Source organism: Lipophrys pholis, assembly GCF_963383615.2.
Source record: "Lipophrys pholis genome assembly, chromosome: 19".
NCBI classification, from domain to species: Eukaryota; Metazoa; Chordata; class Actinopteri; order Blenniiformes; family Blenniidae; genus Lipophrys; species Lipophrys pholis.
In genome coordinates, this window is record NC_137647.1 from 14,216,619 (window position 1) to 14,485,157 (window position 268,539).

The following is a 268,539-nucleotide window of genomic DNA, read 5'->3' on the forward strand; positions in this document are numbered from 1 at the left end:
CAGACAGGGAGGCAGTGGGCGGATTTGATTTGTTTCTACATAGGAAGTGTTGCTGCCTCTGGGCTTTTTCCACATTAGCCAATGAAAATGCCACAAAGCTCTATTCTGGGCTAAAAACAAATTGGGGCTCTCCTTTTTCTGTGAGAAAAATAAACTAACTAAAGTTCATTCACAGTAGGAATCAGTTTACCGGGGTTTTTTTTCTGAAAAAGGGTAAACAATTAAAGATGAAAAGTTATTCTGCTTTTAGCATCCTCACTTCTGTTATATTATCTAAGTTAAAGAAAATGCCTGCATGCAAATTCATGATTTCCAGCTTTCTCTGATGAATCTAGTCATCGGTATTTGAAAAACATTGAACCGAGTGGGACCGCGGCTGACTCGTACGTGCTGGATGTACTATTTGAAAGGAATTGACAGCCAGAGTTGGCCAGGAGATTCTGTCGATGGTGCTGATGACGTCTCTCTGGCGAATTCCTTGAACTGGCTTATTAACACCAGGCTAATCAGCTTCCCCCTCGATTAAATACATGACTGCAAACATAAACAATTCACCAGCATAAATCTAATTCATCCGCTTCACGTTAACCAACAGTTTCGGTAATTTTCTGGAAACAATATGTAGGACCTCTGCATGAAATGATAAAACATGATGGTATGACTTGAAAATTTCAGCAACTGCTCTCTTGTCAATGCTTATAAAAGCAGAAACACCCCTGGGTTATTTCAAACTCTGTCACTTGGATAAAGTTTATACGCATAACTTTCAAGTGTATTAAAATCAAAGGCACATTTATTGCTCAGGAGGAAGCGTGTGCAGTCTGGACAAAGTCATTTGGAAAGGTATTATGTCAGAAATATTATCATATTACTCCATTCATATGTGGGCTACATCCGCAGCTTGTTGCAGTATAAATAGCTGGAAATATGTGTGTGGATGTGATTGGTCTGAATTTAAGCTCTCGGTGTGCTGCAGAGGTCATTTGGTGGTGGTATTGATATTCTTGGAAAAAAGAAAAAAAAAGATTAATTCCTTCTTCACTTTGGAGAAAAATGTACGACCTGTGACGTGTGTGTACAGGAGCATGATGAATAACAATAACCCTGTCTCATTTCACTGTGATGTACTGTTGTATTAATGTCAGCACATCTGAGCAGATTATGTCATTTTGACCACAGTTCCTGCAATTGCCCACATAAGACTGGACTGGAAGCAGTGTGATTTGTTTCTATGGATTTTGGAAAATCTTTTACGAAGTGATAACAATTACCTCATTTCCGGGTCCCAAAGTTTGACTGCAGCACGTAACATTCAGTCAAAATGACTCATTGCCTTTAAAGCCCCTGGATCTGAAACCCGCAGACAACTATTTTTTCTCTGAGCGTGAAACTTAATACAAGTATGAAGGATGTGCTTGATGGTGGCTTGGACCTTCTTTTTGACAAGGACATAACTCATGAAACACACTTGCTTTGCAGCAATGCAATAAGCACACGACTGCCGAATAATTTGCACTGGGAATGCCACAATATTTCAGTAAGTCATTGGGTTATCCAGACTTTACGCATTGTCATCACTGTCATTTAAAAGTAAAGTGGGGGGTTAAAAATTTAAAAAAAATATTACACAAAACTGTAATGGATCTTCCTAGAGTGCAATAGGATTGAATTAGGCAATTATGTAATTCTGATGAGATGGCAATTGCGTAAGTCCTCTGGTAGGTCTGACAGTGGAGAGACCTGCTGGCCCAAAATCCAGTCGATGATGGCAGCATGATGACTGATGAGAGGGTGAGTTGCAGAGGGCAAAACACTGATACTTAACCCATCTTCAAACTGCGCTGCCAAAGGTGATCGTGTTGCCAGTCTTTCTGCTGAAATGCTAACCCAATTAAGCAAGGAAATGCGATCCTGAAATGACTCTGTGTCGCCATGCTTTGGCAGGTGTTCACTTCTGGCTGAAGATATGCCTGCATTTCATTTCTTTTTTTTCTTTTAGATTTTCAATACACAATTTTCTAATGGAAGTGAAGATAGCTGCGTGAAACATTAAGATGAATGAAAACAACCTGGGCTGCCAGTTACGGTTTGCTTTGGCATCACATGTATAAAAAGGACACCTACAGTTTTGGGCGTACCCCCTTAAGAGGACACACGCAGGAATTTAGTTAACTTCACAAAGCACCAGAGTGTCAAATCACAGATAAATGTGCTACGCCACAGAGACAACAGCTGACACACTTAACTGAAATATGTGTGTGTGTGTGTGAATGAAGGGGGATTCTGCCAGGAGACAGACAGAGAAACCCCCCTGTGTCTTAGTCTCCTGTCATCACAATAAATCATTGTAGCTTTCTTTTAATGCGATATAGGAATTGGGGAATTGAAGAACAACACATTTTTAAGTGCAAATTTTTGATAAAAGTTTCAGCAATAGACATACATGCCAACTGAAGGGGTTTGAAAGGACATTTAATATGCTACCCATTTTTAGACCTTATCTCCGTGGCTTTGCTGCCTTGTTAACCTCCAGCTGAGACTTAACCCTAAAAAAGATCTTCACCTAACAATTCAGTGTTTTTTTATTTGATGGCCTCTTCATTTTTGCCCCCAGAAACAAGAGAAGTAATTTAATTTTAAGTGGGAAAAACAGATTTAGCCCTCACGGAAGATGTAATAATACTCATATGCGCAAAAACCTTCAAACTGGCATAAGGCCTTTTTTAGTCCCTTGCCCTGCCCTTATCACAGCTGAGTGCCTAATTCTGGCCTAAAACTAAATCCTAACCCGTGTGGGGCTCACACATGTGTGCACGCACACACAGACACTTCATCTGATGAGACACAGGGGGGTGGAATAGGAGAAACCAGCATTCACAATATGTTGGACAGGATTCAGGCTTTTTATATTCACCGAGTCTGCTGAATGACAATTTGTATATTCACAGTGTGGTGCGTCTGGTCACACAAGCAGTGTTTGTGCACCGTTAGGCTTAACTTTACTGTTCACATTATGCTTCCCCCTTCCATACAAATACATCTCTGTTTGTGTGAGAGTGTTAACACACATTGGCAGAGGGGCAGAATACTGTGTGACACTGCCACATCTCAGTCAGTAACTACCCATGTGTTCATGCCTCTGACCTTTATCTCACTGGCTCTGGCTCATCTCACCTTGACAAATACACCCTGAGCCAGGAAACTAAAGTGATACCTACTTTATGCTCATTGTTGGCTCTGGACCAGCGGCACCTTGTTCTAAAAAGAATCGGCACTCTGTTGTGTTGCATGTTCTCATCAAGAGTGGCACAACAGCAGACACAAGACCTTGCAGACCTTAATTCATACCACCCACTTCCAGCGTAACAAGCTGATGATTTGGTGAAAACAGGTAAAATTGCTGACGTGAGATTTATTATTGTACAAATCCCTGTTTTCTGTCACTATATATTATATCTGACATTGACTATTTACTGTCTGATACTTCTCCTTTTGCATTTACGCCGCCCTCGTCTTTGTAATGATAATCTCTTGGGCTCAATGATAGGCGTCTGGAAACGATCAATTAAATGAAATGCAATGAGAATACAAAGAAGAAAATTGGGGAATTGAAGAACATGTGATATTTGAGAAGGGGCTTGTTTACAATGACAGCTGATGAGAGATGGCTCCGTCTGAACCGTGGCCAGCCCTCCAAAGATGAAGGTTACCAACAGAGTGGTCGTGCCAGCCAGCCAGCCAGCCAGCCAGGCAGCCTCTGTGTTCATACAGAGACCCACCGGCTGCAGCTGGAAGTGCCAGTCAGGAATTATAATTTAGATCAACCAAAGAAAACAGTGTTGCCTGCAAGCATGTTTTCATATGTAGTCAAAGACCAAAGTACTGTTTAGACTTTAATCTTTTACTTTGGTTCTCATTCATATAGTTTAACTCCTTTCTCACCTTACATTTTGGACACTGTGATATTCAGATATTGTCACTGTTGCCATAGTCATGTCTCTGTAACCAGCTGCAGAACAAAAACTGCTCACTCACAGCCATGTTTTTGTGAATGGAGTTGTCATCTTTCCACTGAATGTGTGGTGCATCAGTACCCTGGAGATAAAGCACTTTCCACACCTAAAAGAGTCAAGAAAGGCCAACAGCATCGGTTACTATAACAATACCTGGGCAACGAGTAACGTCAGCTCCTGTTTGAATTCCTCAGGAGGACGGATTGAGACAAGAGGAAACGGCAACTGTTGTTTGTTCGTCCTGCAAAGGCAGAGTAAGGTTATGACGTGTCTGATCTTTTCTCATCTGGGACACTGAAGCACTTTCTCGGCTGGACGAGTTATAACTCTCTCTGTGTCTATGTATGTTGTTAGAGTTGGCAGGGGAAGATGTTTCATTTTTATTTAGTCGTTCAAGTTGAGAAAACTAGAAAATTATAAAGACCTGTTAAACCCTTAAACTAGTACATATTAATCAAATATGCAGTAATATGGGCAGTCCTGAATATATAGTTCATTATTCACCTTCCTTTCGGCAGATTAGATGCAGATCAATTGCACTGAAAAACACATCAGCTACAAGTGAGTGTCACCAAACTAAACAAACCTAATTCTGTCATTGGACTAAATGTATCTGGATTAGATGCATCCTGAAAAAAACATTAGCTTGAACATCTAATAAGGATGTGTATCCCTGTGACTGGCTGCTCAGAGCAGGTGGAAATTGATTGAGCAGGTAGCTGTTCCAAGCTGAAGTCAACACACACACACACACACACACACACACACACACACACACACACACACACACACACACACACACACACACACACACACACACACACACACACACACACACACACACACACGGATGCAAAGTGAATACAATCCTCTGCCTCACTTTAGATTCAATTCACCGTGGATGAGATTAGAGGATCCAATCAGTGATGACATTGAGCCTGGCACCCACTGCAACAGGACACCAGGAAGGCCTAATCATTCCCACGTCTCCCCTCTGCGGCTGCAAGCCAATCGAATCCTCTGTAGACGAAGCAGCTGGTGGATATCATGTCCTGTCGTTTCTAGGTGAGATTATCTGATTTAAGACTTTGCAATGTTGACTGCAAGAATCTTTGTGACGTCCAGCTGTGGGGTGCCGATGCTGATGTTCCCCTGATGTCCAGCTACGTGAAACCCAACATGTAGGAGCAGGTGGAGCGTGCTGGCTGTGTCCCACAATGGTATATGGAACCACTTATGTAACCTTCAAATTCAATTGAAAATGAAGGATCATAAAAATCCGTTTTTTTGTGTCGTTAAACATTTTTCTATTAAAAGACTTCTTCACCGTTAATAGGCGCACTGCTACTCCAGTCTATAAATAAGTCTGTTAAGAATGCAATTTCTCCCAACGAGCAGATTATTTCTTACGTCACAACACAATTTTCTCTCCTGTCCCGCCTGTCCTGGGATTACAGAGCTGGCTTATGCTCGGTTTAAGCAGGTCTGCCATAAGGAAAACAATGCTGCGGAGGCTCTGCAGGAGATGACATGAGAGTTCTGATTGGTTGAGGAGAGAAGTAAAGAGAAAGAGCAAACCAAAGTTGACTTTCTTTCCTGTTTATATCCTGTCCAAATATTATCGGCTATCATTCTACAAGCAATCCGAGAAGCCTTCAACATACAACCAATGCAGTGCTCAAAACAAGTGTAATAAAGGTACACTGACATGTCTGCACGCTTATGGAGCAGCACACATACAGTATTTCAGTTGGCACGATGCCAGAGAGACGAACTGGCTCCCCTCCGAGGTCTAATTAATGCAACGTACAAGACCAAGATGTGTAATGGAAGCCATCTCTGCTCAGTGGAGCACTGAAAGCAGGGCAAGCTTTCCATGTCAAATAACAGCAACGGGTAACAGGAGAGGAGCTGCACGCCACTTCAGGACATCCTCACACAGCAGGAAGGCTCAGTGTTACACCTGAGGGCTCAGGTAATCAATGTTGTGCTCTGATCTCTTGACATTGCTCGTCACTTACCACACTGTGGAAACATCACAAGGGCCTGGATCTAAAAAGTCCTCCGCTTCGTATTGCCGTATTGTAGTTAAACAAAGCTGTAGATCTGAGCAAATGAGCACGCGACGCATCATTATACCAAATTGATTGATTATTTAAAAAATGAGGCACAACACATAGAACAGCTCTGTCTTCCCCAAAACCTATTTTCCATTTATATATTGGAAGAAATTTGAATTTGTCAAGTCAATTTCAAGAGCAGGACATCGTCCTATTCATGAGGGGAAATTATTTGTCTAGAGTAGTTATGTATAGTTTAAAAAAAAAACACGAGACCCAGAAAGAACTGGTTTGTAAGTTGAAAGTGTTCCTCTGGCAATGTTATGCTCAACCATCCACTCAAGCATCTTTTTAATTCTGTAGTCAAATTTCAAAATCAAAAACTCAATTTTATCAGTTCTTCTTTTTCTGTCCTGACTTAGTGGCATTTTCTGAGCATCTCTTGCTATAATATGATGCAAAGGTATAGTAACACTGGCTGTATAGAGGTATAATGTCCTCGGAGGCACAGATTAGCGTCATGGCCTACATCAGATTAAGTTTCACTGCTTTCACGATATAGCAGTATACCTTTATATATATATATATATATATATATATATATATATATATATATATATATATATCTTCTTAAAGTGATGTCTCAGTGGTGTGGTTCTTTTTTCATCCTGGTTGTTTTGCATTAACAGGCACAGACTTGCACTGTGCCACCGTTGATGAGAAGCATCTCTCTGCACTTGCTGTCACTGGGGACAGGCATGTTTCCATTGGACCAGCTGGGCTGTGAGCACACCGACTCCTCTTCAGGGAAACGGCTCCGGGTCAGGTCAGAGGGGCACTGCTCTTTGCGCTAACCATTTTCTGCTGCCGGCGTGAGAAAGCGAGGCCGCGTTATGGCAACCACGAAAGCACATAGCAGTTTACTGATCGTACTTGTGTCAACAGTAACAGGTGTACAGAGACTGAGATTTAAAATAAAGGAGGCTCCTTTCCTATTTACAATGATGTTTAAAACCTGCAGGTTTTTCACTCAGTCTGCTGGAGTGAAATCCCAGAAGTCCAAGCAGCTGCACGTTGTGGCCTCTAAGATTGTCTTTAAAATTTTACTTGTTTATCAAAACCAATGATGAATAATCCTGAAGCCGCATGGTGGAGCAGTGGCTAGTGCTCTCGCCTCACAGGACTGGGTTCAAATACCGGCCTGGCCTCTCTGTGCAGAATCTGCATGTTCTCCCTTTGCATGAAATCCCGATTTCCTTCCACAATCCAAAAAAACATGCATGCGAGGTGAACTGATGACCCCGAACTACCTCTTGGTGTGAATGTGAGTGCGTGGTTTGCCCTGTGAGGGTAGGGCGTATCCTGCCCTCACCCATAAGTAACTGGGATTGGCTCTGGCACCCCGCAACATTGCACAGGATAAAGCAGTATAGAAGATGGATGGATAGATAATCCAGGATTATGGCATGTAAAAAGAATGGTCACACATGATAACGGGAACACAAAATCTCAAACCGCCTCCAAGATAACCTTCACTCTGCACTGAGAATTATTCACAAATGTTGAAAAATCAAAAGTTCTAAAAAACAGTACAGACAGTTACATCTAACTAATCTATGATGTTTTGCGTAAAATGGTTTGAATTTTAACAAAGTAAAGTAAGATAGCAACTCACTTTTTGTCAAATAAAGAAATCCAGTATCAGTTTTAGGATTCATTTGGAAGAGTTGCTTGCCTTCGTTGGACCGTTCTGCTTCTTCTCTTTGCACGTCAAAAGTTCTCAGCCAGTTTTCTTTAGTTTCTTCTTGTCATAGTCACTTCCCATCTTTCAAGAAGCCTTAAAATACACATTATAGAGCATCTTCCTCAACGTTACTGATGTAGCTGCAACTCGCCCTAATCAATAAATCAGTCTGACTGAGCCCAGCTAATGTGTTACAGCAGCTACATATACAGCCACTGTTACTTTATGGAAATCTTGCTGTCATAGTGAGAACTAAAGTGACAAACCAACCGACAGGCTTTTGTTTCTGTCGAGCTGGAATGTTTTCTATAACTACACAGCTAGAGGTTGTCTGTGGATTTACTGTATGTGTCTACTGGCCACAGTCTGGCTGCAGGCTACACAAACCGCCGCACGTGCATCCATGATGTTTGAGAATATCCCCGCAGTATGAATGCTGTAGTTTAAATGGTGTAAGCAGTGTCTGCTAATTTGCTTGTCTTCCTGTCGCAACAAAACCGGTCGATCAATAGATGCTCGTCAGTAATGCTGGAGGTCATCAGTGGACACATGGAAACACGTTTATGTAATCAGGCAGATGGGAGATGACGAGAGGTCACAAAAAGAAAATGTTTTCTCTTTCTTTTGGTCCAGCCACAAGCTCCCTATGTGAAGACTTTAAATTGTTGGAACTAAAAATATATGTATGTATATCAGTGAGGGAATTCGGGGGGCTGGGGTTTGACGTTGTCTCCAGCAGCAGCTGTTCCACTTGTTGACATCAGCTGCAGGCACTTCTGCTCCAGCAGTGAATGTGAAGATATTAGATTTCACCTTCTTTGGCTGTCGCTGGTTTTAAAATAGTCCGAATCATGCAGTAAACAACACACACACACACACACACACACCTTGTTTGCTTTGCAGCTAATCCCTCATAGCAGGGATCTCAAAGGAAATGACTGATATACGATTACAGCATCTAAAATTGCCTTTGCAGTTTCCAGGAGGAATTGATGCTTGATCATTTCTCTAAATAAATGCATCTTTTTCTCCAACCTAAGGAAGCTATGAGATCACAAATATATGCTGTTTTTTTGTGAATCAGCAGAAAACTGACTACCTCTTGGGCTCTGCCCGCGCTCTGTTACCTGTGATGGATGCTTGCCACTCGCGTTCACTTCAGGGCTTAAATTACAATTGACGATATGCTTTAATCCTACCTCAGGTTTCAAATCACTGATCTGTCCAGGTATCACTCTTGACACAGGACAAAGGATTTGTTCAGCACAGACAAGCTGCTGTGTCAGACTGTAAAAATGTAGTACTAGTATAGCGGCGATGTTCAGACTACTTTAAACTCTCCTCACCAAAAGGTAATTAGTGTCAGTATCAGTGTGAAGTACAGAGTCCTCTCAGGATACGGAAGCTAAGAAATCTCAGTCAGGTGCAATCCAAGACGTCCTCTACAGCTTCTATTCAGTGTTTAATCCAGCTTTGGCCTCATATTCGATACGCAACACCGTGAGCTGCTGTGTGAGATGTATTCAAGGGGTGGATGACCTTCAGCCCATCAGACCCCCCCCCCCCCAAAAAAGTCCTGAGTTTACTCCAGAACATGTGTTTGTTACTGCAAATCAATTCTACGCTAATATCTTCATGTCAGAATCTAATTTCGGAGCTTTATTTGGATTAATTTAGTTGAACCATTTACATTTTTCCTTCTCAAATTGACATCTATCGGCACTGCAATACAATTTTAGAACCATTATCTTTATTATCAATGTCTGAAAACTCAGAGAAATGCAGTAGTAGACGTTCTCAAGTCACTGTCCCTCCCCCCCACCCCCCCTTTTTTTTTTTAAATTATGTAATTGCTTCTTCCTGTACCAGTCCCTGTGAGAGATTTTCCTCTCTGGTGGATTTTTTTTTCATAGTCCAGCATTTGCTTTGTCACCCAATCCTTTGAATCCAGAGAGCACAGAACTCCCCTTGAGGCCTTTAATAAAATGACGGAAGTTTACAGTCTGTATTACAGAAGCGTTCACTAAATTTATAATAAACATGTTTGTATTTAAACAGGCTAAGATTTATTTAATATTTTTTGCTGAACCAAACTTTTTTGTCTCTTCTCTCGTCTTTTATTGGGACACAAAGTAGCATTACTTTTGTTTTTGTTTTTTTAAATAAAACATTAAAGGGTGTTATCTAAATTACTTTGCTACTTCAACTCCACTGCTTTTGTTTTGATTTATTTTTGAGGAGTGACAGTGCTATGCGAGTTTACAGTGTGTTACAATCAGCCTGCGAGAGACTTTTAATGTCAGATAAGTCCCTGTGAGACTCATGTTGCTACCGTCCATTTGCAGTGTGGAATGTTGCATAAGGCCGTGGTGACGTCACGAGGCCAAGGAGGATCCTGTTTCCATAAAAGTTTGTCAGTAAATTCACCCCAGTCTAAGTTTCCATCACAGGCCACCCCGTGTCACACTTTTTAGTGGAGATGCCATGTCTACTGTTTTTTCATGAATCCACCGTCGAGGGTGAATGTTCGGGGCCACAATTTCCTTTGAAATACACAAAGAGGAACAAGTGGGCACAGATTGAGCAAGGCTCAGTGAAGGATCATGTCCCCAGATAGCTCACGTTACCCATTTAAAGATCACAATGCATCGTTCTAAGCATCGGTACCACACGGTCGTCCCTGGGTTGATTGTATGGGACGTTGTGTGTGTGACACTCTAATGAGTTGCTGTGCGGTTTGCAAAACGCTGCCACTGAATTTCCATCTCCCGGACATCAGCAGGTCAGAGGATCGTGAGAGCTGGCACGAGATTAAGGAAACGTTCCCAAAATGGGGTAATGCACATACTTACCATGTCTTGTCTGGCACTCTTCAGTTCATCATGACCCTTTGGGGGCAACAGCAGAGGTTCCCAAACTTCACTTCACTGGGCAAAAAATAGGCCCAAACTTGTTCTGGGTTGTTGGATGAGGCCTGCCTGAGAAGGAGAAAAGGAGGAAATGGTGAGCAGAAAGGAGGAACAAGTATGAAAACTGCCTCACTGCCTGCAGGGTGATTAATGGCTTATGATGAATGGATTTTCATTATGTAGCTGGTTGAATACTTCCAAAGCTGTTATACCATAGAACCATCCATCCATCCATCTTCTATACCTCTTCGATTCTGTTCAGGGTGCGTGATGGACAGGTCACCTCTCTATCACAGGACACACGGAGACAGTCACACCTATATGTTGGACAGAGCAGGTTTGTTGGACTGCAAGAGGAAGCTGGAGTACACATCCGCCGACAGAACGATTCTCTAAGAGAAAGGCTGACAACGTTTGTAGTTTCTAATGCATTGTATTCAAAGAACTCTAAAATGGCATCCTTGAATATGCTGATATTCTTCCAAATTAAATTAGTTTAACGAGTCATTGAGATCTTCATAGAAAAGGGCTTGAAGATGTGTCGAGGAGATATAAATTAAACAAAAAAAACGTTAGAGACGGACTGCCAGGCAAGAGGGGAAGTGGAAGACTAAGTACTTCTTGGAATCCACAGGAGATCAATGCAAAAAAATTTTTTTTTTAACTCTTTCCACACCAAAATGAACAAAGTCTGCAGTGCTCAGTAAAGTGGACCTGCTCCACCTCACATGACTGCTGAGCCACTGTCTGAGATCTCCCAGCTCGTCTGTTCCTTCCTAGCAGGACATTCTGGACATCATCAGCCTCGTGCGCCCTGAACCCTTTTTCATCTACACTGGTCAAGACAAACATCTCTGATCACCACCAACATCACGATCAACCAGTCTGGTTCTGTTCCAACACCACTAAAGACTGACATTTTTAACCCACCTTCCCCAGTGATTCTGACAAATGACAGATCGATTGCAAACATCCCCTTCCCCTCAAAGGCTCTGGGGAAAGTTAACTCGCTGCACAACTTCATGACCGTCTCAAAATTATTCAGCTATTCAAAAAGTTCCTCAAGGATTAGTCCTTGGCCCCCATCCTTGTGTCGAAGCTCCTTTCACTGCTGAGCTGATGACACTCAACTCGATATAAAAATGGACCCTTGTAACATCTTCTGCTTCAGCAACCACCTCATCCTCACTCTCCACACTCACCTTATGTCTGGAGGAGATAACGACATGAACGAACCGGAACTTTCTGCAACTAAATAGCTCAAAGAGTAAAGCCATGTTGGTTGTTACCCCATCAAGTCCAGTGTACTCCCTTCTCTGTTCTGGAACTCTCACTCTCTTCTGCTGTTGCCAACCTTTTTTGCAGAGTTTGATACCCTGCCTGTCCTTTGAGTGTCTAACACCTTGCGCATGCCTGCATCCGTCACCCTCACTACCCGACGTGGAGAAACACATACCTTTATCACCTCCAGGTTGGACTACCACACCTCACTTCTTTTTGGATGGATGGATGTGATGTAAACTGTAAAAGATGATGTTGACATTAATTATGCACATAATAAGGACGGTGTGACAGTCCAATGTTGACGCCACCCTATTGAGTGAATAAAACGTCCTTTTGCATTCATTTCTGCATCACAGTCCACATTCAACTGAACCGGGACCGTGATTCAACTCGACTTTTGCTGTGTCTCTCTTCACACGAGTCTTTTGAGCATCGTTACGTAAGCGCGAGTCAAAGGCCTCCTTTCCTAAAAAGAGTGTCCACGATTTGGCTGCATGTCCCTTCCACTATACAACAGCGGGCCACTGCCTGCAGTCGGCCGTCATTGAGTTTTTTCATCGTGGCATGAAGTCATCGCTCTTTCACGGTGACACTCAGAGCGGAGTAGCCTCGTCCAAGTGAGCTTTTGTGAACCTGCGCTGTTAACATTCACGGGGAGAAAAGCACTCAGAAGGAGCCGTCGAAATGAGATTCTTCTCTCTTTTCATCACGCACCCTGAAGAATCGCGTCTTGCCAGGAACTGTGCATTCATGCCGGTGCGCTTACATAAGGATCTTCGCACAAACGCAAACTATAATGTTGAAGGCAACTGGCACACAAATTACCTGCATTGGTAACTGGAAAGTTCGAGTTCTTATCATAATCTCTAAGGAGAAAGAAGTTTATAATTACAGTAGGACAGTGCGTGAATCTATATTGAGTTGAAGGGGCCCCCACTCAAGGAACCACGATAGGATTCGAACCAGCACTTCTGGTGACAACCTAGCGATAAATAAAGCAATTACAATTAGTGACGTTTTTATGAGTTGGTTATTCCTTACTTTAGTCCTATTTGAGAAGAGGTGTGGAGCTGCTGTCTCTCTCTAGTCTGTCCCAGTGGTTGGTGAGCTGCAAGATGTTTGTGAGCCTCTTTATTAACCGTCAAGCGACAAATAAACATGAGCAGAATTTCACAAGACTTGTCTATTTTTGTTTGCACATTTCCAGTTTACTGTATCTCAACTGTTTGGGAGCTCCTTCTGTTCTCATCTGTTGTTGGTGTTTAATTCAGGTTTTTCCTGACTTCCTCAAAATTGTAGATGCATGAACACGACTGATGCCGTGTGCTTACAATTGAAATGTTGCTGTTAAAGTTTTGAAATACTTTTGATTTGACAAAAACAACAAATACATCAACTTACAGGAACACAGACAATCTCAGAAGAGGAACGTGGAAGTAAAACGTTTTACTGTTTCAATTGATACAAATGAGAGATTTGCTCATAGTTATTTAATAATAGATTATACAAGATTGAAATATAAAATTGAGATATGGTTTCATTATTAGGCAAAAATGAAAAGCAATGCAAAAAGTACAATACGGAGTGACTACGCATATTCTTTTGTAATTAGTGAAGTGACTCCACTACCTTCTTCTTCTTTTCTTTTTAAAAGTTAACCATTATCCAGAAAAAGAAATGCTAACATGGACAACTTGAACTGCTCATTTCAATATGTTGCTTCAATCACATTATTAAAATCCACTATAGTATCTTTCCAGAAAAACACAGGTCCTCCTGACAGACTTACATGCAGAAAAGTGAGACTTGTAGACAAGGAGAAATCCTCCAACTTGGCTCGGGTTGATCCGCTGGATCAGCTGCGGTGTGTCTTATCTGTCAGTGTGGGGTTGCAGGAGCCTTAAGTGGAACCGTTAAGTGACAAGGAAATGCGGTTTAAGTGGGTCAAGGAGCATCTTCATGAGCAAAAGAAGCAGAGAAGATGCTTGTGTAAAAGATGAAATGAAATTTAAGTTTTGCAGAAGATAAATATAAAAGAAATTCAAAAATTCAAAACACGCATTTTCTGTTCCTCAGACATTTCCCCATCACGTTTCTTAATTCATGCCACTTTCTTGGAAAGGCCTGACTTATTTGAATCTGCCTGATCACTGGTACAACCGATTTCACTTTGACAATGCTGTTACTTCCCCCGTCTCTAATGTTACAGGTACACCATTGTGAAGTTCCTCTCGTCTATTCACATGAACATAAAGCACACTGGAAGGTCACCTTTACTACATACTACGAGCCATTGCATTTAAGTTGACGCCTCGATGTAGTTAAAGCACATAATGTTCAGCAAGACATATACTGTACAACTAAACCAAGAGCTAAACTAAGAAACATGATGAAAACCTGCATGTTTGTCAGAATACAAATAAGGGTGCAACAAAGACGCTCCAAGAAGATCTGGCTTTCTTTTTTCAATTGACATCGTCAATTCCATTACACTCTTTCTCTGTCCTTTGTTCATCTCCTGCTGGTGATAAATAAGTTACAGCAGGTTTACAATCATACCATTAGGTTTAGTTTGTCTTGTAAAGCATATGCAAGTATTACTTCTACAGAAGCACATTTGCCCTCTATTTTTTATTTTTAATCGTTTTTACTGTTACTTCCAACAAAACAAAAGACCATTGATAATTGAGATGTGAATAAGTTGCCGTCATGAAAAAAAAAACAAAAAAAAAAGTAATCGCACAAATAACCAAAAATCTGAGATGATGCAGTTGTTTCAACCAGGATACTCGTTAGAATCTCCGCATCGGTCACATAAAGCCGATCGAACACAAATGACCACACGGAAACTATAAACGGATGTATTCAACAATAAAGCCTTTATTTTTTGTCTTTCCATAGTTCAAGTTCGTCAGTCCCGCCTTGTGAAAAGGGGGAAACTAGAGTGAAGGAGTAAGAGGTAGAGCAAGTGTTCCATTCTCATAGTGATCAGCGTAAAAACTCACTTTTACACATCATGGGAATGGCCATGCAAAGAAGGCCGACTGAAAAAAAAAAAAAAGAAAAGAAAAAGAAACAAACAATAACAGCAGCTTCTTTGTGGTGTTGCTAGCTTTCCCTTATTTTTCACAATCATAAATACTCCTGACTCAGACTTTTTTTTTCTTCTTTTTTTTTAATAAAAGGTACACTACAGTGTAAACCAGAGAGGCAATGAGAGTTAGCCATGAACAGAGGCACGGCAGTCATCGTCACCATCATCATCTTTATCACAGTCTCTGAACACTTGGAAAGAGGGGAAACTGCCACATGACAAGGGCCTCTTGCTGCATGTCCAAGGGGCTCTGCATAGTATGGTCTGACAGACGAGATAATGGCTGCCCACCACGGACTGAAAAGACGATCTTGGTCCAGCACTCACGGAGAATACGACCGACCTGGGGGGGGAGGAGGAGGGGAAAGGTGGTGGTGGTGGGGGGGTTTAAAAAAAAAACAACAACAACAAAAAAAAAAAAACGGGGTTGCCTCTGCATACCTTATAGGAGAGCACAGAAACCTGAGCGGTGGAGCCTGACAGCACATCAGTCCAAAGAAAAAAGGTGTACAATAGTCAGCTGGCCCTGCGAGTACGTGTGTCACAATGCATTAAAACTAACTACTACCAACCAATATACCATTCATCTACACTGGGACAGGTTGGGACAGTGCCATGGTACATTTAAAAAAAAGAAAAAAGAAAAAAAAAGATAATATTTACATCTTCAACACATAAATTATTTCCCTAACATACTGTCTCTGTAAGGCATAATAAGGTCTCTGAAAAAGAACAATATGCCTCATATGAAAAGACTATGCTGACTCCAGATTACAGAAGGTAGGCAAGGCAAGAAAACAAGTTTAAATGTTGCCAATAAAATCAAAACTGCAGGCCAGAACAAACCCGAAGGAGCAGGAGAATTAATGCAGAAATTCATGAGAACGATTTGTGTAAAATGGCACATAGAAAGAGACAAAGCCGTGAGCTCAATTGGGCAACCCCTTGAACACCTAAAGGTAGTAACAATGGCAGCACTGGAGCTGACTCTTTAATACCCAAGAAGAAGAAAGAAGAGGAGGAGGAGGAGGAGGAGGAGGAGGAGCGGTCGCTGCAAGACGGCCACACCTCGGATCAGTGACGATTCCGCGGGGACGCCCAACATTCCTGCTTCACGCAACCCAGAGATCTAGAAATGAATCGCGTGTCCTCTCGCCCAGAATGTGACCTTCGACATTTGTTGCAGTGCCGGAGCCTCCCACAGCCCGGCCCGCGACAACTGCAGCTCCCGCAACGACCGATCGCGTTAAACCCGATCCGGTCTGACAGAGAAGGCCCTAGTCCGATAAAATTCACACCCGCAGCAGACATACAGTATCAAAACTCTATAATGAGAAGGAAAAAACAAAACAAAACATACAAACGGATATGCAAATATAGCTTTCAATACACCACATACACATTAACTGTTGGTTTTGCAGATGAAATTCAAAGTATGCATAAAATGTGTGATAAAATATGTGTCACAAACAAATAATGGCTGGCTCTGTCCGTTCCAAAGAGAGGAATAAGAAGTTGGGGTCGAAACAAGAAGATAAAAACAAATTGGGTTCAGTTCATATTCGTCGTGTTGGGTTACTGCTCACACGGGAGACTTGGAGGGTTGAACCTCTCCAGATGACCGAACAAGTTCATGTTAGCGTCGTTCTCCCACTCCGAGCGCTGCAGGGCTGCCATCAGAGCCGGATGGCAGCCCTGCAGCCACAATGAGAGCCGTGTTGTGTGTGGATGCATCAGAGTCTGTCATTCCAGTGAGTTTAAAAACAACCAAAAAAAAAAAAAAAGAAAAAAAAAAAAAAGAAAAAGAAAAAAGGTGGTAGGCCATTGGCTCGCTGGCTGAAAGGTCCCGCCTACCCTGACGAGATGGAGCCTGGAGGGAGCCCATCAGTCATCCAGGATGACCTTGACAAAACTGGCCACATCTGTCTCTTTGGAGTCGTGCAGGGTGAAAAAAGGATGTTTCTGCATGAAAAGAAGGACACTGTTAGATTTCCGTCTTTCAGAGAGAACGAACATTAGTTGTTGGTTTGATATTAGTTGAGGGCGACAGTCTGGATGGGTTAATGGGGAAAGCCTGGCACCTTGTGGACAAAAAGAAGCAGCACCAGAGATGCTCTGGACGTCACAGCGGGGATGTTGATGTTGGAAAGCCGACAAAGCAGCCGACCAGATAATCATTCGGTTTCTTTTCAAAGTGAGAAACTACAAAAACAACTCACCATTAATTCCGTATAAGCTGGTCTTTCGTTAGGCTTCTTTCTTAAGCTGTGAAAACAAAGCAAATTCAAACATAAACGCTAATAAAACAACACACAAGAAGAAATCCCACATTAAAGGGAAGCATGAAAAAGCTTGTGCCGCCTTTTGCAGCAAACACTGCCCCCTGCTGGACAGCAGTGTCTCGACACCGAGTGTGAGGCTCACCACTGAGAGATGAAGTCTACAAACTCTGGGGAGAAGCGGTCCGCCGGCAGCTGTGGAGATGGCTCATCCACCACCTGTTTGAGCTGCTGGAACGGGGTGCCCCACGAGTCGTAGGGGAACTTCAGGATGGCCAGCTCGATCTGCGGAGGAGAGGCACTGTGATTTAACAGTGACTGTGCATGCAGCAGCTGAATTTCATCAAAGCCTGCTATGATTCTGGATGTCGGTACCACGAGCAACCGCGATTCTGATAATTCAATTAAGCGATGTAACAAAAGCCCTCTGTAGGTCTTGTTGCACACTAAATGAAAGATGAACGAACGGCTGATCATCTTGCATCAACGTGGCACGATATTCCAAACTGTCAAGGGTCACCATGACTCAGCAACCCTGAGAGGCTGGATGTGCCGAAGCTGCTCTCGCTTCATCTGATAAAATACCGTTCGCTATAGAGGGAACAGTCACTGACACGGTTTGTAACACTTTTTAGATTTAGTCTGATTTTACAGTTGTTCAAATGTTTAAAAATGTGCGATGAGTGAAAGGCTTCTGCTTATTACCGTCTTTAACGGCGCATGCTGATGAATCTTAACTGGACGCTCAGACAATTGCAGATTTTTCCTCCATTTTCTAGTAGATTCTGAACTTTCTCAGCATCATAAAAGGCCAAAGAGTTATGACAGAGAGACAAAACAAGGGTTGAGAGAAATACTATGTAAATAAGCCCATTCATTATTTCCACATAGCTGTGCTGATCAGATGGATTATTAAGGGAAGAATGTGATTACATAAGGCTGGACATGATTTACAACGGAGCAGCAGTCAGTGGTATCAGTGAAATCTGAAGATTAATTAATGCCTAATGCAGCTTTGAAGTTTTTATGGGTGTTGAAGGTGCTGCAATAACAGATTTATGTGGTGGTTTCATAACTTCCTGGAAACATAAAGGATTGAAAAAAAAAAAAAAAAAAAAAGGATGTGCAGAGGACAAAGAGGCAAAATGTAAAAGGGCAACGCTGCTCACCATTGTGATACCGAGACTCCATATGTCGGACTTGACGCTGTAGCCTTTCTGGTTGAGGTCAGGGTTGATCCGTTCAGGCTGTAAAAAGACAAAACCAGATAAGCGCCACTGCTGGTGAAATGATATTTACTCCGCTACCGAGACGCTCCCGGTGAACTGTGAGAGAAGTTTCAATCCAAGCCCCCTTTCCCCCCCACCGTCCTCACTCACCGCCATGTAGGGTTTACAGCCTGCATCCATGGTTTTGGCCACGGAGTCGACCAGGTGGCCACTGATGCCGAAGTCGCACATTTTCACTTGGCCCTCGGTGTTGATGAGAACATTGGAGGGCTTCACATCTGCAGAGGGAAGGAGAACAAAGCCGGTGAATCAAAGCGAACGCAGAAAGCTGCGCGCACTGTGAGGACCTGCTCGTCCAGTTACCTCTGTGGATCACCGACAGGTTACTGTGCAGATGTTCTAACGCTTTGACGATCTGAGGGAGAAAAGAAGAGGAGAAACGTGAAATACGTCGAAGAGGGTCTGCAGCATCTCAATATAAAATGGATAGTTATTGCATTAATAATTATTTTGACAGTTATTTCTATTCCATTTTTAAAGTTTTACTTATATTTATAGCATCTGGTTTAAAAAAAAAAGAAAAAAAAAAGTAGTAAAAGTCTCCTTGAGGCCGCAAAATTCAAGATATTACATTTGATTTTTAAACTAACAATATGAAGAATAAGCAGAAGGCTTTGAAATAATTCTGCTTATGTGTCAAAAAAACCATTATGGGAGTCTCACTCTTATTGTTTTGTATAATCAATTATTTAAAATTAATCTTCCTTCTTCTCCCTTTCATTCAAGAATTTGAAAACTTGCGTGCTGTAATGTATTGTGTTTTTTTAATTTTTACAATGGATCAAATTAACTGAACTAATTTGAATGAGCCTCACTTTCATCATATTAAAATAAATATTGATTCTGCAGTAAAAGTTAGGGTTATTTTAAACTGCAGTCATATCCAAACATTTCGAGGAGACATCTAAGCCTCAACATGGAGTTCAGGAGCCCGATGGGCCAGAGCCACAGATCACAGAGTTTAAGCTTTTGCCTGCACATTTTTCCAGGATAAAACATTTGGGACGTGCTCATCCAAGCAATAATCAAGGAGTTCCAAGTCCACAGAGCGTCTTATTTCCAACGTGCACCTTTAACACTTCATGACTCATTGTTTGAAATGTCTTCTTGTGTACAACTCAAACAATTTGTGGCTTTAAGGGGAGTTTTGCAATGTTGTCCTAACACTTTCCTCCGGAGCATCTCCAGCTGCACGGTTGGATGCTGGCAGATCTCACACTTTATCCTCTTTATAAACACTTGATGTTTTCCAAAAAGACTGAAACGCAACGTACTGCTACTGTGATCTTGCCCAGGATGTCTTCAGGAATGGTTTTGCCTTTTTCGATCACCTTCTTGTAGAACTTGTCCAAAGACGTGTCCATCAGTTCCATACAGATCCAAACATCGCCCTGGGAATAAAGAAAAGGGAGAAAAAAAACAACACAAACACATTTTCAGTGCCATGTGATTGTGAATAAACCTTAGAACGAAGCAAGTTGTTGACATTATTAGTGTACCGTTTCATGCTAATGGTCAGGAAATCAACAAAAAACATTAATTTAGTTCGATAAATAAAAAGAAAACAACTTTTTCCTTGTCAATGCAATGTGCTTCAGCAGTAACAGAAATGGGATGTGAACAGCGGCTTTACCTCTCTGAAGAGGGCGCCATAGAAAGTCACAGTGTAGAAGCAGTCCACTGTCCTCATGGAAATGTCCAGGTCCATCAGAAGCCTCTTCTGCTCCAGAGTGTTGACAGTGGCCCGAATCCTCTGGAGACAAACATCCCAGACACGCGGTTAGTTTCCTCTCAGGACAGATGTCGCTTCCATCAAACAGTGTCCCCTTCCCCCCTTCCCTCCCTCCCTCCCTCCACACTGTCATTGATCTGGATGATCTGATCCAAATATTTACAAGCTGAGCTCACACACTGAATGCATCTGTGACTTATGGGGCTATTTTGAGCCCGTGGTGCATTTACAGAGACAAATCAGGTAACCCGAGTAGCAGCAGCAGCAGCAGCAGCTTCCTTTGCCTACCTTGACAGCCATGATAACACCACTGGGCACATGTTTCATCTTGTCCACCACGCCATACGCTCCCCTCCCCAGCTCCGCAATCTGCTCCAAGTCATCAGCCTTCACCACAAAGTTCTGGACGGGGATGGAAGGAGGTGAAGTTATGACAAATGTGCTTTCGTTGCTTTGAAAGAAGTTTAAAAAAAAAAAATAAATACCATGCAAACTTTACCTGATCTCCAATGGTAACACAAGCTTTAGAGTCGAGATCTCGAGGGGGGCTGTGAAGAGAGAGAGAGAGAGCAACATTTAAAATAAAAACACATGCCTGGATGGACAGGAACAAGGTCACACAATTAAATCAGACCCAGATCACTCTACCACCATCAACTGTTTTTGCTGACACCATGAGGTTTTAAAATAAAATCAGGGGGCAGATGTGGAGGGGGGGTATTCTGGGAAATTAAAGGATATTCTCCACTGGATGACCAGTCGATATCCTGAACAAGAACAAAATGCCCAGGAGTTAATCATTCTTGCCTTTAAGTCAAACCGACAACTAAACTAAAGCCACATAATAATTTGTATGTGTGCAAAGTCAATGCAACCTATGAAAATAAGCCAGCTGTTTCTCTGTTTCGACACTGTTTGCTGAGCTAAGCTAAAAGGCCTCTGGCTGTAACTCAATGTGTCAGGGCAGCAGATTCAAAGACTTCTTTTGAAATACATTAGACTGCATAGAAAATAGTTAAACTAAGCAGTACCGAATTATATTATATAGGTTTTCTGAATACATAGGCCGAGCTGAAAGAGTGGGATTATAATTCTATGTTTACCCTGTATTACAGCTGGCATTAGTGTCTATGTGTCTCCTGGCCATATCAACTTAACACAGCTACTACATATAAAGTGTGCAAGCTGAACACTTTAATCCCTGGATGTGACAATGTGCATCACTCAGATTCTTATTTTTAATTGCACAAAATCACTGAAAAAAAGTGGGTTCAATAAAAGAAACACGAAGAAGTGATTACACCGACTTGTTCCTTTCTCTGATCTTACTTTGATCAGAGAGGATGGAGTCATTGATTATCTATATTTAGTATATTTTGGCCACAAACTTTATTGGAAAATTCCCCTTTGACTTAACTTAATACCTTTATGGATTTTTTTCTTTTAATAATTCAACTTGTTAAGAAAACAGCTCACATTAACTATTGCTTTACACAGATTAGAGATGTAGGAGCAGAATGTATCACTACACTCCTCAGTGATTAGGTGTTTTAGGTATACTTCTTTTATCCGTTATAACCACTTTGAAAGAAATCCGAGGAGTTGCCTCAGTTGGTATTATTGCCATCACAAAGTGAAGAGGAAAAAAAAGGAGCCTTACGCTGTTACTTCTGATGGAGGTGACGCAAACACACATGTGGCCAGCTTCAGCCCGGGATTCTTCTTCTTCCCTGAGAGTTTAAAGAAAGAGACAATTTTAGCGACATGAACAATATATTACACAGTGGTGCAAAAACAGGGATTTAGTAGAAACCACAGGTAAGTACAACTACTACTCTTAATAAAAGATAAGTGAACATCACATCCATAAAATCAACTTAGTATAAATCTGATTCACAGGAGTTGCGACTGTCCAAAAACTTTTATTCTGCTCATCTTTTTAACACCATGTTGGCTTACAGAATTTATTTTATGCTTGCAGCAGGGAGGTAATTTCAAAGTTGGAATTAATTTGCATCCGCCACTGAAAACAAAGAGTGAAATGTGTTATCTAAGAGGAGATTAGGAGTACTAAAAGCAAAAGGCTTGGCCACAGAGAAAAGGTGGACTAAATGACGAATCAACATTGGTATGATGACTCAAATGAAACAGGGTAGAGGGAGTGGGGGAGTGGAGGAGAATCAATCCGTCATTTGTCTAACCCAAGACTGATCAATAACGTATTCTGTTGTCACTCTCCCATCACAAGGTCAGGTTTTACTCGTGCATGCATTTTTTTTTTTTTTTTACTTTTAAGTTAAGTGGGACTGGCTCCAAACGGTGCAGTTTCTGTGTAAAACCACCGACTTCAGTCCATTCATAAACACAGTTTCCCATCAGCCTGTGGGACTTCCCACACGGGCTCACGAGCGTCTGCCAGGAACGACTCAGCTACCGAGCCCACGAGCAACAACACAGGAAAAATAGCTCAATTTCTCTTGACATGGACACTTGTGCTGAGCGTGTTTGCTCTTGTTGCAAGGTCGAGAGGGAAAACAGAACACTTTACTCTGCCTTTATCTGCTGTGCATGTGTGTGTGTGTGTGTGTGTGTGTGTGTGTGTGTGTGTGTGTGTGTGTGCGTGCTGTGACTGCAAGACCACGATCTCACCCATGACAAGCAGTTTAGACCTAACTAGCCGTTACATACGGGCCACACCAGGGAGTGTAATTACTCTACCACAGTTCGGATTGAATGTGAAAGGAAGCAACCTTAGCTTTTGGACAAACAACAAATCATTGCCAAGTGTCTGATTTTTAATTGTCATTATTACTGTGGGCTTGGATTCGCCATTGAGTGACTCATGCAGCTCCTGTGTCGAGGAAGTATGATTGGGTAAACCCCATCTTGCTCATTCTAGTAAGAAGGGAAGTGAACTTTTACAGAGAATTCAGATTGTATGGTTATTGAGAAAAGCCTCACGCATCCATTTTGTGTGCTGTGACCCTAAAAATAAGCCTCCAGTGTCTGGACAAACTACATTAGTCTCATGTGGTAGGGAGAGATTGAGTGTGATTTACTCACACATTCTCGGTCAAAAATAGATTTTGCATTTCCTCTGCGTGGGATACAGCACGAGCACTCAGAAGTCTACTGACAAAGAAGACCGGCATTTGCTCAGGCAACAAAATTAGGGTAGTTTGCAAACATGGTAAAACATCTGACATACCAGAGCTGCTTTAAGCTGTTAAGAGATATGCAATAATGCTTTTCTGCTGCAGGACTGCTACTAAAACGGTACTAATGTGCATGCAGCTTACAGCAGCGTCTTGCAGTGTGTATTAAGTCTGTGATACAGGTTTCGAAATAGTTGTTTGGGGAGCTAGTGCACGGTGTGTACCGACCCTGTGGCTGGGGGCTGCATAAGGGGGATGTGACTCACAGCCTGTCAGACTGGACACATCCGCTCAAAACACAACAACTGTCAAGACCCTTTGGGAAATATGATGTCACTTCATTTGGCACACTCACTGTCCCTGTTAGGACAGACCAAAGCCTCTGCTGCAGGAGCTGCCTTGTCCTCAAAACAGAGCACCGCAGATACACTCAAAGAGTGAAAAAACAAAACAAAACACCTCTTCATCAGAAAGAATCGAAGCGGTAAGTAGTTCCAGGGAGTGGTTGGGAGCAGCAAGTTGATGCACTTAACAAGAAATGCATAAATTCTTGGGAGGCCAATGATGTGCACTGGAAAATACCCAGAGCACAGCAATACATACGTAATGTGAACAGGAATTTCTGGATTGTGGATGGGATCAAAGTGTCAATAGCTGTGTGGCGAGTCACCATCAGGAAGCTCCAGCTTTAGAGTGGGTCCATATACAGACAATGATGACTCATGCACAGATAATCTTCCAAGCCACCCTATCAGTGCTGTTGGAGAACCCAATCTGCGAGCATGCCTCCGCGATGCAACGAGCAGCACTGCAATGCACTCCACTATTGACCCTGTGCAAAGGCCATGAATAAAAATGTCTGGAAAAAATAAAATAAAATTGAGCACATGATTTGCAGCTCCAGAGAACCTGCGTGCAGCCAGTGAACTGTCAACAAAGAGAGAGACTGGCCTAGGTATTGGTGCTGCAAGTCAAAACATGCCACGGTAGGCCAAAGGCTGTGATTGCCTGTGCAGCACCCAGCCAATCTGCACAGCCCTCTCAAAACAGTGTGTACTCCCCACCATGGTAACGCTAGTATGATTGTGTAACAGCACAAGCGGTGAACTTGAAATGTAAATTGACATCATCATCATCGTCGTTGTCGTGCTCGGTGTGTGTGTGTGTGACGCAGAGGAAGAGTCATGATTTTTTTTTTTTTTTCAAGGTGTGTATTGAAAGGAACAATATGCAGTAACACCGCGGAAGCAGATTGTGTGTGAGAAATTCTTGGTTTGAAAATAAAGGAATTTCCATAAAATTGAAGGGGGAAAAAAATAACATTTATGTGGTTGCAGGGTTTAAAAAAAGAAAAAAACAATTAAAGAAAAAACAAAACAAAAACGTGCGTAAACATTTTGCTCACAGCAAAATATCCCGACACAATCGACGATTCATATCAGGCGGCCGACAAACATCCAAACACCTGTGGTCAGAAGTTCTTCCCAGAGAGAGGGAAACTAATACCCAGCTGTGGGGCAAGTGGGCAGATAATTGCAGCCTGGCAAAAGTCCTTTATTGTCATGGAAATTGTGTGTTAGCTAACAACAACAACGGGCGCTTCAACGAGCCGACTGGAGGCTGCGTTTAAAGATCACATTCCGGCAATAAAAGCTATTATCGGCAACAAGTAACCCCGGGCTGATAGATAAGTTTCCACTATATAACAGGTTGTGCGGGGACTCAATAACAGAAGGAAGCAGAAACATGCTGGCTAGCTCTTTTCTCCTACATGCAGCTCTCCACCCAGCGAGCTTTACGCTTCACGCGCCGAGCTAGCTGAAGAACGCGCAAACTGCAACCTCCGTAATTAGCACGAATGCACAGCTGCGTTGAGAGCAGACGGAGAGAGAAGAAATGCTTACCTCCTTTGGACAGAGACATTTCCCCTTTGCTTTGATGAGGGGGAAGGGAAGCACAAAGACTTTTGCCTTTTTTTTTTTTTTTTTTTTTTTTTTTACTCCCTCCCTCCCTGCATCTACCCACGACGCCCGCTCAGGATCGCTGGCTTCTCGTGCAGGGTTGATCGAAAAAAACCGCGGCGGTTCGTCTGCGTGCAAGCTCAGGGCTTCAATCGGCAACTAACGCGTTCAAAGATCGAGCAGCGGATGAATGCACAACTTTAAAGAAAGCCGTGCACTTCGTTAGTTTGCTAACAAAACCTGCAGTCGGCTGGCCAAAGTCTGACAGCTGAAGGGGCCGACGACGTGATGACGTACTTCCTCTCCGCCGCTCAGCATTGTGGGAAGTGCAGTTGCGTATCAGTTTATAGTTTTCTCCAAATACAAGTCACAAGTTAACTTGCTTTGTCGACATTTATTTTTTCATAAGACACTGCTTTCATGTTCCTGTTTATGTCCCCCTTTAGATTTTTTTTAATATTCCTTTGTTAAAAAAAAAAATAAAAATAAATGACCAGAAGAATCTTTCAGTGGCACGTTACTGCAGCCACCATCCAGGAAGAGGCGCTACCACAGGTCATTCATACGCACTGTTGAACACTAAATACTGTCAATATTGTATATATTACTGCTGCTACTATGTGTATTTTACTCCATCTTGGTCACTCCTATTTCTATATGTATATATACACATATATTTATGTATCCTCTGTGTGCAACTATCCTGTCTTTAACTGTTTTGTGCAATGTGAGACTGCTGCTGTGATGACCGAATTTCCCCATGTGGGATCAATAAAGTCTGATCTAATTTAATCTAATACCCAGAGAAAACTCATGCATGCACAGTGACAACATGCACACACTCCTAATCCCATACTTTATGCCCACAATGAAAGAGTGATAATCAATATACCAGAAATGTAGAACATAAGGAATAATAAAAAATAAAAAAAAAAGACGCATCCACCTTCTATAACACTATGTCCTGTTTAGTGTTGTGGGGTGCCGGAGCCAATCCCAGCTACCTATGGGCAAAGACAGGCTACACCCTGGACAGATCGCCAGGCCATCACAGAGCAGACACAGAGAGACTGACAACCACACACACTCACATCAACACCTGACTGCTGCTCCACTGTGCACAAGAAGGTAATCCGGGGTCTGATGTGGCCCTTGATGACAGGGAAGGTGGGCTGCATGCAGACATGGCATGCGGACTTGGCACAAAGTCGGGTGAAAATAGATGGATGGATGTGTAACGCATCGACTATTCAAGATCTCTGTTGTCACAGATGAAAGTCAGTGAAAACAGAAGTGTCAGTAACTCTTGTACAATTGCAATGCTGAAACTATAAATACAGAGCATTTCTGTCTGATCACAGTTTATTTATGAAATCCATACTGGATCAACAAACAAACGACATTTCTATCTTATTGTAGTGTAATTTTTATTTTCTTTCCGGACAATTACATACGGGTGCAGTTTCTTTAAAAGCTAAATACATACATGTGTACCAACAAATAGCATAAAGCGAAAAGCTAAAGGGATGCAAATTCTTTTTAACTCTATTGTCTTGCAAGTTAACTACATTATGCAATGAATAAATAAATAATGGGATTGCACTATAAGTTAGACCTTTTGGTATGCAAACTTTAAACACATATAATACTGAATATAAGGGTCTTAAACGAAAAGTCTAAACAGCTGAATAAATGCTGAAGGAGAAAAGGCATAAAACTAATGGCAATAATTAACACATTAATATATATTAAAAAAAATGTCTATGTTGCCTACGCAAATGACTTTAACCACCACAATACAATGAATACATTTAAGGGGGAAACTGTGAAACTATAAAATACCTGAAAAAAAAAGCAGTACAGTACAGTAACATATTTTTCTTCATTGTGCATCAAAAACTGAAAACCCACCATCATTACTTTGATAATCACTGCTGAGTCGTTAAAATTGAGTCCTTCATTGTGCCAGATGCCTCCTGGGTGATGGAAGACAATCAAAATGCACAAACTTATCAACCATGGAGATGTCACAGACCTGACACATACGCACGTGCTGTGATATGAGTGTACTTTGGAATATGTGCATGTGATTGTGTGGGTGGATAACGGATGGTGAGGCCACAGCAAATTATTGCATTTACTTCCTGGCTACAAGGAGAGTCTGATAGAGAGGCTTTATTACAATGTGTAGATACAGGGAGCTGTCAATAAGGTATTCTGATGCGCGGCGCTGCAAGTCGGCATCCACCAGGAAATCCCCTGCCTCTTCTGTGCTCTGGTGGAAGTTGTAGACATGGCGGACCACAACTTTTCCTTGTTGTTTAGCCATCACAATCACCGTCTTCTGGAAACTCACTCCGGCAAAGTCCGGACTGGACGTGGCTGGTGTTACAATGATGCGCGGACGACCTCCATCTGTGCGAGTGGGTTGCATGGCACCAAGTTCAGTGTATGTTGACCTGGCGCTGAGTGGGAGCCAGCGAGGGGAGAAGAGGGCATTCCACGTCACTCTCTTGCTGGAGTCGTGGCCGCTTGGTCCCAGCTGGGTCTGGAAGCTGAAACTTCGATCGTCACGGGTGGGGTTATTAATAACCCAAGGGGATCCCCAGGAGGAGGACAGGTAGTTACGGGGAATGAAAATACTGCAGTTAACGTCAAAGTATTTGGCCAGTTGGATAGGTGAGGCAGAATGAAACTGGAACGCAAGATAGAGGAGATCACGGATGGACTCATAATACTTCTGAATGAGAGCAGACTGCTTCTGGAGACGGAAAAGGTGCTGAGGGGGGATCATGCCATATCGAACAGCCCTTAAGGCAGTTTCCACTGTCGTACTGACAGGTTGATTCTGGATAATCCAGCTCTCCAGAGCCTCGTAAAGCTCCAGTTCACTCTGCAGAATGAGGTCAGAGCGCTGGAGCAAGGAGAGGAGCAGGTCTTCACTGATGGAGCCCCATTCCGCGCTCTGCAGCACAGAGGACAGATTCCAGGACAGGTACTGCAGACAGCTCTCCCGCAGGGTCACGTCCCCAATTTGTAGTGCATAGTTATACCAACCAACTACATGTCCAGTGGGTGAATCACTAGACAGATGTTGAGTCATATATTGGGTCAGACCATGCTGCAAGCTCCACACATGGTACTTGCTGGCCAGCTTATGCAGAGCGATAGCCTGATCTAGACGCACTGAGATATCGCCAGAGTATAAATATCTGAAAAAGAAATGAAAAGCAATGTTAAAAAGTACCAGTGTACCTGTGAGGCCTGCTATATTTGAACTCCTTTATTCTGCTCCCATCTGAGTCACTGAAAAAAAACCCACACTGGCTGGAAATAGCCAGCGAGTTTTAAACAGCAAGCGTAATCTATCAGAAGATAGGAACACTTTACATTTCCAAAATGATGGGGAACAAGCTTTTTCCCCTGTTACCTGATGAACTTGTCAAAGACGGCTGCGCTGTCCGGCATCTCCCTCAAAACCAGCGCGCTGCCGTTTCGGGTGAGCAGCAGTTCCTCAAACACGTCACTCTGCAAGGTGAGGACCAGGCTGTGGGCTTGAATCACCTTCACCTCGTCCGTGTTTATGGTCTGCACCCGCAAGGTGACGTCGCTGCCATTTCCCAAAGCCAGCAGGTTCTCCATGCGATTGACCAAAGACATGGAGTGATTCAGCACCGTTGCAACATTGTCCAAGCCCGCCTCTGGTTTCAGAGCAGCTGTGGTGGAAACAGTGGAAAGCAATAATCACTATTAAATGCAGAAGACATTTTTAACCTTGAATTATTTGCTGATCCCTCCAGTTGTATCTCTTGATTATTTTATATTATTTCCTTCTGTTATCTTGATTTGCATCGACCTGACTCCACTGTCATCCTTTTCCCAGCAAGATATATGTGCAGTTTTTTTTCTGCTATTTTACTCACTTGACAGAATAAAAGGTGAAAAGAAAATCATATCCCGAGCCTTCAACTAAACCACAGCTTGTATCAGATGTCAAGGAAAAAGCTGACTTGCATGTCTGTCTTGTCTTTGTCTCTCAATTAGCAGGGAAAGATATCCACCATCCAGGTGGCTGACTCAAAACCTCAAATAGCAAGAGCACAAAAAAGAGAATCCTGAGTTTGCAGTGCCATTGTAGATGACGGCTTCCGTGGGCCTTCTTGAGTGTAAGTGTAAGTGGCACAGACTGGAGAATCAAACATGAAAGATGTGTCGCTATTTCCATTCTTCTTTGCCACAGCCATCAGCAGCCTTGTTGGCCTGGTACTGGAGGTTTAATGAGACACAGGGGGAGCATGCTCAGCTCCCTGGGTTGCCACACAGTCTTCATTTCTCCACCACAATCAAGTGCCCCAACTTCAAAGTAACCTTTTTCCAATTACCCAGCCGGAGCCAGCTGAGGATAGTGAAGCATATGAAGGAGAGTATTGACAAATGACCCTAGTACAGTGTCACTCCTCTCAACAAGAGAGGTAAGAAATAGTATTATGTATTTTACAAAATGTGATTTTTTCTTTTTTTTTTGCTTCAGATTTTGATGTTAAGATCTTCACAAATGCTTCACTTTGTCTTCCACTCAAGTCAAAAGCTGAAAAACAATAAATAAAACATTTTCTACATACATCAAAAACTAGCATTTGCGGTCTCTGTGGCCTTCAATAGCTTTTGGTCAAAATCCATCTGTCAGGTCTTCTTTTAAGGGGCAAGAAAAGCTTTCCCTCAGCACTTGTACTGTGTTGTATTATTGAGCTGGCACAAAGCCAGACGGCAAATGGACTTGCCTGCCTTCCCTGCACCCAGCCGACAAACAGATGAGGGCAGGATGAGTAGAACAGATAAATGCCCGTTCTTTGCCCTGAGGCTTGGCACGAGCCACACATTCATGCTGTGTCCTACAACCCGGTGACAGTATGGGGGAAGCTCGACTGAAATAGAACAATCCAGCCGTACTCACAATGTAGACTAAATGTTAGAAAGAAGAGGAAGAAGAAAAACAACAACATTAAGAGGCAAAAGTAAGAAGACTTCGTTAAGGAACAGGAATTTAAAGTAGTGAAAGCATTTAGTTTCATACCTCCACAAACTGTGGCAGAGTGGAAGTGGATAAAGAGAAGGGTGCCCACATAGACCCAGCCAGGAATCTCTTGTTCACATGAGCGCACCATATCTTCTCAGTTATTCCCTGCTTCTCGTCCTTTGTCCTTTCCCGCTCGTTCTTTCTCTATCCCACTTCTTCTTCTTCTCGCCTCTGCTCCTTTGTCGTAGAAAGGTGTGTTGCCCCGTGTGCTGCCCAGCTCCCCGTCCCGCACTCTTTATGTAGGACGCTGGCCTTTCCCCGGCGCATCTCACAACCTCACGGACTCCATTGATTGGTGGAATCTGGCAGGGGCGTTGCTATAGCGACAGCTTTGATTTTGAATGTCTCCCTTTTGGATGTTACATGGCATTGATCAGTGGCAACGGTCCAGCCAAGAACTCAGCCTAATGTTTTTTTTATTTTAAAAGTCAGAGGGGGGTCAGGGCACCATTAGGAATCAATATCAACACAGCTTCATGTTTTAATGGCCCTCCAAATGCAGCAGATCTCCGGGCTGAAAAATATTGTTACCTACGTTAAGCACAATCACCGCCACAAAATTAGTTAATTACTGGAGGTTGCCACTGAGACTCTGCCAAAAGTAATTAGGGCTCTAATATGTGTGACCGACTGCAGTCAATCAAATTTCATAATCCATTTATAGAGTAGCTTTTCAGCTGAGTGCAATTATTTTTCTAATGGCAGATTAATCTCACTAATGTGGGTTTAATTTCATTGATGCTGGGTCTGCACATCAATTTTGAAGCAGGTTTGTCGATCAAACTCAAGTGCCAATCAGGATTTTGTAAAGTCTATAGTTCCTACTGATGCTAAATTTTGTTTATTTATCAGTTCCAGAAAAAAAGAGCTTTTCTGACATCCCATGTTTGGTTCCATACAAACTAATTCCAGGTCTGTTCTTTGCTTGATAAACACAGCGTGAAGACTTTATTGATATATGTATGATATAAAATTTCCACTGGATATGGAGGTAATGGTGTTCCGCTTGCAGGGGAACATACAAACCTCCAAGCTATAACAGTCAATATGAAATGCAGTAATGAGTCAAAGTGAGCTCTATTGCCACATGACAACAAGAATTGCACATCCCAGAATAACAGGCAGTAACTTGGTTACAACAAAACTAATGTTTCATTTGAAATAGCAGCTCTGGTGACAATGTCCAATGCCTCTAGTCATTAGTTATTTGCAATACTATTGTGATTAGCTTTTATTTACCACTCTGCAGGCATTGATCTTTCAGTCAGAGATGGGTCAGTCAATACTGAGATCCATGTTAAAATCTTCTTGAAAAGATAAATTGGGTATGGATCTTTCGTTCATCCATTCATTCATTAAAAAAAAAAAAAATTGAAAAAATCAATGCATCTGACTTGGCCATTAGTCTACTGATAATATCTATTCAAACATGCAGCGAACGTACTAATGTGTTTAAAATAGATCTAAATGTCCGTGCTTTGAGAGAGACAAGGAGAGACATCTCTTCGGAAGGAACTGGGTTGTGGTGCAGCCCTGAGGGCTGCCGGGCTGCGGGAAAGGTACAGGAGGAGAAAAGTCCTGTGAGACCCAGACCTGAGCCACTGCTATGAATAACCTGAAATGTTCTTGAAGGGGAGCCGTGCTGCTCAGGTGTCCTAATGAAGGCTGCTGCAACAAACTGGACCAGATAACAAAGACAAAGCACCCGGCAGCGTCTTCTTCCCAATATCCAAATCCATAATAATTTGTTTCTAAGTTCGCTTGTCCTCGATTTCAGCTGAAATAAATATTGTGGCTACAAACGCAGCTGAAGCAGCTGTTAAAACACAGTAGACTCAAAGCTCTCTTTATGTGGGCATCTGAAATGCCCTTCAATAAGGTCACATTGCTTTCTCCTTTATTTTAACCTCCTATTAAGAATGTAACGGGACCAAAATGCAAAGTGATAGATTGACAAGCTGCTGGGTTCGTGAGAGCACCCCTCGGGACGAGATCCATTGAAGAATCGATGCACCACAGGGGGCTCCATCACGCAGTATAAACAATATGTTTAGTTCGGGCTGAAAGCCAGAGCTTACTTCAGCAAGGTGTCCTGGATGACCTTTCTCTTGTGCTGCACCCGGAGGGGATGCACCCGTTAACCCGGCATTGGGAGCACAACACGCCTGGCTTTTGACATCGAAACATTCAATGAATGTAAATAAATAAAACTTTCAGTTGCCTGGTGTTGCATTTATATGAACGTCTATAACTGTATATAAAACACTTGAACTACTATTTTGTAAAAGTAACTAAACACTCAAACTCAACACTCAAAAGGTTCAATTTCATGATACTTTAATATCATATAATCCACTTCATATCCCTCTATAAATTCAATCAGTACTTTTTGATCATTTAATAAAAATGTTCTTTTTTTAGACGTGTTTGTTTAACATGATGTCATTTTAGTTATTCTGAAATGTTCTTTGCTGGTAGATATGTCGTATTGGTGATACAATTGAATTGAATACTTGCTGTTGATGATGTACTTAAATGTAATAAAAACTAATAATTCCTTTTGGCATCACATATGAAGATACCTCTGTTATTCTTATCACCACGCTCCTCACCTGTGGAACAAACTTAATGAACACCTGAGAACTGCTGACACACATCTTTTAAATCAGGTCTTGAAACACTATTACTGCTCAGGCTTTCCATTATACAACAGATTTTACTTATTTTATCTTACCTTTCTTAATCAGGTAAGATTTTAGATTCTTAATTCCCTTGTTTTAATGAATTTCGTTTATTTCCTTGGGAAGCACTGTGGAGTCTGAATGACGCTATATGAATAAATTTGCCATGCCTTGAGATAAAAAAAAAGCATTACTTTTTATTGTGAATAAGTCTTGTTTAAGTGTGATGGCAGTACTTGAGTCAAACGTTTTCAGTAGTCGTCCCACCTGCACAAGCTTTCTTTCTTTGAACCCAACAAGTGGTTCACAAATGACGAAATAAGTGAAGGTTTTAGTCGCAAATCAATACTTCAAAAACACTTTGAGCTTCTTCTGTGAGGCTGAACCGTAGTCTTGTTTTTACACATTTAACAATAAGACTGCGCAAAGTACAGTTCAGCGAGTGTAGAACATAAAAAATATATTTTCACAAAAGCAGAAGAAATGCTTTCTGGTGGAGTAAAAATACATGTATCGATTGAAAGTTTGACTTTTAAACTCACCCCAGCAATTTTCACGTGTGCAAACATCCATTACAGACGGCTGGATTTTCTAAAAAGGGACGATTCAAAAGCTTAAAATCTTTTTTTTCTTTTTATGTTGTTATTTATGACATGGATGTTAAGAGGCTGGGCCAACAAAAGATCAATAATAATCTATTTTGTTGTGTAATCTCATTTTAACTGACGCACACGAGTCAAAGCCTTTGTATTACAACCTGAGCCACCAGGTGGCTCTGCAAAACCATCAACTGCACTAAATACCCTTTATTAGTGCAACCAACAACTTATTCTTAGATATCAGCCGTGCAGCCCTCAGACTTATAAGAGTACAATCAATAACGTGCATGCCATTGTAGAAACTATATTTAAATGATAGACTCGTTGACAGCACGGCTCTAAAAAGTGAGAGCAACTGCTGATTATTGGAAGTAAAATAGTAATAATACATGTAGCTTTTGGAATTTATTTATCACAAAATTGATCTAATGGTCAAACCTATAGAAGCTCATCAGTCATTAATGTATCTGCATGTCAGGTCCCAGTTTCAGAGCATGTTGTGCACAAGGAAACGCCTCACTGAGGTGAGAGGTCCCTTTGTTTGGATGTAAGAGGTCTCAAACAAATAAGTAGGCCGGCAGCTAATCTCACAGAATATGCAAAGCTGCAGACACCAGAGGTTGGATAAAGCGGGGCAGAGTGGTTTGAGCCGAGTCGTTAGAGAGAGAATTACACAGAGAGAACAATAAAAACTGTGCGGAGCAAAACTACACGAGGATATGATTGAATAACACAGGAGGAGTGGCTGGCGGAAGACTGTTAATGACTTCTACCGGGACAACAAGTGGCTCCAAACCAAATTATCAACTGTCAGCTTCCATTCAGGATCATATTCAGAGTAAATAAAGTAGGAAAGAGTTTTGTTATTTTTCCTGAAGAGAATCAGAGGATCATCCAAGCCCGGACTCACCTGTTCAGTCCAGGTAAGAGATCCACAATATTACAACGTTTAGTCAAAGTGTTTGGATCACTGTGTGACTTTTTAGTGACGAATTTTACAAATGTACACATTTTTTCATAGTACATTTCATTCTAAAATTTAAGAATCTCTCCAGCTCTTCGAGAATGGAATTACACACACCATCAAAGACCAAGTTTGAAATATTGTGTGCTTTAATGTCTACGTGTGTTACAGTCATGGTGATATTAAATGATAAGAATATAATAGTTAGATACTTAAATGATTATCTCTAAAACGTTTAAAGAAATTAATTCTACCACAGAGTTACATGGTTGCTGAGTTAAACAGTAGCTCCAGTCTGCAGGGGAGCTGGGTGAGAGGAATCACTGACTCCCATGGTAATATCTGCTAATTGCATGATCTTGGGGACCAGAGCAGTGACTAAAAGTCACTACAGAATGACTTAAGGGAGGCAATATAACTGATGGGTTCATTTGAGATCTCTTATATTTGACACTGCAGCACAGTCCTTACTGTAAAGGCGCCACACTTCAGATCAGATCAGTTTTACTGGGAAGTTCCACTCTGTCGGTACCGTGCATGTACAGTATTGTTAACAAATGTTTTACTCGCAGGTAGATGTTCAGAGTCGGTGACTGAATGTCTTTGTTCTAATAATACATTTGCAACCACGCATGCTTATTGATTCTGCGTTTGTTTTTGGTGCAGCGATCAAACACCGGAGCAATGAGCTCACCTAATGCTCCCCGAGGATGTGGCTCCGGCATCAGCTCCATGTATTACAACCTGTGCGACTTGACCTCGGTGTGGGGGGTTGTGGTGGAAGCCATCGCCGCCGCCGGTGTGGTGACCTCCTTTGTCCTTTTCATCACTCTCATGGCCTCCTTGCCATTTGTGACGGACAAGAAGAGGAAGGGAATGGTGGCCCTGCAGGCGGGCATTTTAATCTTCACACTGGGACTGTTTGGACTTAGTTTTGCCTTCATCGTTGGCCGGTACTCCACCACCTGCACCGCGCGGAGGTTTCTGTTTGGTGTACTGTTCTCAGGCTGCCTGGCGTGCCTGGCAATGCATGGCCTGTGGCTCGTCCTACTGGAACGGCGGGGCCGTGGCCCCCGCAGCTGGATGCTATGCCTGGGAGCCCTGGGCCTCTGGCTGGTAGAGGTGATCATCAACACTGAATGGCTGATCATCACCGAGGTCAGAAATCCACCCAGCGACACGATCGTCCCCGACCTATCCTGCAACATCGCCAACCAGGACTTTGTGATGGCGCTCATCTATGTGATGGTCCTGATTCTCACTGTGGTGCTGCTCGCCGTGCCCTCACTCACTCATAAGCACAGGCAGTGGCGGCGGGATGGCGCCTTCATCCTGGTCACAGGACTGCTCACCATGGCTATTTGGATCGTTTGGATTGTCATGTACATCTACAGGAACGGCGTGGCGGGGAATCCCAGCTGGGACGATCCCACTCTGGCTGTGGCCGTGGTGTCCAACGCCTGGGTCTTCCTCTTCCTCTACACCATCCCAGAGATTTGCTTACTGACGCAGGAGGACCCGGACCAGGAGCAGCCCTCTGATGGAGAGGATGTCTATCCTGCCAGAAGCTTGGTTTATGACACCATCCTGAAGGAGCCAGTGCCAAACCACCAAAATGTGTACATAGAGAATAAAGCCTTCCAGATGGACGAGTCTCCAACAGGTAGCACATCAGAGTCACTTGTCTGACAGTAGTGGGTCATTTTATTCAAGATTAGAATTTATAGATGAGCCAAATGAATAAATTGACCTTTATTTTACAATTACAGACAGGAGATTTATAACATACTCACAGTGTAACTCATAAAAGTCACCACTAATATCGCTAATTAGATGCCTTTTGCACCAAAGGAAATTATTACGAATTTACTGGATCGATGCTCTAGAGTCTAGACTTTGGATCTAATGTTGTCAGCAATATCTACATTTCTATATTTGAAAAAAGCTGCTTACATGAGGGAAAACATGTTCACTGCGATTATTAATTTTCATCGTTGTTCCTCGAGACCACGAGATAATGATCCGACTGTTCAAAAGACTCATGTGCAATAACAGCCCACACAGCAATGTGCTATAAGACGCGCTGATGTCTGATCATTCTTTGTTCGACAGTGCCCAAAAAGCCAGTGTCTCCGTACGGATCCTACAATGGACAATTACGGAGTTGTGTTTACCAGCCCACGGAAATAGCTTTGGTAGCCAAAGGTTTGACGAAGGTGAGTGCGTTAACACTGCGGCACAGCACACGGCACTTCTCCTTCCACACGTCTGACACGGACACATTTTCTGCATTTTCCTACAGATGGATCAACAGGCTATATTGCCCCGAGCGAGACCCCCGTCTCTGAACCCAGGGAGCAGCAGCTCTCTGCCCCGACTGGTGGAGTCCTTATCTGAAGGACTGTCATAGGCTTTGTACCCGGAGAGGAGGATGCTTTACATTAGGATTTAGTTCAAGTCTGAGTCTGCAAAAGTGTGAAAAAATGGTTCCATTTTTGCTAAAAGCCATTGTGATCAAGATTTTAGAGAAAACTAAATAAATCGCTTAGAAAAGGTTTGAACAAGTGAACAGAGTGAGCTGTAGTCTGCCCTTCATCCAGCCCCACAACTCTGTTCTGAGAGTAATAGAAGTTAGATGGATTTTTCGGAACCGTTTCCAATTTAATATTTTTACACTCCCTCCAGTAGAGCAGTGCCTCTTACCATGGAAACTTACAACTTCGAGATAACTTGTAAAAATAGTCTGCTTGATAACTTATTACAAACACCAGGTGACTCTGGAAACTCTGACGTCTGGCCTATGTTGACATAAAGAACATATATCCAAATTGGACATTTCCATATCGTGGAGATTGAAATCTGTACTCTCCTTTTGAAAGCTTAAACTAGAAAACCTTTCTCTGTAAGTGAGCCAGCTTTTCTCATTACACGCCCCACAACCATGATCAGAAAGATGGGTTTACCTACAAGCTACTGTACGACGAAAAACTGTTGTTTTCTTTTTTAAATCTCAGATTACTTACAATCTGAAATCAAAAGTGTAACAATATATAAATCTTCCAGGTCACAACTGACGGGTTAACCAGTAGACAAGGATTAGGTTCAGAGAGACGAGGAGTAACAGACGAGGCTAAAACTGTGTAAAGTGTGTGTGGTTATAGTGGTTATATTTTACTGATAGTTTTTGATAAGTTTGTCGTGAACCCCCCCCCCCCCCCCATCATAAATCTACAGTCAAAATGTTGTACATTTTTACTACATAACATTGTGTTTGTGTTCAACAGATTAGTTCTTTGTTAATAGAGGTTATACAGATACTATAGTTTCAATATTGCCACATTTGTAAGGAAAGCTAAGTTTGTTAAATCTACTCTTCAATTGCCAAACAACTTTTCAGGTAAATAAAAGCCGTTTGGCACAGTCAAGGGAAGATTTTGCAAATTTCTCATGAACGCATCCTCCCTAAAAACGCGACGCTGCTTAAATAATCTCCGAAAAACAAAAGATTTTCCGTGTGTAGTTAATATATCAGCGCTTCCTCTGAAAGTCACAATAGTTTTAGTGCGTCTTGGACTTTTTAAATGGAATTTTTGTGTAAAAGGTGTGAATTTTAAGTTATTAAATTTCTGAAGGCTGCGTGAAGCGTGTGTGGCTGTTTGGTTTGTAGGAGTCCTCATGCGGTGGAGTATCCTGGAGGACGAAGTGGCAGCGAGGTAGCGAGCATGATGAGCCACTCCCTGGGACTCAACCCACACATGGAAATATCTGCGTTCACAAGGAAGGGAAAAAGATTTTTTTTTTTTTTAAAAATGTAGGTTGAGCCGAGATTGATATTTGACTATAGAAAAACTCAACAAATCCTCATCATGTGCCTTCTTCTTTGAATGTAGAGATGTATTATTATTAGTACGGATCAAAGGGATTCATTAATTCAAGTTTTCTTTAGAGAAACAAAAACAAGATTTCAATCAATTCGCAGCTTTTTACTCAACTGCTTCTCCCGCTCCTGCTCAGGGACCAGCGCAGCAAAGTTGCGCGTGACTTGTCGCAGAGTGTTGCAGACCGAGCCGCGGCTGCCTAGCAGCACGCCGAGCGCACGCGCTCCCAATTAACTCCCCGTGCTGTCAGCAGCGGCGGGCGCCGGCTCGCCCCGCTCAGAGGTGGAAACTGCTCGCGTATGACAAATCACACAGCACAACATGACACGCGAAAAGGTTGAACGTTTAGCCGTTTAGTTCTTTGTTCAAACCCTTTCAGTTTGTGGTGCTGAAAGATGAAAATGTTCCGAGGTGTTCGGGAGCGGAGTGCTGGGACTTTGGTGAAACCATGTCTGAATTAAACCGCGAAAAACACCTGCCAAAGAACGTCCCATTCAAAGTCGATGGGATTTGAGTGAAAAGGAGACTTTCTAACTTGAACTTTTACGGTCTGCAGCGAGCGGAGGAGAAGGCACACGATTTCATCTGGAATTTGCCCGGTTGTCTACATTTGCAGTCAATTCTGATTTTAAAGCCGCAACAATCTCTGGATGGAGGAAAAACAAACTCTAAATGGAAATGCACGTTGACTCTTTCAGCCTCTGTAAGACTCATTGAACACGTGACCCACTTTCAAAGGTGGCAAGAAATCAACTGTTATGCTAAAATGTGTTAAAAAAAAAAAAACAAACCCAAAAGAAACAAGCTGCAGGATCAGACATATATCATTTGTTACCCGCAGGCCCATTTCTGTACATTACACCACACATTCTGGGAAGGAATTTGAACCTTACATTGATTAAACATTATATGCAAATTTGAATGAATTTACTAAATTTTTTTTGTGTGAAGAGCATGCACGGTAACATTTTGGTCTTCCTCACACAGACCAGTGGAACCATCAGTTGCTCAGCGAGCAGTTTGCACACAGTTGGTTGCATAAGCAGTGATGAGTGTGCTCAGCTCAGGGGAGTCAGCACTCGCCATCACAAGCAGCTGTCCCCACTTAATACATTTCCTTGTCACTGTGACAACCCTCAGTGGACAAACACAGACGAGAAAGAAGAAGAAGAAGAGAGAAAAAAAAAAGAGAGCAGTCGAGCAGATTAAATGGAACCCGGAGGCCACACCACTGCTATTCAGTCTTATGAGCTAAATCCATGTAGTGATATTACTCTGTTGATCACTACCGCTGCACTTAATGGAAAATAAACTGTTTGCCTTGAGATCCCGGACGCTTTCAATGATCAGGCTGTCAAACAACACGTGAATTTGTCCCGTTTGTCTCGGCGGCCAATATTCAAACAAAGGCCTTGTTCACGGAGGTAAACCTTTAAAGGATTACTAATGTAAATAGCTGTGCCAGGCGCTCGTAAGTGTTCCGCATTTGAAAAAGCTAATGTGCTTTATTTATCCCCAAGATCCAGACGCTCAGGGAGGTACAAAGTGAAACGAGAGCTCAACAGATTTATTTGCAGAAATGACGTGTTTATTTGTACAGCTGAGTTTCAAAGATAATTTCCGACCGCGGATATATAATCAGAAAAAAAGAAAAGAAAAAAAAAGTGATGCGAATAAATGGCTATAATGTCATTTGAATGAATCCAGAAGAGATGTTAAAAGTGCAAATAAAAAAACAAGCAATCATGTTAAATGGAAAATATTAAATGTTAAAAGGTTTTATTTCTATTATAATTCTTTAGATTTATTTTCCCCTCCACTACATTAAACCCAGACTAACAGTAAAAGTCGAGAGAAACTAGCAGCTTGTCCTGACAGATCCTTCCAGACGGCTTGAAACCAGCTTTCTACAGGAGCACTGCCCCCTAGTGGCACCACGGAAGACTGACGCTTATATAAATATGCAAGGAATCATTCTTCACACAAGGATGACAAATCACTAAAATCCACATGTATTGATTGAGCCACCTGATTTCAGGAGTGAAGATCTTTTACTCTTCATATGAAGTGACCAGCAAATGTTCTTTGCCCCCCTCCCCGAGTCTCTGCTCATTGCAGTCCTTGAAATAGACTAAGGCTGGGTGATAATAAACGCCTCAAGACGTCAGTGAAGGTTCTTGACTTTTTTCCGCAGCCCGGCTGTCCTGACCTCGTGCTGCAGCTGCTTCTGCTTCTTGAGCTGCCGGTAGGCCTCCACGGCCCGCTCCCTCTCCTCCTCCATGATCCTTTGCTTGGCCATGGAGGGCTTGGCTGTGGAGATGGCGGTGTGGCCGAGCAGAGAGTTGAGCAACAGCTCCTTTGTCGCCTTCTAAAGAAAATGCGTGGAAAGAAAGAAAGAAAAAAACAAACACCAATAAAAAACAACCTGCATTGGCATCGTACTCAGACCTTATGAGTGATGAGATAAACGTGGGAGTACTGCAAAGCAAAGGTACCGGAGGTTTGACCGGAGCTTTCCTCGGCTTCGCACTCAGTGACGGTGGAGCCATCGCGACTTCACCAAAGGCGATACTATCTGAAAACCAACAATTCTTCTTATTAAAGTGGACAAATATTACAGCTGTTTACCAAAATGTTAACTTTGTGTGAGTGAGAACCATAAAGATACAAGAACCTCCGCTTTCTACAAGGAGGAACCAGCTCAGTCTCTAGTTTGAAGCTGAAGACTTTTCTACTGAATAATACTTAGAATGTCCGTTTTCTAGTCAATCTGCTCTAGGTTAAGACCGCTGGGTGAGCTTCTTTGCAGAAACTCCTGAAGCTCAAATATGCACAATATTGTTTCCATGGTTACACTGCATAGTTATTTGTCCTTGGAAATGTTCTTTAAAAAACAAACAAACAAACGTGCAAACCTTACCTACAAACATCTCTTTCTCCATCTTGGCTTCTTTCTTGTCCAGCTTTTTCAGCTGCAGCTTCAGTAATCTGTCTTTATCGTGCCTGTTTCACAAACAGTAAGCGCCGGGTGAGTCGATCACGTAACAGACAGCAACAATAAAGAGAAACTTTCAAGCGTGAGCCAATAAAACACGCCGGTGCCCACTGTGAAGCCGTGGCTTGGCTGAGAGTCAAAGCCCACTCACTCCTTCTTTCTGTCCGATTTGGCCTTCGCCGGTCTCTCCTGCTGGTCTGCATCCAGCTCGGGTTTTCTCTCCACCTGGTTTTTGGTGAGGAAGAGGACGTGTTGGGCCGCGTTGTCCATCCGCCGCACATACGCCTTCACGCTTTCCTGCTTCCCCCTTTTGAAACGCGGCACCGCGATGTCTCCCACCCGGGGACCCGCTCGCTGAGCTGCAGGGGCAGAGGATGGAAGTCCATTCACCGCTATGTGAGAAACGTGGCCGGTTGGGCAAAAGTATTCACATCCTTTATGGAAGTAAACGTCGAGTAAGACTTTGGCGAAGTGATTTAACTTGTTTACTTACTGATCAGGATTCATCTTGTATTGAATTTTCTTCATAAAAACAAGTAATAAGCAGCTAGACTTTACATACGAAAGTAAGAATTCCATTGAAAGCTTTCATTTGGCAACGACAGTCTTCATATCCTGCTTCATATCTTCCCACGGTACGTCAAAACACAAGGAAGTGGACAAGAACGTCTCCGTTGAACACATGGACCCAAACAGACACAAAAGAAGACTAAAGAATGAAGCACAGATTGTTTTTTTTCTACATTAATCTACCGTTTTTACCATTTCCATTAATAAAGCGAAACACATGCGAGAGCTACTTTGTTAATGCTGGGTTTTGTATAAAGAAATCAACGACTGTTTATACTTTGTTTTGCCAGTGAGATTCAAAGAGTAATTAGTTTGTTGTTGTATCTTAATCTTGTAAACAGAAGAAGCATTGTTTTTATTTTCCTGCTGTGAGAAATCATGACATTAAGGGAAACTTGTGCATTTGACGACTGAGCCAAAAGGTCCACAGCACATGTCACATTCTCAGAATTAAAACCTTTAAAAAAAAAAAAAAAAAAAAAAGATTGAACACATGTTAAGGGTACACAACTGTTAAAATGATAAAATGCAAAGTACTATAAACAAGTTTAAAAGATAAAATGCAGATTTATGAAAACAGATTGGACAAAAGGGCAATAGCTAATAATATATATCAAAGTGTATTAGTTCATTGAAAAAAACTAACAACTGAAAAAGTCATTTAAGTGGTGAACTGAGACATAATATTGAAAATTGCTGTTGAAATCGAATCAGATTTCAGGTTTGTAAAAAATGATATTTCACCAAATGTGAACTTCTTAATGATATATTGATTTTTTTTTCTTGCACTGAAATAAAGACGGATTTGTCGTTATTCATATACTATTATGTAGTTATTTACTGATTCCAGTCTACTTGAGATACATTGATGCTGTAGTGGGTTTTCCAAGCGTGTCCGAGCAGCTGGATGGTTCTAGTCACCCTGCTGGAGCTTCCTCTGCTTCCCGGGTCTCTTCTCTCGCTCTCTGCTCTTCAGGATCTCTCGCAGTTTGAAAGGGATGTGGCTCAGGTGGTCCTCCTCTTTGGGTTTCCGTTGTCCGTCTCTTTTCGTCTTCTTGCCGCTGAAACACACCACGATCAAACCAGAGAACAGTTAGAGGTTCTAAACCAGGAGAGGAGAGCTCGTGACACTGAGCCGATGTTGCTAACCGCTAAGCTATCGGCGGTTTTCTTTGACTCTCGGGCTCCGTTACGTTACCTCGGCTGTCGACCAGTCTTGTCCGCTTGTTTTCCAGGCTCGTTGGTTGTATTTTTCTTGTTCTTCCCCATTGCTAAAACACTTTATTCCAGTAAATAACACAACACAAACACACGTGGAGCAACACAGAACACCATCAAACCTGTGAAGCAACTGAAGCCGCGAAGACGCCACACTCTGCGGTTTTTGTCGAGATCCGGAAATGTTTGTTGCTTTCTAGGTGGGTGTAAAGACCACATTTCAAATGAATAAATGTGAAGTGTTTAAATTTTTTCTACGTTGCATTTATATTACTGATAGTATTGATCGACAATCTATCCAGTATTAGAATGAAAACTCGAAGCAAAATCCTTGCAAATGCAATTAAATTCAACTCAAAGTGAAGCATGTTGAGTTGGAGACGATCTTCACTCGAAAGCGCATCCTGATTGGCTAAAAGAAAAAGAAGATAAAATCTGTATTGTACCGCTAGAGGGAGACAATACCAAAATCCTAAAGCAGAAGTCTCCAACGTCCACATTAAGAGGAAGTTTATTTGACCATCTGGATCCTTCATAAATCAGAGCAGATGTTTCTAAATCCCTACAGATGTTTCGAAAAGAATAACAATCAAAACAGGATAGTATGGTTTTCTGATTCAGTGGCTCACGCTGCTAAACAATGTGTGTGAAGAAGTAAAGGGCTTTACATTTCTTCAGTGGATCTCATGTTACCTGCAGATGATTTATTATTTACATTATTTAAGAGTGAGAACTGCTACAGATCTGATGGTTGAGGTGCACGATCTAAGTTTTATGGGGGAAAAAAACCCCAATTGGATGCAAATAGTTTTACAATCTGATGGACAGTTTTGTTGTGTTTGAGATGAAATGTGGCAGAACGTCGCTCAGTGCAGCAAAGATCATTTGCATTGATTCGTTTTCTATGTAAATGTAATGTGTGTTTGTAGTCAGGAGGCCCCTCTCATGTAAAGAATTGTACCAGGTTTTGCTGTATACCACACTATAAAATGAGTTTTGTATTAAATTACAAATGCAGTTAAAATATTCAAGGTTGCTTTATTTATTTATTTACACAGAGGCCGTAATAATCACAGTTCCATTTTTAAGAAAAGTTTTTGGTTTGAACGACGACATTGTTATTTGTTACCTTTGAAGTGAGAACGAATTGCTTTTCTTATATATGAACAAGAATTGCTTCCAACACACAACAACAACGTTCATCATATTGAGGACAACAAAAATGTCTTCTGTGCCAGTTCACCGATGTTTAATATAGAATTGTATGTTAATCTGAAGAACCAACTGGATGACTGTAAATTAAGCTTCTTTCATGAAATGCATTTGATTTCCACCTTTAATCATATTTCGTTTTGCAATATTTAAAGACTAATTGAAATCGCTATCAAGTTTAATTGTGATTGATTGACTTTCCTTGCACTATTATCACTATTTTCTGAACTGATTTTGTGGACCACATGTGACAGGTTGCCCATGTGTGATTACCAGTCATGACAAAAACAACCCACGATGCACTGCTTTCAACAGAAGGTAAGACACAGAGGCTCATTCCAATTTTTGTCCAGGATTGGTATCCGGTTAATCCCAGCAGTGTGTGTCCATACATGTGCAATATGTGTGTGTGAATAATACAGATTACTGAGAGGAACTGCAGTGCAGCGTGAGATGAACGGACCGGGCGAGTGTTTATGTATACTGGAGTGGATTATCAGACGTAATGCAGCTCAGTGTGAGAGACTGCTGATGAAAGGAGAATGTTACTGCAGACATTGTGTAATATCCGCAGGTGGTGGGGAGTTTCTGAGCATTGTGCCACCTCATAAATTGTGTAAATATTCAAATCACTCGTCACTGTTCCTCACATAAACTGCTGCTTTTGTTACTGTCACCATGGACCTGTTTTATAGGACCCAATACAGGATGTTGTCGTCAGTAATGCCAGTCAGCCAATCTCTCATGGATGTACAGATCCATAATGAATGTGCGTATGCGCTGGCGTCATAATCTTCTCATAGGTGAGCATATAATAGAGCATCAGCGAACACAATTCATCATTTAATAGCAGCTCAGACCTCCGAAGAGACTCAACAGCAGCACAGACGTGAGTAGAACCAACAATTAGATCTCTGAATGTAGAGTATATAGCCTGTTTTATACACTGTTTTGCTTGCATGTCAAGGCCTTGTTCTGTCTTTAGATGCTCAGTTGTTAAGATGCAAAATGTATTTCAACGGTTTTTGGAGATGGAAACTTGTATGTTTTCAGCAGACAGACTCGCAGATCACATGCAATAGACGGTCTATGCAGCATTGTGTGAATTAAAGCCGCTCTGGTGGCATTGAATTCACTTTTTCCTGGCATGACTGAGGTTATGTTTGGCTCGAACTCATGTGACGTCGTGTACGTGACAAAAAAGTGCACAATATGCAGGCCTATTCATAACACTGAGAATCAATCATGAAAGTTTTTATGAACTTGCATTGCTTGAATTATTTTAAGATCTCACACCGAAACTTAGTATTTGTGAGCCTCTCGTGAAACATCCTAACATTTCTCTTTACACGTTGTTAGATGGCTTTCAAAATATCCTTTGGGAATTTTCTGATAATTGTCTGGTTGACGGTACAAATTAAAAAAAGACTCCTTTAATTACTGTAATGAAGTCGTGGTATTATAAATATGTAAACTTACTTACACTCCAGTATAATGGACACTGTTTTTAATGCCACAATCCCACATTATTGAGTACACCCACAATTCATTTTATTCCTTTAACAGACATGAGTTAACAATACAAGTTGCCATAATATATACTGTCTGAGATGTGCTGTAAATGTATATATTTAAAACAATGAATGCATTAAATAACTATTGAACACAGTGGCAGTCCTACTTGGATACCCCAGTACACCAGTACACCTCTACATGAGGGCATGTTGATATTGTGACAGGAGCTTTTCTCTGCGTGTGTGATCTGATTGAGTTCTTGAGTTCACGTGAGATCGACGAGCAGATTCAGCATGTCCTCGTATTATCTGATCACAAAGGGGCTTTGAAGCTTAAGGACACCTTGCACCGTTGATCTCACGTGAGATAATACGAGCCTCCACACAGATAATCCGACCGTTTTTCAGGTGGATTCTGAACATTTTTCTTTCTTCTTGAATGACAGACTTTCTTAAAATGGTCTAAATACAGGTTATTTATGATCTATTTCATAATAGATCGAGCCACAGAAGCATGAACTTGGACTTGGCCAAGCCTGAAGCAAAGAGTGGCACCAAAGCCCCGACCAGGGCGGTCGGCCCCGGCTCGCCACGCAAGTGCCCACCCAAGTTCAAACAGAGGAACACCAGGCAGTTCAAGAGCAAGCCCCCCAAGAGGGGAGTCATCGGGTACGCCTCTTCTAAACGACCGTCATTTCTAAAGTGACATTCAGACATACCACAAGCTTCCACTCAACAATGCTTTTTATTCTCTTTTTAGCTTTGGAGAGGACATCCCAGGAATGGAAGGGCTCGGCATAGGTAAAGCAGACGTGCAAAGTCACATCGTCACCCCATCAAAACTTTCCTTTTCAAATTCATTCACTGACGTTCTTTCTCCGTTGTTTTCCAGATATAACCGTAATCTGCCCCTGGGAGGCGTACAGCCATCTAGAGCTACATGAACTGGCTCAGTACGGCATCATCTGAGTCTCCTCAAAGGGAACATTTTTTTTCTATATCTATGAAAGGGACATAACATGACAAGTTCAGCTGCTGGAATTTTCAATTGCAAGAATAAAAATATTTAAAAGTGGCTTTTTTGTACCTCTAGCAAACGCGCAACCAATCATTATATGATGGGTTTGCATGCATTTTAAATGCTGTCGTTTGACGATATTTTGTACAGGAAATCTATTTTAATAATAAAACTCTCAAGCTGCCATTTTCATGTCTGTGAGCTGTCGATGCCGAACCTCAGATTATTGCCTGAAACTCCAGTGGTGGCTGCAACTGTCCGAGTTGTTCCTGGCCAACAGGAGTTTCTGCTCTGACGTCAGTACTGGGGTTATTATATGTTAATCCAACTCAGAATAAAGCTTAACATTTTCAAATATTGTTGTTGTTTGTGATTTTTTGTTTGTTTGTTATTAAACCAGGGTATTGTGTATGAAACATAAGTTCCATTCACTTTTGTTCACCCCATAAATATTTGAATTAAATTAGAATTATTCAAATTGACATTGGTCATGCAGAAGCAGGGCTTTTAGATTCCTTCATGTTTTATCTCATTGCAGTGTTGGCTGTGTATTTCCAGTGTGTTTGATAATGACTTTAAATACCTATGGGAATCCTCTGGGTTTTCATCATGTGGTCGTCTGCGCAATCACTGGCAAGAAATGTTATGATTAGTTTCGTACCTATAACTACAGTATATTTTTGAAGCTCTCAAAAATGAAATGTAAAGCTTTCAGAAATGGAAACCAAAGCATTTTGTTTCAAAAAGGGGAACAGAAGTACGCATCATTGAGAAGTGTGTATAATCACGACTTTCTTTGAATCATGATGGATTTTGACTTTTAATATTAAAATATATACAAATAAAATAAAACGAACCAAGTCGACTTTAGTTTTCATTGGTCTCGCAAGTACAATCTTAAGTCTTTGCAACCATATAAAGGCAGCCAGTATTCATATTAATAGCAGATCGTTGTCTTCATCAAGCCACGTTATAGACTTTATGCCACTGGATGCTTTCCAGCAGGCGCGTGGAGATGAACACGACCACAATTTGGACCCCGATGACGACGATGGCCACCGTCCCTATCAGTGCCTCGTGCTGCTCGATCCAGCGCGAGATCCCCCCGAGGCAACCGCCCAGGAAGACCACGCTCTGGGCGGAGAACTCATCCAGCAGCTGGGCTCCGACTCCACACTGGGAGTTCCACACGGTGCCGTTCTCCAGAGGATCCACGCAACATGTCGCAGGGACTCCGCAGGCCAGCACTCCTGGAGCGGAGCAGTTGAAATATCTGAGCGGAGGCAACAAAAGCATCATGTGATAATAATTAGGAGAACCTTCGGTTTGTCACTTGACTGGTCTTTTTTACTCACATGTTGAGCTCCCAGTCACGGTAGTTATCGGCCCCACAGCACTGCAGGTTCAACTGGAACTCGTCCACAATGAACCTCAGATCCAGGTCGTCTTGGTAGCGCACCATGGCGGCCAGCATCCCGGACCGCAGGTAGCCTCCAATCTGATCCTGCATGCTGTACGCCAAAATGGCGATCAGCACTTGAACTGAAATCAGCGCGAGTACCATAAATGAGAAAACCTTGAGCAAGAAGCTGTTCTCTCGCACGGCGCCGACACAGCCTGTCAGGCAGAGCAGAGTGAGCAGGAAGCCCAGGCTCATCAGTGCCAGCATCGGGTCGGTGCCAATGCCGCCGATCTTCTCCTGGGCAAATGATTCTTTGCTGACGAGGCCCCACATCCCCAGACCAAGAACCACCAGGCCCAACACTGTGAACACCAGATTGCATAGGAAGAGGAAGTATTTCAGGAAGTAGTCCATCCAGGATTGGTGATAGTAGGGTTGGAGTTTTGCAGTGCTGTGGAGGTCTGCTCCAGGGTTGGTCTCTGGCTGGGAGTCATCGTCAGGCTCCTCAGCTTCAGCTCTTGCAGGACCTACCTTTAGAAATGCATACATGCAAGTGATAAGAGTTCATTTTAAAATGTTTCCAAAAAAAAAAAAGAAGTAACAATCCAAGACAATATCCAAAAACTCTTACCTTTGGTATGAGTGGACTCGTCTCATTCTGCTCCTTGTCTTTCCTCGACCAGGGCCAAGAAATATTTTTAAACGGCAAATAGTCCCTCATTTTGAAAAAGAAAAGGGAGACGGACCTCCCTGTGCTGCTGGAGCTACTGTACAAGAGGAGCATGTGAGCCGAGGAGGAGAAACCATGCTGTGTTCGGCTCCAGGCTGCTGGGAGGCGTAAGACTTCTCCATCATGTGAGAGTCACAGTGAGGGGATTAGATGGTTTTCTCTGAGCATACCACACACACACACACACACGCACGCACGCACACACACACACACACACACACACACACACACACACACACACACACACACACACACACACACACACACACACACACACACACACACACACACACACGCAGGACAAAAGTTGCTTCTTAGTTACAACAACATTGATTGTTAAGATGTGAAGAGTTTGATCTCTGGATTCAATAATAATAATAATAAACTCTGCTCTAAGTTTGGCCACACGTGTCAGTTGGCTTGATCAGAAAAACATCTGTTTTTTTCCAGACTTTACACAAATCAAGGCTCCCAGTAAACTTTGTTGCCTTGATGATTATTGCCAAAATCCTCCAGTAAATAGAAAATTTAATATATGAACTACTTTTACTAAATTTACTAAAGTTCACATATCGTACATCTCCTTCAGGTTTCCTGCCACTATATTAGCCGATAACATCCTTTTGCGAACCACTACGCCACTGTGCTGCCTTAACACAACATCAGCAGTTCCTAAAATGAAAAAACAAAGAAAGCCCAGCAACATCTGTGTGACTTTTATTGGCATCACAATTGAGGCTGTCTGGCTCAACTTTGGCTCATTAGAGGGAACATTTTCAAAGACCAAGGCTGCTCTGATGTACATTTACACTTAAAAAGACGATCAAAGCTGCGTGAGTGTCAAATATTTTATGTTGCTTGATTTCAAGTGTATGCTGAGGCTCATAAATCATGTGTTGAAAACTGAAAGCAGAGCGATTCAATTCCTCTTAAAAGTCTTAACAAGCTGCAGCCTCGAGAATAAACAGCACTTTTCTTGACCCGGTCTTCTTGATGTCAGACCAGACAGACTTTCGTCTCACTGATGATATGTTTAATAAAAGTCAAAACTAGTGTGTGCGTTACACATTAAGTACCACAGATGAAACTATAAGTATCCTCTTTATCACTTAGAACAAGAATTGAATCCATCCTTTACATCCGCTTGATACAGAATCCTCCATCAATCAATTCATCTCCTTCCAAACACAGAGAGAGAGACTGTCACACACTCACAGTCACAAGCATTGGTGACTTGGAGTTACCGATTGACATCACACCCATGCATCCCCGTGGGGAACATGCAAACTCCACACACAGACCAAAACTGAGGCCATTCCCACTGTGAGTTCAAAGAGCTAACAACAACACCACCATGTGGCTGAGGAGGATTTAAATGACGTTTGCACTAAAAACTCTTTCAATTGGCTCCAACTTGGCTCTTGGACTTATCAGGGTGGCTTTTAAAAGTCAAAAAGAGGAAACAAACTATTTGTACTCAGTATTCGTGAACAAAAAGCAACGAGGCAACTCGTCCTGGTGCACCTTCACTTTGGCTTTAGTCTTTCTATATGGGAGTTTATCTTCTTAACAATGGTCCGATCATTTCATTCCGAGATGCTCCTGTGAGTCAATAACAGAGGACACATGAAAGCACAGTTGTGGAACCGATTTGAAGAACAGAAAGCTAAAGTGTGGTTACCTCACTCCCTGGCGCTGCAGATCCACCGCTCTCATTCTTTCCTTTCAGTGTACTGGACCGAGCTGAGCGAGGCTGGAGGGACGTCAGGCTGCCGCCGCAGGATAAACGCAGGTCCGAGAGGTGATGGGCTCCATATGGGACTGAAAGGTTTTAGGGCTCGATATCAGACTACCAATAAACCACTTCGTCTGGGATGTGAATCAGTGGAAAGGTTAAATAATCAGATGTGCTCACTAACTGCTCACTGACCTCACTGTGTCAAGCTGCTGCAGCCAGTTTCAACTGTTTTGACAACGGAGGCGAGAGTTTAGTGAGTAAATGACTCTTCAAGACGTTTTCACTTATATCAGGGTCAAGAAGCAGCTGGGAACAAATGCACTTCTTCAGTATAATTTTTATCCAGATACTGTATTGTGAACACACCACATTTCTAAGGCAAATACTCAAAGTCACATTAGTAGATATTGCAGATAAAAACATTTTAAAAAGTAACTTCAGAAGGTAACTAGAGGAAGTATGGAATCAATACTGCAGAACAGAAAGAGACCGCAGCTCTGCAGCTCTGCAGCCCTGCAGCCCTGCAGCTCTGCAGCCCTGCTAAACTTCTAATTACCGTTACTGAGAGAAATATAGTCTCACCAGCATTGCATTACTTCAAAATCTCCAAATGTCCAACACTCGCTGTGTTCACAGTTTACTGATTGGAATCGGAGTGATCAGATTACCCTGTTTACATGACTGATGAATGAAGTGATCAGATTCATGTGCAGGTCTATGTACTGTAATGGGGGACATTTGTATCAGGCGCTAATCCTCAGAACAGTGTATATAAAATATTCCGTGCTGTCATTACATAACAGGTGTGAGTACGAAGCTCTGACGGTAGGAATTAATCCAATCTGCCGATTACAAGGGCTCTGATCACAGAGAGGGTTGCAACACATCCTTCCATTTAAATCAGATAAGGCCTTTCTACTCAGATGGAGATGTTGACATAACTGGAGTTTATTCAGTTTGGCATTTGATTGGATTACTCATGCTCCATGTAGAAGGAGTTGTGCAGACTGATTCAAGACTGGCTGAAGAAAGGTAGTAACAGTTTCTGTGTTGTGACGTTGATAACAACAAACTAAACAAAGGAAGAAGTATAACTGTTGCATGGAAAGTTACCCACAATCACACCACACATACTCTTCTGGATGCATTCTGTCCTCCAATTACTGATGCATTTGCACTCCTGAACTCATTTACTACTATTCCGAGAATAAGGAGAAAATAAAGATACAAGCGCGTTCTTTCCCTCCAGTCCACATGACACTGACTCATGGTGCTGTGCGCCACATTTCCATCGAGATCATAAAAAAAAGCCCAACATGGAAATCACTAATGAAACATGAACGGCTTTTGATAGATGGAGATGGCAGGTATCAAACAACAACGGAGAGCACTTTCCCATCATGACACTTCTCCTAAAGAGAGAGCATCACACATTTACTGAAAGTGGTCGAACTAACGTGGCAGGGAGGTTTTGTCCATCACATCGGTCTGTTTTCTTGTTTTTATAACATTTAGGAGTGAAACATATTGGCACCCTGCATCATTAGCACCAAAATGCAAAGTGCAGATGTTGTGATGCACAGCCTTACTTCATTTCACTCCAGTGTGCTTCTCTTTGGGATTCAAAGTGGCGCAGGTGGGCCGGGACCGCTGCCCAGTCAGATTCCTTTGGAGCCGTCATGGGCTCCTTTTAGCTCACATATCACGTTAACCATCTGCAGACATCAGCACGGGCAGCAGCGCACGCTCTCATATGGAACGAGGAACTGTGATTTGGCCGAGATCCAAGCTGGAAGTATTGGTGACAGACGAGTTTTCCTTTTTAGAGACACGAGAGAGCACTCGCTGTATTTAAAGAAGAAGGGAAGATACGTTCAGCTGAGAGATATGTGACTATTTATTGTGGTTTGGGCATCCGTCATCTGCAAGTGAGCAATTATTGAAATATATCCTCGTGAGAAAAGTAATGCTATTGGTTTGCATCACCCTCCTTCAGCATTGAGATTATAGTTGCACTTTAAGTTCCCAGAATATTGTTTAAGATGAAAATGAGTGTAAATCATCCAACAGTTTATCAGAGTTAGATTTATAATCTGTTAAGTGTTGGGAGAATCTCATTAGGGCTGTACACATTTCTGTTTAATGAAACCCTGAAGTCTAAAATATACAATTGTTTGCAACCTATTGTTGTTATATGATTTGCTTTTAGTTTCTATCGTACGTCTGATCGCCATTAATGACTTAAGTAATTGACGCCGCCTGACTGTCGTCGCACAGATGTGGAGCAGATTGTATTACAGTAGGCAGTAAGAATGTTATTCCACTACATCAAACAACTCCTCTGGATTATTGAGCCCGGAGGGAGCGCTTTGCCCTGCAACACTCGCCACAGCTAAAATACATAGGGGATTATCAAGACCTCCCACTCGCACCCAACAGGTTATTTATTATAGCGGCAGTCGCCCAGGCGACCAGACACGTGAGATAAGAGGCTGAAGTGGATGCATATGTGCCCACATGTGGCTGCAGAGAGTTTGGCTTTACTGCCATGTTTTTGTTCACGGTGCACATCCACATGCTGAAGTAGAGCGTGTCGCCGCCCAGCACCACTGACGTGGACGGGAGCAGGTGGAGAAAATGTGCTCCAGGAGTCTGAGGAGGCAATTATAAGAGAGAGCAGCCCGGGTCATAATTTCTCACTTTGTCACAGTCGGAGGGATCGTACCACAAATTGTGTTCTGCTGCTCGGACCTGAAAGAGTCTGACGGATCTACTTTATCAAGAGGTAGGGTTGAAGGCTTCTTTTTGCACAACGTTACAGCAGATTTAAGAGATAATAACTTTAGGCTTTTATTTCTCTCTCTCTCTGTGGAGGAGATGGGACTTAAGGAGTTTCTCACCTTGGTCTGCATGGTTGCAGTGTGCGCGGCTCAGAAATGGAAACAGGGAACCCCACGCTGGGACCAGAAAGGTTCATCATGACGTGCCGTTATAACCTTCAATCTGTGACTGATCATCAGTAATGTCACAATACTTCAACAGCATTCCCTGAAGGTTGTAGAGACTGAAATCTGACTAACACGTGTTTACCCTAAATGTCCGTGTGCAGCGGAGCAAAGCAAGACTTGCTCCAACCTGACTCAGGTGCTGGACAACTGGAAATTCGCTATTCTGAACCAAGTGAAAGAGCTGCTAATCAACGACCACGCCTCTGTTCTCCCCGAATATAACAGGTGAGTCACACAAACAAGTGAACGCGCACAAACATGCTTGAAAAACACCAAATATTTCACAAGAAATCCATGGTCACACACTGATGTCAGTGGATGATTTATTGGTCCTCGGACACTAAACTGGGAGTTACGTAACTTGTTCTGCCCCAGCACATGACCGGAGGCCAGCCGGAGCCGTCAGCGAGGTTGTTGGTTGATGTTCTGGACACTCTGCTTTGCAGAATGAGCTCACTGCCCAGGCTCTGCCAGAAAATAAAACAGGAAATGTTTGATTCTCATGTTCTGGGGATTTGGGGGGAGGAATTGTTTCATGCTATTAACTCGTCCCTCTGGAGATCAGGATGTGTGTCGTCATATGAACAACTAGATTTACTAACTGATCTCGTGAAAACTTTTGGACCAAAAACTGCTTTTTCTTCTTATTTTCATAAACTCCTCATGTCTGTTTTGCTCTTGTTTCCTGCAGGCTATAGAAGTAATTAGGATTTCAGGGTGACAGAGGAGGCAAATCACAGTTCGTTGTTGAACAGTCATACTTCATTTCAGTAGATTTAGCTGGAGTTACCTGGAATGGAGTATTTGTGTTTCTTACTTTTAGTTCCTCGATGTGAACTCATATGTTTGTACTATTTACTCCCTACAGTCATAAAACTAGCTGAAGCTGCAAAAGTTGATGAATTTAAGAGTAATCAAGTTGTATCTATAAAGGTAAAACAACAAGACATTTTGTTTCAATGTCCATTTAAAATAAATGAATTCATAGTGTTTTACTTGCTGGTTACCTGTATCTTTCTTTAGAAAATTATTCCCTTTCAGACTCACAATAGTGATACAAGTTGACTCATGATGAAGTTGGTATAATACCATATATCAATAAAGTTGATTAATGTTATCAACTCAGTTAAAGTATTTGTTTTAAACTCACATAGCCCACCTGTACCTCTGTTTACGTTTTACAGCAATCGCATGACGTTATCTTGTGCAGATATTTGATGGTTGCTCAAACACCGGAGTTACATTCTCCATTTGTACATCATCAAATGTCTTTGTGTTTTGTTTTTTCTTTTTTTTCAGGATCCAGCCACTATCAAATGCTCTTGGAGACCTCTATGGTCAGTTCAACTCTCTGAAAGATGAGCTGGGGAGGCTCAGCGCAAACTTTGACAGACTGGAGGGTTTTGTAGACGAGCTGAAGGACGGCAGATTCAAACTTCCCCAGCGGCCCGCACAGAGAATTCCCCTCAGTTTGAGGTCTCCGCTCAGAGCACAGATGAGGGCTCCTGAAAGGAGGATTACAACGGGGTCAACACTGATCAGAACAAGAAGGAAAGGCCCCCAGAGCCCTTAGGTATTTACTGGAAGTCTTTTGAGAAGTGTTTAATCTGATATACTGAACGATTTGAGGGTTTTTTCTATATATAAATATATAAATATATAAATATTCAGTTTTTATATAAAGATTATTTTTATTTGAGATATTTTTTTGGTTAGTGTTGGAATACATCACAAAATAATACAAAAACTAAAACGTATTTATTGTCTCCTTTGTGTATAAAGTCTTTTTAAACCACAAGGGGGCAGCATTAATCGATTATCTGGATTGTATGTGTATTATTTGGTGGATCATGTAACATAGAGGCTATAAATGTGTTTTTTGACTATTACATGATATATTAGCATCGACTGACCTGGGATGGGATCTGGTGTGTCAACCCAATCTATTATTAAAACTTGTTCTCATGCAGCCTGGACCTATTAATCAGCATTGACTGTGTACGCTCCATCTGTTAGGACGAAGTGTTTCACAGTGTGCAGTTCTTTCACTATACACCAGTGGCCGGTATAACACTGCATGTCACTTTAAAAAAATTACTTATCCTGCAGAATAAAGAAGCATTTTGTCAGTTTGTTTATCAGAGTCTTTCATTGAAAGCAAATCAGATCGGATATTGATAATACATGCAGACCTCGTCATCATGAGGCCAAATTTCAACCTGTTAGGATTAAAGTGTCTTCTTTGTTTTCTTGTACATATAATTCCTTGCATGAAATATCTTTTACCATTTACTGTAAATTATACAAGGTTAAGAGAATAGTCTAAATACAGTTAGACAGCTGTGCTGTTTTTTTTTTACAGAGCATATGTAATGATATTCTTCAAGAATTGCATCCCAGCGCTCCTCGTATGTTTAGATAAGGTAACTATGGATAGGGTGGGTTAAATGCAGAGTCATTTCCTCTAGAGGATCAATAAATTTACTCTATTGTTTCTTATTTTTCCTAAAGAAATGGCAAATATGAGAAAGATTGAAGCTGTTTTTCAGTAATTTAGCTGAGAAAATATTTTCATGTGTAATGAAAGGTCACAAAAACAGCTTTTAGAATACAAACGCTGCATTTTCCAATTAGCCACAATGAAAACTGATCTAAATATGACGAATCCAGACGCTCACTATTATACTGTCAATTGAAAACTGTTATGATTCCACTAAAGCTCCACCTCCTGCAGTCACGCTCAGTCAGTTTGTGTTAAATGGCTATTTGAGCACCTCTTTTATCCTCTGATCTGTCAGCAGGAAGGTCACTTACAAACTTACAAGGTCGTTCTCGTCACTCACTGACAGCATGCTGGAGACGCTCTTCATGCTCATCACTGCTCTAAAATAGGAGGAGGATATAATGCAGCACCTCCCACTCCTTCTTATTAATCAGTCTGTATGTTGGACTCCAGGTTATCTTGTTCCCAGGTGTGACAGTAGTGATACTGAAGCATCCAGTTGTGACAGTGAAAACAGGACAGAGAACCATGGACTGTATCTGGGGACTTGATGACAGGTTGTGACTCTGGGTTTTCATCCTCAAAGTTCATGATAACAACCAACCAATATCAGAATATCAGCAATGTGGTGGAGCAAGACATGACATTGTATCACTGTCACACATGGCACAGTTCTGTTGAGGATCATGTAACACAGTGTTTTACTCTATTTACTCTTTTATCCTTCTGTTTCTTAACCTGCTGCTCAGCTGGCCCGTTCTGAACTACACCATCAGAAATATATGCGTTTACCTTCATTCTCTAATAATAACTGAACCGGTGGTCTCTACATTTACAATGTGCTTTATATCCTTGTAAATGTATAATAAAAATATCATAAAGTTATGATGTTATTGTCATTATGTGAAGACACTGAGCCACTGAGTTTATAAAGGAGACAGACGATGACTAAAAAATTGACATCCGTGCATCTTGAATTTCAGTTTGTCCAACTTACGGTCCCACGGTGCCGAACAAGTCACTCCGTGGTTCGGACAGACTGTCACATACATTCACATTCATGGGCAATTTAGAATCACCAGTTCAACTCAAAGTCATTGTTTTTAGACGGTGGGTTAACACCCATGTGCACACACAGGGAGATCGTGCAAACTACACAAAAGTTCCACCAAATGGGATATTCTCACTGCGAGGCAGGTGTGTTAATCACTGGACCGCTGTGTGGAAGAAAATATGACGAAATATGATTTTTTATATCTTTTTATGTCGTGAAAATGACGTTATTGTTGTATGCAAGAGGGTTAAGGCAAATTTATCTTTCGTTTTGTTATTATTTTACGTGCTAATGCAATTGTTGGAGTTACCTGTTTTAGCCAGAAGAGAATGCTTTCAGTTGTTTGAGCGATCTTTCTGATACAAGGGGAAGAATTTCCTTTTTTTTGTTACAATGTTGGACAAAAACAATGTTCAGAGTGCATTTTCACACAATTTAGCCAGTAATGACAAACAAACCCCTAAACAACGTGGGCTGAATGTGTTGAATGCAGAATAAGGAATGAAAGCAGTAATAAGACGAGAGGATCTTCAGATGCATCCGGCCGATCTCAGAGAGCAGCCAAACATGTGCACCTGCAAGTTCTCTTATAAATCGTCCCAAAGTTAATCCTAAAAGTAGTTAAGTGCTGCTCTCTAGTGTATGTCTGAAAGAATAATCACTCCACATTCTCAGTTTTTCCTGTAAATATCAATATGTGAGAAAAACAAGCTAATAAACTCAAACCCAGTTACTGTAGTGTGGTATATACTGTATATATATACTGGAACAACTGGGACAATGTCCATCCAATCACTTATCTTCTATACAACTTCATCCAGTTCAGTGTGAAGCTGATCACAGCTAAGAGAAATAACCACACACACTCAAATGTACACCAATAGACAATTCAGGGTCACCAATTAACCTCGCATGCATGTTTTCCGAAACTCGAGCACCAGGAGGAAACCCAAGGCTATAAAAAGAGAACATGCGAACTTCACGGAAAAACGACAGACTCAGAATTGAACCTACAACTTTCCCACTATGAGGCAAGTGTGAAAACCTCTACATCACTGCTTATTATGGGACAGTGCGAAATGTAAGTTAAAAAAAAAGTTTGTAATTATTTGCATCTGTCATAAACTTTATTCATGAAAATAAGCTTGGCAGAACATTGAATTTTTAGCAGTTGTGAAAAATAAGTTATTTCTCACATCCATTCTGTATTTGACAGCCATGATTTTACCATCCAAAGATACATTATTGTGTATATTGCACGGGCAGCTTTCGTATCTGGAAAGGCTCCAATAAAACTGATGAGTATGGAAAGGTTTAAAAACAATATCTGCTCCCCGCTGCAAGGATGACGCTCACTTCTGTACAAAGAGATGCATCTTTGTGCTGAACTGCCTACATGCCTTCCACAAACAGAAAACATGGCCTTGTCCAAACTCCCAGATATGCTATTAAATTAATATGAGCCAATGTTTTTAACGGCATTTAAAAAAAAAAACTAATTTCAAACATCTGAAATGAAAGTTCTCATTTGAATGAAATGTGTATTTTTTTAGAAAGTCATAGCTTTTATGAATAAATAAACACATTGCATCCTATGCATTTACATTTGATCTTCTTGCACCTGGGTTGAGTATGAGTCCCCACCAGAATTCACCCTTAAGAATATCTTTGTTTATTGTTCAAAAGTATTTAGATTTAGAGTTGCTAAACCTTTGGCATGGTTTTGCCACATGCTAATCCTTGTTGTTTTATTGCTGACAGCTGGCTAAAGCATCAGTCTCTCTCCCGCTCTCTCTGCCAGTTGTCCTAATATGTTGTCACGTGATGTGATAACTGACAAGGCTGGAACTAGATTCTTGCTTTGCATTGATGAATTTGCTTATGATGCTGTTGAATAATGCACTAACTACTATGATTAGAGAACAATATCAGCAGATAAAGTTGGATGACAGGACCAAAGTTAACTTATTGTTAAGATGGAAAAAGTGGTCATAAATCCTCTCTTTACACGAGGATTAAATCCATTTGGAATTATTTCTATTTCTGGACTTTGTTTAAGAATGAAAAATGTAATATTAGAAATTATAAAGTTGCACCTGGTTGCCTACCTCTTAGTGGTGTAGCACTCTTACTTCATAGCGAGAATGTCCCCAGTTTGATCGGTTGTCTTTTTTAGTGGAGTTTCCATGTTCTCCCAGTGTGTGCAGGGGGCTGAATATTCTGGTTTCCTCCCACAGACCAAAAACATGCGGCATACATATGACTTTTAGTTACCTATAGGTGTAAATGTGAGCGTAAATCAGTGTGTTTATCCTGTAATGCTGATCCGTTGCAGACCCCTGATGAGACACTACAGAGATTTAAAAAGGTCCACGTAAAATGGGGAAATAAATTGCTAAAACCAAAAAGAAAAAGAAAAAAGAAAAACAAATGCTGACAAAGAGGAGTGAAACTGCTCAAATCTGTCACAAAAACAGGTCATATGTAATGAAAAGTTTATCATTCTGAGTTGTAATTGAAACTTCATAAATGCAACATAAGATATAGTTTGTGTGTTTAAATCATATATAAAACTTTATAAGCTATGTTAGCCAAGGTTAAATGTGTTTTGTGACTCCAGTTAAGCTTGATTTGGTGGGAAGACACAGAAATGGCTCTTCTGGTCATAAAGGTTGCAGGCCTCTGGTCTAAACTGTATCTATAATACAACTTATAATACGGTTTTGATATACAGTACATAACTGGATATATTGTGTACGCTTATTTTAATTAAGTTATAAGGTTAAAGCTCAGTAGTGCAATGGACCCAGATTCGTTTATAGGAGCTTGGGGGGAATGAAAAGCGGAGACACAGAAATAAGGTTTTGTAGGTGAATTATATTGAAAACAAAATAGTTAAACACATTGAACATATAAATATAAATTAACGTTTTAAAGTGTACATGACAAAAACAAACACAACAATGACAACAATAACTACACGAAGATACGGTTAACAAAAACCCGTATGACCTTTTGTCAGCGTTTCTTTTAGTGTTTCTGTCAAAAGAAAAGCAGAATCTTGTCCCCAAAAAAACAGAGTTCAGAGTTCATCAGATTCTTTTTCCAAAAACAAAGTTCATGGATCAAAAAGAGAATGGCAAAGAATCATATTCCAACAAAAATTGTATCCGGTGGATGCAACAGAAAAAAGGAAGAAAGGGGGTCCTACCGGATCGGCTTGCCACCTCTCACAGAGGAATACTGGGGCGGGGGGAGGGGGGATTCATGTAGAAATGGATTGGTTGGATGTGAGTTCTACTGTTCTATTTGTCACAATTCACTGTAGGATAAGTATTTCCTTGTAAAAATGAGAACATCTAAATAAGTCTACGCGCGATGTTACACGATGGAGCAGGTGAGGATCCGCATGCGGCTGCAGAGCGCAAGCCCCTGCCTCATCATATCTGTCAGGTTCCATGTGACGTACGTGCCTTCAGCTCAAATTAAAACACATAAGTGTATTTTACTTCGACAGCTGCCCAAGGCCACACACTGACGCGTGCGGGACAGCCAATCTTCTGGAGAAATGCGCGCGTCAAGCGCGCCGGAGCGCGACAGGAAACCAAACGGAAATTGTCCTTCAAATAAAAGAAAGCCTCGGCCGCGTGGTACGTCATCGCGCCTGTATTTGGGAATCTGGAAAACGGAAGTCCTTTTATAGCCTGCGTCGCTTGACTCTGGTGCAAGATGTCGCTCTGTCTCTCCGTATCCAACCGGAGACCCAATTGCGCATCGCTGAGCGTCGCATCCTCGTAAAACAAGCGGCTCCGCGGCATGTTACATGTAGTGCGCGGCAAGCAGACGTCCAATTCGAGAGCAACGCAGAAGAAATATGGAGCAGTGGAGATTTTACAACATATAAAATCGGTCCGGAGTTTCACTGGGTGACCAAGCTTCCCCGAATCTGTCCAAAATAACAGTGATAGGATAGGAGGCGCGTGTCTGGATATTGTTGTCAAACAGCTGACAGATGTGGTGAAATGGAAACGGCTCTCAACATCTGCCTGCGAAGCTGTTCGAGCTGAAGGTGAAGCAGGATTTTCAGGGGTGGGGGGGTCCTTGTCTGTGAGGTGCGATGGAATAGAATGCTGCGCATTTCCATGACATGTTATTTCAGGCAAAGAAAAAAAAACAAAAAAACCTTTCTGAGTCAGGAATTTATTCTTGACCTTTTTTCCCCCGTTTAGGCTTGTGTTGTCTTCTGCTGCGCAACGAGGAGGATGGTCTTTGCCCTACATGTGATTGTCATGTCGTCGGCATTTTTCAACCCTAGTTTTGCTTTCAGCTCTCACTTTGACACAGGTAAGGGTCAAACCGACAAATTACCAAGACACTTTTGATTTTTTTTCTTCATGGAATAGGGTTGACTGCTCTTTGGATTTGGTGTCTGCAATGTGTGCTGTATCGTACATAATTGTCTTGGCATCATTGCCTTATCATCATCATCATCATCTTTACCACCATCAGCATGATCACCATCCTCGTCATCATGACACAACTGAGCCTGAACCTCAAAACGTGAGCTGAGGTATGATTATGTCACACCTCTTGGTCCCTTTCTAGTTTGGTGACAAGAGGGTTAAAAGTTTTACCTGCACTAAATCTGCATAGTCCTGCACGTACCTCCCTGCAGTTGAGTGTGAGCTTGTGTGCATTGTATTTATGATGTGATCACTGCGTGTGTGCGTGTGTGTGCGCGTGTGCGTGTGTGTGTGGGGTTCTGCTTTTTGAGGTTGCGGTACTCTGTGCTCACATTGGATGCAGCATTTAATCACCACAGCCTGTCAGGAGGAATGATGGGATCCTTGGCAAAAGGCGATCCCAGGTGCTTGCTGCAGTGCTTTGGGACCACAGAGCGTTGAGTCAAGCCCTCGCACAGGCTGCAAGAGGTTGAATTAGAGCAGAATAAATAACTGTGTGCGAATGTAAACAGGACTAAAAGAGTCTCCCGCACTGGCTGTGGTGTGCTAAGCATTTAAATGACAGTAAGCACAGTGGCTCTCAAGTTTCAGGCTCTATCTGTCCTCCCCAAACCGCTCAGTGATCCCTGATCCTTCTCAGTAGGACTGTCCCACCCCCTGTGACTCTTCCCAGCTCTTTTTCTTCCAGTTCTTTCTCTGTTCCTTGGCCATGTAAAAAGGTCAGAAATCAAGTCATTTTAAAAAATCTAGAAGAGTTGCTTACTTGTGCATTTCTAACATGCAAAGAAGAACTGTACTGTTTATTACTCACACTCTGTATTGGCAAGTAAAAAATAAGGGCTCAAGACACTAAAAATCCAGTTAAAATCTAGATACAAAACTCGATATAACTGAAATTCTAGGAGGAATAGCACATGCAGGCAGAGCGCAATAGTATGACGTGATATATTTTAAATGATAATAATTTGATCATCATAACAATTCCCAGCCAATTCGTAAGAACCAGATTTTATTCTGTTTTAGGTGAAGATCAGTAGAACGGCAAAGAAAGTGGTGAAACACTAAAAAACACACAGTGTAGGTGCTGAGCTGGCAATCCCTCGTCCTGGGAGCTGTAAAATGATACAGACCTACCAGAGGAGTGTAATGTTTTAATTTGGAGCAGGATAAATGGATCCCAACTGAATTATGGGTAAAATGTCGGCTAACTGTGGCTCTTGAGAGCCATCTTTAATTTAATTGTGTTGTTTTTTTCAACCATCGGAGGACATCGCAGGTTTTGAAAACTTCCCACCAGGATTATGCAGTAAAACACGATTGCAGGTTTGAAATAGCCTCAGTGACAGGTCAGGGTGGATTCTCTACATGCAATATTGGTTCATTAGAGGTGTAGTGGGAGGGGCATGAGCAGGACAGTGCATGTGGATTGTAAATAGTAGGCGCAAAGGCTGGGGTCTGGATCATCATTCCTGTCATAATGATTTAAATTTCTCATAAGAACGGCCCCTCACTTGCAATCCCTCTCCTTTCTAGTAATTGGACTGAGAATCAATGTTGCCTAGGCGATAGAGAGGGGCGTGTGAGGAGGAACCAATCATTGTCGTGGACACCGCTAAGGACAGAGAAATGCTAAAATGCCTCGAAGGGGAGGGACACTCTCTCTGAGAGGAACAACATTCAATTAACTGTGAGCAGAGTCAAAAAAGACACTCGTCTTAACAACAACAACCTTGAGTCATATGACCTGATGGAGGTATTTTGCAATCCTTTTGTTTTTTGAGAAACACAAGCAGAATGACTGTTGTTTCAAGAAGTCAGACACACATGCGGACATGCGCATCATGCGAACATGCACATCAAAACGGCGCTTGATTTGACATTAAAGCTGGAATTCCGACAGCATTTGAACTGTAAACCCCCGAAGCCAGCCTCTTTAGCAGCACTTTCCTCCAATGCTCCAGGCCATGTAAGAACATAGTGTGCTCTACCTCATACAGTCATACATGAATAGGCAGAAAACACACACACACACACACACACACACACACACACACACACACACACACACACACACACACACACACACACACACACACACACACACACACACACACACACAAAGACAAAAAACAACCACGGGGCCAGGTCAGTCGTCACATTGCGTGGCATTATATAAGCCATCAGTAGGAAACAAGACACACCGTAGCAGCATTGTAGATTTCCTGACTTTTTCAGGCTTCACATGACCGGACTGGGATTTGTCTGTGCCTGCGAGGAACGCACTCTGGTATGTGTGGCATTCTGCACCAACTGCAGCTCGCAACTGCACCTGACTCATTATAGCTTCAGCACCATGGAGAGCTCCCCCGTTAGGAACGTGCGTGTATGTGTTTGACAGGTAGGTTATTGATAATCTGGATGCATCTTATGCACGGAACTATCATGCATTGCCTAATTGTTAGGACAGATGACCGACCGCATTTGATACTCCTGTGGACTGATAACGCAGCACGGTGGGAAGCTGTCTGTCAGCACTCTCCTCTGAAGCCTGGATGCAACGGTGTGCATGTTATGAATAGCACTTTGATGTAGAAAGTAACACACCCACATTTTCCGTCATTGACACGTACACCAATATCTTCACATCCTGCACATCCCACCTTACATGTGTCCTCACATGCACATGGACACATGACTGCAGGCTGTAACCAAGGTGGTAGTCATGGAAGAGAGGGAAGAAGTTAAAAATGGCATCTTGGTAGCTCCCAGTGCTCCTCCCACTGACTCGGTCAGTACAAGCCAGTCGCTGCTGACTGTTTGATTATTCATCTCTCCATGTGTAACACCAAGCACTTTAGTTACATAAGTCTGCCTCTGAGGGAAACTGGAATAAGAATGAAGTGGATTTAGGCAGTGAAGGGAAACCATCTATCTCTCTCTCTGCTCTCTGTGTGATGATGTGGTTGATGCAATGCTTTTTTTTTGTCACAGTCATTGAAGGTGTGTGTGTGTGTGTGTGTGTGTGTGTGTGTGTGTGTGTGTGTGTGTGTGTGTGTGTGTGTGTGTGTGTGTGTGTGTGTGTGTGTGTGTGTGTGTGTGTGTGTGTGTGTGTGTGTGTGTGTGTGTGTGTGTGTGTGTGTGTCTGCATCTGCAGTGACATGGGTGTTGGTTTCGAGAAGCTCATATACAGTAATTAATTTGTCATAAAGCACTCCACACTACTTGTTCAATTTACTTCAAATGCTGTAGTACTCCGACAGCAATTAAGCAACATCTAATTTGGTGATGGATAAAGATAGAGTTTTTTTTTTTTTTTTTTTTTTTCAATTAAGAAAGCAAGACTGATGTGAAACTTGCAAGGGTTCTGCAGCGGACAACAACTAATTTCAGAAGCAGCAATTACTTGGAAAATGTGCTTCTGCGTAGGAGTTGGAGTAGAATTTCAGCAATGGCATCAAAAATAGCTGTAATATGACATAAATAATCAGAATCAATAACAATGCAGGCATGCACACAAACACACCGCCTTTGTCTGTATAATGAGACGCCGGGTGAAATCAAATGTAGTGCATATTTGTATGTCTGCATATGTTGAGCACATGCATCTAATTTGTGTTTTCCAACCAGAAGCCTAAACACATCCAGACTCCTGGAATGTGAATGTAGACTGGTGCTCTGTCAGGCTCTGAGAAAACAGTGCCTTGCTTTTAATGATACTAAACAGGTATAAAATTGTTACGAGGACCTTTGCACCGATTGTTTGTGAAACTCTAATAAACCTTCTTTTATTCTTTATTTTAATGTGAAGGTTAGACGTGTGATGTTATGTGACGTACAATACATTTTCTTTGACTCACTTCAATTGGAAACATGCAGAATATTTGTGAGCTGGGTTGTAGTATTTGCATTTACTTTTCCTTTCAGCCCAGGACACAGTGATATAAAGTCAGCTCATAAGCACCAAGGCACCACATAATCTGCAGCTACATATTTGCCACAGTTAAGCTAATAGTAAAAGAATAGCTGGGTAATGTAAATGTACAGCTCAAATTGTTATTAAGTCAGGAGTTGTTTGAGCTTAAAGGAGATTTGAACCGGGCTGTACTCCAGTATCGTCTGTTCCATCTGTTCATTGAAATGAAAAGGCGTGGAAATCCTCCATTAGAGCAGTCATTTGTAACCACCCATTTTAATTATTGCATCTGTTCTTCTGGCTATCTTTCATGGCGTCCCCGTTATTGATACATTTGTGAAACTCAGCCGCACAAAACTCTAAATTTGGTCTTATTGGTGGGGAAGATCGATCGATATGATTGTGTCATATGAAAGTTTCGTTTCTACAGTCTTCAGTCTATAGAGAAAAGGGTTTTTTTTTACCTTAAAGTAGATGTGTTCTTTAGATGTGTTATGAACACAACAAAATATTGTGCCAAGGTGATTTAATGCAATGCCTTCCTGACTATCTGTTTGGAGTTTGCATGTTCCTCGTGTGCTTGTTTTGGTGTTCTCAGTCCCTTCCACAGCTGCTTCCCATAACCTCTGTTGCTTTTGTAAAGAGAAGACAGCTGTGCTCGGCACAACAGGATGAACTTAATTATTTTCAAGACATTAATTGATAAACATCTTTCAGTTTTCTTATGTGCTGCATAATAATAATAGCCCAAATTCAGCATTTTGTTTTTCTTTTTCTCAAAATCTGAGCCAGCAGTCCACATTAGAAAACAGAGGCCAGCAGGGGCTGCTGGTCATCTCTGCAATGACCTGAGACCGTTTAAACTAATTCCTGATATTAATATTACATGTTGTTGATCGTATCACTACAGTCAAAGCTAACATTTTAGAATAGCTAAAGCTAATGAATTTAGTCAGAATATAAAGTAGAGCTTTTATTTGGACACTTTCTCTCTGGTTTCGTGCCGTTCCCCTGGCTATCAGGGGACTTATGTGACAGGCCTGTAATGCTGATCCATGCTGGTTCCTCCTGGGCTCTCACTCCCAGTTAATGACAGTGATCATGGCTCTCTGCAGGCCAGCACATCCCTCTGCCATCTGCAGTCATTCACAGACGGCACGATTAGAGAACGGCTGAGAGGATGTAAGTTGGTGGAGGATACCATATCCTGTCATTAATCATGCTGTGCCTTTCCTTCTGCTCCCAACCCTGTGCACATGTGTACGTTTTGCAGACTGTGTTCTCCTCTCATCTGCAACCTCTCCATGTTCAGCACACTGTCTTCCCCACTGTCCATCTTTCCTCTGTCTCCTGCACTCCTCACACTATTCTTAGACTTAAAGATCCTGCTGTAGCCCTAGATCTCTCTCTTTTCTTCATGCAACCTGTCACATGTTCTCTCATCGGAAGAAACACAATGTCAAACTCCTTAAAGAAAGTTAAGAAGTAGCGCCACTCATCCTGTGTCCTGCATCCTCAGACATGGGTACATATTGAACAAGTCTCCAACAGGCACACCTTGACATCAGATTACTGCATCTGGACCTTTTACGAAGAAACAGTGTCGGAACACGATCTCCCTTTGGGAAACCAGCTCATGTCTGACACTCAATTTCTGCAGTGTGAGCCAATCATTTAAACTGTTGTGTGTTAAACCTCTACTTTTGTTACTTTTAGTCAAAAACCACTGGAGGTTTCGGGGTTTGCTGCAGCCCATTAATGTATGCATATTCTTTGTGACATCCTAACTGGTCTATCAATTTAAAGCGAAAGGTCTCTCGTCTGTCTCTCTCTCTCTCTCTCTCTCTCTCTCTCTCTCTCTCTCTCTCTCTCTCTCTCTCTCTCTCTCTCTCTCTTTCTCCATCCCTTCTGCTCTATCATCTTTGCTTTTTTTTCTATCCTCCATTGTGTGTGCAAGAGTGTATGCGTTGTGTTTGGAAAGCAGTCGGTAAAGCCCAGGCAGGGCAGATGGAAAAGCTTGTTTGCGCCTGCAGCACTGGCCTAAATGTAAATGCAAGCTGAGAGAGATTTGGGGTGCTTTCTGCTCTCAACTAAGCTTTCTCTCTGTGTGTCCTCCTCTCATAATGTTAAAGGTGTTCATACTTATCCATTGGGAGCGTAAAGGGAAGCTGGAAAGGCAGTTGATGCCACAAACTGGAACTTTGCTCTGTCTGTTTGCAGCACACTGCATGCAACTTAATCTCAAGGGGCTTTAGTACATGTTTTTAAACTGTGAAATAGTAGATCATCAACCAAAATAAACCCAATTTTCCTTTTTAATGTAATCATTTGATGTGCTGTCGTAAGAAAATGCTGGATCAAACATTTAATAGGCCTTTAAAACACAGCCTTTATCCTCTGGTTTTACATCCATTTTTAAACTTTTTACCACACTACTTGTGCAATGCACGGCTCTATTTGTATTCCATCGGCTGGACAGTGGTAGCAGTAGAAACGATGTCTCTTTTGTTCGCCACCTCGCTCTTTCTCAAGACAGTTTGATTGCAGTGGTGTGTAGCTTGGCAGTAGGCCCACCCTGCAGGTTCCTTGGTCAAAAAACAAGAGCCGGTGTGTGTGTGTGTGTGTGTGTGTGTGTGTGTGTGTGTGTACACACACATACGAACAAGACGTCAGAATAAAGAGAAAAGGAGAAAAAAGGTTAGAGAGGCATTCATTGCTGTGCTGTCAGTTTGAATCACAACATAGAATTTTATCTGTATGTTAATGCTTTTCCTCATGGACTTGGTCTCATGGTTGCTGCTGTCAAAAGCAAAAGAACAACCCGCTGACTTATTCACCACAGAAGCTCAAATGTGATCCTCTGTAGCTCAGTTCAACACCGTCACTGGGCTTTCTGTGTGGGCGCATATTCTCATGTTGATGTATGAATATGAGCACATGGCTCATCCCTGCCGTTCAAACACACGTGGGAAAGAGATCATAACATGCCTCCCTCAGTCCTGGATTAAAATACCTGTTTTCTAAATATGGTCTTTCCGGTCGTCTCTCCCTGTCTGTTCCTGTCCGTGTCAAAATGATCTATTGAACGCGCGATGATCGAGTGTACCAGGTCGTTGCCCTGTTCAGTATTCAGAGCTGACGTTTAGTTGCCTCAGATGTTCAGGACAGATGCACGGCAGCAGAAAGCCCGACCGCACGAGCACATTCCTTATTTATGATCTACGATGGAAGGCTCAGCAGATGTACTTAACACAACATCTCGTATTTATGCACACACACACACACGCACACACGCACACACACACACACACAAGCACACACGCACACAGACACACACACACGCACACTCACACACGCATCATTAAATTCCTGAGCTTTCCTGCTTCCTTCTTGGGGCTTCATCCTTCTGTGTGTGTGTATTTCCTGCTCACTCTTTCTGTCAGTGTGTGAGACACAGTGTAATATGTTTCTTTGTTAAATATAGCTTCCATTGCTATTTATATGCCATGTCTTGCTTTGTTGTGATGGAAAGTCACCTCCTCCTGACAGTGCCTTTGTATTCAATGACCATTATTTACGTGTGCGCTCATAAATTTCTCTTCCTCCGCTCTGATTCTGTGAACATGAGAAAATCAGCAAATTCCCTTTTTTGTGTGTCCGTCTTCTCACCTTGACGGTGCAGCCATTATCTGAAAACACAAGCCAGAGGGCGTTAAAGCAAACTGATCGGGCCGATTCAGAGTGGTGGCTCAATGAAGAGAAAACCCCATGGAAAAGTCCTACTTGTAGCAAATCCAAGGCAATGTCAATGGCGCCCATTTGTTCTCTGCCCACTAATACCTTTTTTCCTCTCCTCCCCTCGCTTCATCTTGCTGCATCCTCCTCATTGTCAGCATAAATTGTGGAGGTGGCAGGGTGACACCATCGCTCTCCTCTCCCGTCTGTCAGGACATGGCTCATCTCTCTCTGGTCCTGGAGACAGATTTTTAATAAAGCGGGTATGAGCCCGGATTTAAGTGCTTTATTTTCATTTCACCATGCAGCTGGCGAAGTAATGTGTGCTCCTCAAATATTTATAGAAGACTTAGGGTCCTTACTTAGTTCACTATTTTGCCAAGAAAGAGGGAGGAAGACGGCTTGTTTAAATGCCACACGTGTGGAGATTGTTCTCTCGTCATCTACATATAAGACATTCTGCTGGTTATAAAAAACAGATCTGTTTGTTGCATCTAAATCTACAGCATGAAAAACACATTGTAGTATGAAATTTGTCTCTCTTTTATTATGATTATGGTCTTTTGCCTGGGAATTGGGGAGCATCATCATGACTCTCAATTATACTGAAACACATTGCCAAGAGTTTACCACCATTGCAATCTTCTGAGGCTTTCTGAGTACAAATAACTCCAGAATGCATGTATAATGACTACTAATTTATGTCTGATGCTCCCCAAACTGAACTCAAATCCACAAGATCAAGTTATGTAACTTCATTCCAATCTCTCTTCCTGTGCATAATGAGAGGGATATAGAAACACAAAAAAAAACATACAGCAGAAAAACAAAGCTACGATGCAGGAGCTGTAATAATATGTACAGACGATTTGACATTCATGATAAATGTACTGAATGTATTTAGAATCCTTAATCGAGTGAGTTTACAGCTATTCCAAAGATCTTCCTATCGTATCAAATTCATTCTTTTTCATTTGGTGTTGAAAAGATGCGGTGATATTCATGTCAACACAGATTAATCTAATGTAACTACAATAACTTGTGCATTATAAGTGTGTCTGCTCACGTCTTAAAATCTCTATGTAGCTTTCTAGAGAGAAACCCATGTACTGTAAATGTACTGTATTTAATGTGACGGCATGTGAATAAACTAAACTGAACTAAAAGCTTGAAAACCCCTGTTCCTTTTCAGTTACTTTCCCTTCAGCATGGGCAGGAGGTCATTTTGATTTGATTTGCTAATCAAAAAAATTACCTTACAAAATATGACACAGCAGGAATCTTTACCACATTACAGTGTAACTTAGGCTTGAAATTATTTACGTTAAATGCTGAAACATATCCTGCTATGAGATGGTGCTATGGTTCTGCATGACAGCTTTAGACTTAATTAATTAATGCTTTGCTTTTGCTACTGTTACTGCATATGCGTCCATACACACAATGAAAACGCCGTTGGAAAACCCAGGTTTCAGCAAAAGGATAAAGAAAAGGGCATAAAATGGACTTTAAGAAACCCAGAGCGCTCCAAGCCGCTGCGTCCCCCCACACCGCCATCTTGGTTTAATTACCGCTAGGATGTATGCAACTCTGTGTTCAGCACTGAAAACTCAGCCTTCTGTCAAAATGACGGAAAGCCTTCCAGTGATGAATAATAAAGTGCAGTATAACAAACCATAATAGCTTTCTAGAGGTACAAAAACATGCCTGTGTGACAAAAAAAACAAACCCACTGCACACCTCTTCAGTATTTGGTAACTCGATATGTTGAATATCTCCTGGTCTGATTGGTGCTTGAAAGAAAACTCCCCACCGGGAACCTTTCTGCCTAACATTAAGGCTTTATTGTTTTCAATGCGGCCCTCTCAGAGATACTGATCGACTCTCGTTCAGACTGTCTTTCACAGCATCAACAACAAATTAAAGCCAAACGGCCACATTGTAACTGAGCCCAGTCTCAGGAGCCGAGCTGCTGCTTTACAATAAGGAAACAGTCAAACATTGGAGGGGAGGAAAAGCACACCACAAGCAGATAAATAGAGCCCCCTTAATGTTTTATGGGAAACGGGCATTGACCTTCTCCAAACCTATTAAAGTAAGGTTAGTTAGGATTGCCAATTTCCCTAAGTTATCAGTTATCTGTGGAAAGTTTGGACACCATCTTATTTTTCAAGGTACATGTCTTATCGGGGTCATATAATATTTTATGTGTGAGAATGACAGAAAACGGGATGAATCTCTTGACGTATAAAACACCTAATAAAAAATGAATGTGCTCTTCCTGAATCGTTTACTCTGCTGTTTGTATTGTATTGTTGTGGCCCAGTGAGACAGGCTATTTACTGATATCAAGTAGAAAAGCAGCAATTTATCAGCCTAAAGACTTATTCATCCTGAAAACTAATTTAAAAATTACAACATGTGTATGTGTATTTTATGATGTGTCCTTCAGTGGGCCGTGAGTCACCGTGCCCCCTGATTCAGCATGTATCATGGCTTCTCCAGGCACTGCTTCCAATTCACCCCATCCTTCTTCCTCACATCCGTCCATTCAGCCATCGCGAAGGTTAGGCATCATTTCCTCAAGGAAGCGTTGAGCAACAAATATAAAATCTCGATGAATCTGCAATAAATAGCAGCATACTGAAGTTAAACATAGAATTCATTCAGTTTTACACAAATTTAGGTCCTTGAAAGAGTCCAAAGTTAAATGCATTTTAGAGACATTGAACATTATGCTACAGCAGCAGTCTCGTCGTGCATTACATGATTAGTCACAATCGCACATTATCACACAATCATTCACACAATCACAGTACGACTTACCCATCAATGGGGGGAAAAAATGGGATTCAGAGCCAGCAACAGCTGCCAAGGGAGATAAGCATATTATTCTTAAATTTGGATTTCTGCTTGAACAGATGCAAAGAAAGTTGAAATTTGAAGTCATTTCAAGCACCTCATTTCCCTATCAACAGCACCACAGTGTATCCTTCATCCCTTCACTACCCACTCAGGCTTGGTGTTGTAGTATGAGTGGGATCAGAAAGGGCATTGCTTGGTTTAGTTCAGTTACTTTAGGTTTCTACTTCGCCCACGGTGAAAGTGTCCTCCACAATGCAAAAGTCAACAAAGTGTTATGTGTAGGCCTTCAGGCCATCACCATTGTGATGCATCAATGCCCACACTCACAACAAGTAAGTCCCTGCATCAGGCTTAAAGCAGGAACCGGTTTCTGACTGTTGGTATTGTCCTTCTATTGCTTCTTGCCCAAGACCCTATAAGCTCAGGCTTGGTTTAGAGTAGTGCTGTTTGGGCTGTCAGTTTCGGAAGAGTATGCTTCATGTCGTCAAATAGGTCAGGACCGCTGGGTATTAGTCAGTCAGCCAGTATGATAAGGAAAAAAAACAAAAAAAAACATGAGCATCATAGAACAGAGTGGACCCTGACAGCACTGCAGTCTCATTCGTGTTCTGAACTGAGTTCAAAATCCAGTCCTTCTATTTCAGATTGTCAGATTGATGAATAACAGTACAGATTCTGTCCGTAGACATTAGACCAGCCTCTCACCCCCTCTCAGATCACCATCTGGGAGAAGCTCATATTTCTGACACGACTCCTCCAGTTGGGGTTGTTTCAGCATTTGATTTGGATGCCCTGTGGCCGCATACTGTTGGAAATGTATCTGGCATGCTCAACTGGGAGGAAGCCCTGAGGTTGACCCAGGACCCGCTGGAGAGATTATGTCTCCCAGTTGGCTTGGGAGAAGCTTGGAGTCCCCCCAGAGGGTGCTAGAGGGAGGTGCAGGGGGACAGCAATGTCTGGGCTTCTGTGCTCTCAATATTGACACCGAAACCTTATATGGACTCAATGGATGGAACAATAAAAAGAAGAACGGCTCTTATCTATGGTATGGATAAACTTTACATCAATAACAATTATAAAATAAATGATGCTCTTGCATTTCAACTGAAAGTTAAAGACAGCCCACTTCATAGTGCATGAAAGACATCCTTACAATAAAGCTTTAATTCAGATGTTGTTTTTGGAAGTTATATAGTAAGATGACCTTTCTGTGAAAGATTGGATACACCTGGGAAATGTTCTCAGTCCATCACAGGGTTAATACCAACATTCCCATACACACATATTTTAGAGCCACCAATCGACATAAGCAAGCATATGTTGGAATTGTGAGTACCCGAAGTAAACAAGCAAATCTGCCACAATAAGGTCCCAGTCTGGAGCCAAACTCAGGTCGTCACAGTGTGACGTGAAAAGAATAACCAAAGACTTACATTACAGTATCGAGACAGTCTTTGAAATGTCATATCACAATTAAACCGTATGAAGTGACAAGTACTAAGTATGAACACAGCGCAAATTAATGGAAAAATCAATCTTTAATGCCTCATCTTGAATCATTAAATAAACTGTGCAGTTTATGCAGATTATGTTTTATTTAGTGATATTCAGACTACTGAGGAGCGCTCCTCTATTTCCCACCGGCTGCTGAGGCAGGCACGGCTTAGATGGTCATAAAATAGTCTCCATCTTGTGTCCAGTGTTTAATTGATTGAGGTTTAGTCCCTCGTGTGTTTGTTGGGCACTAAAGTTAGAATGTGAACGTCAATGAAAACTCAAAAAGAATTTACACTTTATGGAGGAAGAAACATGTTTCATGATCGTCTTCACAAATAAGTATTGATGTTTATCATGTGTCTATTTTTGTACATATATCTCTCAAGCTTTTCCCAACCCGCTCTCTCTCATTTCCTCTCACACACACGATCTGCCTCTATTTGTGTCCTTTCTTTGATCTGTGCTGGCAAGAGGTTTCAAACTGTAAATCTGATTATTTGTAGGCGCTCCAGACTCTGACATGTGGCTCTGCGGGCTGTTCCAAAGATGAACTGACATATATGTGTGCTGCATATAATGAGACGGCCAATAGGCAATATGTGCAGTCCTTGTGTAGCTCTTCGTGACAGAAAACACATTTGTTTAATTTCAAGGTTTTTTTTTTTTTTATGTCTTATTGTATGCTTAGCCTAAAAGCTCTGGGTGCATTGGTGTGAGAAAAATTGCTTTAACTTAATCAAAGTTTGGCTGTTATTTGAATTGCAAGCATCGCTTCTGGGATGATTTTGTAGGGTTGCACCGAATTAAAAGCTTATTATAGATTCACAACAAGCATTTTCATTCTTCAGCTGTTTACGCAGTGAAATGAGCCACGACACCTACTCTATTTCTTTTTAATTTATTAGTCATTAATTGTATGTGTAGGTGGGTGGTTTTAAACTTTTTGCTCTCATGACTCCGACTGCATGGCAACTACTGTGATTATGCGACAACACTCTGCTTCATAATCAGCCTGCAGAGATACTAAACTGAAAATAATGCTAATGATTCCTGCTTCTTTTATCAGGGTGTCAACAAAACTGCCACGAATCATCTGTGTGTGCACAATTCCCCTTTATCTTCATTTTGTTTTTAATTTCCTGCATGGCCCATCAGTTTGCCATCTGATCTCTGTTCGGCTCTAAACTTCATCCTTGTGACACTCTCTGGCTTCTGATGTTGCAGATGGGGCCCCGCTGAGCGAACTGTCTTGGCCTTCGTCTCTGGCGGTTGTAGCTGTCTCCTTCTCTGGCCTTTTCACCTTCGTCTTCCTCATGCTGGCCTGCCTCTGCTGCAAGAAGGGAGACATTGGCTTCAAGGTGAGCTCTGTGCTGCCCCCAGCTGGACGCGCTGAGGGGGCCACTCACTAGTGCAGGGTGCATGTTACAGGAAGGAAACAGGATAGGGCTTTCAGGCAGGCATGTATAAAAAGACACGGGAAACTTATACTATCCATTCTTTATGTGTAATTTTGTGTTTTAAAGACAAGACAAAAGAAAGAAAAAAAAGGTTGTAGTATCGTCTATGTTCAGTAATGTAGTCATAGAAAGATTATTCCCTAATATTTGTCTCCCAATTGTTTTCCCTATGCTAAATAATTGCCGTCATCTTTAGAAAGTCGATTAACTGATATCCCGATCGATTTTCTTTGTGCTAAGAACGGAATATGTACCTATTCATTCATACAAAATAAATGGGTTGTGTGTATGTACAATGGGGGAAGGTAATGTTCATTGAACAAAGGTGAAAAACACACACAGAAAAAATGCAAACATTAACCGAACCAGACTTGAGAGGTTTAATGGTGTTGTGTCTATCCATCCATCTTCTGCATGCCCTTTCGGGGTGCACGGTGCGGATCCGAGCTGACAACGGAAAACAGGTTACATCTCGGAAAGGTCACTCGTCTATGATATTCACATTTACAGGCAATTTAGGGTCACCACTTAATCTGAAATGCCTGCCTATGGACAGTAGGAGGAAATCAGTACACCAGGGGAAAACCCACAGGTAGAAAAATTATTATTTTACAACCGCTGGACATTTTACTTTGAACTTCATTTTTAATATACTAATGGGCAAACTTCAGGATTAAGAACAGGTAAAGTGCATACATCCTTTGCTCATTGTATCCAAGTATCGTTACCTATCACAGTTTGGCTCATGTTGCCTCTGTGCCGCCCCGAGCTGCCAGCGTGACTCAGCCACGCTGTGTCAAACACCAGCGGTTGAGCTGGGCGGCCGATGAAGGATAACAGTCTCTGACAGAGGCGGGGGGGCATATAGAGAGAGAGAGCAGAAACTCCACAGCTGCTGTCCAGACTGCTCCCTGTCGGGATACATCTTCTATTATCATGCAGCCCTCTTCATGGAATTAACATTGAAATATATTTTTTTTATTTGTAATGTTGTTAAATTTATCTGCCCATTTATCTTTCCCACTTTATTCTATGGGTTGTTAGAGCCAATCTGACTATGGTCCACATGAGACGGTGTCGCCGGTCCGTCTCACACACTCCTATTCACACCTATGGGCAATTTAGGGTCCAAGAAAACACACACAAAGGGAGAAAATGCAAACTCTCCACAGAAAAGCCCCGCTCTCTGACTTGATTTGAGAGCTTTTTCACTCTGAGGCGAGTGAGCAAAGAATAAGACATCTTTTGCCACTAAGCAGAGAAGACGGTAGAGAGTCCGGCAGAGGAAGAAGCACAAACTGCAGGAGAGACACATGAATGACATATAACTGCAGCAGATCCACGCTTGTGTATTAAAAGGAAAGAAGCTCAGTGCTTTTGATGAAGGCTTCCGGCATTTCTAAACTCATCACAGCTTATTAAAAAAGAAACTGGTCCAGGGGGGACAAACAGCTCGATCTTAACAGGAGCAACTGTGTCAGCTGCAGAGAATCCTGGATCAATACAGACATTATAGAAATAAAAATCCTAATCAAAGAATAGTATTCATGTGACTGGGTTGTTTCGAATGTCTTTAGTACCATGATTTTCAGTTTAGTCAATTCTGATACATTGGCTTTTTTCAGCCTTTACTTCCTAAGGCTTGGAGATTCAATATCTAACCTTTTTAGCCAGGGATGCATAAATTATTGCCCTACCTGAAAAGCAGTATAATCAGACTTATGCAAATCATTTGGGTCCTAAGATAAATGGGAAAGCTCATTTTACCAGTCTATTGATTAGAGAGTTGGTTAGAGAGCTGCAAATAATTAGATAGTCCAGGAGAGATTCAGGAAGCTGAGCAGCTTTTTCATTTTTGTAATGAAAATCAATGAGAACAGCCTGCGGTGAGAAGTAAATACGGCCTGGATAAAAGTGTCTTTGCATAGGACAATGCCTTCACCAATTGCTGGGGTTAAACTTTGTGTATTTAGGTGGCCTTGTCTGTCAATCAGAACTTCATATTAAAAACCTGTAAACATATTTTGGAGTTTCCAAAAAATAAAATGGCCCAAAGTCTTGTCCAAGGACACATATGTAGAGCACATATAGTTATTTTTGAACAGATATGCCTAAAATAGCTTGGTCAAGTGCCATAATTAAATTTTTTTTTAATGAAGATGACTCTAAAGTATTACATTTATGGGGCTGTGCGAAGAAACAACATACTGCTTTCTTCATAGTTTATAGTGTTCCCAATAAATATGTATTACAATGGTTAATATATTCCAATTAAGACAATAAAGTTCTCAAGTCTCTATCTTGTCCCTTTACATCAGCTGCAAACTTGACAAAATGCTGAGACGGTTCCACTATCTATCCCCGTCTTTGGCAAGCGCTCATCACTCAACAGCTCATTTGTAAAGTGTGCAGTCGTGTGGGACTCCTGACTCGCACCGCTGCACCGTCCAAAAAGCTTCATTATTCCTCTCTATCGCGGTGTTCTTGCTGGAGCGTGTAGTGCGAGGCTGGGCATTAAGTGCTTTCTAAACTGAGGGCACTCTGGGGAGCCGTGCAGCGCTGACTCACAGCCAGGTGCTCGCTTTCACACTTCACTCGGAGGAGAGTGGCAGATGGTTCTCTTGAAGGAGAAACACACATTCCTATGTACACAGGGTATAATGTTTAATGACACACGTTGCACTGCACAAACACACACATACTGAGCCATTTAAATAGTCCTTATTATTAGTAATATTTCCATCCTGCAGACTGGCTGTCATGCATTCTCACTTTTTACAGTTTCACCTGTCTTTGCCTCTGTCGGGGCTACAAGGAGGTGCAGGCTCGTTATGGGGAACAGTTCATTAACTGGAGAATGGATTCTGGTTTTGTTAAAAGAACTCTACACAGTCTTTGAACCGGCCAACAAGATTGACGTGAATTATTAAAGGATGTTGCTTTATCGGGTAGAACTCATTTGGGGAAGCATGAAGTAGGGAGTTTGGACTAGAGCACTGTTCTGCAGTTCCAGAAGAACCCTGCTCCTGCATATTTCAGGCATTTCAACCAACACACGTCATATAAATGAACGGCTCGCCATCCAAGTTCAGCGTAAATTTTTTATGGAATACAACAGCATAATTGTTGGAAAACATGAAATTAATGTAAAAAAAAAAAAAGAATAAATGTATACATAGTAGTGGGACTTTATAGGTCTCACATAAGCTTCCGAAGCTATCATTGTATCTTGTCTTACAAAGACAATGTTCTGTTAAATGTGTTTGTTTATTTCACTGTACATGTGCTGCTTTCTCTAGATCTGTATTTTTCACTTCTCTGGCTGTCTGATCCTTGTCTCTGGACTATAATCAGAAATAATACCTACCGATGAATGTAAAGATAAAGCAGAAGTCACATGTGTAAAAGAATAAAATACAACCTAAATAACAATGCAGGATTTTTCTAAGGATGAAAATCATCCTCCTTCCCACTCTACTGTGAAAGAAGCCGATGTAATTCACACGGCCTACCTTTTGGACTGAGATAAGCTTCCTTTATGCACGCTGTAAAGAGGTTCGTAGCAGTGCAGAGACAGACGACAATGAGTAGAGAGCAAGGACACTGCAGTAGATTGGGACTTAAAGCGGATGAAGTAGGGATGAAGCAGACAGGACGGAGCAGAGGGTGTGAGATATTGAGTATAGAGAACAGAAAGAGAGAGGGGTCACTATTTTCCTCTCCCCCTCTCTCTCTCTTATCCACCTCTATCTCAGCAGCAGTGGTGTTGTGGAGGAGGGGGGTACGTCTGCGGTTAAGGGACCTGAGTTTTCTTCTGCATAGCTCATTATAGCTCCTCCTTTTTTTCCTCATAACGTGGTGCAGACACTTAACCTTTAGATTGTAAATGTTATTTCCAGTTTTTTCTTTTTTAGCACACAGTAGAGAATGTATTTCTCAATTCAGACAATGGAATACAGATCTCCGCCTCCGGTGTAAAAGTATTTAATGGAAAACATAGAACTATAGATTAAAATGGTATTATGTACAAGAATGAATAAACACATGCAGTAAGTGGAGTAGAAACAACTTCAGACAGGATTACACAACTAATCCACAGTGGTGTAGTAAAAACATTATAGTAAACGTTTTGGAGGCTTTTAACAACCAATTAAACAATGAGTGAATTATTAATTGCATACGTGAAGACCTGTTTAAAAGCGCGTCTTTGAATGAGACTGAAAGAGAGGCATTGTGTAAACAGTTTGAATGGTATGCATTAGTGTGATCCCCCGCAGTGCCGTAGCAGTGGCCCACACAATGCACCCCACAATCTACACGACTTATGTATATGGGTAGGTGGAAGAGCTTCGTTGCCTTCACAGTCGAATCATTGTCTCCCACTCTCTCAGTCGAAGGACGGCTGTGAGCGGATGACTAATCGCAGCGTGTTTCTTTGCAACAGGAGTTTGAAAACACTGAGGGAGAGGAGTACCAGGCAGATCTCTCCGCCCTGGCCTCGCCTTCCTCCCAGAATGGCCCCGAAGTTTATATCCTTCCTCTCACGGAAGTCTCCCTGCCTGTTTCCAAACAGCCCGGCAGATCCAGTAAGAAAACGCACAACATCAGCACAATACTCTTACTATTACGATTTGTCTTGTTTGTTTGTTCTTTTTCTCTTAACATCTCGACTTCTCGACAAATGAAAGACATCTGTGCATTGTGTGAGTTATTTCTTAAGGGCCCTACTGCAGTGCCGCATAGTTTAATGTGTGTGAAATAAAAACAAAGCGATAGCCCACTGCAGAGGAAGGAATCTGACCGAAACCCACTGCCTACTGTACATTGCTGCTGAGGTCCTGTGTGTTGTCTTCAATTCACAACAACCAATGTCAAGTGACAGAATTTTAGCCACTCATGTATGCATGCTATTTTGATATACTTGCCATCATTCTGTATCTATAATCCCTCACAGGACAGTGTAAATTGTGGATTCATTATTCACAAAATCTAGGATGTTGCTTATGTAGGATAATATGTTGATCTGTGTTAGCCACATCCTGAGTGCTCAAACAGCCTCACCCTGCATGACTCACTGCCTGTCTGCGCCGCACCGCGCTCAGCCAGAAGGGAGCTGAGTTGCCGCTCAGCATCCCAGGATGTGAGCGCCAGCAACGATTGGATACGGCAGCCTCAGGCTCTCAGCCAATTGCTATCCTCGCCTCTGTCCCCCTTAGCTACCGCTGTGTGATTGGTCCAGGTGTTGCAGGGCGAGGAATGGCTGAATGGTGAGAAGAGCGATTGTGGAAGAAGGAAAAGATCGTCCCTTCACTGAACCAGAAGGAACATGGTCTATGACTCGTTCTTTAAACATGTGCTACGCTTGAAATGACTGCATTGGCTTGTATTTCATAGACATGCCTATTGAACATACACAGTTATTCCATTATTTCCATGTTGTGAAAAAGACTAACACGATAAGGAAAGTCTCTATATTTTATTCCTATGACATCAGTAACATAAAGGTTAAGTGAATCTGCTGTTTTATAACCAGACGTAGACACTGAAAGATTCTGCATACATTACGCACGTCATGAATGGTCCACCCCCTCACTGAACTACACCCAACAAATAAAAGAGCTGTGTAACTACATCAGCAATAAAAAAAAACCCAACAAAAATCAGTTGTATACTTTATACATTGACTATGAATGGTGTTTTCTATATGAACCAAGCATCAATTATACATCTCTATGGACACACAGTACAATGTCTGCTATTGATCTGACGGTCCTGTTTATCCACTTGTGGCTCTGATATTTTATGCAGGAGATCATTTAAAGCTTTTACACCCTCTAGACCTGATGCATCAGTGAGTGTGTGCTTCATTCCACAGTCCCACTGATCCTACAGCCCCACTGCAGCCTGCCATGCTCTCTGGGAATGCCTTTAGTAGGACAGGAATGCACACTCACGCTCACACATTCCACATTTGGTATAATACCACTTCTTAATTTCTCCCTATCACTTTCTGGGTTGGGGAGGGGCAGCTGAAGCTTCGGGGGGAAAAGTGTGGGTCTGTCCAGCGTTCCAATGGAGAATGGACTTGTTGTGTGTCTTCTTTGCGTGTCTCTTAGTGTGTGTTTGGTGCACTGTGTACCAGGAGACTCTGCGTGAGCGCACGAGTGAGCGAACCAAACAATGGCTCCGTTTTAGGCCGGCTGTGCAGTGGGGGAGCATAAGGCTGGGCAGAAACGTCCATGGAACGCACTCGTGGAGGACTGGCATTATGGGCAGAATACAGTGAAGGGTCTGTGACAGGATGAGGAGAGACAGGGGAAGGGTGGTGGCATGCACCAGGACCGAAGAGCGGGAGAGGGGGGGGGGGGGGGTAGTGAGTGAGTGTGTATGACAGAGGTCTTTTTTGCATCGGACAGAGCAGTGTTTGTGTCATGTTTGGCTGAGGAATGCTGCTGTCCTGACTGACAGGGGGGCATTATGCGGACCTTATGTCACTACTGGGTGTCTTGGAGCCGGTGCGTCAGACAGCACACTACCAACATGCGTGACGGTCACATCAGGCGTGATACATGACCAGAGGGTCTCAGTGTCCACAGCAGAACAGTCTCGGGACTCCTGCGTGGATCCATCTGCGGATCGTCTCACCGACTCCAAGTTATGACAAGTTCTCTGCAAACTGTATGTTGAAGTTTTGTATAGGAACCAAGGACGCCGGTGTTTGGTCGACAGCTGGAGAGCTCCAGACAAGGACAGTATGTGTGTTTGTGTATATCCCAGTTGGAAGATGAGCTCGGTGGAGAAAGGGAGAGGCGGCATGGGGAGCTTGTTCAGCTGTGCGAGGGCTCGGAGGGTTAAATCCTGCCGAGGCTCTCACACACACACAGTGCGACCGTGGGTTCTTTCCCACATACACACAATGAGGCTAAGGCTCCTGGGGCTGGAGCCACGGGTTCTTGGTTCTCACACTCTGAACGAGCACTTCGTCTCTGCCGGGATCTTGGACTCAGTCCTTGTCACGGTGCTCAGAGTGGCTGGCCGCTCCGCTGCTCCATCATCATCATCGTCCTCTCCATCTCCATCTCCATCAACGTCTCAGTTAATGAAACATGAAGATCCAAGGAGGTATTTCATTTTGATGAGTTTTCAAAGTGATTTTTCTTTTGTCGTGGCAGTTTTTTTTCCTTGTTGGTAAAGTAGCATTTCACTCAACAGGGAAGGAAGTTTGGAGTTTGCATAAATTGTTTTGATGCAACACTGTCGCAAGTGAATGGAACAATTTATTTAGAAAACTGAAATTATGTATTGACTCAGAGGGGTGTGCTGGGTTTGAAGCATGCACTGTTTAAACAGACAATCCTTAACCTTCCTTTTTGCTCTCTCTTTTGGTTTACTGAGAAAAATGTAAATTTTCTCTTTGCCACTCAGTTATAAACATAGAAATCCTGTGTAAAAGATGTCTTATGTGTTTGTTCTTTTCCAGTTCAGCTGCTGAAATCTTCGGACCTTGGCCGCCATAGTCTGCTGTATCTAAAGGAGATTGGACATGGCTGGTTTGGCAAGGTAAAACATGGTCGTTTTTCTTCTAAAATCACACACACAGACATTTTTTGGGGCTCCACCGACACCAGCTGTGCAGCCATTAATAACTGACTGTTTTTGCCATGACTGTATGAGCTGTTCTCTGAGATGCTTTCTACTCCATAAGGAATGTGAGTGAAATCGGTTGATGATCTCACTCTTGCGAGGCGAATCTGTGGCACTTGTATCAGGGTGTTGAAAAGAGTTGGTTTTTCACAGTTACAGCAAATTCTTTACAATTTACTCTAAAGCGGTACCCATTTCTACTCATTACATGTCTTTAAATGAGACTGCATATTAATGGTAATTTCAGTAAAGTAAGCCTTTTCTGCTTCTATCTCTCAGGTTTTGCTGGGCGAGGTCAATGCGGGCCTCAGCACCACCCAGGTGGTGGTGAAAGAACTGAAGGCAAGCGCCAGTGTCCAGGATCAGATGCAATTCCTCGAGGAAGTCCAGCCATACCGGTAAGAAATGTCAAGGTAGCACTGAGTCCAGCTCAATGAATGATGCAGTGTGACTGAGGAAGACTTATCAGCCCTTCTATACATTGTCTTTTGCATCCGTTCATACCGACTTGAATGCTGCTGCTCTTGCAGGACTCTTCAGCACCCTGCCCTCCTGCAGTGCCTGGCACAATGTTCAGAAGTCACTCCGTATCTGCTGGTCATGGAGTTTTGCCCTCTGGTAGAATACAAATCACTTCGAATAATTTATTATTTTCAAATTGAAATACTTCCAGGCTTGTATTTATGGAGAAAGCAACACATATAATCATTTCCCTTTTGTCTCAGGGCGATTTGAAAAGTTACTTTCGGACTTGTCGGCTGGCTGACTCTGAGGCCCCCGACCCTTTGATCCTGCAAAGGATGGCGTGTGACATCGCCTCAGGCCTCCTGCACCTCCACAAGTACAATTTCATCCACAAGTAAGTTACATCCATCCTGCCCTCTCCAACCTTCACTTGCCTGAATGTGTGATACGCTAAGGAGGAAGGATCCAGAAAGGTCTCTGTGCCCTCTGCTGGCCTCTCCCTGCAACAACATCCTGGTGCTGCCTGAGTAGTTGTTGCAAACTCCAGCATCAGTGATTTTGTTGCGGGGGGCGAGCCCCTCTCGCTCTGCCTCGCCAACAGTCACTGCTCGCCCTAAAGCTGTTCGTTGTTTGTGAAGAAAGTGAAATTAATTTCCCATTGAAGCAGGTGCCTTCATATAAAGTTGAAGAAAATCAATTTAAATGTACAGTAAAACATCAATGCATGAGTGTGCACAGTAGTTCAATTGTTGGAAAAAGTTTATCTCTCTGTTGTCATTCCTCCCCAAAGTGACCTGGCCTTGAGAAACTGCATGTTAACCTCAGACATGTCAGTTAAGGTTGGAGACTATGGGCTTTCTCACAGCCGTTACAAGGTCAGTCCTGTACTCATGATATCTCTAGACATTACTTTTCAGTTTAATTAACCTAAGGAGTACTCAAAAAAAGTTTATTTTTTATTTTTTTGACTACAGGATGACTATTATATAACACAAGATCAAATTTGGGTGCCCCTGCGCTGGATCGCACCTGAACTGATAGACGAGGTCCATGGAAACCTGCTGGTCGTCGACCAAACCAAGAACAGCAACATATGGTGAGATACTTAAGAAGTGATTAACCAGAAATGCTATTGTCTTTATTGTCCGGTTTAACAAAAATATATAAGCCAGTTTACTTTGTTTTGTGTAAATATTGATGCATGAAAGTGTGAAACAGTGAATGACTTTTATTTTGATCTGTTCCAGGTCCTTAGGAGTGACTATGTGGGAGCTGTTTGAACTGGGGAACCAGCCGTACAGACACTACTCGGACAGACAGGTGTTGACGTACGCTGTCAAGGAACAGCAGCTCAAGCTTCCCAAACCTCAGCTCCAGTTCCCACTGGCTGACCGCTGGTGAGACATGTCCACTCATTCACATACAAAATACACTGTGCACCTAAATGCATGCTGATGCTTCAACATCTATGAATTCTTAATCGTGGATTTCTAACTACTCTATATGTCCTGTTTTACAAATAATCTTATTTTTTTGGCCCCTGATGGAGAAGCATCACCCTGGAGAAACTTTTTTTTTTTCCTAGTGAGGGTAGATGATCAATACTGCTCCTATTCTTTATGATCCCCTTGGAATCCACCACAGTTGAATCACCTCATTCATCTTTACTGGGAAAAGCTCACCAAATGTTTGTTTATTTGTTTATTTTTTCAATATATGGTTCTCAAATTATTTAAACATGTCCAATAAAACACAAAGGAGCATACAGAAAAAACAAAACATCTACTCTCTATGCTAATTAAGAAACCATATTCTTAAGGTAGTGGACTGTTCTCTCAGCTCTTAAAGACAGTTATTCACTTTTTTCTTTTCTTTTCCCTGTCTTCTTTCTGTGCAGGTATGAAGTGATGCAGTTCTGCTGGTTGCAGCCAGAGTTGAGACCCAGCAGTGAGGAAGTCCACCTTCTGGTCACGTACCTGTGTGCTAAAGGCTCCAGTGAAGCTGAGGAGGACTTCGAGCAACGCTGGAATGCGCTCAGACCCAATTTGCTTGGCAGCACCTCCCACACAGCCACATCCACAGCCATTGTCCTCACCCCCACATCTGCATCAGCTGATGTCCCCATTACAGACCAATCTCAGACAGCGGAGCTGGCCTCCTCTGCCTCCTCCTCCTTCCCTCTCTTGGAGCATTTCTCTGACAGCTTCCACTCCGACACCGGAGACGACCTGCTGACCGTCACAGAGACCAGCCATGGTCTCAACTTTGAGTACAAGTGGGAGCAGGCTCGAGCTGAGCAGCCTTATTGTGCCTCCTCCACCAGCGGGCCACTAGGTCAGGGGAACCCATATTACCAGGATTATTACTACTCGAGCAAAGGAAGCAGCTCAGGGGGCTGCAAGACTGACAGCCTGACCTCCAGCATGTCCCCGTCCTATTACGAACCCGAACACCCGGGCGTGGTCCCAGTGTTGAGTGCACACAGCCCATCAGTCAGCAGTGAGTACTACATCCGCATAGAGGAACCAGTAGAGTGTAACATTAATCTGGATGACAGCATGGTGGACTATAGTCCAGGATTGGAAGCCAGCAACAGCAGGTTGTCCTCTGAGAGTCGAACTGGCGTGTCACAACCTAGTGCTTACTGGTCAACTGCTAACCACACTAAATCCCCTGCCTATGACTCTGACTCAAGTCCCACGATCCAGCTCACCATGGAGACACTGAAAAGAGATGCAGCCAGCACCAGTCCTGTAAAGCTAAGCCACACTCCCAATTGCCTCTCATCCAATCACAAAGACTCAATCTACTGTGGACAGTCAATCGCACTCAAGACATGCCACCAAGCCCATCTGTCTGAACTAGAGACATCACCGGAAACCGTATCAAACCTCCACCCTGAGCCATGGCTAGAAAACCCTCGCGGTTTGTCACAAGCCGTCAGCAGCCCCAGCTTAGGGTTCTGCGATCCATACCTCGAAGCAAGCACAGGCCACAGCACGGTTAACGAAAACTGCCATGCTGTTGTAGGACCCTTCAAAAAGACTCTCCCTATTGTTAATCAGATTGCCATCGATGTAGGGACAGATGAAGGCCTGTTGATGGGTCAGAGACGAAGTGACGATGGTGAGGCGGAGGTTTTCTCTGAGGGTGAAGCCACCAACTGGATCTCAAACCATTCAGCAAATAATAATAGCCTGAGTTTCGACAGCAGGCATACAGGCAGTGGAAATGACAGCTATCTAGACATTCAGTATGCAGCTCAGTCCAACACAACAGAAGTGTGGTCTCTAACCAAGGCCACCACTAAAACCTTCCACAGTTTCAGGCCTGGTGGCAACTCCAAGGAAGGTGAGGATTTTGGTTGTAATGCTGCATCCAATCTCAACTCTGAATTAGGCTCATACATTCACTTATGCCACAAAGAACCTGGAGAAGCTGTCGCTCAAGTGATAGAGGACATGACTGAGCAAAGTACTGATTCTCTTACTGGCGACTCAGTAAAAAATACCAAAAGTAAAGAGAGTGAGAAACTTGTAATGCAGCCATTATTTAATGAGGAGCGATTGTATTCCGAGATGGAAACTGAATCAGGTTATGTAAAAAGTCTCAAAGAGCCTCAGACTGGCCAAGTGGGAGCATTTTCAGATAAGATGAAAGGTAACAACTGGGACCGGATCTCAGCAGGTATCTCTTTTGATTTGAGTGCCAATAAGCTAAAATTTGCTGAACCCTCACAGAGCAGCAAAGCAATAGACACTAGGGTGGGGGTCAGAGACTCAAGCGCTTGCCTGGTTGAGCTTGGCGACTACAGTGAGGACGATGATGACGACATTACAGATATTACATCAGGGATCTTCGCTGACTTCAACCTTGACTATGCTGAGGTAGAGGAGGAAGAACTCAGTCCCCAGAAGAATCCAGTGGAAAACCGTGACCCCACAGATGCCATTAACCTATCATCATCAATGACAAGCTCCTGTGACCAGGCCTTCAGTCCTGATCCCTTCAACACTCCAATACTCCCCAAATCTCTGGATAGTGGCTATGACACAGAAAACAATGAATCACCAGAATTTTTCTTCAAAGAGCTCGGTGATCCCCTTGGTGGTGAGAGAAGCCCGAGGCTTGGAGGAGAATCTGAACTCGTACTTCAAGTGGGGTTAGGTCAAGCTGTGTGCACTTCCACAAGCAGCTCTGAGTTCCAGTTGAAGAGCCTGACTGAGAAAAATCCATACAGGGACTCAGCTTATTTTTCTGACTATGATGCTGAAAATGAGAGAAGTCCTCAAGAGGACAACAGTAAGTTCTTTGTGGGCTCAGGCAGCCGTTTCTTCCCCACTGAGAAACTGAGGTCCATAGGAGAGTATGACTCTACAAAAAGGCATTTAAACAACGAGGGACTTTTAACAAATCGGAGACACAAAGACAGTTGTGTTCTGGTCAATATCTCAGAGGCTGCTGCTACTTCACCCAATGCTTTTCTGATGCCCGGGTTGTCCATGCTATCACCGTTTCCTCCCCAGATGGGTGGGTGCCTGACCAAAGAGTCTGCTCCAGCAGAAGAAGACTTTGGGTTGGGGACAGAGCACTCAGGAGACGAGCCCCCATCAGAGCTGGGCTCATCCATTGGGTCTGATCCTTCTTCTACTGTGCAGGAGGCCCCAGCCAACCACGAAGAGGGGAGCAGGAAAGACGATGACTGCTCCCCTCTTCAGTCTTTGCATTCTGGATCCACCATAAGTGATTACAGAGATGAGCCACCCAGAGAAAATGAAAACTGTGATGGATCCACGGAAGAGGAGGAACTGCCTGAATTCAGTATCGTGAACGAAGAGATGGAGGACAGAAGAGAGAGCGCAAGGATAAATGAAGAGGATTTTGAGGATATCGATGCAGAGGAATGTGACTCACAAGACAGTTTATGTGAGGAATCCAACGGTCCTCTCGATCTGTCCACTTCCTCGTCTTTGCTGGAGCTGTGCGGGGAAGATGTCAGAGCCCCACTGGAGGAGGCCGAGGACGAAGATGACTCCGATGACAGTGAGTCTGATGAAGAGCTGAGGACCTACAACATCCAAGGCGAAGACAGCGAAGAGAGTGAGGAGGATTTCACCACAGTGCCAGTAGTGGTGAGCGACTGCAGCAGGGCGAGACACCTCCGTAGCCTTCTGAAGATGCCAACCCTGCTCACTCAGTCCTTCTGTGATGAGTTAGAGAGGAAGAAGAAAGCCGTGTCCTTTTTCGACGATGTTACAGTGTTCCTGTTTGATCAGGTATGTCATCACAGTTCGTAGTACAGAGATGGCCAATGTCAAGGACAAAAATGATCCAACACGTTGTGTAATTTGGTTTATGATTTCCAGGAGAGTCCCACAGGGGAGCTGGCAGATTATGCCTTCTCCACAGAAGCAGAAGCAGAAGCAGAAGCCAGCGAGCAAGAATCTTCAGAAGACAAAACATCTGATCACCAGCGGCAACCTGACCCTGAACTCGATGCCGAGCCCTGTGAAACAAGCTCGGTTTCTGAGGAAACGGACACAAACAACCTAGAAGAAGGTGAGGACACAGCTGCAGACTGTGATCGGAGGTTATTTATCCCAGTGTGGTCACAACAGACGTGATAATGACTATTTATCTACTCGCAGGTGGGACTTATGAATGGGACGATGACCTTTCTTTTGAGCCTAAGACATGCTCACCTGACATCATCTCCGAGCTGACATCTTCACCCGCTGAGTCCAACAGCCCCGAGTCTCCCAAACCCACTACTGTAGCACTTAATCGATTTATGGTCTCAAGATTCTCTATCACACATGTTTCCGACTCCCACGTGGGCTCAGCAACAGGTTGGTGTACACCAGCACTCAAAATCTATACACTGCTTCAGTGGACTCAATTATAAAGGAAGGTTCTGTTGCCAAAGAGAAAGTAAAAATACAAAGCACTCAAAGCATAAGCTGCTTTTGAACTGCTATTAATTGCAGTGGCTGACATTGGAATCGATTTACCTGAATAAAATTAAAGTAGGGTTTTACTCCAGCTCTTAAGTAAATCATAATTACAGTATAGCAACTTGTTTCATAAACAAATGTAACTATGAAGTAGAAATATAATTTTTTTTTTTTATTATTGGCTTCAAAGTGCAAATGAAATAGTTAATTACTTCATATTGTGGCTGTACTCAATAGTAATATATAACCTTTTTAGGTGATGGGCCAAATTATGAGTAAAAGTACTTTAAAATGTATTTTAGAGTTGTAGATTAATTTGAGAATATTATTATTTTGCTTGTACTTTTGGTTTTAGACTTCGCAATCATAATAATTTATTCGGTCGTCCAGTATTTCCAAAGGCTGATGTATATTTTAAATGATATACATTCATAACATTAAAATATACCTCCCATTGACGAATGCAAACATCGACATGTGACTAATGTAAACAAGAAACTGCTGTAGATGCAGTCATATTCTTGAGAAATTAGTTGAATTGGTTTCATTTACAGTACACGTCTAAATAAGTAAACAAATGACAGGTGTTGTGTGACAGTTTTGTTAATGCCAACTGCAAATGTACTCCAAGCAAATGTACTCCAATTCTCTTGACAGGGAACAGTGCAGATAACCCAGAAGAATGAGCGGCTGTGACCAGAAGGCGAGGATTCCTGGTCCTTTACAACACAGAAAAGCAGCATTATTATATCTAGATGTTTTACAGAGTTTTATTTTTTATCAACGTTATGGGCATCTGACCCTGGTGACCCTTTATGAGACAGTGCCTCATATTGTAGTGAAATACCCTGAATGATTTGCACACTTGTCTTGTTTTCTTTTCTTGTTTTTCTTCCCCACAAAGAAGGAGCAATATTTGCAGGGATGGCACTTTGATTGTTACAACCTAAGAAAGTGGAGACTATATCAGATCATACCGTTTGCAGAAGTAGGAAGCTTATATTTCAACATGCAGTATACATACACCAAAAACATATTTGCTCAATGCAGTATCTATTTCTTTGGTGACCTTGTAGTTTGTTTTTTTTAATTTTAAATATGATAAAATTTAGAAAAAGAAAAAAAAAAAAGGCCAAAAATGTGAAATGACAGGCTTCATGGCTGATCTATCATTGGCTGCCTTCATCCATTTGCTTTTTTTATCAAACTGACATTTTCTGGTAACTTAAGACTGTTGGGTACAGAAAACGAAGCTCGACTGTTACGTATGAAACTGCAGTGGATTTCCAAACTAAAAAAAAATATTCGTGAACAGTCATCACCAGTGGTGAAGTTGAAGGTGCCTAAATTTAATTTGGCCCTTTATCCAAGTTGCGCTTCTTGTGGGACTCTGTGGTTTCAATGTGCTATGTTGAGGGAAGGATAATATGTGAAATCAGGGAGTTGCCACTACCTAATAGCCACCACAACTTACTCTGGTTAACTTGCAGTACATGTCTATGGTTACCAAATCCGAAGCACTTTGTAAAGCCTCTAATGCGTCTCATCTCTTCCTCCCGGAGTGAAAAAGCTCAACACGTGAGATCCTCTAGTAGTGTGCACAGCGTCAGAGAGGTTTGCTCTTTTCTGTGGCACATTTTCTTTAAATTCCATTCCATCAGCAATAGAACGACATCCAAGGGAGCGAACATTTCAACACAAGTCAGTGGCGTCAGCGTCAACATGCCAATCATAAATGTTGAATGTCAGTCATCTTTACGCATCTTTTCTGCGTGTATGTATTTTGTTCATTGTTGAATTATCAATGTATCTATGACATTCGTGCTGAATGACCGGGCTCAACATGTATGAAAACCACGTTCAGAATAGGACATACTTGACATGATGTACGACTCTTATATCAACATGTAGCTGGTCGCTTGACTTGAATTTGAATTACTACTGCTGTATCGACAGCTCCCTCCCCCTCTCTATACTTCTGTAGCTCCAAGTGCCAATTCTGTTTCCTCTCACCTTGCCTTTTAAGTTTTGCAAGACGAGAAGACACTGCTAGTATTTTTCTACAAGCATTTAAAAAAAAAAAAAAAAAAAAAAAGCAATGCAGTCCAGGATGAAAGTCTCTCAAATTTGCCAAAGAGATAATCCCCAAGCCTATTGGCTAAAACGGCAGACGCCTTTGGAGAAGGTGAGGCGGGTTGTTCTATGCACCGGTAGTAACATCATTGCTGTTTTCATTCATTCCTCACTCATGGCTGTTGTACTATCCCAAATAAATCCAAATACTTTTTTTTTTTTCCCCCCTTTCTTGTGCATCGTATATTTATCTGCACTGGTTACAAAATGTACTACTTCCCCTCAAAATAAACAGACAAACAAGAAAATATGACACATAAAACAACACCAAAAAGGCATGAAGTGTGTGCCCATTTAGATTTATTTTGGACAAGATAATTTATATGCACTCTCTGTACAGTACAGATATATTACAAACGGGGACAAAAGGTGAGAAACGGACAAAATGAGAGCAATATAAAAGTAAAAAATGATTTTGAAACTTGATGCCCAAATGAGTAATGTAATAAAAGCACGATCATTTAACTCAGTGGAGCATCCTCATCCATATAAGATGACTTTTCTCGACGAAACAACTAATTTAATGCAGCTTAAGAGGCATTTAAGCTCATTCATGCAATGTTATTTCAACACTATCCTCTCACGTCATCCTGCCTCTGCTCTACAGTCGTCTTTCAGATGAGTGTGCTTCATAATACTGAGAATTAATGATCCAGAGCTATGATAATACTGTACCTTATCTGAGAAGCTACTACTCCATCGAAGCTACACGCTGGAAAAAAAAAAAATAGACTGACTGTGAGTAATGCATTTCGTATCTTGGCTATCATCTGGTAGGCATTACTCAAACTCAAATTGAAGGAAAGTGTAACAGTTCAAACATGATTTCATATTGTTCTGTGGAGGTGCGGTGGTACTGAAGCGAGCTTGAGCAACAACAAAATAAAACCAGATTAAAAAAAATAATTAAATCCATCAGGGTTTTCAATGAAATAAAAATACACCTGCGATGCATTTCCCCTCAAACCAGTTTACAGACAAACAGAAACAATGCTGGTAGCGTACGACTTAAAAAAAAAAAAAAAAAAAAAAATACATTGAAGGCACAGTTCCTACACTGAAAAAAAAAAAAATCGGGGTGTACTGTATAACAACTAGTAAATATAAGTTCTACATCAGTTCCAAAAAAATAAAGCAGAATTAAAGTTTCCTCACCAAATGTCCGGCTCTAACCAAGTGTGGCAATATTCAATCTACACTTAGTCGTCAGTTGATTTTACCACCATGCACTGAGAACTGGCGCTGACCAGCCTACTTCACCCACCATCGTCTCCCAATGAAATTTACAGTGTATAGTGTTAAAGAAAACAAAGTCGCCCCACAATAGAAGTGCAGATAAATAATAATGTAATGTCATAACTAGTAAATAACATCTTAGCCATACCTTATCCACAGCTGCTGTGATCTAAATAACTAATACAACCTATCGTCAAACTTGCTCTTGAATGTTCGGCTTGATACATTCAGTGTTGGTGAAAGCGTTTACACAATATTACCGGGAGATTCTCAGAGTGAATTTCCACAGCAAAGTAAATCAATTCTTAGTGGTATAATGTGCTCCTTGAGGGAATTGTCCCTCCCCAGTCACTCTTCTGGGCCCTCCTTTAATAATATTATGCATTTGAAACACACCAATGAAAGTCAGTTTTTTGCCTCCCATTATGAAAAAAAAAAAAAAAAAAAAAAGAGCCCATGAGTGGAAAAAGGTGATATCAGGCTGCTAGTAGAAGATAGGTGCTGATCGGTCATCAGTGAAGGTGGGCCGGAGGTAGACCTCCAGGGAGTGGTCACTGCGGGGACAGGAGGGGTGAGACAAGGAACATTCATAGTTAGCTTTAACATAGTACAAGACTGAGACACACATGGTCAATAACGTAACCCACACTCAAACAATTCTGCCTTCTTCAAGCACGGACGGCATAATCAGCAAAAAGCTGCGGTACTATGAGGAATAGGTAAGCATGTGATGGCAAAACTAGCAAAGGAAGACAAAGAAAGCTTAATAGGCACACATGCAAGGTTAGTGTCTTCTCCGTTTGAGTTTGGGTTAGACAAGAAATAAAAAAAAAAAAAACAAACAAACTTGTTTGATAACCCAAGTGAGAAAAGACCAGCGACTCTCAGCAGTCTATTGCAGCCAGCCAGCCCAATGAGCCCAAACAGGAAGTTAAATGATTAGTTGGCTAAAAGGCGATGGAGACTGGTGACTTACGGAGGTCCTCAGAACCGGGACAATTCTGGACCCAAACTGGAAGGTAAAGAGAACCTTTGGGTTTGAATGGCTCATCTCTTGGATCATGCATGGATCACACTTTTTAAGAACACAGGTTAGTCTGGTGCAACATGAACATACTGTGGACCGACAATAGTAGGGATGCAAAACAGAAATACACACTCCATGCTCATCATGCCATACTAAATATAGCACAGTCTGCTCCTGTTTCCAATCAGGAGACTTAAAGGGGAACAAAATCTGCTAAAAACGGAGTCAAATCAACAGGGGGTTGCTGCAATGCGTTGTTCAAAAAACCCCAAACACAACTCAAATATAAGGCCAAATGTAAAATTCAACCAAAGAGGAAGATATGCAGGCAGGCAGGAGGTCAGTACCCACAAAACGAATACTGTACAAAACAAACACCACCTCACACACCGACAGTCTTTCTTCCCCTAATGACAGATGCCGCACAGACGCTCGGTGTGCTAGAGGAGAGTAATGAATGAAACTCCAGGCATAGGACACAGCTGTGGCTCACAATGATTCACACTACCGTGGCTGTTTTTGAGGGAAGAACACAACAAAAACGGGAGGAATTTAAATACTTTGCAAGGGAAACAAGGCTGCAACTCTGAACCATGACAACTGAGAAGGTCACGCCACTGACAGAACAGATTTCTCATCAGACCAGGTTGTTTATTAATATATAGAGATATGTTTTATTTAGAATACCTTTGTAAAAAGTCACCATACATTCAAAGTCAATTTAGGATCACATTTTCTTGTTTCCCTCCACGGCATGCATAAGATAAACACTTCGACTAATCAGCAGTTTTCCATTGTTTCAGGTAATTTCTTTTTTTCCTTTTCTTGTTTTTTTTTTTCCTTCAAAATTTTCTTTTAAACAAGGACAAGATAATTTTTTTTTCCTTAAAGAAAAGACCAAAAACTACACAGCCATCCAGGGAGTACAATCATAAATAACACTGAAAGCTGCAAAAGCTGTGGTTATTATTCAACCTAAAACTATTTCACAGCCGTTAATGAGGATACTCCAAAAAAAAAAAAAAAGACCCCTTTAAAGCTTATTGCAGCTTTAAGGAGGAAAAAATAAAACAAGTAAATCGACGGAGCAATTTTATTTAACCAAGGACTTTTGGAGTTAGTTTAGCAAAAAAAAAAAAAGGCAAAAAGTAACATTTATATGGGGCTGAGGGCAAAAAGTTGATTTGAAAATTTGTATGCAAACATGTTTTTGCAATGAATACAGTGCAATCTGGTGGACAGACAGAAACCATTTCAATATTTATATTTATATATGTATATAGATATAGATATATGTATATACTGTATATTTTCAAAGCTCAATTTGAAAGTTTGCTTCATTGCACATAAAATGTGTGTAAAATGAAAAAAAAAAAAAAAAAGAAAGCAAAGTAAGGCAAATATGACACACCCTCTGGACAGAAAGTCAAGTGTAGCACTGACACAATGAAGCACAGCAGGACCTACAGGATCTCTCAGAACAGAAACAGAGTAATCTGCTGCACAGTCTTATTTCAACAAAGCTTTTTGAGCATATGTGTGTGTGTGTTGGGTGGGAACTCAATAATACTGGGCCCACATGTGCTTAGAAAGGCCATTCAGTCAGTGGCTTTAGTACGACGACGTTGAAGTCTTTTGGCACTTGTACAGTACATGAACATGTCTTTTAGTTCGACAAAATGACACAACCATGTACATGCATGAAAGACAAGCAGTAGCAAAGGCAGTCTCTTGAGAGATCGGTCCATGATGGTGGACTGTGATCAGAGATATTCAGAGATATTCAGAGTCCATATCGGTGCATGCCGAGCAGGTAGGCCCCGCTCTGGCTCTCCCGCTCAATGCAATCCTCCACCCACCAACCGCTACTGTCCACACCGACACCACCAGCAGCAGCACCCAGGATGGACGGAAGGAGGAAAGGAGGGACCCGGGGAGGAAGAGAGCACAGAAAGGAGGGATGAAACTGGCCTCTTCCATTCGGAGAAGGGGTGTGTGGAGGCAGAGGAGAAGAGGTGGAGATAATTGGACAGGAGGGAGGCTAAGAGGAGGGGAAAGATGGGGGGGAGGAAGAGGCCCCTGTGCTATCCGGAGCTGTCTGTTTCTGTCTGTATGTCTGTTCTCACACAGTCGAAATCAATTTGCCATCAGGACTGTCACTGTGGAACAAAGAGAGAAGGAAGCTTGCCAGGTCGGACACACTCAGAGAGAAATGGAGAAAGACAAGACAGGCACAAGGAGGCTTGGTGGAGTTTAGGAGAAGTGCAGGAGGGGGTCAGGAAAATCTACTTTGCCCCACCTGCAGCTACAACTCCAAACGCACCTGCCATATTCAGGAAGATTGGACTTCCAATTCCCTCATCAACACTTTGACACACACATGTTTACTGGTTAGATAATATTTCACACATCAGGCTGATTGATTTTCCAAAATTTGTCTCTACCACTCATTGAACAGCAGTTGAAACCGTGACGTTTACTGTTGATGAGAAAATCATTAAGTCATCTCCTTAGCTGGAGGGATGCAGCATTATATTAGTCTGTTGGGGTGAATGCACCCTGAAGGACAATGTCGTCTCAAAGATAATAGTACAAAAAACAAAAAATCAAACAAAAACACACATTTAGAGCAGACAGGATTATGCAAAACAACTCGACACTGGTGCCTGAAGCGCCAGGCTGACAAGCATTGATGACTGAGATGAGGTCAGCATGATTTCTACTGTTACAACACGTATTCCACCAAACACCTGCACCACTGCACACACGCTCCAGGTTATTCTCTCTCTCCCACGCACTGTCTTGCACACGCGCACACACTTATATACACGTATAGAAGGATGTACTCCCTGACTGGACAGAAAAAGGCACAGTGTCATTCCTAAGCTCGACCTCACACAACCCTGGTGAGTCAACAAAGACTTGATAGGACTACAGACAAAACACACTGAGCCAAGAGCGCTGTGACAATAAACTGAGACACTGATCCTGCTAGGCTCAAGCCAAGAGAAGAAAAAAGGAAAAAGAGATTTTAAAACTATTACAAATCTATCAAATCAATTGCTTCAGTCCTGAATTACTTTGCCAGTCGGCTGAGAATCTTCAGCATGGCGTTCTCACCACTGATTAACCGTCTGATCTCCTTGTAAAGCCAAGAAGTCAAATAATCCATCTGAGGTTAAAGTTTCTCAGAGGTGAGGCTTTACAATCTTTTTAAAGTACAAGGTAATTATATATATAAATATATATATATATATATATACACACACACAAACACACATCCAACTCTTATTTAGAGTGATAGAAGATGGCTCAAGAAAATGTAACTATTGCAAATTTCTAACATTATTATAAAACCAATACTCCCAAAAGGGAGAAAAACGCAAACCAGCAAACAAAAGAAGAACAAAAGCTACAAAATTAAATGTAACCGGTAACTGCAGCCGTTTTTCTAGCACACGTTTGTTTTGATGTTCCTTGTTTGATAACGTAGTTTCTCAAAAAGAGCGACTCGACTAATTTTCTTTAATATTGTCAAAAAATTAGATGAGCTAAAAGATCTCACGCGAAACATTAGCAAAGCATTGGACTTTTGACTTATTTGCTTCCTAAATGTAGTACAAGTATACAGGTTGCATATAAAACCAATTCTGAATATACTTTACTTCTTTGTTGCATAGAGTTTTAATATCAATATTAAATAGGTATTACTTAATTAATATAATATTAATTAGGTGAATACTTCATTACTGCGCCCTGAGAATGTAATGATTCCAGTAACGTGTCAATAAGGCCTTGTCCTGCATGTTTTCGATGTCTCCTGGCTTCAACACACCTCAGTCTAACGGTCACATCATCACCAAGCTTCTAGGGAAGCCCAATAAGGAGCCCCTTATTGCAATCGTACACAGTGTGTGGCAGCTTGGAGAAATCTAAAACAAGCAGGACAGAGGTTTTCCAGAAGCGACGTTAAACCGCCACGGATCTACACTGATCATCTTGTGTATTTTCCAAAATGTTTTGTTACGGTATAACTCCTCCAAGGTTAAACAATCCAGATGACAGCAGTCATACAGCATCAGTATTTAGTTAGTAGGCAGTTTGTAAGGTAAGTCACTTACCTCGTGGCAAAGCGGCCGTCATAATCCTCAATAGCAGGCTAGGAAAAACAAACAAACAACACAAACAAAAGTATTAGGTTTACATTGCCTGTGCGTGTACCTAAATACAAACACTAGGTGGCGGCAGAAACAAACACGTAATATTCAGTTACTGCAGGATTACTCATATCTAATTATGCAACATAGGAGGAAATCAGGTGGGGGGACGCAAATTAAATGAGCAGCAATAACACAACTGCACGAACAGCATGTGTACATCATGTTTTGATACCTGTGTCCCAAAGGCTGCCATGCTGTAGGGACGTGGGCGGGTCTGCGCTAGGCTCTGCGCCAGCAGTCGGGCAGTCAGACCATAGTCAGGTGTCGGCAGCGATCCATCATTCTCCAACAAGTTCCCTGTGCTGCTACTTTTCCCATGATGCAGGCTACAACAGCAGGAAAACCACAGACTCAGGGCTGAACTCATTTCAGCTCAGTGGGCTGATACACTTCTTAGAAAACAACGCCACATACTTCACTTTGAGCTTCTCACTGTCGCTGTCGGGCAGAACACGTGTGTAAGAGAACGGGAACCAGCCACGCCTGAGAAAAATATAGACCTCGGTAAATGCGTGGTCTACTTTCAGTACCATCTAAATGTTTATCCACTTTAAACGTAAGAATTCAGTGAGTACATTACTCACATCTTGTTTTTCTCATTCTCCCCATAGTGCCAGCCATCGCGGGCCTCGGGCACTAGCAGGGTGATGACGTCTCCCTCGGAGAAACTGAGCAGGGTGCTGTTGTCTCCTGCAGCGTGGGAGAAGATGGCCTGGACACGGGCGCGCCCGTTCTTTTCCAGTCCTGCGGCCATTGAACTGGACCTGGGCAGAGTCCGTGTTTCTCCTGTGGGAACAGTGCGGACAAATGTCAGACAATGCTCCAAGTGTCTGAAGTCTGCAGTACTTTCAAAAGTGTGACATTTTCAAGGGATCCTGTACATAGATTAAGTCTTTAAATGTGCTTCTGAATGGTACCTACACCAGATGATCTAATAAGAATATGATCTATAGTTGAGATTTATAAGAATGGGTTTCAAGAGAAGCAACCAAAGCATTGGGATGGTGCAGGAGCACCAATCACTTCGAACTCCTCAGTTCAATTATTGAAAAGTAATCCTGACAAAAAGAAGAGGAGGAATAAATCTTTATCACTGGAATTTACATATATTTATATAACAGTTCTGATAGTTGCTTACTACATATAAAGACTTACCAGACAATTAGAATCGAAATTCTCTGCCGATCATGTGGATGTTCTTACCTCTGGATAACAATATTGGTTAAAGCTTTTATCTTACAATGTACTAAGTGTGAGGACGTCTTACAATACAACCCTAACCACAAAATACTACTCAGTGTGAAACAAAGCCTGTATAGATATATGACAATATCTTTGTTCAATCTCATATCAGCTTTATGATTGTGATTGCATCCATTGGTGCAGCAGTTTGATTTCCTACAGTTTGGTTAAACAGTCAGAGTGTCTGGATATCTTACCCACGGGGTTTTTATTCTTGGCAGGTGCAGGCCTGCGGACAGGGAGGGTGTTGGAGTAGACATCGCTGACCTGTCTCTGGGGCGGGGCCTGGGACTGACCCGGTGCCTGGGTCTGAGGAGATGAAGGTCTGACTTGGGACACAGACATTGTGCCTCCATCTGTCCAAAAGTCCTCTCCATGGACTCCTGTTGTCCCGTTCACCATGGACATACCATCCGGGCCCATTAGCCTCTGGAGTTTGAGATAGAGAAGTTTGTCTGTCAGTTGCGGTCTATAAACAGCCCATTAACTTTAGTGCTATCTTTAAAGTATTACTATTAGATTACAGAGATGTTTATCTTGTTTGCTTCCATATGGAGGACCACAGATGGCGATAATCTAAAATGAGATCAGAAATGGTTGTTTCTTCAAAGTTAGTTTCCTCGGAAATAGTAATTTCTTTGTTAATTTCATTTTCTTTGGCCCCTGGGTCCACTTTGGGGCTGACAAATGTAAAAACATGTCTTCTACAGAGATGAATAATGCTCTGTACTCAAGCACACTTACTATGTAAGGTTGGAATTACATTCAACTACAAGTAAAAGTACTGTTGTGAAAAAAACTCAAGTAAATGTACCCTTAAACACTATTAGTAGCAGTTACTTTATGTCTAATGTATTAAAAGTAGTGAAATCGAATACACAGTGCAAATTGTACTGTAGGAAAAATTAAATGCTTGGAAAATAACGAAAGTAGCAAAAACTTCACTGGATTACAGAAACGTTAGAATCTTTTTCTTGTTAGTCACAGCCCTGGTCGTTAATACCAACTATAAAAAACTACATTTGCAAAAAAATTGGCATAGCACCTCACGTCTGAGTGGTGCAGATAAATAAATCAAATTAAGGTTGTGTGTAAAAAAAAACAAAAAAAACCTCACGATTTGTTACACTAAAGAGTTGAGCTTGGTATTGAAAAGATTGAACGAGCTGACATAACCCTTTAGCATTCAGCAGTCACCGATTCCATAAACTCACCGCTGGATGTCCAAGGCCACTACCCATGAAGACGGCCAGCTCTGGGGGCACAGGGAGGGGCTGAGCCCCCGGGATGGGGTCCGAGATGACCAGGTTGGATTTGGAGGTGTGCAGGGGGCTTGTGCCTCCGATGGCAGCAGAGCCCATCTGCTGGGCCAGGAGCATTGCCCTCTCTGGCAGCTTGTTGGGGTCTGAGCAGGCTTGTTGCCACACGGGGATCTTCTGGGTCAAAAGGTCTTTACCCTGTAAGGAAAAGACGATTTGGAAACCGTAAGATCAATAAAGATGCAAGATCAAAAGAAGTCACAACAGGAGACTTGTCGTATTCATTCAGCTGTATAATGACGAGAAAAAAAAAAGCTTTTTCTTGCTGAACCTTCGGATTGTTTCTCATTCTCTATAAAAACATTCAAACCTCAAAGATATTTCCTCAGTGTGTATCCTTGACCACTGGCCTTTGTGCAGCTATGGTAATGTTGTGTGTGGGTGAGGCAGACCGACATACAACCAAGCTGCCCACTTCAGCATCTCGCAGCCCGTGGACATGGCTGTTCTTTCAACAACTACTGGAAGCAGTTTGCCCGACAGACACGCACGTTGGTACGAGTGTACACTCTACACTCATGCTCAAACTGTGATCCATTATGTTTTTACGCACCAATTCCGAGCTCACATCATCTCTTTTTCTCGCTCTATCGTACAAACGCAGAGATCTCGCACACAAAAGCAAACACAGAGTAGGAACCCTCAGGGAGAGGGTTCTTCAGTTTGCTGAAGGTGAACTCTTCCCACGCACGCCCCCATCCTGATTAATGACTAGACTTCGTGTTGGGGAAAAAAAAAAGAAAAAAGAAAGAAGAAGCAGCGGCGGCACAGTCGGCACACAAGCTTACAGGCACACATACGCTGTCCTCCTCCAGCCACATCTTCAGGCTGGCAGTTCACACCCACCAGTAATCCCAGGAGACCGATGTACTCCATTACCCAAGAAAGTGATATTCTTGAGAAATGGATGTTTGACACGTGCACAGAGAGTCCCACAAACAACATCCAACATGAATGTGTGAACCAATCGGGGAAAGAAAATCCTGCTTTAATATCTCCGCACTATCTCTAATAGTGTGGCATGTGCATGACATATCAGGAAAACAAAATCCAACACTTGTCACCGGCAACATGACGACGCACAATAATTCATAAAATCCCACTGTTAAAAACAGTGGGTTGGAAAGCAGTTTGTACTTTTGAGTACTAACCATAACTCATATTCTTACTAATGGTTTAGTATTTTGATGCCCGTCATGTTACCGTGAAAGAAAGCGACGCACCTCACCTCACCAAAATGTGACCAGATGCTTGAAGGTGCAATGATGGATTACAGTTTCAGACGTGTCTGTCAGCTGGGCATTGTCCAGAGTCTTAATGAATTTTTAAAATGAAGAGGCCCCAATGAGCGGTCAAAGCTAATGTGATTTTGAATTATATATCTCCTAGTTTGCTCTGCTGCAGAACAATGGTCTCCAGCAGTTGAGTTTCAAATGCACCTGAGACGACAGATTTGGAGCAGTTTGAATCAACACCACAGCACAAAGAGAATAAATAATAGACGTATAATAGTTTAATAAATGGAAATAAATTAGAACACAGAGAAGAAAACCTCTATTTAGTCTATCCAAAGAAGCCAAAGACATTTATTTCAAAATGAATGGTTGAAAGCTTTAGCAACCATTATCTGATTTCTTTGGGCATCATTGGGCAGTACAACAGCTGGCTGACATTGGAGTTATATATATCACAGTAAAGCTACATCTACTGTGGTGTGAGGTTTACACTAATGCTACTCAAAAGAGACTGATTAGTTATTGTGAATAAAACAATGAAGTACCTGATTCTAATTAGGGATGCGCAATAAATCTCAAATGAATCACATAGCAATATCAACATACAGTATATACACACCACAAAACACTGAATGGACTGCGATTTAGAAAATAAATCAAAAAAAATTAATCAAAAATCAACTGGGCAGAAGCACAAAAAAAAAAAAAAAATAAATAAAGAAAAAATGACCAAAAACAACAAACTGCTGGTGGGAACTGCAAACCTGGCCCAGTCACAGCTGGTGGAACTTAAGGTCAAGATGAAGAGCACACCCATTTAAAACAACAAATTCCAAAACGCCAGGACATTTATATAATCTACATTAGTGTTTCTACTATATTTATTGCATATTATATTGTTCTTGCAGTATTCAACAACATTATCGCATATTTCTCTAACATCGTGCAGCCCTAGAGCTAAACTCAACAGCATGTGCGTGGACTTTGCTTTACACCCTTGAAACAAATCTTATCTGTCAGGTTCTCGCTATGAACACTGGAAGCCTGGAAACGTTGTGATGTTGAAAATGTTGACGTTTGACGGTAAAAGCAACATCATGCGAGTCTTGACCGTACCTTGCCATGGTAGGCGCTGCTGTTCTTGGCCACGGCACACTGGCGGTCGACGAGGAAGCAGTACCGGCGACGCTCCTCGGACAAGGCTGTCTTGTATCCTTCTGCAATGAAGGTGTCCAGTTCAGTCTGCTTACTGCTGATGGTCTCCACGAACTGAGGAAGAGCAAACAAAGAGACGGCAACGTAAGTGTGAATGCTAAATGCAGTCCACATTTTCCTGCCTTTTTCCACACCATCAGTAAAAACTAGTGAAAGAAAATGTCAGGTTTTAGATTTACTAGGTGAACTGGACTGAAAGTCGAAAAAGAAGAAGGACCCATCAGTTGGCAAACACCCAAGTACTTTTTTTTTTTTTTTTAAACGACAACCCTCCTTCACATTCATGCAAATACACACATTTGCACCTAGATGCGGCCCAGTGCAGCACAACCTTGTCCTGTCAATCACTACACACCTCCAGTGGTCCAATTAGAGGTTAGGTGCACCTTGGCAGTAATAGTTGAGCAATGGAGTGAGCTGCACGCGGTAACTTTCTCCGGTCAGATATTCCATGAGTGCAAATGGGACTAAACCATTATAAACAAAGAACCCATGGAGTGGAGAACAAATCCAATAATCCACTGTACGTGTTGGACATTAGACCTCAGTTAATTCTCTATAGCAAGACGGGCAGATCCTGCACTGCTGTTGAAATCTCAGAAAGGAGAAAGGTTTCCTCAAGTTTACTGACAACACTCAGACGAGGGTCAACGCCAGCTCTAAAGTTCGTATTCAAAGTCTCATTCTAACCCCAAAAAAAATCGAAATGCATTTCTTGTCAGCCGCGTATAGACATGCAAATTACAAAACGCAGAGTTTGCATAAGCAAAGCTGACAGAAACTTTGTTCTCTCAAAGTAGGCCGACAGAATCTAGTTTCATGGCTTTAATCTGGTAACATCTGCTGATGAATACTGACCCAGAAAGGAGTGTTATATTTATTTGCGTTCATTCACTGAGGGTACCGGATGACTTCATGTGAGCAACAGGGTATAATTAAAAAACATAATTATCAGATATAACCTAAACCAAGTACAAACAAACACATATGATCATATGAATAACATTGATTTGCTTCAATTGATTAGCAAAACACTTATTCAGAAGGCTAGTATTGCAATTAACATGATTACAAAACCTGGAACATAAAAAAAAAACCACAAGCCTGTATTACATTTATTAATGAGTGTTTTGACTCCAAAAGCAGCAGTGCGATTAACCCTCCCTCCTCTTTAATGCTCTGAAATCGTTAAGGCACAATTTAGGATTTTAGCTTTGCACTCTATTCCACAAAGATCGACGAAGTTCACCAAACTGGAGTTCCTCCCCGCAGCCAAATGTGAGATCCTGTGGCGTCACCACAGAGTGCAGATGTATTTCATTTAGTAACCACCAGAGCACACTGCCTCCCCACTGCCAGCTGCTGAGAGGTAACTTCATTGGGATTCCTCATGTGTAGGAATATTCTGAGCGGCTCGATGACACAGAACACCAACAATTTGCAGAAGGGCCTTTTTTTTTTCCTTTTGCATCAACACTGGACAAAACCCACCTACACCAATCACACAAATCCACCGCGCCAAGGTGTCAGATCACGCACAGGATGGAAGCAAGAATAACAATCCTATTGTTTGTGTTTATACCTTAATGCGGAATTCATTGTACTAATAACTGGTTCAGTCAGTCCTTTAGTGTTTAATTTAAGTCCTCGGCGTCCTCTCGGCAAGGTGGGTTGTGGAGCGTTGTAGATAGAACTGACAACTTTAAATAGTTTTTTTTCCACCCTCCAGCATTTTATTTTTTTTATTTTTGGGGAAAAAAAAATAAATAAAAAAAATAGATAAAGATAGTGATTTGGTTTTGGTATGAGTCATATTCTATACTGCAGAGAATAAAGAGATGAGGAAGAAAGCAGGAGAGAAATATGTCATGTTGAAGAAATGTCTACACAATTATTTGTGGGCCCAAACTCTCAACTTTAACCTGATTGTAACTAATCTAATTAAAAAAAATGCTGACAAATTGTAGATGTATTGTAACAGCAACTGATTTTAGGAGCCAGCAGAATGAAGTTCCCCTTAATATCTAAACGTGTTTAGTATAATGTGATGTTTTTCAATCCCTATGAGTTTGTCTGAGAAATCTACATTAAGCATAGAGGCGTTTCATACGGGTGAACAGAATCAAATGCCTGCTGACAATCAAATTATACGTTTGAAATTGGAGAATACTTCAGTAGTAGTTTCAGGGACTACTTTTTCTTTTCATTTACTTGAATATTATTCTTGTAATTGATTCCAATTTTATCAATGTGAGGGTAGTTTTATACAGTTTCAGTACTCTGTTCACCTCTAATCACGCTCTAAAATATCCCAAACAAACTTTCTGCCGTCTCTCCCCTCGCTCTCTCTCTCTCTCTCTCTCTCTCTCTGCCAGAGTGACCCTTTTTGTTATTGCCGTCTCTGACTCACAGCCTGCTAGCCTCTGTAGCGCCACTAAGCAGAGCTAATAGGAGTGGCTCGACTGATGTGCCCTCTCCTCTCGTCAAATTCACACGGCCCAATTCTCCAACTATTCAAAAGGTCACCAAAGTAACCCAAGACAATGAGTGCAGTAGGAAGCCGTGGCAGACACCAGCCACTATTATATTGGCGCGACCTCGGGTTACATCATAGCTGGAATGACTTGTTTTGCAAAGGTTATGAATATAAATGAAACCTGCCGCATGTCAGCGCGGTTCCTCCGCTCAAACTTTTAACTGATCAGCACTGCCGCCTCCCCATGCCGACATAGTCGGGACAAAATCCTAATACACCTGCGAATAAAAGGGAAACATTATGTGCCATGTTACACCAACACAGTTTCCTGTAATTACCAACAATGGGAAGGGAGGTATTCACAACCTTCAGAAGCTGAGGAATAAAGAAACCTTGACAGTAATAACCAAAAAGGTTTTCCCTTTGCATTTGTCTTCACAATTCAGAGCTGCTCAGGTCTGCTCTTTTGTCCCTTTATCATCAGCGCTCGTTAGATTCAAAGGGATTGTGTTATCAATCTCCGAGGCACAACAGAGACCACCTCCACCTCCTTTACCTGCTGCGTATGCGTTTGTCGTCGCTCATCTCCCGTCTACGTCACACGCACCTCTCTACCCCCCTGGATGTGCCCCCACAGTGTCGGGTTGGAATCACTTTCCAATCTAATGACACAAAGCTGAAGAAACTCCAAGCTTATGAAGCTCCTTATGACATTACTTATTAATCCTGAACTTTCCCTGCCCCTCTCTTTCTTATTCACCGACTATGCAGAGTTTATCAAGATGAAACCACTTCCTGTGGCACCTTGGTTTCCTCCACTGGACTACATAATGAACTGATTATCATTTTAGTGGGCTTCACCCATTGACGGGATGGTATGGTGAAAGTGTCTGGAGGCAGGGGAGAACAAAGACGGGAGGAAAGACAAAGAGGAGTGAGGAATGTGAGAAAAAGATAGGAGAGCGCGATAGAGGCAGCGATCAATGAAATGCGGGCGCCAGACTCAGACATACTTTACTTTTTAATGAAAAGAGGAGAGATGAAAAAAAGAAAAGTTAGAGCTTCTCATCTGCTAAACCAACACAGATGTGATGGAGGAGGAGAAAATGTTGAGTTTGTCTCAACAAACTTGGACTTTTTCAGATGCCTCCCACTGCCTGAAAGAAGTCCATCTTTATCCAGGCCGATAAAAGCCTGGTCTGTCTCTATGGCTGGTCACTATCTAAAGATTTTTTTTTGGAAGGAGGGCGGTGGATGTGAGGATAGGGTCTGGTGAGAGAACGGGGCCCGTTCCCGCTGAGTGTGTCGTTCCAGCCTGAGGGGCTGAAGCGCAAACGAGTTGACTTTTCTCTCACACACCCACAGACGTGATATGATCAGTGCAAGTGAGCAGGCTGAAAATGAAACAGGGAGGTTGAGTTTTTTTTTTTTTTTTCTCTTTCTTTCTTTCCTGCACACCGACTGCACATTATGAGTCCAGAGCCCAATGAGCACTTTTCTTTGCACAGATGGGCCCAACTGATCAGTCATACACACTCAGCTACAGTGTGGGTTAATGCTACCACAGTTTGTCCAATAGGCACAAGGTAAAAATGTTACTTTTGGCTTTGCAGTGCCTGTAACCCAGCATGGCGATAGTGATGTCAGTCACTTAGTCCATCTGTTTGAACTACTCTGGGAACACTTTTGATGAGTCTGTTGAGTTTAAACTGGTTTAATGCCAGCGCGATCTTTTGTAATCCTCCAAGACAAACTTCTTATCGAAATTCCTACTTATTTAGACCATGAAAGCTCATCTCTCTGTGACTTATTTACCAGAGAACAGTATTGTGTGTCAAAACCGTTGGGAGTCATTTTTTCCTTTATCAAATTATTCTAATGGAGTCTTAACTCGGCTCTAATTATCCAAGCATGCTTAGCCCATTTATATACCTGTAGCAACTTGCCACTCTTAGCTGAGATTTACTGGCGTAAAGCCCTGGAACACCCCTCCCAGCTCAGGCTGCTACACATTTCTAGCTTTCATGCCTCGTGCTGACACTTAATACTGCATCTCTTCATTCCTGACTGACACGGGGGAACCAACTCTTTGCGACATGATGTCAAATCAATTGGGCTTTGCCATACCATCTCAGACAGGAAAGGGTAGCGGAGAGCGTGACAACCTTCAAACCGAGTGGACAAAGGACAATCCGAAGTCGTGAGAAGCAACATTTCCGTTCCAGACAAACCTGCGGTAAAGTTTTGTGTCCTTTAAGTTTCGATGGAATCGTGTTTCTAGTTGAGGAAATCGATCTGATTCTGTCACAGGCTACCACACTTCACAGCGAGACCAACAGCAACTCGGTATTTACCCTGCAAGCCTTGACCTGTCAGCTTGACATTTTTCCCTGCACCCCTTCAGGCAGACAGACTTCCAGTTTCCAGCGCAACCCTTGTGAGGCAACCGCAGTCACACTGTGGACTTTTTCTGCTGTGTCATTTTTCTCAGTCTGACACTGTGGTTACACTGGCTCCAGGACGAAACAAATAAACAACACGCAAACACTGTAGCACTGAAATCCAAAGTAACCAGGGTTGTATGGACGAGAAGCTCCTCTGGGTGGAGTTTCTACTGTACAGGAGAGAAAACTTTTTGCAACCTTCGCCTGTGAAATGTGTGGTAGAGTGATAGGCAGACTAAATGATCACTAATTAAGGTACGTCCAACTCATCAGCACTGATTTTACCTGGAGGATCCCGTCAGAGGAAGCTGTGCTGTGGAAATAATCCTTCCAATAATAATGAAATGCTTGCATCGATCCCTCTGTGGATGACGCTTCAGTGTTAGAGTGGAAATGTTTACTCCTGCAGATTTGAAGCTCTTACGGGTGAAATGCCTGGATTAATTTTCAGTTTGTGGTTGTAGGATTGTCAAAAGATGCACAATGACTGAATTCCTTTACCCCCTTTTCCAATATACCTTTAAGCTTTCAATATCTGGCAACTCTTCAATGCTACTCTGTGTTGCTGAAGGTACTGAGAGGATCATGTTACAAATGTGAGACACAACGGTGAAGCTCGTCTCTGACTGGACATTCACACTGTTGACATCCTAGAGGCCACCGCAGAGACCGGAGTATTGGTGCAAAACTATTTCACAGCGTTCAGTTTTACAATTTTCAAGAAACCATCAACGCAACACGATCTGAATGAAATAGTTCACCGTGTCTTGTGGAAATGTGCAACGCATAGAATGAGGAGATCACATTTTCCTCATGTGATTGTTGGAGGTAAAATATTATCAGACTTCCGCCATTTCATCCAGCCCACTCCCGATAAGTGAGTAAGCCTTTGTGTGGCGTATATACAGGCTGTGCTTTTACTCGCCCTGATCAAAGCCGAGCGCGGAAACCCACTGGGCAAATTGGGTGCACGCACCTTCAGCACATCAATTAGTGAGCTGACGTTCTTTCTCACGCGTGTGCGTGTGCGTGTGTGTGTGTGTGTGTGTGTGTGTGTGTGTGTGTGTGTGTGTGTAAGAAGACTGTTAAGGGTGCACTATTCAGAATCAAACCTCCACTATTTGCCTTCCCACTCAGGACACCTCATTGCCATCGCCTCCACCCCCACCCTGGCTGTTTCTGAGTGTTCTCTTTACTTCCTGAACAATAGGTATTATTTCTACCAAGAATCATGACGCTCAAATCCAGCGATCATGCACAGCAATGCACCAAAGAGCATGTGTATTGTATATACCCGTGTGTTTTTATTATCTGCATTTTACATTTTGTTTTCATGAACTGTGTCCTCCTCATTCCTCTTCCTCTTGGAAGAACAAATGGAGCACTCTCATTGCAGTTGTTTGCAAAGTAATGTAAAGTTCAAGCGGCTCACCTGCATCTCCTTTTCTCCGTACTTGGAAGGATTCTTACTGCCCTGGCTCTTCCTGCGCAGCTTCTTTAGTTCGGCCTGGCACTTCTCCAGACTCTCCCCTTTGCTCTTGTGCTCCAACTGGTATTTCTTCAGGGCAGCCTAGGAGGGGCAACATGCAGGGGGGGGGGGGGGGAATTCACAAAGTTAGACCCCCAAGAAGCACAACAAATTAAAAAGTCTGCATGAAAGACACGGGTAAATAAGGAAAATAATGAGGAGCAACAAATTCCCTTCCCCGAAAAAAAAAGCTTCAAGACAACCTGAGCTTGTACACGACAGCTAATGTTTCCATTTGGGACCTTCTCCACAAACCCACTAAAAAATGACTCGATAAGAACGTCCTCCTCGAAACCCACCAGTTTTAAAAATGCTTTTAGCCAATGAGTTTTGTTTTCCATTGATAATTTACATTTAAATAAATTAGAAGTTTGATTGTGGTATCTGCTTACAAAACAAAGAGAAACATAAGATTTTATGTCATATTCTGATATTTTAAGATCAACCTGCATGATTTACAAGTTAAAATGATAAACAATAATTTATAACATAAAATGTTTGAATTATTCAGTTTTATGTGTAGCAAATCTAAAATATTGGGAAGTCCCACTGTTTTTAACTGAAATGTATGTGTGTGATTTGTTTAAACCAATTTCAAGCTTTTGGGTTTGTCTTGTCTGCTTTTTGATGAACAGTAAGAATGATGAACAGTTTTTTTCCACAGTCCAAACAATGCACAAGGTTAATTGGCGACTATAAATCAACTACAGGGGTGAATTTGTGTGTTTTCTGTCGTGCATCTCTCCGTTTGCCCTTTGGATGGAATGGAAACTGCCTTCTGTCAGACGACACCTGGGATCAGCTCCAGAAAGTGGATTAATGAAAGGATGTTTCTATTGTGTGAAGCATCACTGAGTTTTATGAAAAGCCGCTATCTAAATAAAGCATTAGTTGTATCATTTTGCTTCAGATATGATATCCTTGAGAAAATAAAGATCTTTGTCAAACGTTGCTCCTATGGCACTGAGGATGCACGGGGAGATGTTTTGCAAACTCATTGTTAAGTTTTGAAATCTAAAAGCAATTAGAGGAGCATCTAATTTGTCAAGCTCCATATTAGCTCTCTATATGTCCTCACGGTGTTATTTGTCACCAGCAGAGCCTGCGACTGTGTCCCCTACAGCATTCACTGCATCTGATTACCTCTCATAACCTGGTTTCACCTTTACTTTCAATAACGCAGTCGAATGAACAGAAATCAGTCTCGAACAAAAAGTGGTGGTGGGGTGTTTATGTGTGTGTGTGTGTGTGTGTGTGTGTGTGTGTGTGTGTGTGTGTGTGTGTGTGTGTGTGTGTGTGTGTGTGTGTGTGTGTGTGTGTGTGTGTGTGTGTTGGCAATAATGCCTAATTTGTACAAAACAAGCTAAATTAATGCCCTAATCATTCTAAACCACAATATCATTTATTTGATTTGTTTAATTATTTATTTATTGAGAAAAACAACTTTGTTTCTGGACTGTACCAGCTCTGTTGCTATAGTAACAGTGTCGAGTGTGAGAACGCTCATGTGGTTTCTGTAGTCGGCAAAAACGGAGGGGAGCGCGCATGCATGTGGGTTCAACACCCACATTTGCATACAGCAAGACACTGAGGATGTTGGTAGGCAACGTCTGGTGGTGAAAGAAGGAGGAGGAATGAGGCGAGACTCGCAGTACGACACATGGCCGTCTGAATGGGTGGTTGCTCGTGTTCGATACATCTGAATGAACTGGTCTGCAAATCTTTAAAGGACACAGACCTTCACAGTAAACGTTCAACCAACAAACAGCTGACACTGAGGTTGTTAAAAGTTTACTGAAACTTTTCCGAAATATTAATTTGCTCAAGAACATTGCCACGCAACCAAAACATGAACGTGCACAGGTGATGTCTTTGTAACCTGATACCAATAGACGAATCGTCTTTTCATTCCTGTGTCCTCTTCGAGGGTAAAGCAGAGCAAACCAACACAGGCTCTTCAGCTTTCCTCATTTACCGTTCCACAAACTGAGGCTCCCCGGTGCTACACATAAATCATAGTAACGATAAGAGAAAGAGAGCACAGTTTGCTATTGTGGAGTGTTCATTCTCAGCACAGGGTCATATTGGGTGAACGGAACAATAACATGGAGATCAACTTCGTGGATTGAAAAGGTTTTCCTTAATTAATGGAGTGAAGGCCGGTGTTGTTACCTCCAGGCACGACTGTTAATCATTGGCTACAACTGCAGACAGATCATTAGTTTGAATCTGATGAGAAAGAGAGAAGAAATGGTGAACCGATCTTAAATCGGTCAATAATTTGCCAACAATGCATCTCTTCATTGGATATCTATAACTCATTTTAGTGCAAAGGTGGAGATTGTTGATGTTTAATTGGACTGGACAAGTAAACAGATTACCTAAATTGATTACATTATGTATATATATTTTATTTATAAAGGTGAATTTTATGCTAATGTCACAATCTCCTGTTTAGATGTAGATCGCAGTGTTATTATAACTAATTTAGCAGAAAAATATGCATTTAAAGAAAGGGATTTATCTTTACTCATATATTTTGCAATATCATGCTGTGGGCTGTGCTTTTCCCTATGGTGGGACAGTTTTACTTCTAGGTTTCCCAACTTCTGACCTGTCTGTAAAAATTAAAAAGTTGTAAAACCGTCACAAAAGCAGAAGAGAGACGGAGAGAAAAGAGAGACAGAGTTGGGCCACTGGGAACATTTCAGTCAGGAGAAATAACGGCGAGCTTTGCTGTGAGGCTTTTTGAACTCAGTAAAAATTTCAGATGATTAATTCACAAACTGCAGCAAAGTGATTGCCATTATCACTGCGGCAGATCTGTAAGAAATTCATAATAAGTAATGGAGGGTAAAAGCTTAGGGATACGCCGAGATAGAGGTGCATGAAATGATGCATCTGGCCGCATATGAAAAGCACGAGAGGTTTGCACTCTCTCCCGTATCAATTCAGCAAGCAAACAAAATTAGAAGATGTTTTTTCGAGTCAGCGATTACTGACAGTTTACATCAGCACCGGCCTCATTTTTGATGTGAACTTAAATAGAACACTATGAAATGGTGTGGATGATATGGATCAAACAGTGAGTGAGTGAAAATATCTCATAGCGTGGTCCCTCCAATAATACAATAGTGGCAACGCTCTCCCATCCCCCCAAAACAAGGCACAGCAGTACCGCTCTACACTCAGGCTGCAGCCCACTCATTCTAAAGATATCACACATGTAGACCAGCTCCATAGCGCTTACACACACACACACACACACACGCGCGTATATACACAAACCGGGATTTATTATAATCAGTCTCCTCTTGACGAGTGAGTAGACATGAAATGGTGTTTCAAAGCATCGGTTTTCACAGACGTATCCTCTAATTGTCTCCTCGATAGACTTAAAGCCAGATCCTGACAAACAAACACCTTCACTTTCATCTTTGTTTTCCTTTCAGTCGCATCAAGCCTTCACTGATTTGATGCCATGTTATATAATCCACTGAAGTGCGGTAAAATACGGAGTCCACTCATTAGCCGAGGCCCTCCTCTGGTAGGTGGAGGAGTGAACTAGAAATAGAGGTACTCACAGTCAAATAACGAGCGTCTAGGTCCACCTTTTTCTCAAGCTCCGAGAGTAGTTCGTTGTGGAAGGATTTCAACTGCAGGAAAAAAGAAAAAGAAAGAGACAAAAACAGTTCAGTTAACAGGATGAAAGGTTTTCCATATAAAGTAATAAATGATATGCGTCATCATCGTTCGTTCAGCTTCTGAATAAATATTTACCAACAAAGTCTGTGGCCTGTGAAGCCTCTCAGTTTCCAGATCACTGCCAATGATACTGATTCACTGCTATCTGACACAATATTTAGTCAACCCAAACCCAAAACTGGACAAATACTAAATATATACTCCGCCAATAATCATTTGTATAGCAACCTAAACAACATTTTTTATATAATTTCCAAATCCTGTGTTTTGTAAGCTTTTGTTCTTATATAAACTTCACTTTTTTCAGATCCTGGTAGTTCTTTATACTGCAAATACTATGCTTTAACTCAGAAGGACTTTTTTGTTGAAACTGCAATAAAGTGGAGCTTGGTAGGTTTGATATGCAAAATCAATATGATACGGTGGGTATCTAAAAGAGCTCAGGTCAGTCAAAATCTCGGGAACACACACACTACTCCTGCACATGTATTGTTCCAGATGAACAGCTAAGAAGAAAATCTGTCCTGCTCATGCGTTTTTCCCAAGTTCATGTCCGTTCAAATGTCATTTTCTGCCTGCAGTCAGGAGCTCATTGGCAAATTATCATTGAGAAAACTGTTTTAGGAGCATAACGCATCAGAGCTGCGCACCAGAAGTGAAATATATTGTTGCTGTAATAACTTATTGTCTAAATAAATCTATTGTTAAAATCTATTGTATACCGCAGCTGTGTTGAACCAAACAGCTAAAAACCCTTTGAGCTCAGAATACCTACCATCTCCTCGAGCTGCACTTGGATCTGTCTATGGACCTCAGCCATCTGGAACAGCACATCCCCTGCACAGAAAAGAAACAGGGAGACACAGAGTAAACACATGAACAATACTGCAGAGCCAAGGCAGAAGGAAGAGAGGAGAGTAGTGGAAAAAGAAGGAGGAAAATCTGGGGGAAGAAACAAAAAGACAGATGAAAACCGGAGAGAAAGAGACCCCACCATGCACAGCCCATGCAGTGACACAAGACACACAAACGTACAGGACAAGTGAGTCGTATCTGGGACAGTGAGGAACATGATGAAAGTTTGTTTTCGGTACGAGATAACAGAAAACAGAGACAGTGAAGCAAAAGTACGGAAAAATAAAATGAAGTGGGAAAACAAGCAGAAGAAACTAAAGGCTTCAAATTAAATTCTGCTTCTTGAACCATGTAAGTACTGATGTCTTGTGGAGATCAAACATGTTGCCTGTCTTACGATTAGTTCTAAAACCAGGCAATGTAAAATCTAGGGAGGGGGGTGGGGGGGTGGGGGGGGGGGTGTCAAACAAACACCTCAATGAAAGGTTAGTCTCCACAAAGTAAAGAAGAAGAAGAAAAAAAAAACCAGATAAAGAAGAGTCATGCAGCTAGTAAGTGTTTCATTTCATATACCTACAGGCTGCCTCTTCTGAATGTGCAGTGCATTGTCGAGAAAAGGAACACAAAGAGCTACATTGAGCCAAGGACACACACAGATAGAGACCTGGTGGAAAGACAGTGAGAGAGCTGCATGTACAGACAAAAATGAGACATGCACACATTTCTCTGGCCGGAAAATCCAAACTCACTCCAGCACCCGTGACGAAGACGTTAACGTTTACGGTAGATCATAGATTCAGCAAATGTGATTGAAGGTGTAGCATGTGATCACTGGTGTCATCATTGATATTTAAATCTTATTCTGGTCAATGAGAACAATAAACAAAAGCAAGCATTTAGAAATAAATAACTGACGTAAGACTAACATATGTTAATACAGATATTAAAGCAAACGCATTAGAAAATGAGTACTGGATGGTGTAATAGTAGAGTGAAAGAATATACAATGTTTTTGACAGCTTGTGTTTTTTTCTTTTTTTTACCTCACTTCACAATCCTTTGCTGTGTCCTTCTCTAAACTCTGACCACAGGAGTGTGTGTCAATTCATTTCAAATTATTAACCCCTGAACCCTTTTTGAGTGTTGACCTAACGGACTCTGTCAACCCATTTCAAAATGCTTTGTCAGCAGAGTTTCCAGCTGTACGATCATCCTATTTATTCATCCGCTGCATATAAACGATTGATTATCCCATAAAAGTCTGAAATTACAATCATTTGACCATATCCTGAATATGTGTTATATCAGCCCGTCGTGAATCCTGAAGGCGCCTGTCCCAGGTGACATATTTCCCAGCTTGATTGTGTTTTTCTGAGCGTGAAATACAAATGAGGTTTGAATGAGGAACTATTAGTTGCACCTGCCCCACAGGACGCTCAGTCAGGAAAGATAAAGGATGCACTAGTTTAACACGACTGAGGCTGCAGAGCCACTAGTGCCTGTTGGAGGCCAACACATGGACTGACTGTCATACAACAAGACTCATGTTTGGGTTATGGCAGGCGTCTGATAAGTTCCCTCACAGTAAGATCATCTTCTATCTTTGTTCCAAAACAAATCCTACCTTTCCCACCTGGCAACACTGACTCTGAATAACAGCAGAGCTTGTGTTAGAGTGATTTGCGAAACTAAAGCCATTTCTTATGGAAATAAATGTTAGAGTGGTCTGAAGCTAATCAGACACCAAGCACAACAGAAAACTTCAACTTTAACTTCAAAAGACAGCAGGAAGCACAACCCCCATTGGACTCCTGTTGGACAAACTCTCGAAGCCCAAGGCAGCAGTCCTTTTTCCCCATGTTGCAACCTGCCCACTGCACTTGTGCCTCCCAGGAGCAGCGAAGCAGGCCAATGCATCCCGTCATTTCCCAGCAGGCCTGCTAAGCAGCTTACAGATACTCATCCCTGATCACACCCCATGGAGCTTAGAAAACCCTGCCATTCTGTTGGCGGCCTGAACTGGCTGGATCAATTAACTAATGAGCACCTATCACCGCATGCACACAGATGCACGCATGTCATCTAATCTGGCGACAGGACGGGGCGTTTGCAAGAAACTAGAAAGGTGAAGGATGAATGAACTTTCTAAAGCGATCCCATCCTCTGCAGTTTCAGTGCTGCACGGTGCCAAAGGAAACAAACAAACCAAAAAAATAAATAAAAAAATACACATTGGAGATGCAAATTGTTGCCATGGCAACTTTAATATCATATCACAGAACAACACGAACAGAAAATTGGACTGAAACCTCCAGGGGCAGTTAACATCATAGAATTCAATCAAGGATCAATAAAGCGCCATAATGAGGAAAATGTGAGTGTGTTGTGCGGCGTTAAACGTGTTTCTTTATGAAAATGTTTCACTGGCGTGACTAAACCTGCCGAGCTCCATGTAATAGTTGCCAGTCTGACAGGGATATCCGCATACCAGATAAGAGTGACACGACAGGTTGATCATGACAGCGACAAACGCACAAGTTCCCACAGAAACACGCACTCCAAGACAAAGATGAAGCACACACAAACACACAGTGGTAGATAAACTGTCGAAGCCTTGTCATTATTGTATCGATATTTCCCAGCACACTTGAACCCCTCCTCCGTCGCTGCCGGAGTGAAAACAAAAGTGCCTTTGTTGGGAGGTGAGCTCTGGTTGATCTGCACCTGCAGCTTTGCAACAAGCAGCCACACGCCTGCCTGCTTAAACCACTGAGTCAGAAAAAGGAAGCATGGTTGCAGAACTTCTGTGCATGTGAACAGACTGTCCCCCTGAATTATGACATCAGCTCGTGTAGATGTATTGACTGCTTGTGTAACAGCAGCCGTGATACACCCACACAGGTGGAGAAAAAAAAAAAATGAATAACAGAATGTGGGCTATGGAGCAGAAAAAAAAAAAAAAAAACACACACAGTGGAAGTTTGCAATGTTGAACAGAGAGACAGAGATGGAAAGAAAGAATGGAGGTGGATGGAGAGACACTGAATCACTGGTGAAGGTCAAACTAGATTCACTAAGGGTTGTCATGGAAGCAGGATAATGCTAGGGTCGTTGCCATGGGAGAAAGTGTAAGATGAGGAGCGGTGCCTGCAAAATGTTGTGTTACAAAACACTGTTCGAGGATCTCCACCCTTCCCATCCCTACAACAGCACAGACAATTTCTCGGAGGGGGGGGGGGGGGGGGGGGGGGGGGGGGGGTAGAGTATGATCCACCTGGGCAGTCTGTGTGCACAATGCATGCGGTGTGCGTGACTACACTCTGATGTTAATACCTGTCTGCCTGTTTTGCTAAGTGTCGAGGGAAACAAAGAAGTGGGTAAGTATAATGGGGCAGCAGGATACTGAGAGAGGAGCGGATAATAGCTCAGACTCTGGGTGGCCGTGCAAGTGTGTAGGATTGTGCACACGTGTTAATGCAGTCCCTGTGAAACCACGGTATCCAAACACGGTTTGCCTTATACTCACAGTTCATCCATCTCTTACTCACGTAAACACGCACACACCCGTTTACCAGTTTTGCAAAGTGGATGATAAACTGAGTTTGAACTCCTTCCCCACTCCCACAGGAGAAAACCGCTGATAGATATGATGCATTTCTAAAACTGGAAGCTCAGCCATCACAGCTGCTCAACCTACTAGCCTAATATAAGTTTGTCCAGTAATGGTGTCATGCATTTAGGCCATAATGATGGCTTAACGGGAGAAATGTATGATTGCCAAAGAGAAGTGGGCCAGACTGCAGTTACAAATAACTGTAATCTTGACAATAATTCTAAAAAGGTCTGGGATGGTATACAGTAGTTTTCAACTATCTGGTATCAGTGAGCCACAATCCTGTCCTGAACCACACCATACATTTTATAACCACAAAAACACAGAAGGCAATTCTCAGTCAGCGCAACAATGGTTGATTGTGAATGTCAAACGTGGTAAATCTTAATAAATCATGCTTGTGAGTACACAGAGCCCACAAATCTTCTGAGTATGAACAGCTACCGAGAAAAACAGCTTTGTTTGAAATAGCAAGTCTCCATGAATTCCAGCTCTTTTGTTTACTTCTGTTTATAAATCTTAAAACTGCTGACAATCACCTGACGTGAATGAGCTCATTCATGGCATCGGATGTGCGACATTCCTTCGACTCTCTACTGTTATGAAACAAGAGCTTAAGATCAGGGACTGGCAGCTTTGAACCAGTCATCCTGTATATCCAAACTGTAACAGATTCTTTAACAGTGTATGAAAAGTAAACATACAATTTAATGAAAAAGCAAAATAAATCCCTGAAAATGCAGCCATTTAATAATTTCCAATAAAAATGTATTCTTTCAAAATCGAAAGAAGAACTGCAATCGATATGTGGCTCAACTGCAGTTATTTGACTAGTTTTTTCTTGCATCACCATCAGTGGAAATTATCTTGCGGACTGAAACGACGGCAGACGGGAGCACACGTGGCACACGGCCTGCCAGTCGCCCATCTCTGCTGTCGAAGATTAACAGCAGAACCTGCACAAAGCTGACAAAGCCACAGGCTGTGACCTTAACTCCCATTAAATATAAGTATGCCCTCTGAGGGAAACCTTTATCTCCGCAGCATAAAACCACCATTTGAAAACTCAGTGTGCATTTTTCTCTAGCCACTGACAGCATAACTGATGAATAAGAGTCACTTTGACTTGGAAACCCAAAACATGTCGAGACGCGACTGAAGGAGGGCCATGTAAAGTATCTGTGGGATGAGTATGTCGGTAGCCGGATTGAAAAGGTACAGACAGTCGCTCAGAGACATACAGATGATGGTATGTGTTTGTAAGGTGGGTGGGTGTGGAATCCCTTCAGCGATATGGGGTGTTTTTGTCTCTTCCCGATTTGTGACAAAATCTTTACAAATTCCAAGTGTGAACTTCAAAGAGACGAGAGCTCAGCGTGAAAGAGAAACTCATTTTCCTGGAGGGCAAATTAGGCAAACAGTGAGCAACAAGTAGAGATGCAAGGAAGGGAGTGAAAGGGAACAAAATCCCTAAAGAATACACCAATAACAAGATACATCATGTAACTGAAAGAGACTGTTGTTGATACCCATTACATTTTGAGCCTTATCCTGCACAGTTTCTTAAACTCTGATGCAGAGAGCTTTGCACTAAAATGAAGACGATGAAAGAAACGGCACAGTCACGTTGAGGAAAGGTCTGGATATAAAGAACAGACTGGGTAAACTAAAACAAGCTCAGCTTTCAGACATTGCACTACGCAGTTGGCTCAAAGTAAACCAGGGACTCGAACACACAGAGTGTATCTGTGCATGAATATGCAACGCTTGAAACAGACCTCGCACTGGAAACAGTGTCACAAGTGCATGTTTGATTTAAAGGTCTGAAAAATGCACAGATCCAACACCAAGTAAGTGTGTGCATGCAGTTCCCAGGATAAAGATGCACTGGACTGGATTTATTGTTGAATGCATTTTCTGCAGTGTTTCACCCAAATTTGAGTTGGAACAGAGTCGAGCCGACCCTAGACAAGCTGCCAGTCCATCACAGAGACACATTTATGTTAACACCTATGGGCAGCATCGAGACACCATAATAACCTCACGTGCATGTTTTTAAACTGTGGGAGGAAAGCAGAGTACCAAGAGAAACCCTCCCACTCACACACAGGGAGAACGTGCAAACTACAGAAGACCTATAACCTTAAAAGGAAAAAATCTAGTTTAAAAAAAAAAAAAAAAAAAAAAGGTAAAGTTCAACATGCAGCCATTTTTAAATAAGTTAACTGGTGCAAATTAGTAGAGAATTCAAAAGAAAATGCAGCATTAATGTTTCATTTTTCCTCGCCGTCACTCAGTTCTCAGGTGGTGTTGTGTTATTTCTGCTACACTTACTAAAACGGCACACGACCCAATGAATCCATCAGAAAATCTTAACAACTTTGAAATGTTTCTCACCCCTGCTTATTCATGTCTGACTGCTTTTAAAATAAACTTGCCTTGCCTTTAAGTCGAGTATCAGTCCAAACAGGCGAGTTCTATGCAAGGCATGATTACTGATGATCACTATCATGCCTTTCACCGATAAGATCAGTGACCCGATCGCTGCAGTGATGATTCCTAATCATCAGTGCTGAGCTCGGGTCACCTCTACCACCTCCTCTTCCCCTGCAAATTACTTCAGACACTTATTCAAATTGCAAAGTTATGACAGTACAACAGACGAGATCTAAAAATTCACACACACAGACAAAAAATAAAATAAATCACATACAACTACGAATATATAAGAAATGAAACAAACAAACAAACAAAAAAAAACACTCTTCATGTGTGCAGACTGGTTTGGTCACATTTTCATGCCACACTGTCAGTGGAAGGTTTCATTCTGTCATACCAAACAAACGAATGCAGAAATGCATCACTTATTCAGTTGAGAAAATCTCAGTCTGTAAAGTATACATACATAATACGAACATATAAATTCACTGCCATCTCTTCAGAATATGAAGAATGTTTTTTACTTGACTGACAGCCTGCGGACAGTACAAAAGTGTCCACCAATCCAATAATGGATGGTGTCATGATGTGGGCAGTGATTAAGATTAGAGTAACCTCAGTTGGAAAATAATAACAATAAACAAACTGCTTAATCACTGATTTAATGCACAGTGTTATGTGAGCCAATTCAAACACGCCCACGATGCTCCATGACTAGCAGGTGCACACTGGGCCTGGATTTACAGTATGCTGATTTAGAAATCGTTTGATGGGCACCACTTTCACTTTTACTTTCAAAAATGAACTTAAACGTTAAATTATATTAGGCCTGTATACTATTCCTGCTGCTTTAGGCAAACTTTAAAGTGCTCATTGAGAATGAGAGGGTGAGGGACTGTGTTACTGTATTGAGCAGCGAATACAGGAGTGAAGCTGAGCCTACACAGATCAGAGACTATGGCCTTCGTGAAGCCCTGAATTTACAGAAAGCTGCCGATACGAGAGAGTACAACAAACTCACCGACTGCTGTAACTCACTGTCCAGAGAAGAATATCAAGAATCACCGAGTTGCTTAGCAACATAGTGTTTTGTGTCTCCACTAATATGCATACATGTGGGCTTCTGCCTCTGTGGAGTTTTTATTGTCTAAATCTCATCATTGTCTCCATGAGTGATGTTTTATCCGTTAATCCCAAACTGCCAGGTTAAGCGATTTATTTGCTTACTTTGATACTCTGACACGTGTGAAAATTCCCCATTACTTGTTCACCGGTATGTACAAATGAAGGGCAACGCGAGTGTCTGTGGATGGATACTGTAGGGGCCACTGTCGTCCCATCATGCAGTGCGCAGCTCAGAAATAGAGCAGGAGAAGGCAGGGACCCCTGGGATGGTGGCACGGAGCTAAGAAAAGAGCTCCTCTGCTCTCATTTAAACAGGGACAGGTGCTAGAGGAGGAGAGAGGTAGGCCAGACTAAAGACAGAGCGACAGAAAGGCGAAACAAAGAGAGAGGCGCTTGTATACAGTATGTGGACTTGTGGGTGCTCAATCAAATATGGCACGACAGCGTCAACGCCTCCTTTGCCAACACAAACCTTTAATCTTAACAGAGATGTCATCTAGCTTTTTAGACAACATCCATTTACAAGCAGGAATTTAATGCTCGTGTCCCAGGTCCATTAACCTAAAAAAGACAATTATGCTACATCAGTTTGCAGCCTAATTTTCCCTGAGTGAACCGCTTTTTTCCTCAGATAATTACTGAGAGGAATATGAATTTTTGTGTGTGAGTGTGTGTGAGGAGGAGTGCGGAGGAGTACCTCTCCCAGCAGCGATCCATTGGTTGACTACAGTTTAATATTGTCTTTTTTTCCTAATGCATGTGATTTCCCAGAAGACAAAGACTTTGTGCTGAATCATACATGGCATGTTATTACAATGAGGTAATTAGTAAGCTTATAGAGCTTGATAAGAGGGCAGAAAAAGATATTTGATTTCTTCTAGCTGGGGAGCCTAACATGTAAGCTTTTCACATTTTTGTCCATGTAGGCAACAACGGGATAATCAGTGGAGTGGCCGAGAGGGAGCAAAAGTTATTGTAAGGTAGAGAATGCGATGAAGGAAAGCCCTTTGCAAATAGACACTGTATTATCGATGTGTTGTAGACGTGTGCAAAAAGGCTCGCACTGAGTTAGTAGTCCCGATAAAGGTTAATCTGTACAGCTTCCCAATATACATTATGTGTAGGTTACATGACCCCTGAAAATGGAATATTTATTTGCATTAATCCGACTTGAACTGGATTTATAAAGTATATGTGAACATGTTGGGACAACTAAAACACCCAGATGATGCAACTGAAAGTAGATCTACATATATTTGGAAACTGGAAACAGATAAGGTGTGCTGCACGGGCGTGAAATCTCCATGTCATCCTGATCCGGAAGTCAAACAGAATATGAAAAGATAAACAGGAAGTCAGACAAAAGCAGGTTGCAAACTGTAAACAAGACAAGAACTGGTGGAGTCAATTCTTTGAAAGAGACAGCGACATACTTCAGCTGTATCTATGCTTTGCATGCAAGTGTACCGGGTGGAACAGTAGGACGGAGGAACACACCCGGCCAGGCAAGCAGAAACTCTCAATTCCACTTTACCTGAGGGCAAGAGCAGCTTGACCATTCTGGTGAGCTTTAAATGGGCCTGCAGCCAAAACACTGGTCTCCTTCAATGTGTGGCTATATTATATCATGCAGCTGCATCGTTTCCAAAAGGGACCATCATAGTGGAAATAATTGCAGAAGCAATGATATGTAGCATTTAGACATTTAAACATCTCCTATTTGTTCAACCTTTTTGCTGACTTAGTTAAACGCTCCACAGTGATGTATTCACCGATTTAATCAATGGGCACCAGGAAGGAAAACGCAGTAAACATTGGTGATTTCACATTTCAAAGTCTGTTTTTAAAGGTTTTGGCGAGTTTAACAACAAACATAAAACTGCAGGTTTGTCAAATTGCCTGAAGTGTTGATAACTGAAGCATCTGTTGAATCTAAATACAGGAAAAAAAAAAAAAAAAGTGTGTACAGCAACTTATAAAAAAAAAGAAAGAGCAAACAAGATCTGTGCTGTCCGTCCCCACCTTTGCTTGAGGCTTGATACTTAAGACTACATTTATCGGTGGACAATATTGGCAGCTAAGATGAATGGTGAGTGAAGAGATTTTGAGAAGCATACATTATGAAAACATAATGAAGAACCATTGCATTGTCTCATTGTGAATGTGATATGTTACAGAAGATGCTAAACAGACAGCAAGTTGTATGAGACATCTTAATCTTAGAGGTCCCAGACCACTTTAGATTTAAATCACATTCAGTCATTCACATGCACAATCACACATCCACAAAGCTGCGACTGGGAGCAACATGGATTCAAGTGACTGAGGATACTCCAACATATAGACATGAAGATCAAACCCCTCATTCAGCGATTAAAGGACACTGGAAATCTAAAGCCACTGCTGCCTCTGGGTACTCAATTATAGATGGAACCGCTGATGATCAGACTGATTTTACACCAAACTCAGCAATTTCACACCTACAATTGACTGTGAAGCCAATCATAGGCTTGTTTGAAAAATGCAGAGCTGGCGGATTGGCTATCATTGTGTGACTCATCCTAAATATAAAAGAAGCTCTTGGTTGATGACAAATTCAAATAACAAAAGACTTCTGGTGGAGTCTAAGCATGTAAATTGCCTTGGTTACAGACCTGGTCATAAATAACAAGCCTCCAGCTTCAAATGAATATAAACACAATGGAGACAAGCTGGCCGGTTAAGGACCGTTGTAAATATATCTCATTGCATTTCCCTAGAAGGGTTGGAAAGCCACACTTCTCACTCAAGTAATAAGTGCTCACTCCTTCAACATAAAGAAGGATAAAAGAAAAAAAAAAAGGAAGGAGGGTAGGCAGAAAACAGAGGGAGAGCTGGGAAAAAGGGGGGAACGAGGGAGGGATAGCAGGTGTGTGTGTGAGTGCGTGCATGTGTGCGTGTGTGTGTGGGTGGCAAAGTGACAGGCGATGATTAGCCCAACCAGAGGAGGATATGTGGGAGAGAGCGTGTGGGAGTAGTGGGGCTGGCGAGATAGAGAGAGAGAGAGAGAGTCTCTTTAGGCAGAGATATATACAAGTGGATTAAAAGAGCACTTGAGCTTTTAAAAAAATCTAGAAATGACACAAGGTTTGTATAAAGAAAATTCACACGAGCATGTAAGATGTAAAGGCATGACCACATGCATGCACAAAGAGTAGGCCCAAGGGTGGATCCCTTTGGGGGGACATAATGTGTTGTGAAGGAATGAATTAAGACTGCAGCCAAGCTATGAAGCATTTCGATGCACGGATAATGAAAACAGCAATAGATTCACAAGGTAATTTGACTCCTTGATTTAAAGGAGTGTGTGTGTGCGTGTGCGTGTGCGCGTGTGTGTGTGTAAGACAAGAGGGAAAAAAAAGGGAGGAGATAGGAAGGAGATGGAGAGCAGCTGCCGACTCTTAGGTGTGTAGGTGGGACCATTTGCAGTCCGTCTCTTACCAAGCCTCTGTGGAATTACCAGGCTAAAGCGGTGCAACATTAACTTGAACTCTAACAAGCACAATCATGTGTAAGCATGCGCAAATAAAGGACAGGAGGAAAAAAAAAAGGCTGTTTATCTTTTGACAAGATTTCAGCACTCAAGTCACTGACAAGACGGCTTGCAACTGATCCATCATGTGGCTGAACTGATTGATGTCTGCGTGGCAAATCAGGCGGTGATGAGATCACATGGAAAGCTATCTGCACACTACCACTTCGTGTTTTATCCCTGATATCCCGGTGGTGAATGGCCGCGCAGCGGGGAGCCATCGAGCCTCACAGTCTCAGCGTGTGGACCTCTCTGTGCTGAATTTGAACATTCACCCTCAGTGGGTTTAAGTGAGTGCGTGCGAGCGTCTCACTCTCTTAAATTTTGACCTGTGATGGGCAAACTGTTCGGAGTAGAACCTGTACATCGACAAGCAACAGCACCATGCCAAGTGTACCAATGGATCACCACCCAGTGGTGTAAATAGAATAAATAACTTCATCTATAGAGAAATTTCTTAAAGGCAAGAATTTAAAAAAACAAGGAAATCTATGAAAATAACTAAATAAGAAGAGGAGATTAATAGGATGAAAAAAATAAAATAAAAGATTGTTTAAATGTAGCTGATAAAACTAAAATATACCTCATAATCAAATTTCACAAACTTTGAAAAGGCACATTTAGATGTTTATTGTTTATTTAGATGTATGTTATTAAAAAGTGACTTAAAAAACATAATCAGCTTCGTCTCCTCAGGGGTTCAAAAGTGTCAGAGCATCGACAGAACAGGTCATCTGTGGTCTCGTTTAGCGTACACATAACACTTTGGTCAGATCAGCTTTTGTGGCGCCCTGCTCATCAGAACTTTTCCCTCTGGTTTGAATACATTTGTGGCACTATTTCTTAGAAGTGATGAAATTAGCACAAAAATAATTACAAAAAGGAATATTTAAAAAACAAATCTTGAATTAAATTAATATTTAAGTCTTCAAGCTACATTTCTGATGCATAATGTAGGCGTTGTCATATTTCGCACACTGCCGGCTGTGTTGTTCTTAGCTCGTTTCCTCTCTTTTTCCTCAAACGTGTGGATATTTCTGTGCCGCCCCATGTGTAAGGCAGGAAACTCAGCGTTTTGGGTCTTACCCCCCTCGCACAGTTTAACTGGAGGTCACCATAGTGGCACCGAACCTGAGGGCGGGGACGTCAACTACATGCAATCATGTGGGTGGAAAATAAAACACCAGTGCTCCCTTTGGGAATGACAGTGGCGTGTATTGGATTTAGCTTGTACATTGTAGTGGAAACAGGCACTAAACACAAAAAGACAGAGCTTCTTTAGCTATGTTACAAATGCTTTGAATTAAAAAAAAAAAAAGAAGAAAAAATTGAGTGAGAAGTGACAAAAACAAAAGATGAGTCTTTTGACTGGGAGGACGAGTCAATTAAAACATCCAGCTTTCTTTTTTACCATCCTTCAGGTAGAAATTCTGACTCTGAAATCATTTCTTATACTTGCACACATTTACTATATGCGCAGTTTCCAGATTTGGTGGCCTCACCTCCCTCATAAATAGTTGTTAATTCAGCAGCCAGGAGAGACTGAAGCCTAAACACATATTGAAATAACGTGTCACTTAAAAACAGAACCAAATTAGACAGTTGTGACAGTGCAACAAGAGACTGGATCGGCTGGCAAATTGTGCGACAAGTTCAACTGAGGGTGCCTGGTGTGGGACATTGTGCTACTGTAAGCAAGCCTCGGTTCAACGTGCAGGTACTGCTGTAAACTTTGGGATCAATGGAAAACCTCACAGACATTGTGAGATGGAGAGGAAGAGAGGGATGGAGAGAGATGGAGAGAGCTTGCTGAATAAAACATCCCGAAAGCACTTTCATGTCAGTCCCTGTTGGCTGAGGCTGTAGGAAACCAAAACTGGATCCCTGCGCCACTGCAACAAAGGCCCCGTCAAATCAACAGCTACTTCCACGCAGATCAAGCGGTTGAAAGAACAATCAGCGCAAAGGAAATCTCTCCAAACGAGAGCTGATTTCCCCTGGGACGGGGGACAGCAAATATACACGCAGAGATCACCAAGGAAACGACTCGCTATGGGAGGACCAGGTGTTGCTTCTTCAACTGACCTCTACACTTTTAACCGCAAAACACACCGATGACACACAGACACACACACACACACACACACCATGTAAGGTGCTGTAACAATGTATTTTAGCCACACACTTACATGGGAAAAGCAGCTGACGCCCAGACTCCAACCACACATATAAAAAGGATTCTCCAAAAATCTCATTTTTTGGGTGGAATGAAAACGTGTCATCATCATCTATACTGTTGTAAATAAATGATTTGCATCCCCTGCCTCACGGTGTTGATACCACACTCGGCATTGCCAGCCATGTTATTTTCGGATAAGGTTTCTCTGTCAAACGGGGGCTCGTAAATTGGGAAGTTATTTTCTTCCATCATACAATCTCACAAACAAAGTGCCTCAAGACTAAAATGATTCAGTAAATACTCTAATAAAAATAAAAAATAAAATAAAAACCAGCTCCTGCATCAGCCCACACATTTCTCTCTGAATGCTACTCAGCCGCTGTGGCTACATTTCATAACAAAGTTGAAGTTATAGGAATGGGTGTGCATGTAACTGTATCGAGGAGCGATAACACCATTGAAAGCCAACGTGAGTGAGACAAGACACCGAAGCAGAAAAGACAAGAGAACGGGCAAAAGGAGGGAGGTCATCGGTTGTATGTCGGTCGCTTACCCAAATCTTTGGATCCTTGACTTTCACTGGCCAGTTCACCCATTCTGACCAGAGCATCAAAGTAGCCTTTGGCAGCAAATGTCACATCTATCAGGGAGGAGAGGCAGAACAAACAGAAAGTAGGGCGGTTTTTAGGTTAGAGGTTACAGATCACTATCTTCTCACATTTAAAGTTGACATTTACAGTTTTTTGAAACACAGTTCACAACTTTCTAGCCACAGATGGTATAATATTCACACTTCACGCACTTTTTCCCCTTTTACTTCTGCTACTCCCCAATTGCTTTTGGAGGCACAGCTTCTTGCAATCAGAAAATAAAGCAAATCTAATGCTGCTACACAAATTATCTCATTGACATTCCGCATGCTTGATTGCAAAGAGGAAATCATTTTCACACAGATGATCTGTGCATGCAATGCAAGGCAGACGAGCACAACACTGTTTGACTACAATTTCTAGAATGTGGCTTCACTATATGTATTTAAGGATTAAGGTTAACATGTAGAGAATTACTTTCACTTTACTACAAAAGTTATTTTTTTTTACCATATTTCACATTCGGTGATGCATAATTTGATCAAGCTTCCAAGCTTTTCAACTCCCACAATGGCTTTGTCGTTATTCTTACAAGCTTTTCTAACGGTGACATGCGGTCAGTGATCCACACTGCACTCTGAATCCATCAAGAGGTTGTGCGAGTTTATTGCTCTGGGCTTTAATCAATGTTGATTGATGATAATATCAGTATGTGAGTGAATAAGTGAATTACTTGGTGGTGAAGTATTTAGGCAATCGATAAATGAAAAACATGAGAGCATTTATTTTTTTTTTTATCTAATCGTTTCCACTGAAGATCAACAAGCCACTTGACAGAGTATATTGGCCCCACTGAGGAAATATCAATGTTCTGCTGTATGCCACATGCTGTGCACCGCAGCCAGGCTTTTCCTCCATCCAATCCATTCCACCTTTTGTTGTCAGTATGCCTCTACACTGGACAGCAGGGTGACTCAGTCACTTGGGTAACCCATTGACGGATGAAGGGATTATTGTTTACACACCTCCAAAGATTCAACCTGCAGGGCTGCCCCTTGGCAATAGTAAATATCAACATAATGCAGGTGAGCTCACACAGTACTACAAAAGGGTGTGTAAAAGGAATTGCCAGATAGCAGAAGTCAGATTACCTATAAATCTAATGTTGCCCGACTCTTCTCAGTGGATTGAAAGACAGTGCCTGCAACATCACCGATGACATATGCTGGACAATGTAGGTCACACGGGGCACACTCGGCTAACATGATTTCTACCAGCCTTCCTACAGCCCCTCACCAGTCACACCATGTCTAGTGAGTAATGGCTCCTGCTTTTGGAGGTGAATTCAGCAGCGGTCCAGGTGACAGATTGGTCCTTTGCCTGCAGACAACTGCCAGGTGAGGGACACATTTACAACAATAGCCTGGCAGGAAGAGGCTAATTGCGGCAGACTGATGCTGCTGCATCGCAACAGAAAAAAAGTCCCCGATGTTGAAACCCTCAGAGCTCAGCCCTATGGCTGACGGGCATATCCTAATGCTAATCCCAATTACAGCTGAGTCAACTGCTGAAGACTGCACGCAATTCCTCCCTCCCGTCTTGCTGGGGAAACACCTTGAAATGATAGCGGAGCCTTCAGAGCATCATTCTCCTCATTATGCCGAATGCTCCTCGTGCCCGCCTTGATGTGGAAGATGTGCGAGTGTCAGTTCATGTAAGATTGCACGTGTGGCAAGGGGTGGTGTGAACAGGCTCTTGGAAGCTAGGGCAGATCTTGGGGTGACTGAGATTTTCTTATTGTTGATGCTGGAGCATGTGAGATAATGCTTGTGCAATTGAAGGATGGCTGAGACGATAAGCTGGATCTATACGGACACTTCTGTCTAATGAAATGTGCAGAGAGGGGTTCACAGAGACAGACGGAGAGGATTACCAGATCTCTGATTGCGGGGCAGAGAATTGGTATGGGCGGGGTGTATTTCAGAGCAACAGATCCATCACACACCCTTCACTCTGAAGGAGAGGAGCCTCACATCTTAATCACAGCGATGATAAATCTCTTTGTGTTGACAGTGTCATTTTGTATGTTTCATAATGTGTAACTGTGATTGATACTCCGTTTCAACCAGCTGAGTACATTTTTTGCCATTTATGAAACACTAGGAACATCAGTGATTGATGAGTCTGCCAAAATATCTGAAGTACATTAATATCCAGATCTAACAGGCCGACCCATGGAGCCCTTTTGGCATTAATGTCGTTGAATAGTTTCAGCGAATGCACCATATGGGTGGAAGTGTGCTCTCCCACCCTCTTCCCATGCAAATCAGAGCCACTTAGTCCCTTGGGTTGAGCCAATTCTGCAAAGTGGGTCTTTAATGGCTCACTGAGCCCCTTCCCAGTCTGTCTCCTACCTACACCAGGATTAGTTACTGTGTGTATCAGTGGGACGAAGCATAGGGCTGGGGAGGGGTGTGTGCAAACCCCACTCATGGCCAGATTAGGTGGGAAGAGGATATGAGGTCTTCTGTTAATGTTGTGGGGCAACAGGGGGAGGGGACTTAGAAGATTTACAAAGTCGGGGAAAGGAAACTTCTAAAAGGTTCAGTGTTCAGTGTTGGGACACGTTACTGATTAAGAAAAATGTTACTTTATTTTGGGAAAGTAGTCAAATGAAGTCATTTAAATCAATAAATAAAATTTAATTCATTAAATCATACCTAAATGTTTCACTTTATAAGAAGTTTAAATGGCCATTATGGGTAAGTGTACACGCTTCTGTCTCGATTGATTATAATTTGAGTCTGTGTAGAAATAGTTAATGAGTTCTGAGCTGTTGAAAGACTGTGCATTTCATACTGAGCCATCTGGAACTCAACAGAACTGCCCAAGGGCCTGTGGGAAAGGGTAATTTTATAAATCGGGAAAATATTATATATAAAAATCTAAATATGCCACTGAGTAATTTCCAAACCCTGATGAGGAAGTGTAAGATTGGTCATTGTGTGTTTGATTTTGGAGTAATAAACGAAGGAATATGCAAATGTTTTAAAAGGGATTACCTTCGTGTGAGCACTACAGAATTCGATAAAGGGTCTTCTGTGTTTCTCTTTATGTAACACCACAAGAGCCAGAAGCTGTGTACCACATGATAAGGAAAGACAATTTGGCAGCAGGATGAATATTGTCCTTTCTTAGTAAGACAAAATGACAGATATGTAGATAGATATACACGGCGAGTGAGAAAAAAAAAAGAAAAAACCTAGTAAGAGGCAGAGTGTTTGCTTGGCTAAATGCCTAAACCTGCAGCCAAATAGGGAGCAAGAAGAAAAAAAAATTAATGAGAAAAAAAAAAAAAAAAAAGGACTTACTGGCAAGGGCCTTCTCATAGTTCTTCCCCATGGCAACAAAGTTCCGTAAGCAGGGATTGAACTGCTCCATGATGGTCTGAAAGAGAAAACAAGAGAGAGATGAAAGATTGAGGTTTCACTTCATCATTAGAGCAGGGTCAAGTCCAGAGAGGGCGTACAACCTTACTCCATCCAGTCTCTCTTTGTTTCTCTAACACACACAAACCTCCCCCAGATGCAGAAAACCTGCTTCTTGTAGGATAAACACCACTCAGTACAATGTTTACACACACACACACGCATGCAAGCACACACAAAGGATTCACATACATTGCAAAATTTAATGAATCTTGATGCTTTTCTATAAAACTCTAACTTGTTTATGTTGCAGATTTTAGATTTTTGTTGATCCAGACACAGTGCATTGTGCTGTTAAGACACACACATTATGGCACTGCACTCCAGGCTGAGTCAGTCAAAAAGCTGAAGCGCCTTGTGCCCGACATCTCTCCCCACCACCAGTTTCCTCCGCCACTTTTCTACCTTTCCTCTCCTTCCTTCCTCCTCTGCTCCTGCAGGGCTTCCTCCAATTAGCAAGTCCCCAGTCAGATAGTCAGGAACAGCCAGGGGACACGCAGACAGCCACAACACTGCTGCAGCAGCAGTCCCTCCCTACACGGACTATCAATACTGTGGGAGAACACTTAATAATCTACTTCAAGCCCAAACATCCACTGTCGCAAAACACACCAAGGCGTCAACAGTCTCAACATAAACCACCACCACCTCGTCGAGAAAATAACGTGCATCCTTCTCTTGAACATTGTTCAACTCTTCATTTTGCTGCTTATCTTTTGTTTTCAATAAGAACCAAGCGTTAGATACGACTCCATATCTGCGTGTGCATGCTGTATCGTCAGTAGCTGCAGTTCAAGTGGCTTCAGTGCAGCACAACCCACCTACAGTAGAAATACCAGTGAGTCAGCCATACATCACTGATACTTTCATTACCAACAATAACTATCTTACTACGCCTCTCCATGACTGAGCCTGCACCAAAAGCTAGTACAGCAAAATGAGACAAAAAACAAACAGCTTTTTCTTTGTTGTTGATCTGCTAACAAATATTTCCTCAACAGTTTCTGATTATGTGAGAAAGACAAAGACAATGCAGCTGAGGGTTTATTTTGATTTGCTTAACTCAACTAACAGCATTGAATGTTGATTTTTAAAGTATATTAATGTTGCTCAAATTCTGGCAGAATGGATGAGGGCATTTACATTACTGGTATTACATTGGGTACACCTTGCTGCTTCCCCCCCCCCCCAATGCTAATGTGCCTGCACTGAACATTACCTGCAGATTTGTCAGCTGAGCAATCATAATGCGATTCTCCCTTTTCACTACATCCTAATGGTGCACTCATGGAATGAAATGAAGAGACCTTTCTGGTCCAGGGAACTCACCGTCATGCTCAAAATGATCTTCAATATGATTTCAGCTTTCTGAGATGGGGTCTCATCCTGTTAGAAGTAGCCATCAGAATATGGCACTGTGGTCATAAAGGGAAGGACACAGTCGGCAACAATACTCAAGTCGGCTTTAGCATTTAAACCATCATCAGCTGACACTAATGGGCTCGACACGTGCCAACAGAATCTCTGACACACCATTACACCATCTAATGGTAATAAAAGGCAGGATGGAGCCACACCTTTATGTTTTTTACATCAATTTCTGATCCAACCATCTGAATGTGGAAGCAAAAATGGAGACTCCCATAACATGTTCAAATCTTCTATTGTCCAATTTGGTGAGCCTGTGCAGACTGTAAACTTTGTTTCTTTTCAGAGCCCAGTGTGATCTTCAGCTGCTGTCGCCCGTCAGCCTCGATGTTTTATCTGCTGTGTGGTCAGAGATTGTCTTCTGTATATGCAATTCCCTCTTTTTCAGACATTTCTCTGTGAACCCTCGAGAACTGGTTATGTGTGAACATCCCAGAAGATCAGCGCTTTCTGAAATACTCAAACTACCTGGTACAAACAACCATGACAGAAGTCACTTCAATCACCTTACTTTCCCCATTAACATTCTCATCATCTTGATTTGCATGTCTGAATATGTTGAGTTCTTGCCACGTGATTAGTTTATTGTCCATTTGCAATAAGTATATGAATTGGCCAGGGACTGTGTAAGGACTTACCAGAATTCAAATTTAAAGTATCTAACTAACATGACCCGAGGGAGGCTTTTATTTGACTTTGGAAGCCAACATCTGCTAACAATACCATGAAGACCATGAAGCAATCAAACCAATAATACTACTTTTCGTGAGGCAAAGCATTTGTGGCATAATAGATGTGGTGGATGGGGTACAATGCGTTTCGAGTTCTGTGAGGGGGGGGTGACCCATTTAGCCTAACTTTTAATTGTCACAGATTTTAGTTAGAGCAACAACACAAAAGAGTGATATTCGTCTGGTTAATGTGACCAGCCTGTCTACAATCACTGTCCTTGAGTTTCTCCGTCTGACTCGAGCTGTCAGGCAAAATGAACACGCTGGAAGCTCACTGTGCCCCGTTTCAGCAGCTCTGAGGAACAGTAAAAAAAAAAAGAAAAAGAAAAGAAAACACACAACATAACAGTCACCCTTGAAAAATGTTCTCATAAAAAGAGCATCTAAATATACTCCAGCCTTTTCCAATGGTTATCAATTGCTCTTTACTTAGGGTTGGCTTATTGTTTTTCGGAAAGAAACTTATTTTCAAACCACAATGAAACAATGGCGGCAAGAGGATTATGAAGTCCCATAACAGCAACTTGAGCAGGTCCTTTTATTCACCATCTAGCTCGGAATGTCTAATATGTTAAAGGGAAAGAAACATAATTGGGGGAGAATCCCATCTCAAGTACGCGAAGCGCTTGTACAAAAAGGTATCCCCGCTCATGCTGCTCCTGGGAAGATAAAAGATATCCCCCAGGACTCCGCCGAGGAATGTTTTTTCGGTCTGCCTGTTTCCAACACGAACTGCAGTCTCTCTGATGAGCATGAGGTCACATGATTGCATCATAAAACACAAACATATCTATGCCTTCATGTGCACTTGCCGACTTAACATGTAAACCAACTTCTGATGGTTGTGAAATTGGTAATTAATAAAAGAGGTCATCTGTAGAACCAGTATTTGGTTTGTCCTATGTGGCCTACTACTGAAACAGACGAAGAAACTGGAAGCTTCTTCAGAATAATATTTGTCCCTCTGTAAATAAAAGGGTGTCATTCTAGGCTAGTAAAAAAAAAAGAAAAGAAAAGAAACAATACCTAGTTTTTGGTGATTATTCACTGCAAATCCGGCATAATGAATATTAGATTCTGAAGAGAGTCCCCTAAATCCTACACATTGGCCCTTTAACACAAGGGTTTATAATAAAGAGTGGTGGTGTTTCGAACAGGTGGGAGGATTATATAAAAAAGAAGGCCCAATGCAGCATCATTACTGCACACTCTCCCACTGAAGGGGCCAAAGGTAACTGACACAAGCCTAGCTGCCTGTCTTGCACTTATCGAGCACACATACACTCACTGACCCACTGCCACCGAGTAAACACAGAGAAACATGCAGTGATGGAACAAGTCCAAATAACCAATCGCATGAATATCCACTGATATAACTATTATATAAGAGGCATGGATTGGTATTCCTTATTAAAGCCATGCTCTTAAGGGGAAGGGGAGAGGGCCAAAAAAAAACTGAGGTAGTTTCTTCTTTCTTCGCTTCCTATTGTTGCTAAATTTGTCATCCCAGTTCTCTTGTACTACATTGTTACCCTAATTGTGGCAGCTAATTGGGAAATGGGGCCAGGAGACACTTAAAGATGTGACATGGAGAGAGACAGAAAGACAAGGAGAGAAAGAGAGAGAGCAACTGAATCCAATTATGGCAGGTATATAAAAATGTACTGAACATTTCTCCCGATTTATAAACTCTCTATATCATCTTTCAATTAAATAATTAATAAAATCAGAAATGTTTCACAGCTGGAGAGTAATAGCCATCCTTCCCAAGAAGCAGAGTCATTACGTTTTGTCACTGCCTACATTAGAATTGAATGAATTCATAACGGGCACTCAGGGCGAAAATTAAAGGAGGGCAAAGTAACGTCTCCCGCAAAATGATTAAAACCTGTTTGACACTCATTTGTGCTGTTGGACGAGACAAGCTAAACACAGTGAGTTATAGAGCATGAATAGAAAGGGCGTAGATAAGCAAAACCATTAAAGAGATTAAAGTTATTCTTTGCTCCATACTAACCAAACGCTTTTCTCCTCAGCGCGAAAGCAGCAAATCAAAACAAGGTCAGCTTATCTGAAGGAGAAGGCAGATTCAAATGATGGGATGTTCATGTATCTCTGCATTCATCTCTCTCCTCTCTCACACATACACACTTACACCTACTCACACAAACATATTAATGACATGCAAAGGGGGAAATTTGAACGCAGCACCAGCTGATTAGAACCGAAGGAAATCACGCACAATCAGAGGCCAGGATGCCATCATCTGTTCCTTCTGGCCCCATCACACTTCCCCTCACTCCTCCTCCCCGTGTTCTCTCTTCTACACAGCAACTTGCCACAGGCCTGAAAATGCCCAGGATCAGATGAACACTGAACTGCCATGTTTGTGAGGACTGTCGAGTGGCAAAAGCAACAAGAGGCGGCCAAGTCTAAGGACGTAATGGAGGAGGAATGTAAAGGAAGTGGATGAGGTGCGGATTGACGTTTCTCTCTTAATAAGGAGCAGCGACTCTGGGATGAGTCTCAGTCAGCAACCCGGACCTTGACTGATTATTGTGCTCGGGGCAAATAGCTAGCGCCGGTCTAATATTCTGCCTCGCTGACCGAGACAAATGAGAAGCAACACCAAATGAAGAGCAGACATATTGAGACCTCGGTGTCTTACCACCTCCATCTATCGCGGGAAAACTCCATCGTACATAAGTCAATACCCTGAAGCTCACACGTCATCCATGCAGTTGGGGAAGTATCTGCCTTTTGACTGTATTATGTCGTGATAATATAAAGACATGCTGAAAGATAAAACCAAAGCTCTTATAAGTAGAACACTTGCCAAGACAAACAAAGGAATCTACCCTACATGCTACGTCAAGACGCTGCAATATGTAAATTCTGTCCAAGAAATGTATCACGCAAAGCTGAAATCAATGCCACTCCATTCAACCCCAGGGCAGCTCTGGATAATAGTGTCACTACAGTACTGTACACGTACAACACTGTGCATGAGAGTACAAATACAAATTTTCACAGAATATCTACAAAGCACTTGAACTACTTGTATTTGCTGTTGTGTACTCCTGTAGCATATCTCAACGGTTAAGTGTAAGGGACGAGCGGGACGGAGATCATTAAATATCAAACACTGTAGTAATAACGTTGCAAACATTTCTCCTTTATTGCTGTCCTGTTTCAATGTATGCATGTGTGTGTATGTGCACATGTGTAGACACACTACACCTGCATGCATGGGCGACTTGTCAAAAGATTGTGTTTGTTAGGGTCCCTGAGTTCTTCCAAATGAGTCAGGGGAATAGTTAAGGGTGGTCACAGCTGATCACAAATTGTCTCTTCTTGCCGTCACACTTAATAATACCAGACTTGTTTGCCATATTGGAAAAACAACACCCACTTTTGAAAGGTTGCATTCCAACTCTAATTACATTTCAGCAGAGGAATGCCAATTTAATTTGAAGATCATGCTAAAAAAGGAGGCACGAGTCACTGTTCCGACATCCCCCATTTCCTCTGGTAAAAGAGGATAAATTCTCATTGCATATGACGGTATGCGACTTACAGGTTTACACGAGTTACCAGTGACATTTTTATGTGTTTTTGCGATGGCCGACAGAGCAAAATGTACATGTAATGTTTTCAAATGTACAAATCCGTTTAGAAAAACAAGCACACCAGCATGTGCTTATTTCAGAGCAAAGTCCAGGCAAACACTGTGTGGATGTCATGAGGCGGTTTGTCCTTCTCACATACCTGCAGCCTTTGTAATACTGCAGCATAAAGCTTTCACTGGAAGCCAAGGCGAACATCTAATCTGAAAATACCACGTGAATGTATGCATTTTCTTCAGGTTCAGTTAAAGGAAGGAAACTTTTCAGCACCGTGAGCAGTTTTGTACGCCTCGACTTAAGTCCCTGCGTTCTTTTGTTGTAGAAGCACACAGAGTATACTTTCATAAATCAGTCATGTCAAGCAGAGTGAAATCTACGTATATTATACAGGCTAAAAGCCTTCTTCCTTTAGTTTCTAAGTGTGGTAGAAGATCATTTGGCTGCTGATGCAGCGAATACTGACTGTTTCAGCACTCAGATAATGATGTGACTGTGTCCCGTCAGCAGTTCAAGACTTGTAACATTCAGGCATGTATAAGTGATGTACAGTTTTCAAAAAGGAGATTTTTTTTCTTTCTTTACAACTTGATTGATGAGAACGGATAATTCAAGTTATGTCTTTCGACTATGAGGGTTCATAAATAAACATGACACTTATAAACGTGCTTGTATTTGTAATCTAACAAGCATTAAATATAAATTACCAAAGCCAATACAGACCTATTAGTAGCCATGGATGCCATCCTGAAAATAATCTCTCCACACATCTTTATCCAATATTTTGTTTCTAAAATGTCTGCAAATCTGTATTTTTTCTCCCCCCTTAAAATGCCACACACAGTAAAAATACAAACTTCCATATCAGCCTTCCAGTCACATCTCTGAGTCTAGCATGAGTCATGTTGCCAAACTGGATTGAACATGGAAACTCAACAGTCGCATCTCGAGCCCCATAAATCGTGAAGCACTACTTACAAACAGTTTTGCTCTTAAGAGCCCTTTCCACTCTCTGTCTGTCTCTACAAATGTATTGAAGATAATCTATCGGTGAGTTCAAGAACAGAAGATACTGATTTATCATTTTAAATGACTTTATATTCATTTTTGAGGAAAGATGGTGATGCTTGTTATTTTGTTGCAGCAAGAATACTTTGTGTTCAGTAACGATACATTTCACAGCGTTTGGTTTGTCTCACTCTAGATGTCTGCCAGTAGAGAGCCCAAAGTCATGACTTCTACAGCTTGATCAGACATGAGGCTTCACACCCATGTTTATGTACCTCAGGTGGAACAGTAGCCTCACCTCAGTTAAACAAGTTATTTGTCTTTTCTCACCTTTAAACTGCAGCATCTGTGCCACTGCATATCATTTGCTCACCAGAGACCAACTGTTTACTGTATTTGTTTGCTTTGCTGTCATCTGTAGCCAGCATGACCCCTGGGCATCCACTATTCATCTAACCCAATGCAGACACTAGTTACCACAGCAACCACGGCCCGGGCTTATCTGCCAGTTTTAGTTTTCTGACCAGCAATAGATCCATTCTGCTCTGTGGATCTTTCAAAATATCATTGCCACTGGACTCTTGCCCAGTCCAAATGAACATTAGGAGAGAAAATAATTCCAAACAGTATTAAACTTCCGTTAAATTTGGGATGATTCAATTTATATGTGCAGATGGTTTCAGAAAATTTACATATTGCGTGGTAGTTTTAAAGCTTCAAGCTGGAAATTTAATAAATTATGGATGTTCAGTGTGAGGGTCCCAATGCTGATTGCCTCTTTGCAACGTTCACATTTCAACAGAGTCCAAAACACACAGAGATCCATATTTCTAATGCTTCACAGATGTAAATTCAAAATCACTTCATATCAAGTGTCCCGCAGTGCCAGTCGAAGTGCTCATCAGTTTAAAATGCAGCATACAGAGATTGGATTTTTTTTTTTTATGCTGATGGATTTGATTGCACTTGTGTGTTAAAATGTACATCCTGCTAGTTTGTCAATTAACAGCAAGACAAATAGGATCATCAGCCGAACCATGGGTGTAAATCAGACATAAAGAAGAAATTAGTGCGGAGCATCACTCCAGCAAGTGTGTTGCAGAAGCTGCTTTACATCCCCGTAAGAAAAGTTTGTGGCTTCGTGGAAATGTGGGCATGCGTGCAGAATCCTTGTTTCTCTCCACAATAGCATGACTGATCTGAAGCTCAGAGGAACACCGTGGCCGCCTGCTTGAGCTAGCCTTGTGGGTGTAGTGTGGCCAAAGCTACTTAAAGTAGCAGCATCCACCGCTGACACATACAGTAACAGTAGCCACAGGCATTTTAACTGTAGTTCATGACCCATAAATACAAGACCATTGTCCACTGCTGGAGTGCTAAGGCAAATTCTTCTGTCGATGCCACTGTGTCTTTTTTCATTCTGTGTAATTACAGCTTTTCCCTCCACAGTAATTAGGGGCTATTTCAACAAGGATGTGGAATGTCTCCATCTATTTTCCCCTTCTCCTCATCTCTTCTCTTCCACCCCCACAAGAAAAAAAAAAAAAACACACACATTTTGATGTGTTTATTGAATGCCCACATGTATGCCTGTGCTTCCTGTTTCTGCAGCACAAGTCACATCTTGAAGCCATGTAAACAAAGCGACTTCACATCAACCTTTTCTGTCAGTGATGCTACAAAGCTCGCTCGCAGGCAATAGCGTAGCCTTGGATTCAGCGCTGAGATTCTCCAGTCTCCGTCCTTGAAAAAAAGCAATGATGAGTAAAAGAAAGGAGAGAATGTCTCTAAACCATCCACCCCCAGACGTGCAGAGAAGGTGGGTGTGTGGAGCAATAGTCCTCTCTCTGCATCGCAGTCAAAGGCACAAGGAACAAATCTGCTCTTCCACAGGCAATGAATGTTATGATATCTCCTGCAGTGGATAATGCAATCTTTTCAAGGCCCCGGGCTCCGGCAGGAATAAACTTGTTGAAACACAATATTTTGGAGGTAGACGTTCGGTAGCGGGAGTCAATTCAAACAGCTTAATATCAGATATTATAAGACAAGTGGAATCCGATGTGATGGTAAAAAAGTAATGAACGATATCTTCATTCAAGTGACCTCAGACAATGTCTAATGCATCCCCACAGGGACATCAGATCTGTACATACAGCAGACAAGGCGGGATTACAGTGAACACTCATGAATAGTTGCATGAGCGTGTTTATTTTTAATTAAACACCTGAAATAAATACATGCGTATTGCCCAAAAAAAACAACAACTGACTTGTCTTCTCTAGCCCTACACCAACTGCGAGTATTTTAGCACAACGATATGACAGAAGCACATAAGAATAATGGCACGTTGTTGCTAAGAGACCACCTGTTCAGATCTCCCACATGATACTGTGGTGAAACTGTAGTTCTCCCATCATCATCAGCATATCATTCATTTGAGTGGAGTTAATGTCACGACAATGTTGCAACCGAGAGAGAAGCCCTTTATATAACATGACATCTTCTAGTCACAAACACTGCGTTTCATGTGAAGGCTGCGTTACTGCAGCAGTTTCGCACTCAGCTCTAATGACAATCTCATACCAGGAGAGCACGGCAAATCACACCTGATCCGTTTAACATCAAACAGCAATTTTGCCTTTGTCATAACAGCCATTTGAGAAAATGCTATCCTTTTTCTTTTTTTTTCCCCCCTTCCCTGTTGACAGTCAGGGAGTGGTGCTGCTGCATGGGAAAATGAGCGCTGTCCTCAGGGTTGGTAGAGGTGTGCCACACCCTTCGATTCTCTTACCTGTCAGGGTGTGTTCAAAAAGCGTGATGCACGCATCAGGCACAGAACGCACTTCCTATGACAACATTTCTAGACGGATACAGGACAAAACGGCTATTGTTTTAAGGCAGTGTTTATCTCTTTTGCCTCCATGCTGCATATTATAGCCTTTCAGGCTGAAACCAACACTGTTTTGAAGGTTTTGTAACTAATTAACTTAACATGCACCAGTACTTGTTTTTTTAGATTCCAGTCTGACTAATCTGTTTGTTCACTTCATCGTGTGTTACCAACCCCCCCCCCCCCGCCCCCGAGCAAGTCAGTGCTCAGACTTCATCCACTGGCATGCTAAGAGGCTTGACCCGGGCCACCACCGCTTGCAGACACCTGGTGACATGACCAGCTGGCGGAGATGACAGGGGTGCAGGCATAGACGCACTCAAACACGTAAGCAGAGTGTCAGTCTGATCCGTTCCTCCCTATCAGGGAGGCAATAGATACCGACTGCTGTCTGTAGAAGTGCCTGATATGTGAAGAAGGTAAGTGACTCACAGAGGATTGCTGGGTTTACAGGGTTGACTCCCCTGTTGACTAACATAAAATGATTTAAAAAAAAAAAAAAAAAAAAAGCAAGGTGTGCCTTTGGCCTTTGCCAAAGGCCCAACACTCGCAGTGAGAATCAGAATCACCAGTCTCGCCCTCACTGCGCCTACAGCTCCAGCCCTGTTAAACACACACACTCAACTGGGCTAACATGAGTCACAGCAGCGCGGTTACCCCCTCTTCTCCCCTGCGATTACTCAGTATCTACCCAGCTGCTGCCGCCGCCGTATGTCTTTACATTTCCTCTTCCTCAGGAGAGGTTTGCTTGCATAGAAAGCGGACCAACACAATTACTGCCGACGAAGGCCATTCAAATGTGCGTGGCGCAAGAGAAAGGGGAAGGGCTGCAGCAGGCAGACAGGGCTGTGTGAGCTAAAATAATTATTTTCCTTATCCAAAGCTGGCGGCTGGAGTTTTTCCAGCACTCAAACAGTGCAAACAATTGGGGCGACGAAAAGGTAAAAATCTGCGTGGTGAAGATTACAAATTGAAGGTTCAACAATGAATCCAATTCAGCAGTACAGGAAGGCAAATTACATCACCGAGCCTCACTGTCTGAGCCACGGACCACCGGGGTGAAATAACACACATTTTCTGTTTACATTCAGACCATCATTTTTATTACTTTCATTTAATTTGAATAGAACAAACTGCAGTTTCACTGTACCCTGAGTGTAGCTGACAATCTCACAAAAATAAAGTGGACAGGCAGCATTTCAGTCTGATTTTGAATCTATCCATCAACCCATCTATGTTACTCCCGCTAGACTTTTTATTGTAGGGAGGTGTAGTAAAAAAACTCTCAGTTTTTTGGGGTGAAATACAAATGATTTAAACTCTGGGCCCTGAAACTAACAAACACATGAATAAACTTCAAAAACACATTCCAATTAATAAGCTGTCCAAAGACCAATCATTGTGACTTCATTAATGAATGAAAAGCAGCTGGAAAAGAAACCATAATGATTTCCATCAATCTCATACAGATGAGTCAAACTGAATTGCTTTGCTTGGATATTAAAGCTCTAACAAACGTTTCTCTGCTGGCCAGCATAGGATGGCATCATCAGAGCCAGAGAAGCAGTGACTATAGATAAAACTCTGTATGACCTCAAAGCCACTGGGTCAGATCCCCGGTGTGGAAAAAGGGACTCTCTCTCTCCACTCCACTGCCCGTCAGCCTCCGTGGCTGTCAGGTCTCTGACACGGTGCCTTTGCCCCTGAGACAGAACATCACTGCTGGGCGAGCACTGGAATACACAACTCCATCTGCAAAGGGTGATCCCCGGGGGATTTCAGATTCAGACACTTATATAGCATCCATGCTGGAAAAACCCACATTAAGCGGGTCTAAACGCCAACAGTGCATCACAGAAAGACGTGTGGCCAGCGTGGTGGCTGCATAGAAGCTGAAATATGTCATTCAATTATTGACTCTGGCAGAACCGAGCTCACCTGTACAACCAGCAAATCATCCATGACAGTCGGCTATAGGGCGTGGGTACAGCTGAAAGAGGAGTAACTCTTACAACGTGTAAATGATCACAAGAATCTAAAAGGGAACAATTTCAGTGAGCTTGAGATGTCCACTATGGAGGTATACAACTTGAAAATGCTATCATTCAATCAGTGGTTGAAACATAAGAACCATAGTGAACCAAAGTCTGCAAAAGGTTTCAATCGATTTCAGAGCCATTTGTTTTAAAACATCTGATTCAAGTGAAGATATTTATCAACAACAGGGCTGGAGATGTGTTGCTCGATCCATTTTATAAAGGAAAAGGTGAAATAAAAAACAGGACACAAAATCTGTAATCCCTGAAAGGGGATTTTGATACGTGCTTCCTCACGCTTTTCTTTTGCAATCGATAAGTTGACACACGTTGTGAGGAAGAACAGGTTTGAACTCCCCGTTGGAGCAAATGTTTACTTGTTGCAACAGGGCAGCTCAGCCCTCTTCAAACACACTCCTGGAATGCAGAATGTTCCTGTTCCTGCAAACTGCATGAGATCCTGCATTACCATCAGCTTTGTAGGTGGACTACAATAAGCTGAAGGAATGCGCAAGGTGTTGCATTAATTACCCTCAGAAAATCTGGTTTATGCGTAAAACTGTGGAGGTGGAAGAAAGAACAATTTGGGCAAGTGACCAAAAGAGAGCAGGGGAAAAAAAACAAAAAAAAACACCAACTGCGCGTTTGCGCCTCTCCCTAAAGAGATTAGTAGAGAAACTGCGCTTTTAACGCACTGCGATCACTAGATTAAAAAAAACTAAAAAAACAAAACTATGTAGATGTAGAATAGAGATGTTTCCGCGTATCATCATTCACCCCAACTTTAATAATGAGTTCAACCTCACCTTATAGACATTTTCCGTGAAGCGGTGAACCTCGTCGGTGCGAGACATGGTGAAATCTTCAGCCAGGACCATAAACGTTTTTTTTCCTTTAACCGTGTATCCACGGAAAAACAAAAATAATAAGAAATTAGGGGGAGGTGGAAAAAATACGCGAGTTTGAGCAGAGAATGGACGGAGGAGGCGTCCGTGAAGAGTAACGCTGCTGCGCTCCTGAAAGACACTGAACTCAACACACCTTCTCTCCCTGCACAGCTGACAGCCCGTGCTGCCTTCACGGACCGCTCCGTGGCTCAGACCTTTCCACAGCACGCCGAAACCTATTCACACATGTACTTAAAAACAATACTTGCTGCAATTATTTGTTTTTACACATATTTATTTTAATAGATATACAACTGACCTTTTAAAGTGACCGTGTATTGTTAAAAATGTAAAATTTACGTGGATCGTGAGAAAATGATAAATCATTGCATTTAAGCGATCTCCAATTAGAAATGTTGTCAAAAGCTGTTGAAATATGTATTATCTTGTTAATGTAACGTGAAGAGCAATATGTGCTCACCACTTCGGAGCGCAAACATAAAATAAAATCTCTTCCTACGGTCTTTGAACGCATCCACGGATTTGGGGCTTCCTTCCTCTATCAGCATTATTCCAACACTTTGCATGAGTAAAAATTATCTTTAGGATTGAATTTGATTCCTGTTTTACTTTTGTCTTTGTAAATGCATACCTTCTTGCGTATTACTTTTTCCCACCAATAATACTTGCACAACCAAAATATTCAACCCATTAGGACATTCCCAGTAAAACGTAAGGGCCATCTTGATATCTTGCTTTAAGGCTGAATGAGCTGTTTTAGAACAGGAAATGAAACCTGTTTAATGTTATTTCCTCATCTATCATTTGGACAAAGAATTATTGTTCTCACCAAATGACGCACTGCTGTGATTTCCCTACCTGTAACTTGATGAGACCACTGCAGCTTATTTGACTGCGATAAAAGTACCTTGAGTGTAACATGTGGACCTGGACTTTGGGACTCTGTAAGTCCAGTTGCTTGTTAAGACATACTATAATTGATGTCACTCATAATTGGTTTTATTTTCACTGATAATCTCATTTCCTGGAGTAGGATTATTCATGTGTTTCACCTTCCTTTAATACATTTTCCACATTTCAGCCACTTAAGCTTTTTTTTTTTCTTCTGTCAATCAGCAAACACTTGGCTGATGTAATGTGAATGAAGACACCTGTTATGTGTGGTGTGGGGTAGGAAAGAAAAACAAGCAAAGAGTGCCCCCTTCTGGACAAAGACGGTCGTACAATTAGGAGGTTGAAGGGGGGAGAAAAAAAAAACGAGTACAGGTAAGTCATGACATGTTTTCATTTTATTGTTACTACAAAAAGAAGAAAAAGATAAATATGTTTGTGAAATAAAAGCCAGGGAAGCACACTGTTCCCACAGCTCAATTTAATATGCAAAACAGCCTAAATTAATGGTAAAACATCTAAAAATCCATTATCTTCGTCTGGTAGGCCTCGGCACGGCAACACTGTAACACTGCTCGACTGACTCAGGAAAGACACAGAGTAATAGAACATTTCACTTCATGTACGTACTTCAGGGGCACATCGAACCAGAGTACAGATAGTGCTGATCCCGTAAAGATGTGTTGAGGAGCACTGATGTGTGCAGGTTCCACGCTCTCATATCAAAATTCAGATTCATCCGGAGCGCAGCGTGAGATTTCAAGCACAGAATCAGCGCGTCAGGCTGCCAGCATCTCTCTGTCTGGCTTGTTTTTCGCCGCTCTCCTCTCTGGAAAACACAAACTCAAGATGAAACAAACATCAGCGGTGTGCCATCGAATACACACGTGTCAGTTTGAGCGAGGGACGGTTTTGTGGTGTGAAATAATAAAAGAAAATATCGGTACCTGGTTCAGCTTTAGCTGCTTCTGGGACCTCTGGAATTGGCTCAGCTGGGACCTCTGGAAGTGCTACATCGTCTCCCTGTTGCAGTACAAGTGACAGAAATAACAGGTATTACACAAGCCAACCAAGGGCCGCATAAATATATCTTGGGAGTGAGCGCAAAACACATACTTAGATCTCTGAATGCGAGCATTGTGGAGTTGCAAAGCTTCAGCATTCACAGAGAGTATCAATAATAATTCAATGCCTGAACAACATGTGTTTTAGAAGAGGGAAAGCAAAACAGGGCCCACATGCTGCATTTCAGAATCTGATGGAGAAAAAGCAGGCGGCACAGTGGAAGTGCAGTTGGCAATCTGTCCTCACAGCAACACAATCCACGGTTGAATTCCGCCTTGCCAGACACTGTAGTAGATGTTCATGCTTGTATGAAATTGTCTGTTTCCCTATATTTGCCCTGTGATGGGCCGGCAGCCTGTCGTAGTATAACCTGTGTTTCACCCAGTGATCCGGGGATCAGCTTCAGCGCCCTGTGACCCTACCGTGGATATTGCAGTATGGAGGGTGGATGAGTGACAAGAAAATCTCCACATTGGCTTTTCCCAGCAGTAAATAATAAATCAACTTCAACTGTTTTATCAGATTTTTCTGTAGACGGGATTCTACAACAAACTATTACCCATCACAATATTGGATTTGTTTTGTAAAACCAGAGGAAACCAAGTGTCTGTCTTGAAGTGTGAAAAGTAGCAATTTGCATAGTCTGATAAGACTTTTGAGAGTATGTCATTAAAAACAGTAATTACATCACAAAAGAAACAGAATCAGCGAGGTCTTAATCACTATGAATCAACTAAATTCAGAACTACAATTGGTTTAGTTACAGCCTCCCTGGGATAGATTGCAATCACGCTGGGGTCTCATTCAAAATTCTTCCACCTTCACTCGGATTACTCCGCCTCCTTGAGAAACACATTACACAAGTCTGAGGTCAAAGTGGCAGCATGCAGTTTTGGTATGATATCCACACATGACTCAGCTCTGAATCATAGCTTTAACCACAGCCCTCCTCCAGCGTGGGCACTAAGTGGCCCCATATCTAAAGACTGTGGTTACACTTCAGACTGTAACTGCAGATGCTCAACAGGGTGTCGCAGCAAAATCGCATGCAAACACTCGCTGCGACCAGCGAAGGGTTAAAGGCACAGCCCTGCACGCACCTGAGTGATAGCTTCCAGCTCGGCTAATACGGCGTCCTCGTCCTCCTGCGTCAGGGATCCGGCCAACATTTCATCTATTTGCTGCAAAGGCAAAGATTTAAAAAAAAAAAAAAAGTTTAAAATCGTTTTAATTTCTCCGTTCCCATCAGACACATCATTAGACAAATTATTCATTAAATAAACAACATTTTCTTCAAATGTTTAGTTCTTGGGACAGTTTTTGTGATGAATTTTTCTCAAAAAAACACTGGTTGAAATACACAATCAGGAGGGAAATTTGAAGACTTTTATTCAAGCTTGTTTAACTGACACGGGAGACATTTACCCTTTGATATTCTATCGCCTCTTGGGTCTCATCCAGGATTCTCTCCACGTCTTCGATGGACATGATCTATCACAAACAAGGAAGAGAGCTCACATTACTTATGGAAAGTAATTGTTTCCCTTTTTCTTTTTTTTTGGTGAGAGAAACGCCACCATCCTTGCTGGATCATAAATTGCAGAGGCAAGACGTACACACTGTATCCGAGGGTGTGCAGCAGTCACACCACTGTAGTCGAGGCTTTTCTTGTTAATCCTTTAATCTTCAAACAATGTGCACAGGCTTTGCTCGCACAAGCCACAAGGCTTTGAGCATGCTTTCCTCAGTCCTCACCCAAAGATCATACTGAGGAAAGCATGCTCATCGCGAGAAAACTTGACCATCTTTTCAAAGTACATCCGCGCACATTTAAAGCTTAATAGATCACTTATGGAATGGAACGCATCAATATTTACCTCATGCATACTTTTCAGGCAATCATTGCCAACCTTGAGTCCCTCGATGACTTTCATCTCAATTTGCATGAACTCAATATCCTGAACCTGTTGGAACATATTAGCATGTGAATAAATTCAGCAGAAACGTTAAAGGCAAAACAAACAGGAAAAGGAGATGGAATACACTGAACGGTGATGAAATACAACCATCTGTTCATAGAATGTTAGACAGTGGACAGCGAGTCATCTCCCCATTGCTTGATTGGTTGTTCAATTCCCCATATTACCCTGTCCATGTGTTAAAGTGCCCTTGAGCAAGGCACTGAACCCTAAACTACTACTGGTGTGCAGGCAGTTTAGGTGTGAATTAAATGGAGAATGTTCAAGCAGTAAAAAAATGCACTAAAGAAGTAACATGCATCTCAATTTTAAAGTTATGATAAAAACGTAATGGAAACTGTGATGAATGCACAGAGTGAGAGGTTGTGAAAACATTCCAACCGAATACCTGCATTGATCAGTCACAATTACTTTCCAGAACAGGCACCAAGTCTACAATCTGCTAAGTCATCACAGACATTCAACCAAACATAAATACAATGTTTTTGTCAAAATGTCCAGTATATCCTAATCATTACATTTATTTGAGCATAAAAGGAAATCTTAAACTTACCATGCGCTCAAGGTTTGAGATTTGATTTTCAGTCTTGTCTAGAAGCTGATCCTGGTATCGTTTCTTCTTGAGGAGCAACAGCGCTTTCCTGGCAAAACAAAAATAAATATTTACAACAAGGAGAAGGTTTTCACTGAACGCAAACACACACAGAGTTGAACCCACACAATTTAATTCAATAAAACCTAATATCTGAGTCTGTAGCTTGGAAGATTGTATGCCGCGTTTAGGGTTGGGCCTAATACCATCTCAGGTTTACCTGTAGAAATGAAACCTCCAGGCCCCTGAGGTCCTCAGAGTCAGAAGAAACAAGGTGAAGCAGCTTTTAGTTCCTATGCTCCTCAAATAAACAATAATAAACAAACTCCCTGAACACCTGAGGACTGCTGACACTGTTATTTTTTCTATTATTAATATTCAGGCCTTAAAGCAAAATTATTTGCAAAAGCTTTCTATTCAGCAATAGTTTACTGATTTTATTATCAAGATATAAAAAATTTTTTTTGTATGCCTATCTTAATTGCTTTGTTTAAATGCATTTCCCTTATTTTCTTTGTAGAGCACTGCGTATTGCCTTGTGTATGAATGCCTTGCCTTTCACTATGCCAATCAAATCAGTTCCTGATGTGATTTTTTTTTTTTCTTTTACTGACATTTATTATTGTTATTGGTCTGAACTCACTGTTTTTTGCCATCTTTTAGCAGCTGCTTTGCCAGCAGTCTCTCTTTCACCAGCTGTACGGTGATTCTCTTCTGGTACTGCTTCAGCCTGTCCCTTTGTTGCTTCAGTTGCTGCAAAAAAAGAACAGATTGCATTTGTTTACTAACTGAAAATAAACATAGAAACGTTTAGCAGCAAACCTTATCTTTAAAAATAGAAGGGAAATTGTGCACACAAGTAAATACAACTCAGAGATACTTTAATGAGATAGTTTTTAGACGCATAACGTGTGGAATGGTGAAAACAAAGAGCAGCCTGGAGCTAACACGGCTCACATTAATCCATTAATTTACAGCGAACGGTCCACTGATGCTAACCGCTAACAGCTCACCAAAACTGCTTTATCTTGCTCCGTGACTCTAGAAGGGCGACTCTTTCTCCCAAAGACATTTCCCATTATTTAGCCACATCCCCGCCACGTCCCTCTCCGTCAACATACGATGTCCTATTTTTTACTGGACATTTTTTCTTGTAATAACCAACAGCCTCTTGCGGCTAGCAGGCTAAGTGGCTACACCATCATGTCAACAGTACTTCCGCGTTTTCTACGGCAAGCCAGGTGGGATATAAAAATCAAAGCACTTTATGAGCTACAATGTTTTCTTAGCAGTATACAATTATTAATATAATATTTATTTGATGTTATACATAACATTTTCTGTTGTGGAAATAAAACACAATACAAATATAAACAACAGGCGTGACTATTGCATCGTTCTCTATCACCTTCTTTGTTACAGTGATAGTATCACCGTAACAATGAATCAATAAAACATATTTTTTTGCTTAATATTACTGAAGTACCGTAATGGGGCAGTGGTGAACTCAACCCTAGGAAAGCGGGCTTGTGGATCGGAAGTTTGTAGGTTGGAATCTCAGAGAGTTCACCAATCACCCTCATCAGCTCCCCAGAGCAGACCCAAAGTGACTGCCAACCATATCCTACAACGAGGATGGGTATATGGCAATAAAGGAATGTCCCCAGTGAGATTTATACAGTATAACTAGTTTAGTTATAGAGATGAGGTCCAGGACCACTGTAACAATTGTGAAATTTATCTCAATACAAATGAAACATGTACCATTATTTGTAATGACTTGGCCTTGGGATGTCTGGCTTCACTTTGCCTGTTTTTAAGATGGAAAGCAAAGAGATGAAATACACCTCGAGAGGTGTTATATTTAATTTCAGATGTGGCCCAACCCGCCTCCTGTGAGTGCTCTCTAAAACCCAAACATCTTAAACTTCTTACCTTCTGTGTTAGGTTATATAGCCTTATTTCCATGTATTTATTTATCAATTGTATGTATGCACAGATTGAAGATATTGTCCATTATAAAATCTTCACAAAAAACACACACTTGGCCCAATACATGTCCTGGAGGTCCCCATCGGTTATCAGAGTGAGAAAAAGAGAGTAAACAAAAGACTAAAAAACAACATTTTAAGGTCGATTTGTATTTTAATACAATACTCAACATAACTGACATATAAAACAGCATACAGTAGTTTTTCAATAATGGAAAAGACACATTCTCATTCAAAAGATATTGTGGATAACTTTACAGTTTTTATTTATTCTGATATTTTTGTGTTTTTTCTCTGTTGCAGTGGTTTTGGTAAGTTATTTTGAATTTGTCAATTCAATCACAATACAGCCAATATTTACATGTACCGATATTTAGGCTTTGCCTTTCTTGTTATGTTAGAAAGCTCATTAAAAACAAAGAACAAAAGAACAAAACTTTGACTTTGTGCTCAATTAATTGAAGGTTAGTTCAGTCCCTCAACTGCATCATCACATGTGACGCACCAATAAACCGCTCACAATTGTCTGTTTGACATTTTGTTGAAGGCATCTTTGGCTGTGAAAAACAAAACTGCAATATTTGGTATACTTTTCATTGATTCACTGTGTGTTTCATTGATTTTCTGTATTTAATGTTGAAAATGTGGCATTTCTCTCCATAGTGCCATTTTGACTTGCAAATAAGAAAAAAAATAAAATTATGTGTTTGGTTTTCAGCGTTGCCCGTTTATGTACTCACTCAGTTCACATAATATTGACCAATGTTTATTTCCTTGCATGCTGCCTGAACATTGAAGAATAATAAGAAAAAGAAAATCCATTGTTTAAAAGACCCCTGGCTGGCTCATAGAAGTGTTTACATCTGAGTGACAACGTATTAATCATGACAACAATTACAGCAGACTTGAGATAAACCTTTACAGACCCTCAACTACATTCAGGGTATTTCAAGTACTGCATTGAAGTGTTACTGAGGTTTTTGCCTCATATGGCCCACTTCCTTGTCTCGGATTGGGACAGCGGGCTGCTGCTTTCGCAAACAGGATTATGCCATGAAGACATCCTTCTTGGAGGGAGCCTGAAGTCACAGACAGAAGCACTGAAAAGGTTCAGATTCAGTAGGTAGCAGACTACACCTGGAAGTCAGTCCCAAAGTGTCTGATCTGAGCATCAGTCATAGACAGATAGGTGGTCCTCATACTGGGCGAATACTGTAAGGGGGAGGAAAAAGAAGAAAATGTCAATTTAGTATATTTTAAACAACTTGCTTCTTTAAACTGGGAATGATTTCCTGATGATGTGTGGCATTAAAAAGCATTTAAAGGGCTGGTTGGTGACAGAAACATAAATGGTCACATGAAATGTCACACTCAAATGTACTCTCTGAGTGAAGCACTACATAGAATTGTAACTCATTAAGACTTGTGTGTATTCCCCATTTGTGTGCTTCCATCTATAGACCTGAATGAAGATGAGCCTTTTCCCATATAAATGTAAGCAAAATGAATACACCCGTGTTCATAATCAGCCTTAGAAAACCCCAACATCCTCAAAAAAATGTGTTCATAACAAATAGAAATACCTAAGTCCTGATGGGTTTGGTGATTCCTGATTTATGGGTTATGGGTGAAACCTCAGAAAACAGTACAGGAGTAAATCAATATTGCACATAAAGGAGTGGAATGAAAGTGAAATAAGAAAGACATCATAAAAAAATAAAAACTTACGGTGAATAAAAGTCTGAGTCAAAGAATAAAAGTTAGAAAAAAGGTTAGTCACAACATAACATTCTGCAGTTAGACACCTCGTGAAACACTGTACATAAAATGAAGGAAGGTATGCTTTGTAAGTAAAATGCAAATGTGAAATATAACAACACAGAGCAACATAAAGCAAGACAACAGAGACAGTTATGAAACAAGACAAAAACAAAACCAATGCACACTTTTTCATGCATTTACTGTAATAACTCTTTTTAAACGTTGTTACAAGAATATTCAAATATTACAAGTCAATATCTCACAGAGACAAAGTGTTTCAAGTCTTTGGTATACTGTGAATGCACTTCAAGCACCGTGTCAGTCATGCAAGCAGAAAACATTCGGTGTCGATTCATCCTAATATCTATTATTCAGTCCCGGCTCTAAGGGCTCCAAGGATGCAGCACACGTTTGAGAGTGAAGTTATATCACACATCATTAAATGTATGTAACGGCCTGACTTTGCATAAACTAAAAACACAGCCCAAAGGCAGTAGCGTGCATATCCTCAGGTCTTTACAGCGTTCAGAAATGCCAGTGGGCTTGAAAAAAATAATAATAATAATTTTTTTGCATTTTTATAAATGGCCAGCAGAGGTCAGTCTTCCTTCGTTGCAAAGCAACATAACGCCCTTTGTCTAAAATGCTGGGAGCATGATGTTGTGTGCAGTATATGAGCATTGATAGTGCTTGGTTCCTGTTAGTGCTGCAGCATTGCTGGGGTCAGTAGTGCCATCACTTTCATCACACAAGGGACACTACAGTTCCATATTGCCAACGCACCGAGGGTGGTGGAGATCCTCTCCCTATCAGTGGCACGTTCTCATATCGAGGGGCCCCTCCAAACAGCATGGACTGATTCCTGTGACACAAAGGGAGAGGAAGGTGGTAAGAGTTGAAACAGAGTACTGCAGATATGCCATGTTGTCTGTTGATCTTACATGTATTCAGGGGGAGGCAGAGTATTAGACGTAGACTGGGGAGGTGGATGAAGGCTGGCCTGGCTGTCAATGCTGCTGGTATAACTACAGAAACTGTGTGTGTTGGACCTTCTGGGGTTGTAGGATATCCGTTGTGCTTGAGGGTTGAATGGATCCTCCTCATCGATGTCGTCGTACTCTTTCTCCCTTTATGGCAGCAGTACACACACAGAACAAGAGAAACAGAGGGTGCATGCATTAACACTTTGCAGCAGTGCAATGTGGGCTGCACATAATGGGATAAGGGGGTCACTCAGCACTGACCTGCTGCCCATTAGTGTCCACACTCGGAAAATTGCACACAGCATGGCAGAGAGTGAGCAGGCAGCCAAAAGAGAAAATAAGGAGAGGTAGAGAAGCCCTTCCACCCCATCATAGCACACACCCATGAGGGCATCGAGGTAGTCCTAGAAAAATGGGCACAGAAATATATACAGTTATTTGCAGTGGGTCTCAAGAATATTTCCTTTCACAAATACCAATCTGTTTTCAGTAAGAACACCACCACATTCATAAACTCAGGTTATATCGTTGTTTACTTCTACGAAGAAACTTCCTAATAATGTTACTTTTTGGAGGATTTAATTGACTGAATAATTCCCTGGAGAGACACCCGACTCAAACAAAACAAGGCTGAACATACAATTGAAAAACAAACATTAGGATTTTTTGGGGAACTCCAACAAAAGCACTTTAAAGACAAAAAACAAAAGTTACAACTGCCATTCATTTCTAGAAAAAAAAACCACACACACATCAGTCAGACTATGGGGGTGTCAAACTTCAGGTGCTACATACAGACCCTCCATCCATCTTTCATATATACTGCCACAGCGTTGGGGCCAATCCATCCTAGCGAACTTACGGGTGAACAGAGACAGACAAATACGCTCACTCACATTCACTCCTGTGAGCAATCGAGCCAACAAGGGAAAAAAAGAAGAGAAAAACCCACACCTGCACCAGGAGAACATGCAAACTCCACACCTAAACCCCCGATCAGGAGTACTAACAAACACACCACCATTCAACTCACATATAGGTCAATCTGTCTGTCAAATGGTATATAATCACCAACAGCCTGAAATCTAAATTCGTACATGCGAGTGTCTCTCTTCAGATTTCTTTGACGAGAGCGATGTTAACCGCCTTTACCACGCATGTTTTCACAATCTAACCTTAATGTCTGCATTTCATGCCAATGAGGTTTCACCACGGCATTTCTGACCTCTCTCAGTGTTGTGTGAAAACTTTAACTCTTAAACAGAGCTTCCTCTAGTGGAAAAAGTTCAACAAAAAAATGCACTTTCATAGGTTAACCTTGGTGATGGATTGAGGACTCCTGCTTGCTGGTTAACACAACTAAACTATACAGACCAAATGTGACCTTGTCATGCTGTTCGGCCCTGTGAGTTTTTATTTGGTCGAAAAATGCAACTTACAGCTTAAAAGGTCGTGTATGTAAATGTCAAGCTGATATTTCGGCCAAAAGGCAGATCTATGGTATCTACATGCTGTGACTTTTAGGTTAACTGGATGACACAGACGTTACAGACGCATTCTTAGTTTGCTTTGCTCGATGTATATGACCAACAAACTCTGAGAAACGGGCTTGAAATTTATGTGACGTGTGTGTTGTCACAGTCACAGAGTTTTAATGAGTAACCCTACAGTCAGTTTACGTGAGCATTCTCAGATTTTAATGTCAACAGAATATGTTTTTGGCACTCACACTGACTTTGGTATATCAAACTGCAAATCCACTGACATTTTGGATACAGCCTTAAATCCAGGACGGATGTGACAACAGGGTAGTCTCTCCATATCTAAACCTTTTCCTAAGTATGGCCTTCTTCATTTAGTATTGAGAGGCTACATGGATCCTAAAACCTACATACTATGGTGTAAAGAATTATTCATTTCAGTTGCAAGTGACATTTTTTCGATGTCACAAAAACTGGAGAATGTAAGAAGAGCCTCTCCACCGTGTATTGACGGTTGCAGTGGCGTAAATAAATATGCCGGTGTACGAGAATTACAGAGATATGAAGGTGAAAATCAGTCAAGTTGGTCTGTTATGTGTCTTTGAGCTCTGCTACAAAGCAGTCCTATTAGAAAATGTCCTGCTCGGAATCCGACCTTACCTTATGCAGCCCGCGGCAGTCCAGCAAGGCTGTTAGCTGGTGTATAGTGAACTCTGTGGAGTTTAACTGTCGTTGGATCCCCAAAAGGTCTCTCTGTATAACAAGGAGAGGGAGAGAATGATATGCACCTTTCCACAGCCTGCCTTAATCGTCTGTCAGGCAGCCACTTTACCTCTGCAGTGGGAAAGACAGGCACGGAGAACTGCAGCAGGCCCTGGATCTGGATTTGCATGGTGGTCAGAGAACGCTGGCAGATTGTCAGAGACTGTGAAAACATAATCACCCGTCACATCACACGCACAGACATCCAGCACAAACAATGGGGAGATCTTATTAAGGAGAGCATTGTTTGGGAGCAGCATGTCAACAAGTAATTTAGTGTTAAGTTAGGCGTTTTAATGCGCTTAACAGACGACACATTTCTTTCCAGACAGATATGCTGAGATTATCTTTTGCCACCAATCGTCTCGCCCACCACTGTCCCTCCTCCCATCCCTACAGCAGATCCTCAAATATAAACAAAAGAGCTATATTTATATCAACTAGGCCATCAGAGAGGCTCATCCTTACCTACTTAACAGCATCCTTTTAATCCATAAATGGGTAGTGTGACAATAACTAAGCATGAAGGTTTTAATAATTACTGTATATGGATTTCTGCACAGTGCCACTCAATGAAAGAAAAATGAGAATTGCATTATACCGTCATTGGGAGGATACTGCAGCAGTGTTTATCTGAAGAAGGTAAACCTTGTGATCTGTATGTGGGCACTAGATTCACATAGATGTGCATAGACACAAGTAAAGTTTTGTGTTTGTAACACAAGGTTATGTGCCTACGTGTGGTTGCCTTGAAAATAAGTGAATTCTGAATAGCAGCGTTTGAATTGCAGGGTTATGATCATCGCGCCACACAGGTCTTGTTGAGCTTGTGCAATAGTTGCATCCTTTCTGGAGTTATTTACTTTGGCCAATTTGGCTGATCTGCATTTCAAGCGCTGATAATTAGCCCCTTTGGAACATGTGAGGGATCTGAATATTTCTTTGAAAAGTCTTATATGCAAGACGTGGTGTTCAGATGCATTTTGACATTGAATCAGAGTGGCTGACTTCATGCAGGATGTACCGAAAATGGAATAAATATTTCTGGTGAGAATAGCCCAAGGCAGAGATTATGCACATGATACCGATACACGATACCGCAAATTTTGCAAAATCCCCTAAATAAAAATGACTGTTTTGATCAAAGTTTATCAATTTAAGATATTAAATCTGTGTTTGGGGTTCCCCTTCTAGAAGAACCAATGAGGACCCTTTAATGTTTTATCTGCCTGGTAACTAAGCTCTTTGTGATAAGACTAATAGGATCCACCCCAGTGTCCGATTCTTGGTTAATAACCACATACAAGCAGACAGACAATACTTGGGTGTTCAGTCAGCACCTGTTGGAAGGGGTTTGGTAGATTGGGACTGCAGAACAAATAATAGTGTGCAACATCTGGAAGGAGAGAGAGAGATGGGAAGATTAGTGCCAGGCCTGAACATTCAGTGACAGAAAGCTGTCGTCTTACCAATTGTGTTTGTGGAGACAGATTACCTGCAGTGAGGATATTCTTGGTTTGGTTAACAATAAACTTGTCGGGAGCCACACAGAAGTCACTGGTTCCCTGTAGGAAAACAACAACACGTAGTGATTTTGCAAATATACAAGGTAGGCAAATAATCACGCTTTTTATTAAGTCCCGGAAGAGGTCCAAAACAGCTCAGTAATGCAGATTTAACAAAGGAACGTCACGGTCAATCAGTCCACAAATACAACTTGTTTTCCAACATTATTACTCTTTACCTCTGTTGCAATAACACACCAGAAGGTACACACACAAACTCACACACACACACACACACACAAACATACACTGTTACACAAATACCCATTAATACAAGTCAAAACATGTGGTATGTAGCAACAGACTCAAAGCGTCATTGATCATGTAGAACAGGTCATGCCTTGACAACCATGGATAAAATCTTCTAAATACGTTCAATCTGTTTAATTCATCCATGGAGAGCTGCTAACGTGCATGCTTAAACAGCAAGAGGTCAAGGTCATGCAATTTCTGTGCACTTGGTTGCCAGAACATAAAAACCATGGCTATTAAAAAAGATTAATAACAAAAATCACCCAAGCAATTTTTTTTACTTGCATGTATAATTCCCAATAAATTCACACAATAACTGGTTACTGTTCATTCACACTGACAAAATATATAGGGATTATGGAATCTCCACTAAAGAGAACGCCACATCAAAGTGGGTGTGTGGTGTATATACGTATGAAATAGTAAGGCATGGATCAAAATCACAATAACCCATGTCAATGACCAAAATTAGCCAGCAAATATGCATACAAAGGATTGAAACAAGACATATTACAAGTTTGTCTTCATAGGCCAAGTTTAATAATCCCCTGACTTTACCCTCAGATTCGCTATACACTCTTAACTCAGCTGCAAAAGCATGACATCTGTTATCAGCGAAAAAAGTACAGCAGCATGTCAGGCACTGTTGGGATGTTACCCTTCATCTCTATCTCATTAAACTACCAGGGACATTTTGTTTATGCTTGGTCTCATCAAATATGTATAAATGTTACGAGTATTTTCTAGGACACTGCCATCATCCACCTTCTTTTCAAAAGACACTGTGTTTTTGTACATGCACTTTTTTTTTTTTTTAAATAATGATGTGCAGGTTTCCTTGCTTGTTTTGCATACTGCTCCACATTTCGTCTTTATTTATTGAAGCGCATGTTTTTATTAAACCACAGTGTGTGCAGGATCAGCCTCTACAACAATAACAGGTCAGGGACCATTACTATGTTTACATCAGCTAACAGGAAACATACTGACTTTACGGTGAGCGTGGATTACACAACAGTCAAAGGTTCATTCCGTTGGTCTCTATAATCTGTTCTGTGAGGTCAGGGATTATAGCGTAGGGTCACATTCAACTACAATAAGACGAGTTAAGCCACAGAGAATGTCCAGTATATTGATCATTTGGCTTGACGACTGCTGACTTCCACCAAGAACCACAGCAGATGGCTGTGGCTCGCACCAATGTAGTTAACTTCAGGTTAAATTCAACTATTCCCCCCATCAGCAATTCATTCTCTCTGCTTTCCATGAAACAGCTGTGCAGATGGCAAATCCTGTGGGATGATCCGCAGATGTGAGGTCTCTCCACAGGAGGCAGGGAGATCAAGAAAAGCACACAGTGGGCATGAGAGATGGAGAAAGGCTGGAAGTAAGGGGATATTATTTTTATAGCCCAGACAGTGTCCCTAATACGGGCACCATTAAACACACTAAGTCCAGATGCGCCGAACACATGGTGTACAGTCAGGAGGAGAGAACAATCTGTCAGAAATAAAGAGGCCTGGAAGAAGAATAAAATTGTGCACAGTGACAGAAGAGATTTCAAAGAAAGCAGAGCAAGCAATTAAAACCAGATAGGTGCTCTGTTTACAGTTGGGCTCGGGGCTGAACTAAAAGCCTGGGGATGTGTAATCAGCTTTACTGCATGACTGACCCGAGAAAAGAGCCAGCCAAACACTAAACAGGCAGACACTTTTGTACGCCCGCTGAGATGTCAGAGTGTTTGTCCACATGTTTATTGACAGCGATGCCCTTGGGAAGAAAAGCGTGAGATAAGAAGCCAAATACGAGACCCACTACTGTCCGACAAGATGTCGGTGAGTCGAGTACCACTGCTGCTTTATCCCATTTCCTTTCATCAATCAATCAATAAATAGATAGATAAATAATTAAATCAAGCAAAAGTAATGGGATTTTAAAGAAATATATATTTTTTTTTTGCTTACCACAGCTGTAGCGGTGCCAGCTCCTAGGGAAGCCCAGCTCAGGATCAAAGACAGGATAACAAAGCCCATGATCCTGTGGGAGGAAACAGCAGATTGCGAGTAAGGGTGGGGTGACAAAAAACAAAAACAAAGACACAGAATGAGAAGACTCACTCGTTCTTTGTAGCAGTGATCTTTAACCTCCCCCCCCCCAATTGATTTGATTCCTTCGTTCTCTCTTTGCTCAATGTACATGGTGCATTGGGGATTTTATCATTAGTTGGAAATTGATTTGTGATTTCATGATTACATTATAAATTCCAAAATCTAATTGGAAATAAATTAATTTGATTAAAAAAAAAAAAGACATTGTTTGACAAAGGTCCATCTGAGCCCAGAACTTCAAATAAAACTACTCTGAACTTCCCACCTGCACGGTTTCTGCCCTATGGATCTCGCGCTTTAATTGCGTGCCCTCTCTGTCAATCTTGCAAGCTGCCAGTGTCAATCAAGCTGTGCCACAGGCTTTGGTTTGTCAGCCTCTTGTTTAATCTGACCTCTTTTTGAGAAAGGGTGACAAGTTCAACAGAGTCTTAACATTGTGGAGGGGCTTGAAAAAAACTTTGAAAAAAAAAAAAAAAAAAAGAATCTTCCCATCTCAACAGCAATTTCGTCGTGACCGTCGTCTGACGCTGGAGAAAGTGCCATGAAAGTAAGGCAGATAAAACAAAACAAAAAAAAAAAAAAAGAGTGAGATTGGTCCCCTGTTGGATGTATAAAAAGGCTGGATAGGGCTTTGCTTCTCAACTCACTTCACGAACCTTCTTGAAAGCACCAATAAAATAGCCTGAGAGCACTTAATAATTAGTTAAGGGAGCAGACTCATCCTGCTCAGGCGATCAATAAGCATTAGTGAGGCCCATCAGAGAGGCATGAGAAGAGCGATCCTGAGCATCAGCTGCTAACACTGACACGTAGGATACTCTAAATTGGGCAAATGGGATGGGAAGTCTGGAATGTGGATTTGCTTGTCAGACATCAGTGTTGGTTTAAATTACTGGCTGAAATTTACTGCATCAAATGTTCCTCCGCTGATGTTTTCTATTTATTCCGGAGCTTCAGGAATCCACACGGTGGTTTTTTTCTTCTTTTTTTTTTGTATCAGACAGGTTGATTGAGCGCACAGTAGAACAAGGTTACCTTTAACTGTAGGTGGAAATTGAAAGTGGGGGGAAGGAATAAGGGCAATGGCTTAGTCAGTGCCATTTGAAGATGTAATGCTATCATTTGTGCTGTTAATGGAGTGACCTATATGGTGCCAGGGAGGCTGACTGCTGGGCTGTCTGTCTGCAGTCTGTGAGAGGTTGACGAAAACAAATATGTGCGTCAAAGGGGAAAAATAAAAAGGGGGGGGGGTGCCCGAGAAACTAGACACAGTGGTTAATGTTACATACATGTCTTCATAAAACCTGAAAAACGTACAGACACAGGATACCTACGTGATAAGGAGACACTGAGAATGCTTGGCCATCCCTAAACCCATCGCCAAGCAGATGACCAGATCCAGGATCAACAGCAGCAAATAAGCCAGCCATCTACACAAGAGGAAAATGAAACATCAACCTCCATCACTCACGTCCACTTACAGACAGCATATTCCGTGCACACGCGCAGGCCTCGGGAAGCATCGGCCCAACATATGTTCGAGGCTAAACGTGTCAGATGTGTGTGTGTGCAGTGTATCAGCATTCTTGTCTCCTAGTTAGAGCCCATCTGTTTCAGGTAATTTCCAGCTTGTTGTCTTAATAATTCAACACCACAAATCCATAGGCATTAATTATTCATTTCCCCTTTGAAAATGTCCTTCACAGGAATGGCCGATGCTCAGCCCCACAGACTGAGTGTGAGAGCATGCTCCGACCCACCGAATACGTGGGAACTATTCGACCGATTCTTAAATCTACAAGCTCAAACGGCAACTGCAAATACATTGATGTACAGCATGTCACAGCAGCAGGCTTATTCCTACTCCACATTACATATTGACATGGACTCCCTGTGGTGTACCGGCACCACAGCAGTATATTTCGATACCAAGGTCAGTGAACAATAGGACTGACTCTTGAAGAAGTCCCAAACGTACCAATTTTAAAATAATACTTTTCCTCATAAAATGAGGCATGTGAATGGAGAGAAACTGAAAAGGACACCGCACTTTATTTTCTTTGCTAAATAGTTTCTCCGAGTGCAGGAAGAGGAATAAATTCATAGACGGAACAGAAAAGGTGTTATATTAGAAAACACAATAAAAGCTTTTATTCTTTTCGCCTCGTTCAGAGAATTACATTTGCTTCCTTTTTTTTTTTTTTTAGCAATACGACATGATAGCAGGCCGTTAATAACATAATGACTGCTTGAAATTTAATCAGGACCCGGGAGGTTCGTGCTCCAACAATGTAGTCTGAAACGGGATCTGAACAGGAAAACATGTGGGAATATGTTTGAAAGAGATGATTGCATGCCAGGATTTTAAGATAATTCTTACAGGAGATACAAAATGATGTAAAAGGTCAATTTTCATCCCCATGATTAGTCACATGAACTCATTCGAACACACAGTCATTCACACACTAACACAACAATCACAATGGCTGCCATGTTGGGGGCATTAAATCATTGGAGTAATTTGGGGTTCAGTGTGTTGCCTAAAATGATGACAAACTATTCTTCCAACTGAGCCACAGCTTCTCCTGGGAAACATCTAGACACCCTAAACTCCATCCAGCTGTTTACCAGAAGTCATTTATTAGCGTCACCATTATTATTTGGAGTTATTGTTCATCTTCATTTAACCAGATAATTCCATTAGGATTACCCGAAGGTTGGCAAAGAAGACCTGGTGAAGCAGGGGCAGAATTAATAGATAAAGGAAATCATACAAAACATAAATACAAATACACAGCAATGACACAAAAAACATTTATGATTTGAATCTCAGTTCACATCATACCTCTAAGTTCCGCTGTGGATGTTGGTTCAGTGACTCGCACTCTGGTGTCGAAGAGAAAGTCTCTAATTTGAGTCTGGGCTGAGCCGAGGCCTCTCAATGTGAAGATTGCATGTTTTCACTGGGGAAGTATGGGCTTTCCCTGGGCAATCAGGTTTCTTACCCAACATTCGAGATTAACCGGCCACGCTAAACTGAACAAAGTAATTAACGTGTCTGCGCGCCACTAATCTGGCTCTCTGTGTTTGCCCGGTGATGGACTGGCAACATGTCCGAGGTGTATCCTGCCGTCACCCACAGTCAGCTGGAATCAGCTGAAATAGCAAATGAATTTATTCTAAAACACACAGAAAGCAGAGCTGTTCCTTCTCGCACTCCTAACTCACAATTAACTCTAAAATCGCACTCTGCTTGCCTCACTAAATGGAGAACCTTTGAGTTGAATTTTGGATTTCGACACAATAGCAGCTCCTTGTCAGCATTGCAACTATAAAGCTGTGAAGTGTTGCATTTAAAACACCCCCTTCTATTTTTATTGCAACACACACTGATCACATGTGTAGGATGAGCACACAGCTGGTTGGATAATATGCTGAAACCATGTTGACTCTTCACTTCCAGTGAAGTGAAATTGGGCTGAGGAATTAATAGCACTTTGGTGTGTCGCACATTTCCTGAAGGGGGATTTTTACACTTTGCCATTTACCTCTAAATGTATACTTACAAATCTCCAACGCTTTGCCACAGATAGAGCTAATAGGATAAATATTGCACACTGACATTACCTTGTGTGTGATGACCTGTGGGGGACATGCTCCCATAAGCACCCAGATAAGCCGCGGATTCTGATTAACAGAAAGTCTATAATGTGTGCCACACAAATCCTTTTACAGGGAACACCACACCACCCTAAATCTGTCGTCTTCTACTCCACTCAAAGATTACTCTATGAGTATGATAATTAACCAGGTTGCAAATGGTGCAAAACCTTAGGGCACAGCAGCATGGCAGACTTTTATGTGCTCCAAAATAAAACAAGCTACAGAAGCTATCAAATTACTTTCAGTTTGCAGCAGCAGCCTTTTGAGCCTCATAAATTTGCACCACTCGACCTAAATTAATGCCAGATATTCTATTCATTTAGATTCTGTATTGTTGGATGGGTCTCATCTTTTTTTTTCTTTCCATCTATTTACTAAATTAAACATTTGCCCCTTCATACTTTTTCACATTATTTGAGAGAATCGTAGTTACTAAAAAGAAAAATACAATAACTGGAATCAATACGAGCGACGGTCTGAAGGTAAGGACATCATTTATGGTCTAACAGCCGCTATTCCGTGCATAACGTTCAGTCTGAGCGATATGTATCAGAGCTCAAACTGCACAGTGGGAAAATAAGCTCAATTTCAGCTTTCATTTATGGAGCAATCAGGAAAAATGGCTTTTCCGGTCTGTTCCGGAGGGGGAGATCAATAAAATCGCATCTGCTCTGGATCACATTCTGAGCAGCATGTTTACTCCTTCCACACGCGCATGAAATAAAAATAATGTCCCCTACCCCACAGGATGTGCTGGAGCTCCGCCTACCTGTAGTACTCGACGAGGGCCGTCCGGCCTGCAATCGCTGCCAAGTCAATATTGGTTTTGTGGATGTCTGGCAGAGCCGTCAGCTCGCGGATGACATTGTTGACCATCAGCTGCATGAAGCGCAGAGCCTGGAGGTAGTCGGGCCTCGCAGCAAAGATCTCATCCAGACGTCCCAGGTGCTGTTTGAGTCCAGTTTCCACATTGCCCTGAGCTCCTGAAACCTTAAAAAAAAAAAGGGGGGATCAAAAACTCTTGCAGCATAAAACACAGAGAGAACATTGAAGAAATGAAAAGACAATTGGAAAGGTAACCAAATTAGATATGGGTGGAGGTGAAGGGAAGTCAGAGGAAAAAAACAGGGTCAGAATGAAATAGGAACATAAATAAATTCATAAAAAAGAGATATTCTTGAAAAAGCGGATTGAAAAGCAAAAGAACCAAGGCAAAACTCCCCCGGGAAAAGATTAACTTTTCTCCTCAACCGTGTGTTTTATTCTGATAAACAATGTTAGAGTGGAATACTGATAGCAATACCGGGGAGACCTGTTATCACAGCGGACTTTGATAGTGAGAGCAGAGTGGGAGGAAGCATGGTGAAATAGAGTAAATACATTTCACTTTTCTGTTTGAACAAAAAACCATGTGATGCAGTAAATGCCTGCGCTTTCATCTCACCAATTCAGCCGGAATACAAGTCAATTTTAACTCCAATGCTGACAGAAGGAAACCGAGAATCACAGCCAGCTTAACCCCAATATTGATATTTTTGGAGTGACATTAGCTGCACAATCTGCTCTGCAACTGTGGACCAAACGGTAACCCTGCTATCAAAACACAACTCAACTTAAGTCTCCCTTAAGTTTTTTTCTGTTTTATATACTATAGGTGAGCAAATTTAACTATATCTATATCAATTTTGCCAGAAAAAAGAACCAGACATAAAACATTCAAAACCTTCATCGTTTTTCTTGGAGCAGGAGTTCAATTAAACAAAGAACACTGATGATAACTACTGATATTTGTAAATTGCTCCTGCTGATGGTGATAGTAGACCAATTTTAAAAACTCAACCGCCCACACTTCAAAACTGGGATTAGAGGCGGGGGAGTTGATATACCATTTGCCGTTATTATTAAAAGTTTTGAACTCTTTCAGACATTGAGCAGTAACTTGTTCTGGACTCCCTCTTGGCTATTCAGATAATAGAAGGAAATGGAGTTTCAATTGAAACGGCACATTATCATGAACACCGCGCAATTTGTGAAGGTAGGAGTGGAATTAAAATGGAAAAAAAAAAAAATTTGATTAATAAGCGATACACGGGGTCTAAAAATAATACAGAGTGAATTGGAGGTTTTTTTTTGAGATTGTTCCTCTCGATGTGCGAGAGGTGAAAGTGCGTGGGTTTTGGAATTCATTGATTTGATGTGTTTTGTCTGTTATGCCGTTGAAGTGGATTCCATCTCAATCACACCGCGATAAGTGATCTAGCCGGTAAGCTACGTTAGGCCGGCAATTTCCCTTTTTCTATCGTTTACACCGAAAACCTTTTTTTTTTTTTTTTATAAAATCCACTCTCCTTTTACACTCACATTGCTGAACTGTGAATGTTTTTTTAAATGACATTTAAAAAAAAAAAAACCTCTATGAATTTTGTAAAGAGTACTTTTTTTTTTTTCTTTCTTTTTTAAAGAATGACAAATTTACTGTGAAGAATCTCCCAAATTTGAAATTTTGCAGAAGACAGACACACACACACACACACACACCACATTGACTTTGCCAGAGCACTTAACACTTCACAGAGTAGGAGGCTCTGCTAATTCTGAACAGATGTTGCTTTCTGTATCATAATCTGCTGCAGTTTGCAGCCTTCCCACTTTATCTGTTATCTCCATTACAGCCATGACATCTTTAACACGTTCAGGAGTGAAGAGAGAGCCCGTTCCCACGTTGTGAAAACTCCCCACAAAGAAGATAAAACTGCATCCCTGTCTACTTGCCGCACCAACATTTCAAATAGTCTTGATTAAATTGTACTGAGTCGATGACTCCTGATGGTTCCTAAGAAAGATCTCAGAGAGAGTATCCAGACGGAGATGCAGCAAAGATACGCGCAGGCTCATCCTGCTCTCCGGCAATCCCGAGGGAAAGAGTATTTGATTGCCAGTAAACTGCTCTCACTTCCCACCTCTATGTTCATCATCCCTCACAGTTCCTGCCACAACGCCTCGAATCTTATCTGCAAGGCAGTCTGCTTGACTGTGAGAAATGGGATCCATCAGCTCGCTGCTCTGGGTGATCCACATTTCCCTAATCTGGACTGTCCCATCTCCCTTTAAAATGGATTAAAACTCAGTTTTACTAAAAGCGGGTCACCGGGAGGATTCTCTATTGGACGCGCCTGTTAAACAAAACTGACTGTTTTGAGGCCCACAGCAACTCTGCTCGAAATGTCAATTTTACATGCAAGTGAATTGCTCAGCTTAATGCCATCAGTGATTTACAGATGAGATTGAGTGTATTAAATGTGACAATAAAACAGTTGATACAATCGAGGCACTTTAAATCGGGTTTTACGGGGAACAGACATTTGAGCAAACTGATAAATGGTCCAGAAAGCAGTGATCATCAAGCGAGGGATCACTCATCTCACTTTCAAAGACAAAGAGCTAATGTGAGGGAGGAAGCACTGCTGTAAATTGAAAAGACACGTTTTGACAGAGCACAATTGCGGTATATTCTCATTCATTATTTGCTGGCAGGTCTGAAGACTCTTTAATATCACAACCTGAGTGCTGGAGAAAAGGCTTGTGAACAATCAAAAGCCTGCCGTTGATAGCAAAGGAGAGAATGGTCCTCCCTGTCAAATCTCTCCCTCCATGACACATGATAATCCCTCGCAGAGTGAGAGTGCATATTTCATAATGAGGAGAGCTTTAAAAATCCATCAGCATACCAAAATTGCTCCTTGTGTAAATCTCCACCCTCGCCGGAGCCTTGTGAAGGACAATTTTAGTTGCTCTTGTTCTTATTCGACAAATCGGATATTAGCCGAGTGTGTGAAATACAACAAAGGAGCCATCTTTAGGGCTTAACATGGCAGCCAACAGCAAGAGTGATTATATTAAACCAAGTTATCGCACACATAAGAGAAAGGTGATGAGAGGATTTGGTGAACCAATAAAGAACGGTTAAAGAAGTTACTACCGCTCAATCACAAGGCTGAACAGAGACTAAAGCAGCTTTAGCTTTAGAGGCTGGGGCCCAACTACCCGGCCCATCAGCACTGTAGGAGGAGTACATTACATCAAGCTATAATCTTGGCATGTGAGATAGCCTCTGTATCCCTGGGGACCCTCTAAGCTTCTCATGTAGCTATGGTGTGCATTATGCCATAGGAGCAAATCAATATTGTGGTACCGAGAAAGCCAGAAGCAAAGACGTAGGATCATCAGAGATGAATCCATTAACGTCATACAGCACAAAAGGCAAAAACAGCTAATTGTTGGACTAAGTTAAGGCGAATGCAGACCAACGTTAGACATTATGCGTTTCTATAGAATAGAATAGAATAGAATAGTTCATATAAGATGTAAACGATTGGGAGTATTTAACTATGTGTTGGTGTTGTCTGAGTCTGTATCTGTTTCCAGAAGGCAGCAGAGGGAAGACGTCATGTCGAAGCTGGGTCACATATTTTGTAGAGGGAGTAATGATTTGTTGATGATGTGTATTGCCCCCCCCCCTCGCCACCTGCTGCAGGTCCTTCCTGTTCTCATCTGTAGAACTGGAGAAATACACCGTGAACCGGTAGGTCAGGAGGCTCTTTATTAATGAAGGTAGACTACACAGAGAATTCAAAATTACCCTTGAGTCTATTCAACACTTTTTTCTTGTAAAAACATCACCGCAGGACTGTAATTAAAAATGAGTCCTCCCATACTCATCATGACTCGTACTTCTCTATCATAGAATTCTCTTATTCAAATTCAAAACCTGCTTTCACATGGACAATAGAGGAATGGACACTGATCCGTTTGCATCCGGAACAGATTAATACAATATGCCTGCGTATGAACACTGTAAGTGGATGTGTGGTACTGATGTGGACTTACACATTAAAAACACACCCACACAAACATGGACGCATTCTAGAGAGCATGACTGAGTGTGATGGAAAGGGGAGAGGCTTAACATCCATTAATGCACTGCAGATGGGAGTTAATCCTCTTCTTGCTCATTGTGATTATTTCTCCTTGCGAGGCTCCGTTCCTACTCCTTTTACCTTCCTTCCTCTTCTCTGTCCCTCACTCCTTCTCCCTCCTCCTCCCCCGCCAACAACCCCCCCTCCCCCAAATAACTTCCCTGAATGCAGGTCAGGGGTTGTGCAGAAATAATCCCTATTTACAAATCCTAAGACAGCAGTCACCTCAATTCCTTCACGGCAACAAAAGTGGCCCCCCACCGTGCCGCGCTGCTCTGAGACTGAAGGCATTATTCAGGAGCAGCTCTGGTGCCTACCAGCTGGAAGACGAGCATTTCCAAATCGGATAAGTCGATAAGTCATGACAGGCTGATGATATTTTCCATTGTTGCTAAAAGAATATTGGTAATTGTTGGTTATTTAAGAATCATAGGGCAAACAGTTATTCACGGCAAAATGAGTATTGCCCATTTAATACAACTGTGACACATTGACTGTCTGGTCAGGTCCCACTGAGCCAAGCAGAAAATAGTGAAATTGGCAAAAAATTTTAAATCCTTTCGGGACCAATAATTTTAATAATTATGTTGTTACAAGAGTAAATTGTAGCACAGAGCTTTGGCATGCATCTCTCACCAGATTGTTGATGCTACCCAATGTGTGATTGGCATTATAAAGCGAGTAGGTCAGCTGGTACACCCCGTCGTTGGTCTCGCTGTTCCCATAGAAACCCACTCCTACCGCAGAACTGTAAAAGGGAGAGATTCAGGGGAAAAAAAATTAATGAATGAATAAATAAATAAGAAAAAATTATTATTTGTGTTTTAATAAACAAACAAAGACAATTAACCCTTTGTCTGTTCCACTGCTATTTTTCTGCGGGAACTGCTAAAGGTTATTACAGGGCAACTTAGATAAAGGCTTGCTTTTAATAAAAACATGGAGAAAAAAGGGAGACACGAGTCATTAGTCATTTTCATACTTTTCTTTCTCCTTGGTGAAAATAGGCATTCATGTGACAATACTGGAACAGAGAAAAACAAATCTGTGTATTTAAAAAAAGAAAAGTAATCCTTCAGAATCTGTCAATCTTTTCGTTAATCCATCTGGTTTGTTTACTACACAGATTTTGAGTTCAACGGGCTAAACTTCTATTTCCAGCACTACGTTTGAACCCAGCGGCGAGAAATCCACATCAGAATTCATCCCGGCACCTGAAAATGTACCAGAGTGGAGCACACACAAATCTCAGTCCTTGACTTTTGAGACTGGGCCTGCTGGGCCACAATAATAGGAAGGGTTAGTGCATTAACCCCCCTGGGTCTGTGTATCCCCATTACTAACAGTCTACCTTAAACAATGATACAATTTCACCACAGTTTGACTTTACTGGGGTTATTCCATGCAAACGTAGTTGAAGAGTAACACTTTCCATCACGCTGAAAGGGTGTTTCTATTCAGTGGGTAGCTCATCAATCACACTCGAGATATCTCGAGATCAGTTGTTTCAAGGATACAGCGTGCACACAACAGAAAAATAAACTAAAGCCCAGTTTACTCTTACGACGGTGCGTATATCGAGCATTTTGTAACACCATCTGTGCTGCGAAACAACAAAAGCCGGGCACCGAAACTCAGGTAAGCATATGGTGAGGCTAAACTCCTTCACAGCAAGACGAAGTTAGCAGAAGCTAGTTAAACTAATGTGTTGTTTTGCTTCTTTCTTCTTTTTTTTTTTTTGTGTAAACGAATGCATTACAAATAGGGAAGTGTGTGTGAAAAATCTGCTCATGTGCTAAACAGGACCTTTCAAATTGTCCTGATAGTACATCTGAAAGAAATGATTGATTATCAGCTTTCACATTAACATGTAGGCCAGAGGAATTACTCTGTTGTGTTTATTTCACCTGCGGTTTAAATAAGCTAAGAAACTGCTGGTTTAAACTTGTTGCCTCTAGGTTTCCTTTGACATGAATTGTTCACACATAAAAAAAAAAAAAAAAAAAAAAAAATGGATTTCCAGCTTTTACCCCAGTCTGTTTTTTATCTGTTATGATTGCAGTTAGAGCTAGAAGGAAAACACCATCATGACCGGAGAAATAACTATGACAGAAAAAAACCCCCCAAAAAAACGAGCTCAACTGCTGGAACAGAAAACAAAACAAAAAAAGTAATTGTGAACCATAGCACAGGAAATGGGCACATCAAGTAGAGCAGTGTGGAAAGTACTGAAGAAGAAAGAGGTGAATGGTGGGCTTTACAACGGGCAGAGGACAACCCGTGTCACCAGATTTGAGCACGCTGGAAAGGAGACTAAAGACTGAGAGGCTCAGAAACAAACATGAACGGAAAGCAGCTCCTTCAGAGACGAGTGTTTAAGCCGCTGGCCGGGGAAGGACAAACCTTGAAAAACTCATTGGAACAAATATCACATTTTGACAAAGTTATTTCCTTTGGCATTAGTCTTTTATCTTATATTGTGTTCCAGTTGTTCTAAGGACTTGAGGTTTAAAAGACCTTCCACCCCATAAGTTGATATTATAATATGGCTTTGTGCAGTAATCATGTAACAATATACCAATGTAATCTTTACAGGACTTTGAAGTTTTTAATTTAATATTTCAATGTCTCCTACACACAGCTCTGCCATAGTATCCGCTTTCTGTATGACGTTATGGTGTTAATGTAATAAAGGCATGAAGATTTTCAAAAGAAGCCACTGGACAAGTTCACGCTCATTTCTAATGTTGTTAATAACTCATTTCAGGGCACTTTTACAAAGGAAACCCAACAAATCCACATGAGCAAGCATAAATGACTGTGGAAAAACACCCTCCTGTTTTTATAGGAAGAAATCTGCAGACCAAGGCTCAGACTGTTTGGATTGGAGCTGAAAGTTTAATTTTAGAGTCACTTGTCAGGTTGAGACACTCAACTGAAATGCCATTAAGTTTCACCGAATTATTACCATAATATTGGAGAAAACTAAAGCTAGGAGTCTTATTTTCATGCTGGTGACAATAACAAAAAAAAAAACCACTTCTTGTTTCTTTTCAACCAAGCCAGGATTTCTTTAGACATCCTGGTATCTTGTCATGTCCTAAAAACATCCGTTCGATGTTAACCGAGGACTCTAAATGTCACGCAAAGGTTTTCTCTCGGTACTACACACATCCTGTTTTGATAAAAGGACATATATAGTAGCTTTATTGGTAATTGTAAATCGCCTGCAGGTGGAAATCTATGCTTATCTGTCTCTTTGCATTTGTCTTGTGATGGACTGATGACTCGTTGAGGGCGTTTCTGCTTTCACCTGCAATCAGCTGAGATTGGCCCCAGACACCAGTAAGCCTGAATTAGTTAAGATGAAGATAAATTGATGGTTAGTTCTGGGCACGAGCAAATGAGATATAGAGGAGTCTTTAGGCCTTTCACATAGTGAAAATAAATAAATAAATAAAATGACACAATCTTGTTTCACACATTTTAGAACATTTGGGCTCCAGCTGATCAGCGTTAGCCTGAACAATAAGCTCTTCATTAACCCTGCAAATGACCCCGCGACACAATGAAGAGCAGCTAATGACACAATGATGAGACCGTAATGAGACAGGACAGCGCGGGTCAGCTCAGCCTCCAGGGAAGCGTTAATGCTTTTGAGAGAAGGAGTTAAAAGAAACCGACGCAATAAAGAGCAGGAGTGCAGCACACAGGATATTTAGTGTTGATGCTCACACCTCGCAGGGCCGTGTAATAACTGCACCATGGTACCTCTGAATTCAGCTCATGTTGTGAGCCGAACAAATAGCCTGATAAATGCCTGGATTCTGTGGCAAGCAGTATATCGCGCCTATAATAAACTCGAGCACGGTTAACATCGACTGCCACAAAAAAGGGAGGATTTTTTAAAATGTAATTTCCTCCCATCCATACTGTCGTAGAGCTACATGATCTCCTAAATCTGCCCTGGTACGCCTGGATCGTAGCGCTTTGAGTTAAAACCAGGGGGGGGGGGGGGGAAGTGAATGGAGTCATTGTGACAGACTAAAAGAACATTTCAATTGACGTAGAAGGAAATGGAAGGAACACTATATTTTTGTATTTTGTTATTTTATCTGATAAACATCCCATGACAGAGAAAAAAGACATAATGTCCTGTAAAAGAAGACTTGGTTCAAGTCACGACATTTTTTGTCCAACTTAATCCCACTTAAACATTTAGTGTCATCAATAACAATACCAGCAAATTGCCACTGACAGAACGTTTACCCATTAAAAGTAAATGAACAAACCCACAATGTCAAAACAAATGTGGTTTTATCCGCACAACCTAACTTATAACATCAAATCTATGCAAACGTACATTCAGTCACAGTCAGATCATTTAATTGGTCAACGACTGCAGTGGCGCATTTGCTGGCTGCATCTATTCCAGCCCAACAGGTTTCTACAGAGAGATACGAGGACTTTGACTGTAGCTTCTTTGCTAAACAGCATCATGCCTCGTCACTTAGCGTTACAACAGGCCTGGTGTGCTGTAGTTGGTACCGACGTAGCAAACTAACAAAGTTAAGATGCAACACTGTCACAAGTTTGAGCGGATCTGTCCGCAAATCCAATCACACTATTTGTGGACCCCTTTTGTTTTCTTTCATTTCTGCCATGAGATGTTTTGTCAAAATTTATTAAATCATTCACAAAAGTACAATTACGGTGGAGAATCTGCCTTTAAACGGTTTATGATGGTTCGCTTGCATAAACTGGCATTATGACAAAAATCCAACGGGGAGCCAATCTACAACATCAGTTTACAGATCTAGTAAAACATTTAAATAGGGCAAACTGAGGAATAACTCATCAATTTTTTTTCATAGGCAACAAAAAGGGATTTAGCAGTCTGATCAGTTCATTGGAGCTCTGCTGATGATGTGGCTGCACAGGAAGACAGAAACTCCATCAGCTTCGTCTGTGAGAGCATTTGATTTAATTCTCTACACTCTACCTAAAATACTACAAACTTATTCTCACTGGAAAAGTATCTTAATGTTTGACATGGGAAAATAAAATCATTCCATAAGCAGAGAAATGGTAGATGCATCTATTTATTTAAACAGGGAGCTTGAATAACCCTCCCACAGGGAAAACATGTACATTTCACATAAAAAGGCCTAAAGCCCAAAGTCGAAGTTGATTTGCTGTGAGGAAAGAGTAGTCTATCACCTGGAGTACACATTCATCAGCTCTGGAGTAAAGTCACTTCAGTCCAAATGTAAATTGAGCCGTGGCTCAGCTGCCAGAAGGTGTCATTTTGCAATCACAAAGTTGGAGATTTGAATCCTCATCAAACCCTGTCCGTGTGTCCGTGGAGAAAATACTGAACCCCTGTAATGGTGTGCGAGTACCTCGCATATAGTCAGCGCCACTGAAATGTCTTTACGCATCCAACACTACAGTATAATAATAGTAAAATCAAACTGCATACAAAACAATGGATGAGAATGTTCATTGTAGTAACTTTATTTTCCGACTTGGTGATGAAATTGTCCAGTTTGAATGGTTTTTGATTATTACTCCAGCTTGCGGGTGCAGCAGATTGAAATGGCAGTTCACCAGCGACATGAGTGTATTGTGGGAATTGTCAATATAACAAGGGGAGCAGAGTGGGTGTTATGGGCAGCAGATGTCATTTGTACCAAGCTACACAGGTGGAGGAGTGACAGACCAATGGCTACAGCTGCCACGCAAGGTGCGAGCACACCACTGGGAGCAACTTTTAGTTCAGTGTCTTGATCAAGGCGACTGCAGCGTGGACAGTGCGAGATGGAGCTAAAAATAAAAAAACCTGCCGATCGTGGTATCGGGAAAGGAGCTGTTACACCAACTCAGGTGCAGGTAAATGAAGTATTATGTAAATGCACGAGGAGAAACCTTGAACACTGAATCCTACCATATGATGAGACCTGCGATGACAGCAACCCAGGTGACGCAGCAGGTATCAGGCCTTTTGGTGTCCTCGTCGATGTCTCGGCGGCAGCAGCACAAGAAGATCAGGTACACCGCCACAACCAGCAGGCTCAGTCCGAGACCCACCGCGCCAACGCATGCTAGAAATACCAGGGACTGAAAAAGTGGAGATAGAGAGAAAAGGAACAAAAACAAGGGAGGCTTCCTGTTAATGTCATGCAAGTTATGAAAAGTACATGAACCATTTTCAGTAGATTAGATCTGCAAATATCCATCAAAGTTGTTTTCAAGTTGTTGATGAACCTTCCGTCTGAAAGGTCCCCTGCCTGAGTGAATACAACATAACAGGAACAAAGAACTTAGAGGTATTTTTGAGGTTAGTGTGCGGAGCCGCCTCATTCATAGCATCAACACAATAGTATTTACTGCCTGCAGCGAAAAGAATAGAAAACACTAAAGTTGAGGGTCTTGGGGCAAATGCACCTCACAGAAAAACCTTGAGTTTTCTGCCAAGTGCCGGAGCAGAACATGGACCGCAGCTTAGAGGAAAACACAAACGCTCCAAGGCTGTGGGAGGGGAGCATCATGTGACGGGCGAGCTTTCATTCAGTCTTGTGATTTCTGAGGGTATGAAAATGTTTAAAGCCTGAAGGATGGAGAGAATCAAGAACATTGTTGCAGAAGAAGCCGAATAAATATTTTGGTGCAGGATGCATTTTGTACATTAAGCACTGTATTTCTAACTATCTGTGTAAAAGAAAAAAAAAAATTGGAAAAACTAGTAATGTGCTCTCAACACAAATTGTTTATGCAACAGATTGTTTCAGCAGAGCAGAGTGTGGCACTGTACCAATCAGTAGACAACCTCCGAATTTTCATTCATCCGCAGCTTCACTGTTTAGAGACAAAAGACTCAGAGATCCATTTGTTTGTGGCCTTTTTAGAACAAATCTATAGAAACTCCTCTCAGCTTACTTCTAATATAAAGATCCTTCTGTTTACAAGTGCAGAGCACATTCTGTGGGTTCAAGCTCATAATATTTGAGGTCCAGGTTAGATTAATAACAATTCAGAGAAAAGCGTGACCTTGAGTTGCACTGGAACTTTTGAAGCCCACAAGTTCAAAAAGTCTCTGTCTGGCCGACTAAGCAGAGCTATGTCGTGACGACAGCTACTGATTATTCAGTTTTTTCCACCGACACTTACTGCATTCAAATGATTTAAGTCCTTCTTTGCTCAAGCTGTGGTTCATGTGGCCAACCAGGATATCATAGTGAGAAAAAGGATTGTTAGCATTGAGATTGTGGTTGGCTGTGATGAGACATGCTTTAATAAACATGATACAAAAGCATCTCCATAAAAAGTTGTATATGATAGAAACTTTCATATTTCCAGCAATTTGATTCAAGGTGTAAAAATCCCATAAGAATTATTTAACAAAATTTAACATTTCAATCCATTTGTCTTGGATTCTTGATGATTTTTAGCCAAATGGACATGGAAATCTCAAAACACAGTTACTCAGAAAATAATAGACAATCCATAGATCAGATAACCTGAGGCCATAATTCTCTCAATGACATTTAAACAAAAAGAAACTAAGTTACCATACCAAAACGAAGCAGTGCCCAGGCATTAGAATAGCAGACATCCTCTCCAGTAATCAATTTTACATGAAACTGTAAATACAGAGATCTGAAAGATGAGCTGCTCCACCTTGACAGCAGCCGACCCCAAACTCCAATCCAGTCGTTTTCTGTTTATTTCTGAGAACACTGTGGTGAGGCTGTGTATTCTGTCACTATTACTCAGTGCAAATCCTTCATAAGCACAATACTGCAGGTTCCACTTGCTCCTTTAATTTTACACGCCATTGTTTTGCAATTAGACATGCAGGCTCTTCAATTCCCACTTGATGCAATACAACCACAAGGCAACAGACGCTTGAGAGGGAAAAGAAAAGACAGACACGGAGCAATTCTGGTACAGTCATTGATCAGAAGACCACTGATCTTCTATCCCACCAAAAGGAAGTTTGTATAGCCTGTCTACTTTAATTGAGCAGTAAACAGCAAGCTTTAGAAAGTGTGACTCGAGCTGCTGTGCGTCTCCCGCACAGAAGATCAGAGTGTCAAATGAAGAACATGAGCTATTTTCAGCCTTGACAGACTGTGCAACGCTCTGTGGACAGCCACAGTGTCTGTGACTTCTCACTGACTTCTGCACAGAGGAGTTTGGATGACTCTGCTAAGATCACTCCCTCCCTCCCTCCCCCACTCACTCCCTTCCTCCCCTACTCACTCACTCACTCACTCAAGTTTGTTGTAGCTTGAGTTTTGTTTTCAGTCACTTCATTTGTTGGAAGAAAGTAACAAATGCTGTGATGCAGCACAGTGCTGATAGCCTGAATAATAACTTACCCCTCATCTCCAATTTTAATCAAGTTTACACCTGTAGGACGAAGGTTTTGTTTTCATTGTAATCAAGAAAGAAGGAGTATGTGATGCATAATATGTGGGTGTGATGCAAATTTGGACTTTGAAAACTATGAGAAAAGCTAAGTATGACTGTCCATCCGCTCACTTGTCCTGTCCCGTTCAACCCACTAAGACTCATTTCCTGCTGCTCACAGTCATCACTAAATATAACATTGTCATTTTCTAGAATCGCTAAATACATATCATGTGTTGCCATTAATTACAAACTGAAAACAATTGCCATATTTGGGTAATTTTGTCTTGCCATTGAATATAATTTACAATAAGTTAGAGGCAGACAGACACAAAAGTAAGCTTTGATAACTTGTGTGCAACAAAAACCAACAAATTAGTATGACGTGATAAAACAAAATCAAAATGTACTCTTTGGTAAAGCAAGACTAAACGTTGTGGGTTCAGTAACTGTGTGCAAACGCTCGAAGATAAACATCCTGTACATTGTTTACAACCAAGTCCATCATGGTGCGCACAGTTAATACAGGTCATGTGTTATCATGTGAGGACTGCAGGACAGTAAAGTCCCACAACGCTGGAACTTCCTGCTGTTGGGACGAAACATGTTAAGGGCTGCCATGGTAACTGAAATAAAGTCTCATTCAACCCTGCAGCTCGTCTAAAACTACTTTTTCTTCAAGTTTACATTCAAATGTGTTCACCTTTCTTTTTTTTCTTTTTTCTTTCTTTCTGGAAAGTCAGAGCTTCACGACAGCACTGTGATTTTCTGGTGAGATTCTTTAGGAAATACGTGCGCTTTTACGCACAGTTACAGTTACCGACCTGCTGATAGCTCGCCTCCTCCGGTTTGAAAGTGTTGTCCACCGACTGGAAGAAGAAATTGAAGTGAGGGAAATTGTGCAGCCAGTATGTCCACCACGGAGCAACATAATCAAGCCTTGCAGTGGCCATTATTTGTTGGAAATCAACCCGTTGAGCCACTGACGGCCGGCTTCCCTCGGATACCTTGGCGCCTGATTAGTCCCAGCTTTTTTGCGCACAAGTAAATATGTATATATCACAGAAGTACTGCGACTTCAGAGGTTACAATTACAATTACCACAGAGTATCAGAGTGGAGTTTCCTCTTTTGCCATCACATCGTCAGAACAAGGCTGGATATCGCTACTTCCCTCTCCGGTACCCATAGTTTAACGCAAACTGCTGAGGAGCGAAACAAGTTAAAAAGTGGAAGAGTGCGGGCCGAGCGCGTCCATCTGAGGCATGACGATCGTCTGCATCCGCATGAACCTGCCTCCTCTAACAAAGAGGGCGTGTCAACTACTTTCTGTCAAGTGGGAGCGCCCTCACGCCCTTGAACCAAACAAACAAAAAAAAAACAACAACAATAGAACGGAGATTTATTTATTTTTTCACCACTGGGAAAAAGCTGTCTGAGAGTTGAATCAGATTAGAAATAAGAGTAATAATAATAAATACACATACTATGACAAAACAAAGAAAACCTCCACATGATGCTATACTTCCTTCTCAACATTCACCCTCTTGTTCCCACTGTAAACTTTTCATTTTTTGATTGCACGCTAAAACCCAGAGAGAATGAGGATGTGCAGTCCTGGTGGCCTCGCCTCCCCCCCCAGACTGTTGCTGAAGACGCAGAAGTGTCTCCGTCCGCTGCTCTATTTATGACTTGTGCTGTTAATGTCTGACCTCTTGTGGACAATCAGGCGCACTGAGGTGAACAGTAATTAGGATGGTAATGAGCTGCTCCTGCTGCTCCTGCAGTTTGCTACAGGATGTGCCCCACCCTTATTTATTGTGTTTCCGGACAATATTTTTTTCCCCCCAGTGGTAGAAGTTCTCCTATATTCCCTGCTTTAACACCACCGAACGAACTGCAGTCCACATATTAACATTATTAAACAGCTGTGATAAAACTCTTATACACAACTGTTACTCTTAAGTACAAGGGGGGGGTTCATGTATCATTTAGAGCAGAGGTGTCAAACATATAGCCTGTGGGGCAAAAACCGGGCCGCAAGAGGCTTCGATCTGGCCAAAACTTAACAAAAAAACTATTTTTTTCAATTTTTTTTAAAAACAGCAAATCACTGAGACCTGACCTGAGATATCAGTGATGCTGTCATAAAGTATAGCTCACTATTATTAGTCTCAAAGCCATGCTGTCAGGGTGAGTTTGCGAAAACTTGCATAAGACAACGGCTATAGGAGAAGTTTTCTTGACATTTCACTGTTTTGCACCCGAGGGTTTTAATTATATTGGATTCATTTTGAGATTGCAGTCATTTTCGATAATATTTAGCTGATTTTGTGAAAATCTAGAAATTTGCTGTATACTCTGCGTCACAACAAATAGAAACTTTAAAAATGCTTATTTAAAGCTTGTTATGGCACTTTATTTTTCCACTGGTCAGACCCACTGCAGATGATATTGGACTATATGTGGCCGGTGAATGTGTTTGACACCTCTGATGAAGAGGAATGGCATGCCGAGGCCTATCTGAATTAGAACAGGATTTATTTATTTTTTTAATCATTGTTAAGGCAGAATGCGAAATGTGGCCATACCACCTTGTGGATACCTGATCCCACCAGCTCTCAAAAGCTAAGTGAGGTGGGTTGATTGTGGTCAGAGGGGCTGATGGCCCAGATTGGCAGCCTCGCTTCCGTCAATCTACCCCAGAGCAGTTGTGGCTACTACACGTAGCTTTCCACCATCGAGTATGGGGTGAATTAATAATGCAATGGCAAGTGTATTTGAGTGTCCAGAAATGTGCTATATAAAACCTATGCATTATTATTAATAATGTTTGGCAGCAGTATCAGGCAGAGCAAAATAGTGCAAATCAGAACTGAGTAAATGGGCTTGTGAATAACCTCTGTGAGAGGTGGGCACATGTAAAGATATTAGCATTCGTTAATATGTTCATTTAGAGAGAAGCATGAAGAACAGATAATGTCCGGTTTGGAGGTGTCCATTAAGATTTGGCTTTCTGGCAAAATGTTTGCAGTTCAGGTGAGGTCATTTGAGATGTGAACCCTAAAAATCTGAAGCTTCCAACCTTTCCACCTCGTTTGTGAGAAAAGTGCTCACTGTTCATTGTCAAAACCATCTTGTCTTCTTAATTTCTTCTATTCAGGCCGTTTCATCGATGTTTGATGCCAATATTACTTTCATGCTGTCATCAATAAATCTGACAGCAATGTGTCTGGGTTGGTGAACTGTCACAGGAAGAGAGGGGGAAGCGGGCATAAAACGATGTTTTATGCATCCAAGGTTATAGGGGAGGTCCTGGGTTTTCATACCTGAAAAAAAAACAACCCCATCAGAGTTGATAATGAAGTTCGTCGAATTGAACTGATGCCAAGTTATCTGAACTGGGAAAAGCATTACCTTGAAAATGCCCATTGTCAGCACGAGTAGGATAACAATACGATTTTTAATATTTCAAGCCAATAAACCATGAGAATAACCTGCAGATGGAGGAAGCGTCAATGTATATCATGTCTCAAAGTGTCTTTGAACAGAGTAGAACCTGCTCTCGAGGTCCTGTCAGGAGGAGGATGGTCGCTGGTTATAAATAGAAAAGAAAGAGAGAGAAAGATGCAAAAGTAAAAGACTGGTGCTATGATACATGTTATTTCATTTGAAGAAAAATCACTCCACAACACACCAGTCAGAATGTCCAAGATGTTGGTGTATATATGACAATGTTGTCGCCAATCAATGGCTTGTTTATTGTATTGAAGCATGAATTTTTTTTTGTTGATACTCTGATTTTGAATGTTGCAAACCAAACAGGACTGCATACAAAATCACCACTCAATAGGCACATGCAAATGGAAAGCCTTGGGAAACCAACCAAATAAAATACTCCGTTGGCAAAAGAAAGAAAGGATGAAAATGTGTCAAATGCATTTTGCCCGAAGGAGCCGTTGTTTTATCTGCACTGTGGTTCCTTTGCAAGCTAAACCATCTTAGCGTGGCTACCGCTGTAATTATTCGGATGCTTTGATGCACCTCCACGGCCAGCGCGTCGAGAGAGTGTGCTCTGAGTCTGAATATTCTGAGTAGGTGACACTTGAAATGCACTGTATGAATATGAATTTTTGACTGTGCTCTGCATTTACAAATGGTGGGATTTGGTTCCAGGAAACTCTCCGGTGATTGGCGTGCCAATCATTCTCAGTGTTTGAACCAAGGGCACCAAAGTGTATGTGTGTGTGTGCGCGTGTGTGTGTGTATGTGTGTGTGTGTGTGGGTGGGTGTATGTTTGTATGAATAAAAGCACCACTGTCTGCATTTCTCTAATTCGGACTAAAGTGTCAGCCGTCCCTGCCTCTTCTTCATTCATTGTTGCTGTCCTAGTCTAGACAAAACATGCCATTCCTGCAAATCACCCATGGCAGAGTGAAATAATGTATGCTGAGGCTGAACGCAGGCAGGCCACAATAAAGCAGAAAAGTCCCACTTCTTTTTAAACTTGTTCTCTGTCAAGTGAACTCGTGTTCAAGGGCTAGTTTGCCTATATAAATGTGTCTTTGTAAATCTGTTTGGGGGATATGGCATTACTGTTATTCTTTATAGCTTTTATTCTAAGAAGTTTACTTACTTTTTTTTACCACAAATCTCTGTTCCAGGGACACACACACAGACACACCATCACTTGCAGCATATGCTCTGTCTTATTGCCAGTATTTACGATTGGTTGAATGCAGCACCTTATGTTTTTAGTATTACCGAGTGTTATTTTTAGTGCCAGTTGGGATCTAAAGCCGAAACAAGCACGACGACTGAGATGCTTTTTCAAATATCTTTGAAGTCTTTTATATAGTCTGTGACCATTGTAACTGCTTTTACAATTGTAATTTGTCTCCATTGTACTCCCAATAAACTCAACTTTAAAAATTTACAGTTTATTGAAATAACTACATATTTTAGCCTCCACTCACCAGGGAAAATTAAAGGATGAAAATAATTTTTTTTTTTTACCTACGGCTGATTTTATCTGAGCTCTCTGGCACACCCTACACTATGAAAACCGCTGCTCTACACTAATACAGTAAAGTAATTCATTTCTAAGTGAACTTCTTTTACTAAAAAAGCACAATCAATTGGACGAGCACACACACACACACACAATCCAATACAAAGTCAATGAGGCTGAACCATTAGGTGGCAGCCCAGCACTTTTAAGTAGGGCTTGAGCATCTCTCACATCTAAGCCGTCCAGAGGTGTCCTCTACTTGAGTATCTGTGAGGGAGAAAATCTCAGCTCGCCCTTGCACACGCTTCTTTTGAGCATAATTCTGTCCGCAGAGTTCCTATAATAGTCTAATAAAGATATAGCTTTAATGAACTGCAGTTTAAAGATCAGATCCATTGCTTTCTTGGGCCTTTCGTCAGAATTGGTCCCTGGGGTCAGTCATTTGGGCGCCGATGTTACAGGAAATACATATCAAAGAGCACTTTGAAGCCAAGGATTCGCATGGTAAACTTGAAAGTGGGGAGGAATAAAGTCATAGTGAGTGACAAGTCTCAAGGTCAGTGCTATTCTGACGACTCTATTGTAATGGTGTACAGACGGTTTAAAAAAAAAAAAAAGAATAGAAAAACGTCTGCTGAATTTTAGATTGCGGGGCGGGTGGGGGGGATTCCTTTAGGTGATTTTCCCAACCTTGACTTCTGTGGGCAGCCACATTTCACCCAAAGCTCACTGGAACTGCCTTGAGAAAAATGTCACTCCCCTGACTTGAATTATAGAGAAGTCCAACTGGACTTTCCTATAAACCTGCCTTTTCTGGAATCTTGATGCTGAATTTGTATGAGATGTCCTGACACTGCCGGACAGAAGTTGGCTGCATGCAGCGAGCTGCAGATGCCATATTCATGGAGGAGGAGGAAGAAGAAGAAGAAGAAGAAGAAGAAAAAAAAAAGAAAGAAATCTCCCAGTCCTTGTAGTTATAGTTATTGCTTCTTCCTCATCATGTGCTCGAGTGTCCTCAACAGGCTCTGGATTTACCTCCTGATTGACTGTCTCCATAACAATCACCGGGATGATTGGTTCATTTAAAAGTGTTTTGAAGAGCCTTGTGTCCCATCACCTACTTTCTATACTACTGGGATTCTTCCAAGCCTCTAACAGTTACTGTTCAGTGAAATGTGGAAATATGTTGTATTGGACTTCTCCTCCTTCATGGTTATTGCTTTTTTTGGGGGGGTGGGGATGTTGGGGGGGGGGGGGGGGGGGGGGGGGGGTTGTGACTCAAATCCCTTTGCTCTATTTTGAGTGATTTATACATATGAATGAAGATTTATGCCTGAGAGCTCAATGTGCCAGTATTATCCAATCAAACTGGGCTGCTCAGTGGCTCCTGAGATTGCATTAAAGTGTAATATCAATGCCGCAATCCTTGGGTTATTGCCACTTTGAAATACTCAAGGTCCCTCTGATGCTATAGCCACATGTTATGATCGGGGGGGATTTGTCTCTTTGGGTAATGTTTCACCGGAGATTGCCGCTGTAAATGAACGGAAACTTGTCGACCATGTTTAATTTATTTTACAAATGATTCGATCGAGATCCAGATTGAGAGCGAGAGAATGAGAGCCGGAGAGAGCCAGAGAGAGTACAGACAGATTTCCTCATGAAGAAATGAAAATAGACAAGAAAAAAAACCCTAAATACATACAGTGAAATAAACAGGACAGCTCTGAAATTCCCTGCACTGTTTTATTTCCCGCCACTATTTGTTTCTTTTCGATAAATAAACATATTTAAGTGTTTGTTGTTTCAACACAAACAAGAGCAACAATGTGTTGTCATCTGTTGAGGGGACTGAAGACATTTCTCAGGAGCAATTCTTAAGGGAGAATCCATTATTAGTTCACCATGAAGGCTGTCAAATACATGGTCCTCGTACTTTCAAAGCACATTTCCACACCTGCTTTCAATTTTATTTATTTTTTTTAAATTACATATTTATAGATTTTCAATTAGTTTTTCTGCACCCAAAAAAAGAAAGAGCCCAAAACAGGTGGGGGATTGTTGGGTGGGTCGGGGGTCTTATTAAAGCATTTTTTACCCCCCTCCTTTCCTCTGATATAAAACCTCCCTTGAACTTCTGTCTTTGTATTTTTCCTGCCACGGTGGAACTCTTCCTTTCGGTGTGCATGTGCTCGGGGCCCGAGAGGAAAACCTTTAGTGTGCAAAACATTTAGCATAGTCTGCCCAAATCTACCCCTCCAGTGACTTACCCATGTTGACTGTCTCTTCTAATCTGCTGGGTTTTTAAACTCTCTGTGTGGTTAAGCATTTAAATGGAGGAACTCATTGGTCCTGTGTGAGACAGTGGCTTTGATATCGTGATCACACTATTATTTTATGCAGCTGCCCGGTGCTATAAGGGCTATTTCATGCAGTAATGATTTTTTGTGCGGAGAAAAACCTGAACTGACATTGGCACATTTTTTTCTCCTTTTTTATTCCCCTGCAGGAAAATGGCTTTCTTAGCCTGCAATTTATCCAATTACGGATTTACAGCAGTGCAAAGTCGACCATATGATACAGCCCAAGTCTATTTTTCAGCCTTTGGAGCAAATCCAATCATTCCAATGGTTGCTGATGGTAATAATTGCAACAGCATTTTATTGATCTTATGGGTCCGTGGAGTGGAAACAAACAAGCACACCAAGAAAAAGAGATAGTACTTTTTGCATGCAAAAATATTTAGTTTGTTTGCCTGCCCTTTGTCATCTCAGCATAACAGAGCATTAAGATACAGGCTTTGGGTGTTTGTGAAGTACATGTCCCTTGTTATGCAGCAAGTTCTCACTTTTTGATTGTTGTTAAAATAAAAGTATGAGTATGACACCTAAAATAAATGTTTAAACAAAGTGCGCGAGGGGTGCGGGCGTTGTTTTTGCCTATGGATTATACTGTATATTCTTGCTGCCTATGCACGGCACAGTTATCTGATCATACCAGTTTAAAAAAATCATTCAAACCTGTCACAAATCAATTTAACATGCATGTCTTTGAAGCGAGGGGAGAAAGCCTGGGCACCTGAAGAAAAACTGAGCTTGTCCAGGAAACAAAGAGAGTCCTCGCCACACAGAAATGGACTTAAAGGATCACAGCTTCACACCCTAAGCCTTTGCCGGAGCGCATGACTTTCTAAATTTATTATAACACCTTTTACTCAACTCTACACAGAGCTAACCACAGTGACATTTATTCGGCTATGGTAATGAGTTAAACGAGAAGGTAAAACCGATCAATTAGAAGCTAATAGACCTATTATGAACAGAAGACTCCACTTGCTGGTCCTAAAATGACACAACATAATATTGTTTTTCAAATCGTCTGGTTTCATTAAAGTATCATCGACTGTTCTGCCAACCGGTTGAGTCTGCTATATATAACTAATAGCAATATGGGTACCATTTTCTGTTGTGTCGTCCTTTATTAAGGATATAATGATTCATTATAAAGACCCCTAGGATGTGCTGTTTTACCACCTACTCTCTGGAAAAAAAGAAGAAAAAAAAGCTGCAGGGCATCTGGAGCAAAAATACATTCACAAGCAGTAGCTACAGACGTGGATAACTAAAAGACTGATTAACATTTATGGAATTTTGCTGATGGGTTGTAATAAATTTAGTATATTCTTATTAGTTGCCCATAAAAGATCTATAAACCATTAGTGGCAAATTCACACTCATTACCATTAATACATATAGGTAATTAACTGTTGTTAAGACATTTATAAACATTAAACGAATTTGTTCAGACGGATGTCTTCATGCTGCTGCGCGGCCGTGTGAACCGGCACACTCCTTCATATCTGTGACTATACTGGGCCAGTAAAGTGGATTCTGGTTCCTCCAGAGTGACTCTGCATCATTGCTCTTCCGCTGCAGACACTCAGTAAGCTTCTGTCGCTGCCGCTCACCGAGCTCTGCATTGCCGGTATCACTTGTATCTGCCTGTGCATGAAAATCCGTGTTTAAGTGAGACGCCCTCCTCCGGGCCCGGTTGGTCGTCACGTCAGCTGTTGGCTGCAAACACACTATAAGCCTGTTTTGGACGCAGTGCTTGTTGTGTGCTTACCAATATCAGAAAACTATTAGCTCGCAAGCTGCTTTTTATTTATTTCATTTATTGCTGTGCTATTGTTCTCCTGCAGGTCTACTTGTGGAAATACTTCTTGAATTTGTTCTTTCAGTTTCTGCCACCCCCCACCTGAAGAATTAATTCTGATGCACTTTCTGAGTTTATAATTACACCAGCAGTTATTGTGTGGCTGTGCATTATTACTTTTGCATGAAGCTGCCTTTGGAGAGCGACGGGACATGAATGCTCATGTTTGGATGGAGCATCGTTCTGACAACTCTTGCATGTGGTCGCTCTGTACTCTTGGATTATCCATCTTCTTGCACATGCTCTATTTTGCTCAATATCAGCTTGGAGCTCAGCATGGCTCTTGTCATTGTTCTATAGGGAGCCACAATCACCTTTCCTGCACTGGATTCATATTCAGCCGAGCTTTCTAGAAATATTTCAATTCACAGCGAGATGTGACAGCTTACTATTATTCATATCATAATTATATCTTAACTGCTGAGCTCCTTTTCTGTAGTTTATGCTGCTCCTCTCAGCCACATCCATTGTAAACCTTAATCTTATATCCATGAACCGACGGTGGTCATCTGCTTCTTATCTGTGCTGCATAACATTTCCTCAGGAAAGATTATCTCCTCCAAGCTATGATTTCTTTTTTCTTTTTTGTGATTTTAATATGCTTGCGTTAATAATTATCTGCTGCATAGTTGATGCGCCTCCGCCTGATACTGCATATCAAGTGAGCCGCAGTATTTAGATTTATCCATCTGAATTCATTACGCATAGCTCCTTATTCGTTAGTCGTCTCCTCTGGAGTTTGAGTACTGTATGTAAAGTGTTTCCCAAAATGACTGTATCACCACGGTACACTCACGTGGCTCTGCTATCATTCTTGTACCTTACTTACCGAGACACTTAGACATGTGGTTCATTTAAAGAGGCTTTTTGAGAACACATTCTCAGCACAGATTGTTGAGGTGTGTCAGAGCTGCTCACCGCTAATGAAAAAAAAAGAATGAAATTGCCACTCAAATGGAGGAAACACTGCGAGATTTCTGGCAGAAGCACCGTCCTTGTTGACGCTGACGGTGAGGACTCTTTCAAGACGGGACGGATCCGGCTTCATGCAAGGCTAACTGGAGAGGGCCCTCGCAGATAATGATATTCTCTTTCTGTCAATGACACCTCTCAGTCTCAGTTGTTTCATACTAACATATATTTTAAGAATAGGCTAAATCACAGAGATCCATTGGACTGGCAACTTTTCCAATATCCACTATTGAGTAAGTAAGAGTGCTCGTGCCTACACTTGAAAGCCAGAGCAGACAAGGGTACAAATGAGAGCATTTCAGAGAAACATGGGAATGCATTCCAAACAGCTGACAACCATTACATATAATGGCCCGGGCTAAGGACAAGGTCTCGGATTCATTCGCATGTTAAGTGCCTTGTCTGAGTGATGGCTAAGGACGCATTAAAGAATGGTTTGTGAAACGTGTGACAAACAATTCAGGCAACCCTGTGCAGACAGTACGGTGGTGAAGAGGCACTGCTGGAGGTGTGAATGAAGAGCCAATGCCAGGTGGATTTATTGAAATAGGTGGCGGTAGTATTGGTGTTGGGGAAGGTGTGTGTGTGTGTAGCGCGAAGCCTCGGGTGTGAAATTTTCCATATAGTAGCTATGAACATGCTGAACCTCTGATAAACTTCAATAGGTTTAATCACTGCATTTTAAGTTTCTTTGTCTTTGTTTGAAATGCAATGTATTGTATAATTAGATAAACTTAAAATGCAAATCGATAGAGTTTAAAGTTGATGAAAATTAGATAGACTGGGTTTTCTTGCTGGATTTCTGCTGCTGTGTGTTTGAAGGAGCATCATGGTGTCGAAAAAAGAATACCTGCGTTTGATTCCACATCTGCGTTTGCATGTTCTTCTTGCCATGTAGTCTGGCCTCAGTGCAAAGCCATGCTTGGTATGTTTAATAGATGAGTTTGGATGGGATGCAGCATGGATGGGCGATTGTCTCATTGAATGTCGGCTCAGATAGGCTGCAACTCCCTTGATGCTCACTTGCATTGACCGTATGTGTATTTTGAAGCAATTAAACACTGTGTGCACAAGTAGCGCAACTCCATATTGATAAACTAAGGCCGTTCGGTTAAAGATGCACTTTTAATCTGCATACCTTCAAATATAGTCAAAATATTCCAAGGAAAATACATGAGCCTTGAATGTAAAACTTGAGTTTTCCACCCTTCAAGCACAAGGTCATAGTATGTAGACACCCGTGTCTTACATTGCATATTTTACATTCTGGGGCTTTTCACATCTCTGCAAAAGGTTGGACTTTTTATTTGGCAGCGGAGGAGCTGGAGAGTGGGAGAGATTGATTTAGTGTGCTTCAGCTACATGGGCTGCTTTTGTGTCTGGAGTTGCAATTTAGATTTAGAAGACAGAGCGGCTGCAATCAGGAAGAGGTGGTAATCAATTTTTCTTGTTTATGTGTGCTTGGGCGCGCGCGTGTGTGCATACGTGTGTGTGTGTGTGTGCGTGTGTGTGTGTGTGTGTGTGTGTGTGTGTGTGTGTGTGTGTGTGTGTGTGTGTGTGTGTGTGTGTGTGTGTGTGTGTGTCTGTGTGTGCCTCTACAGCTGCACAGAACAGATCCGTAGCCAGTGGCAAATGAGAGGAGCCTATAATGATAACCGTTCAGCGTTCTCTGCCGATACACAGATATTGCATTCTCTTTGTCTCATTTAGTGTTTTCGTCACATGGTGTTTATTTATTTTTTTCATATTCTTCTAATCATAATTCCTGCATATACTTAATTCAAAAATAGTTATAGACCTATTCACCTCAGTTGAAAACAGTGCTCACTGTATAAGAATACAAATGAATTTTCTCTTCAAAGACCCGAACACAATATAAAAGGCAATCTGTGTATTTTCAACAATCGCGACAACCTGTTAACACTTGCTATTTCAGATTGATTGCCTTTGTCACTGAGTAATGATTGATTTGTACAATTTATTAGCCTGAACGTTTGCCCTTGTGCAGCGCGGCGGCAGCTTTATCACAAAGTTTCACACACGCGACTTTATTCGGTCTTGAGGACAGGTGAGAGGCTGAGTCGTTTCAAACAACTGGACTGCGTTGTGGCGGGCATTGTCAGAGCAGAACGTGTTCCTCTCGGGGAGCCATGATCCTCTGAAAGAGAAGAGGGAGACAGATGAGGATACACTGAAGAGTTAGTTTTCACCTTGAACACGCCATCACTCTTCTTGACTAATTCTCGGGTTCAGCCTGCATGTGGGGTTCAGGTACCAGGGCCTGACAGAGGGACGCACGGTACATTTGGCATAAAAGATCAATCACTAAGTTGCCTTGCAATACCGTTGAACCGTCAAACAGAACAATAAACACAGTGTCACACAGGGATCCGTTTTCTTGGAAGACAAATATTCTGTCCGTGGCAAAACTGAAAGGAAAATAAAGATGCAGAGCCTTCATGTCTCAAAGAAAAAGAATGACGGAGTGAATTCACTTTGCTGCCTAAATGACTGGAGCTGCAGGAGCTTCAAAGGTTGACTGGATGTGCTGGGTGAACATTTCTGGAAGTTTGTGGAGGAGACAGCTAAAACCCGGAGAGCCTGGCAGCCCCACAAAACCTGACTCCTGAGTGATGGAAGAGCGAGGTGGCACTCTTCGGCCCCAGTCGGCTATTAATTCATGCAACTGTCTGGCAGATGAGCCGCGGTGTGAGTGAGAGCACACTTCCTCCATTTTTACCACTGTATTTAAAATGGATGGCCGCAGCCGAGCAATGAATGTTTCTTATCAAAGTTCCCAGACTAGCATGACATAAGTGCCACATATTTCTGTTTGCCTTCACTGCGATGCACATTACTGTTCATTTATTTTGCAGGACTCAATCAGCCTCCTGATTTCCAATCTCATGTGATAGCCACAACTAGTGCAGAAATAAACCTCCATAGGCTATATAATGCAAGGACAATAATGTGAGTCCCTGATGCCAAAGCTCCCTCTCCTCCCTCTCATTACAGCGCTTGTGTGGCGTACACAGGGACAGAACAGGACAGCAGTGACACACAGAGCACATAAAGTGGACCATGAAATAGGCGGGGTGCCAGCAGATTGGCCAGGAACGCCAGAGGTAGTTTATAGTGTGTGAGGATGAGATGGGACGAACTGATTTTCATTTAATGACCAGCTGTGTGATGTGGACTCATGCGGGCCCATCTAAAAACATTGGCTTTCACACACTGGGGAGAGGTGGGAGCTGGGGGAGGAGTAATAGGGGATAGTGTTGGGTTGATCAGGCTCTGGCTGACATGAATAGTAAGATGTGCCGCAGAAGGTTTGTGGGAGCCGTCCTTCAGAGAACGAACTTATCTGACACCAAGTGAAATGCTTTTAAAAGGTCTGATGTTGGTAAAGTGCTGTTTCACTGACCAAGAAGACAGAGAACAAAACCATTTGAACCCACAATTGACGTGCTATGTTTTAACCTGCCGTTACTTATATACCCCTCCAGCAATAAATGGAACACCAGCTTCATTCATTTGGAGCAGGTTTTTGGCCACCCGGTGAACAGAGGTCCGATATCTCCACACTTTAGAGCCTTTTCTGTGGACTCCTCTGTGTCCTGAGAGAAATATCTGCTGTTTTTTTGTTTTTGTTGGAGTTTTTTTCAGTTTTGAAGCTAAATGTTCCACTGTGTTTGCCAGCTAATCTCTAATTGTCTCGGTCTGATGTTTGTTGCTACGTAAGCTGATATGTTGCGCTGTGAGTTTATCAGAGCTTGTTTGATGAAAGCCTCAGGGCCAAAAACAATCATATGAGAGCTCAACTGAACCGAGAGAGAAGTTGTGATTCTCGCTGCTAAAAGTTGAACCAAAAAAACGTTGTTAGCCCGGCTAGGACGGGGATGGCTGCAGACTCAGGTGATAGGTCGATTGTTGTTTTTATTTAATCACACTGTTTTCACATTTTTACATCCCCATTCATTTTTTTTTTCATACCATTTTATCAAATATCAGGTACACAGGGTGCTGAAGCCAATCCAGAAAAGCAGGCTGCATTCTGGACTTGTTGCCAATCTAGCTCATCCAAGTCTTTGGAAATTAGAGAGGAGACCAGAATGTCCAGAGAGAACACACACAGTAATGCAAACAGTCAGTTGGGCAAATTAGGAAAAGCAACAGCTTTGAAGGGGATTGATATCCTGCATTCATGATTTATTTTTGATATTTTAATTAAAGATCTGATCCACTAAACTAATTGCAAATATATTAAGTCGATGTTACTCTTGCTTCACAGAAAGGGTGTGAGTTTAAGTTTAAGTCAGGGCAGGGCTGTTCAGTTCTGTATGTTTTCCCTGCATGTGTGGGTTTTATCCAGATACCTTCCCTGAGCCCCAAAAATCCACGGATTAGGTGTGAGTGTGTGTGACTGACTATCTATGTATATAAACGAGTTTAGAATAAATAACTCATCAGGTTTTACAGTTTAACGGTGCATAATCCTGCACTTTATTTTTCCAGTCAAATATTATATTAATGTGATATAATTCTTTTATTATTAGTGTGTATGACCTCAATGAGTGAGAGAGATCAGGTCATTAAAAAGGCATTTTACTTTCATCATATTCAATTTAATGACATTAATTATAATCTTGACCTTTTGGAAATGTTTTATTATTTTGCTATTATCACTGACCCTACTTAGTCTTAACAGTCATCCTACACAATAGTTGGGCCACAATGCATTTTGTCTTTTGCTTATTTATTTTTTGAAACTCCTCACTGTTATATTGCTGATTAGGATGTAAGGTTGAGGTCGAGGCAGGGTTTTTTTACTGGTTTTGTATACTGCATGAATAAAATCCTGCAAGGCCGTGGCCCACAGATAAGATATAAATATGCATGCGAAGCAAAGTTTCCTAAACAGTTGCCTCTAATAGCAGTCTTCACTATCTCAAACAGACAAACAGTTAGAAGTTAGACGTGGAAATAATGTGTGCTGAGATGAATTATAATAACAATGTGACCACACAGAACCTGTAAACAGGCGTACACTTCCTTTGTGATATGTTATGGCAGAGAACATTGAAATAAGTGATAGAAGTCCAGCGTTAAAGACATAACTAATTGTGGTTATTTTCAAGACCAAAAGAACAGGATAAGTCATGGGTGGGAAGATTACAATAGCTATTTCATGTCAAGAATGAACTAAAAACCTTGTTTGACATTTAGAAGAAGATTCTATCGTGAGGAAATGAACTTTGGCATTATGGAATATTATGTACATCCAAAGAACTTGATATAGATCATATCACTAATTGGAAATCATTTTTGTTGGGGCTCAGTTGTATAAATTTGGCTCATCTTGTGATCACAATGTTCAATCTTTTTTATCCCCGTGTCCATATGTCAAAGTGTGCCTGAATTACTCTGGATTAATGATTAAGCATATCGTACGGTAGCTCATAGTGAACGGGTGAATGTGATTAACAGTGTAAAGCGCTTTGGGACTGTTGTAACACTCTAAGTGAAATCCATTCAACATGATAAACATGAAATCCTATGTGCATCTGAGCATTTTGTTTACTTTTTGCCCAATTTCATTAGAGCATTCAAACAACTGCGCTGTGACTCTAACTGACAGTTTCCCATCAATCTACCTTATAGTGCAGGTTTGGACCATCGCAATATTACTTCCACTTGACCTAATGGATTTGAGTTTCAAGAGAAGATAGCTGCATCTGTTTCTTTGTCCCTGAAAAAAAAAAGAAAACACTTTATTTTCGACACTATTTCCTGCTGTGCCCTTCTTGATCTTACTATATGACACTCTCATGTCTCTACAGCTACACTATTTGTTGACATGTCGACAAAGTCAGTGTTACAACCTCAAAGGAGCACACTTCTTCAAGTTTGGGTTGACAGGCTATTCCATTTGACAGTCACTTAATGGAGACCCCTCCCTTCCTCCTCCCATGACTGCTCTTTCCAGTAGGTTACACCGTAGATTGTCAGGCGGAGGCAGTGACTGTCATTGCGGAATGACAATGTCCTGACCAGCCCGATTTCTCTAAAGTCCCTGCCTCCAGGTTTTCCCCTCAGGTTGTTGAGGCATGCTGGGGTCTGCCATAGGTGGGGAGTCCTGCAGTACCTCAGCTCATTTTGATTAATGGACCTCTCTCTGCCCCTGAGTGAGCAATTATCAGAGGGTAGGCAAAGTCGTTCATCACTGTAACCAAGCAGCAGGTCTCTTCCACAGTCGAAAGTCATACCTGCAGGGCGAGGGGTCTGCAGCCACAACCCCCAGCTGCCTCCTCCCCGTCAACCAGGCTGCTACTCCATGTTTGACCAGGAGGGTCCGTCTTCAGAAGGTCAGAGAGGCAGAAGCTGCAATAGTGTGAATCACAGAGCGTGATCATATTTCCCTACAGCATTTGTTCAGCTGGAGCATTGATTCTCTTGCCAAGATCTATGCAAGCCCACACGCTAATGTGGGATCATCTCTGTAATCAGTCCATTTGGCAACAAGCCAACGATTCACTTTTCACATCAAAATATTGTCCGTGGCTGCTGTTCAGTGTGAAGTTTTCATTCACCTCCTTGGAAAAGAGCTCACTGGTTACTTGACTGAGAAGGAGATCTAAAAGTAAAAGCACTTCTTCTGTCTCAGGCTGTGAAGATATAGCTATCCTTGATAAGGTCAAACTGATCCTATCCCCACCAGCGGTTGCAACTAAGGTCATAAAGATATGATGAACGGAGGCTGCAGTTCGTAGTCATAACAGCACAACTATGTTATGACTTCAGGGAAGTAAAACGCTGGAGAGAATTTCATGAAATTTTTGACCCAGCAATGGAGTGAGAGCGCATATCATAAGGCCATGTATGCCGTCAGCAGCAAGCTCTCAGTTTGTGTCCCGTCTGGCCGGACATTTGCCATGTCATCCCCTTCTTCTCTTTCCCCACATTTTGGGTCTGTGTCTACAGACACTATATATTAAACCGCCCAAAAATAAATAATCCCGAAAAATTGAAATGCTAGACATGTTTTAATGCTTCTGGATGGGAGTACGTATACCCTGCAGGGACGGTAACCTTCAGAACTCAGATGACGTTCACAGTGTTAACTTTGCATTGCATCATCTCAGTTCTCTTCGATGCTGAACTCGTCTGTTTCTGCCCGAGACATCCAAGTCTCTTGAAACTTCTTCCATCACGAGTGAACCTGAGCCAAGATTTCCATCACTGAAATATACAGGATACTTTATCTAACTCTATTTCCGAAGGATTCTTAAATGTCTTCATAAATCTTATCCCTGATACCAATAATACTGTGGCATATCAATTCACAGTTCATGCAAAAACAACCACAATCTTTTACTACTCCTGCAGGAATTTGGGGGAAAAAATACTAGTAATAGAAGTTTAAATGCTGATATAAAAACTCCAATATGGATTTTTTCTACAAGGCTCAATTTCCTAAATGAACAGAGTATAGTATTCAGTATTTGGGATTCAGATTATTAGTAAACCACGTATCTATTAACAGATCAATGCGCTTTGGCTCATTGACGCCCACTTTACTGGAGATTTAACCAGATCAGAGTTAAACGCATCCTGTTATCTGTGTGCTCCTGAAACTGTGAAGTGTAAAGGACACACACACACACACACACACACACACACACACACACACACACACACACACACACACACACACACACACACACACACACACACACACACACACACACACACACACACACACACACACACACACACACACACACACACACACACACACACACACACACACACACACACACACACACACACACACAAGCAAACTGACCTCACTGGCTCTTGAGGTTTTCTTATCATTCACTGAAGTTGAGTGTTTGCAGAGCTGAACAGAGACCTATTTTTTTTTTACAGCTAACAAATCAATGACAAAGCAAATTCTCTGTTTTCTTATTCACCTCCATCACTCAAGGCTCCCAACATCTTTAAATGCCTCAGGATGTGATGAAATCATTTCTTCACTGTGATGTTTGCAGGAGAGCGGGAAGGGCGTGTGTTTACAGGAATGAAAGTCACTCTCTGATTGCCGGGCCCATTTTCAACACAGTACTCGCTATTATACACCTGTAATCCTTTCATCCACTGTTAAAAATGCAATTAACAAAATTGTTGTTTCTCCCAGGGACCAACAATTTACCTGAATCTATTGGTCAATTACCAGTTTGTCTTCAGGCTGACCCCACTGGCTAATAGCTTTGGAAAGAGGCCAGAATCTGATTTCCTTTTAACAGTGTCTAATGGGCTGTCAACCCATACATTATGAATGCAAACCAACAGCGCACAAACCGTCCCACTGCACTATTAGGGCCTACTTCTTTCCATTGATTCCGCTCTTTACTTTTAGCTAATGACCACCCCCCCCCCTTTTTTATGCATGCTGGTGATTCTGTTAAATACCTTCTATTGTGGAAAGAGGGCTGGGAATGCGTTTGAAGTGCAAAGATTTTGTTAGAGCGCCCTGTTATCAAATCACAATGTGTAATGCATCCAAAATGAGCAATGCATCTGTCACAGTTTATATGTATGTATGAGCGTCTGTGTCTGTCCACCTGAAAGGAGGAGGAGGAGGAGGAGGAGGAGGAGGAGGAGGAGGGCTTGGCTTTGTTTTATTTCCACCATGTTTTGAATTCTGAACAGTCAGCGAGAGACAGGAGACAATGGTTGTTTTCAGCTTTTTACAATTTTCTTAGTGATTTGTTTTTAAAGTATGATTATGTTTTCATTTGAGTTCATTTTGATGCTTCAATGAAACAGTTGGAAACAAATAATTTAGTGGAGTGTGGTAGCTACATACTTCTTCTTGTGAGTAAAACCTATCAGGGGGAATCTGGTCAAGACATTTGCTGCCGTGCCCTGGAAATGCTCTAACGTGTGCTCCCACCCCGCCCGCCCTCCATTTCAATCCCCGACTTCCGTATCTCACCGTCTGCATCTTTTGCCATTCCCTTGCCCTCCTTCTTTTTTTTTTTTTTTTTTTTTTAACCATCTCTGACTGTCTTCATCTGCAGCTCACATCTTTACATCACTCCAATTTTCACACGGCGAGATGGAAATTGAGTGGGAGGACTGGGTTGCAGGATAAGATAGAGGTCTCGTAGTGGACAAAAATAAAATCCAATTTCCCCCCCAAAAAAGAAAAACCTTATTGCCCCCCACTGGACCAGCTGCCCCTGTACATCTCCAGTGAGTCTCACCTGTGCAACTCTGGAATCTCAAAACCTGACAAACAGCGGGGGGACCAAAAAAAAAGGGCCACGAAGCAGCCCATCTCTCCTCCCTCACAACTGAGATTGGACACACACCATTGCCCTTTTTTTTTTTTCCCCCCTCTTGAAAGCCACTACTTGCTTCATATCATAATAAGTACAGGTTTACCAGGGGAGGCTGCACTGCGAAGAATTTCTAGTGTTCACGGCAGCAAAACCTGAAAGCATCTGCAGATTCAGGGAGTGAAAAGAAAACCAGTTATTCAAGTTGCTTTTTTCCCCTAACAGCTTTGTGATGAGCACCGAGTTTGAATTTGAACTGGTGAGCAGCAATAAGCTATTATCAGTTGTAATCACTCTTCATGCAGTAAGCCCGTGGTGGTTAGAATAAGAGCTTCTTGCAGGCATCTCTCAATCATGGCAGAGATCATTAATTTTGTCTTTACGGGAGTCACTGTGCTTCTCACATAGCCACATCTGTGCTGACAGATGAACAAAAAGAACCTACTTGTTTAGTGACAAAGAAAAGCAGGGAGGCTCGTACCTATTTAACTATTAGATCAGATGATCCTTGCATGTGTGGGGTTACAAAGTATGCAAGGAGTCACTGATGCCGGCTTTGTGGAATCAAAATCAGATTTAGTCATCCAAATCTGCCTCTCATATTGAGCTGTTGGTATTTTTTGCGCCGCCACCTCTCCGAATGGGGAAAAACAGGCATCTTCAGATATATCTGGCCAGCAAAGTTGGGAGCCATCTACTTATTTTTGGAAGGTGCACAATAAGGATCCTCCAGAGCTGTAATCTAGTTGACTGACAGCAGCGCACAATACCTTTCTCCGCTCCTAACCAGAAGACATTCAGTAAATGCAATGCAATTCTTGAGAAGAGAGAACATAGACAGGGAGCGAGGTGAGAGAAATGCGCTCAGCCACAAAGAGATGAGAATGAGGGGAGAAGATGAAAGACAGCGGAGCAGGTAAAAAAAATAAAAAATCCACACAAGATCTCAAATTTTTCTACCCCCCCCCTACACGTTTGGAGGTAGATCCTCTGTCAGTTTGGGCCGAGCCTCAACTCTCAGCTACTGCTGTGCTGTGTGCAACACTGCTGGCTGTAAATTAAGACGTGTTTGACAAGATATTTAGAGGTTGAATGCCATTGATTTAAAAGGTCCACAAAGTACAAGGAAACCCCCCCTTTTTTTTTTTTTTAAAGTACTAAATATACTTTATTGAGCTCAGTGTAACAAGAATCTAATTCATATTTTATTTTGACTCTCAGGAGTTACTGCAGGTACAAGGATAAAATATTATACAATTTTTAGAAGGATGAGGAATTCAAGGAGTAAACTAGGCCACATGGCATATCTGCGCGTTTGAGAGCGACACGAGATGGACTGGATGCACCACAGAGTCCAGAGGGACTCGGAGATGGAGAAAACCGGAACAGACATGAGTACAGTTGGAGACACGATGCAGTTTAAACTCTTTGCTGCTAAATGTTCTCCCACAACATCCCATTGTGAGCTCCTTTTATATGCACACTCCCTCATTAAAAAATTTCCATAAACTAGCAATTCTGTGGAGGATAATAAAAAGGTCTAACCCAGTGCTGGCGAATTGCACCTTGTGGCCTCGGGCACCCTTATCTCACTGAGAGGCATCAGATTGTGGAGTGTGAAACCAAATTATATTTTTGTTTGCCTCAAAGTGCAAAACAATCTTGCAGACATCTAATGAGTGCTGTGAAGTTGGGCTGCGTAGGTGATATTGCAGTGTGAGAGCGTTTCTACAGTTTAATCTCCCATGTGGAAAATACAACTCTTTGCCTGTGCTGATGTTAGGGATTCTGTCTGCTTCTAGGATTCCTGAGGAAAAAAATAAATAAATAAAGTAATCCACACATCCAGACATACAAATAAATAACCACATTAAATGGTCTGCAGCATGGGGTTTGAAGCGTGGCAATGTGAGTCCAGAGTGAAGTCTCTCATCACATGGGTGTGACCTAGGGACGGAATGGAAAAACCCTCCGGACCAAATACCAGCTGTGTTTGTGCATCGTCAGGGTCATTGTTCCAAGTAAAGAGAACTGCTTGATACTATATTTTTATTTCTGGCATTCAATAACCACATTGTGTTAGCATAGTGTTTCAACATTCATCAGGGACAATAAATGGGTATACATTATTTTCCCTCTTACTTAGAACCCACACACTCTTCAAATCCACACGTGTACGCGCACACGCTGGCACTCAGCAGCTCTTTTCGCTCCCGTCGTCAGAGTGCCTCGGCTTCTCATCTCTGTCCTCATCAGACCTGCCGCCCATGGCTTGACTTCAGTCGCTGTGGAAGGAAGCAGTCAGACGCTCCTCAATATATGCTTGTCAATCAATCTGATGTGAGAGAGAGATATCAAGCTTTCGACGACCCCTCTGACAGTTGCAGGTTATGCTGTGGGGTCAAACTAACTGCAATTTCATGCTGCCAGTCTTGTGCTGCCTTTAACGGGAAATTTACACCGTCTAACCTACAGTATAAATATGGAGAAGCACTGGCTCTGTATAGCACAGTCCATGGACGTCTAAATCACTTGAAGTTACCCAGAGACACTTGTTGCAGTGCTAATTATAGTGAGTCACATATCTATATCAAGCATGTTTTTACAGTCTAATGCAATCTAAAAGCCACAAGTTATACAACTTCAAGGACTCGGTGGCATAGGTGTTTGACATGAAAAAAAAACAAAAAACAGAACGTTGCCGTGACTAGCTTCACCGTGTTAAAGCTTTATGTACCGTTACGTGTAATAAAAGAGCTATGAGCAGGTCTTCAAATTCAGTTCCTGAAATATACATAAGCTGGTGATTTTCCATTGACAGAGCAAATGATAACTGATAACATACTGGTTAAGCACAATGTGCAGATCCTGTTTTATTTTATTGCCTACATGTCATGGCGTAAAGAGATCCTTATCAACGCAACACAGTAAACTGTACTCACAAGTGGAAAAAATACAAAAGACTGGCTCTGTTCCACAGTGTGATCAGCAGAGATTTAAGAGGTCAATGTGGATGGAATATCTCAAATGAAAAATCTTCTCAATTAGTTACAGTGCGGATGAAATTGCCATTAATCTAATATAGCATGAAACAATGGGCCCCACATGCATTAAAATCCCGCAGTATGAGCCAAGATCTGTGAGTAAACAAAACAAACACTGTGTAGCTTTGTAGTGAATTTACCTGGTGTAGCTATCGGTTCATTTCAGGCATCTCGAGAGATTGTTCAAATGTTTGTCAGATCCTGACTATACAAGTTGTTCTGCAACAAAAATGAATAAAAGGTAAATAGTAGCGCAGTAAATACACAGGGAAAAAACAACAACTATATATTATACTTGTTAGACTTACGCTGTGACTGTGATGTTTCAGTTTGCCAGGTGGTCGAGAGAGAGAAACAGTTCTGAGCCAGACTGAGGCAGAGAGTACAGAAGGTGTAGCTGCAGTCTCCTGAACACAAGCCAGAGCACACGTCCACACACATCTGGCAGCAGATGTCACAGCAGCGGTCAGAGCAATATCGCCAGTCCTCACACACACAGAGGCAGCCACCAGCCGGGCTGCATTCCTCCTCACTTTGTAGGCAAGAGCTGCAAGGCTTGCAAGACTGTAACCCCATGGGATTGCCTGCCTGCCTGTTAAAAACACAGAGGCATCAGGAGATGAGATATTGGAGAAAATCACTGTCTGGAAAAATGGTCTCTTTTACAAGTCCGGAATTGGAATTGTGGATGTATATACACAAGGAATTCTGCAGAGAAGAAGATGCTGATAATTGGCTGTCAGCCTGTCCTGAACAGTGTACACGTTTCCTGCTTTCTGGAGCTTCGTCCAAACTTCTTGCCACATGCAGTGCTTGCTGATATTCTCTGTGAGCACTTTGACCAACTTTTAGATAATCCTTGATGTCACACTTTTCCCCCCGAGGACTAACCACGGTCTGCGCCGTCATCTCCGAACTTCATGTGAGGAGAAAAGGAATCAGCGTGAACAACAGTTCAGTGAAGAAATCAGCCTTTCAAACAAGCTTGAAAACCTCAAATATCATCACACACAGCTGCACTCTGTGTACAGACATTATATATGTTTTTAATGAGTGAAAAGCGCTTTTTTTCCCCCTGTAATAGGATTACACAAAGAAGAGCTTTCTCAGGCTTCCTTGTCACAAGACCAAGATGGAGTATTTTGGTAAGCAGAAATGATTAGCAATGCAGCACAAATGAGGAAACAATTATTTGATTACAAGTACAGTGCTGACCACTTCAGTGTAGTGAAGGAGGAGAAAGATTCTAAAACATGACAAATGTTGGTCCAGGTTGTTTCAAAAATAGTGTTTCAAGAGGAAAGGAAATGTCGAAAGACATTCATCGTCATCTAGATTAATAAAAATGTTGAAAACAAATTAGAGCGAAAGAAGTAAAAAGAGAGTCCCAACTGTGCTTTACTGAACATTGATGATTGATGACGTCTTCGCAAACACGCAAAACGAGAGTTCCATATGTAACTACGGTTCTATGAATCCTGGAAGACCACCAGAGGCGGTGCTTTCAGCACTGGATGTTCCATCTCGCGCATATGCAGGTCGAGTAAATTATATCAACAAAGTCACCCGTGACCCCTGGATGACCCGGAGAGTCTATAGCTATCGGCGTCATCAGGTGATCTGCTCCTGTCAAAATCTTCTCGTGAGGACACGAGGATACTGAGTGACAGGATGCTCTGGCGGTCTTCCAGGATTCATAGAACTGTAGTTACATACGTAACTCTCGTTCTATTTCATCCTTCCAGACCGCCAGAAGCGGTGTTTTAAGCACTGGATGACTTGTACCAGAAAGGTCACGAGGAATCCTCACCTACTCAAGGCCTGGAGGTGTGGACAGTACAGCCACTACCACAGGTTGGACACCAGAAACATTCACCCTATTGAAACGTCCAAAGGTGCCGGATGAGGACCAGTCGCTTCCATGTACGCCTTAAGCGCCCGCACAGGGCACAACAGCGATGATGGCTCGCCCTTTCCCTCTGAGGCGCCCGGAGGATTGAAAGCAGCCAACTCGATAGGCTGGTTTGCATGGTGAGGGGGTAACCGCTTGGGCAGAAATGCAAGATTTGGCTTAAGACTCACCCCAGAGCCATCCGCCTTCCAGCGCAGACATGCCTGGCTCACTGACAGCGCATGCAGCTCTCCCACTCGTTTTGCTGTTGCCACAGCAAGAAGGAAGGCTGTCTTGAGAGACACTCATTTTAAATCAGTGTGTCCAAGCGGCTCAAAGGGCGGCTGGGACAGCGACTGAAGGACAGCCTGCAAGTTCCATGATGGCAGCTCCTGGGCCCGGCGCGGTCTGAGCCTCCGAGTCCCCTTCCGGAACTGCTTGACCAGATAATGTGATCCCACTGACTGGCCATCCACCTTGGTATGACTGGCCGAGATAGCAGCCACATACACTCTGAGGGAAGTAGTCCTGTTTCTGTCAAAGATGGACTGCAGGAAACGCAGTATTGCCACCACTGAACATGTCTCTGGCACCTCGTTGCGAGAGTTACACCACTCCACAAATAGCTTCCATCTGTTAGCATAGAGCAACCTGGTGGACGGTGCTCGGCAGTTCAAAATCATGTGGGCAACTGCCCCATCGCAGGTCGCCAAAAGTGGGTCCTCAACTGTAAGGGCCACAAGAACAGCTTCAGGCGACCCAGACTCTGGTGCCATATGCGTCCATTGATTTGAGACAGGAGGTCTTTCCTCTCTGGAAGATGCCACGGTGTTCCCTGCAGGAGTTTGATCAACAGCGGGAACCATGGTCTTCCTGGCCAGCATGGGGCAACCAGAAGCAGGCGGGGACGACCCTGCTGGGCCCTGTGAAGCATTGCTGGTATGAGGGGGAGTGGACAGGTAGAAAATGCCTGAGCGCCAGGAATACCGCCTTAAGTTCCAACACATTTACGTGCTGTTGCTTCTGCTGGGTACTCCACAGGCCCCTGACAGTCCTGGACTGCCATACTGCCCCCCCAACCGACGAGAGGCGTCCGTCTCGACAACCTCCCAGTGGGAGGCTACCCTCCCAAAGTGTATTCCTGACATGAAGTAAGCTCTTTCCCTCCAGGGTCAGAGGGTAAGGAGGCACTGGGCAGACAACCTGACCACCTTGTGCCGGTGAGTGCTGGGGTCCAATTGCAGGCTGTTACCCATACCTGAAGGGGGCGCAAGGTAAGAACAGCCATGGATTCCGAGTCCAGCCTCCCCATGAGCCGCAGGATCAGGCCATACTGCATGAGGCTGCCGCGCTGGAAACGCCGTAGAAGGCCCAAGATGGTGGAGACCCACTCTGGAGAGAGGGAAGCTCGCATTAATGAGGAATCCAGCACCAGCCCTAAATACCTCGCAACCTGGTCGGGTACGAGGTTGTTCTTGGCATAAGTCACCTTGAGGCCCAGATTGCCCACGTGACTGAGGAGAGCCGCAGTGTCCCTCAACGCCTGCTCCCGTGTTGGGGAAATGACAGGCCTATCGTCCAGATAGGGGAGTATCGTTACTCCTCTGGGCTGTAATGGTGACGGAGCAGCTGCCACACACCGGATAAATATATGTGGGGCCAGGGAGAGCCCAAACGTCCTGCAAAGTACGTGACAGAGCCAGTACCAGGTGTGACAGCGAATTACCCAGTCGTCCCATACGGGCAGCAATATTATAACTGCAGGTCAACAAATCGTCTGTCAATCTGCACTGAGGCCGGGGGCAGCGTGCATCTGGTCTCACGGCCTCATCCGGCGAAACTATCAGTGCTGCAATGGCAGGCTCGACTGGAGCTAGCTGTTCCAACACATAGCTGCCAGCATCATGCATGGCTGCCAGAGCTCTGCCATCGCTTGTGTGATGGGAGAGAACCCTCGAGTCCGGCCAGCATCTGTGGAGCTCCGCAATGTAGAGGTCAGAGGGAGGAACCACAAAGGTCGGGGGGTTGAGGGTCTGCCTGAAGAAAGCATTCGCCGTTCGGGTAAGGACGGGGGCCTCATCCACCCCCAGGCGCGCCCAGGCTGTGCGCATTGCGGGCTGCACCGTGCCACGGCTAGACACTGATCCTACGGAGGAGATCCTACTAGAACCCTCTGTAAGGGCATGAGAAGCCTGTGAGGCAACCTCATCCTGCCCATCCCCGCCAGTATCACCAAACAGGGTACAGGATGCTGCCGTGGTCAGCGCATCCTCTTCCTGGAGGTGGGATGGCCCCGAGACGGGGTTAACCACGAAGTCTGGCGCCCTGGGTTCTGTGTGCAGGCCAAGCAAGATAGCCTTAATCTGCGCAAACTCGGTGGTGAGAGCATCCACCTGGTTAGCCAGAGCGTCGACCTTCCTCGCCTTCCGCGGAGGATCGCCCAAAACCGTGGCGGCGCGCTTAGCACCGGCGGCTGCGCACTTAGGACCGCCAGCAGCTTGACCTGAAGATGGCAGGTCCTCTGCCTCAGCCAACCTGGAGAGTCGCAGAGCATAAGGCATAAAACTGCAGTACATGCACGGATTATCGGAAGCCCCCTCTTTTAGGTGGTCAATGCCAAGACAAGCAGGACACCGATCATGACCATCATCTGCCTGAAGGGGAGCCATGCAGGAGACACACATATGGCAGTCCATCCCAACTATTAGTCGTAATAATATTAGCAACTATTAATAAGACTACTAATAGATATACCAGTAATTATTAACTTAATTATATTAATAAGTAGTTATATTAATAACTATTATTAATTTACCCGCTGACAAGGAGGTGTGAGCGAGAAACTGCACACGCCGTCCCTTTAAAAACAAAAAAAACAAAAAAAAATTTTTTTTTAAGCTGCAGCTCAGCTACAAGCTGCGCTGATCCACCACTTGTAGCGGCAGCGTGCCGGTAGACCGAGTCGACCCCACACACCAGCGCATCCACCGGTCAGGTAACCACTCAGCAACACAGCAGAGTAACCTTAGCCGTTTAATACACCGAGGAGAGACAGCGGCCTAGCCGCGGAGCTACCGGGGCAAAGTTAGCACACAATCACAAGGCGATCCCGACGACGATAACATGTGGGCAGTACTCACCTCCTCCGGCGGCCCCCTGGTAACTGGTTACCGTAGTCAAGCGGCGCTCTCACCTGCCGCGGACTGTGGTATCCCGGCCACACTTGAAAAAGGGCAAACAGCGAATCGCAGCTTCTAGCGGACGAGAATACTCGCGGCGCCAACCTTAAGGTTTCGAAGCTGCAAGCACCGACCTGCTATCGTAAACGCAATCGCGAGAAGATAGAAAGGAGCAGATCACCTGATGACGCCGGTAGCTATAGACTCTCCGGGTCATCCATTGGTCACGGTTGACTGTTGATATAATTTACTCGACCTGCGCATGCGCGGACCTGCTGATCATTACAGTAATGATCGAATCACACTCAATCCCACAGCCTTGTGACGTGGAACGCAGGGTACTTACCAAATGCCCACAAACAACAATTAGGAATGTGTAAACAGCAAGAGCGACAACAACAACAAACTACTTCATGAGCATTTCCAGTGCAGACTGACAAAATTTAGATTATTAGATGAAAAATAGCCAGGATCAGTATGTTCACTTTGTTGTAATGATCTGACTTTAAATGGCTCGCATGGGAGCATCAAATAGATTCCTCTGTAATTTTAGAGAGCACAATTTGTTGGCATATGCTGCACTTTCCGATCTCTCAAAGGTTCCATCACAGTTTTGGCTTATAGGAAATATTTATTTTTGAGATTCTGATTCTGTTTCTCGCTTCAGGCTCCTTGTCTTCCTTCCCTGTCTGATTTCTGTTTCCTGCCCTGATGTGTTTTACCTGTGCCTGAGTGTGTGACTGCCTTCACCTGGTGGCTGTGGTATTTGTTGGGTGTCTTTCGTGTGTTCTGGTCATCAGTCCATCTGTGTTTCTGTGTGGCGAGCGCTCCAGTGACTCTATGTTCTGTGTTAGAACTTTCCAGTGTCTATCCGTGTTTCCCTGGTGTTCTTGTGGACTTTACTTTTGCTGTTTTGGATCTTCGGTTATACCATTTTTGAAATAAAGATGAGCTTCAGTTCCACCGGCAATGTCTGGTGTATTGGGTCCTCTCCTGAGCCAAACCTAACAAATATCTTATGTTTACTACTTAACATGAGGCAAAGTATGCGCAGAGAGGAACCCAGGGTCAATCAGGTGAATTTCTACATGGACGTGTGAGAGTTCGCGGTCCGGCTTCACCTTTACTGGCTGGTGAACCTGCAGTGAATTTAATTTAGCAGAAGAAGGCGTAAGTAGAGCAGAGAGCAGGTACAGCCAACATTTGTAATATGACAAAAATAAGCAAGGGCATGTTTGGGGTTTGTTCCACCAGTAGATAACTGATTCTCCAAGGAACAGGGGGTGACGACCCCCCCCTGATTTCTGCCTGTGGCTGCAGACTAGTTGGACACTGGTGTGAGGGACACGCAAGACCCAGGCAGGTGTGAAGACCTGTGGGACTGAGATGGGGGCCAATTGTCGTAACCAGATGACTTGGCTGGCACATATAAGAGAGGTCTGCAGGGAGCTCCAGTCAGCAGCTATCCCACAGTGATCGGCATACAAACCATGAAACTGGAGCAGGGAAAGGCTGGGATGTCTGGTCTACAGCACTGTCACCTCACAAATGACTCCTCTTTAAAGTATTTCATATACGGTCCCCCAAGACCATGAAAAGTATTTCTGGCAGTGTTATCAGACTTCATTGATCAAATTAAAAAGATATCCTCTTGAGTGTGTGTCAACACTTATTGTACTGAGTTCACAACTCTCTTTGAAAACTAATCTGTGAGAAGAAAAAAAACAAAAAAACAATGATCCTGTGATTAAAAAGCCTCCGTGGGAAACAGATTGCCTTTATATTTTTACTTACACATTATATCCTCATTGGAGCCACACTCATCACGGTTAATCAAGGACAGAGAACAGGATGCATCTGTTCACATGGCAGCTCTCCTGACGTTTTATTATTTTCCTTCTCTCTCCTCTCTGTCATTGTGTCTCCTCCTCTCCTTTGCCCTCTTCCTCTTCTTTCAGTCGCACACACACTTTGTTTTTTTGTTCATATAACACAAATGTCAGCAGGCTGTGTGTGACAGGTGAACGACAGTGAAGTAGATTTGACCTTGACGGCTCTGAGAGTGAAGTGACAGTAATAAAAGGCTGTAGTGAGCTATTGTTGGCCCTGGGGCATCCATTAATGAACGACATGAAACAGCCGCGAGATGCGGGGACAGGCGGGAGAGGTGGAATGATGGAGGATAGGTGACAGCAGCCCACATGTGGCCCTCACCTGCGACGAGCACAGCCGGCAACCTCACAGGATGTTCACACTTTACACATGCACTCAGGTGGCCGCATGCACATGCTGACATGCATGCAAGCCATGGAGTGTCAAAAACACACAACCCCCAACAAACACTTACCATCTAAAGACATTCTGTCAAAAGGGTGTTTACTGGAGAATAAATTACCAACTACTCCATTACATTATTCATGTGCTAAGTAGACCCCGCTGCACCCGAGGGTAACTTACTTTTCTTTTTTTTTTTTTTGCACCCCTCCCACTCACACGCACTCTCTTACCCGGATCATGCACAGATACAAACCCCAGTGACAATTCAGCTTAATCCCCATCTCCTCCTGCTGCAGAGCATCCTGTTATTGAATTGTTGTGAGTGTGGAAATGAGGCTATTTCAGGGATTCAAGCATCTTGTGTTCAAAGCGCCCAAAGTACAGCGCGCTGTGGGGTTCTTATATTCCATGAGAGAGTGTCAGACTTTTTTCGGCTGATATCTGGATAATTATAGATAATGAATTGATAGGGGTGATAAGTGTCAGACCACAAATGGTATGCAGTGCTTAACCTCCATAATCCCTCTGTGCTCTTCATTTAGTTTCGGCATAATTAGATTAGCGCTGCTGATACCTTCTTTACTCGCTGACACCGGCTTGCACATGTGTGGGGTTTGCATGTCAGAACATCTGCACGCATCGACGCAGCATTGGGCATGCCGCACGTTACCTCGGCGCCGTCGCTACAGAAGTAGGCCAGCAGCCGTTTGCTGGGTGTCTACACTGTTTCCACAAGCTGCCTCGGGAGGATGGCTCAAGATACGCAATGAGTTTAAAGAGTAAAAACTGTGAGAGATTCTCTCTGAACCTGTTGGAGGAGATGTGCCAGCACTGTGTGAATTGCAGTGGTGGGGAGGTTACATGCGATTCCAGCAATTATTCACATATTTTACCATACCCCGCCCTCATATTCCCACCTCGCTTTGATGGACATGAGATGAGGTAAGGTTTAAATGGCAGGTAGAATGGCTCGTTTAGGCAAAACAAAAGAGGGATAAATAGATGTTAGCAGTGAGTGGCTTCGGTAGGTATGAGTAAAAAGAATGTAATGTGAATTTCTTCTTAAAATTTCACGCTGCGATAAAATGTTGAAGAGACATCCGTGGTGTCTGGGGACACAGTGCTGAGCCTGGCAGTCCTCCAAGTTTCCATCTCGCGTCTTCAACAGGTCACGATTTTCACTCAACCAGCAAAATATCTTAACTTCCGATATGTATTGGAACACAGATTTGTTCTGACATTCGTGATTCCCCAAGGAAACTGTTGAGCTCTCCCCATTTTTTGTGAAATATGAGAAATTCATCTTGATTCAGGTCACAACTATTGGTCGACATTTATGCAGCGATGATGATGAATTACCAGCATAGTGTCAACTTTGGATGGCTTCCAGGGTTAAAGGCCACTTAAAGTGAAAGTTTGGGGTGCATAAACCTCCAATTAGCAAAGAATCTTCCCAGTATCCTTTAAACTGTCTTCTAACATAACAAAATGTTGCACTGCGGTCGGCCTCCATGCCCAGTAACTTTGCTTTTCCCCATCGCCAAGGCACAGCTTGCAACGTTTTAGTCTTACAAGTGATTGGCAGAGGGCAGATAGACTGACAAGTTAAATGCCGCAACTCTGCCGTTACCACGCCATGCATCTGTTCATCTGAGCCAAGTAGTATTATTAGCATAATTTAACCAGGTACAGCATGCTGCCAGCAGTTAAATGAGTCAAACATGGAATATGGAAGTAGATTGTCTCTTTATCTTTCCTGGCACTGTCAATTAAGACTGTTGGGTTGGGGCAGATCCAGTTGAAATGAGTAAAACCTTGCAGGCGGATAAAAGCTTTTGTCCTGCACGAAGTAGTCATTTTTAATTGAGTGTTGAATTCCTTAATATATGCTTCACATCTTAACAGCTTTCAGATCAATCAACAAATCTGTGCTCATAGTATTAAATATTTGCTGTTGATCTGGAAGTAACACTTTCATCAGTTGTTGTTTTAGCTCCACTTATAGTTTCAATTTGTCTTTATTTTTAACATAGCATTAAGATTCAAAAGTCAGTCTTTAAATGAAATATGGATTCTTTGTGTCCTTCACTTATTCCTTTCTTATGATTAAAAATGAAGCCAGAATTGCTGCCGGTCATGACTTTTTGATCACTTGCTCTTTAAGCATCCACTATTTCAGAAGTCCTCGAAGCAACAGAATGCAATTGTTCTTTAGTTTCAGCGAGGGCATGAAGAGGAACTCATGATTTAAGGATTGGATTTCAAATATAGACCTGATTACATTTAAATAATCTCTATTAAGGCCATATTTACCAATCATTATTTGGTTGGAGTTAACGATCGGTTGTGTTCAGGTCAGGATGATGGCCGCAAGCTATGTTGGTCATTTGAAGCTAATGTTGTCTTTAAGCGTTTGCTGAAATAGCTGGAGTTGGTTTGCCTGGAAGACAGTCTTAATGCTTTCGTTTAAGATCAAATATGTATTAAACTAATTACGTTCACATCAGCCACGGCTGTGTTTGGAGCTAATAAGCCAATATTAGCGCGCCAATTACGGTGAATATCAGCTTGCTAACATCATCATTGAAGAAGTTAGTGTTTTTCCTCAAACTACCAATATGTTGTGACACACAAATGGTACTTTTTTTTTGGGGGGGGGGAGCAGTTGTTGAGTGAGCAAAGTGTTTTCTCATTCAGTTCCCAAACAAAAACCTGCAGCCAATCTAGCGAATGAGCAGCCTGTTGAGAAGATGCTTCTTTTTATTCTTTGGCCACTCAAGGACAGGCTGGCCATCTGGAGTAGAAGGGGACCCTTGAGCCTGTGGTTGCTCCAGCAGCAGATATGAAAAAAAGAAAAAGAAAAAGCAAATAATAAATGGCTCATTCTATTTGGCCATCCTGATTTAGTCTGGCACACCGGGTCCACAGAGGTGTCTGTGCACAGAGGCTATCAATTTATACCATCTCAAGAGTCACATCTCTCCTTGCTGTAAACTTCACTCTGTGATACTGCTACTTTCAGACACTCATGCAACGCTTGCTCAGTGTTTAGGCATCGCTGGCAAAGATTTTTTGAAAACAAAATGTTGCATTGTTTCCAAATAACAAAGTCCCTTTTCAAAATGTAACAAGAAGTAAATTTCTTGACACTGCTACAATAAAATTTGACATCTAGAGGTTTTGAGTCAAATTAGAACTCAGCTTGTAGTTGCTGATAAGAAATAATTCGCCGACTGTGACTGCAAATATTGACAAAGGAGGAGATTAATCTCACACATCAAAGATTGTGCTGCATCTCTCCAGGCAAACACAATCCTCAGGTTTCTTTTATCAGTTAAGCTCAGACAGCAAGCGTTTTCACCTTGCTGGAGACCGACTGGGGCCACATGGCGGCGCAGTGGTTAGCACTCTCGCCTCACAGCGAGAAGGTCTGGGTTAAAATACCAGCCTGGGCCTTTCTGTGTGGAGTTTGCATGTTCTCAGTGTGTGTGTGGGGGGGGGGTTTCCTCGAGCACTTCAATTTCCTCCCATCGCTCAAAAACATGCATGTGAGCTTAATGGTCTCCACTGCCCTGCAACCCTGAACAGGATAAGGCAGTATAGATGTCTGTATGTCTGTATGTCTGTATGGATGGATGGATGGACGTACAGTAGACTGACTCCAGCCTTTAAAATCATCACCTGCGTAGTATCAAGTGGAGCAATGGCCAGATGCCATGACAGGCTTTTCATAATGACTGATGTCATCTGTCACACTTTCATTTACTGTTCAAAGTGGCGGACAAATGCCCAGAGAGTGCTACGGGACTGTGCCATCAAGATGTCTATTTGAAGGAGTGTTTCTGGCACTTGACGAGCCAGCAGGGTGTTTCTTTCCCTTTCTTGCCCACCGTGAGGCAAGCAGATCAATTATGACGGTGTCTCAGCAAGTAGTCAAGCTGCCTGATTGACTTGATAATGTGTGTTGACATGGAGATCAACTGAGCCTACTGAAGCAGCTGGTATTAATGAAGCACAAAATAACAACTGTTTATTACCTAGTGGCTTCACAAATCTTTATTCCTTTTACTTTAAGCACAACACCCACTCAAAATTACACTTGCATGGAGCAACAAATCTAGTTTGAGTCTAGTAATATGGCAATTGTATTATGTGCTTCAGTCTTTGCAGCACAGTTTTTGGACACAATTCTTTTTTTGTAATATAATGACTGAAATACAGTTTTTGTTTTCTTATAGAGATTTAAACTACAAAATGATATATAATGAAAATATTAGGGATTATGTTCATTCTAAATCTAAAAACTATGTCTTCTTTTCCTGCATTTGATTTTCCATCTTCACAGTGTCTGAGTCCCACATTGTTCCTCCGTGTTCCTGCTGTTCCCGTCTCTTGTCTTGTCGATTCCCTCGTGTTTCCTGCTTCGGTTTGAGAACTGGTGTCTTGTCATGTTTCCCGAGAACTGCCTTTCTCTTGGTTTAAGCACTTTTCCTTGCAGTCTCTCTCATCCTCCCTATTTCTCATTGAAGGCGAGTTTACTCTGCGTCCGACCTGTCCAAGACGAAAGATGAGAAACCCTCATGATAGGCTTTTGTTGTGGATTTGTAATGGTGGGATTATGCCACACAATTAGACAGGTTTGTGGACGGCCTTTGAGACCGTCTTGGAGCAAAAGCGAGCCTGAGATAATCCTCCACCGTCTTGCTCCACTGCACATTGGGACTGCTGCTACAACCCTTAGTTACTTGGAAACAATAGAAATCCGACTGAAAATCTATATGACACTCGCTCTGCATATGTTGAATGTTGAACCCTTTGAAGGTAAACTGCTGACACACTCTCTACTTACTTCCATATCGAACAAATTCCTTGTGCGCAGATTCTACTGAAAACAATGGTTTGTTATTTGTTGTTATATATTCATCTCATGATAGCGTCATAGCTAAAAGTACATTTTGTTTTCACTTATTAACATAACACTTCAAGCCAGAGGCGCGAGGGAGATTTGTGAAGTAAATCTTGAATCCAAGTTGGAGAAATCCGTTGCATCGTGCAGCAGGTAATAAACTTATACAATTGCGGTCTGTAAAAGTCTTCATGTGTGATCTTGTGTGCCTCTTTTCTGAATTAGCCCCTCTCTCATATCTTACCCATGTTTCATTCGGTTTTCATGTGGGGAACCTCTGATCCATATCTGACCACATATCTTTGTCAGGTCAATTCTACCTGCATGCTACTTTGTTACATGTTACTACAGTATATATGTTTCAAAAAATGTAAATATGTTAGTTTTAGTACTTTTTCATTGGGTCCTTTTTATCAGTATCAAGTCCAAATAAATTGCATGGATGTACACCAAAAGATCAAACCAAACACAATTAGGTAATTGAATGCCAGAAGGGTGTGATATGGTTATTTAGGAAGGTCCAGCTAAATATGAACTTTTCCACTTTCCGTGTATGTTTGTGCGGACGATTCAAGTTTTCTTGGCATCCAGCGCTTTCGCCAAACCCATTCATCAAAGGGACCAGTGCTCTTGTGAGTGCGAAGATTTATACACCATGGAAGAGAGGTGGAGAATTAGCACAGATTTATGAGCACAGACTGCGATGGCAAGGCACTGGCAGCTGCTACTTGACATTTTAACAGAGAATGTGAGAGAAATTTGGAGACGGGGGAAACAGGAAATTGGAACAACACAGAGGTGGAGACGATCTGGTGAACGAATGAGACAGAAACTGGTCCACGTTGAAAGAAAGAATAAAAGAAAGAAAATATGGCCTGTGTCGTGATGCAGAGGTCCCTCATTTGTCCTCCTTTTCTCTTTTGTCAGGTGTGAATCTAAAAGCAAAGTGATGACCCATCCTGGACCCGAGTGAGCCTGGCCATCTTATCTTATCCACAGAAGAAAAACACCCAACCTCTTTCTATTCAACTTCCTGTTCACTTTCCACTATCCACTGTCATACTATGTCTGATAATGTAGTCCCATTTCTTCAGTAGCTCGGAGTGTCACACTTTCAGTTGCACTAGTAGTTGTGATAGGTGGAGAGAACAATAGGTCAGGCTGCAGATTCACAATATGGCAAAAGAAAGAGTGTTGCTCACAAAGAAAAAAAAGAAAAAACCATGAACAGTGGAGCTTGTCAGAGGAACAACAGTGGGTCTGTCCTTGAAGCGAAAATAGAAGAAAAACGCACTAAAAGATTTTCCAGCAGTGCCAAAATCAGTTGGTTTTCTGAGCAACAAATAAGGGAACCATTCTAACAAAGTCGAGTCTCTTTATGTGGGTTTAACTTACAGCCTACAACTTCTATAGCATATATGTCGTAGCTGTCGTTAAAGTCCATCAATTCACATATTTTATCAAAGGACATAAAAAAATATTAGATTTAAGCAAATATGCCTGGCAAATCCAAACCAATCTTTTAAAATGGAAGTGCTTTTTTTTTCCTTCAGAGTTTTTAAAACCACCTGTGATACAAATCAGCAGGAGAGCAGGATTATTAAACACCATTTTGCACCAGAATTAGGACAAAGTGGTGAACCAACAGAGATGCTTTGTGAATCAGCTTCTCTTTGCTCTTAGAACTTCAAAAAAAAAAAAAGAAAAAAGATGGTCATTTGCCCTGTGGGAGGAATCTGTAACCTGAATATGAATACCCGGGATGGTTTGAAGCACAGGGGGAGGTCGGCTTACTCACCTGAATTCAGAAAGCTTGCAGCCATTGCTGTGAAATCACACGCTGGTGACAAAAAGCATAAACAGGGCTCTTTGGCTGCGGTGTGTATGCAGTCACATCTGCTCAAAGTGAACTGTCACGAGGTGACGCCGAGAACTACAGAGGACAGTCAGTTCTTGGCCTCGGGGCACGGATCCACATCCAAATTCAGCCCAAATCCAACTCATGATGTCAGTGTTCAGTTTGTATTAGTCTGCGGGTGACCTGTACCTCTATTCGTTCGCTTCCTCATGACCCCCACCACCACCACATCCCGGTCACCATCTGTGAGCACAAACAAAAAGCGGGCTACTCTCAATCCGGGTCAGTCGCTGCCACAGTTAGTCATGCCTGTCTTGGCTGGAGAGAGCTCCAGGAGTAGCTCGTTGGCATTTGTCCACTGCTTTCACCTTCTGAGAGTTTCTGGAGACACGGTGGGCTGTTACGGCTGACGGGGCTGGAGCTCAAGCTGGCTGGGAGCCAATGAAGTGTCTTCATCACTGTGTGCTCTGTTAACCTAAAAGATCAGAAGATGTGGAAGAAGAAGCAAGGTTTTCTTTGGCCACAGTACAGGAGTAAATGTGCCCAGAGAGGATGATGGCGATGTGGCACTTAAAACAAGTGGACAATGAAGAGAATGTACATATTCACATATGGTTTACTGAATTTAGGCCAGATCCTTTACAACATTTCTACTTTTTTGTCCACATCGAAACCAGCTTATTTTAATGTTGTGGGCCTTAACGATCCCTCTACAGGGTTCAATCTGGCCTGTGGGACAGCCTCACTATTTTAATATAAATAAAGCATGCTATCCCTGATACATTAGTCCACTTCAGAAGGATGTGAGGGTGTGGGCGGAGTTTGATAAAACACTCAGAACTCATTAGACGGCAGCAATGTTGCTTGAGCATGGATGTTCATTCTTTGATTCCTATAATTTACACAACGATGCTGTTGTACGTACTTCAGTTGCAGCCAATAGTGCTACAATACATATAATGGTACATTGATACCAATAACAGTGGCAGATTCTGGAGTGCGTCTCTCCTTGTAGTCCAATGAGTACATGCATGAGTGGTTGATTTATAAAAACAAAACAAAACAACAACAATCCATTATCAGCTTGTGACCTGGCGTGCAACCAGTAGAACCTTTATTGCGTCTTAAGTTCAAGTGTGTACAGTGATCGTTACCAAATATCGTGTGCAAGAAAAGCAACTTTTCTGGAAGGAAAAAAGAGAACAATGCCATCTCCAGCACTTCATCCTAGTATGAAAAATGGGCCTGAGTGGGAGTTTGTGAAAACATGCACGCTGAGAGGTGCAGAAAACAATTTTGCGTCGCACTCTTTTCTCAGTGCTAATCACCATATCGTAGTGAAAACTAGCTCAATGAATGTAATGAATGTGAACATTTTCTTTTTAGATTGTACTCGTACTCCTTTGACATTGCTTCTATTGTACATCCTATTGTACTAGGTCCTCTTTAATGAAATTACATATATCCCCTTTTATATATATATATATATATATACACGTCTAGTTGATATCAGATGAAGCACCAAACTTTATTGTATGCTGTGTGGGTGCATGTGTGTGTGTGTGTGTGTGTGCGTTCGTGCGCGCATTCATGTGTGTATTACAGGAAAGGAAAACATCAGAAACGGTGTGGATATAAAGCTGTTTTCAGTCGTATTTGACTGTGATCCCCTGACAGTTGTAAACCCCAAGCAGAAACATAAAAGCTTTGCTTTGGGAGCTGATAAGGACTCGATTGTAGACTACTGAGGCTGTTGAGGGCCACAGGCGTTCTTCCTGGAGGTTTGGATGATTGTATAGCGTGATGGAGGCTATTGCATCACCGGGAGATAATATCTGACTCTCCTGTCTTTTTGCCTGAGGGGCAAATACAAGTGAACCTGGAATACACTCAGTCTATTCACACGAAGATGGTTGTCAGAAAGACAACCACAAGCCTCCTCGGTGGTTAATGTTTAATGGACTTAAAGGACATGATTGCGTATTGGCACTGGATCAAAATTATAGAGCCGTCATGTTCAGTACTAGGGAAAAGGTTTGGCTCCACACCCTTAATGACAGAAGTGACCTCTAACATCAGTGCGTGCGCGCTGGAGTAACAGCAGCTGTCCAATTCAAACACGGGGTCTTGACGTCACAAGGACACCAATTATGCTTTTGACATAATTACTTCAGGATAGCGCTGATGATTGGCTGAAGTGGCTTCCCTAATGAAAATGATGACTTGCTTTGTTAACCTTGTGAGGCTTTAACACTCAGGTGTTAAACAGTCCAGGACGTGGACTGCATATTGAGAATAGGATATTACATGAAGAGTATAAACCTTCAGCCTGAACAGCTCCATCAAATCTCATCCGCTTTGATGCCGTTATAGCTGGGTTATGGTTGGATGTACTTTACAGTCCACTTTATAGTTGCTTTATGAAAATCAATATGTCAGTTTATGGCAAATCCCACAAATGCTGTCGGTAAACTGTTAACGGGTCATCTAACCTCGTGTGGCCAATTACACTTATAAAAATGTAAAGGAGCAGTTTCGTTCAAGCCTCATTTACAGGACGGGATCACGTTGCCAATGTTTTAATTTCCCTCCATTGGGAATAATTTCTTAATAACAGTCAGCACGAGCTCTTTGCAAGACATCTGTGACGATCCTCTTCATCATTGCTCAGCCTAAGCAGTCACTGGTACGTCTGAGCTGCATGCGGCATTATCTTTTTTGCTGATGTCTAAATGGTGATTTATGTTAGTCACTCTGAGTGTAAATTTATCTGACACTGCGGAGCTTAAACATACCGACATATGCGCTAACTTGCTGTGCTGTTTGAAAAAAGATGAGTCACTGCCTATTTTATAGTCGCCTCATTTGCAATGTGATTTTGTTGACAACAACAAAAAAAAAAGAAGAAAAAAAAAGGTGCAGAGCATTTGGACTGAATCCTAATTTTTCTACACACCTTGTCTTGTACTTTCTGCACAAAAACAATGCCCGACCCACACGGGAGCACTCTGGCGCTACAGCATTCATTTACATTACGCTACAGCCAAACTCCCCAAATAGACATAAATCACTCTGTCACAGCCACGCTACCTTAGCAATTCAATTGGCTAAAGTTTAGCCAGCTAATATGGTATAATGGCATCTGTACAGTGCAATAATTTAAAACCATTGATCTGATTACAAACATTCAGCCCCATAACTCACCGAGTTGAAAATGCAGCTAACGTATTCAGACCAAGCAGACAATAGTTCCTTCTCAGCGGGATCAGCACAGCTGGGTCAAACATGCTGCTTATGTTTTTAGAGATTCTGCCCATGCTTGCTGTGAATACACAAGTGTGGGTTTTTTGGGAAATCATTAGGTTTTCAAATCTTCACACTTAGTTTAACTCAGGGGGATGTTGCCACCCTGCCTCCTGCATTGCTTACGGACAACCTGCAGCAACGTCAGGCAGTAATGAACACCTGGAAAGAGGCACCAACCCCACTGAGGGCCTCATCGGGGTGTTCTAAAAACCAAAACATGGATTATTCTCTGGTTAGATTGGCTTGAACAGGTATGGTGCTACAGTGCTGTGCACAGACTTTCAAGGCTACAGGGAAGAATTTCACGTGCTAAAATCGGCATGAAATCGTAAGAGACCTCTGGCTCCTATATCTCTATTCATCCCGCCTAATCTGTAGTGTGCCCAAGGTATTTTATAATGCCATGATATACCATAGCGGGGTTTAAGGGCTCAAGGATTTAGCAGTGTGATGTGATCAGCCCAAAGGCGGAGTGGAGAACCAGAGAGAAACGGCATTCTTTTTGCTCTATGTAAAAAGCTGCATTAATTACCATCCAACAGCTGAATAAGAAGATGACAACTATGACCTTTATCAGCTACTGATCTAAATTTATCAGGAATATACTTTCTAGTGCGTTTCTCTGATACATTTCAGCTCATTTGATACCACCTGTTTGCAATTCATGAACTACTTATGCAAAGAGACAGAAGCTAGCATTATCATTGATTAGATAACTTGATTTATTTAGCAAGAAACTCTGCAGAGCAGTGTGGTTAACATTGATTATTTCACCGTGTGTGCAGACCTGAGAACTCCCCCCCTACGCACACGTCGGACAATGACCATATGTATAAGAAGTAGTGTTTTGATATGCTCCTCTAAGCTCCCTCATTGTCAACCTTTTAGATGGAACCAGGAAAGAAAGCCAGAGAACAAAGAAAAAAAACTGAATATCAGCAATGTACTGTATACAAGGACTTATAAATCTGGAGAGGCAGCTTAAACAATGAATTTCCAAATCAGTGAGGCGAAGGTTGCCGAGAGTGACAAAGCAAGGTGGACTGAACATAAACCATGTCACAACAATCACTCAACTCAGCCACATTTATTCCAGCAAAACATATTTATGAAAATGTGTTCTGAAAGCAGACGGGGACAAAGTGTTGCCGAGTTGCGCGGCTGAAGTCCACTTGTAACTGCTCCCGCTTTGCATCGAACGTGATGTACATGCATGTGTGGGTATAGCGTTCCCTGCGCCCGCCTCTGTTGGTGTTTGGTGGACAGAAATTGCCCTTGGCAAAAGACAGATTCAATCCCGGCATTATTTCATCTTTCAGGTGCTGCAGTTTCCTCTGACAACTTGAATGAAATGTATGCTTCACATCTCCGGTTTAAGACATTCAATTTCCAGCTACTTCTTGGGGCAGAATTCTGCGGTGGAGGATCAATGCAAAATGAGTGGAAAATTGCTAATGTTATTTACATCAAAGTGAGACTGGAGGAAACCAATTATGCCAGTGATTCAGGGCAATATTCTTAAGTGAGTTGTCCCTTGGGTAATAACGGTATAAAATTTGGGATATTATTCTGAGGCGGGGGCAAGTATTGTTTTTCAACAGCACACAAACTCAGATGAACCGACTGCAAATATCTAGATATGAGCAGGAGAATCTGTTGGTCAGGGGATCACCTCTTCCCCAGCGTCGGTTTTACTGTACTATTCTGGAAGTCCTGAAGCATAAAATTAGAAATTGTAATTGTAGTACATACAGATTAAAGTCATGAAATAAGCTTTTGTGCAACAACTTAAGTGCAACACTTGTGACGTTTGCAGAAAATGACCCGCTGGACCAACTAGAAGTGGTACGTTAAAGAAATTACTAACATGAGACACATGTGTCAGGAAGGAATTGGAGGGGCTTTGTGACAGGTGGGCTCGTCTGCTCAAAACCTAATGGTTGGAAAAATCCCTTTGCATCTGCTGAGTCCAGAAGATATACAAAGATGTACAAATAGGGTTTTGCTGTGAGAAGAGAACAGGACCAAGGGTGTGATGGTAAATATGAAATATCCTCTGATGTCTTTGCACAGAAGCAGCCGTACAGTACGTCTTGTAGCAGGAACTATGGCTATATTTTTCATGTTTCAATTTGCACTTTTACCGCTGTCTCAAGGAAAGCGCCGTGGATGATCTGTTACCGGGGAGGAATCCGATTTTCTCTATGAGGTGCTATAGATGAGGTGTCAAGACTGATGCAGCAACATTGTGTACATACAGTTTGCTGACACTTGTGAGAAAACATTGTGTTTTACTCTGCTCAGAGAGGCACATCCACATTGCGAGAGAGACTCCTGCAACATGTGTGTCAAGCAGCAGCAGCAGCTACATCTGCAGAGACACACAGAGACTGAAGAACAAAGCCGAAGCAAACAGCTCGTCTGTTTTCCTATTTGAAACAGATGGACTATGATAACTTCAGCGTTTGTACCCGCAGATGCAACGACTGGTATTTCATGGTCACTTTGTTTCCCCGGGCACTATCATTCCTGCATACATAAGTGAGGCAGCGCAGGGCCAATCTTAGAAGAAGCTCATTTCAATCAGGTCATTTCAAATCAAGCGAGCTCATAGAAGGAGAACAGCTTTCATCAGGCCACGGTGCCCTCCCCATCTCCCTGACCAAAATAAGCAGCTATTTAGTTTGGGGTGCTATATGAGAGTGCATTATAGTTACTGTGCTTCAGATGGTGAACTACTATAGCCTGCCAATGAACCCAAACTGCATGTGGTAGTTTGAAAGCACCAGATTACCCTGATTTTTAACAGAAATTTTACAAATTTGTTCCAACAAATTACATTAGTACCTTCAATTTGGTAAAGGTTGCTCTGGAAAGAGCGCCTATCTTAAGTCATAGTTTCAATATAAGACGATTAATCCCATTAAACTTGTTTTTGCAAAAAAGGAAAACTAGACACAAGGTAATTCCGTTGTGATGTTAAAATAAATGAACGCTAAATGACTTGTTAAAAGAAAGATTCTATCAGTCAAAACAACTGTCCAATGAACGCCTTTTATTATACTGGTTTTTTTTTTTTAACTCTTTCTAAAAGGTGTCAGTCAAAGTCACTTTAAATTGTAAATTGGCCTTTGAATTCAAAACGTTTTTAGACAATGAAGACCTCATAGGAGTTCACATCTGACAACATAATTCCTGTGTGCTAATTAATGACTTAAAAACAGTTGAGATGACAAAGTGAGTTTGTTTTCTATGTTTTTGTGTAACGACGCACATCGCGCGTCTCCGGCATATACAAATAGCTATTCTCAGTGCGTGTAGTTATAAATGTCAGCAACACAAAACCTTATTGTTTGACACCCGCCTGTGGTGCCCCCCCAGCGTGGCTTGTAGCATCAGGCAGTCTCTGTTTCCGCTGCTGCAGAACAGTTATAGAGACGGAGACAGAGCACCTGCCCTCATGCCTGAGCACTGTTCCCAGCAGCTTGCTAATGTCAACCTGCCTGATACGCACAGCAGGGTGGGGGCTCCAAGGCAGCAGCAATTTTCCACTGCATGCGAATGAGACTGGAGAGCAATCTGCTGGCCTAAGAGCCTCATAATCAGCACATCATTATCGGGTGGGGGTTGGTGCATGGGGTGGCAGCAGGGTGAGGAAAAGGGAAGAAAAAAATAAAAAGGGAGGAAGCAATAGATGACACCAAATGAGCCCCCGGTTGCATTGAGACATTGTAAGGCATAGGGGAAAAGGAGGAGTGAGCATTTGCAGAGTGAAAGGACAGGGGAACAGATTCAGTGCGAAACTATAAAAGCACAGCATAAAAGGGACTGAGGTGAGGCAGCATCCCACAGACAGAGAGTACCACCTCTGTTTACACTTCAACCAGGCTCTTTGAAAAGCAGCGGCAGGCTTTTCTTGGCTCGGGGTAGCTTGGATGTTCCCTTTTAGTCAATATAACTGCTGGTCTTCAAAACTCACAAAATCTAATGGAGCACATACAAATATATTGTGACGGGTCTTTGAAGCTTACCATGTCCTGCATGCATTTTTCAATGAGTTCAAAAAGAGCGAGGACAACAAAGCTGGTGTCTCAACTGTTATGTACCCTCCTTTGTTTTCACAAGTGCCCACCATTTGTGTGTACTCAAACTTGCCTTTAATCCTTTGTCTGGCGATAGGGAAATTATTCTGGTTGGGTGAGCATTTACAGACACAAACAAGACTTCTACTTGATCTCAGTGTAATTCCTGAATCGCATTAAATTGCTAGAGAGCGAGGGTGTTTTTAAAAGCTCTTATTCTGTGTCAGGTTTTGGCTGCTTCTCTCTCTGACCCCACCACAGAACCAGGTTTAACTGGGGCCAACGCCGAAGAAAATACGTTCACCAAACACTCATTTCATGTGACCCAGTTAATGTTTCATCCGCATTAGTAAACACTTCAAAAAGAAGACATGAAAACACAGCTATTTGGAAAAAGATTTAGTTGTCATCAGGTAATTTTGTAATCCAGGCTTTCGGTTTTAATATGTCAACAATCAATCATGCTGTCCAAACAGATTTCCCCTCACACTTTCTGCCGCGTGGTGGCAGTAGCGTACAGAGCACATGGCACCGCTTGACTCATCAGGTCGTGCGCACTGCTCGAGCCTTTGCGATGGTCAATTCATAAAATACTTGAACGTATAGTGAGGGCCAATATTTAATGGTCAACTTGGCGAGGAAGGTTTGGTTTGTGTTTAAGGATGAAGAAAGCGTCTGTTTTACACTTTACAGCTCAGAGACAGGACTCCTGCTCCAATCTGGTGCCTTGTCAGGAACTGCTGTTTTTGAAATACATTCGTCCAGATTAAAAAAAAACAAAGCAATTTTGGATCAATCGGACTTGGTCAGATGTCTTGGAAGACGTCTCGTCCCTGATCCAAGTGGCCTAGTCAATTCGTGTTCACGTTCTCAGCAGTCCGAGCTGTGCGCTCTAACTTGGAGAGAGTGGCACACACTCCACATCTGGCTCTCTCTTTTCCCCCTCTCTGTCTGTGATCCATCCACAGATGATGGGGAGCAGTAAGAAGATGATGTCAATACTCTCGCACACTTGACAGCCGAGCAAATTCAATTGGACTGACTCCGCCTCGCGCGCGCAGGACAAAGTCCACGGGCTCCTTTCTCACACATACACACACAAACACACACACACACGCACGCTCACACGCGCACGATCCACCGTGCGCCCGTCTGAATGCGTGTCGCTGTCTGACAGTCTCTCTCACCCTCCCTCCCTCCCTCCGTCCCCCCTCCTCCTCCTCCTCCCTCCTCCCCCCCCCCACCCCCCCACCCCAGTCACTCACCCTCATCAACAGTGTAGAAGCAGAGTCTGACGCGCAGGACCGGCAGCAGTCAGGACTCTTCCCCGGGAGTGTGTGCGCGCGGCCACCGAGCAACATGTTCCCAGCGTGGAGGATCCGCACCGGGGACTCGCCGGTGCCAGCCCGGCGGAGCGCGCTGAGAGGCGGACAGGTGCGGGTCTCCTGCTGGGCGCTCCTGTGGGCGACTTGGAGCCTCAGCGCTCGGGCTCAAGGTAAGATGCGCTAGACTCAATTCTTCTACTCAGTTGGTGATGCGAGCAAAGAAAGTATGAGGTATAGAGCTTTTTAAGGTGAGACAAAGAATATCAAGCAGAAAAAAAGATCCCCAAAAAATGTGATAAAAAAAACTAACTTTGGGCAATAATTGTCAGTGAGTTGCAAATGTGATGGTTTTTTTGTTTTGTTTTGTGGTTTTTTTATAAGTGAAATGAAATCGGTCCATCTTCTTATTGCCTTAAAATATAATGGTTTCATCTCCTCCACAATCCCTGCTCTCACCACAAGGCCACTTGAATGTTCAAGGAAAACGACCTGCCTCTTCACAGCACTCAGCTCTCTGCCAGGTGTTAGTTGTCTCTATGTGAGCATCTTAAAATACCTCAGCCTTTCAAAAGAACTCCTATACAAAAAAGAAAAAAAAACCCCTCATATTTCTACAGCTTCGCCTCTGTTAAATGTCTTCTTAAATCTCAGTTTTATCTGACTGTTTCAGAGCTATCGCCTCTGATGTTGGATTAGTCGCTTTACTGTTTCCTTTGACCTGTTGAAGGTCCAGTGGCCCTGGAATGCTCAGGGGAAATAGTTTGACTGCAGCAGTAGATCGAGCTGCCCCTCCTGCCTGCAGGCCATCATAATAATCCATCATTAACTTGTGTGACTATAACTGCAGGACAGTAAAACGGGGGCCTTGTTTGAACGCTGCACTGCATTTCCCTAATGTGCACTTTAATTTTTGGCACGCTCTGCAGTTTGATTCTAATGTACATGATAAAGATTGAACACATCACATGTAAGTTTTTCTTTTTTATGACCGCTTCAATGTGACACAGTTTCAATTGAAGCTCTTCAAATGACACTGAGTTTTTCAGTGAATGTGCGATGATGACAGAATGGGATGGAAAGTTAAATCATCTTGTTTCCATATTCACACCCGGGGAGGCGGAAAGCAAACAAACAAAAACAACAACAAAAACAATCAAACAAAAATAGCTGAAGGTAAGTTGATAGAGGACAAAGCTTTGTGTGGTTTTCATTACAGAGGGGTAAGCAGAATCTACAAAGGAAGAGAGGCACATGTTTGATGTACAAATCCTCGAAACATTTACTCCTCCATTTCCCAGAGAACAGAAATGTCGCGTATTGGAAGTTGATTCATATTTGAAGTGGCTTTCCCATGCACTTCCCATCTTATAATCACGACGCTCAGTGCACCAAAGTGCTAAAAGCGGCATAATCCCTTTGCTTGTTTGTCTTTGAACAGGTCGCATTGCTCTAAAGTGCTCCCAACCTTATCTCAAAAGAGTCTCAGGCGTCTCTTATTATGCAGGGCACAGTTCCTCTTGCTGTTATTAGCATCCTTTTCTCAAGCTAACATGCCTGGAGTCTGTGAGGGTCTGTCGAGCGCTTCACGGCTACTTCACAGGGCTTCACCTTTCCTCTCCAAACAGACCTTGTTCTTATCCTCGCAGTTGGTATTCTGGCCCCTTGAATGTTCCCCGGCTGTGCATTAGCATTGGTGAGAGATTCACTCCTCTATCTGCCCACTCTTTCAATTGAGAGGGGCCTCCTCTATAGTGCACAGTTCACGCTTTCGGTTCTTTAGTGAAGACGCAGTTGCACTATTTGCAGGGGGGTCCTCTCGACGTTCAGAGAGGTAGTAGCAGGCAGACCTCGTCCTCACGGGGAATCCTTCTTTGCAAATGACTGGCAGTGCAGCGGTGCCTGTGCATGAAGTTGGAGGTGCAGCAGTCGTTCCCTGAGAGGGGAGGACCTCGGAGGATGCCGTAAATTAGGCGACACACAGGCATACGAGTATCCCCAGGGAACCGGAGGTGACATGTTGTTTTTCAGCAGGTTCCTACCGAGGCTCCTGCTGCGTTTAATACAGCCGGCTGCTCTAGTGCATAAGAGGATACATGATAGATCCACGGGGGAACCTTTCCACAGGCTGCTCGCAGCAAGCCATTTTAAGACTCATTTAGAGCCCTCTTTGATATACCAAGTAAATAGATGTGAGGTTTTGTCTTTCTTACCCTCTTAGCAGCCTTTGTACCACTTCATACCCCCTGAAAGTGACTGTTCCTATGTGGATTTTGTTGTGTGTATGTGTGTGTGCGCATGTGTGTTCTTGCTGGTTCTCATGTTCCTGTCTATTGAGCTTTAATCTAGATAGCAGCATTGACATTCTGCCAACCGGCAGCTGCTATAATTTTCTGGACGTACGTTATTATGCAGCCAGACAGCTGTCAGCCATTTCCAAATCTTTAAATCTTATGATAATCCGCCATGCTTACAAAAAAAAAGCATTTGTTTAAAACACTCTGAATCCTTGTGTGATTAAAACTGCCTGCTCTAATGCAGGCACCAGATCATAACTCATCTACATCAGTGACACACACACACACACACACACACACACACACACACACACACACACACACACACACACACACACACACACACACACACACACGCAAACACAGCCACGGAAAGATAGAAAAATCAATATGTACAAGATTACACAACTCCATCAAGAGATATATAATACAGTTTTAATAGAATCAAAGGCATCTCCTGGCTCTCACAATGAATGATGACAAACCTGTTGGTCTGCACCCACTCGTACCGCAAATAATAGAAAAAGCTGAATGTGTTTTACATGTTGATAAAGTAGTCCTGCATATTCACTAATATGCTGCACTGGCCACAGGACTGTGGGTTTTGAATGGAATGCCAATGAAATGATTGCATTTTCCAACAACTTGGAGCATTTTGATCACTTCACAAGTTCTCTACATGTGGCACAGTCATGTGGGAGTGCAGTAACTTCTCAGCTGCCATGCCATAATTGTGCACAGTGTATATTTAAAACATATGTGTCTCCCTGCTGGGCGAAATGTAGTTAATTCAACATGTTTACTTCTCCAGAGAGCTAACAGCTGCTGAAATTTGGACTAAATTCTTGTTTTCACTGCAGTGTGGCTCATGCCAAAGACCAGCCAGTGGCTTCCACAGCCTCAGGTGAAATGTGGTGGCAGACTGACTTCCAAATCAAACTCCTTGTATGTCTTTAACGCCTGTTTTCCCCGATTCCCGTGTCTGTCTGGTTGGCTGCTTTTTGGCAGCCAAATGTCGTCTACACATGTTTATTCATGTTGCTACAGGATGTTTTATCCACCAAGATGGAACACACCAAATCCGAATGAGATTTAAAAAAGAAAAAAAAAAGAAAAGTCAGCTCAGTGGCAACAAAAGTAAAAAAAAACCAAAACAAATGAAAAGAAGATTTCTTTCTTTTGTAATAAAATGTATTGTTTCAGAAAGGGGAGAAAACAGAAGTACACCTCAAATGTGTTTAAGGGTGACGAATGATTACAATCAATTTTATTGTTGAAGAACAATTGGGCCTTTGCACTGTCAATGGGTTTTAGCTTCAGGAAGCTTTTAATTGGCTCAGTCGAGCAGCAAAACTGTGTTTATAGTTCATAATGGAAATGTAATCAAATTAACTTGTACTGCGGGGTTTTGGCATTCACCCCTTGCCTAGTAATTGTCATTTACCCAACGGGCTATGGTGAAGGCCATTTGCATGGGGGCAAAGAGTCCTATCTCCCTCAATGTGTCTGCCACATTGCTGTCTGCGTATTATCACTCACAATAAAAAAGGCAAGCGCTTCTTTTGCCGTGTCTGTGTGAAGAAACTTGCACTTTTGGCTCTTTGATAGCGCCAACAGAATTTGAAACGTAATGTTTAATCGTAGAAATAATGCTCTCTATATTTAATTACAAGTACACATTTTTATTTAGATGCTAACTATCTAAAGATTGGTTATAAAAAGGCTAAAAGTTCTTATTTCATACACGGGCGTTAGAGGTTTTTATCAAAGCGGCTATTGGGTAACCGTCTAGAACAGCCAATAAATCAGAAAAATATGGCTGCTGCCATTAAGATTAAAATTTCATTGTGTTTTTCAGAAACAATAATGCATGCATGGATGCATCGATTTTTTTTTTTCTATACTGAAGAGTTGTTTTGGTTGGGGTTTTTTTTAGACCAGAATTTATTTCTATCACTCATAAGCTTTTTTTTGAAAGAACAGTTTCTACATTTGGTGATTTTAAAATAAATCTGCACACACCAGTGGGCGAAGCGCATTAAAAAAGAAAAAAAAAAATCTAGATTTGGATTAATTTCCACTCGTTTCAAATGAATAAAAATCTATAAACTAACCTTTGCATTCAAGAACTTTTATTTGATGGGAGTTTTATTTGCCCAAGTAGGTTCACAGTAACCTTCACTGTATCTTAAAGTTGAGCACACAACTGTGCAGTTTTGAAAAAAAAAAAAGCCTCTGGGATAAGTCAGCATGTTCTCTCTTCACACTGATTTTTTTTTTTTCTTTCTTTCTTTGAGTGGAAAACAGCTTGGATCAGGTGTAGGTTACTAAAACAAAATTTTTCAGCGGTTGCAGAATTGATTTGGAGGCAAAATCTTCTTTTAGGACTGATTTCCACTCACGTCGCTAAGAGAGGTTTTCTTTCCATGTCTTGTTGTTTACTGATGAGAATGAAGGGAAAAGCGCTGCGGGGAGAAAACTGACAAATCTTTCACATATTAATTCTCCTGGCTAAGAGTCTAATCAATCTGACAAAGGGCTTCGAGGCACCTCAGCTATCAAGAACAACAAAAAATGTCTGAGATTGGGCCCGGAGCTGGGACAGAAACTAAAAGAGTAAATGACCTTGGATACCATCAGGAGAGGGACGCCAAGTGGCACTTTTCAGTTCATTTGTGTATCGTTTGATCAAGAAGCACGTCGTTGGTCCCTTGTCAAAAGTGTCGCTGTAAGGAGCTTTTTAGAAAGATGCCTTTTTTAAAATGGTGCCGTTACTTTAATCCTGGGAGAAGAAGTATTGTACTTGAGCACGTATTCTTGGACCATACATCTGTCTTGAAGACCCCCCCCAAGCTGTTCTATGTAAACATTTGAACAACACAAAAGCAACTGAAGAAAAACTGTGGTGAGAAACAATGCTTTTTACAGCGTAATGTGCTCACTGAATCTCTGCTCTCATCCAGTTTGCCCCTCCTGGGGACGAGTGAGTGTATTCTTGTGTTGTGAATAAAATGGCAAAAGAGACAAAGAAATAGAGAAATGGAAAAAAAACAAAAAAGAAAAACCAGATGTGGTGGGGGTGGTGGGCCCAGCTTGTTTCTTCCTGTCCTCGTATTAAGAAAAAAAAAATTGGTAGTACCAATCCATTTTTCTTTGTCCACTCACATGAATGAATTCACATCTTGACAACATGCTTCATTCTAGACCTGACAGCCGAAACCAATCCCACCACTACTACCAGCGCCACGAGTCACCACAGTAAGAGATGGCATGTACACATGCCAGGGATGCAGTTACACTTTATATGGCGACAAAGGAAGAGAACATATAATAAATGAGTTCCCCGAACAACAAGCCGCGGTACAAAGGCAGCCATCGTGGACAGAAAGAGAATGTGCTTGGTTCTGAGCTTCTTTGCTGTCTGTTCCTTTCGCTGTCCAATCTGCAATTCCCTGATGGTGTTGCCATTTTTTTTTCTTTTTGATGCATCATGCTTGAACGTGAGATCAGAGGTCAGCAGGTTTGCGGGGCTGGCACACTGGACTCCAGTCCATGGCATGGTTCCTGTTCACGGGCAAGGCTTCGTCTGGAAATTTGCAGGGCTGAGTTTGCTGCTGTGCTCGGGCTACGCTTGGCAGCAGGCCTGCTGTACCCACTAGGGGGCCTGGCGCAACGCCTCTAGCTGCATCTCAATGCCTTGTGCTCAGTATTGATTAGAACCAGAGCTGACGCACATTCCCCATTGTCCTGTTCTTGGGCACATGGGACCGTATCACGTTTGATTTTGTTTACGAACACCTGCCATTTCCCTTCTCCTGAAGACAGTGGAGGCTCAACGTCAGGCCCACCTCACTCCTGTCGGAGTCTGACAGCACTCCGCCTTAACTGGAAACAAATAGTGTGCAACACAGATACCAGGGGATACCTGTATTGACGTTAAAGGCATGGAACATGCAAAGGCATCAACTGAGTTACATTAAGAAAAGGAGAAAAAAATAAATAAAAAGCAACATACCTATAATCTCATCCAGCAGAGTTTTTGTGTTTACTGATAAGGAATTCTTGGCTGCCATACATAGTAGAGTGGAGCAGGTTGTCATTGTTGCATGGCAGCATTGTAATGTATACATATCTTTGATCAGTGTCCTTGCCTGTAACATCAGCAGAGTGTCAGTCAAGTGAATGGTGATAGAGGTTGACAGTAGCACTGCAGGCATCTTCTCTATGGCTCATGTCACATCTGGATCCCCTTTCCTTGGCCTCTCAGTACGAGCCATGAATGTGCTTTCGGTGCAAGACTTGAAGCATGTGGTGATGATGAAACTTAAGATTAAAGCCCGTCTGCATATGTACAGGGGTAAAAAAAAGGGAAAACTTCCACCTGATAATAATCTAATAAAAGTTTTGCTGTTTTTTTTTTAACTCCATCATGCCTTTAAGGGAATATTTAGTGGCACCGCATTTGATCATGTCCTGGATCATTACATTTTCATTTGTATGCTAAGTAAAGAATTGATTTGTAAATTCAGAGTACCTAATTGATATACACACAATAAACAGAAGGTCCAACAAAAAGCGGGTGGCCTGAAAGTTTGACTGCTTCAATGATACAAATTATGTCTGTGTACAGCCCAGCGAAAAATCAATATAGCCTAGCAGCAAGTTAAACCAGCAAATTGAGAAAGTTGTGGGATTCCTTTTGCCTTTACATGCTTACAGAATTAATAGGTGCAGGGCCACAGAGAGTCAGTGTTTGACAATGAAGCATGATCCCGCCAATACGCAAATCGAGTCTGCCGTGTATTTCTGCCTGGAATGATTTAGGATCAGTTTGGGAGAGCTCCTCAGAGGTTAAGTGTGGAGTCTGTGGTGCATTGCACCTCTGAAAGCAACCGATACTGACAAAGATGAAAGAGATCCTGTGCAGATGCATTTGCCTATTTATTTTAATCTAAAAGTCATCTTGAAAGAGGAATCCAATAAAAGTGCCTTTATTGCTTTAATGCAGATTTGCTGATGCACAAGAATGCATGCGGGTTAAGTCTGCATGCATGCCAACATTGGCGCACATTTCCTTATTGTAACGCATACACCGCCACAAATACATGCAAATTTTTCATTATCGCTAAACGGAGCTTTCTCAGAAGACCAAACAAGTATGTGGATGCTGTTTTCAGCGCAACTAATGAAAGTGGGGCATAGCCACAGTGTCTCGTGCGAATAGACAAAATCAGAATCAGCTTTTTCAGCGTGAAGCGTCATGTTCCGATGGTCCTCTGTGCAAAATACTTTCCAATTTAACCTGTCTCCCCGCCATGCCGCAGCCACTGCCAGCTGCAGTGAGGTGGAGGAGAAAGAGGAACAGAAGCGATATATTGCGATGGATGTTGATGCTGGGTGGGGTATTGATGGGGGAAAGAAAGAAGAGCGCTGCATCAGTGGGGCAGAGATTGCTGTGGTGTACAGTAGCACAAATCCTAAATTCTGTGCAGATCCAACGGTAGCTAGGAAACAGCTGACAGTAAAATGGGGGGGATCAAAGGGATTAGTGTGCCCAGTTTGAGCCCAAACAGTAACCCTTGCTCTGCTCCTATTGGCAGCCCTTTTATACATTCACCCCGACATTTTACCGCTTTTCACGGCCTGTTAGAGGCAACCAGTTTCTGGCTATTCACTCAAGAGTCTAATTTATTAATTTGAGATCACATTTTCAATTTTAGAAGAGAATAAGCCAGAGTGGAGAGATACACACACACAAACACACATACACACACACACACACGCACGCACGCACGCACGCACGCACGCACGCACGCACGCACGCACGCACGCACGCACGCACGCGCGCGCGCGCACGCGACTGATGCCCACACAGAAAGACTCCAGACAAAACAAAGACATTGCATCTGAGGGAAGAGGATGCACATGTCAGACCTAATCAGTGCTGCCTTTTGTGATCTGAGTGAGATTTCCTGTCACTGAGTCCGGAGACGCAGCCTGTTTAATTCTGCAGGGGACTACCATGTCCCAAGTGCTTCGGTCACTGTCTCCTCTTGTCTCAGAGCCAGAGTGAAGTAACGAAACAAACGAGCTCAAGCGTCCCCTGTTGGGGACATGTACTGTACTGCACCAGAAGGCCTTGTGATAGTATCGGCCCCTTGTGTCCCTACTGGAGAGGCAGAGGACACATGAACACACTCAAGTCTGACGCAGAGCTTTACCCAAGAGAGTGAAGCCAAATCGGATCTACATCACATATGACATACATATGATAGCTCAAAACTGATTTGTGATGCTTGAATTAAGCTGAATCATTGTGGCAGCCGCAAAGGCTCCTGTTGGGCTTCATTGTGAGCAGATTTTGCACATGGACACATGATGGGTGCCACTACTCTTACTTGTAGTGCTGTGGCAGAAGCCTCTTCATCATTTCAGCGTCTTTGTCCTGAAATTCTTTACAAAGCGTTGCCGCTGTTTGAAGCCTTCCAATAGTCATTTTCTTCTTCTGTGAAAGAACATTTTTCGGCATATATCTTATTGTAACAATGCTGGACATGTTCTTTGCCGGTGGGGACGGCAGAAATGGGAGAGTCAGTGGGATTATATCAGTTTAATGAAGTTGCTCTAGCCCATGTTTAATTTCATAAAATTCAATTAAAAAGCTTTACTCCCATTTCTGTAATAACTCAAGGGGCTGTCATCATTAGATTATAGAGAAATAATTGTGTGAGAAGAAATGACCAGTCAAGAATGTGGTCTTGTATTGTGCCTGCGTTGTATCTTTGGACTAGTTCACAGTGAACAGTCTCCAGGAATAAAAACCCTGCAGTGTAATTGTCAGGTAAGGACACAAAATGGAATAGGGATGCTATAATAATAAAACTAAGCTCGTATGATATACAAGGTTAAGACAAAACACAGCTGTCAGATCTCTAGGAATAAGTTCAATCACTGTAGCGCAGCAACTACCTTTCTGCTTTTATCTCACTCTGTGGACTCTGCTCTCAATGTTCTGATTTTATTGTTGAATGTCCTTTTATTGCTCTATACAGTACATAAGTTACCATGGGGCCGGCACTCATCCCTTGCCCCCTCTACATTAGTGAGAAACAGTGAAGAGGAATGGAAAAAGAAAAAAGAATAGAAGGAAGGCAAGGCGACAGACCGACAGAGAAAACATCCACCCAACCAGCCTCCGTACCAACACAGACTGCAGAGCTGACATATGCAAACTCAAAGGGTGGCGGTGTTTAAAAGCTTTAATCACACCAGCGCTCAGAGCCTGATGTGGCGTTCCACTCTGCATCATTGAAAGCTTGTTTTATTAATGTTGTCCAGAGTGAAGTACATTGGGGTAGTAGGGTTTGAAGGGAGGAGGAGGGTGGAAGGGGGCGATGCATTGTGCTCTTGATTTAAAGTGGGGTGGAGCAGAAACAATGGCCATGAAAAAAACATGGCAAGGCTGTGAGAACCAGCCCACTTCCATTACTTCTGAAGGCACAGTGCCCAAAACCGTGCATGAGGAATTAGATGCGCAGTATGAAGACAAGCATTCGCATATAATGTTTGTTAATGATTCTATAGCAGCTATATTTTATGAGGGAATGTACAGTCATGTCACTTTCAGAGGACAAGTGGATTTTCCCTGATATTATTCAGAGAGGGAGTCAACTTGATCTTAGGTTGACTCTGTTGAATTAGTTCATCATGTGTTTTATGTGACACGTACAAGCCAATCAAGCCAGATGATGCTGTGTTTGAACAAGCGGGTGAAGTTAAGTCTTGTGTGAGTCTGATGTCTAATTGCTCTCATTAGCGGGCGACGCTCACACCAGTTATTCTGCACAATTAAGCAACTGCCACCAAGATGTTATGAGGCAGGATTCTGCAGTGGGTCAAGGAGAAAAAAAAAATGTTGTAATTAATGCTCACTTAGATGAATGATTTTATGTTTCAAAGGCTGATACAATGGCAGTTTTTGGTGTGATTCCCCAGGGGGAGACCACTGAGTGTTTTTTTTTTTTTTTTGTTTGTTTTTTTTTGGTTTGTGTCATGTGGAAATGAGGAAGTGCGCACAGTTGATGGAAATCAGGAGCCATTGTTGTTTGACAGTAGGCACCTTTGCAGTGATTGCCTGTGTTATTAATTTGCGAGATGAGAAGAGGCAGGCTCCTCCAGCCTCTGATGGTTACGCACGGCATTAAAGAACTGCTGCTATGAATGACACTCAGGACTAATGAATATGAATACATTTATAAAAATAGGCACAGGCTCCCCTCTCTCTGCAGATTGGGAGTGACAGTCACATTGGCTGGGCATGGTTGATGAGAGAGGGAACCGCTGCCCCTGGAGATTGGAGATGTTCAGGGATCAGACAAACAAAACACACACACACACGCACGCACGCAAACACACACACACACACACACACACACACACAGGCGAATGCTTTGGCATGCTGATATCGAAAAAGGCTTCGGCATTTAAGAAAGACACTCTTGTCATCACATGAAACTGTTTACTTATTGAACATATGCAAGATGACACATCAAAGCCTGTGTCTAATCAGCTTTTATACTCTATGACTGAAATGATAATGATGGCATGATACATCGAGGTCTCAACAATTTGATCATGTCATACTATTAGCCATATAATGGTCTGGTCAAAGGACTAAAAGAGATTTTTTTTTCTAATACTTTTAACAATCCACAGGTATTTTAAAAGAAATTATTATTAGCGAGTGATTTATGCTGCGCACACAACACATTTACATCACCTGTCAACAAACCCATAGATTGTTTCCAGTGGAAACAAATGCAATGATTTATAACCATTAGCACAAAATTCATTACTTTGAGACTGACTTTGGTGGCATAAGATTATACCAATACATCTTTCTGCGGTTGTAATTTGACATTCAAGCACAATCATTACCATACATACATGTTAATTTATAATAAGCTGCTGCTAACTGAAAGACATTTACTTACATTGTTTTCATTTGCTTTACAAAGTAGACAGGAGTGCTTTTTAGTATCATAGCTGGCTGAATCATCCATCTTTTATACCACTTAGGGTCACCGATTGCTGGAGCCTATCCCAGCTGACATTGAGGGAAGGGCAGGGTAAACCCTGGGCAGGCCTCTGGTCTGTCACAGAGAAAAGACGGGCAACGTAATTAGATAGATAGATAGATAGATAGATAGATAGATAGATAGATAGATAGATATTTATTGCCAATATTGTATCACTGAATGATGATGGATATGCCAAGCAAGAAAATGTAAATCTGCTTCCCTCAGTCTGAGATAATTTTAATTGATTAATTGAGGATGTTTATTGGATTGGTTGCGGCTTAACAATTCGAGATGGTATTTGTCAAGCTGTGCAACAGCTTGACTGTGTTCCCCTATTCCATATTTTTCTGAAGCGCTAATTTCCTTATTTCTTCGAGTTTGAAGCAGAGGCAGGATCAATCCCTCAAAGATTTCCGAAGCACTTTGATTGAGATAAGTGGGATATTCGCTGCCTCTGACAGTCGTAACCTTGGTGAGCATTCTCTGGCAGCCACTCGAGGCACATGGCGGACTGTGCACGCCGGACATTGGGCACGACATCACCATGGTGCTAACCTTGAGCCAGGTTCCCGTTGAGCGGCGCCTCGGTATTAAAGGCCCAGAGAAAACTCATTGAGCAGCTGACTTAACTGGGTTAGACTGCACCAATGGATGCAAGCCATCACACCGAACTAATTAAAAGCTGAAACAACCTTGAAAGCCGCAGACAACAGTCTGCTTGCAACATTTGGTTCCACCACATTCAACCAGCCCCCATTTTGTTTCTACTGTGTGTATGTGTGTGTGTTTGCATTATGCGTTATGCTACTCAATTCATTTATTTTGCACTTGAATAACAGTCACTCTATCATCTTTTCTCAACAGCTGAAATTAGGTTAGAAGTACTTTCCCATCAAACTGTTCTGTTGCAAATTGGAGAGACATAACAGACAGATAAAAGCACTCTATTTCGCCCCTTACAAGAAAAAAACTGCTGGTTTTGTGGGGTAGGAGGGAGATTGAAATGTGGGAACAATCTTAGAAAAATGCTCATCACTTTCAAGGATGCTCATCTGTTTATTGAGGTGACTTACTTGTTCACTTGTTATTTCTATGTCACTATGTTAGTGTTTGTGGTGTTGCCCAAAGGAAGTGAATATGTGTGCCTGTAATATACGTTAGCGTGACTCACGAACACTGAAAATGGAATTACTGAAGGGGTAAACTTGTCAGATTCTGTCAGATTTGAACTCTTGTACTGTTGAGCCCCACGGGTCCTGTCTGATTTCCTAGTGATTCACTAAGGTTGCCGTTTTCTTCTGAGGGGTAGTTTGGCATGAGATGCTTCTGGGGGTCAGAAGTCAATTCGCCATTATTGAATAATAAATAAATAGAAATTTGTTCCGGCCGTAGCTGATCCCTGTTGTTTCCGCTCCCCTCACTGGGGCACACAGACAGCAGCTGGAGCCTTGTATTCTCTGTAATGACCTGTATATATGCAGGGTTTCATATTTCAATCACCGCAACGGCAGTAGAAATTGGTGGTTTAAGATGAAGTTGAAATTGGAAAGTGGCTATCCTGTCTGCATGAGGAAACACATTTGAATCCCGGTGGAGAAGGTGCTTGGCAGCTGCATCTGGCGCGCAAACCGCCTAGTTCTTACGAGTGGAGTTTTAAGTTCGAGCCACAAGTGCTTCGACGCCTTTCAAGCCTTAGCCAAATGATTTTTCAGTGGAGGTCGCATCAGGGACATGAGATTTGAGGAAGTATTTCATAATAGCCCCATAATCAATGATTCATCACTGGAAATATTAATGAGCCATAAATGATGTATTGGACTCTGATGAGGTAGATCTACAATCACATCGTTAAATGTCACAGGACTGTTCATTCATGGTAATTAGGTATTTGTAATAATTAATGCTTCGTGTTATTTTCCCATAACGTCTGTATGGAAAATGATGTGCCAATACGCGTTCCTTTGCTTTTTCATCATTGTGCTGTCGGACTGTCAAAAATGAGTTTAAGGCGTTCACCTTTCGTTTCCACTGTCACCTATTTCTGTTACTCTCGCAGTTTCTACTCTCTGCTACATTAGCTGAATATTCATTATGTAGCTAATGGTGGGACCTTTGAAGGGGAATGATCATATTTAATTTTCTCGCCTGAGAAGGAACAAGTTAGTGAGCAGAGGGTGCAGCAGAGGAGTGTATGGAAAAGATAAAGGGGAGGGTGTAAGAAAATTAGATCAAGCAATGAATGAAGTGGCGCTGGGGCATGGAGTTTATGGACAGGCAGTGGTTGGACAGATGGAGGGAGGTGAGATGAGTCTAGTGATTACTGTAAGATTATATCGCTCTATCTGCCTGATAGCATTGATTGATCCTCGCGTGTACCTTCGAAATCCTCCGTCTTTTCTCAATGCCAATACTTTGTATGAGGGTGCATTGTTCCCCCTGTGCACCTCCCAAGGAGAGTTCTTCTTTCTACATCTATAAAGGGATCAGATTATTAAAAAAAAAAGAAAAAGAAAGAAAAAGCTCAACCAGTGGCCACAGCGGTATTTCTTCACCCCAGCAGCTGCAGTCCCTGGCTGTGTTTATCGCTTTATCGATTACCATCACAAGGCAGTAATTTGCCGGGACTTGGAGGGACATGATTAAAGATCCGCTGGCGATGCATGGTGGCTCAAGTTGGTTCTGGAGTGTCATGTTGATGAACACACGCTGACATACATATACACATACACAGACACTAACACACTGGTGAGCAGGGAGTGCTTGAGGGAGGGCAGTGTGCGGTGCATTCCTGTCATAGACATCAATGGCTTTAAATCTCCTGAGCTAACCTTTTAATGCTCTCAGATCCTTATGGCTGGCTGGATAATTGATTGTGTTTGGTCTAATGGGATTAAGAGGCAGTAGTGGCCTTGGGCTGGACACAGTGGCAGTGATGGCAGCGGTGGTGGTGGATTGGAAGATGGTAGATAGAAGCGTATGAAGTGAATCAAGTGTGGACCATATTGACAGAGGAGTGTATGTGTGGTAGTGAAAGAGAGAGAGAAAGAGAGAGAGGGAGGGAGGGACAGAGACAGACAGAATGAGACCAACTGACAGGGACAGCAGGTTAGAACCGAGCTGAAGAAATGCTGCAGATTTATTTATTTTTTTTAAAGAGAGAGACAGAGAAGAGAGTATTAAAACCAGGGTAGAATAGATAGCTGCAGGTCTGCTTCTCAGTCCATCCCTAATTAGCTGTATGAGAAAACTAGGGAGCTGATGGTATCCCCAAGTGAAAAGCTTGTTAGCGTAAGAGATGCTATCTGCTGGCTATTGGTTTTGGCTGTGTTTTGCTCACTGGGTGAGTCACTGGGTCTGCGGTGTGCGGCGAGATGAAAGCGACGGGAAAATGAGTACCAAGGTGGTAAAGCCCATCCCCCTCTTATCGCCCAGGATAAAGCCTGTCCCGTCCTCGCATATCAACAGCCGCCGCGCTTTAGCTTCATCCCTTACACCATAGCTTGTTTGAATGTGCCAGTCTGCGAGTCCCCCTTTCTTCTCTGAATTATTTTTAACTTCCCACTACACTTGGGACGAGATAAAAGCAGAAGTTTGTGTGGGAGTGTGGTGAGGGATGAGGCTGCAGTAAATTTTTGCTGGAGTTTTCTGACTACTTGTCGTGCGATACGTGGCAGCTGTGTGTCTGGAGTCCCTGGTCTTAACTGTATTATGAGCTCGCGTTCAGCACAGAGATGTCGTCATCAGCGATAGCATTTGAGATTTTCTTTTGCGCGGCATTTCTTTAGTACAACACACCTCCCTCTTCAACTATGCTGTCTACAGCCAGGCAAAACCTCGTGGTATAAGGGTTAATGCAGCCTGTCATTGCTGGATTGCTGGCTCTATTCACAAGTCCAGCCAGCCAGATCATGCCACAGATCCAGGTTTTGTCTCTGGTGAATAGAGAGGCTGCCGCAGCTCTCCAGCCTTTTATACTGGGCCACATTTTCACTTGGGCTTGGAATATGCCAGGTCAGGATAAATGTTGCCATTTTGCCAGCTTCCTCTGGCAAGAGTAGTGAAAGTGTGTTATTTTGCGTATGTGTGCATCAGTGACAATACAAGCGTTGGTTAATGAAAAACAAACAGACGGAAGAATGGGGCAGGGTATAAGAAGAGGCAGATGATAAATCCAGCGTGCATGTAGTGGGCTACTAACATGAGCCAGCACAAGGAAGTATGCAGCCGACGAGAAATCATCCAGTGTGTTTGTGAGTTAGACAAAATGTGTCACTCTGACCTGGCTGTCTGCCTATTCTTGTCAAAGTGACGACAGGTGAGAGGTTGCTATGGTTACCTGGAGTAGGGGTAGGGTTGGAATAAGTGTTTCTTGTGCGACAGCCATGTAATCTCACAGTCACAACTTTTCTATTCTTCACGCGTTCCGGTTTTGTTTGGGTAATTGGTGATACTGTACCACCATATGCGTGCACACATGTTAGTAGTAGGGTGAGTGGCAGTTTGCTCACGTAGTCGGTGTGAAAAAGAGCTATCAGTCAGCCCTGTTCTCACTCCGTAGGGACTTACCAGTGAGCTGTGTTGGCCCATCGCGGGCCAGATGCTGCCACGCTGTGCTCTGCTGCCCTCTTTTCTCTCTCCCCCCATTCACTGGCCCTTGCAGACTGCTTCACCCAACAGCTCTAAATCTCTTTAATTCTATCATCTGTTGCCCATCGAGGGCAGCAATTTGGTCTTTACGCAGCATTTTAGTGCATCATTAAAAAAACCCTGCAATGATGGTGGTCGGGCCCTGAGGCAGGAAGGTGGTCATTCCTGGGGTTTTCTCTGGTGTTTTTGTGTCACTGTCTTTGGGGACACATCTGGTTCTAAAAGTGGCTTCTGAAAAGGGCACAAAGATCACATGAAACATCTCCAACATGCTAACCCTCGTCACAACTCGATGATGTCTGTCGACACATGATCTATATACTGCGATAACCACAGAGGCCACACAGTGGAGCGGTAAGGTCCTGCCTGACTAGTTATCAGCTTATAGTTTTCTGATTTCCTGGCAGTTATCTACTTCAGACGTGTAGAATTTGTCACTGTTTGCAATTTTGTTTATTGCTTGGTGCTTGACCTTAACCAACACCTGGAGAGAAAAGGTGCTGCTGCGTGGATATTGTAGATAACAGTTTTATGCAATTTTGAAATATTTCACCAGTACTTTTTCAGTGATTTGGAAACGGCTTTTGCTGAGTTAATGACTTTTCTATCTCCCCGATGGAGAGAAACACCCACACTCAAAACACGACATAACAATAACTTGCAAATAATCTTTTCCTGCAAAATAATTCTCGTACGAACTGTTTACATCATTACAGCAGCAGCACACTGGACTAACCCGAAGCTATTCCAGCTTAATAAGCGGCCGGGTTCACCGTGTATTGAATGAGGGGTCTCCTGAGGTCATGTTTCACTGGTTTACTTCTGGTAATGGGGAGTTGGATCAACTGGCGTTGGCCTTTGGCCACTCTGGCAAGCAACTCCTCCCCTCTAAGGTGAGAGAGACACTATGTCTTTAACAGACCTGACACTGACTCTAAGAGTGATTGGCCTTTCCTAATCAGTGGAGTGCCTTGCAGCTGCAGGGAGTCTCTGCATGGTGGACTTGTCCTACTGCCCTGCAGTCCAACTAAATATTTGAAGTCCATTGAGTTGGAATGAAGTAAATATTTCTGTTGAAATATTAATGCATTCATTTAAAATGTGCAATAGTAAAAGGAAAAAGAGATTTTATTCTGCCAAATGTGTGGTTGATGTATCTGGCCATAGCTATTCCCAGGCAAAGTTGGTGTTTTGTAACAAGTATCTGAAATGACAAAAGCAACCCATGCACTCTCATTCAATAAGTTACAAAACATTGACCAGAACCATCATTACATCTAAAGAATGATCATTGTTTTACCTTTATCACTTTGTATAGTATTTTCTGTCTTTGTCTGTACACATGAATACATCCATCAGCTGAAGCACCATGACCACTGACAAGAAAAGCAAATCGGTTATCTTTTTTATCATGGCACCTGTCAGTGGGTGGGATATGATAGGCAGTGTTTAAACTTTTTTTTTTTTTTTCAATAAGGGGGATGGGTGGGAAGCAAGAAAAATCTGAAAAGATAAGGATGGAAGAGAGCTTATAATGGGAAAGATTCTAGAAGATTCATTCAGAACATCTCCAAACTGCTGCTTTTGTGAAGTGCTACTGATCTGCTGAGTCCAAGGAAGGAACAGCAATGTACTGATGAGAGGGTCATGGGTAGTCAAGGCTCACAATGGGAATGAAGCTGAGCCAGTAAGGTCCAATCCAACATGTTATCTTCTGCACTGCATTGCTGAAATTGCTGCAGAAGTGAATGCATGTTTTGATCGAAAGGTATGAGGCTATTATAGTAGCAATATGACTTCTGCATGTCTGGAAAGCTGTGTCTATCATGATTTCTGCAAATATATTGATATTTGTACGTGTGTAATGATATTTACATGTCACATTCATGTATGTGAGCAATTCAAAATCAGCAATTTACCTCAAAAGTTTTTTGGACTATGTGAGGAAACCTTGGTAAATTCCACGCACGCACAGGGAGTACATGAAAACTCTACAAATAGTTTCCCCTAAGCCTCGGTGAGGCACATACACATGTCGGTACGCACAAACAGATCTCATTATAGACACAAATATCATATCAAACACACATAAATATGCATGCACAAATCAAAACAAATAAACCCAGCTCTGCATGTTCACACACAATTAATTTTGCAACGATTTAGCACTATAAAACCCAATAAAAACATCCAACTTCCGCAGTGGATCCCAGTTTGTTGTGTATGGGGCGGCATAGCCACACAGCAGTCAGAGTGCCCACGTTGATCGTCCAGCTGAAAGTGTTAAAAGTGAGAACTTCATAAGGAAGCAATGCTCAAAGGTGAACTGGTCTGATGGATCATAATCCTTTTGACTTTTGCTCTCCTGGGCAGCACATGGGACCAGACTCTGCCATATACTGTGAAACTTGGATCCTGCTATCCAGGCGCATGTTACTGTGACAAGTACCACCGACCTAATTATGCAGACCATGTCTACCCATGATGGGAACAGTATGGCAGTGGCCTCTTCCAGGATAATGCAAACAGCCGCAAAGCAAAAATGGCTCAAGAATGATTTGAATAACACAATTACTTGGTGGGGTGTTGGAATTCCCTCCAAATACCCACCTCACAAGACATAAAAGTTCAATTTATAGTAACCTGGTTCAAGATACCGCAGCACACCCTCAGAAGTCTTGTAGACTCTGCTTTGACCAATACTGCTGTTTTGCGTGGAGGACCTAAACAGGGCTTTATAATAATGTCATAATGTTATGGTTAATTAATTTATATCCATGTAGAAATTCTTTTCATGTTGGCCATCAGACAGGCCGAACATCTTAAACAGCAGATTATTGCTACCGTTACAGCACAACAAAGATGTTTACTGATGGAATAAAGAGAAACTTCATTCATCTATTTGACGAGATTATTATCTGTAAATATTTCCTGCCTACCTGTTTACTCTGGTGTCTCATTGGCACTGCATTTCTCCCATCTGGGAGTGTTTTTCACCCAGTATCTCACAGACAAAGATAAACACTAGTGTTGTTTGCTGGTGAGCCAGTATCAACACCGGTGATGTCACTGATACTCATTGTAACAAACAAGCCGCCAAACAATGATATGGGATTAGCTTCCCGACAATCAGGGACAGCCCAAGGGTAGCAGAGAGATACGGGCCTGCGAAGTGCTTTGGTTCCACACATCTTGGCGACAGCTGTCTGTCCACATGTCAACGTGAGCAACAAATCTAATCCAAGGATTCATGGCACCTCCAACGTACGGCAGCAGTGACAGAATGGAGAGCGACATGTGTGCCCTCCGTCTCACTCTTCGGATGCTAGGTGCTGGATTATTTGTGGTGTGGCAGATCATCCGGAGCCCTCTTACCGACCCAGTCAGCCTCGGATGTGGATTAGTGGCCTGGTAATCTGACGGCTTGCAGTGGCACATGTCAACCATGGAATGTCTGCAGGAAAAACCAGGATGAGTCAGAAAGGTTGGATAATCTAGGATATAGAGCCCTGGAGGGTGTTTTTTTTCCTCATTCCCACAACAACCAGCACCACCCTCTCACCCACCCCCACCCCATTCAGCCAAATGGGACATGTGTTCAGATATGTACACACGCTTTACACATATATGCAGACTTCCTCTCACCCTGCCCACGGGCTTTCTTGACATTACCACCCTGACATTACCTCCACAGCACAAATCCAGCCTGGGATTCCTGTCACATCCCTCCATGGGCAAGAATCACATTTTCATTATGGTGGAGCCAGTGGCGCTGCACAACCTTTCTCTTCTCTCTTCCTCTCATCTTCTTCTCCTCTTCATCACAGTGTCAATCATCACAATGCTGTCACTCTGGATCTGTCTCTGAACTAAGCTGTCTCAGAGCTAAGATCCAGACACACTTGAGAGACAGAAACAGACTACTCACCCAGACGCTTCACTCTTGAAGTTGTACCAGTATTTCACTGCTTTCTGCCCCTCGACACTTTTTTTTTTTTTAAGTTTTTCTTTCCAATTTTTTTCCCCCCTTTTTTTTAACTGATCTAATTTGCAATATTTCCACATATTAGATGAAGCCTGTACATGCGGAACAGAGTACACATGGCCAGGGAATTGAGAAGTGCAAATAATTCCCTCATGTGGAAAGGCTGCAATTAACTGGGGATGTCAGCCTTTGTAAAATATAATTGAGTTCAGGACGAAATGAACGTCTCTAATCCGGCCGACAGAGCACTGTCAATCAGTGTTCCTCGCATTCCCAAAACCAACTGTCATGCTTGTTTATGTCTGTCTCTCTACCGAGGTTTTGGACACTAATGCTCTGGCAGCTGCCTCTGCCTTTAATGCGTGGGTGACTGGGTGACTTTGTGCATACTCGGCGGGAGCGGGATGTTGCACTATAGGGAGACACTGGACATCTGTTTCCTCTGGTCAGGAAGGAGATAACATTGTGCACTGAGGCATGGTGTCAGACACCTGTGTGATTGAAGAAACATTTTCCCCATTATTGAGCATAAATCGCCTCTTGTGACGTGCCGTGGGATATCAGCAGGAAATATATCTATTAGCATAGCATGTCTTCACCTCAATTCTAAGGGTCAAATAACGGTCCACATTTCAGCCGCCTCTCTTATTCGGTAGGACTCTTTTCTCTCCTGTAGATACTGTATGTGAATTACCGTCCCCGTCATTGCACTGCTGTGCAAGGCAACTTCAAGATATCCTGCTGGAAATGTCAACCATTTACAATACTCAAATATTGCCTGTCATGGCAAAAAGACCAGTGTTGACCTTAAAGGGTCTGGATAAATGAGCCCACTTAGAGAACAATCCTTTTTCCTTCTTCGTAATTCCTTTCCACCTGTCTCTCCTGTTGCAGCGTCTGCTTCAGGTTGTGCTCTCTGGCCTTTCTCTAATCAACCCTCTAACACGGAGGTAAAGGGCTAAGAACACATCAGATATCAGCATGTCACTAGAAAATACTCCCTGTGTCTTTGTCTTTTGTGTATCACACAGGTTCGTTTCGGGTTTTTTTCGGAGTCTAATAATTGTCTTTCAAGAGCCTCTTTTGTGATCCCCACAGACTCCCAACAGCCTCCCATGGAAATGGATTAATTACAGTGTGTTTGACAAATGGCTGCCTGCAGTTGTGGTGCCTTCTGAAACTCTCTCAACTAATCAGCTGAAGACAGAGCTTGGTCACTCAGTGCGACCTCATCACCAGGCTGACACAGGAGCTGTGGATGAAGGGCCCCTAGTCAGAGATTAATTGCGATGAACTCTCAGAGCTGCTCGCTAACAGGCAGTGTCAACTCAGGCATCTCAACGACAATGGTAGTCCTTTACTCCCGGACACCTGTGGGCTCACTGTGGTTGTGAAAAAGCCTATGTGATTCTCTTCAAACTCTTCATTTCTAAGAGTTTTGATCCGTTGGAGAAAATGATTTCGGATTGTCATGAACTTCTTTGTTTGCAGTGTATTCTCTCTCTTTTTTTTTTTTTTTACCAATTTTGAGTGTTTGAGTGCTTTTTGTAAGTGTATCGCTGGCCTTTGAAAATTAACACTGACCAAATACATAAGGTTCCCTGCGTTGCAGATGATGAACAACCAATCTGCGGATATATCTATTTGGCTAAAATCTTTAAAATCTTTAAACAAAAAAAATTTTTAGTGCCTGCTTTTCTTCCATAAAATGCTTGTGACACCCGTTTCTTATTCAGTCATTCAAAATTAGCTGCTGAAGTCAGAATATTAATTTGATATATTCAGTTATAACTTTCAAAAAACAATGGAATGCCTGGAGCGATTGTTGATAAATGTGAACAATCCCCAAATCACTGAATACAGCAGGAATACAGAGCAGTGCCCATGTGTACCACCAACAACGGCTTTGTAGGTGAGTAAATGTGTCACAAATGTGTGCATAGACTAAAGGGAGGAGGAGACTGGATGTGAGAGGGTTGGTGGGGTGTCGGGCATGCATGATCCCCTTGACTGGGATCCAGATCCACAGACAGAGTGCACTGAGTCCTCAGTCAGCACATCACATAAAAGCACCAGGCTTTGCGGCATTGCAAACTGAGAGTTTATTTTTTCCTCATTTGTTTTCCTTCCTCTCAGTGAGGACAGGTTTTCTACCATTGTGAGCACACAAAAGAGTCTGCCATTATCACAGCCGTAATCGACCATTACAGTTTTTCTCCCACTAGAGTGCTCGTTAACTGCAGGACAAAAAGCCTCCAAAACAGACAGCGTGTCCTGGTGCAAACAACGGGGTGGTTCATCGTGCCAGCTTAAACCAGCAGCTTGTAAATTGAATCCTGTGGCATACAGTCAAGTTTACAGTGTTCAGTGGAGCTTTGCCACTATCAACCGGCCAGCAGAGCCCAAAACTGACCCTGAGGCTCAACAACACCTGGCTCTTCTCTTGTTAATCACAGGCAGGACTCCAGTCCAAGCACAAATGTCTGTGTGTGCTGCTATATTTCATGTTGGACAGGAATTGAGCTTATACTTCAAAAGCAGTGACTTTACTTCATGTCTACAGGTTTATAGCCGGTCGGATATGCTGCAATGCGCCTTTTCAGGGTTAGTGTAATTTACTGTGCTTCTCACCATGGCTGCATCCATTTGCCTGTTTTTGTTCCCTTTGTCAAAGCGTATTATTGACACTAATGGGCTTAGATGCCATACATGATTGGAACTGTCAGCATCTGGGTAACTTTAAAGGCCAGCTCTAGATGGAGATTTTGTTTTCAAGTGTGGCTCTGGATGTGTGTCGCTGCAGTACAAACATATTACCTGTGTGTGTGTGTGTGTGCGTGCACGTGTGTGTGCGTGTGTGTGTGTGTGTGTGTATGCAACTTCACCTATGCTTCAAGAGGCTTGTATTTGAGAGAAATATCCAGTCGCATCAGATAAATTATGTGCGACAGCAATCACTTTACATTGTCAGACCTTAACAGATGGAGCGTGCTATACAGTGAAACAAACACACAGCTGAGTGTAGCACTGGTACATCCATGCCAGCTCTGGGGGGAAGGGGCAGGAAACAAAAAAGGGATGGACAAAACAACATTTGGCAGGGCTTTGTTCAGAGCTGCTCACTGCGTTGATGGGTTTAAGGTAGAGAATTAATCTGTTGATCGAAGTCACATTTGCCCCTGACGCCATGTCATCCGTTTATTTCAAACACATCTCCTCATCTCTGCGTCTGCCCTTCACTCTTTAGATGTCATCATCTTTAAGTGTGTTGTGGTCAAATGGGATTATGAAGCGCTGGACCACATATGGCCTCTGGTGGTCTCTATATCTGTTGGGGAATGTAATCCCACCCCCACCCCCACCCCCCAACCCCATTCCCTTCTGCTCTCCCTCATTATCAGATTGTAGCAGAATTTTCCATATACCAGCAGTATCTCAAACACTTTTTTCAACTAAGTCATTTTTCTTCTAGTTAACAATTTCTTGTTCTTCGTTTTTCTCAAAATGAGACAGACAGATACGTCTCCTAAACTATATTTGGTAGACTTGGGTAGGGGTAGGGGGGCAGAATGGACTTGCAAGAAGATTACAGTGAGGTAAGTAGAACAACAACAATGTACGGATTACAGGCAGGATTTGTGTGAGGAACACATGATATCCTCTCTCATCCCTTTATCAGATTGGCCGTGATGGAGAGGGAGTAGTGGCTGCATGGGACCAGAGAGGAGTAGCTTTGGATTCATTAGGACAGAGTCAGATCGGGACAGAGAGTGATGATAGTGACTTGTTATTTAATAGAACACAGTCAGATGAGACGACTGCCAGCAAACTCTGTCCTAACAAGTCATATTAGAATCACAAGAGGAGAAATTGCTTGTTTGATTGGATAACTGCAGCAATTTCTCTAATCTCACATCACTGTATTTTAAACAAGCACTGTGATTTCACAGGCAATAACACTTCTCCAGTGAGAAGAAAACAGGTCATAGAATAAATGTGATAAAATCTGAGATTTCAAAGAACCTCAGCAGAGAGTTTTATGTTTGTTTGTTTGTTTGCTTGTTTGTTTTTTTTTTGTTTTTTTTTTATTTTAAAAGTATTTTTTTACTTGATAAAGGCATACAGCCTTCTTAGTAATTGGTCATTAGCAGAAAAGTGGTGCGATCAAAGAAGCGCAGTCTTGCACAGGAAAGGAGTTTTAAAGTGTGGATGAGGAAAGAAAAAAAAGAAATGCAGACCACAACTGCAAACATTGGCCCCTGATAACAATGACGGCAGTTGTCCTTCAACTATATCCATAGTCATCGTTGTAACCTTCACAGCAGTGGTTTGAAAGTGTTGGGCAGACCCTCCCTGGGCCTTCAAGGGAGGCACAGCGGGAAAAAGCTCAACCGTCATGAGGACGCCTTTTTATCAGCATGACTTTCTTTGCTGTCTATTTTCGAGAAGAAATTCTGATAAACAGAAATAACTGCAGGGTCAAACTGTTCATCATTAAAACCCGGTCTATTTGAGGTGTAATAGAGATTAATAAAGGAGAGGAGGACAGGCAGGGAGGACACGATTTGTTCATTCAGAACAAACACATTTACACTTTGCTGTTTTTTCAATCTTTCACGTTGGCTCGACATTTGTTTGAGTTGTCTGTCTTATGTAAATGAGTCCTTTACAAAGAGTGTTATACATTGAAAGAAAGTCTTGAAGGTTTGAGGGGGCTGCAGAGGACAATTAACAGAAGGTATTAATGTGAAGGACAGCGTACATGCACAAGCACACAGGCGTGCACAGACAAAAGAAAAGAAACTAATATTCCTGAAAAGAATACAAGATGTGAGTCTTTTGAATCTCAACATTAAGGGTATTATAACTCAAGAGACTTTATTATTCAAAAGACAAAAATGAATTATTTTCCTCCCGTCTACTTGTGAGCAGGACAACTATCACCATTTCCTCCCCCCTGTCGCTACCTTAAGCCCAAAAGAAAGTGAGAATCCATTCAGCTCCTTCTGTATTTACAGCCTGTGTTGTGGAAAATCCTGCTCCGACAACATCAAACCAAACCAGAGTTAGGTCCAGCACTAGTCAGGCTGACACACCTTCTCGTAGTGCTGTCCTCCCACACCACTCGCTCCACTCTTTCCACTTGTCTCCTCTAAGTACAGACTGACTATGCATGCAATCTCTGTAAAGACAAGATTCCCTCAGGTTGACTTTCCATGGTGGAGTTCCAACACAATGACAGACAAAGGTGTTCAGAAAAGTGATAGACAAATGAAAAAAGCAAAGAAATGAAATGGCTCGGGAGTGAGTGTGCAAGAGAGAGAGAGAGAGAGAGAGAGAGAGAGAGAGAGAGAGAGAGAGAGGGGACTGGGACTAAGAAAGGCTTTGAAGAAAAAAATTGACTGAGAGGAATGAGGAAGGAAACAGATCGAACAAGAGGATGCCATGACAATTATAGGTAACAGAGCTCCCAACGTCAAAGTGGAACCCTATTTCTGGGAGCTGTCTATTCTCCTGAATGTGAGACAGTAAATACCTTGTTTCTATCTTCCCCAGACGCCATTGTGACCACCAGTGCTACAATGGAAACCCTGATGAGGAGCACATGCAATTGCTCTCTCTTAATAAAATCTCACAGTTCCCATTACACCGAGGCACAATGGGAGTCTCGCCTGGCCGCTGATTGAGTTCCTGCTTTCCGGGAGCTGTAGCAGGCGAGACACTCCCTCCTGCCACCCTTCACCCTTTTTACCCCACTTTGCTTCTCCACCACCACCAGCCCTAAACCAACTTCTTCTCGTGCTGAGACCTCACTTATTTGCCAGGAGCGATACTTTATCCCACACTGTTCACATTCCTATGTCATCTTCACTTCATCTTTGTGTCTCTCACTATTGCAAAACTTTTTTCTCACACACACACGCAGCAAAGTGTAAGGGAGAGACCTGGTTTCTGTGGTTGTTATTGATCTGATCGATAAGTGGTTACTTTTAGAGTGTTACCCCATCTTACTGAGGTCACTCACACCTTTATGAGCACAGTCTTAGTTGCAAATCAGAGACTGCCTAGAAACACTGCTGATTATGAGGGATTTTGAGGAGGTTTGCCGGAAGAGTCACGAGGTGGGATGGATTCCTTTGCCGGGGGCAAAAGGGCAAAATGGTTCTCAGAAGTGGGTTAGGTTGCAGGAAAGAGATTTATTTGGTCTAATTGGACTCCCATCTACTTTGTTGCACTTTGTTCTTTCGCTGTGGAATGAAGAACTTGTCACTGTTCTCTTCTTCTAGTATCAGAGAATTAAATCACATTTGTTTAAACAAATATAAAAACTTGTAACAACTCCCGATGCGCCAGCTCGTAAATGTACAACACTGATGAATAGAAATCCAGAAATAAGTTGCATTTGTTTTGAAGATTTTCTTCAGTGACTTCATTTGACCATGCCGACTTTCAAAAGCTGTGTTTCTATGTTGAAAGGCAGAAGTAGCTGGAAAAGTCTTGTGGTGGCTGCAAATTAAAGGATGAGCCTGAAACTTGGATTTAATTATTAAATTGTACTGACTCACGGCACCTTTGAGGGACTTCACAGCAAAGCCCACATCCACTTTGTAGTGGATGAAAGAAGTAATTTTCTTGTCCATGGTAACTTGTAATGATGTAATCAACACACTTTCTGAATACATGCAGGGCAAAAATGATGCACGCACATCCAGACCTACACACTCTGTGCATGCATACACAAATACATACAATAAATAGACAAACACGTAGCTCCTCGCAGGTGGCAACCAACCCATCAGGAACCTTTTGATTAGCTTTTTTTTAAAAGATATCAGTCAGGTGAACAGAGGAACCCCCTGCTGCTGCGTGATGCCATTAAAGGTCAGTCGCTGGTGGCTTTGCTCACGTCGACACTACAGTTATTCCCTCCCCGGGCTCCAGACACCCTGGGGAGGGAGTAGAGGGAAAGACCCAGCTTGTGGGCACAAGTTGACTTCATGAGGAAGCTGCACATGTATGCTTCAAAGACGATTTTTAAAACGGGTAGCATTGCGATGGACTTGTCAATTGGGCTTCTCTTTTTATGAGATAAAATTCTACTTTCTATATCTTTCTTGAACTGCTCCAATGACTCATACATAAAGTTGGAAGAAGGTGAAAGTGAGGGGAAAAAAAAAAAAATAACAGAGAGCTTTATTTTTGTGGCACTGTTCAGGAGCATTTAAGTGTATTGTCTCATGTAGGTCAGGGCTCTCAGTGCAGGATATTTTTCTCATTCTGAGCCCGGCTCGGCCAGGCCTGGCATCAGCTGCTTATGTCATATTAATTTCATATTGCCTTTGATGCACTTCATATTGATATTTTGTATGTTTGTTATTATCATTTGATCCAATTGACTGAGTTGTCAGTGTCTGAAAGGGCTGATACCATGAAGATAAGAGTGTCAGATCAGTCGGGCGCCGTGCTTTATTTCCCCCACCACAAATTCACCAAAGTTTTCATATCTCATCCTCGCACCGTGATGACAGCATGACAGGAAGGGGTCCAGTCTGACACATCGCGACGATAGGCAGCTCACGCTGACAATAATACGACCGTTGCTCATGCTGAAGAGAGCCCTTCCTCTCTTTTTCATTGAGAAGGAATTTAGAGAGAGAGAGAGAGAGAGAGAGAGAGAGAGAGGAAGAGATGAGAAAAAAAGAGAGAGGCAGACTGGCATCCAGTCAAGGAACTAAGGCCATTTTTTGATCTCCAGACAGTCTGCCACTGCGATGGTAATCCTTTAGCAACACCCTTCTTTGGCTGTGGAGGTAGACTGTCAGACTGACAAACGCGTGCACACACACAAACAGACATTAGAAAGACACCATGTTTGTGCATACATAATCGGGATTGTACGCATGGTAAAATAGCACCAAGTGACATTTTGACACACAGTAAGCAAAGCAAAAGACAGAAACTGTGGCAATTATTTGTTGCAGGTTGCAACCCCACTGTGGCTAGATTTGTTTTTTTTTCCTCGAGTATAGGACATATTTAGCAAGCCTGACATGTTCATTTCACGTCTTTCCCAATAAAACATCTGCTAAATGAATCATAAGACAAAAAAATAATAAAAAAAATGAAAGTAATCACTTGTTATCACATCTAAAAGCATTAATCATATCTGCCATTTTTACCGCAGAAGAAAAGAGGATAGAGACATTGTTAATATTGACCAGGTCTGAGTGAAGAGCTCAGATTGATGAATGTATTTAGTGATAACAAAAAGCTGTTTGTGTGCATTCAAGCCTATTTGCAAGGCTTGCCTCTCCTCTAGGATAATGCTTACAGGTAGGAAAGCTTGTTTTTTGTTGAACTCGACCTTGAAGAAAGAGCTCTTGTGTTTAAAATAATCTCATTTGCACATAGTAATGTTAATGTAAGCAGCCTCATAACCTTCTTCAAAAGTCAGAGTGGTCATTGTTGAGCTTGTCAGCACCGTGTCAAGCTTTAGGTCTCTCCTTTCATTTCTACTTGTTGCTTTTAATCCTTGACTTTGTATATCTGCTCTGGGTTGTTTACTTCTTTTTTGGTTTTCTTTTGTTTTCCTCAAGTTTCTGAACTTACCTGTGTCCCATCACCCAATTAGCTCTTTGTGTTTATATCGTCCTGCCAATTCCTCCTCGAGTTGCCCCATTGTTTTTGCATACTTTGCATAGTCGAGCTTACCAGCCTTCTTTATTACCAGTTTTTTTTTTTTTTTTTCTTATCTCTGACCTTTTGCCTCATCCCAGTTTTGCCAGCTCTTTGCCTGTGTTGTTTGCTTGTTATCCTGCAGAGCGTGAACAAAGCTTGCCTTTTTGCCTCTTCAAGCTGCTCAGTGTCGCGCATTTCGGTCGTCTGCCTTTGAGCTATTAGTCACAGTTGGTTGTTTGAACCCATCTTAAAAAAAAATCATGAGACATCTACTTTCCTTTTTTTTTTTTTTTTTTTTGCAATGTGTCACTTATTGTGTTAAAAATGTTTATGTGTGAAACTAATGTGATTACTCTCTGCACATATAAATTCAATTTGTTTGAACCTTTTAATGTGAGTTTTTGTTGGAATAAGAAATCAGTGCTGGAAATGCATGTCGGTATGATTTAAAGTGATGTAAATGTTCTTTATAGTGCTGGCGTGTTTTTTTGTTTTGCTGATTTTTTTATGTTTTATTTTTACTGATTCCAGACCACCTCTTTGTGAATCGTATGCATGTTCCCCCTGTGGCTGCAGCAGCGAGAATATTATTGCTACAATAAATACAAAAGAAAGTACGGAGTAAAAGTAGCAAGCAAAAGCTTTTGTTTTGTCTTTGTCAGTGTTAAACATGCATAGGAAGGCACTGCAGAGCAGAACCCGTGACTCAATACATAATCACGACGTCCTCTGGCTGATAAGCATTGGATTAGATCTGAGTGGATTAGAAGAATCTGGTTGGTGAGAACAGATCACCTAGATTGAAAAAGGATTTCCAACACTTCTAAATGAGATATGGGCATGCATTCAGAGATAAGAAGCTGCATATGAAAGTGGGTCAATTGTTCTGAAGGTTCAGATCGTGATTAAGAAGATTACATTCCTCCAGTGAACAACAATGGCAAAGTCAGACAGCAGCCCGGTTTATACTTAGCCACTCCATCAGCCTGGTTGATCCCTGTTGCGTCCTTTCACCAGCATTCAGTATTTTGACCGAAGGGAAGAAGGGGTTTCTGAGGCCGCGCTCGTCAGGCAGCAGATTTTCTGCTGGAATAGAACATAACAAAGCTCAGGATAATTTGACTCATTCCCAGACTAAAGACTATGTTGATGAAACAGGGCAGGAGCAAGTCTGGTCCCACTACCTCATCCTCCATTTTTCAAAAGAGAGTGATTAGTGCGAGGGCACTTAGGCCAGAGTTAGAGGACTTTTATTGATTCATCAAACCTGGCCGTTCATTCTTGAAGAAGAAGGAAGGGTTTCCACGCAGTCTGTCCCTCTCTAATGAAAGGGAGTCGAAGCTTGACGCCTCCTTTGATCCAAAAGGGATTAAAACGGTCTTGCTTATGGAAGTTAGAAGATCAGAGTAGTCTGTCTCTGTGTATTGGATGTATTTCTGGGAGAGACACACGGCTGTGGTTTCTGAGGCAGGTTGAGTTCCTAGTGGGGACCAGAGATCACATTCATTGTGGTCAACAAACAGACCTCCCTGCTGTTACCAGGCTTTGATCAGCAGCATCATCACTCCTGATTAGGACTTATCTTTATTCATTTTCAACCTCTGTTTTCTTTCCTCGGCAGATTTTGTGAGCTACACGCTGTGCCTCTATCTCTTGTTTCCCTGTTTTTTTTTTTCTCATTTCCTTCCAGAATCCTATCTGTGTTTTCTGCCATTACATGTTTCCTGTGTGTCTGGGAACAGTTGTCTTTGTGATGCATCACAAGGTTTTTACTGAAGGCAACAGATCTGAGGTTTTTGACGGACTGTCTGTTCCCAACAAAAGAAAGCAGGTTAGAATCAATAAGATCAGTTTGATATGCACAACGGTGCCTTGGACAGCAATTTGAAGGAAGTCCTGAAAAACACTAATAAACTTGAAGCCACGCTTTCAATAATTAAAGCTGATTTTCTCTGAGAGAAAACATATTTTGAGGGAGCGGATGAGGTAGAAGGCTTTGATATAGCCTAGAAGCAGTCATAAAAGTTTCAGATCTAGCGAGAGTAATTGACATTTTTCGCAAGTTGGCAGTCAGAACCACATATAAGCTTTGCCAAGTAGACCTTCAAGTTTGTGTGGTCAGTTTCTCTATTTCTTTCTCTCCATCTCTATCTATTCCTCTGGACTGATACACACACACACACACACACACACACTTTCCATCTGATGCATTTCAGTTTGATGCGTTTTAAAGATTTTTCTCACAGTTCAGTTGCAAAATTCAATTAATTGAGCCACGCTGTGAAATATCTATCAGATGAGGATACAGTCATTTTTCACAGTGTGGACCATGCAGTATTCATATCTGCATGATGCATGGAGTGCAAAATATAAACTGAGGGTAACAGCTGATTTATGCACGTATCTTCCTGGTCTATTTGTTCTCTCATACACACACGGACACACACATAAACACAAACATGGAAACGGGGACACAGCCACTTCAGGTGATGAAGCAGCCGTTCAGGTGCTTACGTTTTCGAGCCCTGGGGCAGTGGAAGACATTGTGATATGTACGATGTACATGTAGCGCCATTGCTTGTAAAAGCACTCTTTGAATAGCTTTCCAGCTGCTTCCAAAATGATCCATTTATGCTAAAGCCGGCCACTGGTGGGATCTGCGTGTAGCTGATTTATTAAACACAGTTTTGGGTTTTTTTTTCCCCCACATGTATGTTATCACAGAGGGAGGGTTGACTTGTTAAAGAGACTCCAGTAGCCACTGGCAGGAGCTAAATCCCCCCTCAGATTGTTCTCACTCCAGGAGCATGGTGTACAAGGCAGCGAAAACACAGTGGCATCGGAATAAGGTAGCCTCTTTGTGTTTAGTTCATCCCTTCCCTCCATCCACCTGTTCATTAAGACTGGAGACCGGCGAGCCGAATGAGGCCCAGAAACTGTGTGCCTGCCAGAGGAAAACCTGACATTATCGGCTATTTATCAGAAGTTGCTGAACTCGTCGGTGCACCAGCAGACATCAATGCATCAATAAATCAGCAATCACTCTGGGCGGTCCTGACTTCTATAGCTTCCTGCCGCCCTGACACACTTTTATATACTCCATTTTATTCACTTTTTATGTGCTGGGTTGATGTATTTTATCGAGCTAGTTACTACAGAACATAAACTAGGGATTACAACCTTGTGCATAAAAAAATCTGCCCCCCGAGAGGAATGGAAGCAATCTGTTTTTAATATACCCCAATTCTAATTCTCCGCACTACTTCCGTGCTTCACTTTCCGTCACTCAGCCTGCCTTCCTTGTTGCCAGTGTGAGTGTATGCAGAAACTTAGCAACATTGTTTTTATATCCTATTATCCCGAGATTTTGCCTGGCCTTCTCACCCCTCCGTCTCCCCCCTTTACTCTACCTTTCTACTTGCTAAGGCTTCCACGAGCAGATGCTGTTATCTCCCAAGCTTTCAACAGCCTGTCACATCCAGTAGCTGCTGCCTTCTTCAAAAAGCTGTCTCCCACAACCTCGCTGTTTGCGCTCCCTGCGGTTGCTGCTACCTGCTGGGAGGCACACCCGGCGATGTCAAACTTGGACAACTTTTGGAAGAAAAAAAAAAGAAAAGAAAAAAAAAAGAACCAACACAAGGGTCAGAATGATGGACGAATGGAGAAAGCGTATGAGTAAAAGACTGAGGGGTGCCCCCGCATTAAGACTCTTATTTATTTTTTCCCCCCTGTTTTGCCAAAGCTGACTTTATTGATTTTTTTTTAAACCTGAAACACAGCCACAGTAGAACCTTCCATCGTCTTATAGATTGGAATTGATTGCCTTGAGGCTCTCTTGTCCTGTAAATATTTGCAAGGCTTTATTGATTCCATTAGTGGCTGGCTGCTATTTGTGACAATGGTATGGATGGTTGCTGTTGAGAAGACTAAACTAATGCTGGGAGGGCAGCGCTTTTTTTCCCCCACAGAACATTAAGGTCTTGTTTCACACTTGTAATGTTGTATACAGCCAGTCCTCGCAGCCATTATGAGGTAAATGGTCATCTCCTTGATTTGTGTGTGACTGTTTGAAAGCAAGCTTTTCAGGTGGATGATATACAGCGCACAACCATTCTCATTAGTCCATTTATTCTTTTTCAGAGAAGGAAGTGATTCACTTTTTACTGCCAGATCTTTCTGTGCTGAGAGCCAAAGGTAGAGGATGACAAAAAGGCGTTTTGTTGTGTAAATCTTGGATGTGACCCTTTATAGAACAGTCTGATGTTGGCATGATGGAAAGGAAGTGAGGAGGCCAGTCTTAAAAGCCTATACACAATGCTCATATAGGGGCCAGTAATGAACAATGCATATACAGTAGACAGTGGGTGTTTCATCTAATCTGATGAAGTGAGGGGCCGGGAGAGTGCTGCTTAAGAGCACAGGGGAGAGCGAAGTGGCCCACGCACTGCTGCTCTGTTAACCCGCATCTCCTCAACCCCCAGCCCCCCTCCTGCATATTCCACTGTTGTCTCAGGAACACAAAGACTATTTTCAGGCAGCCAATCCACAGCAGAGTGAGAAACTGCAGCCCTGCGTGCCCCTAAAAGCCTTCATGACTTTTTAATTGGTAGCTCAGGGCTGTACGTCCAGCGGTTGGAGAGTGGACCCCACTGCCAGAGCTCCGCTCCACGAAGGGATCAAATCCCTCCTTGCCTGAATCTCAGGCCTGTCAAAGCAGTCAGGCATGGAGGCAGTGGATGGGTGGCATCTGAAGGTGAGGGAGAGAGAGAGAGAGAGAGGGAGAGAGAGAGGTTGAGACGCAGAGAGTTGGCAGTGGAAAAGAGCAGTTTGTGGTTGAGAAAGGTTGATGGTAGACGGGAGCCAGGAGCCAGGAGCAAATGTTTGTAAAGGGAGAAAAAAATTATGTGAAACTGCTGAGAGAAGGAATAGCCCTGCACCAAAATAGCAATTTCTGAGGTGAGAAAAAGTTTGTTCAGTGAAATTGTAAGAGAAAAGTGACGTCCGTGTGTGTGCAAGTGCGCGCATGCGTGTGTGTGTGTGTGTGTGTGTGTGTGTGTGTGTGTGTGTGTGTGTGTGTGTGTGTGTGTGTGTGTGTGTGTGTGTGTGTGTGTGTGTGTGTGTGTGTGTGTGTGTGTGTGTGTGTGTGTGTGTGTGTGTGTGTGTGTGTGTGTGTGTGTGTGTGTGTGTGTGTGTGTGTGTGTGTGTGTGTGTGTGTGCGTGCGTGTGTGTTTATTCGTACATTTGGAAGGGGCAACAGAACATTTGGAAGTGATGGATTGTTACAGCATACCAAACAGAGTAGGAAAGGTGGGTGGTGGATTTTATTGGAGAGCTGGAAAGGTTTTGTGATGAATAATAGTCATGAGTGAATTGGTCATTGTCAGAACCCTCCAGAGCCTATTGAATCAGCAAGGCTAGGGTTTTACAATGAGCTTCAGCCATGAAGATCAGCCTGTTGGGTCGTAATAGATGGAAAGTGAGTTGATGGAGGCAGGAGGTACAATAGATGAGGCGAGCTCTCACTGCTGGAGCGGCATTTGTCTGTGGGGAAATGGGCCACAGGAGAGACCTGTGTACCTCCCACACACTGTGCAGAGATCAGAGAGCAATATGGATGTATTTGATGATCACGTATCGGAACACACACACACACACACACACACACACACACACACACACACACACACACACACACACACACACACACACACACACACACACACACACACACACACACACACACACACACACACACACACACACTTTCTCACACAGGCACATTCACACACACACAATGAGTAAACATGCTACAAGGCATGTTGGCTAATGATGACTTGTTGACCGATCACTAATGATCCTCCTCAACTCAGCAAGGAACATGATGGGCTTTGATCCGTCTGTCATTAAGGGACTATAGAGTACAGACACGTCTCTTTAATCTGTTGAAGAATTCAAATGCACGTGGATCCACTCATGAAAGGCAATTGCGAGTGCCTCCCCATATAGGAATAATTATACTGTATAGGCTCTATTTGCATAGGGCGTCTGTAACCTCACAAAATCTGCATTTACTTTATATTAAAGCCAACAAACATGCAGACAGCTGGAATGATAGTGTAGCAGTTCATACATGCACACACACACGTGCCCACACGCACACACAGACATCCTTTGAATCCATGGCAGAGATTAAACATGTCATTTGCTTGCTTGTGGTAAAGAGCAGTAATAAATAAAACAGATGATTTATTAATATCTAGAGTTGTAATCCACTGCATTATATGTGTACTAAAGCACATTACTTACTATTGCATGGTAAGTTAAAGTGCTTCTAATAAAATTCTTAAGTGCCTACAGGCATTTCAAAGCAGCAGTAGATCTCTAAAATGTATCTCCTCAGTCTCTCACTAATGGGACTGATGTAAATATGTTCATTTGTGAATCTTCTTTCCAATTTAGCTCTCTTCATATTGTAGATGAAGATTATCCAGGGATTATGAGGTTTGAGAAAATATGCTATTTGATGTGTATTTATTCATGGCTTATAGATGTAGTAATATGGAATTAGGTCCCATCACGGGTGGAAAATACAAATGTGTAAAAAGAAAAAAAAAAAAAAAAAAGTGTCAATCCTACCTCCCCCATCTGGCTTCTTGTCAGCTTATCATTTAGCGGTATTCATTTGTAAAAGTGCAAGTTTAACAGACATTTATGATGCAAATCGCAGGCTATAACTCTGTGTAGTGTGGAGAGCTGCATTAAGCCTTCAAATCACTTATGGCTTTGTTTTGGCGCCAGTTGCATTATGCCATATCTGCTTGATCATCCATGCATATTTCAGCGTACCATCGCAGCCAACAGCAGTCAGTCCCTCCGCTTTGTACATCCTTTGAGCCAGAGAGAGCGTTCACAGAATTACTAACATTTTTTTTTCTTTTTTTTTTTTTTTTTACACTGATGTGTTAAGAGCAATTGTGGGAACATTTCAATAACACAGCAGAAAAAAAAAGCTCTCTGAATACATTAACCTGATGGAAGATGGTGTTCCTATTTAAATTTATGTAATTTCCAACGATAACCTCCAGGATATATGTGACATTGTGTGAAGACTAAAATTGCTGCGTTTGTAATTCTTTTTTTTTTTGTACATAAAGAGTCTCTTGCATATGTATAAGACTGTGTCAAAAATAGCGCTAACCTTGGTTTTTTACTTTCAGAAATTAAAAACTTTGTCGACATGTTTTACAGACTCCCCGTTCATCCCCAATCACTGCAACACACAGCTTGAGACGTATCGGGGGGGTACCAGTGACGGGCAGAGGACAGATTGATTGGCAGGTCGAACACAGACGTGGTTACGTTGCCACATAGCACCTTTTTTTATGGTTTTATCCTAATTCAGCATAATAAAGCAAACCTAGGATGACTGAACATCTGCTTTTGGCCACACAATTTTCACATCTGGTCAGGGTTGCCTGGGGGGGCGTTACTGTATATAAATTCAATCCATTATCCTTTTTTTTATTGTTTCTCTTGGAAATATTTAGCACATATTTTTTAATGGATTGGCACTTTGCACAGAATACTACGGTACTTTGTTGATGTGACATAATGTCCCACTAACTCTCTGGTCTTCTTTTTGAAATCTGATAACATACATTGCAGTGAAAGCAACACTGCTGCCCCTTTTTATAGCAGTGTACATGGTTTTGTTTTGGTATCTTTTGAATTTTGGTAATGGGCTGTTTTCTAGGCTGCTTTTGCCCCTCAGACCTTGTAAACCTGACTATGTTGCTTCTACTCACAAAGGACCAAAGTGCAAGTGCTGTGTTTTAGAGGAACTAAAGAGGACATTTCCATTCACTGTCCGTACTTTTTCCTTTATTGATTTGTCCAGTATGAGAGCTATGATTTTGTTATTGCGTTTTGATTTTCCATACAGAAGAGGCATAGTATTTGTCATTATTTGATTCCAGAGGTTTTTAGGTTATTTTTGTAGCAATGATTGTCAAGGACAGATTATTTTAGGCATACAAAATATGTTGAGTAACATATGAGGAGTCTATCCAAATTCCATTGCTCTTCTTTATTTTATAGCAAGGGTGTCAAACAGAAGATGTATGAGCCAAAAAAAAAGGTCTGCAGGAAGCTCCAATCTGGCCCATGAAGCCATCCAGCAAATGGTAAAAATTTCAAACGAAACAATGTTGTTGTAGTTAAGAATTTTTGAAAAATTTGTAAAAAAAAAAAAAACGTGGACACAACATGACACTGAAACTTGAGTTGAGATATTGGTGATGCTACCATGAAATCTAGCAAACTAGCCTCAAAACCATGCTGTCAGGGTGAGTTTGTAAAAACATGCATAATGCAACAGTTATAGGTGAAGTTATTTGGGCATTTCACAGTATTTTCCACCAGAATGATTCATTAAAATTAGCTATATGTTGAGCTTGTAATACTTTTCTGTAGTAATTGTTTGGTTTTGTGAAGATACAGACATGTGTGTCACAAATACTGTGCACCCTGACAAAGAAAATCTTGGAAGTATAAATTTAAAGCTTATTACGCCACTATTTTAAAGGTTCTTCGCACTCAAAATGAAATTGGCTTGCATGTGGCCCCTGAAACAAACTGTTTGACGCCCCTGTTTTCTACAGGGATAAGTGAATTTCCTATCCATACAGAGGCATAACTTCAATACTCTAAAATTATCAGGCAATTTTGATTAAACCAATCTTGGTGTAGCATTCTGTCCTCTTTTGGATATCTTATAAAAGATACCAGTAATTAAGTGAGTGAATCATTAATTATGAAAGTGGATTATAATTTTATTTCCTTGTACTCCCAGTACAATACAGCGAAGTTGCCCTAGGTCTGCAGGCATTCAGTACTTGTAGTGGTGATTATTGTTTAAAGGCTTCCTTATATATTCTAATCTGTTTGAAATTAAAACTCTTGATAGCGGCAATACGGAGACTGTTCACTGGAAGAACTTGCTCAGGTGCAGTAGTTTTTATTTGGGAAATTACTGTGTTGAAAGTGCTTTTAATTGCTACCCTTGTTACTCATTTTGTTGTACTAATTGTGTTTAATTTGCTTTGATTTTGAAAACTACATTCAGTTCTAATGAATATATGTAAACATTACAGTTTGGGTTGTATTATTTGCTCTAAAACATTTAAATACTGCAACAGGAAAGAAAGCACGCTGAAAAAACCCCCAACAACATTTGCTGATCAGGAGTTGGCGCCAGTGGATTTCAGTTCTCATCTTGAATCAGGGGTGGGAGTATGTGTCTACTCTCAGAAAGTAATTGGGGGGGAAAAAAATCTTCTGTGGAAAGGCATCTCCCTGACCCACAGAGTTCTCCTCCTAAAACTTTGTGAGACCTCCACTGTCTCAAATAGAAGAAAACAATGTGAAAATCGGTAGTCATCAGTAGCACTGTGACTCTTTCGTGAACAAACCTGAGAACGAAGTTACAGAAATATCATCACCTCAGATATTAGAATTGTTTACAACAAACCCGAAGCCGTGGTGAGAAAACGTGGGCTTGTTTCATTAATCATAAGGTGCCCAGATGGCATTTTAAAAGGTAAGGGTTGATAAAATACTCAGAGAGTTTAGCTGTATGGGTGTGTTCCAGATATAAAATCACATTTATGGGACAGCTATTCCACCTTATATAGTGTATTTACATAATCAGAAGAGAGAGGAGAAAAAGACACGTCTCTAATGTTCTTGTGTGGTCTGTCAGAGTTTGCTTCTAATCGTTATTCATTATTTTCACTCTCGAGCATGCATAATTTTTGTAGTACTCACACAGGATGTTATTATGCAATTTCAAAAAGTCCTGTTTCTTACACTAAATCATGTTAAAGGGTCATGTGGTGGAAGCAAAATAATTTGTATCCTTGACTGGAACTGTTTTTTTTTTTTGCTTTGTTCAACTCGCAAGCTTCTCACTCAAAGCTGTTAGTAGATCTGATAATTGGGATGAGCAATGTGGTGTGAAGTCATGTAGGAACCAGCCAAACGCTACCATTAGCATCGTGTCAGGGCACTCACATATTTGTCAGCCTGCTGGTGTAAGGGCTGGCTGTCTGTCTTCACACAGTGCCACTGTAGCTGTGTGCTGCTCCTCTGTCTTGCCTCCTGCTCGCCGTGTGCGTTGCAGTTCAGAGACGGGGAACGACGCCTCCGAGGTCAGGGACGGTAAGAGCCTGAAGGCTTTGAGGTTCTAACCGGAGGAAACGATTTGGGAGGTGATGGGATGCCTGTCACTCCATCACAAGGCAGGAGTTGGTGCTCTAACATGGATAATAGAAGAAAATACTGGTCAGGGGGGGCCTCTCTTTAATGTGGTGGAGGGAAGCAGTGATGTGACGAGCTCTATTCTGTCAGCTCCCACACTCCAGAGGTCTCAATTAGGAGCGGGGACTTCATGCTCCCGCGGGCCAGACGGCTCACTGAGGTGACGTTCCTGCTACACTTCACACCTCTGCAAAAATTACACAAGATGAAAAAAAACACCCAATCCAGCCGGCGTACACTTCTTGGCTCTGCTCACATAATGTCTCTGCTGTCAGAGTTCTGTTATTTCTCACGTGTAATTGAATCTCTGCGACCTGTTGTCAGCACGAGAAACTTCTGAGATCCTCATCTCTGAGTGGATGACGGATTCACACTGAAGAAGGTGTTTGTCTTCGGCACAGCAGGTAAATAAAACATTGCCCACACTGATTGCTCTTCATGCGTGTTCCTGGAGACAGACAGGCGGGCCACGTAAATGTAATGAAGGGAGATAATAATTCTTTTTTTCTCTCAGCTGCTTTGTGCCATTAGCATTTACTGCCATCTCCTGCCACTCACTGCCTGACGCCCATGCTCTCTGCCACACCGATACGAATCACAATCACCAGCTATTCCACACGCATATATTATGACGGCAGGTGCCACGATACCTCGCTCTTACCAAAACACTATTAGCATGCCGGTGATACCTCTCCCATGCAAGGGTTGAAAGAGATCGGTCGAGGAGAAAAGCACAAATGGAACATGGCAGATTGAGACCATGCGTTTTGCTCAATGATATTTGGGAGTCTCAATCTTAAAGACACCCCGTCACAAGCGTGCCGAGGGGAGAATATTCACATGCTTTGTTGTGCCGAGGCACACACCCGCACACATGTGACAGCGTGAGGGATAACGGAGAACAGGGCGCATGCAGGTATATGTAAAATGTCAATCTCAAAGACGATTCCAAAAAAAGCTTAACTCCATCTATATGTTAATGGTGTGAATGAGGAATCCGGAATCTGTTTGTTGCATGGAGTAATTAAATCAAGACCTGTCTAATAGCAACATTTTCGCACAGCTTCCCCACAGGTCCCTGGATGGACAGGCAACGGTATTGCAGGTGCATCTGATTATCTTCATCTCAACGTGTGTGAAATAATGTTTCCCCCACCATACCATCTACTAATTAGGATCTAATTATCCATCCTAGTGTAAACAATCGCGGCAGATGGCATTACGCACAGTATTAACTCTAATGACCCGGGGCCCTGTGGAATTCACATTTCAATGCGTTTGTTTATTTTATTTATTTACCCCGTTAGTCTTTGCCCTACTTTCTAAATTCACTTAGGCCTGTTTCCAACCTTCTTGCCTCGAGATAAAGCTGGCCGCCTCTTTTTTTTTTTCTTTTATTCCTGTTTTCTACTGCGATTTTTTTTTTCCCCACTATCTGTACTTCCCTGTTTTACTGTTGTCAAACAATGTCAATTACTTTGCACAGTGATCAAGTAAGAATTTGTAACTATTTCCCCCCCACTTGCAAGTATCTGTCTTTTCCCTGGTGAAAAGAGAAGAGAAGGGAGTCAGAGAGAGACGTGCGTGTGTGTGATCTGGCGCACAAAACATCTCGTCTTCCTGAAACCGTGGAAGCTCTGTCACACCTGGGAAATAATACAGTGATTTCAATCACGCACACACACACGCACATGCAAGCCGCCACCTTATACCGGTTGGGAAACCTGGATCACGGTTCCCGTTGTGTTCTACCTATGAGAGCTCTCCATATCCCACTTCCTTAAGACAAAACAATTTAATATGTTTCGTCCTTAGAAAGACAGAAATTGCCTCCTGCGTGGGTCACAGTCCTGACTTGATTCGTTAATCTGTTGGTTCCAACAATATGTTCACAGCTCAGTGCTACTAGATATAAATCTTATTTGTGTGGCACAAAGCGAGAAACGAAGCCGAGCGTCATCTTTACAAAGTTACAACTATTCCCTTGATGATTAGAAGACACAACTTTCCGACATCTCGCTACAGTTGTTCGGCTGCGGTTTTTCCTGTTGCTCGTCGGACAAGGTTGAGCTGACGAGAGACTCGACGCTGCAGAGGGCGTGTAACGATGGCTGTGGGTGTGTGAGGTCTCATTAATTGACGCTAGGCCTTGTGCCTGTGCTCCTCTGCGTGCCGTGTTCCCTGCCAGGAGCTGGACTTGCTAATTAGGCTCCTGGATATCACAGACACGTCCCTCGGTGCGCCATACAATATACTGCGAGCGACTCTGAAAGCGCGCCGAGGAGTGCGAGAGAGCAGGGCTGAAGAATAGAAGGCACAGCGCGAGGAGTGGTGCGGAGAGACAGAACAAGATGGAGAGACTTTTGGCAGCAAGTTAAGGAGGGACGAGCAGAGTAAAAGTGTGTGTGGAAGATGACAGCTGATGAGAGGGCAGGGAGAGAGCGCAAAAAGACGACTGTATTGGGAGAGATCAAGGCTGCTGAGGAAGAGAGGCTGCCACAACATGCAGAGAGGAAACTGTTATTGTGGTGAGGAAAAGACAAAAAAGAAAACTTTAGATGGAGGGGAAAAAAGGACAGAATCAAAAAAAGAAAAGAGGAAGATGGTTTGAGACAGGCAGAGCATAGCAGAGAGGTAGAGGGGAGCACTCAGAGGAGCAGTGAGGCAAACAGGGAAGAATTCCAAACAGAAAGGGTGTGTGTGTCAGAGCGTGTGTGCGACTGTGAATTTGTCTGTGCTGCCTGCTGGAGTGTGTGTCCAGATAATTCAATCTGCTGCCCATTGACTGGCCTCCCGCTCCGTCTTCACTCCTAATTAAATCTCCATTTGTTGGCTGGATGCTACTGCTTCTAATTGTGTTGCCGTAGCCTCGTGTAGACACGCGGGCACACCTAAACACCCTCAGACACGCGCGCGCGCACAGCGCCTGGGCCCTGCAGTGAGTAGGATCCCAGACACGTCACCGCGGTACATTACACCTCAATTAATCACATCAATTACACATCAATTAACCCGTGGCAATCCACTAAGCACAGCTGGGATGCAGGCAGTAATTCATCTGCAGTGACCTGAGGACTTTTTTTTTCCTGCAACATCAAAGCAAACACAGCTTCAAAAAGAATGAAAAAAATAAAAAATAAACATTTTCAGCAACTTAACATAAAAATCCATATTCCTTTTTCATGTCTTCTTCTGCGAAGAGCACACTGCTGTATGACTGTATGAGCTTTTAAAAGTATGTCATCAAGTGTATATTGCCACAACGCGGATACCAAAACATCTTACAGAGCACCACTGTCCTTATAAGGTGGAGGAACATGATTTAGAGACTATAAATTCAGGGGTCGAGGTGCTGGGTGACATCAATCTTTGATGGACTGGCATTCACATACAGCATGCAGATGCTGATCCATGGGCTATTTCTCTAAATGAATGTCAGGGTACATGGAGGCTCTCCATCTCCCCTCCCTGTCTTTCAGGCCTGGACTGCTTGTTTGGCTTCTACTGTAATGGGTCGCTTCACCTTGCTGCCTGGCGTTGGAGGACACTTGGTCCCTTTCTCTCGTTCAGCCCTCCTCTCAGATCCTCATCTCACTCTGCCTCTACATCAATACTCAATATTTCTTTGGGTTGTTTTTTTTTTATCATTAAGCCCGGCATTTCTTTCACCATCTGTTTTTTCCCTGCTATTTTCTTACTCTTCTGTCTTCTCTTGTTCATTCTCCTAATCCCTCCTTCTTTGTCGGCCTGCTTTCTGACTCACCTAAGTGATAGAGTGTAAATTGGCGTAGTACCTGCTGTCGCGGCCACGGCAGCTTGTGATCAGCCTGACCTTCAGCACGGGCTGTGTTCTCTCGGGTGCAGATTTATCTTTCAGATGTTTTTCTGCATTTTTGTATTCGTATGTTTGTCGAAAAAAAAAACCTTCATGTCCAACGATCACGCGAGTGAGTCTAAGAGCTGTATTCATAAGGGAAGACATTCATCAGCTTTAAAGATGCTTTTAGACCCCCTCCCTTCCAACACACACCTTCTCTCCAACCCATTACTAGGCCAAGGTCAGTACCATGACAGTTGCATAACCCCCATCAGAGAGGGTAACCATGACCCATCTTGCATGGTAAAGTCCAATTGGAAAGGCTAAATGACGGCTCTAAATTTCCCTGGATGGCATGATGTACCATGGGGTGGACTGGAAGTGCTCGATGGAGCGGGGAAGTTATGTGAATCGGTATGCGAGTGTGGTCAGCAGTGAAAGGAGGGGTGTGGAAAAATAGATCGGAAGGTACAGTGTGAGAGAAACGGGGCAGAGTGCATAATAAGACTCCCAAATGTTTCAACAGGCGGGGACTCCACTATTCACTTTGCTGCATCTCAATGATACAGTTGTGCAGCGTGCCAGCTATTGTGTAGTTACGTTGGCTCCAACACAGGTGTCTGAGGATGAAACGGAGGGCAGGACGAGCTTCCTGCAGCTGAAGTAGAGCTCGGGCAAGGAGGTAAAGCAAAAAATAAGCACGAGAAAGAAAACAAGACAAAAGCTGAGTGTGAACACCATTTGTGTGATTGCATGCCAGCATGGTGCAATAGAGAGCACAATAGGCTTCGGTTTATAAAGCTGCCCCGGTGCCTGTGGTCTTTGTCTCACAGCCATTAAAATTCTGTGTATGCAGCAGGGGACCCGGCTGGAGCCATGCCACCATTCAACCTCAGCTGTCAGGTTAGAATAAGGTGTTTTTATATCTGCGGTGAATGGGCTGTGGTGTTGCAGATTGACTGTTGGGGGCAGCTGCTCTGCACAGCAGCCCCATTAAAAGCCCTCCTGGTCCTTCCACGCCAGATTTGGTCTTCACGAGATCTGCCTGACTTCGGTCGTCTTTTATCTCTGGTCATAGTCCCGCAGGAATCTCAGGTCCACAAGACTGCCTTCGAGCTTAGCATCTGGACTGCCACGCACCTGCCAAACCCACCTCCGTCGCTTCATTCTTCACTGGAACAGAGGTAGCGACATTTCTTCCTGGCCGATGCCCCTTCTTCTATTCTCCCCCACTCCATGGCTGCCTTCTGTGAAAAAACAAGAAAGAAAAATGTCAGCTTTACCTCACACAGTGCAGTCAACCAGCTGTAAAGAGATGGACACATGTCCTGCAGTCATGTACAAGCACAGCACAATTGGCTTTTGTTCCATAAAAGAAGATATCCCGTAAGTCATATGTGTCTGAAATGATTATAGCACAGAAAATCAACGCTATACAACACAGTCCCTTATAAACACTTTATATAAATGCTACCCTCCACTTCTGTATCTACACACGTAAAATCTCGCAATTTATATATGAAGGCAGATGAAAGAAATATCCCTACCTTGACATAAGCCCATTCGGTGCAAAAATCTACAGGTGTGTGTGTTTTCAGCCTGGAAGGAACGCAAACAGAGAAATAGACTCTCCTGAAATCCTAATCATGAAAGCACAACCACTCATGCAGTTTCTGCCACAGGCCTAAACATGTACCAGCGGGGTCTGACCTCAGTGTTTTACTGTGAGGATCAAAAGCACAGTGAAGCAGAGGAGAATCAGGGTCAGACAAGAGGTTCTCTGTTGGAAACTCATTAGATCTTAGAGGCCAGTGTGCAGTGGAATTGGTCCTGTCTTCTTTCAGCAGTAAGAACTGTTGGCGGGTCAATGGTCATTTAAGATCTCACAGTTTCAGTTTCTAGATCACGTCAGTTGTGTGTAACACAGAGAACCATCTTCTCTTTGCTATTGCATCGCAGCATTGGATTTTACTTTTATGTGATGTTAATTATTGATTTTTCCCTACACCTTGCTCACTTTGTTCATGAAAGTATACTTTGCTGAAGCTGGAATTAATCACATGCCACAGATAGCAGGCATTCATGGATTTATAATTATAGCTTATTTGAAACATTTCTCCAAGCCAGAGATCCATGTGAACACATGAAAAGCACTGAAACAGGTTACCATAGTGGTGATTACTGGGCACTCAAATTGATGTTCTGTAATTTCACATCAGTAAGTTGGTATTCCGTCTATTCCTTGCCTCAGACAATCGATGTGTGAGTTCAGTTTTTTGCACAAGCAGGTCTCTAATGGTGACTTGTTGATTGAGCTGCTCTGCTAAGTGCACATAGCCACTAAGCCCCCTGTACCAGCTCAAAGTGGTTGGTCATTGCCTATGGTGTGTTTGTTCATCCATAAGTGAATGTTTTGTGTGTGTGCGTGTGTGCGTGTGTCTGTGTGTTAGTGTGTGTGTGTATGTGTATGTGCGTGCATGCGTGCGTGCACATGTCAAGTACAAATGCATTTACTACTGGATGGAATTACAGCAAAGCCACCACTCCAGCAGCCAGTGCCTGGGGAAAACAGGGATGGCTCCTCCATTTGGGCTCAGGCAAGGATCAGTTTTCTAATGTCTCTTGGCTTTGACTGTGTTTGTTTTTGAGAAGTTCATGTTGAGGTGGTAGACTTGCCAGGCCGTGGAGAGTGCTGTTGTCACAAACAAAAAATGGTGTTTTGGAAGGCAAAGGTGATGTGTTTTTTGCTCCTGTTTTTATGCATGATGTGTGATAGAGATTAAAAAAGGAGCATTGAGATATTATGATGAGTAATGAAATGGCGCGATGTGATTAGCCTCAAGGACCAGGTTCAAATCCAGGCCAGGGTCTTCTTTTGTGACGTGTGCATGTTCTCCCAGCATTGATTTCATGAGCTTTGTCTTGGTGGTTGTGGATGGTAGGCGTGTGGGAATGTGCATGTCAGCCAAGTTGACTCGAAATTGGTGTGAATGTGTGCTTTATTATCTGTATCTATGTGTGGAACCTGGATAGACAGGCAACCTGTTTAGGATGTATACCAAACCTAGATTAAAAAAAAAAAAAGGGAATGGAAGGTGGATGGACGGATGTTGTGTACATATGCAGTGTGTCCTGATATGCTGGTGAAACACAGAAGTGCACAATCATTCTTTTATTTACGACTTCATTCAGGTTTATTTTTCGGTATCATCCCCTCTGCTCAGTGAGGTCGCCCTCACATTCACCAAGTTCCGCCACACCATCCTCTGCATTTACCGCCATAAATCTGGAGCGTGAACTTGTGCACTGGTACGTAGAGCGAGGGAGGCACCAGTAATCAGCCATGAGAGTGACTCAGCGAGTGTGGTCGACGAAGAACCAGTTGTGCTTCAGGCTTTGGCAGCTTACTGCAGCTATTAATACAGACTTTAATTAGCCCGCCACAAACACTGGCACAATCGGCTCAGTGTCGCCCGTAGCTGGTGAGGCAGACAGATCAATAAGTCTGATCATGCCTTTTTCATCAGCTCAAATGAAAGCACTTTGTCTCCAAGCTCAGCCCTGGACCTTCACCTTAAAGGCTTTTTGTGGTTGCACTGGCTGTGTGCAGTGTTGCGGATGAGGCTTGTATAATCTGGCTGCATTAGGGAACTATAAAGATAAATGAAGGGAGGCACAGAGCATAACTCATCCTGTCAAAGAAGGAAGGTTTAAGACTGGGAAACTTTGTGTTTTCTAAAGCAGGCTCTACTACCCCTACCCCCCATGGCTTCCCAGTTTATCACTCTCTCTTCCTTTAACTCGCTTTTTTCTTCAAAAAAATGTTTCCCCGTCTGCTTTCTGTCCATCCCTGCTTCCATCTTCTCTCCATCCCCCCTCCTACCGT

General features: G+C 42.3%; 11 protein-coding genes and 1 long non-coding RNA gene across 18 annotated transcripts; 4 read left to right on the top strand and 8 right to left on the bottom strand.

Annotated features, from left to right (window-relative positions):
- Nucleotides 1-14,871: 14,871 nt before the first annotated feature.
- On the bottom strand, nucleotides 14,872-25,534 carry LOC308124198 (dual specificity mitogen-activated protein kinase kinase 6-like). 2 transcript variants are annotated; one of them, XM_080487092.1, is made up of 12 exons: nucleotides 25,464-25,534; nucleotides 22,065-22,134; nucleotides 20,904-20,952; nucleotides 20,693-20,806; nucleotides 20,306-20,425; nucleotides 19,947-20,063; nucleotides 18,976-19,027; nucleotides 18,763-18,890; nucleotides 18,553-18,630; nucleotides 17,529-17,668; nucleotides 17,324-17,369; nucleotides 14,872-17,066 (listed from the first exon to the last, which is right to left on the bottom strand). In XM_080487092.1, exons 1-12 carry the CDS (start codon nucleotides 25,480-25,482, stop codon nucleotides 16,989-16,991), a joined length of 1,011 nt encoding a protein of 336 aa, XP_080343218.1. In that variant the 5' UTR covers nucleotides 25,483-25,534; the 3' UTR covers nucleotides 14,872-16,988. The 2 variants fall into 2 exon arrangements, with proteins under 2 accessions (XP_080343218.1, XP_080343217.1); XM_080487091.1 differs by having other exon boundaries at nucleotides 14,872-16,774; nucleotides 17,311-17,369.
- Nucleotides 25,535-26,836: 1,302 nt separating this feature from the next.
- On the bottom strand, nucleotides 26,837-30,887 carry btbd17b (BTB (POZ) domain containing 17b). The gene is made up of 3 exons (XM_080488224.1): nucleotides 30,595-30,887; nucleotides 28,951-29,236; nucleotides 26,837-28,732 (listed from the first exon to the last, which is right to left on the bottom strand). The coding sequence occupies exons 1-3, from the start codon at nucleotides 30,683-30,685 to the stop codon at nucleotides 27,658-27,660; spliced, it is 1,452 nt and encodes a 483-aa protein (XP_080344350.1). The 5' UTR covers nucleotides 30,686-30,887; the 3' UTR covers nucleotides 26,837-27,657.
- A 3,602-nt stretch (nucleotides 30,888-34,489) lies between these two features.
- Nucleotides 34,490-38,481, top strand: LOC308125020 (G-protein coupled receptor family C group 5 member C-like). Its single transcript, XM_080488472.1, has 4 exons — nucleotides 34,490-34,800; nucleotides 35,508-36,504; nucleotides 36,954-37,057; nucleotides 37,144-38,481. Exons 2-4 carry the CDS (start codon nucleotides 35,526-35,528, stop codon nucleotides 37,249-37,251), a joined length of 1,191 nt encoding a protein of 396 aa, XP_080344598.1. The 5' UTR covers nucleotides 34,490-34,800; nucleotides 35,508-35,525; the 3' UTR covers nucleotides 37,252-38,481.
- A 1,046-nt stretch (nucleotides 38,482-39,527) lies between these two features.
- ccdc137 (coiled-coil domain containing 137) lies at nucleotides 39,528-43,895 on the bottom strand. Of its 2 annotated transcripts, none has more exons than XM_080488473.1 (6): nucleotides 43,483-43,895; nucleotides 43,206-43,345; nucleotides 41,866-42,073; nucleotides 41,640-41,722; nucleotides 41,215-41,294; nucleotides 39,528-41,087 (listed from the first exon to the last, which is right to left on the bottom strand). In XM_080488473.1, exons 1-6 carry the CDS (start codon nucleotides 43,551-43,553, stop codon nucleotides 40,884-40,886), a joined length of 786 nt encoding a protein of 261 aa, XP_080344599.1. In that variant the 5' UTR covers nucleotides 43,554-43,895; the 3' UTR covers nucleotides 39,528-40,883. The 2 variants fall into 2 exon arrangements, with proteins under 2 accessions (XP_080344599.1, XP_080344600.1); XM_080488474.1 differs by having other exon boundaries at nucleotides 40,299-41,084; nucleotides 43,483-43,656.
- A 1,066-nt stretch (nucleotides 43,896-44,961) lies between these two features.
- LOC308124168 (retinal rod rhodopsin-sensitive cGMP 3',5'-cyclic phosphodiesterase subunit gamma-like) lies at nucleotides 44,962-47,598 on the top strand. Its single transcript, XM_080487029.1, has 4 exons — nucleotides 44,962-45,603; nucleotides 46,727-46,897; nucleotides 46,989-47,029; nucleotides 47,121-47,598. The coding sequence occupies exons 2-4, from the start codon at nucleotides 46,743-46,745 to the stop codon at nucleotides 47,195-47,197; spliced, it is 273 nt and encodes a 90-aa protein (XP_080343155.1). The 5' UTR covers nucleotides 44,962-45,603; nucleotides 46,727-46,742; the 3' UTR covers nucleotides 47,198-47,598.
- Nucleotides 46,252-49,538, bottom strand: tspan10 (tetraspanin 10). Its single transcript, XM_080487028.1, has 3 exons — nucleotides 49,280-49,538; nucleotides 48,602-49,179; nucleotides 46,252-48,519 (listed from the first exon to the last, which is right to left on the bottom strand). The coding sequence occupies exons 1-3, from the start codon at nucleotides 49,430-49,432 to the stop codon at nucleotides 48,207-48,209; spliced, it is 1,044 nt and encodes a 347-aa protein (XP_080343154.1). The 5' UTR covers nucleotides 49,433-49,538; the 3' UTR covers nucleotides 46,252-48,206.
- A 4,021-nt stretch (nucleotides 49,539-53,559) lies between these two features.
- LOC308124917 (uncharacterized protein) lies at nucleotides 53,560-57,505 on the top strand. Of its 2 annotated transcripts, none has more exons than XM_080488310.1 (4): nucleotides 53,560-53,901; nucleotides 53,991-54,087; nucleotides 54,226-54,349; nucleotides 55,424-57,505. In XM_080488310.1, exons 2-4 carry the CDS (start codon nucleotides 53,994-53,996, stop codon nucleotides 55,695-55,697), a joined length of 492 nt encoding a protein of 163 aa, XP_080344436.1. In that variant the 5' UTR covers nucleotides 53,560-53,901; nucleotides 53,991-53,993; the 3' UTR covers nucleotides 55,698-57,505. The 2 variants fall into 2 exon arrangements, with proteins under 2 accessions (XP_080344436.1, XP_080344437.1); XM_080488311.1 differs by having other exon boundaries at nucleotides 53,994-54,087.
- A 4,438-nt stretch (nucleotides 57,506-61,943) lies between these two features.
- aatka (apoptosis-associated tyrosine kinase a) lies at nucleotides 61,944-90,875 on the top strand (the record flags this gene model as incomplete). Its single annotated transcript, XM_080488496.1, has 14 exons — nucleotides 61,944-62,025; nucleotides 75,379-75,512; nucleotides 80,056-80,197; nucleotides 83,092-83,171; nucleotides 83,535-83,653; nucleotides 83,786-83,873; nucleotides 83,981-84,114; nucleotides 84,511-84,595; nucleotides 84,695-84,816; nucleotides 84,968-85,117; nucleotides 85,618-88,996; nucleotides 89,087-89,279; nucleotides 89,369-89,569; nucleotides 90,332-90,875. 14 exons carry the CDS (start codon nucleotides 61,944-61,946, stop codon nucleotides 90,358-90,360), a joined length of 4,938 nt encoding a protein of 1,645 aa, XP_080344622.1. The 3' UTR covers nucleotides 90,361-90,875.
- A 153-nt stretch (nucleotides 90,876-91,028) lies between these two features.
- Nucleotides 91,029-144,106, bottom strand: LOC308125035 (BAR/IMD domain-containing adapter protein 2-like). 3 transcript variants are annotated; one of them, XR_013936353.1, is made up of 16 exons: nucleotides 143,840-144,106; nucleotides 131,198-131,273; nucleotides 127,790-127,876; nucleotides 114,230-114,291; nucleotides 113,334-113,405; nucleotides 109,654-109,791; nucleotides 103,203-103,355; nucleotides 100,747-100,989; nucleotides 99,730-99,961; nucleotides 98,875-99,076; nucleotides 98,705-98,773; nucleotides 98,463-98,616; nucleotides 98,192-98,229; nucleotides 94,020-94,055; nucleotides 92,963-93,597; nucleotides 92,096-92,519 (listed from the first exon to the last, which is right to left on the bottom strand). XR_013936353.1 is itself a non-coding variant. In XM_080488498.1 (15 exons), exons 1-14 carry the CDS (start codon nucleotides 143,909-143,911, stop codon nucleotides 94,028-94,030), a joined length of 1,626 nt encoding a protein of 541 aa, XP_080344624.1. In that variant the 5' UTR covers nucleotides 143,912-144,106; the 3' UTR covers nucleotides 91,029-93,597; nucleotides 94,020-94,027. The 3 variants fall into 3 exon arrangements, 2 of the variants coding, with proteins under 2 accessions (XP_080344624.1, XP_080344623.1); XM_080488498.1 differs by having other exon boundaries at nucleotides 91,029-93,597; XM_080488497.1 differs by lacking the exon at nucleotides 94,020-94,055 and having other exon boundaries at nucleotides 91,029-93,597; nucleotides 143,840-144,055.
- A 1,104-nt stretch (nucleotides 144,107-145,210) lies between these two features.
- On the bottom strand, nucleotides 145,211-149,707 carry LOC308124244 (charged multivesicular body protein 6-like). The gene is made up of 8 exons (XM_080487160.1): nucleotides 149,482-149,707; nucleotides 149,112-149,221; nucleotides 148,430-148,517; nucleotides 147,775-147,861; nucleotides 147,323-147,388; nucleotides 146,998-147,078; nucleotides 145,780-145,855; nucleotides 145,211-145,661 (listed from the first exon to the last, which is right to left on the bottom strand). Exons 1-8 carry the CDS (start codon nucleotides 149,545-149,547, stop codon nucleotides 145,612-145,614), a joined length of 624 nt encoding a protein of 207 aa, XP_080343286.1. The 5' UTR covers nucleotides 149,548-149,707; the 3' UTR covers nucleotides 145,211-145,611.
- An 889-nt stretch (nucleotides 149,708-150,596) lies between these two features.
- Nucleotides 150,597-177,718, bottom strand: LOC308124493 (protein tweety homolog 2-like). 2 transcript variants are annotated; one of them, XM_080487507.1, is made up of 14 exons: nucleotides 177,250-177,718; nucleotides 173,958-174,130; nucleotides 168,647-168,758; nucleotides 163,804-164,024; nucleotides 160,706-160,801; nucleotides 159,228-159,300; nucleotides 156,942-157,011; nucleotides 156,787-156,842; nucleotides 155,517-155,609; nucleotides 155,345-155,437; nucleotides 153,465-153,607; nucleotides 153,162-153,347; nucleotides 153,004-153,082; nucleotides 150,597-151,671 (listed from the first exon to the last, which is right to left on the bottom strand). In XM_080487507.1, exons 1-14 carry the CDS (start codon nucleotides 177,376-177,378, stop codon nucleotides 151,591-151,593), a joined length of 1,605 nt encoding a protein of 534 aa, XP_080343633.1. In that variant the 5' UTR covers nucleotides 177,379-177,718; the 3' UTR covers nucleotides 150,597-151,590. The 2 variants fall into 2 exon arrangements, with proteins under 2 accessions (XP_080343633.1, XP_080343634.1); XM_080487508.1 differs by having other exon boundaries at nucleotides 150,598-151,671; nucleotides 153,270-153,347.
- A 20,285-nt stretch (nucleotides 177,719-198,003) lies between these two features.
- On the bottom strand, nucleotides 198,004-199,838 carry LOC308125003. The gene is made up of 3 exons (XR_013936351.1): nucleotides 199,319-199,838; nucleotides 199,151-199,229; nucleotides 198,004-198,251 (listed from the first exon to the last, which is right to left on the bottom strand). It is a non-coding gene; the product is annotated as an uncharacterized lncRNA (long non-coding RNA).
- Between the last annotated feature and the right edge of the window lie 68,701 nt (nucleotides 199,839-268,539).

Bases quoted from the DNA above. Each gene is read 5' to 3' on its own strand.
- LOC308124198 (XM_080487091.1), bottom strand. The intron at 19,028-19,946 runs GTACGTTGCGTT...TTTCTCCCTCAG, and splicing joins TGGGCAAGATCACAGTAGCA to ATCGTCAAAGCGTTAGAACA. The intron at 18,891-18,975 runs GTAACTGGACGA...TTCCCTCTGCAG, and splicing joins CCTGTCGGTGATCCACAGAG to ATGTGAAGCCCTCCAATGTT.
- btbd17b (XM_080488224.1), bottom strand. From the start codon at position 30,685: ATGGTGCGCTCATGTGAACAAGAGATTCCTGGCTGGGTCTATGTGGGC. The intron at 29,237-30,594 runs GTATGAAACTAA...TTTCCACCACAG, and splicing joins CTCTGCCACAGTTTGTGGAG to CTGCTCTGAAACCAGAGGCG. The intron at 28,733-28,950 runs GTAACAGGGGAA...TTTCTTTTTCAG, and splicing joins GTCTTTGACAAGTTCATCAG to ATATTTATACTCTGGCGATA.
- LOC308125020 (XM_080488472.1), top strand. From the start codon at position 35,526: ATGAGCTCACCTAATGCTCCCCGAGGATGTGGCTCCGGCATCAGCTCC. The intron at 36,505-36,953 runs GTAGCACATCAG...TTTGTTCGACAG, and splicing joins GATGGACGAGTCTCCAACAG to TGCCCAAAAAGCCAGTGTCT. The intron at 37,058-37,143 runs GTGAGTGCGTTA...ATTTTCCTACAG, and splicing joins TAGCCAAAGGTTTGACGAAG to ATGGATCAACAGGCTATATT.
- ccdc137 (XM_080488473.1), bottom strand. From the start codon at position 43,553: ATGGGGAAGAACAAGAAAAATACAACCAACGAGCCTGGAAAACAAGCG. The intron at 42,074-43,205 runs GTGACTAGAACC...CTGCCCCTGCAG, and splicing joins GCAGAGGAAGCTCCAGCAGG to CTCAGCGAGCGGGTCCCCGG. The intron at 41,088-41,214 runs GTACCTTTGCTT...CATTTTCTTTAG, and splicing joins AAGCTCCGGTCAAACCTCCG to AAGGCGACAAAGGAGCTGTT.
- LOC308124168 (XM_080487029.1), top strand. From the start codon at position 46,743: ATGAACTTGGACTTGGCCAAGCCTGAAGCAAAGAGTGGCACCAAAGCC. The intron at 46,898-46,988 runs GTACGCCTCTTC...TTCTCTTTTTAG, and splicing joins CCCAAGAGGGGAGTCATCGG to CTTTGGAGAGGACATCCCAG. The intron at 47,030-47,120 runs GTAAAGCAGACG...GTTGTTTTCCAG, and splicing joins AATGGAAGGGCTCGGCATAG to ATATAACCGTAATCTGCCCC.
- tspan10 (XM_080487028.1), bottom strand. From the start codon at position 49,432: ATGCTCCTCTTGTACAGTAGCTCCAGCAGCACAGGGAGGTCCGTCTCC. The intron at 49,180-49,279 runs GTAAGAGTTTTT...GCATTTCTAAAG, and splicing joins CGAGTCCACTCATACCAAAG to GTAGGTCCTGCAAGAGCTGA. The intron at 48,520-48,601 runs GTGAGTAAAAAA...GCCTCCGCTCAG, and splicing joins CGTGACTGGGAGCTCAACAT to ATATTTCAACTGCTCCGCTC.
- LOC308124917 (XM_080488310.1), top strand. From the start codon at position 53,994: ATGGGACTTAAGGAGTTTCTCACCTTGGTCTGCATGGTTGCAGTGTGC. The intron at 54,088-54,225 runs GTTCATCATGAC...GTCCGTGTGCAG, and splicing joins CCCACGCTGGGACCAGAAAG to CGGAGCAAAGCAAGACTTGC. The intron at 54,350-55,423 runs GTGAGTCACACA...CTTTTTTTTCAG, and splicing joins GTTCTCCCCGAATATAACAG to GATCCAGCCACTATCAAATG.
- LOC308125035 (XM_080488497.1), bottom strand. From the start codon at position 143,911: ATGGTCCTGGCTGAAGATTTCACCATGTCTCGCACCGACGAGGTTCAC. The intron at 113,406-114,229 runs GTAGGTATTCTG...TTTTTCCTGCAG, and splicing joins AAGTGCAGCTCGAGGAGATG to TTGAAATCCTTCCACAACGA. The intron at 98,774-98,874 runs GTGAGTAATGTA...TATTTTTCTCAG, and splicing joins GAGAATGAGAAAAACAAGAT to GCGTGGCTGGTTCCCGTTCT.
- LOC308124244 (XM_080487160.1), bottom strand. From the start codon at position 149,547: ATGGGAAATGTCTTTGGGAGAAAGAGTCGCCCTTCTAGAGTCACGGAG. The intron at 149,222-149,481 runs GTGAGCTGTTAG...CTTTTTTTGCAG, and splicing joins AGCAAGATAAAGCAGTTTTG to CAACTGAAGCAACAAAGGGA. The intron at 145,856-146,997 runs GTGCGTGCAGGG...GTACTGCAACAG, and splicing joins AGCTGGAAGCTATCACTCAG to GGAGACGATGTAGCACTTCC.
- LOC308124493 (XM_080487507.1), bottom strand. From the start codon at position 177,378: ATGGCCACTGCAAGGCTTGATTATGTTGCTCCGTGGTGGACATACTGG. The intron at 168,759-173,957 runs GTAGGATTCAGT...TCCCTTTTACAG, and splicing joins ATCGCAGGTCTCATCATATG to TTCTGCGGTAGGAGTGGGTT. The intron at 155,438-155,516 runs GTAAAGTGGCTG...CTTGTTATACAG, and splicing joins CTGTCTTTCCCACTGCAGAG to AGAGACCTTTTGGGGATCCA.